We start from the raw sequence: 288358 nt of genomic DNA, 5'->3' as shown, positions 1-288358 counted from the left end.
AAAAGGAAAGATGTATCAGCAGCATAACTATATTTGAATTGAGGGTTAAATCAAAGTTGAGCAAAAATTAATCAATTTTTAGGCAATAATTGACCAAATATGGCACTATAGTTGTAGCTTATAGAGTTACTTTAGTTGCTGTTGGTCCATATTTACTCTTTTTTGTAATAAAAAATAATGAATTTAAAGCTAAGCTGAAATAGAGAAAACTCACAGAATTTTCACCAAAGCTTTCGAAGCAGACAAGAGTAGTGACGTCTAATTGATCAATAAGTGCACAATAATTTCCCAAATATTTGACTCAATAGCATGTTTAAGTATTTGGTTCAATAATTTTAGCTGTGTTTCTTTCAGACACAGCTTTTGTGTACCGAGCAAAATCGAAAGTCGTCAGATCGGGCTCAAACTTGGGATGAGCACGAATTAGGGTCCCCACATTCCAAAAAACGTATGCGCCAAAAAAATTTTTTTCCGGCCGGCCGTCCGTCCGTCCGGCCGTCCGTCCGTCCGGCCGTCCGGCCGGATCATAAACTTAAATTGCAAGAGAACGGTGATAGATAGAGACTTGCGGTAAACGGCAAAGTTTAAATATCGACCTGAAGAAATCCGATTATGATGTCAAATCCACCCCCCCACCCCTCCGTCCGCCATTTTGAATAACCTCAAAATTTTGTTTTCACTATATCTCAGCCGCTATTATAGCTAGAGGGCTGAAATTTTGATATGTTGTAGGGGCCATCAAGAGCTTTCCAACGATACCTCATTTTCGAAAATCGGTCAAGCCGTTTAGTCAATATGGCCGCCACAATTTTTCATCGAAAATCGACCATAACTCGAAAACGGCTTGACCGATTTTGATCAACTCGAGGTCAAATGAAAGATCTCAACAAACCCTACAACTCTCTAGAACATCAGAAGTTTCAAAAGTGACCGCTAGGGGGCCAAAAATCGAAAACAAAATTTTCGATGAGTTTTCGATGAATATCTCGAAAACGACTACATAAATTTTTTTCATTTTTTGATATGTTGTAGCTGACCATATTATCTAGCTTCATGCCGAAAATGAAGAAAATCTATGGATCCGTTCTCGAGATATAGCCTTCCAAAGTTGGCATGTCATATTTCGGGTTCTACAAGTCCGATCTTGATCAACTCAAGCGCAAATGAGAGGTTTCGTGAAACCCTACAAATGTCTAGAACATTGCAACTTCGAGAAATCACCGCAAGAGGCGCTAAAATCGAAAACAAAGTTTTCGAAAATTTCGAACTCGAATTTTTCGAAAATGGCGACATAAATTTTTTTCATTTTTCGATATGTTATAGCTGACTTCAAGACCTTTCAAACAAAAAAAAATTTATGAAAATCTATGGATCCGTTCTCGAGATATGGCTTTCCAAACATTTCTTAGAGTATGACTTTTCAACTTTTCCCGACTTTGCGCGTATTTAAATTAATTCGCGTTTAGGTTTGCTCTCACAAAATTGGTACACTGAAAGAAACACAGCTCCCGTAAGCTTGGTCAGCTTACCAGTACATTTTTTAATATATTTGAATACATTTTTTCCTACAAATTAAAACTGATGACTTAATCCTGAACCAACGTGTGAACAATCTTATTGAGTACATTTTAATTGAGCATTAATTGACTAAGGGAAATATTTACTGTGAGTGAGGAGCTATTACAGAAAGCAAAAAAAATGACCCAAAAATTATCTATGAATTACAGAGATATTTTCTTCTCCATCCATACTAAATCTCATGGTGACTCTGTGATTAACCCCTTGCGAGAATCTCTCTAACAAATTACACAGCACTCAAGCCAAGTTCCCAGTGAATACGAAAACACCAATAACTCAGATCTCAAAGGTATAGAGATGCGCGAGAAGATGAAATAAATAGTCTTAGCTGAGGCGGAAAAAGCATATATAGCATAATTATCATTTTGAAATATAGCATTGAGCACTGTCTTATATTTCGAGCATCACTTCAGCACTGGGGTGCTAAAGAAGTGATAATCACCTGAGAAGTATCTTGGGAGGAGGATTCAGGAGAATTCAAAGGCAAAATGTAAATTTCTCCTGTTGATACATTTCCCCTCGTTTTTTGGGGCGTGATGGCCAAAGGGCTCTCAATGCCTTTATTTGGTGACACGGTAAGTAAGTCAAATAATTATTGCTACTTTGGAACGAGAGGGAGAGAGAGAGAAGCAATTTGTCATGTATTTTCATCGTAGTACAAAATAAATTCTCCAGGGGGTTTTCTTTTCGGGGTAAATCAACCGAAAATGTGGTTCATTTCACGTTTTTGGGCGTACGTGTGCCACAAACCTCATGTTCCACTTCACCTGAGACACGTTCTATATTTATTTTGGAGAAATAAGACGAAGTTGAAAAATAAGGCGAGAGAGTGCGGAAAAGTAGGAAAATTCGCAAAAAAAAGAACAATCTATTTTTGTTGCTTCGAGGGGAAATTATTAGCGACGTTTGTTTATTTTTTTTAACAGGAAGTTAAAGAATTTTTCCTCCATTTCTTGTAGTTCAAATTCTCAGGAATTCAATTATATAAATAACCGAAAGGTAATTTATTGCCGAATGTGCCTAAAATTGTGTTTTACGAGGATAATGAGTTGGTTAGATATGGCTTGTTCTATCGCCCATAAGAATCAGGAGAGGTTCTTCGTAATATTTTGGCTTTGTTGATTTTTTCATGGTCTCTCACGAAAATTTAAACAAGCTGTATTATCTGCAAAGCCAAATTAAACTTTAACCCCTTTGTATAAGTTGTGATTTTTCTGTTAATTGATTGAAGAGACTTATTTGAAGAGAAGTCAGTCAACAACAAAAATTGAAAGTTTAAGTGAAAGCGTAAAACAGTAAGAAGTTGTTAAATTTATTTACGTTTAACTGCAAAGAGTAATTTCTAAGCCTCTTTGTAATTGAACAAAATATTTTTATTTTAGGCTGCCGATCTCGTAAAGCAAGCAAATAACTTTTCTGTTAATTTTATTTTTTTCTCAATTTTTCAAAGGATATTTTTATAATTTCTTTAATGAGAGTAGAGATTTTCTTTACTTTTTTACGCCATTTGCTTTACTCTTACTCAGACACTTACATTCTTCAGTGAGTTCCCCGATAATTAAAAAAATATAAATACCTCAATATTTTTAAACAGATCTTGTATATAATTTTGTAGATTTTCTTTCAATATTGAATACGAGGTGAATTGTCGCTTCGCTCCAATTTACCTCGCCCTTTTAAAAGAGAAAAGATTTGTGATGAATTAAAATAGATTTAATGGAAGATTTATTCGTTGGTAAAAACCGCCTGGTACCAGTAGTCTCATTTTTTTGGCGTCACGGAAACATTTTTTAGCGTCACGGATTCATTTTTTGGCGTCACGGATACATTTTTAGGCATCACGGAAACATTTTAGCGTCACGGATACATTTTTGGCGTCATGGATACATTTTTTTGGCGTCACGGATACATTTTCTGGCGTCACGGATACATTTTTGACGTCACGGATACATTTTTTTGGCGTCACGGATACATTTCAATATTGAATTAATTGCCCTTTTAAAAGAGAAAAGATTTGTGATGAATTAAAATAGATTTAATGGAAGATTTATTCGTTGGTAAAAACCGCCTGGTATCAGTAGTCTCATTTTTTTGGCGTCACGGATTCATTTTTAGGCATCACGGAAACATTTTAGCGTCACGGAAACATTTTTGGCAGCACGGATACATTTTTGACGTCACGGATACATTTTTGGCATCACGGATACATTTATGGCGTCACGGATACATTTTTGACGTCACGGATACATTTTTGGCGTCACGGATACATTTTTGACGTCACGGATACATTTTTGGCGTCACGGATACATTTTTGACGTCACGGATACTTTTTTGACGTCACGGATACATTTTTAGCGTCACGAATGCATTTTTTTGACGTCACGGATACATTTTTAGCGTCACGGATGCATTTTTTTGGCGTCACGGATACATTTTCTGGCATCACGGATACATTTTTGGCGTCACGGATACATTTTTTTGGCGTCACGGATACATTTCTTTGGCGTCACGGATACATTTTCTCGCGTCACGGATGCCTTTCTTAGCGTCATGGATACATTTTCTGGCGTCACGGATACATTTTTAATCGTCACGGATACATTTTTGACGTCACGGATACATTTTTGACGTCACGGATACATTTTTAGCGTCACGGATACATTTTTGGCATCACAGATACATTTTTTGGCGTCACGGATACATTTTCACGGATTCATTTTTGATCGTCATTCATTTTTGATTTTCGCGTCATAAAAATTGATCAAAAATTACCAATTTTGCGTATGATATATCATACAAAAAGTGAGGATGGGTTAAAGAAAATGTAGAAGGGTATTTGAAAAGAGAGAAAGTGAATATCACACAACATTTATGGCGCCGAATTCAAAAAGTAGTCAAAAGGCGGGCTTTGGGGGGAAAATGAATGTCGTTGATAAAAACCGCCTGGTATCAGTAGTCTCTGTACCAAATTTCACCACGATCGGATCAACGGTGTGGAAATGCATAGCTGAACAGGATCGAAATTATAGAGAGACCTTTCTTTATTATATAGATTCAACGCCATAAATAATGAATATTTAAATAATCCGTTAAACGCTTAATCAATTCATTCGATTCCAATAGCTGTGAAAAATTGAAGAAGGATCTTTCGGTGAGACGTGCTGTGCGTAGATGAGCTAGAAGGGGAGATTTTTAGGAGTCATTGGCGCGAAAATGTTTATTTTGTCCCGAAAGAGGCAAGGAAAACAAGCACAAGAGGAATTTTTGCTATTTTTACCCCAAAAAATTCATAGTTGGTGGATTTCTTCGCATGAAATTGCGCCAAAGGAGACGGAAGTGCTCAAGATTCCCAACGTGAAGATGACTTTTTTTTCAGCACACTCGAAATGCTTGACCTCTTGCCATGATCCGATTATTGTCTTGGCACACGGACAAATTGCCAGAGTGACTTTTTTCACTGCCTGTCACAACATCCCGCTAAGACATTTTAATATATATTGCACATCATAATCTTTCTCTAATGATGCGAGCCATTTAATTGAGGGCGTTTTACGTGGACTATTGTTTAGGGAAATTATTATATAAATTCTCTATGTATGTTTTGAAGCATCGCCGAATGAGTGCAAAAGAGCTTGTACTGTTTGATTACGGGACACCCGCGTGTCGATGCAACAATTAAATAATCCAACCACCAGAAACGGTTGGCATTTGAAACAATGACGTGAAAAAATCACACAACTTTTCATATTTCATCTTGCAAGTCAGCTCTTTGCGCGTATAATATTAAAAATGCATTTGATGATTGCTGGTGCATCATCAGGCGATGCACAAAAAAAGAGTTTAAGGAGATAGAAAATAAAAGAAAGAAAAGATGTTCTTTCTCACATGGCGTCAGTCATTCTTGAAGATATTCGCCTCTTCTTGTTGCCACTTGAAGACGTCTCTCCCGGAGGCAGGTATTCAATACCATGGCATCACTTCACCCATCTTCATAGTTCCATCCACTTTAATTGGGTTACACACACACACGGCCCAATACGCTGATGTCTCAACTTCAATCTCACATACGGAATTATAATTCAATTTCTCAGTCCATTATTAATCAAGCTTTAAATATTTATTATTAAAATACTCGGAATCTAACTCTCTTAAGCCTCCCCTCACCTTCACCACTGCCCTGAGGCTATCTCACAAAAATGCGCACAAATGTTCAAATCTCTCGAGAATTGATGATCAATGTAAAACTCTGGAGACGTTTTTTTATCGTGTGACAAGGGATGTATTTGATGCTCAATTTCACTAATGGTGGCTCTCTAGTGGTGGTTAAGGGTTGATTTTTAAGGGTGAACGCCTCAACATGAAAAAAATTGTTTGAGAAAACATTAGATAGAATTTTAAGAAAAAAATCATCAAGTTTTGGAGATTCTTATGTCTTTCTTCAGGCCTTTAAGAACCTGGAAAATTCAATGTGTTTTTTTATACAAAGATTTTTCACGACCTTTGGCATTCGTGACAATTAAACATTTTCCTTAAAAATTTAATTCTTGAGATTCAATAGAATATGCAAAGATATTGATAAAACAGGTAGCAATGAAATAGACTAATGACAATACCTAATATCCTTGAAGAAAAAGTAGCGGGTTGAGGCAATAAAATGAGGGTGAGAAAAAGACTTCAATTTTATGTCTTTACAACAACAAAAATCCAACGAAGGAATTTTTACTTTCAAAACGCGACACAATAAATCTTTTCTTATTCTTCATCCCACTCCATTCTTCAGGATACCTTTTTTTGCGCACCTCCAGGAGAGGATCTCAATTCAATGAGTTTCTATTGCGTAGCACAATATCCTTCTACTTTATTCGTTGCACTTTCCACCATGTCTCGGGGTTTTTTGTGTGTGCTCTCACATTGCGTCTCAAAGCAGGGATCCTTCGGGGCCAAGACAAGGGATACAACAAAATCCTCCGACACACAGATGCACGTCTGGGATGGAGAAATGGCCGGGGTTAGATGGTGGAGAACATGCATGTTGGATAGAATAACACAACAAACACACACGGGCTGAGGAGGTACAGGGGATAAAGATGATGATGATGAAAAAAAAGAAGAGAAACGATGATGCGAACGCCCAAACGGATATTTGTGGAGCGTGAGAAAATATTTCGGTGAGCAGTTCTTCTGGGTTCTGGTGCGGCCCGGATGCCAGGGATTCAGTGGCTGGGTATACTCAAGTGCACTTTGGCAAAATGTGGTGGCGGCGACCCGGAGGCAAAACACCGAGACTTCTGGGTAATTTCTCGGTTGGATGGTTCATTTGCAAGCATATTTTTTTTCCTATATATACTATATAGCACATCAGAGATTCCGGGGAGTGTGAGAGATGATTTGTGTGCCAAGAAGGAATCTCCCACAAGTATTTTTGCTCCCCTGAAATCTGTTCTTCGTTAGTTTGTGACCACTTTATCCTTTTTCACATTTGTCAGGATTTATGTTGGCCATATTATGTGGGTTTTGTTTATGAAATTTCGGAGTTGGGAAAGGAACAAATTATATATAATTTAATAAGATGAAATGAGGCATTTTTTTTAAACAAAAGATTTTTTTAATAAAAAAAAATTATCAGTTAATTTAAAATAGACTTTTATCAATAGGTATAAAATATAAAATGAATGAAATTTTGATAAAAAATTAGAAATATTTTTTTTTGCATCTTCATCTACATTACTTTAAGGTTTAAGGATCTACACACACACAAATCTCTTTTACTTTAAATTAATCAATCTGAATAAACAGATTAATTAATATTTTATAAGATTTAATTAGTATAAAGTAAATGGTTCAATTGGCGACAGATGGTTATTTACACGACTTTTGAAAGAAAGTGATAAATCATGGAAAATTCTTCATGTATATATAATATACCTACTTCATGAAAATTGTCCTGTCCTTCTTCCACTATAGGATAAGCTTTCCTTGCAATTCTATAGTAGATCCATCGGTATCCATTAATTGCGTCAAAGTAGCCAAATGATCTTCCTCCTATCTCTCCTTAATTAATGTCTCTTCTGCTATATATTTAGTAAATTATTGAATTTTGATCCAAATTCCTCCCTTATTCCAATTCAAGACATTTAAATCCATTTGAGAGCATCCATATGCGAATAGATTAAATGGACTAGATAATCATTTTGCTTCTGCATATCTGAAATTGTATGCAAATCGCCCCATTGTTTGGTACACACAAACGTTCAATTGAACACCCCTCGGTCAGGAAGGAGAAAATCATATCTCAATGGAAGTATATAATAGGGGGTGCCTTTCCTCGTGTATATCCCTTCCCAATGCCAAAATGCCTTTCTCAAATTCCAGTTGACATTTTTTTTATTTTCATCCCAAAAAATTTCCCCCTGATGCTTTTTCCTTGCTCACGATGAACAAAAAATTGTATCTTTAACTCACCCCTCGCAATAATCACCCTGCAAAATATATGTATATATGCTAAGGGTTCCTCTCTTAATGCAAATTTTCCAACCACCTCATATTCATGCACTTGATACCCATCTTATCCATGGACGACCGGCATATGTGCTCCCTGGCTACAGTGCACCCCTGCGTTAGAAATTAAACACATCCCACCATCCGATTTCCGTCACCCCTAAATGCGTGGATTTGGAATATTAAATCCTTATTGAGATGCACCCCCTCTGTGCAAATTAATTTGGACATTTTGTCTCCCTCATCGTACCACATCATTCACAAGGGGTTGGTGGTCCCTGTTCCGGAAAGAGGACACTTTTTTGTGCCCAATGCCTAATCCCATTAATTTTCCAACTATTGATTTTCTTCTGGACGCCTCGCATTGAGGGGTTGCACACCAAGGGCTAAAAAAGGGAAGGAAGCGCAGGAGAATAGTGAAAAAAAAGGTCAGGATAAGGGTGGAAGAACGCACCAGATGAGTTTTGCATTATTTAGGGATTGCCCTCACAGAGAGTACTTTTCTATGTCAAATCTGCAATAGGGCGAAGAAAAAAATAGATCCCCAGAGAGACCACCAAGAGATATAAATTCCGCAATGAGCGCAATTGAGGCGCACTTGCATTGAATTTTGAGAGTCTCTTCCATGAAACACGAAAATCATTGAGACCCCGAAGGGTTTTTCACGTTATTTTTTTTTTCAAGATGAAATCACCAGAAAAAAAAGTAATTTCTTTGTCCACAAGAGCCAAATCCCGGAGTGAAACGTCCGGGAAGATGGAATATGTGGATATTGGATGATAGGAAAAAAAAACCAATAATATACTTTTCAGTTTCACTTCTTTTCACCATCAACTTCCATCATCTAAATTCCTCTTTTTTCTTCATGCGAGTTCAAGAGTCTCTCTTTGGAGGATTATTGTCAAGTTTTTTTTCGTCTGGACCCTTAATTCCTCCTCGGCTATATACCTGAGAAAACATCTCTGAAAACATTCTATCACGCGATTTTAAATATCTCTCTCACATTGCCACCAGTTTTTGATGCCATGACGGTATTGTTTGAGACAAATTAAATTCCAAAATGAATGTGGGATATTTTAGCAAAGTGATTTCTTAAGATTTTTCTCGCAAGAAGTTCTTAAAAATTTAAATTGAGCCTCTTTTTGATTTTTTAACGTTAGCACAGGAGTCTATTCACTTTAGTTTGAATTTTTTATTCACTTTAAAGAATAAAACCTGCAAACGCATAGCAAAGTCTCTTAGCCTTCAATTCATACCCTTTCTTTGTGAATCCTTTAACAATTCCTCTTCATCCACTCTACCTACAAACGGGGTGAGAAATCTTGATCCCTTTTGTTGGTGGCGAAGAATGAAAGGAAAAGACGGGTAGATTTATTTCGATATTGAAGCAATGACTCCCAGGGGAAACATTTTTATATCAAAATATTGTATTATCTCTGTTGTGTATAGACGGCAGAAAAGGTATAGAAGGAAAAACAAATTTGGTATATAATGGTAAATTATTGTCTTGCGAAGATGATAAAAATGGCAAACAATAAAATTACCTTGGCGAGGGTATAACTCAATGCGGGAAGAAGGTTCCAGATGTGGACAGAATGAGACACACAGGCAAGAAGAAAAAAAAAAGAGAATCACGCACAATTTCCGGATATGGTGCCCACCTTCATGGTGTGTCCCACCCACACGCGCGGGATCGCAATCTGGAGTGGTCAGAGCAGGTTCAAAGAACCTCATACTCTGTGACTTGGATGCTTTTGGGCGCGTGCAAAACAATACGGCAATTAAATTATGACAATCGCACAGATGGAAGGAGAGGATCCATGTGGGCATGGAGCTCATGCTGATTGCCCAGAGGGTGCGGCCCAGCAACTCATCAAAACACATCCCAGAAACATCAATCACATAGCAACGACACATTACCCCAGCGCACGGTATTCCCCATCAGTGCTTGCTTTCTTGCGCCAACAAAAGATGGGTCTTCTCCGCAAAGTGACCAATAAATTGTAGAACTTTGTATTTACCAACATCTTCCCCATTCCTTTGCACATACTCCTCTTTGCAGTAGCAGCACCAGCTCAGGCTGCAGCTTCCAACTCGCCTTCCCAATTAACGCTGGCCCGCTGAACAATTGCGGCATGTCCCGCGGAATAAGGCGACATAGCATTGAGGAAATATTTTGCAGTTGGTGCAAAATGCAAGAAAAAAGAGAGAGAAAAAAAGATCACGTGGAACATTGCAGTTAATTAGTGGAGCAAGATGAAAAATTGCAGGGCATTTCGGTGTTGTCGTCTCAATGAGGCATCAGCGTAAAGCACAAAAGGCTGACTAATGGAATGTATAAATGGGAGTTAAATAAAATTATTAACCTTCTTGACTTGACTCAAAGGGAATAGAGGTCAACCATTCCAATTGCACTCGGCTTTGGCTCCCACATTTTCGCATGCGACTTTCTTTGGTCATCATCTTCCCTTCCCGGAAGTCATCCCGAGCTATGCACTAATGGGATTTAAGCTCATTGTCACGGCATTCCACATTGTACAAGAAAAAAGCCAAAGATGTTTATTGTATGGACAATATAATAAAGAAATTTTACAGCAAGAATGGAATAAAGGATGTTATGCACAATGCATGGGGAATTTTTTTTAATATGAATCATTTTTTAGATTATTTATAAACATAATAAAAGTCGAATCATTTTCTTAGAAAGTGTTTGGGAAAATTCATTGTTATCCCAGTCAAATGAAAGACTTTCATCAGTAGTGACTAATTTTAAACGATTTTAAAAAAAATCTTAAATGAGTAAATCAAGCTTAAGGACAGGTTTTATTTGACTTGATGACTTGATCAGAGCTTTTGTCTTCAAGAGCTCTATTAATTTCCCGCAAAAGAGGAAACAGACCTTTACCACAAATTCCCAGATAATCATCATTCTCAATGTTCCCAACCATTATTCCACCGAGTTTGTACCTTCGTACGTAGTTTGCTTTTATCCTTAAACTTTCTTCGTTGTCATAGCCTATCCACTGATCTCCTCTTGTTGTATACGGCACCAGCTGCTCATCATCCCAATGTTCTTCCCATTGCTCAGTTAGTTGCTTCTCACAGAGTTCATTGAAACCGATAAATCCGGCATCGTTTGTATGCAAGGCGGGGTCAGAAGGCCCCAAATGAGGTGATCCAATAACATTATCCTCCTCGTTGACCATCTTAAAGCCACGTCCGTAGAGGGGAACTCCTACAATAATCTTTTCAGCAGGAGCTCCACTTTCTAGCCAATACCTCACGCCAGAATGGATATTTAGAAATCTGTCTACATTTTTTTCCCAGGATTTTCCATAAAGTGGAGAATTATGACCTATATTTGGGCTCCAAAATCCATGCAGTTCGTACGTTTTGAGTTTTATAAAGTCCAAATATCTGCATAAAACCAAATGTATCAGTATTTAAATACCTCTAGAAATTATTTAGGAATCGCTAACTTGCTAATTTGTGGGATGTCGTAGGAAATTGCAGCGTTGTGCTGTTCAGAAGCAACCATAGCTGTTAGGAGGAGACCTTTAGACTTAAATGCATCATGAAGATCTTTAACAAGCTTTGTGAAAGCTTCCTTGTCGCTCATTTTGCTTCCTTCACGTCGTCCTGGATACTCCCAGTCAAGATCGAGTCCGTCAAATCTGTATTTTTCCAGAAAATTTATTGAACTCCTAACGAAGGCTTTACGTTTTTCGCCATCATGGGAAACTTCGGAAAAATTATCAGACCCCTCAATCCAACCTCCCACAGAAGCCAAGATTCTCAAATCAGGATTAATCTCTCTGAGTCTTATGAGTTTCCGCAAATTTCCTTGCCCATCGTTTTCTTCCAAATCCAACCATGGATCTCTTATGACCATCTCTCCATTGGCATCAATGCCGAAGAATGTGTACACCAAGTGGGTGCACAGTAAAGGATTAATTTGTTCAATGCCAAAATGTCCATCACCCTTACGGTAGGCTGACCACTTTCCATGAACACAGAAGACTTTTTCTATCGGAATTAATATTTTAAATTAAATTTTAAGAATGATTTTCCACCAGAATGATCTTACTTTGATTTTCTGGAGGCACTTCAACTGCAGCAAGAGCTACCAGAGTCACAGATAGAGCACAAATTGAGAAAAATATCTTCATTTTACACTTAAAAACTTTTAAAATTCTTTTTAAACGAAAGTTTTCTCCGTAAAGTACGTTCAGTGAGAGATGTGGAACAGAACTGACAGTAAATCGAAGAAAAATGATTAGTTAGAATTGAAGTCTGTGAAAGCTCTTATCATGAGGTCATGAATTACATGTAAATAATAAATAAACAGAATTATACACGAATGTATGAGATTGATTTTTTTTTATTAAAAATAATATGACTTTAAAAGCTTCCCAAAATGCACTTTATGACTGAACTGAATTCCCCAAGTCGCTATTTGGTCGTTTGAGAGTCATAAACAATTTCATTGAATAACATAAGAAAATTATGCAAAATAGAAGCTTTTTTGCTAATTTTTTTTATCAAGTTTTCCTTGCAGTTACTTGAAGAAAATCATGCTTTTCAGTACAATGGTACATAGCGTCCTTCGAAGTTATTAAATTGAAACATTAAATTATATCAAAACAACAAGAAGGGAGGAGTAAAATAACATTTTGAGACAACACTGACGTTAAATGATCAAAGAAATAGACGTTGAAGACACTGAAGGAATACGAGGAATACAAACAGCTTGCAATATGAGCGATTAATTCTGCAATACATAGTAAAATTTACATAGATAGTTCAGTGATGATCTTCAAGAAGTCTATTTAGAGGAGAAAATTGAGAAGAGTTGTGCGAAGACAAGGATGGGGAACAGAGTGGCGCAAATCAGCACCGGAAAGACATATTCAGTACGTGGGCCATTTTTATTCGTTATTCCAATTCAATTGGAGTCAATTTAACGATTCCCGTCACTTCTATCCGTTGCTTGCATAAAATATTTAAATGGTAGAAGGGGCATCAATTTAAATGGTCACTTCTTGGAGGAATCTGCTTCGGTTGTGTGTGCCATGGGTTGTGCGGGGAAAGAGAGAGCGAGATAGCCCCCCGAGAGCACGCACTTATGGTAATAATGGCAACAGCTATACAGGAAAGTATATTTGGTATTCATCACTACTCACATTCTGGGTGGACTTGTCTCTCTGTCAATTGTACCTCCAGCTCTTCCCATTCTTCACTTTACTTGCAAGCAAAACCATACCTACATACAACTGCCCAGATATCATCCGACCACAATTGAATATCAAGGAGATGAAGGGGGTCACGTTCACGTAGAAATGAGCGACCCCGCGTAATTGTTATCCGATGGAAATGTACAACTAAAGGCAAACACACAACAATCATGAGAATCAAAGCAATTGTCCGGAAGTTTTAAATTCTAAACACGTTGTCTTGCTGGGAATTTAATTTTTCCTCTCCACCAGCCATGTGTCGTGTTCCTCCATCATCGACGCCACCAAGAACTGCCATCATATACCTACACACAACTGCCCAAGTAATGATGTCTCTGTTAAGAAAAACACCATATACGTTAAATCCACCTTTCAGTGCGCACTGATTCCCTTCCTATTTCATTCCTTTTCTCGACCGTTGTGATCCATCATTGAATAATAAATGTGCATGGTTTAATTGCAAAAAGAGAAAAACTCAAAAGGGGCTTCCATTCACGACAGTTTCTCTTCCTATCCATACATTGTTGTGTGATCTCCTTTTTTTTGGCTAATAATTCAGCAATATCCGAACCATTTTTAACGATTTTCATACATATTATGCAAAAGTCAAAGTAAAGGAGCTCTTAAAAGAATTCAATTAAATTGAATATTTTTTCACGACGTGCCCAACAAAAGTATTCGTAAATGAAAAATCCATCATTCGTAAATTATTGACTAAAACGAGCTAATATAAATTTAGCAGCTTTTGAAAAATCAGGATCAATAAAAGGGTTTAACGTACGAGCTTTTAATCAGAAAAAATAGATGTTTCTGGTATATAACTATTTAATAATTCTGTCCCCAAAGCTCATAAAAGCTGAGAAAATAACATAAAAGAATCCGCATTAACAGGTAGACAATGTTAACAATTCAATTGATTACTACAAAATTATGTTTCTACTCTTCAACAGAATATGTTGCTACATAACTTTTAAACATGATTGTCACCAATTCTCACTGGGTGTTTACAATGAAATGGTTGTGTTGTGATATTTAAGAGGAAATAGTGCAATTCCGATGCTTCAAGTGATAAAACTCGTTTTTCTTCGAGATTTCAATTGAATTTCATAATCGGAAATTTCGTCACATTCCTTCTCTCCTCTCTAAGAGGGTACAGTACACTCCGCACAAAGAGAGCCATGTGTGTTTGGGTTCCACTACCGCATTTGCAATTCCTCCATGGCGAAAAAAGACTTTTTGGTATGTCTTTCACTCATTTTCCTCAGCGCACTGTTTATGTCATTGTGTCAGGAATTATGCCAAAATTGACACAGATTAATTTTCTCCCTGCCTTGTCGCATGATATATAAATAGCAATGAGCTTGGTGTGTCTTTCACTCTTTCATAAAATTACATAATAATACATATTATGCACCGCGCGGTATGACTTTATGATGCCGGAAAGGTGCACCAACTCTCATGGGGGAATTTATTGTCAATTAATACCTCAAAATACTCTCATATTGCCACAATAAAATAAATCTATATAGAGTGACCTAAAATATTAACTATTGCTCGGCTTATTTCATTGAGTATGGTACCTTTATACAGTGAGACAACATTAAACATTTCTTCACAGGAAATTCCCTTCATAACGAGCTTTTTTTATAGCCTTGCAGTGAAGTGAACTCTGCTGTGTGAAAGTTCATTGGCCCAAGATCAGTATTAATTTTTGTCTGTGGATCATAAGAAATCAGAAGAATATTTTAATACTATCGCGATCTTCCGTTTTTTTTATGAATGATCAATTTTACCCCAAATAAATGGGGTCAAATGAATCAGCAAATAAATATTCCCTGGTTGAAGTTGAAATGATAATTAGAATCCTTAGAATTAATTTGCTTATCCCATCCCAAACATATTTTCTAAATTCAATTTCTAGCACCAGAAGGAAAATCTGATCATATTCACCCCATTTCTAATTCAAAAAAAATCCAAGATAATCATACGCGTTGTTTTACTGAAGAATCTTCTAAATTGAAAGTAAAATAGTGGCGGGTAATTTTTTCTGGATCAAATGGGAGAGGGTTAAGGACAGGGGTCACACTTCCGCATTTATGCAGTGACAACAATACAAATTACCCGCTCTTTTCTTCGGCGCGCTCTCTTATAACAATTTTCAGTCCAATTTAGTCAATCTCCCTCGCCTCATGTGCGAGAGAATTTAAACTAAGCAATTAAAATGACTAATTTCACTCTCGATTAGAATTTAGATTGGAGTGGCACATTCTTAGATGAGATGACTAATTACTTCCCTATGTTTGCCATGATGAGGGATATAATGGAGAGATGGGCTTCATGTGTTAGATTTCTCTTTCATCTGCCACCATGATGCGTCTTCATCGGGAGGCGGCAGAGGAGACCCCATTTCGGGTGTATTACTTTTCCTATATCGCATGGCGACTATATGGTCGATGGAGGGTCATAGGTCAAATGCCGCCAATTGAGCCAATCAACGGCAATTCCGCGCACCATTCGTGAGGCAACATCTTATGCGGATTAGAAGGAAGCAAGTGAAACTGCTCTGGAGTGCCTTCCACTTGATTCTCGCGGGCGCAGAATTTTGTCACTCTTTGTTCCAAATTGAATGATTAATTTATTTATTTTCACAGTCTCCACCACACGCCGAAAGCTCTTAATTGTCTCTCACACTCACTTAGAGAGAAAAGTAAGAGTCCCCCAAATCATGAAGAGGAATTTTCTCATCCCAATTTCAGTTAGATGAGACGCGGGAAGGGAAACTCTTTTGCATGGCATTTTGCGTGAATGACTTTTTGCTCGAATCTTTGTCTTAATGAGCTTCTCGGCACGGTGGCAAAACAAGAGAAGCACGTACACGTCATTAGGCAAAAACCCTATAATTGGCCTGTTCCGTCAGGTTGTTTTGGTGCCTTTTTGTTGCCGATCATCAGCTCGCGAGAGCAACGCGGAGATTTAAATCGCCAATTTGACCGAATTCGCAAGACGTCTAACTTGTTGGTATTTCCGTGACTTTTTTTTCTTCTTCTAAAAGCTCTTTTTCTTGCTCCGGGGGGATTAGATATGCAAACAATACTGTATCAATTGTGATTTGCAGCATCAATTCCGGAAAATCACTGTGTTAAATAAATTTTTGTGTAATGTAATCATTGGGATTTTTTTTCTTAAACATTTAGCAGTGGAATAAAAAATGTTTCCAAATCAACAAAATAATTTAAATTACAAAATTCCTAATAAGTGATGATCAGCAAATCGTGAGAAGGGAAAAAAATTATGACGAATTGCTAATTAATTACAAAAAAAATCCCTAATATGTGTTTAATATTATCCCTTTTCTTGCGCCTTTTTTTTATGTAAAAAAATACGTTTAAGAAAATTTTTATAGGAGTAAAAAGAAGTTTTTATTCACGTCCTTTTAGCCAAGAAGGACTTAGAAGGTGCCTACTAAAAATCTGCAAAATCAAATACGGGAAGAAGGAAAACAAACCATTTAAATGACCAACAAATTAAAATTGGATATTTAATAGATTTCAGTGATGAAAAAAAATTTAAATATTTCCGCCATAAATAACACTTTATAAAAAAAAGAATTTAATGCGCCCTGCGCGGAACTGTCGAGTGGGAAAATTCTCTGAAAAATTTATTGGTTTGATTCATTTGATTTAATAAAATGAGGCATTTAAAACTGCGTGGAAGTGTGTCATCGACAGCTTGTTTTCGGGAGATGGGACCAAATCATAAGTAAATGGGTTCAATTGACTAAAAATCTCATCGTTTCGAGAGGATTGTGCAACAGGAGGGAATTATTGGTATGAAGTGGTCTCTATGAAAATTTTTCTATCACCGCCAATGGTGTTATATGGATGTGTAGACACTACATACAGCTATATATGTTTTTTTTATATAATTCTCAATTATATACCCATAGAGTAGCGACACTTATTATGCGGCGCGTCATGGAGTGAGAAAGACGACGCGGTGAGGAGTGAGAGAGAGAGAAAAACTATTTAACCCAAATTCACACAGAGATTGCTATTAAGTAATCGTGCAACAAAAGAACTCACAGTTCAATGTGTAATAAATGCATATTACGCGAGTTCTCGTTTATACGGAAAGTTACGTGAAAGGAGAAAGTTGGCCGTCTGCTGCAGCTTATGCTTCGCGCGCGCGCCGCAAATTTTTCGTCTGTGTGTTTTATGCTCACGACGGTAAACATTCTGCGCGGCAATACCGGTGTGGTGGGAGTCCGTCTGGCTATTTTGCCGCGACTATTGCAGGTCACACGAAAGCCTCGTGTGGCAGTGACATAACGTGCATATCTCACGAGAGGAGAAAGAATTCTTCGTTGCAACAATTTGCAAATGCGCGCGATGCAGATCGTCCAACATCGCACCATGGCACAATCAACTTTTCACACCATTTTCGGTCTCTATCGCATAATTCACACTGCACACCACATAACACCCACCACCCTCATCACCCTGCCCGCTGCGAATACACCTCCAAACGTGCTCTCTTAACATTTTGTGATAAATTGCGCGAAATGAATTAATGCACATGTCCCGCAGAGATAATTCAGGCGCTCTTTTGATAAATGATTTTTCGGAATTTTCAGCATTTCACAATCTTTTTTCGAATTAGGTTTTTTTTAATGGGAAGTGTTTAAAGTAAATTAGCCTAGATATTTATTATTATCTGTGCCTGTAGATCATTTTTAATAGACTTTTTTAGGAAAAACTTGTGGCTTTATCGATTTTTTTAAATGATTTAATGATAGCCTCAAAATGAATGATCTCCTTTTTAGCTGTATTACTTTTAGGTAATGTAAAGTATAGTTTTTCTAAGGATGGAATGAAAAACCTTGTTGACAAATTTAATTCTATAATATATAATTTTTAAATAAAGTTAATCAAGGAGAAGAGTCTATTCATTTTTGTGATTTTTTTCTATTCAAAGAAAATATTCAAAAAAAATTAATCATATTATCAATTTTCTCTAACGAAAAAAATTTTGAATAAATAATTTTTCTTTCAAAAAAATTCATAAAAATAAAAAAAAACTCGATTTTCTTTATGGAAAGTAATTAATTAATAAGCATTATATCGAATTGCATTGCATCGAATTATTGAAAAAAAAGGGGCACAAAAAAGAAAATGTGAGAAAAGTGAGATTGCAATCGTGAGGAGCTTATTGGAGGCACATGCAATCAAAAGAGAGAAATATTTTGCAGACTTTCCACAAATGTCTGTGTGCTCCTGCAATCTCTTATTCAAGAACACTTCTTGCATTTGGCGAAATTGTGTATTTGTGGTGCATTCTTTTTTTCCATGAGGCGAGAAATGCTTTACGTGTGGGGCTCACGTAATGGATTATGCAGTCGTCACCGCAATCGCTGCGTGCTTATCGGGTGTGAGCACGCCACACATTTTTCCGCCTCAAAAATCTGACCCAATTTTTCGGCGCGGGAAAAATTAATGCCGCGAGAGTGATTTTATGGACTGCATCAAATTCACTTTACTTTCTTTCAGCCACTTTACGGAGGAAGTTAAGAGTATGCCAAAGAGAGAAAAAAAAACTCACCGTGAGATTTTGGGCGCGAAATTGTCACGGGCTGTTTGAATGTTGCACAATCCGATTGACCAACAAGTCTCCTCGTTGAGAAATTCCTCACTGGAGCTTTTGCAGACGCGGAAATGTCCTTGTGGCACCTGCTGGTGATGCGATATGGAAGAATGTTTGGGGCACCGAGGAAAAAAAAGGGTGCAAAATGTAGCGCCTGGGAAGGCTTTTATTTTGCTTTGGTGAGTTTTGTGTCAATTTCCGCTTCACCTCGCTCCACCGATTTTCTTTTGCCGATTCAGTTGCCGCCCCTTTAATTTTCTTTCCTGCCATTTCTGTGCCCATCCATCCGCTTTCCGATGACGACAGTGTCCGTCTGGAGGCATCGCAACGCGTTGTGTATGTTACAAGGAGGAAGTTGGAGCCACGGAGCGCGATGCTCGTTTCCTCTCAAGAATTACCGTTCCGCTACCGTGACCATGAAAATCATCAAAAGTAACACAAAATCTCATTATTGTTTGTCATGTTTCGCGCAATGGATGTGTGGCTTTAAGGTGAGAGCAGGTATTCTCTCTCATACCACCTTCCTTCCCATTATGTAAAAATTTTAAAAGAAGTTGGCAAGCAAACGGGAGAACCCTCATTTGCTTTTAGTTGTTTTGGATTCATTTGTATTTTTTTTTAGGAATAATCTTTATGTATTTTAATTTTCTTTTGCTTCACTCAAAGGAGTTCATTCGCTTTATGCATCTTTCTTTATATGCCGAGAGAATCAAGACAAAAAGGGGTTTTAATTGAAATTTAAAGAGATTATTTTTACAATTTCTTTTATTGAGAATTGAATTTTTATTTTTATTTAATTTTTTTTCATAGAAATACCCGAAATACCGGAATTTTCCAAACATACTCAATTGCAATAGCTGCGATCTCGGATGATCGAAAGCAAGAGCTCAGTGTGAGTTGATTTATCTTAATAACTTCGTGGTGAAGGATGAAGTGATGATTCTTTCACGTCTTTTAGATGAAAATGTCCACGCACTGCCTGATTTCTTTTCTCGCGATATGAATCTCCTTTTGAACAGCCACAGCAGCATGTGTCCACAACTATGAGGGAATTATTTAAATAATTTTACATCATGAGGTGAGGAGTGTCCATGCATCCAAACGAATCCATCCGATTTCCGGGAATTCAGCTCTTTCTCTGTCTCTTTTGGGATCACAGCCGAAAAGAAAACGTTCCCCATCGGAGGAGACACAGAGGAATGTCATGCACCGTGGAAGATTCCCAATTCCCGTCTTTATCATTTCACGAGACTTTTCCCACCACACAATTACCGGGTGACTTCATCGGGGGCCATTGCGAGAGAAGAGTCGTCAAGCAGCAACTCCACAGAAGCGAATCAAAATTAACAATCGCACCAATTACTCGGGGGAACCATCACTGAAACAGATTTGTTTCTTCTCCTCGACCACTGACTCCCATACATGATTTTTCCCTCCCCGCATGTACGTCTCACATATAAAGATTTCCGTTTAGCGGTCATCACTTCCGCTTGAGCATCGTTGCGTATCTCATGCACTTTGGGATTCCCTCCGCAGAGCATTGTTGTGTCGCCTCTACTTGCTTGTTTTTAATGGGCTCAAGACGTTCCACGACTCTTCACATCAATATACAACAATGTTTCGAATTTGACCGGCCACCCCCGCATTGGTAATTGTCACTAATTTTTGCCACATCGTCGCACACAATTCCCACGGATGAGGAAGATTTTTTTTTATTATACTTATAGAGACAGCCGAGACCTTATTTTGATTTTAATGGGAAAATCTTTTAAGAGGAAGTTCCAGAAGTAATGGGAAAATATGTATTTAAGAACATTAAGAATGAACTATAATAGAAAATCTTTTTAGTTTTTTTTTGAATTTTTTAACGCATCTTAAAGAAGATGCATTAAAAGCATAAATCAATAAAATTCACACCTTATCAGCCCTGGTTCCACCGTCCGTGGATTCCTCATGAAATAAATACCAGCGAGAGGTCAAAAAGTTATGTAAGGTCAATTAAATGCAGAATAAAGGAGAATTTCAGGATGATCTTTAGGTGTTGCACACATTAATCTTATATTTCTTTGCATAACTCTTACTCAATATGCGGTGTGTGTAAATGCCAACAATTAACATGAATTTAAAGACAAACTCCGGCAGCGAGTCCTCCCTGTTCTTCACCTTGTTGCGCCAAATCAACTGTTGATCGAATATTTTGCTTTACAAAATCCCTTTTCATCCCGCACCTCATGGAAGTCATAATATTAAAATTTTAACCTCTCCGGGCTATCGGCGTGATTCCGTGTTGCCTATAGAGAGACACGGTGCGCGCAAAGAACTCTACCCGTTGGGGAAGACGTGGTAGAATATAGCTGCGAGCAATAAAATCTCAAATTAACATTCAACTATTAAACTTTGTCTCTCCTTCCTTCTGTTTTTGATGAAGAATGTTCCGAAAGATTCACGGCTTTCGTGTTGCGTGCTGGAATGTGGAGATTCTGTTTTCCAGGTAACTAATGTATGTACCGTACATACATACATATAGGCCCCTCTCTTCAGCCAGCATGACCACAGAGATATCGATTGAGTGTCTCCTGGAGTCTCAGGCGCAATTCCAGGAAGTGTCGAATGTCAAATGAGGAGTCAATTAAATTCATTTGTATAATACGCGCTCTTTTTGCCCCCTTCTTCCTTGGGTAGACCCTTAACTTTGTTGTACGATGGCACGAAAATCAATCTGTTGCACTGTCTCCTGCACCATTTGCATCGAGGCAGAGTAATCTCAGCCCTTGAGAGGGTATCAATTGGCCTGGCAAGTGATATTTTTTCCACACTTTGCGCTCTTCTTGGTGGTTTTGAATTTATTTTACATTTTTTTTTTAAATAAAAAAATAAAGAAAAAATGAACATTGTCTGGTGGAATCCACTTGCTGTGCCCTCATTCCACATGCGCCCCAGACAGGCGTACACAATTGTTGCACATTGGAGGGAAGTTGAAGAAATTTGTGTAAATCCTGATCGATGGTATTGATTTTCCATCATGAAAGAAGCCACATCAACGTATCCCTTTTCCTCGTTGGTATCAAATGTTCTTCATATATCGAAGGGAAGAAGCAGAAGAAGAGTTGAAAAAAAAAGAGAATTTCGAATGTTTGTGGCTTTTTGTCCTTTCCCCACAAGCTCATCATCTGGGCATCGTCTCGCATAGGAATTGCAAATTTTCGGAACTGAGACGCACGACATTCTTTTGAGGCCTAAAAGCAACACAATCATCATACATTGGCGTATACCTCCTTCTGCGTCCCAACACATGTGGGCTCCGTGGGGATTTCATGGACTGGGTGGAACCCCAGAAAAATCTTACTCAACAACGGAGAAATCTACCAAAAAGTGATCTCATGCAGAGATCATGGATCTGCTGCATTTGCACCACACATCTGTTTTGAGTTTACTCTCCATTCCATCCAGTTCATGTGTGTGGACAAAAACTATGTTTTGTTTATGTTTTCCTTCCACAGAAGGAGCGGAGTAAAAAAAGCACAGAGATAGTGTCTCAAGATTGGCGACACAGCATCATATTATGAAGAAATGATTAGATCTTCAATCTGCGCAGAGCGTCCAAACAATTTGGTCCATTTACTCGACTCTGCATTCTCATATCGAATAAACTTTTGATTAAAAAAAATCGTCAATTCTGCAAAGATTTCACAAATTGCCAACTTCTTCGTGAGTCACAAATATCTTTGGCGGCTAATGGCAAGATAAGAAAGTTCTTTGTCAGAGAGCTAATAAAGAAATAAATAAATAAATCTTCCTTTGCGATTTAAATTATTGAGAAAGTTTGCAAAAAATTATTTATATTGTTAGATTTTTCTGAGAATTTTCTGAAAAAAATTAAAAATATAACTTTGCGAGATTTTTAATATTTATTTGGGTTCTTAATTTCTTTTTTTTTATCTATATTTTTTTTGCTAAATTTTTTAACTCATTTTCATTATTTTTCATAAAGAAGAAATTTAATTTTCTGGAGCAATTGAAAACCCTTTGTCCTTCATGTATGAAATTCAAGATTTTGTGGTAACCCTCAAAAGATATTTTAATCTCTCTGATTCACAATCTCGCGGATTAAAGGGAAACCTTTTAATATTCTAAAGATGTTCGACTCAACACGTTATTTTTCAAGATATTCGTCTTATTTTCCTTTAAAGATTTTTTTGTACAAGAAGATTTATTCCAAAGAATTCATTTTTAAAAAGACCTTTTTGGGAATTTTTTTTAGAGGAAAAATTCTTTGAGAAGATTTTTTCCATGAAGTGTAACCACGAGACTCAATTTGAGAAGGAGTCTATGTGCCACCATGGAGGGATCGAGTTACCACCACCGCAAAAGAAGAGTCTTCAAGGGGATGCGAAGGCCGTGGTGCTTGAAAAATGAAGATCGTGATCATGAATATATGGTCAATTTAAATTAGACGAAGCTACAAGGAATCCGTCTGAGAGTGTCTCCCGCGCGCCCTTGTCAAGTGACGCGCGAAGGGCAGCAAAAAAGGGTTTCTTAGTGGTGCGTCTGGATTTATTCAACACTCACATCCCACTTTCTGCTGCAATGATCACATCATCAGCACTTTTTCCCCTCAACCCAAAGATCGACATCATTCTCCTGCACGTCTCGCTGTGGTTTCACTGTTCGCCTCTTTTTCCACCCAGCATTCCATCTTTGGTCGTTTTTTTTTTAGTTTCTCCTTCGTGTGATCTCCTTCGCAGCATTTTCAGTCCAATTTCCTGTCTGACTCGTTGTGCCTTTTTTTCCTCGCTCAGTACGATCACTCCTCACAAAATGATCACTTCAATCTTATAATTCTTTAACCCATCTCCCTCACTCAGCTACACGTACATACGTCTCCTTGTGCCTATTTGTTGCCTTCTTGCGCGCACATCCAAGAAAAGAGAATAATTCTTGTTTATTCCTCCACGCGTCGTCAAATGAGAAAATATGTATTTCAAGTCCACACACATTCACCACCCGCTCCCTCCCCGCTAAACGATCATTGCCCCATGATCACCGTGTGTGGTTATGCCAGGAGGATGCCAACGCGTTGCTGAGCCCTCTCGGTGTCTGTCAATGCAGCACATCACATCGATTTCCGCTTCTGACATTCCTTCCCTGTGTGCCCATCCACTCTCTCTCTTCTCTTGTGGCTTGTCAGACACATCAACCACGTCCAGGAGAGCCACACACAGAAGATTATCATCAGTCGCATAAAGGTCGCTTAAAGAGAGCACCATTTATAGACTCCTAAAACGTGTCTTCCTCACATTTATGATCTTCTCCATCTTCTGCCTTTTTGGTCTTTTGACCTGCGATCCTCTCAACCATATCATTGCACTCTGATCTGCGTCGCCTTCCCTTCTTTTTTTTTCAGGACTTCCACTCACAAAAGGCCACAACTTCCCAATACACCCAAAGTCCATTTTTCAAAATCTCCCATTTTAATCCTTCGATCCTTTGAGACACTCTTCTGCCGCTCAGCAGGATCACTGCGGGCTTTCCTTTTTTTTCCAACTTTTCCTTCCACTTCATTGTCAGGACACTTCATTGCCACAAGTATGCTGACTTTGTCTCCTTCCTCCCATTTCGTCGTACATTATGCTCTCTTATGGGTCGCATCCAATGTGCCTTTCTCTGTGCATTTCTGTGAGGCTACTTTTGCTCTTTTGTTGCACATCCCCATGCAACAATTAAACAACTCTAAATTGTATGAAAAACTTCGAGTGGCAAAGAAGTGATAGAAGAGACTATATTGCTCTTAAAAGCATTAGAATAGGGCGAATTTGTATGTAAGGAAATGATTCATAAAGCAACACTGAGATTTTCTAATTGAAAAGAAATTATTTCTTTGAGAAATTTCAAAATTAAGAGAATTGTAGGTCGAAAAGCTGAACGAAAGGAGTTTATTCAATTTGTGATTCTTTTATAATATTGTTGAAAGAATCAAACTGTACTTGGAAAAAAAATTATACAGAATTATAGAAGATTAAAGAAAAGCTTAAACAATTTATTAGTATTGGTTTGAAATCATTTAGAAAATCATAAAAATTGCTCAAAAATTAATAAACCACGCCCCTATTGTATCTGTTCTTGTGTTATTGCATATGACGCAAATGCATCAGTTCTTAGAATTTAGACTTTGAAAGATTTAATGAGAAAACCTTAAAATGAATAAACATCTTTTGGGAGTCAAAACGCGGGATCTGACCTTTAGAAAATACTCTTTTATTATTTCTGCGACGTTTCGGAGCTTTATTTCTCCTTCCTCAGGCATTAATAATTGAGGGTATTTTTGTCAAATTAATTTTCACTTTCTGCATCTACTTTACATCAATTACGGTTCTCATCACCATGGCTTTTTGACTTGGACATTTGTAAATTGACCGAATCTCCAACATTGCTATAAACATCTTTTCTTTATTTTTTTTTGTCTTATATTTTTTTAATTCTTAAATTTCTCAAAGAAATCAACTGAATCACAATATCAGGGACTTTTTTGCAATGGCCATTGAGATTTCCAGTGAAGAGATTATTGCTTAGAGAGACCTAGAGAAAAGATTCGATATACTTAACAACAGAATATGATGATCTATTGTGTCATGCGTCTTTTTTTAAGCATAGATTCTGCTCTCTTTTACTTCTTCTTCATTTCTTTTTTGGCCCTAAATTCCGTTTTGTATAAAATTGAATTTTTTTCGGACAAAAAGGAAGAGTGAATGCATCGTACAAAATTCCACAATTCACTTCTTTCTTAGATCATTTTCATGTTTCCAATTTCCTGTTTAAAAGTCCCTCCGCAGAGATCTCAATAGAAGGTGATCAATTTTTGTCAGACCATCGAATTCCACGCTCTTGTTAGTCTTCTAGTTCTTTTTTTTTTGCTCCGCCACTCTCAAAATATTGGTCAGAGATCCTTTTTCTTTCACATATGAAGGATCTCTCTCTTTTTTGGGAAGACTTCATGCAGCAAAGAGGCATGTCATCAATTATTCAACAACAAAAAAATAAAACCTTATAAAATATAAAGCGAAAGAACGGTAAGTAAAACTTACGGGCTGTGATTCTTTCTTTGTCAGTGAAATGAGAAAAAGACTGAAAATTGAGGATGGGCAAATTTTGAGGAAGGCTTTCTCGCGCACCGAATCACAGCCAACGCGCAGAAATTTTGTGAAAAGCCTTAATCGTGGGCGTTGGCTGTGATTCGGTACGCGAGAAAGCCTTCCTCAAAATTTGCCCATCCTCAATTTTCAGTCTTTTTCTCATTTCACTGACAAAGAAAGAATCACAGCCCGTAAGTTTTACTTACCGTTCTTTCGCTTTATACTGTTTCATCCATGCTATATTTAATTTTTATCTTTGCAGTTTATATATATTTATCTTTGCATTTTTATATGTATATATCTATGCATTTATATATATTTAACATTACTTTTGTATATGTATATATATATAAAACGCCCCGCTTCGCGGGGCGTTAGACTTATGCAAATCAATCAGGATATGACATGTTAACTTTAAAACGCGATATCTCCGGAACGGCTACATAGATTTTCTTCATTTTTGGCATGGTGAAAGATATTATAGTCAACTATAACATATCAAAATATCAAGTAATTCTATAAAGCGGTGCTCGAGATATTCATCGAAAACTCATCGAAAATTTTGTTTTCGATTTTAGCGCCACTTGCGGTCATTTTTTGAACTTGTGATCTTTCGAGAAGTTGTAGGGCTCGTTAATATCTTTCATTTGAGCCCAAGTTGATCAAAATCGGTCAAGCCGTTCTCGAGTTATGGCCAATTTTCGATGAAAAATTGTGGCGGCCATATTGGCTAAACGGCTTGGCCGATTTTCAAAAATGAGGTATCGTTGGAAAGGTCTTGATGAGCCCTATAACATATAAAAATTTCAGATTTTTATCTATAATAGGGGCTGAGATATAGCGAAAACAAAATTTGGGGATTATTCAAAATGGCGGACGCGGGGGTGGGGGGTTGGATTTGACATCATAATCGGATGTCTTCTACCCGATATATGAACTTTGCCGTTGACCGCAAGGCTCTATCTATTACCGTTCTCTTGTAATTTAGCAAAAGGTTCCGGCCGGACGGCCGGCCGGACGGACGGACGGAAAGATTTTTGGCGCCACCGTTTTTTGGAATGTGGGGACCCTAATTCGTGCTTATCCCAAGTTTGAGCCCGATCTGACGACTTTGCATTTTTGAGTGTACACAGAAGCTGTGCTTCTTTGAAGAAAGAATCACAGCTAAAAATGCGATCCATGGGAAGGAAAATCCCAAAAGGTCTCTGTGAGGTGTTAAATTACTGTCACAGATTTATCTCCCATTTGGATATCCTCCTTTGGGTGCTTTTTGGGTTGCGCGCTTCATCAAAGAAATAAAAAAAAAACCAATAAAACTCCACAACGTTATGCAATACAAAAGACCATTTGAAATGCTAATCCGTTTTGCACTCAATTTCGTCATCTTCCCGATCACGATCCGCGGAATAGGCTTGTTCTTTTTTTCCCATCATGATGTGCCCCCATGTTGGCACAAAGTGTACAACAGGAAACAACATATTTTGCATACAAATAAATATTCTACATAAAACATTTGGAAAATGCGAGAAGTCACAAAAGCTCCACAAATTCCCAATTCGCGGGAGCTTTTGTTGCCACCTAATGGCTAAATTATCTCGTTGGTCGAGCTACTAAATCAAATACAAATTAGTCTTCTGCTCAGCATCATTTTTAGATGATTTTTCTTTTCAAATAATATACTTTTGGAATCTTAATCTTTGTGACGCACATGTGGTGCTATGTTGATGTAATCAACAGGTTGTCAGTTGATTTAGTTTAACATGGCACGAAAGGAAGTAGAGGTGAGATAGCAAAAGCTGACAGCAGCACTTTTACTGAGCTGCCAAATAGTTTCATAATTTTATAGTGCAGTTAATGCTGTCTCAATTAAGATTTGAATTAGAAAACTGTTTATGTTAACATGTGGAGCATTTTCCAATGGACATGCGGTTTGATAAAAATAATAATGTAAACATGAAGTTGAGCATTTTTTGAAAAGTAAAAAAAAAATGTGTTTAGTTAATCCTTTTGTGTCCATTTAGTCGCTGATCCAAGCGAGAAATATTTTTACTTCTCGAATGTAAACTAAATTAATTATTTTTCCGAGATAGAATTAACGTTAAAATTACGTAGAAGAATCAATAAACGACGTTTGGCTCGATAAAACGATCGCATCGATGTTTAATGCAGACGCGAAAGGGTTAATTCTTGATAAAGTACCTAATTATTTTTAAAAATCATTTTAAGTGATTTGAAATAATAAGAAATTATTTTATGAAAGAAACGATCAATTTATAAAAAAAATCAGAACATTTATATTATATTTGTCTCATTGGACGGTATTTAAATAAAATTAAAAAGAAAAAAATAAGAAAACAACACTTTAATGGCCATTTAAAAATATCCACAATTTTTTTTCCTGATTTTTATGCGGTAGTTTATTGTAATAGGATCCCTCTTGGACGATTCACTTCTAATAAATTAAGAGATCATTATCATCAAATGTTCATAATAAATTTGAGAAGGAGTGAGAGAGGAATAATATTCTTTGGAGCATTTTGTATTCCCATCATCGAAAGACTTTTCACATATTGGAAAATTACATGCCGGAAAACAGTAATGATGCCCATTTGGAAGGAAAATAAATATCATGCAGAATGTTTATGGATTTTTTTTTTCATGATGCTCCCAACACTTCCCCTTTGGCACCCTTTTCGATCATATAAAAATATGCTTCTTTTTCTCTCTCTCTCAGTTAAATGAGAACTTTCTTATTACCCATATTTTACACAACAATAATAAATCGATCGCATTTGCTTTCGACTCTGTGATGTACAAGTACAACCTTTTGATGGTGATCGCGTGTTGATCTGATGGGAAAATTTGGGAAAGGCAGTGCACGGAATTTGAAATTTTATGTGCAACTCTTTTGTGATTCAATAAACAAAATATATAGTTGCCCATGTTGGGGCCCCAAAATAGGTAACAAAAAAAAAGTTATAAAGACAAAAACAATAATAAAAGATCACATCGTACATGATCTCTCGGTACGCGCAGTGTCTTATGGGAATAGATCAATTAAAAGACTCAAAAATTACATGAAAATCAATTCAATTCAGCGGCATTTTTCTTCAACTCTTATGCGTCTTCTGCGCCAGAGAGGCGAGATAATAACTCTTTCTTGTAAAATCTGCGTAATACTTCATGTTATTGCGAATCCTATAACATTTTCTCTCACCAATAATGCACAAATTGTTTTAGAGAGAGCCTCTATAGTTTGCACCTTTCCCCCCAAATTGATGTTCTGCTGTTGAAGCAAAAAATAAAGGCAAACAAATCTTCAATTATTATGCAACACCTCAATGATGGTTGAAATTAAATTTAAGAGAGAAAAAAAGCAACAAACTAAATGTTAAGTACTTTCAAACATGTGAGCATTCTTTTCAACCGCATTTCATCTGCTCCCGCGTCTTTTACTTCTATCCATCATTATCATCTCACTCCACGTCGCCTCCATAAAGTTGCGCATTGATTATCCCCCTTCCACCCCACGCCAAGGAGGTCTCAACAACCGCCAAAATGTCTTTTGCCGCAGGAATTTCGAGACAAACTTCCTAATTATTCACCTTCACACGTCTCGCGATAATTTAATCAATAAAAAGGAATATTATATTGTAGAATGCCGAACGTGTCCACTTTGAAAAAAAAAAGAGAAGAAGCAAAAAACTCAAAAATACAATAAAATCTAAATATATATATTTTCCCCAAAACGGAAGTTACACCTGTTTTCTGTTTATTCACACGAAATTCTTGAGATTCACAATCAATCGGGTGCGTGGAATATTTATGAAGAAAATCAAACAGAGGCATGTTCCAGTGGAGAAATTGACTAGAATACCAAATATGCAAGAGAGATTCGTCCGTTCCTCCCCACAAGACCCCTCCTGGCGCTACAGATGGCCACTGAATTCGAATTGGGGGAATCCCGCGGAGACGCCAAGAAGTGCCAGCAACTCCTTTTGCATGCAATAGAGACAAATTAGAAGTCAATCATAACGCGTCCAGTTATTAGAGTTGGTATACCACAACGCGGATGGGTCAGTCTATGCGTTGTAATTTAATTTGTGAGTAATATTAGTAGGCAAAGTCGATTTTTTGTAAAATTTAGCAATTTGACAGATTAAAATGCTTATATCTTAAGTTCTATTAGACCTACAGAAATTTCTTGACTAGTTCTGGAAAGGTATTGAAATAAGCTATAATCTGACATATATTTTGATACATTTCAAGGTCACCTCCAGAACACAAAATGGCGGATTTATGTTCTACCAAAACAGTTTTTTGCACTTTTTGTCCTCAAGGAATGGTTCTAGAGGTTTCTGATGTTCTAGAAAGACGTAGATAATTGCAAAACCTTTAATTTGATACTAAGTTGAGTCAAATCGGACAAGCGGTTCAAGAGATATGGCTCTTAGAACTTTTCAAATTCAAGAATTTTTCAAATGGATATATCTTCTAAACGGCGACATAGAATTTCTTCATTTTCGGACTGATGAAAGATATTGAGTCAGGCTACAACATATCAAAATTTAAAGGAAATCTATAACAGATGTTCGGAGATATTGCCCCTTAAAGTTAGGCAATTTTTGTTTTTGATTTTAGCGCCTCTTGCGGATGTTTTTGAAAATTGAAATGTTCTAAACAGTTGTAGGGCTTTTCAATACCTTTCATTTGATACCAAGATGGTCAAAATCGGTCAAGCCGTTCTTGAAATATATTGAAAAAACACTTTTTGCATTAGGCCGCCATATTTGCTAAACCGCTTGACCGATTTTCAAGTATGAATTATTGATGAAAACGTCTCACTGAGCTCTACAACATACTAAAATTTCAGATCTCTAGCTATAAGGGAAGTGGTAAACGGTAGTTCAAAATGGCGGACGGCGGCCATCTTGGATTTTGAAAATGCGAAAAAATGAAAATTTACACCCACATTTCTATAGAAAACTTCAAACCGGAAGTCTCTATCTGTTACCGTTCTCGAGCTATAAGGCGAAATGTGGAGTCCAGGCCGGCAGGCCGGCAGGCCGGCAGGCCGGCCGGCAGGCCGGCCGGATCAAAATTTTTCCACCACCACTTTCGTAATGTGGGATGTCTAAAACGTGCTCATACCAAGTTTGAGCCCGATCTGAGATGGTCGGTTTTTCCGACGATTACAATACTTGGTATGCCACGATTGTGGTATACCAACTAATTATTTACATACATATATATTTTACTGTAAATGCTAATTCTTGAGGGTTGTTAAATGAGAAAAGATCATAAAAGATTGATGAAAGCTCAGAAAGATTTTAAGAATTTAACATTAAATTCATTCAATTAATTCTTTCCAGGTCAATGAACGCCTGAAGACGTTCAAAGTTTTAATTTTAGTTGTAGTTTATTTTTTTCTAAATCTAAGAGAAATCGGGGCACAATGAGTCAATCAATAGTTCCAAGAAGGCTCTAAAAATCACAACTTCCCATCTAAAGGAAGTCATGCAGCCAGTATGGGCGAAGTACCTAATTGAAGGAAACGCAGAAAACAATTTTAACCTACCCAGTCTTGTAGGGAACCAAAAAAGGATGAAGAATCGCCAAAAATATTCACCATTTTCCACTGGGGTCACAACGAAAAAAGACAATAAAGTTTTGTAAAAATTCAAAAAAATTGGCCGCCATTCGCCATTTTGTTCATTTCAATGCATGAAGCATATGTTTCAATGCTTCGTCATGAGCTTGTCGATGACAGTTTGACATTTCATTTAATTATTTTTTTTTTGGGAGAAAATAAAAAAAATTGCGTATTTTTTAATTTAATTATCGTGGTAAATGTGTTTTACGTGTTGTTCAAGAGTGATTTTTATATCTGAATACCTGAAGGATAAATTCCCTCACAGCTTGTGACCGTCTCAGCGAGCACATCTCTCGTTACAAAACAAAGCAATCCAAAAACATTGGTCGTGGATCGTCTTGAAGATGGCTTTTTCACGAATTGAGAGATCCTCTGCGCTGGAATCCTTTGCGTTTCACACCACCACGACGGACAAGACGATGGATTGCTGGTTTTGTGATTCCCTGGATGTTGTCATGCAAAACCTTACAATGTTTCTTGGCACCACCTTTCCCAAGACCTTTTCCACGACCAATGATGTGCTCGTTGAGACGGTCACAAGCTGGGCGGGAATTAATTCATCCTTCAGGTATTCAGATATAAAAATCACTCTCGAACAACACGTAAAACACATTTACCACGATAATTAAACTAAAAAATACGCATTTTTTTATTTTCTCCCAAAAAAAAAAATGAAATGTCAAACTCCCATCGACAAGCTCATGACGAAGCATTGAAACATATGCTTCATGCATTGAAATGAACAAAATGGCGAATGGCGGCCAATTTTTTTGAATTTTTACAAAACTTTATTGCCTTTTTTCGTTGTGACCCAGTGGAAAATGGTGAATATTTTTGGCGATTCCTTATTCTTTTTTGATTCCATTCAAGACTGGGTAGGTTAAAATTGTTTTCTGCGTTTCCTTCAATTAGGTACTTCGCCCATACTGGCTGCATGACTTCCTTTCGCAAAGTCATCTTAAGTAGGTTTGCAGGACCGGAAATATTTAGGATGCTTTTTAAACAGTAGAAGATTAGCCCCACTTTTCCCTTTTAAACCCCAGAATTAATGTTGTTTGGTGTTGTAGGATTAATCCTTCCGATTGCGTCAGCCAAGGGACAGTAGGTCATCCGAAACGCATCCTTTCAATTTTAGGGGCCAGAGCTTTCGACGCTACTGTGCGTCTTCCTCAGTGGCTGGAATTTTTATTAACATTTCTTATAATGTTAATAAATGTTAATGTTAATAAAAATTCCAGCCACTGAGGAAGACGCACAGTAGCATCGAAAGCTCTGGCCCCTAAAATTGAAAGGATGCGTTTGGGATGACCTACCGTCCCTTGGCTGACGCAATCGGAAGGATTAATCCTACAACACCAAACAACATTTAATTCCGTCAGAATCAACTTAAGTACCCGAGAATTAAGTTTGAAAGATTCATTCAAGGCCGAATCGGACCACGTTCCCCTATAACTTTCTGGATTTTTTTTTCATTTTTTTTTCTTCAATTTTCTCAGATTTTCTACAAATTAGATAAGTTGTTAAATGATCCCCACATTTACCTGAATATATTGGGCAGCCTTCCGGAGCGTTTTAACTTTGCTCACGCGCTTCCGTCTATTTGATATCGCTGGCACTACCTTGCGGAGCTTTTCGTAGGCCTCATTCACAGCTCGTACGCGACTCCTCTCTCTCGCATTACGTATCTGCACCATTTGGGGCTCATTTGAAGCTCCCGGTGCTTTTGATCGTCGTTTCCCACCTAAAAGATTTACTTTTCTCTGAAACTTAAATATTTGGAGGCATTTAATGAGCATCTTACCTGAACTTCCGGGACTCCAGCGATCACAGGAGTCACTGTGAGGTGGAAAATTGTGGAAAAAAGGCAAATCTTCGGGGTTTTCCGGTGAGAACTTTGTCATTGGTACGGCGGGGTGTTTATTTGTGAGGCACAAAAGACAAACTGAGGCAGAAAACACGAAAACGATTCACTTGGAAGTTAATTTCCGATAAAAATGCTTCCAGGCACACACCAACAAATTACTAAAAATGTCGCCGGCACGAGCCAGTGACTCCATGTGAGAATCAGTAAGATTCCACCCGTATTTTTATTTATTTATTATTATTTCCCCATTGAAGACTCATTCTTTTTAGCAGATCAATGCGGGTGATAGAGAACCCCCTCAGGAGAGCTAATTCATCAGAGTGAGTTGCTTCCACAGAGTGATGGGACAGGTGGGGAGGTTTTTTAAAGGCTCTCCCTGTTCCCAAAAAGAAGGGATGTTGGTTTTTTTTAAATTGTTTAATTTTAATTGTAATAATTTACACATTTTCATCTAAACACCAATCTGTGTGCCTTCACGAAATGTAATATTTTCTTTTGTTGGTAAAACATTTTTTTTATTATTATTTAAAGAGCGGAAATATTGACACCCCCTACCTGGTGTGTTCGATGCTTCCGGCTACACAGATGGATGTGCAATTTAGCCCACAATAAGCGTCCCGTCGTCGGGGAAGGTGTAGAAGGGTACTTCTAGATTGAGAGGAGCTGGTCCCTTCCGGATGCGTCCTGATGCATCGTAGTGGGATCCGTGGCATGGACAGTAGTAGCCACCAAAGTCACCAGCATTGGCAATTGGGACGCATCCCAAATGTGTGCAAACGCCAATTACAACCAGCCATTCTGATCGCTGAACTCGATCCTGGGAAAAAATGAGAATTTTCTGTTTAATTATCTATAAAGAAAATCAATTTTTGATGCTAAAAGCTTTCATGCTATTCTCTGTATGTACTTGACAATTTTCTCGTGTACCGCATCAACTATGCAAAGAGCACAAAAACTTAATTCCCAAAAAAATAATTTAAAAAAAATCCTTACGGAATCAGCTTGTGGATCACGTAGGGAGCTGGGAGGGACAGATTGCTCAGTGGCAATTTCTTCAGCTGTCCGGTGACGAATGAAGAGGGGCTTTCCGCGCCACTTGAATGTTGCTGACTTTCCTTCGGGGATGTCGGAGAGTTTGATCTCAATCTTAGCCAGAGCCAGCACATCAGCTGATGCACTCATGGAGCTGACAAACTGCGTAACAAGAGCCTTGGCGGCGTATGCACTACCCACGAGACTACCCCCGACGACGAGGTAGGTGAAGGATTTCCTATCTTCAGCACTATCATCCTTCCTGTTGGCCTTCTTCACGGAATCCCGACGGTAGGCAGAGAAGTCCGGCACCTGGAGATCCGTATGTGCAAATCGCACCTGCGTCGTGACTGAAAGAAACCCCAAAAATTTGTTTTTATTGCGTCTCTAGAACAACCTTCCCCGAATCAGGGAAACTTAACCTCATTGTTATGTAACCAACCCCAATGGGGGGCTTCCTTATGCAACTGCAGTGGCATATACTCACCCAATGGTCCGGATTTCACGCTCACCACCTGCTTAGGGAGCTGAGCATTGAGAGTGGCACTCGTAGCGGGCACCACAGCACCCGCAACGGAGACCTCCTTGAGTGGTGGAAGACCTGCAGCCACAGGCTTCAGTCCGGAGGCCACAACTTGCGACGTTGCCCTCAGATATTGCGGCAAATTGGCTGCTCGGGTCGCGATGTTGATCATCTTGCGTTTGCCGCTGCTTCCTACGCCGGAAATACACGGAAAATCACCTTTTTCTCGGTGAAGAAAAAATCACAAATCAATTTTTCTCCTTTTCGCCACTTCTTTGCCAAACCATTCGCCGTTGTCAAATTTCTCCAGGCAGTGCCATCTCGTGAAGGGGGAAATAATAAAATTTGAACTAAACGAACTTTTTTTTGCATTTAGACAAAATTCGTGATTTTCGTGTTTTTTCCCAAATTTGCGGGCATAAAACGAATTTTTTGGGCTCCTGGGGACTTACGGGTGCTCTGGGAGCGTCGGGGAGCTCCTCCGTGCGGAATTTGGGGCCCGCGGAAATTTTGACGGTTGGGTTACAAATTTGAAAGTTTTGACGGTTGGGGATTTTACACGCACTTTTTTTCCCGGAAATGGATTTTCGCGAACTTTTCAAACCAGCGATGCCAATCGACGCGGCGTCGCTTTCTGGTGACAAAAAACCTGTTTTTGGCGGAAAATTCGGCGGGAAACACGAGAAAATTGCGAAAAAGTGAATGTGTGAGGGAGACAGTATCACTGACGAGCGAGTAAGAGAATCACGGTGAAATAGCATGTGTATCCCGTCTCATTTTCTCCTCGACCAACTATCAGCGCTGCCATGCGTCTGGCCCAAATAATAAAATTTGAGCTTTAACGAACTTTTTTTTTGTTTGTTACAAAAATACTATTTTCCTTATTTTTTTCCAAATTTTTGGGTACAAAACACATTTTTGCGGGTCCTGGGGCACTTACGGGTGCTCCGGAGTCCCCGGGGAGCTCCTCCGTGCGGAATTTAGGGCCCGCGGAAATTTTGACGGTTGGGGATTTTACACGACTCTCGTTTCCCAGAAATGGATTTTCGCGAACTTTTGGAATTTTTCATGCCAAAAATTCAAAAACTTTTTCCTGGTCACAAAAAACCACTTCCGGCCGGAAAATTCGGCGGAAAACGCGAGAAAATTGCGAAAAAGTGAATGTGTGAGGGAGACGGATAGCGGTGAAATGCATCCATCTTATTTTCTCTTCAACAAAATGTACCAAAAAGGGCGCCAAATTCAAAAATTCGCAAAAATTACATTAAATTAAATTTTTATGGGGGCTATGTGAAGGGGGGCTCTGGGGGGAAAATGAATGTCGTTGGTGAAAACCGCCTGGTATCAGTAGACTCTGTACCAAATTTCATCGCGATCGGACCAACTATATATATATTTTACTTTCATACTGTATAAAACTCGAATTAAATAAAAACATACTTCAAGATGTTTTAGTAAAATAGTCGAATAAATATTAAAAATTCTTTAAAATGGTTAAATTTGTTTTTTTTAATTTATTAAATTAAATTTAAGCTTATTAAAGTTTAAAAAAAATATTTAAAGAGAAAAGCTATAATTTTTTTTTTATTTTCTTCATTTGTGTTTTAATAAATAAAACTCAACTAAAAAAAAATCTTCAAAACTTCAGTATTAAGAAATACAAAATATTTATGAATTTCAGGTAATTTTTCTCAACTCTTCCCTTCAATTTTAGAGAAATCCTTAAATCTTTTGTAAATAAAAAAAAAAAGTTGTCGTCCGTTGAAGGAAAATGTAACTTTTTTTAAGGTGATATGTAGGTGTAATAAATAATGTGTAATGCGGAACTTTCGCATGAGAAGGGGGCGAGAGAGCAAAAAGTCGTTCAAGAGGAAGCCAAAAAGGAAGGCAGAAATCAATAGGAAATGAGGGTACATAGAGAGAGGACTTTGTGGTCTGTGCAAAGAAGAGACTCGAAACTAGTTTAAACTCTGATCGCGTTTCCCTTCGTTTCATCCCCCAAAAAAGAGACCCACCACGATGGTGGTGAGCAACCCTCATCCGTTCCCCATCTCCTACTCACCCACTGCCCCCCAATTCGTCACCAGAGCCACCCCCTTGGGCTGCTTATGGGGTGTACGTAGAGAGAGAGAGAGGCTTTAATTTCAAACTGAAAACTTTTCCCACCCCGGAGGCAGCGGTACGGTGGGTGGTGGGTTTGTGAAGCGTGGTGTGGGGGTGAAAAGGGTGGCCCGGGGATGAGGGTAGTTGTCAGCAGCCAACGCACATAGCAACTAACGTTGTCTATTCTCCCGCTCGCAAATGCCAGAGTTCCGGACCGACATCCCTGCAAACTAGCATGTGCGTATTGATTGGCTGCGCATAATGACTGCACGCACCACCCCCCGGCTTAGGGATGGGGCACCGTCGTCCTGCTTCTATATCTCTGCATCCTTGCTGCTGTTGCCGCTGCGGGAGGACACAGGGCAGTATTCCCTTCCTTTGAACATTTTCATTTCTATCTCTGTGAGTATATATTTTTATTTATTTATAAAAAAAATATATATATTGTTCGATTTTAAAGAGCTTTCGCTATATGACGAGCTTTCAACTACACCTATTAAATCTAAAATTCCGATCATTAAACGAAGAGAACAATGAGTTCCATGATTTTCTGTTATCTTTAAATGAGATTTCCTTCAATTTTTAAAATTTATTGAGCGATTTCTATTAATTTAAAGCATTCGATTTCAATTTATTTTGACTTTTTTTTTAAAATTAAACATCTCAAAATATATTAAAATTATTTCTACCTCCTCTTTATTAAAACACTTTCTTACAAAACTTTATAAGATGAAAGATTTTTCCTCAATTTAGGCAAAATCTGAGAAAAAAGAAAATTTTTAAGATAGTAACTAAAATTAAGATAACTAAATTGAATTGAAACGTTTTATTCCTTAGATATTAATACAAAATTAGACGTCTTTAGGTCATCCTTTTCAAAATTCTTAAATATTCTTTTAAAAATAAATAATAAAGAAATAAAAATGAAATAGAAAGCAAAATACTTCTAGAGAAAAAAGCTTCTGAATGCCACCCTGGCTCCGTCGAAAGTGAAAAACGTCATGATGTTGAAGGGAAAGCTGATGTTGGTTGGTGTGAGCTTTTCCACCCACCCCGGCCAACCCACTTTATCTCTCACTCTACATAGAATGAGTGCTCTACCTCTATAGAAAGTAGGTACCTTCGACGCACACAAATGTGCCCGAAAGAGGAAAATCTGTGTTAGTATTGGGGGTGGGAGCGAGAGAGAGAGAAAAGCTCACGGGGTGGAAAAGCTGAAGCCGCACCGATGTTGCGTATCTAGGCGTGTTATTTAGGTCACGAATACAAATAGGAAATGGGGTGTTTTGAAGGGGATGAAGAGAGAGAGATGGAAGACGAAAGTGCGGTGGATGTGTTCCGCCCGAGGGGGGAAAGGCAACGGGAAAAGCGGGGGGTGAGTGAGCAAAAGGAAGGGCTGCTTTTGTGATGAATCTCCCCCACCATTGAGCTTTTTGCTTTTGCTCAGGGGTTGCTGTCGCTTTGGGAATCTGGGGGTGGTGGGTGGTGTTGGGTGGAAAATAGTGAAAGTTCTGCACACATTTCACTTTCTCTTTTTGCTGACTCCTCTCCTTTTTCGTCCCTCTTGGCATTCGCAAGCAGTGAAAGTTTGCCAAACCCTCCCTTTTCTCCTTCACCCTCTCAGTATGGCAGTTATATCCACAGTAGAGCTATAGTATACTTTCATCCCCCCTGGAAAAGCGATCCTTGCGGTCTCTGGGCTCCCAGAGCTGCCACATACACATCCACGGAATGGGTGGGTTATTGGGGCATCTCCTTCTACCCTACGCCCTCGCATTTGGTGTCTCTCTCATTTTCCCAGGACGATAACAATGCAATCTACGCAACGCGATTACATCCAAGTTGTAGGTCATGTCCTTCAGGGGGTGGTTTGGGTCGCTCTCTTTCACTCCCACACTGTGCGGGAGTGCGGGCTCCCCAAAGCATTTCCCTTTGCTATGTGTACTTATATGTGCGTGCTTTTGACGAGCTTCATGCTGTGGCGAGGCAGAATAAAAAAGCTCACGCAGGGAAAGAGCAAGAGAGAAGTTTATCTGGGTCTCGTTTGATTTTCTGCTTCCATGGAGGTTCTGTACGCTGCTGGTTGATGGTGGTGGGCCCCAAAAGTCCTACATATATACATACATATGTATGTGGGATTAGCAGAGAGATGAAAATGGGAAGTTTTGGACGATTGCGAGATGATGGGCTGTGCAGAAGTTTAAAGTTTTCGAGAGTACTTGATGTACCGCGAAAACAAGATGACAGATAAATTTTCATTATTCTATGGGGTTTGGGAGGGTTGCAGAAGCTCCTTCAGCAACTTGTGTGTGCGAGATGGGATGCTGTGTATACCCACCCACCCTCAATGCTGGAAAATCATCCTTCGCATGTATTATCTATGAAATGTGGGACTCCTGCGTATGAAGAGTTCCTTGTGGTTTTGTTAAGTTTTCACTTTCTCTAATTTCTCGCTCTCTTGCGTCTCTTCAATATTACCAACCCACCAACCACCCCCATCGGCTTTTGGTTTGTGCGCCATCCAACTGGGAAAACACCATCGGAAACATTTATTTGCAACATGGCAGAGGATTTTCCCAGGGAAGAAGATGAAAGGAGTGAAAAGTTTATCCGATTATATTATATATTCAACTATGGGAAAATTTCAAATTGAGATTCACAACCAGTATCGACATTTCTCGTTCAGCATCAGTACATTCAAAGAAAATATATATACTTTTGTACATTAGTGAATTATACAGTGAATCGAAAGGAATCTAAAAAAAATTAAAAGGGAAAAGATATTTTTTAGATGGAAAAGTCTCAGGAAATGTAATTAAAATGATTATTCTGAAAATATTTTATGTAGTTTAAAAAGATCTTTTAATTTTCTTTAAAAATTAATAAATTGAAAGTTTAGCTCTTCAGAGCTTTTGAATGAATTTGCAATGAAAGTTTAAAAAAAAGAATCTAATTAGGATTTTTCAAGAGACATGAAAAAAATGAGAAAACTTTTAATTACCTAGCAAACTAGATAATTTAATGATTTTTTTAAAAGATTTTCAAAAGAATTTTTTTTTGATTTTTGTGAACATCAGGAAAACTGTTTTATTAATTTTATAAAGAAAATTCAAAGCTAAAAGGGGTTCAAAGAAAATCAATGTACAACATTATGTAAATGTATGTACATATGTAAAAGAAATCTTACAGAGATTGTTATATTTCCGATAGGTATATCTTGACTTCTCAAAAGCTTAGAAAGAGCTTTTCCAGAGCATCTTCACAAAATTATATATTTTTGATATTTTTTTACCTTAAAATTTATCAATTAAAATTATTTCAACGGGTCAATTTCTAGTTAAAAGTATTTAAAATTTATACTAAATAATATATTTTACAACCAATTAAATTAATTGCATTAAACCAAAATCCTTTTTTGGTTTGTGCGTAAGTATAATTTGGATAAATCAAATTACATTATAACGAATTTACGGTGTGCCCTCGTGGTCCTCCATACCCCGCTCCCTACTCTCCTTTTACCAAAGAATGTCCAAATAATTTCACGAAAATTCTTCCATTCTTAAGGAAAACTCAGGTTTCAAGAGTCAACTTCAAAAGCCATTGAAGTGAAGAAGTAGTGAAAGTATTGCTTTGGACAATTTCTCATTTCCGTCGTCGCTTCTTGAGAGGGCTTCTTTTGCTCAACCTCTCCACATACCCCCTCTGGGCAAAGAATGAGGCATCAATGTTGCGAATGTGGCCTTGCTGGCCGGGGTTGAAGGAGAGTACCGGGGGGTGGAAGGACGAGTGGAAAAAAGTACCCCGGAAAAGCTGGAGACATTATTTTTAAATTGGAACTCCTTCTCTCGAGGGGGACAGTTTTCCCAAAGCATTCGACAATGCCCGACTTTCACTAACAAGCTCCTTTTTTTCTCCTCGGTGTTTTTCAGCCCCAAACATATATGTGTAATGCGGCTATGCTGGAGCGAGAACCCCGCACTTTTGCTAGATTCACCAAATTTTTCACATCGCTTCCCTCCGAGGCCCCCAGAAACTTCAAAGGGAACTTTGTGCTAGTTTGGGATTCTCTCCTCTCTCTCTCATGTACTTCGACATCCTTGCCCGACCCCAAAAGTGTGTAGTCCTTCTCATTCTTCACTATACCACCCTCGTCCTTTTCGTCATGATTTGGACGGCACAGAGAGTCGTCTTATATATATTTTGGTGGAAAGAAGAAAGTATAACGGAGAAGAGACGAAAAGCCCAATTCTCGAATTCTCGATGGGATGGGAGATCTGATGACAGTTTCTTTGGATGATGGCACACACAGAGAGAACGGAGGAGATGAAGGCGGGCATGGGGACAAAGAAGGAAGATGATGGCTTTGATGAAGACATTCAAGAAGACGAAATCCAAAAGCGGATGAAATTGACTTCTTCTCCACCCACCTCCTAAACCGCCCAACTTTTCCTTCACTCTGTCAATCGGCAACTCCTTTCTTGCAATTCCTTTAAAGTTTACTTACACGATATATAGAGAAGGAAATAAAAGGGACTTTATACCAAAAATTCCACACACACACATTTCATTTTTCCCAGCATCAGAGGGATCATGTTTCTTTGGAAATTTTTAGAGGGATGAACAGAGAAGAATTTCCTGTGTGATGTTTAAATTATCATTTATTACTTCCTACTAAGAGGAAAAGCTCAATTGTATGTATAAAGTTACTTGGATTTTTTAAGCTGAATTAAAAAAAGTCTACTCAACGATATTCTAAAAGTTAAGGCATTTATTTGCCTATTTTAGTCTTTTAAATTTGTATATTTTACATTAAAAAAGTTCAAAAATGTCCGTGTTAAGTTAAATTTATATATGTTCTATCTACCACACAAGCTTTTCGTGTAGTAAAATTATCATAATGCAAATCGTACATGATAAAATTTTATTTTTGCTTTAGTTTTTTTATTCCTTTTTCTGAACCACCTTCTTTTGCAACACAGAGGCGGTTTCTAAAGCAAGAAAAAAAATACGTTAAAGCAAAACAAGTGGCAAAAGCGATAAAAGCATTTGAAAAAAAAATCACATTATAAAAATAAAAAGGTAATTTATTGTGAGTGGCAATCAGGTGGCAGGTATAGAAGCTTGGCAAAAGAGGTGACTGACATGGCGTATGCATTGGATCTTTTGCGCAGCTTTTACGATCTTCTCTGTATACGCAAAAGTTCACCTTTACGACTCACAATTTTCATCTAAATCGCTTTTTTCGTCAAAATTAAAATCAAACGATTAAAATCATTCAAATGGGAATGCGCTGATCGACCTTGAATGGATAATTTTCACACACAGCAACATCAAAAAGTTGATTTAGTTGAAGAAAAAAAAAACAGAAACCCGGCGTCTCCATCACCCGGCGCCTCCACTTGGCATGAGCTTTCTGTGAAATTAAGTTCTCTATGTAGGTTTTTTTGTGCAAGAAATAAATGAGAAAAATGTAATAATCACGCACGTGTATCGCAACCAAGTTCAGTGTCTTGATCAATCTGCGCATAACACATACATAAGAAACATTGCAGAGATCCACGAAAAATCTGCCATGAAATAATAATTGCCCTCTTCTAAGCATTCTAAAAATCGTGCACCGCGCTTAGCGATTCTTCTTGCTATTTTGTTAACTATTTGGTTATTTAGTCTGAAATATATTTCTTTTAGCCATTCAATTTGCATTTTAAAGAGCTGGGAAATGTTCCTAAACTGCTAGTTTAGGTGAAAGTTGATTTAAAAAATTAATTAAATAAAATAAATAATCTAAAAATCTAAATCTTTCCAAATATATCCTAGTTTTAAAAATTAGGTAATTAATTTGCGTTTATCTTTGACTGAATTTGATAAAAAAAAGATTCGGAAATTGATAATTATTTTGAATATAAAAATTATTTTTATGACTTTAATAGCTTCTTTATACATAAGATTTTGATTTATATCAAAAGCTCTATATAAAAGAAAAACAAATTAATTCATGACGTAATCCTGTAAAAAATCTTTAATCTCACGTCATAAAGTTAAAAAGAATTTAACGTTGTTAAAAGTATTTTGATTAAATAAAATTAATTCCAAACTCTTTTAATAAAAAAAACGAAGAATCTCAGAAGAATGGCATTTCATACTCTTCCACTGAATTTTATTGCAGAAAAAAAAGCGAAATAGAAGATTTTAGCGAAGAAAGAAGGTGAAGCAAATCTCGAAGCGTTCCGTGTGATTATTTTTCTCTTTTTGGTGGACATATTTTTTTCTTTCGTGGACAAGCTCCTAAGTGGGCAAAAGAGAGCAAAAAGAAAACAAACAAATTAAATAAATAAATTGCTTGTTGCGCAATTTTCAACCACACACCGAAAGAATCCGGGGTTTTTTGTTTATGTCAAAAGGTCATTAATCTTCTGCACTTCTATATGCAAAAATCTTCATAGTTAAATGGCCAAAAAAAGGTACATAATACACAAAATTTTCCTAACGTGTGTGTGTGTTTGCAGAAGATATGAGAGACAAATACCAATCAATCCCAAAGTGGTGGTATATGGATGGAAGAATGGAGAAAATATATAATTGTGCGGAGATATCATGGAGCAACATTGTTATTAATGTGTGAATAATGGAGTTTAAGTACCCGCAAACGTTTATCATCAATCTAAATTGACACACGGCTCAAACATATATATTAGGTTTGTATTTGTGGGCTGTTGGAGAGATGAATTCGATAGTAAATTCATTTATCGGCTGAATTAATATTGGGCTCCAGATGAGGAATTTGACGTCCACCAAAAAGAAGAAAAAAAAAGACGAAGAAAAATCCGCACGGAAAATTCTGCTGATTTTTGCAGAATAAAAATGCTTTTGGATTTTCTTCCTTCTTCTATACCACATAGAATCTCTTGAAGGAGTATAGCAATCAGTAACTCAAAGTGGAAGGTATATAGAATAGAAAGATTGACAGTATCTGCTCATAGAAAGACTGTCAAATGCAAGAAGAATTAAATTTTTTTCGGTTTAAGAATTTTATTAAAAAAAAATATCGAATTGAGAAAAGTTTAAGAAAGTAGGGTTTCTTTTTCTTCAATTTGATACTTCAAAGTAAAACATGAAATATAGCAAAAGTCTTTGAAATTAAAAGCTTTTTCGAAAGCTCTTTAGTTTCCTGTATTTTACTAACACAAACAGATTTATTTAGATTCTAAAGTTAAAATAAAATTAATTAACACGCTTAGGTTCAAATATTAATCAAAATCGATCAAAACACTTCATTTCAATCAAATTGGTTTTATTAAAATTTTACATATAACGAGAGCTTTTGTAAAACAAAATAATTTAATTTTTATCATTTCATTTTTTTTTCTTTAAAAGAAATAAAATTGAAAATGAAAACCAAAAGAACGAATTTCTTGATCACAAACTGTACAATAAAGCTCAGTGTTGGAGGCAATTGAGACGGATCTTGTCACTTTCCACCGATGAGGACCACTTCTTCTCCATGTTGCCACCCACAGAAGAGTTTCCTTCGTGTTTCACTCCCCGACCCCTTTACCGCAAGCACTGGCAATTCTCAAGAAGAATTGTGAGGATGTGTGAAGGCATAAGCCCCTTTCACTTTAGCCCCCATCTGGTGGGTCCTCCAAAGAGTGACGCTTTTATATTTATGGCTGTGTGTTTTTGGCGCCACTCACATCGTCTTTCGTCTTCGACAGCAAAAGCTATATAGCAGCACCCCCTCCGGCCTCGAAATGTTCTTCCACCCCTCCCACACAAACCCCTCGTCAATTTGTCTTCCTCATCTCTCGTCAAACATGGTTGGTGCCTTCTCTCTCACACTCTCCACCCCCGCTCCCAGCCGCCACCGCAACCCCCGTTCGCCCAACCCTCAGGAGAAAAGCTCAGCAGGGGCGCTTGAGTGAGAATAACGAAATAAACACATCCCAGCCGTAAGATTCATAAAGTCAGAGTCATAAAAGAGCCTCATCGCTGTCGAGGGGGGCAAAGGGGTCTCCCCAGTGTGTGTGTGCCTGGGTGGGTGACGACAACTTTTATTTGTTTCATGACCTACGGCCACATTTCTACGATGGAGATTTGTCTTCTTATCAAATAACCAAATGTGCCAAAAAATCGCACGAATTTTCCCGGCACCATCTAACCCCACCCCACCCACCAAGAGCAATAAATTCACACCTAAAGCTCCCAAAAAGTGTTGGCGGTGAATGAGATGAAAAAAAAGCTCCGTGCGAGGTCACGACGACCCTTTTTTTTACTTAATACATTGCGGTGATTTAAGTTAATTTAAATAAAACCTGCGGGAAGAGTCAATAGAGCCAGTTTCTTCAAGTGGCTCCAAACTTCTAACCGCGCATCGCCATTTCTGTGTGTGGCTCTCTTCGCGCTATGACATGTAGTCATCTAATAGGAAAACATGGTGCTAGTTTGAATGGCACAAAAAAATAAACGTTAATGTGCAAGTTGATGACCCAGTTCAAGGATTTTCGCGCTATTCAACACTTCTTGCGCAAAAGAATCATTTTGCAGTATCCGCTGGAATGAAGTTCATTAGACCAATTTTTTGTTTAGTATTTTTTGCTTTTAGTTTTAAGTGAAATGATTTCAAGTCCAATGATAGAAAAAATTAAAAAAAAAAACTTTTAAGTTATTTTTTGTGTGAAAAATTTTCTTTTCCTATTTTTTTTTAAAATTTTTTTTAAAACTGAAAAAACGGCCTATTTTACAGAAATCATTTAATAAATTTTTGATTAAAATGGTTGTGGAAATTTTCATGTGGCTATTTTATAGTATCAGCGACGTTTTGATTTAAATAAAAGCCTGTAAAAGTAAGTAAAAGTATAAGATAATTTTTCTCTTTTTTTTTTTAAAACTTTTTATTTAAAATATGAAAAGGTAATTGGAATATTTTATTATAAAAAAAAGAATAATAAGGAAGAACTATCAAACAAAAAAGAAAAAAATGTGGTAAAGAATTAACTTTTACAGATGTTTTGTAAATGCGACATTTGGTTGGAAATAATTTTTTTATTATATCGTTATGTAATGATTTTTTTTCTATTTTTTTCCTGTTAGTTAAGTCTTTCTTTTCTTCTCTTTTTGTAATAAAAAAGTATAAAAAAATTATATTACTTATAAAAATGTTACATTTTTTTCGTATATAAAATAATTTAAATTTTGTAAATTGCCTATTCAAAAGTAAAATAAAATAAAGTTGTAGATTTAAAGTTAAAAATAATCTGTTATAAACTGTTATAGAGAACTTTATGAAATAAGCAATTTTGAGATTTTAAAGAAGCTCATTCAAGGTTCTCTTTAAGAATTGAGAATTTTCATGAAATTTTCAGAGTAATGTTAAAATAAAGCGAATTGTTCTTATTTATAATAAAAACTATCTTGATTCAAATAAATTATATGCATACATATACATACATACATATATCTACATAAGTAGGTATAATTGCTGGAAGACCGTGAAGAAAATAAGAAAATTGGCCAATTGATCTCTCAAATGGAGAAGAAGTATGAGAATTTTTTTTTGCTGTTGTGGTTCGTGTATGTAAATCTGTGGGAGATTACAAATGACACCAATTAATTTCTCCTCGGCGATACAAAATGCAAAATTGAAGTGGATGGCGTCGTTTTTTTTCCTCAACTTGCGACCTCTTCTTCACACACACACCATTTCTCATCACTATTGAATTTTTATTTTATTTTTTTCCCTCCATGCCAAAAAGTTTTGGTGCTCTTTTTTTTCCTCCTTGATTCTTCTCTTGTGGGCTCGCTTCCCTCCATGCCTAGCACTTCTACCATTTTTATTATTATTACACATCACTCGGATGAAGTTTTGGCAGTTTTTTGTGTGCAGAATGGTTTTGTTGTTCTCGTGAATTTTGAATCATACAATCTCACAGAGCAACCCGCGGGGGGAAGGGTGAGGGAGGTGGGTTGCCATGGGAGGAAGAGGAGGTGGAGGGCAAAAGGAGGAGAAGAAAAAAAAAGACGGACCACAAAAGAGTTTGTTGCTGCTGCGGAGGATGAATAATCGTGGAGTGGAAGAAGAAACAAATAAGACGAGTTGTTTGGGAGTGTTGTGGAATTTTTTCCGCATTCAAATTCAGATTCCACAAAGTGCAATTACACCGCATCCACTTTTATTTCTTATATTCTTCTTATGCTTCTTCTCCACTCACTCGCAATCTCCAAAGAAACGAGGGGAGAGATACATATGTTTGTATGATAGATATTTTGTAGGCGAAAAGAAAAAGCCAAAAGTGCCTTTTTCATCGCATTTTGGGGGCTGTGAGTGTATGAAAAAGAAGGTTTAATGAATTTGCTTCATGAGAAATTCGCTCTCAAGGTTGCCTCTCCTATGATCTTTTTTTTTTTTGCTTTTGCTAGTAAGACTTTTTCATTCTTCTAGCGCTCAACTTGTTGTCATCGTAGCATTTTTCTATTGTTTAGGTATTTAACCTTCCGTGTGCACTTTTTTGCACAAGAAAATCCAACCCATAAACTTTACATTTCCGGGAGTTGAGATTTACATGGAATTCACATTAATACGCATTGCTTTTCTTCTATGCGCGCGTATTATTTGAATTGTCTGGGGGTTCTCAATACAGGGTGTGGCATTTGAAGTGTCAAATTCATTTAATTCCAATTAAATGAGATGCGTGAGTATTATTTATTTTTGTAGCTGAAATTTCAACATTTTAATTTAAATAAAATGAATTTTCATATCATTGCCAATTAGAGATGATAAATTCATTGTTATAAATTATATTATGAGATGAGTTTAAAAAAAAAAGATTGGTTGAGCATTGAGATAATATATGTTCTTGGATGGACCTTCCCTAATGCCATCTGCGACACATTCATTTGGCAAATTGTAACCATTCCAATTGACTATTCCATGGCATTTTTGAACGATTGCCCAATCGTCAAGACCATCGTGTTTGTTAGCCCAAACAGCCCAGAAGGTCCGAAGGTCGAATGCGATCTTAAAGTATATAATGTTTTATTTTTATTTCTATAAATATTCACCTCCTCTGTGCGAGAGATGTCTCTGAGTGAACGCAGCCAATTGAATAAATTAGCAACGCGATCATGCCAAAAATTCTCTCTGCGCATTGAAAGCTCTCCGCATGGAAAAAAGCTTCCACGTGTCCACATTTATTTGCCTCCGTGCCCATTTAATTCTCCTCTCTGTCATGATTATCGCAATCTCACGTCAATAGAAGTCAATTAATCGTATCACAAAAGCTGCCATGTTAAACGGCAAACGTAGACGTCTCCATACGCAGAGCAAACATTGAGTCAATAACGCATCATGAAGTGCGTTTATTTGACCCAAAATGTATGTTGCAAGAGCTCAACCTTCCTCTTGGTTGATCACGCACTTCAGGGTCGACTCTCATGTTGCCTTTATCACGCTATTCTCATGACACTGATGTGATAGATTTGGAATATTGGGACAAAATGTGTCGTGCTGATGCTCAAAATTACAATATTGCTGCTTTTTTGTAATTTTGAGTTAAAAAATTCAGTGGGATTTCGTAGAACAAATTTATTAATTTTCAGAGACTTATAGGATTTATTTTTAAGACAATTAAATTTTTACTGAATTTTTATTTACAGATTTTTATTGTTGTTTTGTTTATCAAAATTCTTGTGAAAATGACGTCTTTTAAATTTGAAAAATAATGTAAGAAAACTCACTTAGAATTGTAACACAAACGTGAACTTAAAATAGTAAGTTGAAGTAAAAAGTTCTTACCTAAATATAAGAGTTTAGTAGAATTCTCCAAATTTCTATTTTGCAGATAAAATATTATGGGAAAAATATATAAAAAAAACTCTTCTGCATTCATATACTTTGTTTATACGCGTTTTCTTATATTTTCTTAATTTCTCTGCTTCATTTCTCAATTTTACTATTTTACTTTTACCTATTTTACTTCTTTATCTTCTTTAAAATTCTTAACTAAATTATCTTGCCTTTCTATTGTATTAAATATTATTAAAAATGTAACGATCATAAATATTATGTTTACTCAAGTTACAGCTAAAAACAATTTCTCTTTCAATTGAAAGTGAGTTCCCCTAATATACATATTTCAATAAGAAAGTTCAAAGCTCAAAAATATCAAACACAAGAAAATTCTTGAATAATAAGAATGAAGTAGTATAAAATTTAAAGTCGCATAAAAGAAAACTGCAAATTGTTGACAAAATGAAATCATTTCGTGTGATTTACTCAACCAACATTCCCATATTGATGTGAAATAATAACTCGTGTTTTTTTTTTTGCTTCTTCCTTAAAGAAAAAAACTTCTCTGACAATTAGCAGAATTTGCAGAGCTAGACGAATGGCTTTAAAAATAAATAATAAAATGTTGCACGGTGCGATTTTTCGTGCGTACACGCACAAAAGCACTTGAGTCGCCTACGAATGTGTAAATTTATGGTTAGAGCTGTAGCTCACCATGTCTTCGCAGCGACCTTATCGTTGTCGTTGGGAAAATATGCTTCTCATAAAAGTGCTATATAACATATTTCGAGAAGAAACTCTTGTGTGGTATTTTATCAGGCCAGGCACTACATATGATTTTTTTTGCGCTCTTAATGTGTGTTCCTGCGGAGAGTCTTGATGTATGTAGGAGCACCCGTGAGAGAGAGAGGGAGAGAAAAAGTGGAGTTTCTATTCGCGGTTCGAAGCCCAGGAAACGCACAAAATGATAATACTTTCGACCTTCAATTGATCAAAAGCATTTTGGCCACAACTACATCAGCAAAAGTAGTTTCGTTGTGCTTTTTTCCATGCCACATCGCACCGTCCAAATTTCATTTCTATGCTGTTGCTGTGCAGCAATTTACTGGCAATTTGCATAGAATCATCGGGGAGTGCTACTTTTGGAGGCCGGGGGGCCGTTTTTTTTCTTTTCGTCAAAACTCTTGAGATGCGAAAAGGTGTTTTTATGTATAGGAACTCTCGTGGGACAAATAAATTCTCATCCGTGTTGAGCCAAAAATATCACGCGGTTATCAACGTAATATCGGGACACACGGAGCGTCTAGACGCGTCGGGTGGATTAGTGAATGTTTTAGGCGACACATAAATTCACAATTTTGACCCAGTTCCCCAAAAATTATTCTCAGAATCAAGATGAAGAAAAAAACGTTCCCCCCTCATCGGAAAAATTGCCAACAATGTCTTCATTAATTGTCTCAAATACAACATTGTATGTGGAGCTTTTGAAATATCTATGAGGACGTCTTTTTTCTTCATCATCTCTTCTTCTCATCGCATCTATGATGGCAAGAAGTAGTGGAGAGGAAAAAGAATCATTCGGATGATGCTCGAAATTATACGAGAACCATTCGAGGTGAATAGTCAACCTTGATATTCAAGAAAGCTCATTGCAGAGCTTTTATAGACACAGAAGAATTGACCATTCCTGAAAGCTCTTTCTCTCGCTTTAACTCTTTCCCCCATCTCTTCAAGGGAATGCGGAATGTCCTTCGAAGCTAAAAGAGATCCCAACTAGATACATTAGTTTGCTATATAGACAAAAGATTAGATTGTAATTCTTGTGGCTGCTCTTTATTTCATGTGGGTGCCACGTGTAGAGAAATAAAATTATTGAAGTGCGATAAAAAAAACACACAGAACCCCAACACTCGCACAATTGATAACCACATCTTTTTGCCTTGATGCGTGAGTGCGTGGCGCATTTTTTCGCTCGCACATAAATATATCAACTCTATTTCAAATCGCGCGTCTTTCCATCTCTTTCCCACTTTGCGCTTTTTCTTTCGTAGAGCAAAAATGTAATTTTAGAAAAATCCCCCATAAAGATTTCTCTATACGTGAAACAACTCAATTGCATTGAATTTATGTGGAGGATTTACTTTTAAAATTAATGCCTGAATGTTGCGTAATTTTTATATGTAACGTTTTAGGGGAGTATGGGGCAATGTGGGACTTTTTGTGCTTTTTAGGGAATTGTATATTTTAGAATAAGTATTATTCTATTAGGTACATTTTCTTTAGTTTTGAAATAGCTAAAAATATTTGAAAACATATTTAAAAGCCCACTCATAGAAGAAAATTTTGACTACAGATTAAAAATTTCCCTTAGATAGTAAATATTTCTTAAGAAAATGAAATAAAAGCTCGCATTTGAGTCACCCTCCTCTAAATTGAATTAATTCATTCATTAAACTATATATATAATGCTTAAAGTGCAGCAAGGAGAAGTTGAAACTTTTAAAAAGCTCTCTGTTCATGCAGCATGTGCATCATGTGTGCAAATGGAGGCGCCTGGTGGTGCGTATGATGTTGGCGTTTGGAATTTATTTATTTTTTTCGCAAATTGTCTCACCAATCATGCATTCACGCGTCTCTTTAAAAATTCATCTATTCGCTTCAATAGACACTAAATGTCCGCCATGGCAAAAGAGCGAAGATTGAAATTAATTCAATGGGCAAAATATGTTAAAATCAAAATTTATGCTGCTCTGGGGCGAGACTTTTTGGATGATCGCGATGTTTGGAGATGCGTTACGCAACTTTTTGGGGTCTCGCAGCTGCCCCATCACAGATACATTCAACAGGTTTTTTTTTCTTAAACTTTTAGCCATGAGTACATCTCCTCGGGGATTGCGTACCCGGGATCAATCTTAGATCATCTTTTTTCATCGTGCGGTGGCTATTAATTTTCATGGAGTTGATGTAGAAAAAAAACGAGGAACAGAGGGCACAAAAAAGAGCAGCATTGTGCTCTCTGAGCCATTGCGAACTTGTCCTTGATAGTTCCCGAGTGCCGGCAAGAATTTTACACGCATTTTTGAATTTTTTTCCCTCACGTAGATAGGTATATTTTCTATCTCAGGGGCGCGGTGGATTCTTTGTCCACCTTTTAGGCAATTTTTCGATTTTCATCCGCACCATATTTTTTTTTTGAGAATCGCCCTCCCAAGAGTTTTTTTTTAAATATGTATATTCATCAACATAATCAAACTTCTAGCACGATTTGGTACGAGAAAGGAAAACGATCAATTCCCAAAAATGGATGAACGTGTGTGTGGATGTAGTTGAGTATGGGAGAAGAAAAAAAGCAAATGTGTTGTACCAAATGTCGACTGTAAATATGCACAACACGCATTTTACGCATATTTTTCCCATTAATTATTTTGGCAGAAGTTAGAGAAGGAAAAAAGAACACTATTTGGCCCTCCTCGGGCTATTTGATTGTGTGCGATGCGTGTGTGTAATTATAATTTTATGCGCGATATATGCTAAAAATACGTATAAAAGAATAAATTCTCGCCCAAGTGAATTCGCAGTGTAAGGAGTCACCAATGGTTAGCAACACGCATCTTTCCCATTTAATCGCGTTGGTTTCTTTTTTTTCTGGGTGGTGTTCGAGGGGCGGCGCAGCACTATTCTAACAGTGGGTGGCTCATGCGAATGGGTGATTGACGAAGAGCCATACAAGATGCGCAATCACCCCAAAAAAAAGGCAAAAGAAATGCCCAAATTGCAATTATAAAAGTTCCCACAGCTTTTCCCTCACGCAACTTCTCCCCTTCTAATCATAAAACACCCAAAACTTAAATCTAAATCACCAGCAGATTAAATCCGTGATAATATTTTGCAATTCAAATGCTGAACTTTGTACAGATTTTTGTTCATATAGAGTCATTTATACGCTGAATATCTCGAACTTTGATATTTTTCAAACAATTTATAACACACTTCGGTGACATGAAAGAAATTTTTAGGATTCCCAAAAGCTCCTTTACACGGTGAGGCAATTGAAGTGCAGCAATTGTATGGCTTTGATTTTTATTTGTATTTTTTAATGAAATAGAAGTTAAAATAATTTCACTCTGAGTTTTATTGAAAGCTTTGAACTTTCTGTAGGTATTAATGTGCATAGAGCTTTTTAAATATAAAGGGTTCCGGGGCTGAAAAATTAGAGTAACAGCTTTGGAAAAGTTCGAAAAATTATATTTCTCAAATAATATGTAGAATAAAGAGCTCTGAGAAAAGTTTAATGCAAAAAAATAAAGTATAATTAATAGAGCTTTTCCAAGACCCTTGACTGACTGCACTATAGCCTCGATTTTTCATTTATACTTATAACAATTTAAATAAAACTATTTAAAAAAAAATTGAGCATAATTGCGTTTTTTTTTCATATTTTAATTGAACTTTAATAAATACAACATAATTTTGCCAACATTTCTTGAAACATTAATTACATAATTATTCGTTGCAATATAAAAGATCGAGTAATAGGAAATGCCAAAAGCTTCTTGAGCTTATTAAGCTTTAAAAGCATAGATCTGTGTGATAGTGCATAAAGCCCAAAAATAATGGGAAGATGGTGTGATCTCATCGGTTCTAAACGCACCAAACGGACGGCATTTGGCATTCGCAACCAATTGGGCACATAAACTGTGCGCATACATACAACGTATGGTTTCCACAGCATATAATTCACTCCTCTTGGTGCGATCTGTGCTGCTGTTTAGAGAGTCAGAGTGCTGCTCAAATACATACATTTTGATATTTAAGTAACGAAACGAAACTAAATAGCCTTGAAGTTAAAGTTATGCGCTAACAAATGTTGATGTTTGTTCGCCACTTAAATTTATTATCATTTCGATTTGTGCTCTGCTCTCGCACGATGCCCGTGCAATCGCTTTGTCCCACTTCCGCATTACACGCACAATTTCGTGATTCTTGGGGTACACTCCTGTGTGAGTGTGGAGCTTGAAAAAGATTATGGGCAAAAAGCGCACCACACTGGTGGATCTTCGAGGTCTCACTCTTCATGTGAGGAAGAACATTTGAAGAAAGATAGGAAGGCACAAAAAAAGAGGTGCTCATCAGTGATCCGTGCTTTTTGGCTTCCGCCTCCCCCTCCACTCCACGCAGGGTGGTTTGAATTCTTTTTTTTTTTGCACATGAAAAACGCACAAATTTCAAATCCCCAAACTTTTGTACTTGAGTATGTGTCAAAAACAACATCATTCCTATATGAACTTGAATTTTATTCCATTGATAATAATTCACTTGATTTTCCTACAGCAACGTATTCATCGGGTGCGAGAAAAAGTGAAGAAGTGTAAAAAAAACACTCACACATCCATTCACGAGAGCATCCGATGTGCGTGGCGTCAGCAAAAATGACTTTTTAGCCGTGTGGCGCACGGGAATGAATATTGTGGAAGCTAAAGCCAACACTCTGCAGTGAGAAAATTCATTTAAAACATCCATTATTGCGCATTTAGAAAAGTATAAATGAGGAAATGAGCAAAACAAAGTATTTCACAACGATACAAAAAATCCCTGCAGATTAATTGGCACACCGTGTTGATGAAAGCTCTCCCAGCAGTCAGTGCATATATAGTTGCATACATGATGCATATGCACCATGCAGTGGAGCCGCCTGGTTGCATAGCGCCCCTCACACAAAAATTCTCTTCTTGTGCGCCTGTAAAATTGTGTAACTCATGAAAATTTATATAAAACGGAAATGTCATATGACTTCTAAAGTCAAGGTCACAAAATTAAGCAATTTTGTATTACTTTTTGTTATGTTTCGCTATGCGTATAGATTTCATGTGAGCGTACCACGTTCTGTCTCACTCATACACGTGGCGATAGGTGATGGTTATGTGGTCAGAGAATCAACAAAAAAAAATAGCCAACACTCAGGTGGATGTATGGTGTTAAGTGTTCAAAGTACATCACGCCGAATTACATTAGATTTGCACAAAAATTCCATGCGCACAGCATTGTTTTACACGCAAAAATCAATGGCAAACTCTAATGTCCAGGAAGCTATTAAATTTAATTCGCATTCAGTTGAAACTTTGTGAGCGCAGAGTCCAATGAATTCATGAACGATGGTCATAATGTTGCATATTAAATTGTTTTTAAATTGAATCATCTAATTCAGATAATTAAGATATACATAGATAAATGTTTTTTTCTTAAAGAACTTTTAATGAAATGTATGGAAAAGTTTCTTAAAATTAAAATAATTTTATTGAGAGGAATTTAGGGTCATATTCAGGCAAGGAAAATTAGAAAAAAAAGACTTTAAACGAAAGAGATATTTCCTAGAAAATACCAATTATTCTACAGCTTTTGATGCTTTCTGTATTAGGAAAAACATTTAATTTTGTGTCAAAAATTGAAGAAAAACGTTTTCAAATTTCCAAAAGCGTCTTTTTACCTGAGGCTCGAATTACAAAAATTAAATTAAAAAATCATATTTAGTGAATTAAGTTTCAGATATTGAGTTAATATAATTTTTTGAATCTTCTTATGAAGAAAGCTTATTTTTAACAGAAAAAAATTTTACGTAGAGGTTAAAGAATAGAAAATTTATGTTTTTTATGAATTCTTTTCAGCTTACACGTCTTTTTGCGTTTTATTTTTAATTTTTTGATTGAATTCCCCAACTATCATTAAATCTAGCTTAAATGAATTTTATTTATTAAACGAATTGCAAAAAAAAACTCGCATTTAAGGAAAAAGCTAATGGAATATTTAAAACTTAGAATTAAATATGGAATAGTAAAATGAGCATATTGATTTGCAGGCCGGTGAATAAATTACAAAAAAAGCTCATTTTAATGGTTCTCTGCGGTGTGTTGATTTTCACCTTGAAATGGGTTATTTATTTGGCTGTAATGCTGCCCATTTCCATGTGAACACACACACACGGCTCTCCTGGCGATGCTGGATGTCGATAAACGCACAAAATTCTGGCCTGTTTTCATCATCACACCTCGTTATATTGTGCGGCTTCTCTTGTACAGCTCTCGCCCCAAGAAATTGGAGCCACATAAGCCTGTTGGTGGCATTTTCGATACAAATACATGCTGCGGTCTTTTTTTCTAATTTTCGTGGTGGTTTTGGCACGGGGGGCAACGACGAAGAGGTGGAGGAAAACGAATTTGGTGAGTGCAAAAAAGCACAATGCGAATTGAGAGAGAAGTAAAAAAAAAAGCAGAAAAAACGCACAGCTGAATGCGGATATGCTGCGAAGGTCATAATAATCATCCATTCGCTTGCTATATATATGAAGGAGGTCGTGTGAGTGAGCATAAGCTCGTTCATCCGGCGCCTCCACTGCAATTTGGAGCTTTATTGCGTCGTTTGCTGCATATTTATGGGGGATGATTGTGACCGGCGTCACAGATCTGCGGAGAAAAAAAATATGCCCCTTCCACTGAGGATTATTGTGGTCAAATAAAAGTACTTTTACACGTCCGCAATGACCTGCGAGCGTTGCGTGCACAAGGGGGTGAAGTTCATTCAACGATGTGTCTTTGTGATATTTTTGAGTTTCAAAATTAAATAAAAGAAATAGATAAAATGGACGAGGGAGTGATCGCACGCACTAACACACACTCTCTTCCGGGTCGATGCTTTTCTTGGCAAAGAATCTCTTGTTTTTTTTTTATTCTTTGGCACTCTCAGCTTAGATCAGCGCATAGAATCCACACCATCTCTGTCTTATGTTCTCGATGGGTTGTTCAGGAGGCAAAAGTCTTCTGGAAATTCACCAAACGCGCTTGTATGGTATGAAGAAGAAATAAAAAAAAACTTATACTAGGCAGATGGGGGATCCATCCAGAAAGCTCTCAAACACTCAAATACGAACTCTCATACAACGTTAGAAAAAAGAACATTTCGCACTCTGATAATATACATATATAATTTTTGTGAAGTAATCGCAAACCACGCAAGATGTAAGGCCAGTAACCTCATAGCCTTGACGTGTGCAAACCTCCCGATTGTGAATTTGTTCATATAACTTTGTCTTTTTTTTGTTCCTACCAACTCTATTAGATTCTCAGTGTGTGTGTCAAATTTTCTATGCGGATGGCCAAAAAGTGCCTCCCATCGAAAAATCATTCGACTCGAAGAAATTCGTGTGAGTGGCTTTTGCCTTATGCTTCCTCCCTGGTCTAACAATCATTTTGCTTGTTTATTATTCTATCAACCCAACCCAACAACCAACTAGTTTCTTACAATTTTTTTTTCTTTCTTTACTCCTTACTTGAGGTGTTCTATCTCATTTTTTTGTGTCACTCTATTCATGCCACTTTGCACACACACGATGAGTTGTATTGAGTGCAAAAATTGTAGGTATTATTCCTAGCTATTATTTCTTCTACTTCATGGAGTATTGCTATGAAAGGCAACAAAGGCTAGTAAAGTGCGTTCCAGGTGATTTAAAAAATTCCAAGAAATTGCATATTTTCCTGAGAGAAGTTGTAAATTTAATAATTAAATTATATTTGCCATTTCCCATTTTTCCAGCCTTTTGCTAATTTATTTAACATATTTTTTTATACCCAAATGACTGATTCACAAAAGAGATTTCTGGGGAGGTATTGAAATTTTGTTTTTGTGAAAACTGAAGAAATTTCAAAGCTAACTTTTGAGTAAGCCATAAGTCTAAAGAAAGCGTAAAAGCTTACAAAGAATGAGAGTTTCATTTTGATATATTTTTTAAATAAATTTTTCATTAATTTTATTCACCTGAAATTTGAGGTAAAAAATCATTGAGCTTTCAATTCAAAAAAAAAAAAGTTCTAAATGTATTAGATTGATATTTTATGTATGTAACATTAAATTTGATACCTTAAATAATTTGAAATTTCCCACAACGGGGTAGTTTGATATGAAACATAAATTTTAACAATTTGCAATTACTTTTAAAAATTTTCCATGTAATAAAGGTTAAAAAGGCCATGGAGAAATTATTAAAAACCATTCACAATAATTCTGTCCAAGAAGGAAATTATGGGAGGGAAATGTTGGTGGGAAAATTGGGCTGAAAGAGTCATGTGAGGGTGGTGAATTTATGTGTAAAAAGTGCGTGAATTCGCAGAATATCGGACAAATATTGTCAAGGTAAGAGGCAGTGTATTCATAATTTGCCACGATTATGGCTTTTGGCACGCACTCTGGGCGCGATTTTGAGTTTTTTTTTCGTATGTTGTTACTGGTGGGTCCACCCGAAAAAGCATTGAAGGAAATTTATTAGGAAAGGAGCAGCATAAGCGCAAAAATGCGTGTGAGTGGGTGGTTATTTTATTTCAACTTCTCCACCATCTTATTTGTTTTTTAAGCATAATTTTCATTTAATCTGGGTCACAATGTGCCAAAACATAACACCACTTAATCACGACCCAGGGATAAAAAATCACAAAAGAAGTGACCAAAAAGTCAAAATTTTCAGAGGGAAAAGGTAATCATAAAATTACAGAAAAAAATAGAATAATGTTGGGGCAAAATGCACACAAACTTCCTTATCTGCTACACCGAAGTCATTCAAAGCTATTTAATACAATTTCTTTATCTTATCTACCTTTTTTTCGGGAGAACCAACATACGCACTCTGTTAACGCAATCATTATACAATATCGATGGAGTCCCAGGAATACGATTATATTTGCCTTGGAGTATTCAATAAATCAGCGAAAAAATATTTATTATGGTTCACATGGCTGAGAAAAAGTGAATCTCTGATCTTTTGTTCATTTTGGAGGCTTGTAGGAAAATATTTCTGTACACAGAATTGTTCGAAAAAATAGCAACAACTAAAGGAAGGGTTAAAAATCAATGAGGCTTTCAATTTGAATTGAGCTTTTCTCTATTATTCTTTAAAAGATTTTCTTTGCAATTAAATGCTCAATTTTGGGCCTTATTCAGCGACCAAGAAACCCTTGAAATTCGTTTGAAATCTTGAAATTTCAGTACAAAATTCAAAGATTTCAAGAGTTTCTTGGTCGCTGAATAAGGGCCTTTATTTGATTAAAATAAAGAATTTCAGAAAATTATAAACTACTCCGAGGGAGAGCTTTTTAGCAGAATCTTTCTACCTATTTCACAGCATACAATTGCAAAAGTTTTAGAATGAGAGGAGAAGAGGAAGGAAAAGCTATAAATAACTGATGAATACCCGAGTTGCAATGAAAACAAGCTTCAGAGAGTGAAAAAGTTTTGTGTATTTTTTCCTTCCTTCGCATTGCCGTTCTATAATATAGCAGATGATTATTTAATACACGTTATTACAAAATACTGGCTTCAGCTTCGGCAATATATGCGATGAGGTTCTATAAATATGAACAGCATACCAGTAACACTTTTTTCCTCACCCGCACTTCTCTTTCTCTTTTTTTCTTCACCAGGAAAATTGACCATTGCTCTCCCACCACCCTCTTGGCTTTTTTTTTCGCCTTTACCTCCATCGCCAATCTTCTGTCACGTTCAAAAGTCTTTTAGACTTAGAGAGAAAATATCTTAGAGCTCCGTATCGCATTAATAAAATGTCAAAATATCAACTTTTATTGACGCAAGGAATGACACACTGACCAGAATTTCTTGAATTTTGACCACCTCTGTTGAAATTAAAATTGGAAAATGTATTTTCTTCATTTCATTTTTTTCTTCCTAATAAAAAACTTTATTTATTGGTGCAATTTACAAAATGAGTGGGAAGAGCTTTTTTAGTGTCGTAAAATTTCTCTAGCTAGAGTTTCTATTATGTGTTTTGTGCAGCAAATGCACGATGCATGTGTTGCAAGTTCCTGAAAGCTATGTATGTTATTTTAGGGAGCTTTTAAATGCAAATTGCAGGTAATTAGTTATTGATTTAGTTGTTTATTATTTATGTACATTAAACTTTTAATTTTTTTTCTCTCTAATTGCTGCCAATTAAAAAAAAATCGTTCTACAATTTTCAATTTTCTTGATAATAATTTCCCCATATCATACTGAAGCTTTTTAACTACATTGTAGCATAATTTTCTATCCGGAAGATTAAATAATATTTACAAAGTAACTTCTAATTTAATTAAATTTTCTTTTTGTAAAAAAATTTAAGAAAAAAATTTATTACAAAACCCAAAGGAATGAAAAGCAAGAAAAAAGAAAGTGAAAAAATGAGTTTTTTCGCTAGAAAGATAGGAATTTCTAAGCAAAAAGTTTATTGCGTTGTTTGCACATACGCATTTTCGGTGGAATATCCGATAAGATACTCATCCATCGCATTTTTGAGGCGCGATCGACACGAAACACATAATAATTCATATATTCATTGCCACAGTGAGTGAGATAGATCGTGCTATGTGTAATCTTTGCTATCTAAGACATAGTATTACAAAGAAGGGCGAAAGTGCCAAAATCGTTTCGGCCCTTCCTCATTTGAGGGGAAGGTAGATGGCGCATGAGGTCTTTTTAAGGAAATTTGGGGGTAAGCGAAATGCAAGGAGGACCTTCCTCCCATTCATAAGATCATTTGCTCTCGAGCGCTCATGGTGATCACTTGAAGGGTCGCATGAGCTGAGCGTTTTTTCTATATGGACTTTTTTCTATATGGACTTTTTTCTGTATGAACTTTTTTTTGTACCTACGATGAGTGGGTTGCAGAAGAGGTGCACAAAAAAGGGCTGAAGGAAGAAAAATGTACACGGAGTTGAGTTCAGATCTTGCAACATTTTTGGTTGTACATGAGTGGGAATGAACAGAAATACATTTTCTTTCCCTTTTGCACAATGAGATCTTCCAAAGTCTTGAAGAACACAAATTTTGTCTTTTCGAGCAAAATTCTGCCTCCAACACGCTGACTCGTTCAACACGAGCTGATATTGTTACTAATGAATTTAAAATATGCAATAGAAAACTTTTACTATTTATATAAAAAAAATTTTAAAGGTTTTTTTCAATCACCTTTTGGGTCAACTTTAAATCAAAAATTTTCTCATAAAGGTTAGTAAATTAATAATTTTGAAAACTCCATGGAAACATGTTTTGAAAAAAAAATTTTTTTTAATTATTCAAAAAATGAAATTGAATTGATTAAAATAAGATAATTAATCAATATTTGGCTACACCAGATTAATAGAAATTTTTTCTATTAAAAAATAATAAAATAAAAGAAAATCTATTTTCTATTCTATGAACAAAACTTTTTATAATTTTCAGCGATGTTTCGGCATATTTTTTGCTGCTCGGAATTTAGGATTCATAATTGAGATATTCGAAGTAGAACATCGACTGCATCATTATGTTGAAAAGATTGTCAGATCATTTTTAAGAATTAAAAAAAAATTTGAGAAAGAATTAGGTATTCTTAAATATTTTTATTTTAACGCCTTTTCAATATTTCTTCACTAGCTGGGTAGTGCAGAATACGAAACGTATGAGTGTTTTTAATTAACTTAAAGGGATTTCTTTGTATAATTATTTTAACCTAGACATGTCACTTGTGGCGAATTCAGTCAGTAATGTTAACAGTATGGAGTCGCTTCGTTCCAATTTACCTCGCCTTACTTCGCGTAAATTTTTGATAAAAATTAATTGTGGCGGAACATATTAATGAATAGAGATTCAAAAGAATTCCTAAAATATTGGTAAAAATTAGCTAAAAATTGGGCTACCTGAAAGGGGGCTTTGGGGGGAAAATGGATACGGCCACTCGAAACCGCCTGATATAAGGAACCTCTGTGCCAAATTTCATCGCGATCGGACAAACGGTGTAGATTTGTATAGCTGTACAGACAGGACGATTACCAACAAACAGACCTTTCTTTATTATATAGATAGGTATTTTCTAGCCTTCCATTCGAAAAATGTCATGGGCAATAAATTTGTATAATTCTCTGTTTTAGTGGTTAGAACATCACGGATTTGTAACGGATTAACAGACGAGAGATTAGATTAGAGACTGCAATTCGTATCTTAGGTGAAAAATCATTTCCAAGGCCGGAAAATACCATCAACTTAATTTACCCCACCGCGTGACTATATTTATCCGTCGACTTTCACGAAAAGCAAAAGTGGAAAGATAGGAAAAGCTCAAAAACTCATATACCCTCAAATGGCCTAAAAAATTGTAGGACAGAAAATATCGTAAAATTTCGAGAAAAATATCTTGCTTTCGGTAATCCTTCAGAGAAACTTTTATGCAAATTGACTTAATAAACCCCAGCCCAAGTCGTCAAATCATATGCCCCATTGTATCCTAATTATTTATTATATAGGGGAGAGCGGGGTTAAAAAAATCACTTAAGGGTTTAGAAAAAGCTCAAAATATCATATTTCCCAGAAAGATAAAGCGAAATGTATTGCTCAATTCTTTAGGAAATTTACTGCCCTACAATTCTTTCTCAGATTATTTTGTTCTATCTAGCTAGGAAATATGATATTTTAAGCTTTTTCCAAACCCTTAAGTGACTTTATTAGCCCCGCCCTCCCCTAAAGTTTTCTGTCCCATGATCAATACGATTTCACACTTATAAATCTTAAAGATGATATAAAAATTGTGCCGAAACATCGCTGAAAAGTATAAAACTTGTGTTCATTTTCTTCTTTAAACTGACCAATTGAATTTTTATATTATTCTGGTCTAGCCAAATAGTGATTATGTTTTTTTAATCAATTCAATTTTTTTTAATTGATTTTTTCTTTTTTTTTCTACAAAGTTTTCAAAATTATTAATTTACTAACCTTTATGAGAAAATTTTTGATTTAAAGTTGACCCAAAAGGTGATTGAAAAAAACCTTTAAAATTTTTTTTATATAAATAGTAAAAGTTTTCTATTGCATATTTTAAATTCATTAGTAACAATATCAGCTCGTGTTGAACGAGTCAGCGTGTTGGAGGCAGAATTTTGCTCGAAAAGACAAAATTTGTGTTCTTCAAGACTTTGGAAGATCTCATTGTGCAAAAGGGAAAGAAAATGTATTTCTGTTCATTCCCACTCATGTACAACCAAAAATGTTGCAAGATCTGAACTCAACTCCGTGTACATTTTTCTTCCTTCAGCCCTTTTTTGTGCACCTCTTCTGCAACCCACTCATCGTAGGTACAAAAAAAAGTTCATACAGAAAAAAGTCCATATAGAAAAAAGTCCATATAGAAAAAACGCTCAGCTCATGCGACCCTTCAAGTGATCACCATGAGCGCTCGAGAGCAAATGATCTTATGAATGGGAGGAAGGTCCTCCTTGCATTTCGCTTACCCCCGAATTTGCACCAGTCCGCGCGCCATCTACGTTCCCCTCAAAAGAGGAAGGTACGGAACTCTTGGATTTTTTCATCCCTTCAGAGATTGTATTACTATATAAAATTATTATACAATGGTGTAATGTATACATACGGCTAAGGAGGCATCAGCACCAGCAAAAAAAACGCGAAGAAGGGGGCATTTTGTCAAAGAGATAAAGAACATGAGAGAGAGAGCTTAGATGCCGAAAATACACACTGCTAAATTATAAGAAAGTATAAGTGAAAAAAAAATGCGACTTGACGAGAAAATTTTCTGTGTAAATTGGGGAGGACGTTCACCTCCTGAAATCAACACACGCATAAAAATAAGAAAAAAAAAACGCAAATACGATTAAAACGCTGCTTTTCTCCCCCGAATAAAGCTAAAAAGCCGCGTTTTGCCCCAAAAAAAGAACATTCAATGGAAGCTAGAAAATCAAAATTCCTCCACAAATGGGAAGAACTCTGGTGCGATTTGCTCTTCAAGTGTCCGCAGATACGCACGCATATCTCACTGCCCGCTTTGCGTCCTTTGTCACATCACCCATAGAGCATCCAATGAAGCCACATCGCATTGCTGAGAGGACATTTGGGAACGCACACGCGTGTCCGGATGCCAAGAATGAGCGTCAAGCCACCTCCGCAACAAATACGCACCTCAAGATGTTCATGACTATATACAAAGAGCCATATCATTCGCCTGGGGGGAGGTGGAGGGCTGTGTGCGTGAGTGCAGAAATAGAAGATTTTTTTTCTGCAAATCGACCCGAGAGATACAAAGCAGTAATATTAGATTTAGCAGCAACCATTATTCTAGGTAATATTTCAGCAAATTAAGGCACTACTGAATGAATTGATTTAATTACATAGAAGGGAATTACGAATGTACATGCATACATAGAAGGCAAAAGCATAAAATTAAGCTCAAATAAAAGTCAAAATTAAAGCTTACCCCATGATATTTCTATTGAAATACGAATCGTTTGAATTTTGAAATAGAGCTTTTGCATTTCTAATGAGCTTTTACTTTATAAAAGACTGTCAATCGAGTACATAGTTGAGATAATTTTTCATTCTACTTTTAAGATTTCCCTAAAGCTTATACGAAGCTTTTGAAAACTGTGAAGAAGAAACTAAATTTTTCCTTAAATCCTCTTTAAAGAAAACGAAATACTTTTAAAACCCATTTAAGCATTTAACAAATCAATAACCAATTAATAACCACATCATCCTATGCTGCTGCCGCGTGTGCTTTAAGTTACCTTGACAGGTATCAAATACAGATGTTTAATCTTTCTTCTATGCAAACTGAAACCAATAAAACGTCTTAATAAGAAATAATTAGTATTCAAGCACACAAAAAATGTTCTAATCTTTTGACTCGCTTTTTAAAATTGGCCTCATTAATATGCAATTTGGCAGTTGGGTGTGAAAGCTCTCATAGCGTCTATTGGTAGATGAAAAAGCAAAAAAAAAAAACGAATAAACTTGAAAGGGCCACATGAAGGTCTAGTGCAGCTTGAGAAAAAGCCCAAAGCTCATGGAATTTTCCATGTAAATGCTCATGAAGCTTTTTTTGAATGACCTCAGCGTCGTCGCAGCTGCGGTAAAAGAATGTTAACTTGCGTTTGTCACTTTCAAATGCCCCACGAACGCACACTTACGCATCTCGCAGCTTCACCTCCTTCTTCCCTCCCATGTGCGTCTCATCGGGCCAAGACGGTGAAGAAGCAAAAAAAAACGTCTATACGCAGAATGCGAAAAAAACTGGTGATCTTTCGGGTTGTCTAAGTCTCTCTCTAAAACATTACATAGATCCCAAAGTCAAGTCACATACAAAAAAGTTGTTTGTCTACTTCAGTTCTTGTCGCCTTTTTATGCATATAAATGATATAGATAGTGGTTTAAATTAAATTTAAACATATTCGCACAATCGAAACGCACAAACGCACATTTTTTTTTTTTTCGAAACGTGGTTCTGCCTCCTATTTCTAAATTCTGACATATCTCAGGGAGGTGCAGAACCAGGAGATGAGTTTATAAATAAAAGATCTCTGGCAGAAAATTTGCTACATAGCTAAAATTGCGAATGACCGCAACTTCTTTTTGGAGGTTAAATTACACAACTTTATGCATTTTTTCTTTTTTTTTTGTATTAAGTCGCCAAATAGATATTCAGGAAGGGGTACATTTTGGACAAGAGGCTTCGGAATCATTTTGACTTGTAGATTTTGCTCTTTCCAGGTAACTCTTAAAAATCACTCAATTCTGCATGTTTCGTTTCATTTATTTTTCTTGATATTCAGAAAAAGTGAAAAAAAGTGCGTGAATAGGGATTAGGTGGATATAAATTTTTCTGAAAGTTATTTCGGTCGTTTTGTGCGTTCTTGTGGTTTACCTCGTAAAATAAATTTTATTGAGAGGCTGTTAACGCTTTTAGGACATTAATGGGTGATTGAAAATTAAATATATGTACCTATATAGTTGAGTCTCAAGGGCCTCCTCCAATGTAATTAAAGGAGTTTATTCATTTTGCTGAAAGATCTATGTAAACATTTTTTAAGCGAATCTGAAAATATTAAATAAAATCAAATAGATCTATTATTTTACTCAAAAATCATATGGAAAACATTTGAAAATAATTAAATAAAAGCATAAGTTTTATGAATTATTTCATTAATTACAATTTTAACGATTCTTTCAGTGAATAAAAAATTCCAGCTGTCATTTTTATTAGAGCTTAGCATGGTGCTTGGTGTTAGAGAACAAGTGGAACAAGTGCACAAAGGAACTATATATGTAGATATACATATATAGTGCTATATGTTGGCAAAGAAAAAAAATTACCACCTACCGCAAAAGAGGTGGCACAATTCACGACAGAAATCACTATAATTATTCGCATTCGCGATAAGGAGCCCCCTAAGCTAACCGCAATAGAGTTTTGTGACCTCCTCGAAACCGGATATTTTATTACAAGCCTCCTGGTAAGACTTGAAATTAAATAAGCGAAAATTAATTTCTGCCTCCATCGTGGTGAATGTGTTGGGAATTCATTTTATCGATTTTGTGCGTGAAAATGTTGAATATTTTGACGATTGGACGTGAACTTTTGCTTAACACATTCTGTACAATATGCCACACAGAATTCCCGCATACATGGGTACACCATGCGAGGGGGTGGGTTTATGCTGTTGGATTTTTTGTTGTTGAAAAAGCACAGAGGAGAAAGCACAAGAAAGCTTGATTAAAAGTTGCGTGCACGCAATCATCGGAAGTTGGTATAAAATATTACACATTTCCATGCACAACCCATATTTTCCCTTCTTCTCACCACACCATTCCACCCCTTACCCCTAAAAATGTTTCACATTCAACCCTCGTCTTATCAGTGAAAACTACAGAGTGGTTGAGCTTTTCTCCCAACTCACACCCCCATAAAGTATTCTCCGGCGATGGGTTGTGCTATGTACGTTCTCTAAACGCACACACACACACACACCTCTTTTCCTTTGTGGGAAAATCACTCCGCCATTAAATCATCTCCCGCATTGTCTTCGGCAGAGGGAAAGACAGGCGGAAAATACAATCACTCAGCATGAATTCTCATGCACTATCGAGCATATGCATCACTCACACCTAATTTCATTCAACAAACGAGGGGTCGCAGTGCATTCACCCCTTTGCACGGAACGCACGGAACGCACCCCAATTTAAAAGTGAATTTTCGGCAATGACTCTGCATTTCCACCATTTATATTACATTTCACCAAATAAAACCTCTGCCACAGAATTCTTAACATTTTGATATTTTTCCCTGGAAAAGTGTTAATGGTTGAATATGTAATTAAAAGGTATATAATGGATGAAATTCGAAAATAATTATATACTCTCCATTTCACGTGTTTTACCTCAATATTATACATTTACCTTTTGGTTTCTTTTATTTTGCTTTTTTGATTTAATTTTGTGTTCTTCAAAGGAAGCTACTAACTAGAAAAATATATAGTTTTGAAATTTTAATACAAATTTAAAAGCAGTCTAAAAATAAAGTAAAAAAATATATATATTAGAAAAATTGAAAAAATAGGTAACAATAGAATTCGATGGAAAGATTTTATTGTCTAATAAGAAAATAATTGAATATATTTCTCAAATTTAAATCGTTTTAATATTTACACTTTAACGCAATTAGGGATTTTTAGGTAGGTACGGATTTATTTCTAAAAGTCTGCAAAAAATATTGTTTATCGTTTTAGGTGATGAAGCAAACATGGTGATAAAGTGCAAAACCAATTTTACTAGCGAAATAATTCAATTTCAATTAGACTCACCAGGAAAAGTAACTCCATGCTAAATTCATGTGATCCCAAGGGGCAAATAATTAAAGATTTGATTGTACTTAATATTTTTTTTTGTATCTCCTGTTTATTCGCACAAACTGTTTTACAAAGGTAAAAAATGTACTAAACACTAACACTTCTAGCTCTTCTTTTCCTTTTTATATTTTAATTTTCAGTTCATTGCTGGAAGTATTTTTTTACATAATACTTTTATTACAACTTTCTTAAGAGTTTTAATACTAAATCTTGGTTAAAATATTGATTTTCAAAATATGAAAAATTACGATTGTTAGAAAATTTTCAGCCTTACTAACAATTATTTTCCTCTTGGAGTATCCGGTTAATTAAGCCTGAAGTTTATCCAGTTTTTCCGCTGGAATCTCTGCATGGATGGGCTAATGGATCAAGTCTAAATGGATTCATTTTCAGACCAATATAGGAGGAGGGTTGCAGCATCAAATCGATTTCATGCGATGCAGTGAGGGGTTGGTTTTTTGCATTTAATTACTGTGGGAGCGAGAGCGAAGGGTAAGCGGTACAGCTGGACTAGAGCGGCACTTGGCCGGGAGAACTTGAAGTGTACAGACAAGTGTAGAGAAGCAGAGTGAAATATATAAAGATAGAAGAGAAGTTAAGAAAACGTAAGTAGTTTTAATTACCACAAATGGCGACGAGGATGGGATTACCCTCGTTGGAAAAGGAAAAGTGTATGGAAAATGAGTTTTTTTTTCATTAAGAGAAAATTTGAAATTTTGCATTGAGTAAAATTCCAATATGGCTGCTGATCATACGGGTTTTTTTTTCTTGCTTTTATATGTCCCTTTATCGCTGTTTTTGAGATCTATTATTAATAAAAAAAGTGAAGCTCATAATTATCATATAAAAATTGAATAACGGAACTATCAGCATAGGAGAGTGTCTTTAGATTAATGTTGTAATATGTTGTATCTCAGAGAGAATTTAATTTGAGATAAAAGTTTTTTTCGCTCTCTTTTCATCCGAGAGAATTTTGTTGAAACTGGTTTTGATGAAACAAAGAAGATTTGATAAAGCGATAAAGCGAATTACATTGCAATTTAAATGGTGATAAACCATGGGAAGTATCTGATTTGTTTTATATGAGAATTAATTTGGAATATGTTGATGAAAATGATTTGATTTTGCTCTACAATAGAAAAGCTATTGTAGGATGGTCTTTGAGACCTGGAATAAAAATGATTAGAGAATTGCGCTACAATAGAAAAGCTATTGTAGGAGGGTCGGTTAGACCTGGATTTGATTTTATGCGCTACAATATCGATGGTATTGTAGGATGGTTTTTTTTTTTCTCTTTTTCTTTTGTTGAAGAGATAAAAAGAACCTGGATAAGACTGATGATATGAAATTGAAGATTTTATGTGGCATAATATTTTGCATGTGAATTGATTGATAGCGTCATGATGAGAGAGAGAGTTGTGGTTGAATTGAGAGAAATGTCTCGGATTTCTTATAGATACGGAGAGAAACGATACCTGATTGTGAGAATGGAGAGGTTTTACAACCTGCCACCATTCAAATGTGCTACCCTATCGGCGAGTGAGGGTAGACGGAAATGGCTACAATGGAAGAGAGGATTTTTGCACATTGCGAATATTTCTAAAGAAACAAATAAAACAAATCTGAAGTCTCTGCTTTTGTCTCAAGGAGGGTTGGAATTGCAAGATGTTTTTTACAGCATCCCGGGGGCGGATGTAGAAGAAGATGTGGGTGAAGATGAGGATGAAGTAGTTGATCCATACAAGGTTGCACTTGAGAAGTTGGACGCATATTTTGCTCCCAAGCGCCATGAATCTTATGAAAGATTTGATTTTTGGGCATTGAAGCCTGAGGTTGATGAGCCATTTGAAAAATTCGTCCTGCGTGTCCAGCAACATGCCTCGAAATGCCAATTTGGGAGAACGGAGCAAGAAGCGAGAGACACAGCAATTATGGACAAGGTGATTCAATTGGCTTCTATAGAGCTGCGAGAAAAATTGCTGGAGAAGAAAAATCCGACAGTGGGTAACATGATCAATCAAGTGAATATTTTTCAAATGATCAAGGCTCAGGCAAAGGAGATGGGTCAACCAGCCACAAAGATTGAGTTGAATACTGAGGTGAATCAGATACAAGCCAAACCTGATAATCCAAAACCCATGACTAATGTGGAATGCTTCCGATGTGGTAGAAAAGGACATTATGCTCGGGATCCCAAATGTCCGGCGAAGGATAAAACCTGCCTCAAGTGTAAGATGCGTGGTCATTTTGCCGTAAAATGCCAACAACAGCAGCGTGGGGTGAAACGATCCAATGATTCACAGGTGACTACCACCCCTCCCGAAAAGAAAAGCAAGGTAAATGCTGTTGCGACGGACAGTGAGGCAAAACCACTGGAGAGTTTTATCTACAATATCGGAGATGGTGATGAGCGTATTTGGTGTCGAGTTGGAGGAGTTCTCGTTGAGATGTTGATTGACTCAGGGTCTTCACAAAATATTATTGATGAAGCAACGTGGACGTATATGAAGAACAATGATGCGGTTATTCAGGAGGTTGAAGGGGAAGCTCGATCTATTTTGAGAGCATATGCGCAGAATGATCCACTGCAGATTTTGAAGGTTTTTAAGGCTGAGATAGCTATTGCTGAAGGGAATGATAAGTTGTTGAAAACCGCAACGTTCTATGTGATCAAAGGGGGTTCACTTTGTTTGCTTGGGAGATACACAGCCAAGTTGTTGGGGGTGTTGATTTTGGGATTACCCAGCACTCAGGATCATTTCATCGGACAAATGGAAGAGAAGAGAATCACCCCTTTTCCTAAGATGAAAGGGATTAAACTTGTGATTCCAATTGATGATTCAGTTCAACCAGTCACTCAACATGCTCGTCGCCCTCCAATCGCGCTTTTGAAGAAAGTTGAGGAAAAATTGGAGGAATTGGAAAGATCTGATATCATAGAACCGGTGAATGAACACAGCGCTTGGGTTTCACCAATTGTGGTGATCTCAAAGGACAATGGAGATATCCGCATCTGTGTGGACATGCGACAAGCAAACAAAGCGATTAAGCGTGAAAATCACTTGATGCCCGTGTTGGAAGACTTCTTGCCACGATTGGAGTCAGCGAAAATTTTTTCACGCCTGGACATCAAAAACGCCTTTCATCAAATTGAATTGGACGAAAGCTCTCGCCATATAACGACTTTTATAACCCACAAAGGAATGTTTCGGTATAAGCGACTGATGTTCGGAATTTCCTGTGCCCCTGAAATTTTCCAGAAGGTAATGGAGCAAATTTTGTGCGGGTGCCACAATGCTATGAATTATATCGATGATATAATTGTTTTCGGGGTTTCTCTGGAGGATCATGACAAGGCGTTGAATAAAGTATTGGCTACTTTGAAAGAGAATGATGTACTCTTGAATCAATCGAAATGCATATTTCGTGTTTATCAAATTCAGTTTTTGGGACACGTGCTTTCTGAGAAAGGCATCAGACCGATGGAATCTAAAGTGGAAGCAGTACAAAAGTTTAGGTCACCTGAAACAAAGGAAGAAGTTCGCAGTTTTCTCGGATTGATAACGTATGTTAGTAGATTTCTTCCTGATTGTGCAACGGCCACATTTCCTCTCAGACAATTGATGTGCAGCAGTGACCCCTTTATTTGGAAGGAAATCCATCAGGAAGCATTTGATAAGCTGAAGAACATGATTGGTAATGCACAGATATTGAGTTTCTTTAATGATAATCGCCGCACTCGTTTGGTAGCTGATGCATCTCCAGTGGGGTTGGGAGCAGTACTGTTGCAATTCGAGGATGACACTGTTGATAAACCACTAATCATTGCTTATGCGAGTAAATGTCTCTCCAAAACTGAACGCAAGTACTGCCAAACGGAGAAGGAGGCTCTAGCTCTCGTTTGGTCAGTGGAAAAATTCTACACATACCTCATTGGAAGAAAATTTGAGCTTGTCACTGATCATAAGCCACTGGAATTGATTTTCAAGCCCACCTCTAAGACATGTGCAAGGATTGAGAGATGGTTGCTCAGGCTTCAGTCGTTCCATTTCAAGGTGATCTACAAAAAGGGTTCTACCAATATTGCAGATCCACTCTCACGACTTTCAGTAATGAATGGAAGTACGGAATTCGAGGCTGAAACAGTTTGTATGGTTTTACCTATACTAGAGTCTGCAGCAGTTGATGTCGCTGAGATGGTTGAAGCATCCAAAAATGATCCCGAAATTCAAGCTGTTAAGAAAGCTTTGGAGACCGAAAAGTGGACGAGTGATATGGTGAAGCCATATCAAGCTTTCAGACAAGAGTTTGGAATGATAGGGGAGATATTGGTGAGGGGAACTAAATTTGTAGTTCCTAAATGTTTGAGGACAAGGATGATGGAGCTGGCACATGAAGGGCACCCTGGAGAAACATCAATGAAGAAACGCCTCCGAGAAAGAGTGTGGTGGCCCTCCATGGATGCAGAAATCATCAAGATTGTCAAGAAGTGTGAAGGATGTCGTTTGATTGAAGTGCCAAGCCACCCAGAACCAATGCAGAGGAAGAGGTTGCCAGAAGGACCGTGGATAGATTTGGCAATAGATTTTCTGGGGCCTCTACCGTCGGGGGAACATATTCTCGTTGTAGTAGATTACTACAGCAGGTACAAGGAAATCGAGATTATGCCCCGAATCACCGCCAAAGATACAGTAGCTCGGCTTGACAAAATATTCACCAGGCTCGGCTATCCCCGCACAATCACGTTGGATAACGCTAAACAGTTTGTAAGCGCTGAATTTCACGAATATTGCAAGATCAAGGGAATTGTCCTCAATCACACCATTCCCTATTGGCCTCAGCAAAATGGTGAGGTGGAGAGGCAGAATAGGTCCTTGTTGAAAAGGATAAGGATCAGCCATAGTCTCGACCGAAACTGGAAGAGGGATTTACATGACTATCTGGTTATGTACTACACAACTCCGCACAGTACTACGGGGAAGACCCCAACCGAGCTTCTTTACGGTAAAACTATAAGGAGCAAAATTCCCTCTTTGGGAGATATTGCAACAGCTCCTCCTGTTTCAGACTACAGGGATCGTGATCAATTGTTGAAAGAGAAGGGGAAAGCGTGTGAGGATGAGAAGAGACGAGCAATGGTGTCAGACATAGTAGTTGGGGACAAGGTATTAATGAAGAATTTGCTCCCTGGAAATAAGCTACAAACCCCGTTTGGTCCAACAGAATACATTGTTAAACGGAAGACAGGAGCATCAGTGGTGATTGAGGATTCGGACGGAGTACAATATGAGAGAAATGTATCTCATCTCAAGAAAGTGCAGAAAGATGCAGATGATGCAGATGTTACTCCGGGGAAAGTTCATAATCCTCAACCGGGACCATCTCGACCTCGTAAGAGGAAAACTGAGTTCCAGGGTGGAGTAGTCACCAGGGCAAGGAAGCGTCGTGAAGAAAAGGAGAGGTGTGGGAGCGAGAGCGAAGGGTAAGCGGTACAGCTGGACTAGAGCGGCACTTGGCCGGGAGAACTTGAAGTGTACAGACAAGTGTAGAGAAGCAGAGTGAAATATATAAAGATAGAAGAGAAGTTAAGAAAACGTAAGTAGTTTTAATTACCACAATTACAAAATGTTGTGACATCCACATGGCGATGATTTGTTTGGATGATTCTGCAATGCTTAGGTATATGTATGTACAGTGGGACCCCAGTACAACGACCACTCGGATGTACTCTTCACACTCATTATTTTCAATGCGCGAGAGTAGCTCAACCAAGTGGTCGTTGTACTGGGGTCCCACTGTATATATTTTTTACCCCAAGAGCATACAGAGCGGTTCATACTAAATCTCTATGAACCCCATAGGGAGCAAACCAGGAGAAAAGAATCAATTGAAAATATTTGATTGCCACTGTATTTGATTTATCCATGATGATGTTAAAAAAAAGTCACATGAAAAGAGAAAAGTGGTGTTTAGCAAGTGAAATGTCGATTTGGCATTTCGCATTGAATAAAGATTTATGCTGTCTGGAGGTCGTCCCGAAGAGGAGAAAAAATTCGATTTCCTCCGGGTGGTGATTGACAAGACACTGGCAACGAGATTTTTGGGGTTCTTTTTTTTTACCTACCTCTCCTCTGAATGTGACCCATAGAATTTTTGGGCATTTTCATTTTGCTGCGAGATTAACATGTCCGAACGTTTGACTTTGAGAGAGTTCCCTCCAATGGAGTGCATTCTCATATGGAAATTTATCAGAGAACTGAATCTCTTTCACCTCACGATTTCCTGGATAATGTTCCCAAATTCACATTTTTTTTTCGCCTCACCTGGTAATTACCATGAGCGTAACTGTGCGAGAATTTTTCATCGCGAGGTATCTCCCACCCTCGCGACTCCTCAATTGTTCTTAAGAGAAACGAAATATAGGTGTACGTATATGGAGAAAATTTGATCACTTGCCCAAATGTAAAAACGTGCGAGGAGCAATTTGTCTGCATTGTGAAGTGAAATAAAAAAAAGAAGATGCGGACTAAGAGATTTTTCGTGGTGTATTCGCGGGTGAACGCAGAGAAAACAATAATTACACTCCTATGGGCCCCGCGTGAGGAATAATGGAAAAGAATATGTAAATGGATGCTAGGTACATCTATTAATTCACAGTTCAACGACACAAAAGCCCATCATCATCATCCAAATAATACATCGCACAGAGCTGCGGTCTCCTCCTCCCATCGTCTTATTTCGGTGCGTCTCTCATGCATTCAACAAAACCCATGGAGAATCTTCTTTCCGGTGTGCTTCAGTTTGCATTCAGCAATTTGTAGGCTTCTTTTCCACAGGGGGTGTCTATCTGGAGAATAATTTATTATTTCTTTTAGTTATTCCGAATATTTGTTCTAGTTCTGAAGTCAATCTTGATTGATTATTTATTGAAATCAAAAATTTATCAACGTTTGCAAGATAGAAAGCTCAGAATCTTGAATTATGGATTTCAGAATACGGAATATTGCTAATTTATCTCTTCTTTTTTCATCAAATGATCATTTAGAAGACGCTAGATTTGGTAATAATCTTCGTACTTTTCTTAATTTTTAAACGTTTTTCATAAACATTTAGCTTTTTGCATATATTTTTTAATTTTTTAATTTATCTTTAAATTCTCCAAAATTGTTTTCAAATAATCTCAATATAACACGAATATATTGTTAAGCTCTTATATTCGAAGAATAGAATATTTTTCATTCAGGTAAGTACCCCTTGTTCTTTTCCCATCTCTCATCCATTAAATCGACGATATTTTCTTACGGTTTCAATACGGATTTTACCTGCCATTAAATACGTACAAGATGCACAGAATTTTTACCATGAACTTACTCGTGCGTGATCTTCTTAAGAAATTATATAAAAAGAATATTTAAGAATATTTCTTAAGCTCTCAATTTTTTTCTATTGATTTCTTTTTTGTGTCTTTTTCATGTAAAAAAAAACTTCAAAATAAACCTATTTCAATTGCACCTGCAGTTATTCATTAATTAACGGAATTAACCAACTCGATCATACCTCAAGAAAAGAATTTAAAGAAGATTCGAAAAGAAATCGTGACGATGAGCAGCTCCATTGAGTCGAAAGGTGATTCAAAATAATTCACGGAAGTTTTGTAAATTGTTTCTATGTAAATTTTTGCACTACCTGCAGAGACATGAAGAAGAAAAACTTGTGCAAAAGACTAAATCAATTCGGTTCCGTACTACTTGTCGTTGTTTGAAGTGTAAATAATTTATCTAAAATACCATCAAAAACGGATTATTTCTCACGCCGAATTTCTTTCATATTTTGCATTTGAAACTTTAAATAATTCCATCACACAAAACCCGGATGCAGGGTGTGTCAATGGGAGCTCTCTGACTTTCCCTTTTGTGCCCTTTTGCTTTCAATAACATAACGCTACACACAAACCACCCCCGCGCGCTCTGGAGCCGTTTGAATGGGGTGTAACGATGCTCTATGTGAAAATGATATGTCGCCACCGAGTCTCTCTTGCGAAGATTGAAAAGCTCTCACATTAGACTTTCTCCCAGTACCACCTACCCCCATTCATGGTATAGCATATAGGGGTGATTTGGAATGACGATGTGAATGCCGTGAGTGTGTTTGTGTTTAATTTTCGTATTTTAGTGAAATTTCATGCGTACCTAGAGACGCACAAACCCCCGGCTGCGAGCAACGCCGCATGGAGGGCAAAATCAATGAAAACTCATTATTCATTTTCCAGGAAATAGTATCACAGCGACTGAATTTTCACAGAGAGAGAGAGCACACACCCCCTTTCCTTTTTCACCCATCAACGAGAAAACATTTGATATTTCACAGAACGCTGATGGCACACCGAAGAACATTCAAATCCCTTATCGTGCGCCCCCGCACCCCATACACATTTCTCTGCCAATTTCAGACCCAAGCTTCCGCAACTTTGTTCCCTTTTCCTTCACATTTTTGCTCACCTCAACCTTTTGCAGAGAGTGAGGAATTTTCAAGCTTTTAATTAATCCTGTGAAACCCAATAATTTTCCCCATATTGATTACATACAGTTAGTTGGTAGTTTAGCTATATACAACGCGTTCAAGGTTTCCGCAATCAGGCAGCGGTTCTTTAATCTTTTCCAATTAAATCATATTTCAATGGAAATACAAGGGAAAAATCTCTAATGATATGTTTGAAATTAATAATTTTCACAGAAGGATATTAAAGACAAAAGAGCCTTTGAAAGGGAGTCAATGCTATCAAGGGAAGGAATTTTAAAAGAAGATTTATCATTTTGGTCTAATTCTCAGCAAGAAATTCGAAGGATTTCTATGGTGAAATAATAATCAGAAATTAAACATAAAATTATTAACGAATTGCAGAAAAAATCTTAATTATATTTTGAATATTTTACGTCTTTTTGGTATATTTTTTTTTCAAATATTTGACGTGTATTTAATAAATATTCAGCAAATAATTTTTGAACAACTAAGCAAGCAGTATTAGAAAATTTTCGAACAACAGAAAAAAAGAATTTAAAAGCACAAGTGAACGCATTTGGCCCATCTTCCCCTACAATACAAAGTACTATGTTCGTACATAATTTATGAATCCCTGCAGTTTTCCATTTAATAGATTGCAGATGCGACATGCGAGCCATTTTCTCTTTTATTTCCAATTCAAAAATCGATGCGTGAAGTGAAAGTGGATTCTGGTTCACCCTCTCCGCACAAGAACATGCGGAGGGCCTCTCATTAGAATGTGCTTATATGTCGTATATCAGGTGCGAGTGAAAGGCGCCCACGGAGTCCCTTTCGGTTTCAATGGGGTGTGTTGCATGAATATTGGCAATTAAAGCATCGCAGCGCGTGTGACTTGAAATGCGTGAAGTGGGTCTTTCATTGGAAGGGTTGAAGAGGGGTTGAATCCACCACCACCTCCGCCCACTGCCACAGAAATTCGCCCTTTGTTTCCTGGGAGCCACAGAGAACGTCACTCTTGAGCGTACATATATATATATGTATGTATTTTTGCTCTTTCGCCCCCTTTCATTTCGACATGCTCCCCCTGCCCATCGTGTGCAAAATTAATGCTTTTCAATAAATAAGTAAATACACCAAACTGACACTGGCACTTGAGTATGGGCCAAAAATGGGGGTGGCAGCAGGAGGTCATCGAGCGGATGGGTGGAAAGTTTCGATGAGGGGTGGCATGAGGAGTGCGTAAGCACAGAGGCAAACGCACGGAATGTGGGACAAAAGTGGCAGAGAAAGCGAGAAGGGTGAAAAGCTTTCAAAGGGAAATTTATTATTCACCTCTCTCGGAGCTGCCAGAGGTATATGTATGTATGTATGGTCGGGTGGGTATGCGGGGGGATGATTTTGCCCGCATTTTACCGTCCATGGCCACCAGCAGAAAATTCCACATCAGCCACTTCCTCCCTTATACCCCGAGAGCTTGCGTTTTCCGCATTCTTGGCGCCTTTCTGGCCCACCCGCACACGAACTTTCGCTTTCTCCCAACACCACCCCCAACCTCTTATTTTGTCACAAAAATTCAACCCCCAACCCGGTGCTGTAGAGGAAAAAAAACGAGGAAGCCCTAGGGCTCTATGGCATTTTTCTGCACTCTATCATCTCCTCTTCGCGCCTGCAGAAGCACCCGATTTGGCTCTCTCCTTCGCGCTTTGGACGTGCGCAGAGCTTTCGCCGGAGCTTCACTTTCATTTTGCCCTTTTTTGCCGCTTTTCCGTGCACGGAAATCAACCCATTCTCCAACCCCCCGTGTGCGTCCCAGCCACCTTCACAATCTCCCCCCCCCCCATACTTTCTTTCTATCCCTCCTTGTGGATGAGCTTTTTCACACAAGCAAATGCGCGAGAGCTTCACACGGTTAAATGCAAAAGCTCGCGGTATGTGTGGGAAAAAAGCCGATCGTATGGCCTTGTTGGTGAAAATGAGGCAGAATAGTATGGCGTACGTGGGTTTGTCTCTGTCATACCACCATCTGAGAATGTGTATGACATCATAATTACAATAATAGCAAAAAGGAGGGAAAAAAGTGAAGAGGGGCTTTCACAAAAGCATCCAAAGCAGCAGCAAAACGCAATTTCGTCGGCAGAGCCATGTTGGGTACACTGGTAGCAATCGCATGGCAGAGTGATCTCTCTACGCACACCAACGTATGCGGAAACTTGAACTTCAAGGTTTTTCGACCATCTCCCATCCAAAAACGATAAGCTTCGATGACGCTGCGACACGTGCAACTAATGCCAATTTTTAGGCCTCTTTCAATTGTTACCTATGTACATATATAGCAAACTATATACATTCCACTTTCAGAACTATGTATGGTGTGTGATGGAGAGAGAAAAATGCTCTTGACGGATTATCAGGTAGGTGATAACGAAATAATACTACAAAGGAGGTAAAAAAAATTCACATTGTGTGCAAGTTTGAGGGGAATTTCCCAGCAACATCGCGCATAGTTCTTAACATCCCAGGAATGGTTGCGAGGCGAATTTTGCAGTGTTTTATCAAAACAGGCCCGAACGCGCGATGTTGGAGGCACGCAGCAGCGGCAAAAAAGAGGCAACGAATTGAAAAATAGAGTGGGCAACATATATACATAATATTTTAGGAGGAAAAATTGCAATTGTATGCGTATGGCAGGCGCAAAAAAACAAGTTCTAATCAAATAAAATCTAACACAGCGGAGTGGAACGATCCAAGCCGAATTTTTTGGGCATCCACCACACGTATGGATTTTCATGGACGAGAGAGGCGCAAAGAAAAAAGTGTTTGACTATGTTTTATGGCTATATGCAATTCATGCTGCTATTGCCGAAATTCCAACCAAGCACTCCCTCCTTCTCGCTCACGCACGAATTTTGGCAATTCAGCGCCGTGAGTGGGAGTGGGATGGCAAAGGGGAATAGGGAGTTCTGGAAACCATCGGAATAATAACCATAGTAACCCTGTGCCGAAAGGCATTAGAAGTTTGTGCATCTTTCTCTAGCGCACACACCTCTTTTGGTTTTCGGGGCCCGCACATTCACGCGCGCTTCAATCTTCAATCCAACACTATCGTGCTGTTTCACTCTAACCACATAGCACTATGCGAACGCACCAATACTACGGCAGTGAAAAGCTGCCAAAAAGGCCTCGCAGAGTCCAAGGCATCGAATTTCGGCAACTTGCACTTCACTCTCGAGCACTTTAGCATTCGCATTGCACACACACACAAGCAAACCCCAAATCGATTGTCTCTCTCCCTCTTGCGAATTGTACCAAAATTTTATTTAAGGCGGTACATGAAATTTTCACCTTTTCTTTTAGTAATTTTGATCACTATTTAATAGACCAGAAATCAATATTCTAAAGGGAATGATTGAGATCAGTATATTTGATGGTTATTTACTCGTTAGGACAAAAAATGTTAAATTTTTTTTCCAAGGACCATATGAATAGCACCATTATTATATTTTCCCAGATCTCATAACGATTTCATTCATAAATTGATATTTTGATAGAATTTTTATAAGTTAAAGGATCTGTGAAATGGTCCCAGAAATAGACATCTTATTAAATTTATATTAAGAAGGATCCGGAGGATCGAATGTTTTAACCTGAAACTTTGATAATTTCTCTAAAAAAGAAAACCCTTTTTTCCATTATTTCTATGAATTTAAAGTAATTAAGAATCGGCTAAGATATTCTTGAAAATGCAAAGAATGACGTCATCATTGGGGTTTTTTGTTCTTTTAATGCAAATCTTGGTTCTTATTGGTTTTCGGTCGCTTTCAGGGTGAAGCCTCAGTGCAAAGTTAATTTGAATAGAGTAAATAATACATTTTTCTTTCATTTTAGTTCAAAATTGATCTTTTTCATCGCCTTTTTGGAATATTTTGGAGGTGTTCGCAGTAACTTTGCAGTAGATTTTGCAGTATGTGTACCACTCGTACTAAATCGCCTGCACGCATACGCCGTCGCATGGTGGGCCCGCACACATTCACCCAGCCGAACTCACAACTACCATCGCGCAGCAACTTCATCCAGCGAGAGAGAATGATGAAAAAAATTTGTTTTCGGCAATCGAAATTTGGCCGTCTCATTTGTTCCCATGGACGCATTTCGGTCCCGCACGCAATTTTCAGCACTGCACACTCGTGCCATCCTGCTCTGGTGTTAGCACTTTTTCGTCAATGATTAACCGGGCCACCGAAACGCAACTCTCCAAATTCATGTTTGTCTATTCGGCCCTAGCTTTTGGAGGTGCTCGGAGCGTGCACTCAAAAACAGTGCATTGCTAACTAAAATAAAAATTACTTTTCAACATAACATTTTTCTCAAATCTTAAAACAAACAAATTAAAAAAATAAATAAAAATACAAAACGGAAATTTAAAAATAAAAACACAAAATTAATGCAAAAAAGAACTTTTGGAATTGCAAGATAGTTGTAAAAAAGAAATAAGAAAATCCGCGGAAAATCTGCGACGCGACAGTTTTCTTGTGAAGTGCAAGTGCGAAGAAACTTTGAATGCAAAAAAGGAACATTTTCTTCTTTAGTTTTCTTCATCTTATTAAATTAAATTGAAAGTGTTGCAGTTTTTTTGTTTTCTTGGAGTTGCCGGAGGGGCATCAACAACACACACCTGATCTTTATGGAGAAATCCTCAGGAGATTTAAGAAATCGCTCTCGTGGATGGAACTTCAAGTGTGACCAATTTTGCGACTCAGTCGCGCGGGATTTTTGAACAGAAAAAAAAGGATCTTCTTCATTGGAGATTCAAGAACAATTCCGTGAGAATTATTTTTACTTCTGCTGGAATTTCGTGTGCGAATTTTTTTTTCTTTATCAAAAAGCTTCAAGAAAAAAAAATTATCTCTCGCGAGTTGGTGACAAAATCGCATTGTTGCGGAGAAACAAACATAGTGAATGATTTGTTTGATGAAGAATTGCGAATAAAGTGCTCAGAAAGAAGAGGGGGTGTCAACATCTAAAAAGGAAGAGAGAAGAAAACTGCTAAATTGAGGAAAAGTCAGAGGAGAAGAAGGGAGGAAGAAAAAACTCGAGAAAAGTGGTAGTTCATGACCGTTTTGTGAGAAAACTTTGAGGAAAAATTGATTTTTTACGGTCATTGTTTTAAAGCCTCAAACGAAGGTGTCCAAATAAAAAGTGTTGTGTGGTGGTGCTTCGATGGGCTGAAAAGCAAAGTGAATCGAGGAAAATTTTATCGATTCCCACGACAGAAAATAACAGGGGGTAGGCACCTCATCTCACAGAAATTACAACAACAAAACTAACCCCCGTGGCACCCCGAAGGAGGTTCTCGTGACAGTTGCAGCGGGTATTTTTTTGGCAGGAAGGGTAGTAGCCAGGCAACCCCTTAATGTTCAATAGGGGATGTATTGATTCCACTGCAATCGACGATAAAAAATTTTGGACAAAACTCAACAAAAAATAAATAATAAAAAATCAAGCCCACGCTCTTTTGCACGGAACGATGGAACTTTTGGAAGTGAAGCAAAATTATTTGTAAACAAATTTGTGGCACTTTTTTGATGACATTTTGAAGAACGTTCAACGAAGGAAAATTTCATTGTGAAAAACGAACATTTTTGGAACATATAGAGAAAAAATCAAGTGTGTGAAAATTGTCGAAAAGCTCATTTTTTTCTTGTAAAAGTCGAAGCAGAAATTCAGGTAAGTTCTTTTCGGTATATATAGTATTGCTATATACATATGTGTGCAGATTCATTTATGGGAAAATGTGCAAAATATATAATTTATATATATAATGTGTTGGAGAGTGCAGCAGCAAGTCGAGGGCGTGTGAGCTTTCGAAAGCTCCTTCCGAAGTGGCCACCTCGAGACTCTCACACAATCTAACGTACAAATCTTTCGCACGACGGAGATTGCGACACATTCGCCTTTTATTTTTATTAACAATTAAATTACAGTGTAGGAAAAATGTCGATTTTTTCGGTGTGGTTGCGCCTCACTCGGGGTACAGAGGAAATTTTGGCCACTCTATATAGTCTGCCTATGTGTGGTCGAGTGGCCTTCCTCTATCATGTGACACAGACACATACATCGCGAAAATGCTAAGCGAAAATGCTTTTTTTTTTAATATTGCTTTTGGAGCGCTGACGAATAAAATTGAGCAGCAGCTACCCAACCAATAGAATTGTGAGAGTGAGACAAGAAAAAACATCGTATATTTTTTTTCAAAAGCATATAGTATTTGAATTAGAGATGGTGTGTGAATATCATTATAGAGCGCGCGTTTTCCGTGCTGGCATTTTTATATATATACAATTTGCCTTTTTTTCACTTCTTCTTTCTGGGGGGACCTCAACACAACACACATTCATGCCAAAAAGCCAAATTGCAGTATTGCGTATTTCATTTCGTGGCCACTAGAATATAAAATTTTTCGTGCTATTTATCGAAGCTGAACTAATATTTTTTTTCTACCTCCGCGAAGTTTGCCTTTCTTCCACCTCTCGGCACGTCTCATGCCAACTACACGTTTTTTTTTCGGCTAATATTCTTAGAAAGATGTAGTTGAGATGGCAATAGAAATGAGGAGATAGAGGGCCCGTGTTAACCCTTTCAGCCTCATTCTATTTTATCCGGGCGGTGTGTAAAATTTTCTCTTACCAATTTACTCAACACATCTTCATACATCGGGTCATTTTAGTGGAAATGTTGGAAACAGCGCATTTTACAAATTCTATTAAAAAAAGAAAACATTTTTTTTTGTATTTGCGATATAATTGACTTAACCCTTTCATGCCGGATTTATTGCAGTACTAAAATTTAAAAAGTGCATCAAAATCTTAGGAGTTTTTCTAAGAATATTTAGAATTAATTAAATTATCAAAAAATTTGATATATTTTTAATTTTTAAACAAAACCAAAAATAGTGATATTTTTATTTAAATCAGAACAGAAATATTTTTAAACTAGAAATATTTTAACGAACAATAGCTTAAAAAAATTAAAAATGAAATTATAAAAGCTGAAAGTGCTTCTGAGATATTCCAGAGGCTGATCCTGTAAATTGTAAGTACTGTAAGTATAAGTAGAGGTAAACAGTTAATTAAACAAACAGCCCAAACTAAAACTTTTTTATTTAAACACTGTACTTAACGAAAGGGGTTAGTAATTTGAAAAACTTGAATCATAAAACGATGAAAATTAAAAAAAAAAACATTTAAAAAAATTATATATAATTCTAGAAACAATTTCAATCAATACTTGAATTGTGAATAAAAAATTAAAGATTTTGGTATTGTACCTTAAAGGGTTAAATCAAATAACATAGTAAAAAATTATCGTGCTACAATTTAAGACAATTTTCATAAAGAGTATTTTTATAAAGTACCTATTCATAAAGAAAAAATATTTGAAAATTGTCTAAATCTGTTCTTTAGCATTCAATTTCTTCATATTTTATTCGAAAAAAATTAAGAATTAAGTATAAAGAGAAATTCTTTTAAGATAAAAATACAGAAATTAGAAAAACTTATCAGGAAAACTAAAAAAAACTTAATTTTCCTCATACTAAAGAGTTGTATTTACACCATTTACACAATTTTCCCCTAAAATTTGAGAGCAGAATGAGTTGAGCATACTCATTTCTATTGGCTCACACGATGACGGCTGTGAATGTTGCTGCAGAATTTCAATTTGGCACTTGGGTTTTTTTTTCGAGGCCCGAATGACGCAAAAAAATGTAACTTTTTGCAACACACTGCGCTGTAGATTGTCGCATTTGTGGAAAATGTGTTTTTCTGTATACCTTATCAAATGGCGCTCTAATGTAATTCTCTTGCCTGATAAGAGAATTGAAAAATATTCGCGGACCCAGTTGACATATATACACAATTTACTATCGGTTTAGGGCGCCATGAAAGGTTCAAGCGGGTACCTACTCTTTTTTTTTTTTTTGCTTGCTACACATTGCGGGGGATGTGCATGAGCTTTTTTCTGCAATGGAGACGCCTGGTGGATGGCACTCTGGGGGGTTTTTCATTATTTTCTCTTGCGCCATTCGGGATGGAAAACGAAAAAAAAATATTTACATGGTAATCCATGAAAATCGCATGAAAATGAAGAGAAAAAAACCTGTTATCTGTGCAACGAAGCAGAATTGAGGATGGAAAACAACATCCATATGGGCATCATTATCAGTATTTGGAAAAATAAAAAGGGGAAAGAGTCAAAGTGCATTGCAGTGTTTTCAATGTATAAATTCACGCGAGGGGTGAATATGTGTGCGCGGATTCTTTTCAGTGGGTAGCCCATCGCATATTTTTCAAAGAGAGATATTATTTGAAAAGAATTGCGACGCATTTGAATCTCCCCTCGTATGTCTACAACGAAAATTCTAGTTGGAATTCACTTTATATTATATTCTTCAGCCATTGTGTTAATTTCTTTTGGGCTGCCTTTTTTGTTGGTGGTTTTGCCTTAACCCATGCACCTCTGCTGGTGTTGGTTGAGTGAAAAAGAATTTTCTAACAGGCATCAAATGGTTCTCTTATAAAATATTTCAAACTTCTCTACTGCACGTCCCATCGGAACCCCTTAAATGCATTTTTGTAGCTCATTTCGAATGAGTTTTCAAATTGGTGTGAGACAAAGTCCGGAATGTATACAAATTGAGCTTTTCGGGAAAAATATAATCATGATAAAAACCATTCATTTCAAGGTGAATTTTTTGGGCAATTACCGGGCATATAGCATACCTATATGTGTGAGTGTGCATCGATGGTGGAAAAAAAGGGGGAATTTCTTATCTAGTCATATTAGTGGCTCCATCGAAATCACCTTCATTGCCGTATGATTCGTTTAATGTGCTTCCACTGAGTGCATCACGAAATTGTTGATCGCATAGAGACAATTTGATGGTACTTTTTTCATTCTAGACCTTCTACACAGTTTTTTTTGTACTTCAATTCTCTTCCACCATCTCTTTGCTCTCACCACAGCTCAGTAATTACGCAACAAAATGTATTTTCGGGAAGTCATAACAATAATCATGTTATTAGCCACAATTATAGCAACGAGTAAGACAGTGTCTATGTAGAAGAATATGTATTATGATGCTCCATGAGAGAGAAAAGATGTTCCCCAAAGCGGAGGTTTTTTAGAATAAAAAAAGTCTCTTATAGGGTGAAAAAACGCATAATACGTTTGCAAGGGTAAATCATAAGGGAAAAACTGCGTACAACTTCCTGGTTTCTTTATTCGAATTTTATTATTTCTAAATCATCTTAAAAACAATTTTATATCTTACTTTACTACATATTAAAGGGTAGAAAATAAAAATTTCAATGCGTAATTTTTTTTCTTGTTAGAAAAAAAGGTGCAAGAAATTCAAGAAAAAAATTGTAAAAAAAGAACAAGGGCAAGAAAATTAATGATTAGTATTTTTCTTTAAAACTAGATAAAATTTAAATTAAATTCTTTAGAATCAACAATAAGATTCTAATAGAGAAAAATCTTCAATTTAGCTTTTTAAGAATTATATAATAGAGCTTTAACACACTTATTTCTTATATAATTCAGCTTAACGAATTTTCTTACTTTCACACTCCATTAAATATTAAAGTTTTCCAAAGAATTATCAGGTTTCTTCTAAGAATTTCATATATTTACTGCCATAAAGGAGACAATCAGGAAAAAAAGAATTCTTTTGATTAATATGAGAATTTTCATTTATCCTGTACATAAAACTCTTTAAGAAACATTTCAGGAAGATAGACAAAAATCTCTTTTGAATCGAAATTTGTAAGCATTCTGACTACTTTAAGCAAAATTTAATAGACTTTTGATTACCCCCTTGATCTTCTGTACATAACATTGTAAGCTTAGAGGTTTATTTTCTCGCAACAATACAAGAGCAAGATGTTCACACAAACAAACTCTGTTGCAGGTGAGTGCGCACCAAAATTCGTAGATTCCACGTTTTTTTTCTTCACCTTAATACGCAGCTCACATAACAAACTAAACCTTTTCTGATCATTTTTTGCTTCATCGTACAAAGAAAGGGCTTTTTTACATGTGCTTTCACTGAAAGATTTAAATGTATTTCATGCATATTGGTTTACTGCATATTATGCTTCAGAGATTCTGTATTAACGTCTTAGAAGAAATTTAAGAATTAATCTGCCATGTACATTTCGTGATTCATCGAAACGACAAATGGAATCCGTTTCACGCAAATGTGAAGAAAAAAAAGCTCCCGTTTTTTTTCTTGGATAAAATCCACACTCGTAACATATTCTCAATGTCAAAGCCGAAAATAATTAACAACACACGCGTGAAAATATAGCCATATTTACATTGTATGCACAATGGGGCGTTATGGTGTTTGTGAAGATGTGACGAATAAAAAAAAAGACGTTTAAATAAACGATTTTTATAAATAAAGCTATTCATCGTGGATTCTCATTGGCGGAAGCGCATCATGACCGATGCAAATTTTTTTGGCGGGCTACCACAAAAAATGCCTTTCAGCTTTGTCCCATTTGCAGAGAATTTTATGTAAATTTTGTTGTGATATCTTGTTTTTGCAATTTGGCATGACTTCCACATCGTCAAAACCTGGGAGACGCTTTTTTTGCTAAGAGGGAGCTTTTAGAGATGAATTTTAGGCAAAAATGGACAAGGTGTACAACAATTGAGCAATTGAAGAATGGCTTACGTAATCCATAATTGCCCCGCTGGACATCCAGTACTAATGCATTTTTTCTCACAATAAAGTACCGGGTGAGACAATTGAAGAATAATATCGTTTTATTTAATAAAATTTTAAGGGGTATTCAAAAGTAAATTTTTTGGTTCAGAATTTTTATTCAGAATCATTAAGTTATAGGAGCTACATAGAAATCACTTAAGCAAACTTCTGCTAAAAAAAACATATTAAAAATTATCCAGGAAAATACTTTAGAAATATATCAAAAAATTCAAAAGATTTTTCTTATAATTTCATCAGTCCATTTAACGCACCCTGTGTAATCCACTCGAGCTAATTCAATGGGAAATGATGAATAAATTCTTTGATGCAATATTTCGCCTTTGATGGTCCCCAAAGCATAAGCTTTCGCCTACACAAAGCTCCATGGGAAGTCACACAGAGAACTCCACCAACCCTCCATTTGGGGAAAAATTTTCTCATTAGAATAATTGTTCTTTTGCGAGCAAGGAAGGGTAGGGGGTGGCAAAAGGCAGTGGCATGAAAAGAGAAAATTGCATGTTTTCCATTTGTCGTTTTGTGGAAGAAAGAACTCCATACACACACACAGTCTTGGGAAGTGGAAGAAAAGAAACTTTCCCTTTTCACGATGGTCCTTCGAACTCCACCCCCTCGGGGCATTTTTCGTGCGGCATCGATCGATAAATAACATTCCACTGACTGTATTTTATGGGTTTTCTTTCTCTCGAGCCAAGAGCTCCTTCCGTCTTTGTTTTCCTCCCCCGTGTTGTCTCAACCCTCGTGGCGCCTTCAGTGGGTGGCTGCAATGGGAAAATTCTCAGGAAATCATCTCACACCATTGCGCACCCTGTGAGATTTTTTGGAGCACGGTTGGTGCAATTATTCGGCTGTGACACAAGCGGGGTGGGAAAAATCGAAAGCAACCCACCCCTACGGAGAAAAAGATTCTCTTCTTTTTTTTTTGCTCCACACGACCAACAGGGAGCTTTTGCAAAAAAAGTATATAAAGGTGAAAAATACTTCCTAGAACACCCGAGGGCCAAGTAATTACACCCCCAACCGGCTCCCTGGGGCTATCGATCCGCGTGGATTGTCCTAAAATACCCTCAAACCTCCCCTGAACAGCCCTCCTTGCAGAGATGGGTGGTTCATATTCACCTTCAAGGTGTCTCCGTATGCAGAGGGTACGGGGGAAAATGATTGAGGAGGAATAATGTGAAAATTGGCCGCTTCAAGGCCGATTGAACTTCATCGTCATCATTCACAAACACATCTGGCAAATGAATACACATATATACCTCAAGAGACACACCACCAGGAAGGTTAAGAGAGAAGAAGTGAAAAAAAAACGAAACACCTCAAACACACCTCAGTGCCTTCAGTATGAGTGCAATGAGAGACTCATCAAATTGCTCTACGCACGTTGGCTTCTTTTATTTCCATCTTTAATACAACACAATGTGCGTTAATGATGGTGAATGGGCTGTACATCGTGAAGCATTTTACGTGATCACTATCTCAAATTTCCTCAAAGAACTTTTGTCTAACTCAGAGGGGGCAATCATCGGTAGTGTTTGATATACTTCCTCTCTGTACTTGGTGTAAAAGCATATATAATAATTAATTATATAGCACTCATGTGGAAGACTTGTAGCGTCAAATTTGTTGCCATTGTACGATTACTCGAGCCTAAATGAATCATGGCTTTTGAGATTCAGCAACACGTGTTTTGTGCCGATACCATCCTGTCGCTAATATGACCATAAAGACATTAATTTAGGAGATAAAGCTATATCTTAACTCGGAAAGCTTAATTCACTAAAAATATTTTATTTAGCAAAATGAAGAGTCAAAATTGAAGAAAAATGTTATGTAAAAAAATAATTTTTTAAGGAAATTAAAAAAAAAAACAAATCCTAAGATTTTCTAAAGAATTATTTGATTTGTCTAAAATGGTTATAAAGTCATTTCTTTTATCACATTTAAGTTAGAAAGAAATTATGTATTCAAAAGAAAATCCACAATACAGGAAAAAGTACTTTGATTAACATTTAAGCAAAAAAAATGGGAAAAATGAAAGGGCAATATGGACAAGTTTTCCAAAAGGCATCGTAAAAATCCCCAGAAGACCCCACCCTTTTTGGGGGACGCACCTTGGTGGTGGCAATTTAATCGAAAATAGAGTTATTTGTGCAATATTCCGTGTGGAATTCAAAAATCGTGCTATGGCCGAATAAAAACAAACAGCATATTGGACACCCCCTCATAAGCAATAGAGTGAAAATATTTTGTCTCTCATCCCCCCATATTCTCCACTCCCTCGGGGGCATCCCCAGAAGTCTCTCTCCTCTTTTTGCCTTTCCTCACGGCAGGGTGGAGAATTTATTTTAATTTGAGAGAAGTAAAATGGCTGGCGAGGAATCAATAAATGTACAAATTTATATACCTACAATCGTATAGTTGAGTGAGAGAGCCTGAATTTCTGTGTTGGAGTTGCACGAACAAATTTTTGGGGAATGGATTTTCCGCCCCGTAGGAAATTTTCCTCCTGTGCAAATTCCCATTCCCTGCAACGTCCTTTTGCGCTCTGTATGTCCCCTATTTTATTGAGTTTTCGGGGTAGGTGAATGACTGTGTGTGTGTACAGGGAAGATGTATGCGTTTACCTTTTCCCAAACGAATACTCCATCTCTGTCACACTCACCCCAAAATGAAATGGGATTGAGTTTGAGTGTAAATCCACCCGGTCACCCCTTTTGCCAACATCCTATACACTATACAGTACTATGTACAGTACGACTCATACAGAGTGTCCTTTTTTATCCATAAGAGAGAACTAGAGAAGAGGCCTTTAGACGCACACATCCTGAAGGATGCTCTCCAAAAGGACTTGCTTTATATACCCTTAGAGCTCATATCTATGTTGTATCACGAATTGTGCGTGTTTGTGCAGCACGCAAAGCAATATATTGCTTCCACCATCCACAGTATAGCCTCGTTTCTCGACATTTTCTCATGCCCCTGGTGCGATGTGGCCCCCGCTACTCCACTTGGAAGTTTCCTTTCGGCTTTTCCATCGATCCTACCCTCTCTGTCGCACATAAGAGGGCTTTTCGTGCAAGAATCGCACACACAAACGCACTTGCTGCTCCATAGAACAGTTGCCCAGTTTTTTGCTGTTCCGGAAAATGGGTGGGAGAGCAGCAAGGTGAGTTATTGATTAGTTTTTTCTTTCTCTCACCACCCCCCCAAAAAAAGGGCTATAAAACCCCCAAAATTCAAAGGGTAGATGTGAAAATTAAAAGATTTATCCTTTCACATTTTTGTCATGGCTTTTGATTGTTCTTTAATTTTATTTTTCTTTTCCGTTGTTATAGAAGGAAAAATCGTTGTAGAATTATTAAATTTCAATAAAAATTTATTTATGTAAATTATTAAATCATAAAATTAATTAAAAAGCAATAAATGGCGAAAATTGAAACAGAATTGAGTGACTTTTGGCAAACTATTCTCTGTTTTTCGTTCACCTTTATTTTATTTTCATCCCTTAATATATAAAAAAGAAAACTTTTTTTAATTAATTAGAATTTTAAAATAAACGTATAACAAGGATATTTATTGCAATTTTTCTATACATTTGAATGATTTTAATGATCAATAATAATCCAATAAGTCTCATTTTCTTGCGAATGAAAATAAATCAATTCTCGAAGGGATTTAATTTTCTGGACGTACAAATCTCAAAGAAAATTTGCCCCATTTTGAATGTTATGTACATTATATAATTGCCGGAGAAGCTGAACCTCCATTATATTCTGCAAGTTGCCAAGGGAGATTTGGAAATGCGCGGGAGGGAAATTATTTACGATGAATTTTCATAGCAGCGGAAAAGTGCTATATAGCATCAAAATATTGGTTTGGCGGATGATAAAAAAAATGATTTTCCTGTGTCTGGAATGGGTCTGGAAAGCATAGAATGGGTGATGCAATTATTTATGAAAAATATGGCCTCCGGCGTATTTTCTACCCACGCCGGGTGTACACCGTTTTGGCTATAAAATTTTCCTCGCTGCACTTTCACTTTCACTCGGCTTTCCTCTCGCTTTCACTCGGTGGCAACATCCCCCTTTTTGTGCGAAAATGCGCTCTTGAACTCAGCAGTGACACTGCCAACGTAATGCTGTGCTCTCTTTCACCCATTTTGGGGGTGACTTTTCTCTGTCACTCTGTTAGCCACTATCGCGCCAGGGCGCAAGAAGGGTGGCTTGCATTTGGTGTAGTTTCAGCAAAAACCAAGGGGGGAGACTTGAATGTTTCACCAATACAGTGTGAATGACGCACAAATACAGCGGAAACAGTTGGGATTTCCAGCTCCACTCATTGGTGGATTCCATTCTATGGATGAGGGAGCTTTGGCACATGGTGGGAGCTTTCATGCGCTATGCACATCTCTGTTGCTCCACCACTTGCAAATGGGTTTCTAGGTGAAGCGAGGGATTTTCAAGCCATGGAAGTGATTCAGCGCAGCTGGTTGCTTCCCTCCATTGCTCAAAATCAAGCAAAATTCATACCCTCCTGCCCCCACTCAATCTTCTTAGTCCTTCTACACAGCCAAATAAAATCCAGAAGTGAGCTTTACCTCCTCGAATTATTATTAAGCTTCTTTCCCTCTCCTGAAAAATTCCTTCATCTGTTTTGGATTTTTTCCAGCTCTTCCTTGTCTTCACTTTTCCTTCGGAGAATTTTTTTTGGTATGGAATTAAGAAAATTATTTGAATTTTTTTTTTGCAAAAGTTACCTTTTGGGGTATTTTATGGTAGCGTCGACCAATTAATACGCTCAAAGTATCCAACGCACAGCAAAAGCTCCCCAGTAACCCCACTACTGAGCACTCTGAATCGATCGAGGGGATGGCAATTCACCCAACTAGCACAAGCTAGATTTATGTATATACATTTCAGATGGCTGCGTAACCACCCCATCCCTCTCAACCCTGGGAAATGCTTTCTCTCTCTCTGGGAAAGTACATAAGCGCAGCCGGTAAGCTTTCACTTTCCCATGTTAACTCTCACTTTCGAGGAAAAAAATGGGTTTGAGGGAAAATGGGGGCGGTTTGGTGCTTTCTCACTCGCACCACCATGATGCGGGTTAGATGAAAATTTTCCATTTTCCAACGAGAACGCATTATATGTGTTTTCTATATGCGCACAGGGTGTGTTGGGGCTTTGTTTCCAAAAGATTTTTGGGGGGGTACATGAGCTGGAGGTCTTCTCTCATTTGCTCCCCCTTTTTGATTTTCTAAGGGTTCCATCTTCTCGGTCTATAACAGCATTGGCCCCCAGTGAGTCTGTGTGGTGTATATTGTCAAGAGCACAATTTTCGGTGCTTTCCCAGGGTGGTACATATTTACCATTGTAGGAGTGGGTCATCCCAAACACACTTTGCCAGGAAGATGAAGATAATGACGATGGTGGGATGCCGTGTTCTGCTTTTGTCATTCCTCCCCCAAAATGCGCCCTAAGGGTTCGAGCATTGAATGTTCCCTTGGAGGAAAGTGGGTGCAGTTGAATGCCATATTTTGTCCCTTTGGCCTTTTTTTCTTTCTCCATATCCAATATATAGACAAGAAAAAAAATTTAATAACATCCCTTTACCGAAATATCTCCTTGGCAGTAGCCTTGAGAGTTTCAGCCTTAGCATCCTGCCTATTCTTTGGACTCCCATTTGGGGAATTTGCTCAACTATAGAGGGGTTTTTGATGTGTAATATGAAAACAATATGCCGATATATTGATATTGGGTTAGAAGAAAAAAAAAAGAGAAAATGCCTCCGTATTTCCCTTGGCGACACACCGCATTATCCCTCTCGTTCAGACATCATATCAAATGACCTTTTCCGTGACCTACGATACATTATGATAATCTCAACAGGGCTTTGTATCGAGTGATGAAATTCATCTAAAATGTACATAATTGTCTGAAGGTATACTTCTCACCATTTTATGGTCTTCTCTCCAATAGCCAGGGGCTAATCATTTATAATACAACCATACCATTCATAACAATGAAGCATTTTCATTAAATTAAAATATTTAAACTAGTATTAAATAATTTTGAAGACTTATAAAAACTTTTATTAAGTTTAAAAGTTTTTCAGAAATATATAGAGTATAGACACAACTTCGCTTTCTTTTGAAAAATAAAAAAAATGTAGAAAAATCAAAAACTAAATGAAAATTTTAAATGAAATTAACAAGTAAAAAAATACCCTTAAACAGATACAAATCCTAATTTCTTTATCATACATGCTATCAATTAGCCCATAAATCTTTAACTCTAATTATTCTCAATGATAATCCCCTTCCCGAAAATTCTCTAAAGTCCGTGCTTTTGACGCTTTCCCATGAAAAGTACGCCCCTTTGCGCCGAATGGAAATGCTTTCGTTAGGGCTGTGATGAGTACATTCGTATACGGGGGTGAATGGGACGTAAGGGGTGAATGAGGGGCCATAAAAGAGCGCACCAAAAACTAATTAAACTTCAAACTGAAAATCTGATTAATCGCGATTTCGACGCTCTAGCGGAAAACGCGAATACGAAATCAAGTTCCAAAATGAAGGAGTGAACATACAGCCGAGTTGGGAGCCCCCGGTGTCCATTAATTTGGGATACTCTCACCCCTTTGCAATGAGTGGAACGCCATTTGCATAGGGCGTTGTGTGTGCGCGAATGACGTGGGTTTGGGGTGGCGCATTGCATGGCTGTGAATCATTCCGCGGCGTTTTTACAGCCCTCCATAGTCCGTGGGGAGTGTTGCGAGTGGGAAGGGGGGTGCGCTTATATGGTGGTTGATGGCCAAATGGAAAACGAAAGTTCGGGACGGAATCCATTAGGTGGAACATGTACAAGTAAAAATAAAAAAAAGGAAGAGAAAGGAGATGTTTGTGATTTTCGTATGGATACGATGCCAAATGTGGGGAAGAAAGGGTATAGAATTGGCAGAAAAAAATTGGGAGCGACTCACAGAGACAGTGAGAATATTTTCGATGGGTGGTTTGGGTGCCCTTGAATTCTTTTGGAGCTTTACTCGTACACACCCCATAACTATCCACACAAAAAGAGTTGCCGCATTGCACAGAAAATTCACATTAGAAATTCTCTCTTGAAAAACTTCCTCATGCGACAAGCAGAATGAAATACTTTTATTTACCCGACGTTCCCGGAATTTCGTCTGCTAATTCCAAACTTTCGTGGGAGGTCAAATGAATTCATCACGTCAATTGTAGTGCAGAAAAGTTTTCTCCTAAAAAAATGTTTATCGCGAAATAAATCGACAAGCGCGGGTCGGGGTAGATAAAATCTGCCCGTTGAATGTCTAAATCAAGGGTGGAGTTTTGCTATATATGCGCTGTAGGCCCCAAGGAGCTCAATCCAAGTTAGAATTTTCCGTGAGTTAATTAGGTTTTGGCATAAACATAAAACAATTTGTATATAAATGATTCATGCCTAAAGGATTTTGTTAAATCTTTGGCCGGAAAGACGTTATTGGGAAGGAAAGTTGAATAAAGGAAATATTACCTATAGTTTCTTGACAATAAGAAAATTTTTAATGGTTAGGAAAATGTCTTAATTTGGATAGAAAAATTCTATAATGAAAAAAAGAATTGGAAAACAGCAAAAATTTTCCTCCAGGCTTTAAAAGCAAATTTTCCGACCAAAAAATTAATCTCAAAATAATTTACATAGGGGAACGTGGCCCAAATCGGACCGCCGCCCAATTGCGACCGCCCCTTTTTCTCGTAAATGACGAAATATTATAAAATTAGTTTCACTACATTATGAAGATATTATAGTAAGATAATGTTAGCGCCTAAAATAAATTAATTTGGTACACAAGAGGACTAATAAAAAATCAAAATTCATTTTCAGCACTTGGCCGACATTTTCTGATTTTAGAAACTAAGTTGATATGAGTTTTTTTCCCACTATTATGTCTCATATTATGCCGCGTTTCTGTAGCTTAGAGGGTCTAGTTTATTACTTGATTTACAATTTTTTGAAAGATTTTAGGTATTTTAAGTAATTAAGTGAAAATGTAATACATGCAGAATGGTCTAATTGCGACCCCCAAAATGTTTCAATTCGGACCGTCTATTTCCACCATTCACCACGGTAAAGCAGTCGCGCATGCGTGTAGTGGTGTGGATGTGTCTCTCTCACACAGACCGCGCTGTGTTTTGATTTCGAGAAAATCAACATTTTTTCACGTTTCTTGAAAGTTTTTTCGCAGTGAAAATGTTCCTACAGCCAAAGGGGAGTGTAGTTAGTGTAATTTACGCATTCCTCAGAAGAATTTTCGTGGATTTTCTGGGAATTACGTCAGTGAGTGCGCAATTGTCGGTGTGTGTGAAAGTGTGTGTAGTCACCTCAAGGGCGAAATGTCAAAACAAATGTGGGGAAGAATGAAAATAAATTCTTGATTTTCCGGCTTTTCCGGGTAATTCATGGCAGTTTCCCTATTTATAGTAGTGATAAATGTGATCTACTAGTGAAAAACCCACAAATTACGGCAAAAAAAGGGGGTCGCATTTAGAACACTCGGGGGGTCGCAATTAGAACACCGTGGTGAAAAAGTGCAATTTTAGCAATTTTTTTTAATTCGATTATTACTCAGAACAGGTAAGAGATAGAATGTTTGCATCTATAGAACAAAGTTAGCGTATTAAATGACCTTTCCAATGGTACCAAACTTGGAAAGATTTAATTCATTTTAATATGACTTTTTTCAATCCTTCTGAAACAGAATTTAGGGGGTCCGAATTGGGCCACGTTCCCTATACATTATTGTTGGGCCATAGAGTCATAATACTTTTTTTTGTATAGTTGTATGCATTGAGTTGTGCTGCGGTGAAACTTGTGCAAATCCGATGCGCTCTCCAACTGAAGCATCGGGTTAATTGTTAGAAAACTTTTTGGGCATTTACACTGAACACTGAACTTTCTCCATTTGCACTGAATTTTGATGCAATCGACGAAGTGGAATTGAGAGAAGGGAGCGAGAAGTGTCCAGTGAGGCAATTTATGTAGTTTTGAATCTTCCACCAACATTTCTTCTGCGAGACATCCAGTCATTTGCGCATCTTTGATGTTTTATACGTGTCAACAGTGCGTAGTATAATTGACCCACTCTCACAAAATGCGGCCGGTTGTGTCCCCTTCTTGATGTAAAAAGAGATTTTCACTGTCAAACTTCTTCAGCAACATTATGTGTAGCTCTACGGGGACATGAAACAATGGAACAATTAGAAGAACAAGTGCGCCATTTAGGAGCTAGAGATGTGAATTGTTATGCTTATTTGCATACAAAATTCCCTATCAAACTCCTCAGGAGGCGCATATTATAATAGTTTCATTAATCTTTGGAGAGTCTCGAAGAAGTGAGTGTTTTGTACAATTCTCTTTCTTTTCCCATCTTCACATACTCACAAGACAAAGCTCCAGAAAGAAGGGGAAATTTCCCATTTCCGATTTTTCAAGCAACCGCTTTGCGAGTTCTTTGTTTACAACACACTGGTGCATTTTGGAATAAAACGTATAAGAGGGAGGTTTTCATAATTTTAGGGGATGCAACAGAAAGGGAGGGAAGTAGGTACCTATATAATGAGAAACAGTCAAGTGCATATTTGGGGGGTGGCATATGTAATCATAAAAATATGCTGTGTATAGAATTTTAGTGAGTTTTGAAGGCACTCGTATTGATTGAATTTCAATTAAATTCATTTTATGTTTGCCATCTGCAATAACAAGTACCTATAGCATCTAAAATTGATGAGTTTCACCTCTCCATTTCCTTGTGCATATCGCAATGACACCGCACCTGCTCTAAATAGAGACATAACTTCTTTATTAATTGTAGATTTAAACCGAATAAATTAATTTGAGTATTCTGGTTGGATCTCGTATTAGGGTCCTGTATTGTGTTGAAAGCTCTAGGTAAAAAGCTCCTGGAATATTTTTTCTCCTTTTTTAAAAAAAAATCATTCGTGTATTTTTATACATTTTCACATCATTGACGTCATGCAAATAGGCGTGGTTTGCACTGGCATCTTTCTTTGAACATAGAATTATACACGATGTGCCCGTTGCAGTACCACGGTGCGATGTACAAGAGGGGATTGTGCAACGTCACTGCGCAATGACGATGAATGACGAGGCTCTCGTACACAGCATAGTATGCAAATGAAGATTATGCGTTCTGTATGCAGAGAGTTTGAGTCGCAAAAGGGATTGTGAGATTCCAATTGAATAATTATAATTTCTCCCGTGTATAGATTTTTGGGCTGTTTCACGTTGCGAGACAGAGATGCGAGACGAAGGGGAGAGAAAATTTCATTTTGGATGCGTGTATGAATTTAGTAATGTTGGATTGGTGAGAAATCAATAATTCCAATCCCGCAACTCCAATGAATTGGGTGCAAGTAGCTGTACCGGAAATTTTCAAGCATTTTTACCTCCGCGTCTTTTCCTTCTGCGCGTATGAAATCCATTCGTTTTGGTGCGCTTCACAATTTATTGAACTCTCTCGCGGAGTATCTTTTTTTGTTGAAGGTATGCGCCCCTCAGCACCGCGAGCACTTCTTGCATGGCAAATTGCTCAAGTGCAGATACAAAAGACTCAACTAAGAAATATCTTTTGGCCGTGGTTCGTTTTTTTTTGCCTTCTCTTCTGCAGCATTTTCTACTTCTTCGGCGTAAGTCTTTGTTTCCCGCTCGCATGTTGCGTTTTTCCTCAAATAGACGTACAACTCTTTAATCACCTTTCTCCGGTGCGTCCTCAAGTAACATTTGTGGCCTTTGCTATAAGTTCACCACTCTGAGAGCTATGATTTCACACTGGCGTGCAAAAGTGTTGCAAATGTAGATTTTTTGCTGAATATTCATAAAGAATTATTAGAATTTTTTGAATAATTTGAGAAGATCTTATGAAGATTTTTCATAAAAAAATAATTAATGCTATCATCTATATAATAAAGAAAGGTCTGTTTGTTGGTAATCTTCCGTCGTGTTCGGCTATACAAATCTACACCGTTTGACCGATCGCGATGAAATTTGGTACAGAGGCTCCTTATAACAGGCGGTTTCGAGTGGCCGTATCCATTTCCCCCCCAAAGCCCCCCTTCGGGTAGCCCCCATATAACAGTCATGCAGTTTTTGCGAATTTTTGAATTTGGCGCCGGAAATGTTGTATGAAAATGATTTCTTCGCTTTGCAAATTTTTCTTTTGGGTTTGATGAGAGCTCTCCATCTATATAATAAAGAAAGGTCTGTTTGTTGGTAATCTTCCGTCGTGTTCGGCTATACAAATCTACACCGTTTGACCGATCGCGATGAAATTTGGTACAGAGGCTCCTTATATCAGGCGGTTTCGAGTGGCCGTATTCATTTCCCCCCCGAAGCCCCCCTTCAGGTAGCCCCCATATAACTCTCATGCTTTTTTTGCGAATTTTTGAATTTGGCGCCGGAAATGTTGTATGAAAATGATTTCTTCGCTTTGCAAATTTTTCTTTTGGGTTTGATGAGAGCTCTCCATCTATATAATAAAGAAAGGTCTGTTTGTTGGTAATCTTCCGTCGTGTTCGGCTATACAAATCTACACCGTTTGACCGATCGCGATGAAATTTGGTACAGAGGCTCCTTATATCAGGCGGTTTCGAGTGGCCGTATTCATTTTCCCCCCAAAGCCCCCCTTCGGGTAGCCCCCATATAACAGTCATGCATTTTTTGCGAATTTTTGAATTTCGCGCCTGAAATGTTGTATGAAAATGATTTCTTCGCTTTGCAAATTTTTCTTTTGGGTTTGATGAGAGCTCTCCATCTATATAATAAAGAAAGGTCTGTTTGTTGGTAATCTTCCGTCGTGTTCGGCTATACAAATCTACACCGTTTGACCGATCGCGATGAAATTTGGTACAGAGGCTCCTTATAACAGGCGGTTTCGAGTGGCCGTATCCATTTCCCCCCCAAAGCCCCCCTTCGGGTAGCCCCCATATAACAGTCATGCAGTTTTTGCGAATTTTTGAATTTGGCGCCGGAAATGTTGTATGAAAATGATTTCTTCGCTTTGCAAATTTTTCTTTTGGGTTTGATGAGAGCTCTCCATCTATATAATAAAGAAAGGTCTGTTTGTTGGTAATCTTCCGTCGTGTTCGGCTATACAAATCTACACCGTTTGACCGATCGCGATGAAATTTGGTACAGAGGCTCCTTATATCAGGCGGTTTCGAGTGGCCGTATTCATTTCCCCCCCGAAGCCCCCCTTCAGGTAGCCCCCATATAACTCTCATGCTTTTTTTGCGAATTTTTGAATTTGGCGCCGGAAATGTTGTATGAAAATGATTTCTTCGCTTTGCAAATTTTTCTTTTGGGTTTGATGAGAGCTCTCCATCTATATAATAAAGAAAGGTCTGTTTGTTGGTAATCTTCCGTCGTGTTCGGCTATACAAATCTACACCGTTTGACCGATCGCGATGAAATTTGGTACAGAGGCTCCTTATATCAGGCGGTTTCGAGTGGCCGTATTCATTTTCCCCCCAAAGCCCCCCTTCGGGTAGCCCCCATATAACAGTCATGCATTTTTTGCGAATTTTTGAATTTCGCGCCTGAAATGTTGTATGAAAATGATTTCTTCGCTTTGCAAATTTTTCTTTTGGGTTTGATGAGAGCTCTCCATCTATATAATAAAGAAAGGTCTGTTTGTTGGTAATCTTCCGTCGTGTTCGGCTATACAAATCTACACCGTTTGACCGATCGCGATGAAATTTGGTACAGAGGCTCCTTATATCAGGCGGTTTCGAGTGGCCGTATTCATTTCCCCCCCGAAGCCCCCCTTCAGGTAGCCCCCATATAACTCTCATGCTTTTTTTGCGAATTTTTGAATTTGGCGCCGGAAATGTTGTATGAAAATGATTTCTTCGCTTTGCAAATTTTTCTTTTGGGTTTGATGAGAGCTCTCCATCTATATAATAAAGAAAGGTCTGTTTGTTGGTAATCTTCCGTCGTGTTCGGCTATACAAATCTACACCGTTTGACCGATCGCGATGAAATTTGGTACAGAGGCTCCTTATAACAGGCGGTTTCGAGTGGCCGTATCCATTTCCCCCCCGAAGCCCCCCTTCAGGTAGCCCCCATATAACTCTCATGCTTTTTTTGCGAATTTTTGAATTTGGCGCCGGAAATGTTGTATGAAAATGATTTCTTCGCTTTGCAAATTTTTCTTTTGGGTTTGATGAGAGCTCTCCATCTATATAATAAAGAAAGGTCTGTTTGTTGGTAATCTTCCGTCGTGTTCGGCTATACAAATCTACACCGTTTGACCGATCGCGATGAAATTTGGTACAGAGGCTCCTTATATCAGGCGGTTTCGAGTGGCCGTATTCATTTTCCCCCCAAAGCCCCCCTTCGGGTAGCCCCCATATAACAGTCATGCATTTTTTGCGAATTTTTGAATTTCGCGCCTGAAATGTTGTATGAAAATGATTTCTTCTCTTTGCAATTTTTTTGGGTTGATGAGTGGCTCCAATCAACGTATAAATCATCACAATTTTTTTTCTCTAAAATTTGCGCGAAGCGCAAAACCCCCCGCGAAGCGGGGCGAGGAAAATTGGAGCGAAGCGACAATTTACCTCGTTTAAAATAATCAGAACATTAAAGATTTTCATAAAAATTAAAATTGGAAAATTATTTTTTAAATCTTACTACAAAATTAAAGACAAATCAATATAAATTTTAAAGAATGTTTTAGAAAATAAATATAGAAAATTAAAAAAATAAAAAAAACCATAAATATTGAGACACTTTTGCACATTTCTGTAATTTAAGCGCACTGTCCATTGTGCTACGAACACATGAACGTGCAGCAGATGAGCTGAATGGTGTATATATGTTATTTTCATGGTAATTCTATTTTATTTCATTATTCCTCCAAAAATTGTAATTACGCCATTATGGCCAGCAGTTGCTTTCGGTCGCGGGGAGGAAGGTGGTGGTGGCCAGAAGTATGCTATATAGGTACATATGCTCTATGTGGAGGAAGAATGAAAGAAAGAAAAAAAATGAGCTCCAAACATTAGATCTATCACGCTTGCATGCGCATTGCTGGACCGTTACACGGCAAGTAATCCACGAAATGAGATTTTGGGGGCCCCTTTGGCAATTGCAGCATAGAATATGAGCTATAGGTACAACGGTGGGGGCCTATCGACTCCAACCCTGCCCACCTCTTCATCGTCAAGAGTGCATAATTATTGGTTCATGCGCAATGCGTGGTGCGTGATTGTGAAAATAATAAAATGCGCCTTGGTACTTCCTCTCTTGCCGCTCTTCCTCCTCTGGGCCAGAAATTGCCGAAAAACGTCGCATTGAAATTTCCAGTCATGCACGCAGAATATTTTGCCTCTATTAACCCTCCCGCACCATGCTAGAGGTCCCCTTTTTTGGATGCCTAGTGAGATGCCTTTGAAGTCTCTGAGTCGGCGGCAGACCTCTAAGAAAGAAAAAAAAAGCTCTCACAACTGTATGGTGCAATATGGTACTCCATTTGGGTAATGAGTAACACTTTGGGGGCACTCCAATGAGTACCAGATAAGAATGGAAAGAGTTTTGCAACTTCCACACCCGAATAAATGCATAAAATGCGATTCAGTTGCCGAGAGAAGGCAATTAAAAGTGCCAAATTAAAATCGATCGAGCGGAGAATAGTGCCGCCCCATAGAAAAGCTCAAAGTTATGCAATTTGTTTGTCTGGAGAGTCTACCATTTAATGCAACTTTTGTCCGTTAATTTGCATTACTCACGTATAGTCTGCATTTTCAAATTTGGACGGGTGGAATGGGGGAGGGAGGTTGACTTTTGACTTCGACATCCTCTGTCGAGGAAGTTTTGTGGTGACTGCTATGTACGAATAAACTGCAGAGACGTGAAATGCATGTGAAATAGAGCAATAAATCACGTTTATTTCATTTCTGACCGAGCTTTTAGTGATCTGCTGGAAAGTTTTCACCTTGTGTGCAGAGTTTTTTTTTTAATTCAACTGTATGCGCAAAAAAATTAAGCACCTAAAATAAAATGCAGTTGTGCATAACATGGCGGGGAAAGGTTTGCAAAATTACTAATTAATCCAAGAGTGGGGCTAAATGAGGCACATAGATTAATTTCGAATTTACAAGATAAGTTTGTTGTTAAAACATTTTACGATCACTAGATAGTTTGAGGAGTTCATTAATAATATTAATGTATTTTTAAAGAGGAATAAATAGAGTATAGGTAAGAATTTAAAAAAAAAAGCTTTAGAAAGCTCAAGACTAGAGCTTGATAAAAAACTGAAGTATATTCTGATATTTAATAATCTTCAACGATACCTAATGACTCAATTTTGAATCAAATCTAGAGGAGATCTAAAAATAACTCCTACCCTTTAATTTGAGCATAAAAAAATTTACAAGAAAATTATGATATGCGAAACCTCTGCTACAAAGCTATATGTATCATCTGAATGGCTATACAAAAGAAACATCATTTACATTGTTTCTCAAAGTGTGTGGAGTTTCCAAGGAATTTGTGGCAGTGTTCTTGCCTAAAAGCAAGTGTCCTTGGAGATGATTTGGCTGAAACCACTATAAATGAACAAAAAAAAACTCGCGCTGTGGATTAGAAATGCATATTCAGTCGGCATTTCCGTTTTGGAGCGCGAATGAGCATAAAAAAACGGAGGCACAGCGAAAAGACCTCTGGTCACATCTTTGCCTATAGATAATTGATGTGATTTGCATAAATTCGCACGTCTGAGCAGCCAAAAAAGCTCAAGTGGCGAACAAACGAGGGTGTCGCAATGCTCCAAAACGTTTATGTGTCCATTTTAGCTGCACAAATGACCTTAATTCGGCCTCTTTTTTTTTCTATGTTCCTCATGTGTATATGTCGTATGTGTGCTCTCCCAAAATGCGACTCTATGAGGCGTCGTATCAAAACTGATATTTAGCATGGTGCGCGTAAAAGTCTCGGCTATGGTGCGTTTCAATGCGCTCGGCGCTTTAATGGGTTTTGTTTTTCATAATGACCATTAAATAGTTTTGACCTAAGAGACCGCGTTCGGACCTACTTTTTCTGCTGAATAATAAATTGGGCGGCAATTCTCTCTCTCTCTGTCGAGCGCAATGTGTGCAACTTTTCGTGTTGCTATTGCTTTCGTCATTTTTTTTCTCCTCTTTTTCGCCTATCTCCCTCAATGACTTCTTATTCCACTGATGCGTTTCGCTAAGAAGTAAAAAAAAAATTAAAGAGTAAGAAAAGACTGTGCTGTGAATTTTTTCGTGGGTCTCTCTATGCCACTGAGTATGTGTGAAGTGTGCAAGAGTGGATATTATGGGTTTTTGAGAGTCGCGTTTCAATCCAATAAATAATACAAAATAAATAAACTGTTAGTGTTGGTTTCACGATGACGCGAAGCTTTCGACGGCTCTCGCGGGGCCACGTGTTGTGTGCATTTGGAGTTAATTTCCCAAAATGCGGCCCAATCTGCAAAACTCTTGTATATGTGCGTGTCGAAATCACCACAAAATTTCAAAGATGATGATCCCCGCGGTGGGCCCCAAAGCATGATGCACACAGAGAGAGAAAACATGCAAACAAGGTGTGTTGACGATATACCAAATTCATCTTAAAATGTTTAAAATTTACCTTCAAAAACTGTTTTATCGGTTTTATCAAAAAAGTTTAAAATTAAATTTTTAAAACAAAAAGTAAGTTTCAGAGAGTAGAAGCTTTTTAGAAACTTTATGGTTTAGCCAGAAAATTAGTTTAAGATCAACATTTTGGCCAATAAAATTATTTCTTAAACAATTTGAGCTCTTAAACGATAAATAAACAAAGAAAATGTGTATCTCCGAATAAGTTTGAGCAGAAAACAATAAGATGAAATGATCGATGCCCACGGAAATTCGATCAATCTCGTCGTACATAGGAATCAGTGTCGGCTTGGCGGAGATTAGGCGCATATAGTGAGATGAGATGGGAAAAAGTGAAATTACAACCGGTGTCTTGCACAACAGAATATACGTGTGAAATGCTTGGAATGGCTTCGAGGTAGAATTGATGGGGAACTCATGCAATTGAAATGCGTTAAACAACTCCGAAAAATCTCTCTTTTACCAAAATGAGTTTGTTCTCTGCATGGATTTCATTATGTATACCTCCGTGGCCCGCTGAATACCCGTGCGCGGTTAGAATTCTGTTGGATGACCGCGTTGAGGTGAAAAAAAGTGCATTCCCAGAATGAATCGTGATTGTGTGTTCTCCGTATTTGATGAATTTGATTGAAGGTGAAAAAGTCGTGCGGGTATGCTCCAGAGATTTTTGGAGCCAGATGTTAGGAATCAGATATTTATGAAATTTTTATGCTATATCGAGCACCATTGTTGTGTACATTGAGTGTGTTGACCTCTTGTACGCTCAACGAGAATATTTGTATAAGAATATTAATTTAGAATATTTTTGAAAGAATCCTAAATTATGATTAAGTTATGAAACTTTCAAAGAATTCGCGAATATTATATATATATTCGTTATAATATCTTATTATAACCAGGATTTTGTCTGCCGACAAAATCCAGAATATCTTATTATAACCAGGATTTTGTCTGCCGACAAAATCCAGAATATCTTATTATTACCAGGATTTTGTCTGCCGACAAAATCCAGAATATCTTATTATAACCAGGATTTTGTCTGCCGACAAAATCTGAATATCCTATTATAACCAGGATTTTGTCTGCCGACAAAATCCTGAATATCTATATAATAAAGAAAGGATTTCGTGTCTGTACAGCTATACAAATCTATACCGTTTGACCGATCGTGATGAAATTTGGTACAGAGACTCCTTATATCAGGCGCTTTCGAATGGCCGTATTCATTTTCCCCCTAAAGCCCCCCTTCAGGTAGCCCCCATATAAAAGTCATGCATTTTTTGCAAATTTTTGAATTTGGCGCCCGAAATGTTGTATGAAAATGATTTCTTCTCTTTGCAAATTTTTTCTTTTGGGATCGATAAGTGGCCCAAATCTGCCTTTAAACCATCATAATTTATTTTCTCTCTGAAATTTGCGCGAAGCGCAACAAATCCCCGCGAAGCGGGGCGAGGTAAATTGGAGCGAAGCGACAATTTACCTCGTCTTATTATAACCAGGATTTTGTCTGCCGACAAAATCCAGAATATCTTATTATAACCAGGATTTTGTCTGCCGACAAAATCCAGAATATCTTATTATAACCAGGATTTTGTCTGCCGAGAAAATCCAGAATATCTTATTATTACCAGGATTTTGTCTGCCGACAAAATCCAGAATATCTTATTATAACCAGGATTTTGTCTGCCGACAAAATCCAGAATATCTTATTATAACCAGAGTTTTGTCTGCCGACAAAATCCAGAATATCTTATTATAACGGATTTTGTCTGCCGACAAAATCCTGAATATCTTATTATAACCAGGATTTTGTCTGCCGACAAAATCCTAAATATCTTATTATAACCAGGATTTTGTCTGCCGACAAAATCCTGAATATCTTATTATAACCAGGATTTTGTCTGCCGACAAAATCCTGAATATCTTATAATAACCAGGATTTTGTCTGCCGACAAAATCCTGAATATCTTATAATAACCAGGATTTTGTCTGCCGACAAAATCCAGAATATCTTATTATAACCAGGATTTTGTCTGCCGACAAAATCCTGAATATCTTATTATAACTAGGATTTTGTCTGCCGACAAAATCCAGAATATCTTATTATAACCAGGATTTTGTCTGCCGACAAAATCCAGAATATCTTATTATAACGAAGATTTTGTCTGCCGACAAAATCCAGAACATCTTATTATAACCAGGATTTTGTCTGCCGACAAAATCCAGAATATCTTATTATTACCAGGATTTTGTCTGCCGACAAAATCCAGAATATCTTATTATAACCAGGATTTTGTCTGCCGACAAAATCCAGAATATCTTATTATAACCAGGATTTTGTCTGCCGACAAAATCCTGAATATCTTATTATAACCAGGATTTTGTCTGCCGACAAAATCCTGAATATCTTATTATAACTAGGATTTTGTCTGCCGACAAAATCCAGAATATCTTATTATAACCAGGATTTTGTCTGCCGACAAAATCCAGAATATCTTATTATAACCAGGATTTTGTCTGCCGACAAAATCCAGAATATCTTATTATAACTAGGATTTTGTCTGCCGACAAAATCCAGAATATCTTATTATAACCAGGATTTTGTCTGCCGACAAAATCCAGAATATCTTATTATAACCAGGATTTTGTCTGCCGACAAAATCCAGAACATCTTATTATAACCAGGATTTTGTCTGCCGACAAAATCCAGAATATCTTATTATTACCAGGATTTTGTCTGCCGACAAAATCCAGAATATCTTATTATAACCAGGATTTTGTCTGCCGACAAAATCCAGAATATCTTATTATTACCAGGATTTTGTCTGCCGACAAAATCCTGAATATCTTATTATAACCAGGATTTTGTCTGCCGACAAAATCCTGAATATCTTATTATAACTAGGATTTTGTCTGCCGACAAAATCCAGAATATCTTATTATAACCAGGATTTTGTCTGCCGACAAAATCCAGAATATCTTATTATAACCAGGATTTTGTCTGCCGACAAAATCCAGAATATCTTATTATAACTAGGATTTTGTCTGCCGACAAAATCCAGAATATCTTATTATAACCAGGATTTTGTCTGCCGACAAAATCCAGAATATCTTATTATAACCAGGATTTTGTCTGCCGACAAAATCCAGAATATCTTATTATTACCAGGATTTTGTCTGCCGACAAAATCCAGAATATCTTATTATTACCAGGATTTTGTCTGCCGACAAAATCCAGAATATCTTATTGTAACCAGGATTTTGTCTGCCGACAAAATCCAGAATATCTTATTATAACCAGGATTTTGTCTGCCGACAAAATCCTGAATATCTTATTAGAACTAGGATTTTGTCTGCCGACAAAATCCAGAATATCTTATTATAACCAGGATTTTGTCTGCCGACAAAATCCTGAATATCTTATTATAACCAGGATTTTGTCTGCCGACAAAATCCAGAATATCTTATTATAACTAGGATTTTGTCTGCCGACAAAATCCAGAATATCTTATTATAACCAGGATTTTGTCTGCCGACAAAATCCAGAATATCTTATTATAACCAGGATTTTGTCTGCCGACAAAATCCAGAACATCTTATTATAACCAGGATTTTGTCTGCCGACAAAATCCAGAATATCTTATTATTACCAGGATTTTGTCTGCCGACAAAATCCAGAATATCTTATTATAACCAGGATTTTGTCTGCCGACAAAATCCAGAATATCTTATTATTACCAGGATTTTGTCTGCCGACAAAATCCTGAATATCTTATTATAACCAGGATTTTGTCTGCCGACAAAATCCTGAATATCTTATTATAACTAGGATTTTGTCTGCCGACAAAATCCAGAATATCTTATTATAACCAGGATTTTGTCTGCCGACAAAATCCAGAATATCTTATTATAACCAGGATTTTGTCTGCCGACAAAATCCAGAATATCTTATTATAACTAGGATTTTGTCTGCCGACAAAATCCAGAATATCTTATTATAACCAGGATTTTGTCTGCCGACAAAATCCAGAATATCTTATTATAACCAGGATTTTGTCTGCCGACAAAATCCAGAATATCTTATTATAACCAGGATTTTGTCTGCCGACAAAATCCAGAATATCTTATTATTACCAGGATTTTGTCTGCCGACTAAATCCAGAATATCTTATTATAACCAGGATTTTGTCTGCCGACAAAATCCAGAATATCTTATTATAACCAGGATTTTGTCTGCCGACAAAATTCAGAATATCTTATTATAACCAGGATTCAATACTTTTGAGGCAGTATTAAGAATTTTCAATTAATTTAAATGTTTGCACTTCCATGGAATCTGATACACTATAGTTCTAAGTAAAGAAAGAAAAAGAGATGACCAAACTAATTCTTCCCCATTTTTTTCTTCTTCCTGTAGGCCATCGCCATGGACCCACATCAGCAGTTTTGCCTCAAATGGAACAGCTACTCGTCCAATTTGGCGCTTACCTTCTCGAATTACTTCAAATCCGAGAGTTTGGCCGATGTGACGCTCTTCTGTGGAGGTGAGTGGCTTTTGAGATTAAGGATATAATGTCCAGGAACTGTGGGGACAGTTGCCGCCGCAACTTTTTCACCGCGGAAATGACATTTCCTGTGATGTTTGTTCTTCGTGAATTGATTGTGGTTTTTGCGAAAGCTTCCTGGGGGTGGGGGCGTTTTTGAAAATGAAAAGCGATTAAGAGAAACAATCCCTGCCGTGAAATAAATCGCAGACACAGCAGTGTGAGGGTGAATGGGGTACTCGAGGAGTATTATGAACGACGAATTGAATACCTGTCATGCGAGATGAAAATTGAATTTCCTCTCAACTTACACCCATTGTACCACGAGAGGATGTCCAGGCGGATTGGGGAGCTTTTAAGTCCCCTTTTTTTCAATTGAATATTTGCACAGATATTAAATTTAAACGTGTATTTTTTTCCATTAATTTGAAGTACTTTTGGGGAACTCTTTGGAATGAAAGTAATCTTGCGGCAAAAAAAGTAGCAATTAAGTGATTAAAATTCTTCACGAATTTTCTTCTTGTTAAGCTCATATAAAAACTTATAGCAGAATTGACTACACATTTTACGAGATTCTATTCTTATAATTTTCAAGGAAATTTTCTTAACTATGATCATTAGAATACTCGCATTAAAATGTTAAGAAAAAAACTTTAGCAGGTGTTCCTCTTCGTTTTATCTCAAGTTATACTTTTTTAACGGATAAAGACAGCTTTTTTCCCAGATAAATCTTTAATTTATATTAAAAAAAAACTATACAGCTGGATTTTCCCTTATATAACTCATAATACTTCGTATTATCTATTGGATTTTCCTTCCGGGGGAACTTTAGGATTTTATTCTTATTTTGACGCCCTTGACAGAATTTCGGAAGCTTCCTTGCCACCAGAGACTTTGAGATTTCCTCGTCTGACGATACGGACTCGGACTATCTCCTCACCTCTCGGCTAAGCTGTCGTCTGGCCGGATTACGTATTATGCGCGATACTTTTCCAAATCAATGTAAGGATGTGTCGCCATCCGGACACGTGAGTGTGGATGATTCCGGTTGCCCGATACGGGGAAAATGCTTCGTCGATATTTGAAATTTCAATTTTGCGTCTAAACAGAATCCGGAGGGGTTGCTGATTTTTTTTATTTCTATGAAATGGGAATGCTCTACCACCTCAAACCGTCATGATCTATACCGCCGTCAGTCAGTCGCGTACGATTTTGTTCCCATTCTTTGGTACGCGACTCAAATCCACCCTCAATCATCATCCACCCCCAGGGTGGGTTTGTATTCCGATGGGATTGTGTCTCTGTATATGTAGAGCACCCAGTTTTCCCTCATCACCACAAATTTTTCCACACCGCACAGACACATGGTGTGCTCTCGGTGGAAAAGTCTTCTATGCGGTGTCAGAGAGATTTTTCCTCAAAAGAGTATAAGGAGGTGTGAGTGAGAGCGAAAAAATATTATTTCTCTATGTATATTTTCGGCAAGTCGACGGAAAAGTCTTCTTTATGTATTAAAATATACGCATACAGACACCCCCATGGAGAAGTGTAAGAAAAGTAAGCAGTAGCAGAGAGAAAAAGGGCCGAGACTTGGGTGTGTGTGTGGGTGTTTTCTTGAGCCAGGTCCGGGATAATGCGGGATGCGAGAGCTTTTTTCGGTGGTTTGGGTGGGGTGGGGTTTTTATTTCGACTGAATATGGTGATGCCTGTTTATTATATTCGGATGTTATGTGGTTTGGGGGTAGACCAAAAAGGGAAAATGGTACAAACAGCGGATGATTTATGGGTGGCTGTAGTAACCCCCCACTGGAGTTGTGTCTCTTCTTCTTTTTTAAAGCTCATCTCCCATGAGTACCTTTTCCTTAAAGCTCCTCTGCAGTTGCGATTTCGAAATTACGCGTACCCACCCTTAAAGTTAAGGAGAGAAAAAGGAAGGATTTCACGAGGGAGATGAACGCGAATTTTTGGCTCAAATACGCATTTTACCTGAGAGTTTTCTCCCCTTTTCGCCAAGCAAAAGGGTGGATTTTCTCGGTGTGCTTTTTTTCCACCAATGCCGAGTGATTGGATTTGAAGGTGGAAAAGCTTCCTCTCTTTCCCGTCGTATCAACCCTCTTCAAATAACTGTGCAGTGAATGCGAAATTGAAAGGATTAAAGTGGTTGAGGATGACTCCGGTGCGAGGGTGGGTGGACGAGAAAACCACCCCCCATTACAATCATTCCATCATTCGCGAGGGTGTGAGCACTGACAGAATTTCCGCGAGGAATGGGGGGAACAAATAGCACTGGATGGGCTCTCCATCAAAGGCTATATACATTAGCAAAATACCCAAAACATTCCAGCAGCAGCGATGGGGGATGGAGGGAGAGCTTTTTGTATATTTGTTTTATCGCAGAGACACATTCTCTGTGTGTGGAATTTTTTCACTGCCCATTTTCATTTCCCCGAGAATACCGGGAGGAAATACGTCCAAATTGGCTGAGCCGTTGATGCTTTCAATGCGCATTTAATTCTTCAGAAAGACACCCCCTCACATACCCCCATTCAATCATACTCTTCACGCAAGGGATGAGGACTATTTTTTGTGCAGTATTGAGGATATATGAAGGGTCGCTATCTTGTTCGGTAGTTGTTTGTTATTTTTGTCGCATCGGGTTGTTTTTGTAACATTTGCAAATGCATCAAAGTGGAAAAGAGGGGATCAATTTGATACATTTCATGAAAGATGAGAACCCCATATAGAATATTAAATAGTATTGTATGTATAAAGCTAGGAAAATAATATTTTGCACATACATACATATTTATGCTATATATAAATTTTGATTATAACTATATAGATAGATAGATATATAGATTTATATAGATTTATATAGAAATCGATAGACATCAGTTTTAATTGAAAAAAAACTCACATAATATATAATTAATGACATTTTATCGGCATCTATTGAACGAATTTTATTCGAATCAGAAGCGAAATGAAGAAAGATTTATTAACGAATATTAGTAGCTTCTAAGGTCGTTTAAAGTCAGTTCCTAGATTTTTTTTTAAATACATGGAAATGCAAATTCCTTTATAAAGATTTGAATTTTTATTTTTATACATGGATTATAAAAAAAGAAGATTCAAAACTATTTTTATTATAATGTCTGAAGGCAACAAAAAATCTTCAAAGCTTTTTTTTAAACTTCAAATTCTCTGCTGCGAAATTGCGATTCTTTCGACGCAAACTGGCATGTTATGCAATTGAGATAAACAATTCACGAGCAGTGTGTCAAAGATAGGTCTTTTTTTTTCTACTTCTTCTTCATGAAGAATGTGTATTTTTCTTCCTCATCTCCGCCCCCTCATCGCGCATGCAGTGCTGTACTGGCACAACTTCTTCTATTTCTCTGCCTTCACCGCGAATGTCATGCAAAAGGAAGGCATAGAGCGCGCATTTTTTTTTGTATTTCTCTTTCTTTAAAAGAATATGGGGACGAATGCTTCCAAGATCTCGCATCCGATACTGTGTACATGCGAGCAGCATCTATGGGGGCGCAAATGTGTTGGCTGTGTGCGTGTTATGTGAATTTTTTTGGGTGTTTCTTACAAGAAGAGGCCGAAAAAAAATAAATAAAGCGACGCGCGTTTGATGCAATTTCTCATGTGTGTGACCTAATTCCGTGGCGGTGGAAAAAAAACTGTGTCACACTCACATCGATAAGTTGGTGCGCCTCAGCGGAAAAAATGCGCGCTATTATTAAAAATGATTATTCAGAGGAGATTAGAGAGCCACCCAAAAACGCGCCCGGGGGGGCTGGGCGGTTCACGGGGGGAGCGACACAGCACCAAATGGGCCCCCCAGAAAGTGCATTTGTATGCGAGAACGACTAACGAATAGGAATTGTAAAAATAAAACGCAATGGCAATGAATGATTTGCCATTACACTGGGGCTTTTTTTCCACATCTTCATCTTCTGAAGCTACGGTGCTAGGAAAAAAGACGCATATTTATTTGCTATGTGTGCTGCCGCAGATGAGGAGCCTCCGTGTTGCGGATATTTCTCTTGCCTAACATGAAGATTTTTTTTATCAATGTGGTTTGAAGAACTTCTTCCCAGAATAAAATGTGGAATTTGCTCATACTTTTTTGTCCCACCGCTGTAAGAAAGATGAAATATATTGCATTTTAATCTTATATTTCTCACAGAGCACAAAATGCTGTAATTCCCTCAAGGAGTCATATCTCGGTAGTTGATTATGTAAGCACAAAATGTGAATGCATTAGAGTATCTCATATAAACATAATTCATAAAACAATAAATAAGACTCTATTTATTTTGCGATTAAAGTATCTTGGAGCGTGTAAATTAAAATAAGAGAGAAAGAGAAATTTGTCGTTTATCTCACCACAGCAACACTCATACACCCTTTTTTTCACCAACAACCATACATTGTGTTCTAAGAAATGAGAAATAAATACTAATATAAATAAAAACACGATAAATAATTTGCCCGTACAAGATATATTTGCACAAGTGAGCACTTTTTTTTTGCTCGCGAGGAAATTAGAGCTGAGCGATCATAAGCTGCGAAAAAGCTCACACGCGCAAAAAAAGCTCAGCTGCACCGCCATAAATTGGGGAACTGGTACAGACTCGTGGAGCATGAGGCATTGAAGAGTTTAAGGTTTCACTTCACTTTCAGTTTTGCCATGAAAAATTAATAATTGGTAATAAATTTCCATTGCGATCATTATTCAATTTTGCGTACTTCTTCTGCAACATTATTGGCAATTGCTCAATTTTACTATAGACCTGCTATATATAAATGATATGTAGAGATACATATGTATGTATATAAAGTTAATTTACCTTACTTAACGTTACTCGAACTTGGCTAAAATGTATTAAAACCAAATGTTTAGAAGTAGGAAGAAAATAAGAAGCGCGCAAGTGGAGACGCCTGGTATTACCTGGCGGCTCCACTGTACAAAGGAAAAAATTAAATTTTAAGTTTAGATTTTTAATTCATCGAGAATTTCCCAAGAAATTAAAATATTCATTAAAAAAGCTTTTCTCTTTGAGACTTTTCTTCAAAATTATGTGTGATTTATAATATTAACAAGTTTCTAAGAAGCTAATTTTGCACACTCCACATTAATTTCAATTGAGTTAATTTAAATGAATATCAACGAAGCGCCCACTCGCGCCACAATCACGTGTCCTCGCATTATTTCACCATTGGAATTCGACATTTAACTCTATTGGACTTATCGTTATGGGTGCGATAGTGCATAGATTGGTTCACTTATCGGCACTCTTTTTCCCCCCTTGATAACGTATTGTATTTTTTTTCATTACAGGAACAATCTTTAAGGCACACAGACTAATTCTGGCCGCATGTTCGAAGCACTTTGCCGATCTTTTCCAAACAGCCCCAATCAATGGGTCATGCTGCGTGATCTTGGAGGCCACATCGGCGGAAAATATGTCAGCATTGTTGGAATTTATGTACAAAGGGGAAGTTCATGTGTCGCAGGAATCACTAAATAGCTTCCTCAAGGCGGCAGAGAGTCTGCAGGTGAAGGGCCTGTCGACGGAGCATGGAAGATTGGCAGCAGCTCCATCAAGTGGGGTGCACGATGTACCACTGGAGTCACCAACGGGTAGTTCTAGTCGACGACAGGGTAGAGGAAGTCTCAGCGGGTCTGGGAATCTGGGACACACAGGGATAAAACAGGAATGCGATTCACTTATGCATCCCAGTAGTGCAGGTCAGTAATACATAAAAATTCATTCTTTTGCTCAATCTCTGTATGAGCTGGTGTCCAGTTGACGGAGGAAAGTCGTAGAGTTGATGGGAAATTTTGGTCTTACAGGTTTAGCGGGATTCCATTCCTACATCTCGCCAATGTACCGTCCCCTGCCATACGACCCACCAAGGAAGAGACCCCTGCGGAGTCCCTACATCGAACAGGAGGCCCGAGGAAGTGTCCTCAGAGATGGCTCTAAAGGTAGTGCCGGCAATGCAAGTCCCATAAGCAAGGGGTACAGGTGAGAAAATATTTTTTTTGCAATTATTTAAATCTCTGTATGTTAATTTAAAAATTCTCCTTCGTGCTTTTCAATAGACCTGGGAGCAGTGCTTCATCATCGGCACCCACCGAAGCTGATGCTTTGCAAACAGAAAGAACATCACCGCAGCAATCAAGGTGAGTTTTTCATCTAAGCATCAAAAATTCATTTATATGCGCAAGTTCCTGGTCTTTGATTGAGAGTTCTTGAGATCTTTTTGTACGCGAGAAGTTTTTTTTGCTAGAAATTTTGCAAGAAACCTGTGCGAGAAACACGATGCTATTATGATGACGTTTGAATGCTAAAAAAATGTTATTCTCACAGAGTCACGAATTTTCAGTCTTGCAAATTATAATTTGATGGGGGGAAGACCCAGAATATATAAATAGAAAAAAATGTTATGCATGGAAAATTTGCTCAATCATAGGTTTGTTTCAAGAAAAAAAAATCAATTTATTTCTCTTCCGGGAAGGAGATGAAAATTTCTGAAGTGTTTTCAATAATAAGATTTATCAAAGGGATATGAAATAATGACCCAACTAGCACACACTGACTAAAATGATAAATTTTCGTTGAATATCTTCCCTCTATTATTCATAATGTATTTAATTTTACAAAAGAAAAGCCCTAGCTTTAGTCATAAAAATCAAGAAAAGGGAGTAAAGGCTACAAAGCTATATTCCATAACTTACCCAACTAGCATAGAATAGTCGTGGCAAGTAACTTTTTTTCGTATTAAGGATCTTTTCTATTTGTTGGAAAGTTTCCAAAGAAGAGAAATAAATTCAAAATCTTACAGAAAAAAGCCAAAACGTCACAATTCATAGCTTTGTAGTTGAATTGGGTGTTAGAAGAGGGAGGAGGGTATAAAAGCTTAGAAAAAGACGAGACGGTTTGAAAGGAAGAAAATTGGGGAGAGAATATTAATGGTGTAAAAATCTTCACATGTGCGTGCACAGCAGATATGAGAATCACAGCCCACCAAGCACAACAGCAGGAAACGGAAACACCCCAACGGCGATTGCTGACCGAAGCGAGAGGAGTGAGCGGAATGGAGGAAATGCGACGGACCCCATCGATGATGATAAGGATGAACGAGATTCGAACGATGTGAGTTGTGAATTTTAATTTTGTACACCCATACAGACAGTCTCCGGGATTTACAGCCACCCCTAAACCCCTTCTTATGAATGGGTGGTGGCTGGGGGTGCGTTTCATGGAGCCTGGTGACAGTTTGAGTGGTTTGTATTGTCTGTCCGTGTTCAATAAATGGGGAATGTTTTTGCTCATGCAGGCCGGTGCTGAGGATTTGAGGGTAAAAAATGAAATTGACTACTCACCCCCGCCGCCGACGCTCAGCACAAATGCCCCGCCGACGCCCACAACGCCCGTCACCTTCGTAAGCGCAAAGGGTACCACAGAAACCATCGATGGTGGCCTCCCCGGTGGACTTGCCTCGCAGATCGCTACCGCAGACATGCTCAACGTTTGGACGGCCTCAAAGCTGGCCAACAAGGGTGGAAGTGTCAATACGGCTGATGGTAATACCCACCTCTTTGTATATCTACACCGCACCAAAAAAAACCCTTTTCTTTGTCACTCAACCGACTTAATCCTAACCCCAAGGATTTGCGATATAAATTGCAAAATAAACGAGAGTGGATTTTCGTTTTTCCGTAAGAGGTTCTAATTGCTAAACAAATCATATATTAATGTATTAATAAAGTAAATAATTTAATGCAGGGGCTGATTTATCTAACAAAAGGGTGGCTATTGATTTGAAATTTACATTTTTTTGAATAATTTTATTCCTCAAAAGGAAAATCTCTGATTTGATGCAATAATGTTCTGTTTTGAGAAATTTTCTTTTCCTATCAAAATGTGACAACTTTTCCGAAATTCTGTTCTTTTTTTTGAAAAAAATATATGAAATTTGAAACAAAGTTTCAACAAAAATTCACAAATATTTAACAAATAACTTTTTAGTGAAAAGTCCTTTACATAAATTTTTCATTTAAAAAAATGTTTTTTCAGGTAAAAAACTAAAATGTCCATTCTGTGAACGACTCTACGGCTATGAAACAAACCTGCGAGCCCACATTCGACAACGCCATCAAGGTATCCGTGTCCCATGTCCCTACTGCACGCGAACCTTCACGCGGAATAATACGGTGCGAAGACATATCGCCCGAGAGCACAAGCATGAACAGTACAACATAAACAGCATAAAGTACGACCAGCACCAGATGAGTCAGTTGCAGAGTCACACACAGTAGACCCAACTGAGGTCATCTCAAGCCCAAAAGAGACAAAACTGAGGCTCCCATCAGAACTATATCTTCATGCTGAAGGTAGGGCAAGTCGCGGTAAAGTTAAACACAAAAAATGAAAATAATGAAAATGGGCTGTTTTGAGAAATTTTTGCTACACAAACTCTTTTGCTGTGATCTGCAATGAGATTCTATTGCGATTTCTTCCAGAATTTATTTATTTACTTCCTCCCCCCAAGAACACAAGTTATAAACACAAACCAAATGCAAGTTACCCCCACAAGCATAATCCCAAAAAGAAATAAATAGAAGAATTATAGTTACCGCCCTCTAAATTGAGGGATATTGATACAACCCCTTCCCAGTTATTAAGAAAAAAACACAAAGAAAGACATAAACTTATACGAGATCACACTTCCAAATGATCACCGCAAGTGTCGTTAAATAAAAAAAAAAGAGACAAAGTGAAAGAATATTTTTATTGAATCATAAACTCAATTTGTGTACATAGTGTACAATTTTATAAAGAAAAAAATGAGGATTAAAAACGTGGAGATCATAGATACTGTAATTTTGCAATAATTAATTGACATATAGAGAACAGCGTTAATAAATTATTCTAATATTAAATTAATATATTGATATAAATGGATAGTAATATATTGCTACTTATTGAACTCAGAGTACCTGCTACAAACCAAGTTTTATTGTCTTCAATTTTTTTCTCTCTTTTCAATTTTTAAACAAAATTCTATGCTTCGTTTTTCTTTTCAATTGATTTGAATTTTAAAAAATCTGTACTTTTTTTCACTCAAATCATAAAAAGTAATTAGTCTTCTGATCAGTGAATTAGTCCTTTGTTCTGGATCATTTTCCAAATTCATTTCTCCTGAGCAAAAAAGCAAGTTTTCCTGATCAAAAGTTAAGATTTATTAATGAATTTTCCTAATAAGGGACATTTTTTTTATATACCTACCTATCTGAAAGCCCTCGACCGTTACAATATATTTTTCTGTTAATTTAATTTTATTTTTTTTTAAAGAAAATAAAGGAGAATAAAAACAATTTAAATGTACAAAACATAATCAATCAAGTGCTTTTATCTGAGCCATATTTCAATGGGAAATTAATTTTTGTGTTTTTATTAAAAATGGAATATTTTTAGCAAAATGGAAGATCACAACAATAGATCAAATAGGATTATAATTAAAAAGAAAAAAACATAGAAATAAAGAAACTTAAATGAGATGCCACAATTTTACACATAAAAAAATCAAAAAAAAAAAAAAAGAAAATAGAGCTGCCCATTGAATTTCCTTTCCGATTGCGGCAAAATAAACAAAACTGGATGACTTTTCATAACTGCCAAAACTCAGTGAGACGATTTTTTCAATGCAATAATACGTAAAAGATAATTTTTTAAATTTTAAATAGACAATGATTAAAAATAAATGGATAATTGAAACAAACCGGTGCCTCCCAGAAACAATTTGTAATAATTAAAATGCAAATTGAAACTTAAAGTCGTGAAATTCAATTTACCTGAATATCCTACGGAATCTCATTGCATTTTGCGATCACATCATGAGGGGTGGTGGTGAGTTTTTCTCACAATAAAAGCAAATGAAAGGAAGAAAAGGAAGAGAGTGGTATGAATTTTTTGATAATAAAATTATCACTGAAAGAAAAAAAAGTAATGAAAGCTGTTGGGGCAATTTAAGTCCATTAATACAGATAATATATAATGACTTAGTACTGTAATGTCGATGAATGTAAGTATATTGGACGATATAGTATCGTCCCATGGAGATGATTCCTTCCACTCAAGATTGAGGAAAGGAATCAGAGAGAGAGAGAAGAAATAATTTTTTTTACAAAGAAAAAATTATGAAAATCAACCACGCAATTCTTGCTAGTAAAGAAAGTTACCGAGTTTTATATTTTTCCTTTGAAAAAATATAAAAAAAAAGAAATCGAAGAATTTTTCCTTCGACAAGATGAATTTTAATAAATTTAATGAAGAAAAAAATTAACCAGAAATATAGTGTTATGCAAAGTGAAAGAAAACATTAATTGCAATAGTTACAAACAAATTTAATTAAAAAAGGAACGGATACATGAACAGGGTGATAATTTATTGAAATAAAACGTGAAATAATGTTAATTTATTGAATGAAAAAAAATGAAGATACCATTTACTATTAATTATTATGATTATTATTTTTTTTTATAAAGGTGACGCAACAAAGAGTTTTTTGTTCTCACAACGCCCAATGCATAATACGATGAATTTTCACAGCTCACACGATAACTATGAGACAAATAAATAAACGTGAAAATGTCGATGAAAAAAGTAAAAAAAAAAAATACAATAAAAATATCCCAGTAAATTTCTGTGATCTTAGACGTTCCCAACTGTGCTTGCGAATGTTTAACATTCAGCAGCATGGAACGTCAACATAACTTCTATTTAATTGCTACAATTTATTTTATTTTATATTTTTTGTGTCAATTAAGAAAGATAATTAACTATTACTTATGAAAGAAAAATATTTAAATTAAATGATAGTACGGAGAAAATTGTTTTGTGCACCTCTGATGCAAATTTCTCATATTTTCTTTTCACTTCTTTTTTCTCCTTTTATTTTTTTTTGTACAAAGTACAAAATGCATCAGAGAACACGAATTTTTTTTTTAATAAATTATAGTTTAACTTTCCGATTTTTAAGTTTCTTTAATTAAAAAAAAAACAATACAGATTACAATTGACTCAAATACCTCAAATATAAGACGCTGTAATATTATAAATAGTTTTTCTTTTCTCAACGGAGAAAATTTTTCATTTACCAACTACCTCATTTTTTTAAGTGTTTTCTACAAAGACATGTTTTTTTTTGTAATGTTTAATGCAAACAAACTACCCTCAACGCAATAGAGACTCATAAAAATAAACATAATCAAAGGTTTTTTAGATGAATCATACACATTCCTTTCTTTGTTAAATTTTTATCTACATATAATATAAAACCCTCCCTCCACCCTCTGAAATAACCTTCCTCATTAACAAAGTTGAAATAGAATTTATCAAGTGAACTGTTTTGCAATATTTTTAACTCAACATAATAGACAGGAAAAGCTCATGCTTTTTAACACACATACTGTTACGTAAAAGCCTTACGCCGTGAAGAATGAAGCAAAAAAAATAAAGAAAAAACGTGTAGATCATCTAATCCACCAAAAGACAGCAAAATGTCCTTAATTTAATTTTATTAATTGCACGAATGGATTATTGAATTTAAAAAAAATAAAAAAGGTACTGTGAGTGTATGACAAAGTCATTGATTTTGAAAAGAAAATTATAATTTTTCGGCTTAAAAAAATGGAAAACTTTCATGCAAAAAATGCAAAATAAGAAATCAGTGGAAATTTCTTTTGGGATATAAAAAATTGCAAAAACTCGGTAAGAAAAATAATGAAGATAAAATAAATGTCATGTGAGAAGCAAAGAGGATGGATATTAAAAAAAAGAAATGGTGACAAGTTAAAATTATATAATCATAAATGGCGGGAAAAGAATAAAAATATGTAAATAACAGAAAGTATAAGAGAAAAAAATTAATGGATTTTAGGCTAAAAAATGGGCGTAAAAATAATAGCTAGGAATTTGTAAAAAAAAAAAACTAAATATGATGGAAAAAATCTAGCACTATGTCCGGAAATGTTTGGAATATAAAAATATGATGAAAAAATGTTTAGGCTAAAAATTTTTAGGTAAAAAAGAGCATAGTTTATTCCATAGTGAGCACATTTCTATGTTATTTCATTATTTTTTGGTTAAAAAAAAATTAAACGATATGCTTCTCGTTTTTATTTCGGAAATTGTGTCGCCATTTTGCTTTTTAAATTCGAAAGGAGAAAGAGGTATGATAGAGAAATTATTGATAAAAAAAATATATTGAAAATGGAAATTGGAAAATGAAGAAATATTCCACGTAAAATTAAAATAGTTCTTTATTCAGGAAATTGATTTTTTTCTGTTAAAAATTGCAAAATCAATTATAGCAAAAGAAAAGCAATTTTCTGAATAAGGTCCTTAAATATAAAATAAGCTAACGAATTTGTTTATTGTGCTTTTAAAATTTATTTCCCAAATTATGATTCATGTTTTATTTTTTTCTATATTCTTTTTTTATTTCCTTTAACCATTTCCTTTATATGAAAAAAAAAGTCTAATAAGGACTAAATTGAAAAAAAATCGTTATTTCCTTGTTACTTTTCACGTTATGTTAAATTTTTGCAATTTATCTAAATTTATTCTTATAAAAATTAAATACATTTCGGATTCTTTGGTACGAATGAATGGAAAAAATATGTGAGTGTTTGGTTGCAAAAAAATAATCCCTAAATATAAATATTTGGCATATTCTTTTCTCAAAATTCTTTAAGAAAAATCATCAAGGCAAAAAAATTGGAAATCCATAATATTTCAATTTATTTTTTGATTTATTTTCAATATACTTCCATGAAATCCATAACAGTAGCATTGTTCTCATCCACCACTCCCCCTGCAATCCATTACACATCCACCTCCCAATACCCTCCCAGTAATATGTAATTGTATATTTTATAAGATGAAAAAATATAACTATAAACTCAACTAGTCACACGTGCAACACACTCAGGTACAACACAAAAGATAATTCTGTTTTATTTCTCTTATTTAAGGCAAAATTATAATGATGAAAAAATATATCAAAAATGCAACATAAAAAAAATCTGAAATTAACACAGAAATAATTTGGTAAGGAAAAAATAATATATATTTTAGAAAATAGTAGAGAAAAAACTAACATTAATCTGTCATTTTTACTATATCTTTATCACACTTTCCTCCTAAATATCTAATTAAAAAAAACTAATATGCAAAAGAGGTTTTAGAATCACAATGATAAGAAAAATCTTTTCCATGTAAATAGCATAAATGGTCTTATGTTTAATCAAAATATCCGTTAAACACTGACCCACAACTCTGTGCCAAACTCACACAATAGTAAATGAAACACTGTTTCTTTTTCTTTAATAAATACCTACATTTTAATCATCCCTCCCTCTCCCATAAAATATACCCTTTATGACCTACTTTAGGTTTTCTTTATAGCTCCTATCACAGTGATAGGAAATTGATTTTCACAAGCAAAAGAAATAGTTCTTAGAAAGGCACTTGCAGTGGCAATAGAATCTCCATAGAAAATGTGCTATTTTATGTAGCAACATTCAGTATATAGGTTCAATAGCATGAAAAATAAGCATAAAAGAAAATTAATGAAAAATGCTTCCAGAAGAATTTCCAAGCAGAGTAAAAATCCCCAAAGTTAGCGTTGCTGTTAATCATTTTTAAATATAAATGAAATAGAATTATTAAAAGAAAAATAATGTTGTTGTGTATAAATATGAATATTCTATTAATTGTTCTGCATATTTTTGCAATCGTCTCTTTTCTTTTTCATTTTCCTTTTCACCATCAAGTCGTAATAATATTAAAATAGAAATGAAGAAAAAAAAACAAGAATGTTATTTTATTAATGAAGCAATCAATAGGCATTGTATGTAAATAGAGAAAATATTTTCTTTTTTCTGTTATGAAGCAAACACAAATGCAAAAGGCTGCACTTAATTTATTTCCACTGTAAGTTGCCTCCGTCAATAGCAAAGTCAAATAGTCAGATTAGCAATAGTTCTTTATAAATCTCTATATGGTTTCATTCAGTGAGGATTTTTTGAGGATTTAAACGATGATTAATCTGATAGATTTTAGGTTTAGTTAGCAATGTAAGCCTCCTTCTGTCAGAAGTAAAAAAAATCATTGAAGCTCAATAATTTAATGGAAAGTTTTATTGGGGAAAATTTAACTGAATCTTTTAGTTAAATTTAAATCCCAAAGAACTGTGAGAAGGTATCGAAGGTCCTTAAGAATTCTCAACATTTCAAAACCTTTTAATAATATTCTGCATCCATAAAATCCTCACTGAAAAATATCCCTTTCCACAGAAAAGCTCACCACCCTTAAACCAACTGTAAACATTCTTAATAGAAAATCAAAACTGAACCGATCAGTCTCCCTGTCAGTATTTTTGTTGTTTTTTTTCATTTTCAATTTAGTCACATTTCCCAGCATGAAAATATGTAAAAAATGCACAACAAATTGATTAAAACAAACCCCAATAGTCTGTTTCATAGTGCCGGATATCTGTTGATATCCAAAAGAAATAAAAAAAACAAATAAACTTCCGTAACCTCATGAAATTGAAACAAAAACTTACAGATCCTTGATGAAAATAATGCAATTGAGGAAAAGAAATATTTTTTTAAGCTTTTCTTAAATCTTTATTCAGTGAAAAATTTAATTTTTAACCGCCCTATTAAAATTGAAAATATTGTTCAATTTAAGTTGATAAATCAATAATATAAAAATCAAAGAAATCTCTTAAAGTTTATCAAGGAAAAGTCCAGATTTTTAAAAGGATTTTTTATAATAAATACTTCTTAAATACCAGATTGCGTTATTTTTAGCATGGATCTGTAAATAGTGAAAAATACGCAATAGGAACTGATTTCAAGTATATATACCACCCTCGCCATTTTTTATAAAAATACTTATTGAAGTAAAAAAGAACAATTAGAGGATTTAGAAGATTTTTCTATTAAAAAAAAATAGTAAGGAATATTTTTCTTTAAATAAATAAATTGATAAAAATATTACAGACTCTTCAACTAAAAAAAAACTATATTACTATATTACAAAATATATTGCATATTGCCGTATACTGAATCTATATACTTTTATTATCTACTGTAATATTTGTAATATTGTATAAAAATATTTACAATATCTCTTAAAGTAAAAGAAGGTAAAAGAAAAGTAATTGAGAAAAATCATAAGTAAAAAAAAAAATAAATTGAATATATTGTGGAAGAGAATACCATTGTGAGCCATTAAACTAACAAGAAATAATAGCCATGTGAGAGAAATAGATTAAAGAAAAATAAAACACAAGAGATATTTTTTACAAAGTATATTTTTTCAGTACCCATTTACAGTACTGTGACAGTTTTATTTGTAATTTTCACATTATTGTTTTTCTTTTTTATAAATAACACAACAATCACATACCAACAGTTGATGCTTTTTATTTTAAAAAAAATAGAGAGAAATAAACATTTTTTACAGGAACAGAATGAAAAACAATAGCAAAATAGAGCAGATATTTTATTTTATTTTTCAATAGTGTTACAAAAATGTCTATATAACCAATGTTACAGCAAAAAAAAACTTATTCTCTTTTGCACTGTAAATAGATCTGAATTTTTTTACGAGAAAATAATAAAAGAAATAGTTGCAATATAATGCCTAAATGGAATTTTGTAAAAAGAAAAATAAAGAAAAATCAAGTTCAATGTGAATATTTCTTCCATAACAAGAAAAGAATGTTGCTAAAAGATAAAATTAGATTTTTTTTGAAAATAAAAAAATATGTATAAAATACACCAGACGCAATAGGTTAATAGTACAATAGAGGAGTTTTTCAGATTAAAAAAAAATCTTTGTAAATGTTAGAATAAAAAAAAAGAAAAAAAATAATTCGGCTCCAAAAGGAGTTACGTGAAAAGTGTTGGACACTTCTAAATTGTGTTTTTGAGCCAAATTTTTGATTAAATCATATCTTAATAGCAAGAAAAAAAAGTGAAAAAATATTTCTTTTAGGTTTTTAGAATTTAATTTTGTCGTAATGACACAAAAAAATTATTTTTTGATTTTATGTTTGTAGAATTTGGCGGAGAATTTGTGGTGAATTTAATTAGTTACACCAACTAATTGCAAATAAATGTATAGGTTAAGCTATACGCTAAAAAAACGAATTAAAACCAATTACACAAAGATTAGGATTAGGAATAATTTGATGGAAAATTTTTAAAAGAAAAACATCATGCAAATTCTTTGTCATAAAAAAAAACAAATCACAAATCTAACGATTTATCTTACAATAGAATAATGCATCCTTTCTATCTCAGGGACTGCAATTAATAACAAAAAACAAACAATGCAATAGTATTACTACAAGGTCGAGAAACTTTTGACTTTTTGTACCCGAACTACCTCAATAACGTAAAAAAAATACACCAACATTTTATACAGTAAAAAACTCGGAGGAGTATAAAACTCAAAAAAGTATACCCTTATTTTTAAATAAAAAAAAATGAATGATTTTACTATGAAGAAAATTAAAGTGTGGAAAATGAATAGAAATTGTAATTTTCTATAAAGAAATATTCAAAAAAAAATTGAGAAAAAAATCAACATGTGAAAATGAAATAAAAAAAAATTTAGTTAGATGAAGTTGAGAGAATAACGTTTTAATTTTGAGGATTTATTTTTATGATTTATTTTATGTTGTTCTTAGGAATTGTATCTTATTGTGAAAAGAAACTATGTTTATAATTTTCTCTATGAATAATCTTTTAAAAAATTTAAAAGGAGAAGAAATAATAAGAAATAACAAATTGAAATTATTCTTTTTTTTACTCGTTTTGGATCCTAAGAGAAAATTTGAGAATACATAACATGGAGCTTTTTTGGGCTATTATATATAAAGATACCTACCTACATTTATTATTTAATGGTTTGCTATCTACATATCAACTTTATTTTTGAACATTAATTCTTTTAGAAGAGTTTTCATTAAGCAAAGGTTTTCAATTTTCATTAGGTAAAACTTTTTAAATAAAAAATCATAACAAAGAAATAAAAAAAATGTGGATATAATAAATAACTTAAAAATGGGTTAAAAAAAGTATTCTCAAAATTTCTCTTAAGCAGGGATTGTTTTTTTTTTCTTTCAGTTTCTTTGGATTTTTTTGAAGTTTTTTTTGTGTTTTAGTTCTTTTCCAAACAATGGTAGGTACCTCTTTAATTTTTTTTCTCAGTTTAGAAGTGTCCTAACATTTTAATCTAAAAACGGAATTGGTTTTCTACTAACACTTAAATAAAAAATATTTTCTGTATACAGTGTACGAATGAGGTGTGAATGATATTTTTAGGATCTTTTTTTTTTAAACATTTCAGTATCTAAACTGAAATTTTTAACCGTCCATCCTACGTCTAATTTCTCTTAAAAATAAACATTTTCAAAATTTCACCAAAAAACATCCTTTGGATTCATTTTCTCTTTAGTTTACAAAAAAAAATTAACAAAAAAATAAGAAAAATTAGATTGAAATGATACGATAGCTAATAAATACTTTAGATATTAGATGACAAAAATGAGCTGTTTAAGGACTTAAGTAAACAAAAAATAATAATGAAAATAAAAATTAGGATGATTCTTGTATAATTATTGACATTGTATGAACACAAAAAAAGAAATTGACTTAAAGTTAATGGATTTTTTTTTCTAAATTGAAAAAGATTAATGAATATAGACGAATAATGGTATAATCATGAAAGGCAGAGCACTAAAAAAACTGACAAATTTCATTGACTAAAAAGGAAAGGGAGGAAAGAGTAAAAAAAAATATGAGCAACGTCTTAAGGGACGATATGCAAAAACAATGTGAAAAAGTCTAGTATACCTTAAATGTTAATAAAAGTGAAATTTGAACGAAAGAAAACAATATGTTTTGAAATATACAGTGAAATGAAAATTATGACAATTTTGGAAGTAAAAAGTAAAAACAAAATAAATTTAACAAAAAAATGATAAAATGTGAAAATATATAAAAATTAGAAAATTTTAATTGAAAAAATAACAATTAGAGGTCTCTTTTCTATTGTTTATAGTGACTAAAAAGATAAAAGAAAAAAAAACAACTGAAGATTAACTTTAAAAAAAAACATAATTGACAATGTAGAAAGAATCACTGTAAAATTTAATTAAAAAAAATGTAATCTTAAAAAAAGAAGAAAGGACATTTTAGCGGAGAAAGAGATAGGAGTTATTTAAAAAAAAATGATGGAATAAACGTATACTGATCACGAAAATATAATAAAAATATTTATCAATAAAAAAATCATACAAGTAATGGATTATATGTAAAGATTAGATGTTTGTCATAGAAATTACACAAGATTCTCATTACTGAGGACACCTCATACACTTCCCTTCACATCGTTCCGCAATCGATTTATTAACAAAAAAAAAAACAAAAAGCATTTTTCAGTAAATAAGCAAGAAAAAAATTCCCGTGACTTTTCTTTATACACCACACACTGGGAAAGCAAATTCCCAAAATGAGGAAAATCTTTAAATATATCTAAAAGTGAATTAAGTACAAAAGAAAGAAAAAAATCTTATATTTACCCTTTAAAAAAGACGGTGGAAGAAAAATTTAAAGAAAACTAAACTTAATAAAAAAAATAAAAGGAATAAACACATATAATCGGAAGTACAAAATTTCAGGGCTTACAAAAATCAAATTAAAAAAAAACATGAAAAAAACTCAAGATAGAACAAAAAAATATATTAAAGAAGATAAAAAAAATTGAATAAGAAGTTAAGTAAAAGTTAATGATAGAGATAAAACAAAAAAAAATATACGTAATTATTTGGAATTTTGCATGTTTAGAGAAGGAAAAATTTACACGTAAAAAATCATTGATAGGTGATTTTTCAATTTGAAAATCATCCTACAAAAAAAATCTCCGTGAGTTTAATCTTCTTTATAGAGACTCTTTGGAATGTATATTTCGTACGTAAAGGATGCTAAATTTTGGGAATTTTAACTGAAAATGAATGATGTTTAATGAAAATTTCTACTTTTAAAAGCTTCTCAATTTTTGAGCTTTTTTAATTTTATTTCTTTTTTAAAAAAAATATTGAAAATTTTCCGCAAGCAAATCTTGATTTTCCTCAGCGTTTCTTGAAAAGCTGATTCAATTTTCTGCACCGATAAATAACTAGAAACTTTTTCTATACATTGTGCATAACATCCTGCGTCAATCATCCAGGAAATATTTCTACATATATTCATAAATATTAAAATATCATTCAATTTTAGTGGAAAATTTTTCAAAGTTCAGCCGCGAGAAGATAAGAAAAAAAAGTCGGGAATTTCTCTAAAAAAAAATTCACATTCATGACATTTTGAAGCAACGACTTAAAATTAAAAATAAGAAATGTAGGGAAAACACGTGGAAATGGAAGAGGTATATGAAGGGAATGTAAGAAAAAAGAACCTGAATGGATGTGTAATTTTTTTGATTATCTAAATATTTTCACTGTATAAAATAATTTTTTAGTATAAATTCTTGTTGAAAAAAAAGAAATAAAAGTTTCTCTGCTCCATTATGTTCTATCCTTTCTTCTATTAAAAACAAATAATTCTGGCTTGAATTTAGTTCTTAAATCCCTGAAATATGATTGAATATGGCAAATTTTACATTATATAGAATGTGCATAGAGCATACCAATGATCAGTGTAAGCATATTAGAATTATTATGTCTGTGATTTCAATTTTACTATTATACATAATAATATTTAAAGAAGCATATATTTATATGAAATGAAAATCGAAAGCAAAGGAATTTATTTAACAAAAAAATTGTCATTTTCACATTTTCTTTTGTAGCAAGATTTTTGTGAGATTTTAGGGCGAAAGATATGCCGGAACTTCACAGAAAGAAAAGCTTTTAGTGAAAAGTTCAAAAGGAACTTTTGGGAAAATGACAACAGGATTTATTAATTCACATCTTAAGGATTCATTCGGAATAAATTTGCCATTATTTTTATTAAATTATCCACAAAAAATAAAAGAAAAGGAAACTTGCAAAAAATGATCCTTCATTAATTAATTCAATTTTAATGGAATGATGAAAGAAAGCATAATTAGAGTAAAATTGTGCGAGAATTTTCAGAGGGAATGTGAAAAAATAATAATATTGTGGAATGAAGATTATACTGTGAAAGCCAGAAATTATACACCAAAATTTCAATAAAAAAAGTAAACAACTGATAGGATAACTAGTTAAAGGAGATAAAGGAAGCATGATTATGTATAATCCGATAACTTTATTTAATGAGAAGTGAGTAATTAAGAAAAAAAAGAATAAAACACAAGATTGATGGAATTCACAAGAGTATAAATAAAATGAATTTGTTGCTATAAAAATGTTCTTTTAATCCTCTATTTAAACTATACTTAAATCTTTGATTACCTAATTCTTTGCTTCGTTGATATTTTTCTGAAAAGTCGAAAAACGTTTAAATCGCCGTTGAAACATAGTTTTTGTAATACCACCGGATTATCGATAAAACAGAATACAGCGAAGGCTCAACATATTTCATGGAAATATTTAATGCTACGAAACATGCAAAGTATTTTACCCCTCGACGGATCTCCCTGAAATTTTTATTAAACACCTTCCCAGGACCTGAAAATTTATTTATTTATTTTATATCTCCCCTATTTCCTTAAGGAGTTTTAAAAGGCAATAAAAAGCCCCTATTTAGAGAATACGGAATGTCCTTTAATAAAATGTGTATGCATTTCAAGGTAAAGCAGCAAAATGATTTTTTATTCTCTCTTTTCTCGATTTTCTCTTTTAAAAAAAAAAATAGCGCATTGGGTGAAAGAAAACCCTTAATCCCAAAATCCTGATTAATATATCTCCTGTATTATGTAGTGGTGGTAGTGTGTTGTATTTTATTTTTCATGAATGAGTCAGTAAAGAGGAGAAAGGAAATTATGAATTGCATTCATTAGTAACGTGAATGAAAGTCGAGACGAAACTAATTAAGTTTCTGATTCAGACTCATCATAATTAAAATCCCTCCATATCCTTTTCACTTCTCATCACTCTTTCATAATTAGCTTGGAAACATTGATGCGCCTATTGCGGACATGTGTTTTCCGACTCATTCAATATTTCGTGCATGGAATGTATTTATTTTGTTTACCTTTGAATTAAATTCAACTCACACTCAATGGATAATATTTACATGTCTATTGGGGTGGGTGGTAAAAGCTCACAATACTCTCTAATTTCCTGTTACAACAAAGCTACGACTATCATGAAGCTTCTCAGAGTTCTCCAATATTTGGCACAAATGCACTTGAGCTCGGTGAAATTTGAGCGAGAGACATGTTCCATTTGCACTTGACCCAATGCCAAAGATATGAGCTTTTCCTGAGAATAGTACAAAACTATTATATTTTTATTTCAATGATAGTTTAATAGAAAATCTTGTTTTCTTCCTGAGGATTTTCTAATGGATTTATAGGGATATTATGCAGCAATAATATTTACTTCATTTCCTTCAGAAAAGCTTAGGTATAGATTTCCGGGAAAAACTCCTACAAAAGAACGTATGCTGACACATTGTGGGAAAAACAAATATTTTGATATCAGATAGAGAAAAAGGAAATAGGGAGACAGAGAGTGAGAGAATCAAAGCAAGAGAGGCAAGGTATAAGAGAAAATTCTTTGAAAGCTCACAAGTGTAGTTTATAGCATAATTTTATTTATTCGAATATTATTGAAGAAGAAAAGAAAATTAGAATAATATTTCTGCTGATTTGTGATATTCAGATTTTCTAAGAAACTTGTTGAAATGTTAAATTTTTCTTCTATTTATTGAGTTATTATTTTTTTTTTAAAGCTCGGAATATGTGTTAATTTAATCATCAATAAAAGAAATAATTGCAAAATAATATCAAAACAAATAAATTCTCTATTTTGAAGCTTTTGAATTCTATCTCAATCTTCAGTCTGCAAATCAATTTTAACTCCATGAGAAAGCTCAAAGGAATCTCAAATCTGGTGAATATTGAATTTGTGAAGAGACGTGTGGTGCGATATTCAAGACATTCCTCTCGGGGGAGCAAAGATGCACGACTGGATGCCCTCCCCCGCACTGCGCATCCATCGTCCCGGTGCAAATTCAAAATTATAATTCACTCCTGGCACACGGCGCCAAGGCAGAGCGACGGCGCCTCAGTTGAACCCGTGCCACGGCCGAGATCGGATTTCTCCAAAAAGCTCCCCATACGGTGCTCGTCTGAACGGCTGCGCCACCGACAGCGCACGTGACTACGAAAGCTCCCCAAACGCAAAGGTCGCGTTTCCATCCCAAAAACATCAACTCTCACTCCCACGGGGTGCCTTCTCTGCGTCCACGGGGGGTTGGACGCCTCTAAACTCTTTTGCATCAATTTATCTCGCACTGTGTTGTTTGTGCGGGGGTGGGTGGTGGGTGGTTTCTTCTGGGGGACGGATGGGGGATGGGAAGCATTTTCCCAAAAAGTGATTCTGTGCTTGTGACAAGTGAAATTCACGGTGTAAGAGGGGCCAGGAAGAGTAGGTACCTTCCTGTCACTCCAGCAGAACAAATACCTGTGTGTATATAGAGAATTTCCCCGCGAGCAGCGGTGGAATTCATATCAGTTTGCAGTGCATGCGAAAACTGAATAAAATACCAACAAATCCCACCCACGCATTCCTCTGTGTGTCATCACATCCCTCAGCCACGAAAGGAACCGCAATTGCGAGAGCATTTTGTACCAATGCCAATCATTTTTCTCATGTGGAATTATAACTTTATATGAATGGTGAGTGAATTGCACAATGTTGCCTTTTTCTCCCTTTCCCATTTTTCACGTGTTCCATTTCACCTAACGGACAAATAGCACTATATATGGGGAAAGTTTACGATAAGCATTTATAGTTTATGGTGAGCTATGAATTCGGTGTTAACCACCACCACACATTAAATGAATTGCGGTTACAACGTGAGGCTTTACTTATAAAAAAAAAAAAGTTAAGTGTCGCTAAATATTCATTAAACTGAATTTGATAATTTTACTATATTTATGGATATAATATTTTCTGCATTAGTTTTTATTTCAATTTTTTTTATTTAAACTTATTGATTTTATCATACAATTTACTTCAATTTGTAATAAGAGCATAAAACACAATAAAACATAAAGAAAACAGAGACGTAAAATATTACAAAGAAAAGAATTTTCTAACAAAACATTTAAAGCTTAAACTTCCGTCCCATCCCCTATATTCATGAAGTTCTTTACTACACGAACCAATAAAAAAACGTATTAACTATGAATGTGCATTAAAAATGCATAAACATAAAAATAAATTATTTACAATAGCAAAGTTCATGTGCTCCCACCGCAAAAGCTCTTCAAACAATAAATCTACTAAAAATGCGTGTATGTACATAAAAGTGGAGAATTCTAAATTGCTATTTGAGATATTTTACAAGCCATATAATACTGTACAAACCACAAATGGTGAAAATGATTCATGTTACATTAAATTTCTCCATTGTCCGTGAATTGTTTTGGAAATTACAAAAGCCACGCAGTATCCACACCGAATTCCACGTGAAAGAGGAGGGAGTAACAAAAAAGCATTCATGGAATGTTGTGGAAAATCCTCTTTGCCCAATCACTCTTACCTGCCAAATCGTGAAAATCTTGCTCCCCTTCCCGCGCGAAGACGCCATAAAATTTCAATGAAGAACGTGCCAAGGGGCGCACGCATTGAACATTTTCTGAAGAATGGAGAGAGAAAAAATGAACAACAAATTCGGGAATGACAAAAGGTGTTAATTTTATGGTTAGAACGCGGTTTTACTAGCACGAAAAGCTCTTTTTCTTCACGATGGTGCCCTATTAAATTCAGCAGGTGCTTTGAGTATTCAACTGACGTCACTCTCCGCTATGAAAGTTCAATATTGGAGCTTTATATATGTATGTATATTTTGTACAAAGTACATAGTACATAGTCTAATAGGTAAATGCACTTAATTGAACATACCACCAAAAAAAAAGTTTTCTCAGTGTGATTTTAATTAACAAATACAAATCGATTAAGGTAAGGAAAATTCCTTCATTTCCCCTCCATTTCCACTAATTAATTTATTTTCATGAGAAATTTTGTATATTTTGTTGGTATACATAAAGTTTTCATAACTCATGAGATGCTTGTTGCTCATTTATAATGCAAAATGCGATTCAAATTGAGTGACAAATTCAATATTTCCCTTTTAATTGCAATTTCTAGGGCTTTTCTCTCCTAACGAAGGAAAATGAATTATTTCACTTTTCGAACAAAAAGCCCCTCCAGCGGAGTTTTCTCGAGAAATTACAGTTTCAGAAAATACGACAAAGGGTGTGTGTAGTACACTGATTGTTATTAATTTACAACACTAATTGGATTTTTCAACCTATCGCAGCTATTGGAATTGAATCAGATATTTAAAGGGAGAAAAATTGTATCAATAAATCAAAGTCCATGTAAAAAGAGAATAAGAAAGGACATTTCTTTTGCAATTAATTAAAGAATTTAGAATTCTTTTAGCGATTTTTTTCCACCATTTGACACAATTTTCCTTTCACTTGGATGTCTACAACAAATGGATAAAAATGTTGGGAGTTATAAAATAAGAATTTGAGATTATTTTAGGAAGCAATTAAGATTATATCTCAAGGATATCCTGCCAATTTCTTAATCATTTTGTTATAACCCTAAAATATCCTAATTATCACGATAACGAGCTACGGACACCACAACAAATTGATTGTCTCTCCGTGAATGAGTTTTAGAGCGCATAAGAGCGCGGTTGGTGTTTTCATCACATCGTTTTAACTTTATTTTTGGGGTTTTCTCTGTGTGCTGCCCATTCGTTGTGGCTTAAAATCGATTAAAAGTGGTCCTCCACCATACACAGAGAGCGAAGGGTTTATTATAGGGATCCTGCCTTGATGTTCACTCACCTAAAAAGGAACTCCATCTCCTGGCTCGAAGGGATGAGCTTTGCGAGCTTCAACGTCATCTGCTTTCACGAATATTATTTTTTTTTGGTATGAAGAATAGTTTTAATTAATTAGATGGGAAAGTTTTCGAAACAATGCCACAACTTTCGTGAGAAAATTCTATAAATTCACAAACTGCGCAATGCAAATGATGAAAATTATTTTGACAGAGTCCCGCGGGAAAAGCATGAGATAATGACATTCATATAAGAGTTTTGTATTGTACAAGTTCTTTGCAAATAAAAATAAAATTTGTCCTTTGAGAGAGAGTTTAAAATTCAAAGAGATCTTTTAATTAAAAACTATTTTCTTTATTTTTTTGTCTTGGAAAGAGAACTATTTTTCAACCCCAACCCCATTATATATCCCTTGAGCAATAGAATAGATTTTTCTGGAGATTTTGTGAGTGCTGAAGGGGAATGGAAGAGATCAAAAAGAATATCACGGAGGAAGCAATTGATTTATATTCAAAAGAAATTGAGTGACATCTCACATGTCTCCAAAGTAAGTTTTCTGCACGAGAAGGGTGTTCAATATCTGATACTATGCGGGAAAGAAGAAAATGATGATTTTAGCCTAAAGTTGTTGATAGATGTAAAGGGAAGCTTTTCGGTTGATTCTCCACACAGCCACAAGTTATGTGACTTCCGCTCACTGTTGCGGGTAAACAGAATCTTTTCCACTGCTGTGTGGTTTTCACGGAGCTTAAAGAATGGGAGGGAATATTGGAAAGCTCACCTGAGTTACATATAAGTGCTTAAATTTACGTGAAATGAAATTTGGAATTTTCTTTTCCCAGATTTCAGGTAATTTTTTCCAATAAACTGAAGAATAAATAAAAATTCAGATTATTCTATAAAAAAAGCAAAAAAAAAACTTTTTATGAGTTTTTCTTATAGACATCAAGCTTTTTATTAAAAACTTAAAATGATTTTTTTCTTCAATTAATAAAACATTTCTAACAAAATTATTAACATTCCCTCAATTCTTTTAAACATCCGCAGTGTAGGTAGGAGGAAAAAAGAAAAGAAGGTCTCCGGAAAATACACAATATAGCAATTCAGAGCAGAATGTCTTGAACAGTGAATGAGAGAAAGAGCCTTGGAGAAAGCGCAAAGAATCGAAGTCAATTCAGAAAATCAAATTTTACCAACTGAAGCGCTCGAGGGTGAGTCATCGAAACCACGAAAATATCACATTTTCACGTTTATCGCCCACTTTACAGCACCAAAATCTATCAAGAACCTCACAAAAAGGGCCTCCTGATTTTTGTTTTGTTGATTCTTCTCTATCTCCATTTTGGAGCGAGGACAAGGATAAAAAAAACTCCTTATATTGAACGTAATCCATAGATGAGAGACCCTGATGAAACTTCCTCTTGGGGAATCTCTTCGCTAAATGAAGGCATTAATTTTTCTCCTAAAGCCAGATGATGAATATTTATTGCAATTTTTTGCGGGGGGCTTTCCGCAATTTAGCCTCAATTGTGTGTCAATTCATGGGCTGGATTTTTTGTGTCTCGTGTCCTCTTTCCAAAGGAAAACTCATCCACTTTTCCACCCTCCAAATTATTATTCTGGAATATGGGCTAAATTGCAAAGAAAAACGGAATGGTTGAGTTTTATATTTGAATAATAAACAGTTTTGCAAGAATTCTCTTGAACCTCCATTACTCGTGATCAGCAACTGATTATGTTTTATTTTATTGACGATTGTACCAGTTTAAATTGCAGGGGACGATTGTCTGAATGCGGTCTCCCAAGTAAAGTAAATTTTGTCAAAGAAAATGCTTCGAAAATGAAAGAAAATTTCAATTTGTCTTTTATTGAAACGGAAATATTCCTCAATGTTTACAATGAATAGTTCATACATAATCTGGCATATTTAAAAGGATACAAGAAGAGAGTTATAAAGTTGAGGAAAAAATGCCCAATTTGTACCACCATCCCCTACAATGCCTAGACTCTTATGGCCAGAGGGTTGACTATTTGAAACGACGTTAGGGTATTTTATTCCATTCCCTTTTCGGCATGTATTGAAGTGAATATTGAATTCGATTTTGTCGACGGATTTTCAGTGCGAAGCATGTGAAGGAAAAATATTTTGGGTTGTCAGTTGACACGCAATTTGCATTTGATAATAGCTCCGGATATGAGAATGAAAGAAAAAATCTATAAATGCAGAAAATGCTGAGAAAAAAGAACCTTAAAAAAGCTCTTCAAAATTCTTGCATTGTTGGAGAAAATAATGACGATTAACTACGATCCTTTAGACGTCCTTATTCAGAGCCATGAGCGAGCTAATAAGCATAAGAAGTTGTCGCATTTTATCGATTTTGTTCCTTTCGAAATTATTCGGGGGGACAGATTTAATGTGCTTGTGGAAGATGAGAAAAGGGAAAGTCGTTGAAAAGTTTAACTTGAAACTTGAGATGCTCTTCCTGAAAATCGATTCTCTCAAGAAGAAAAAAAATATGCTAGAGAATACAAGCGAAAAAGAAATATGTTAATCAACATAGATTAAACTGATTTTCATATTCAAAAAATCATTCTTCACCCCACAAAATGGATAATGAACTTTGTCAGATCAAACATTCCTTCAAGTTCTCCTTCAATATGCGTCAAGATGATTCATGCCCCTCAATATGGGGAATCAATAAAAAATTCAGTAAGATGATATTCTCAATGGAAATTTCATTAGATCTACTTTTCTGCAAAATTTCAAGTGCTCCCGCTTCCTGCCTATCTTTTGATATAAGAAACTGCCAAAGACGTGTCAGATATTAATGACTGATAAATTCATGAGAGATAAACCCATTTTTCTCGAGAATCTGGAGGCTTTTACCCACCCACACTAGCACTTGTTGAAGATGAAAATTTACGAAGAGACAGAGAGTCTCGAGTATGCTAATGCAAATGACACGTGCACTTGAGACGTTTGCCATTCTGACACAAATAAATGAGGAACTATTGAGAAAATATTCTTATTTTTTCTGAGAAATTCATTTTTTAAATTATTTTGCATTTGAAATTTAATTTTATGAACAATGTGAAAATAAATTAGCGAATATTGAAAGGAGTTTATTCATTTAGTGGCATTCATAGCATTATTAGAAAATTCTTTTAAAATGAATTATAAGCATGAAAATATTTAAAACTATCATAGAATTTTCTGGGATAAATTAATTTTTAAGTTCATAACTCTCAAAATACATAAAATCCTTTATTTTTTAATATTATGAATGATAGAAGAACGAAAAAAAGTCACGAATCCACCTGTAAAGTGGAAATGTTCGCCAACATAACAAAACAAATACACCCCTAAATAAATATACGAACATCACGTATATTAAACTATTCCAAAACACGAATGAAAGAAAAGGAAAAAAATCTCTTGATGTTGCTTCTGTTGGAAAGGAGGTTTTTATCAGACAAATCCACCGGAAGGCACGAGAAAATTGAAACACTTTATTTGCAATATGTTTTATGTACAAAGTAAGAGGTCGCACATGTATATCAGTAGCTTGTCAAACAAATTCAGAAGCTGCGGAAAGATTTGTACAAGAATAAGTGTGTGGTGGTTCGTGAGGAAGGAATCCAGCCAGAGTGCGATGAGTCTCTCTTGCGGCGGAAAAGTAGTTTAACGATGAAGGTAGGCCGATGAGTAGATGGGGGCGTGCGAGTAAAGAGCAGGTGCGTGATGAGCCACAACAGGTGCTGCTACATGATGTGCTAAAAGGCTCGGTGCATGATGGACTACTGCAGCAGGTTGGGAGTAGTAGGCAGGAGCGGTGTGAGCTACAATTGCAGGTGCATGATGGGCATAGGCAACGGGTGCATGAGCCACAGCTAGGGGAGCATGAGCCACAGCAACGGGTGCGTGGGCTACAGCAACAGGAGCATGGGCAACGGCAACGGGTGCGTGAGCAACGGCAACAGCAGGTGCCACAGCTTTCACAACATGCTCCCCAGCGGTTTTAGTTACAACTGCATTGAAACCATTCACAGGATCAGCTGAAAATCAATGGAAAAGCATGAAAAAGGAACATTGAGACTCCACAAAAAGTTTTAATTGCAACACAAGCATATTTCATTGGATTTATGCTCTAAAATGCAATATTTCGCTTCAATATGGTGTAGTGTACGAGTATGTTTTCTCAAATTATGTATACCCAAACCCTCTATCATGATTTTTTTGCCTATGCCATTCATCCCTTCTAGTGCAAATGTCAACACTTGTTAAAAGCGAAAATGCATTAAAACAAACACGAGCAAAGGCTTAAAATTGAGAGCACTTTTAGTTCCAATTGCTTCCTCCACAGCCCATATAGTCAATAGTGGTCGCCACAGTAAAACCCATTTCTATGCAACTATGGGCACTCTTTGGGGGACATTTATCCACTTTGTGAAGTGTTGTTCGAAGGCATTTAGAGGTTTTTTTTCTCTAAGGGTTTTTAGTGCACAAAATTCGATTAACAACTTATTTGTATTTACGAGCTTTGTCAGTAAATACCTGGCGTCTCCATCTACGCTGACACAAAGGTACCTAAGCTTTCAGGTGGAGACGCCTGGTGTTGCCAAATTCATTTAAAAATTAAAAATAAATTCTAAAATTTAAAATTTAAAATTTTAATTTAATTAAAAAATATTGCATGGGTACAAGCAAAGTACAAGCATGTTTATGTTCAAAAAGTCGAGCAATTCATTGACATAATCAATGCTTTAATACGTAATTAAAATGAATATTTAGTAAAATCTACATCAAAATAATTAATGACTAAAAATTAAATGGATATTATAGTGATAAATACGTAAAAGACAGGAAATTATCAAACATTAATTTCATGCTGCCGTCAATCTCGCAATTATTGTAATTACTCCTGTGGTATAGACATTGCATGACTCTATATACTAAATAGGCGCGCACGTGCATGTAAATTTAATGAAACAAAGCGAATAAATTCTTCTTCAAGAAGAAATAAAAAAATATATGTACTTATATAGCATGGGGGGTGAACTTTGAGAGGGCTGCGAGGGCGATAAGATATGGAAACTTTATAACTTTTCCCGAGCACTTGAGACAATTTCGCCGGTGAAATTTTCATCTTCACCCCAGCTTCAATGAGCTTTTCTTACCCCATTAGCACCCTCCCGCCCTTTTGTGACACTCACCCGTATAATCCACAGTTCTGCGAGTACCGTCTGGCTCAATAAGTGAATATTGTCCCTGGACTACGTCTCCGTCGCGTGTCTCATGTTGATTTTTGTTGTCACCCGTAATGGCATCTTTCACATCATAAGAGAAGGAATATTGCGGATGAGCATCGTATTCCTCCGTTGTGCAGGTGAGAAAAAAATTCATAAAGTACCTCCACTCTATAAGATGATTCATTCACAATGGGATGAGTCTTTAGTAGTGGAAACACTTCTTATAAGCATCTTAGAAGTATAATCGTTCACAGTAAGGCTTCAACTGAAGAACTTTGTCTTAAAAAGCTTTCCAGAAGTATTTTCATTAAGAAATTCTATAACAAAAATTATGAACACAATATTCTGTTTTTATGAGCATAATCATTAACATAATGATGATAAAATGCATTGTAAAAAAATTGGATAAAGACCAAAGTAAAAAGAGTTTAATGGATTCATCTAAAATCTTGAGGTTTCTTTGAGATTTTGATAAAATTTTAATGGAGTATAAAACATTGAAAAATAATTTAAGATTATGCTAAATGTGGTTTAAAACTTCTTATAAACAAGAAAAAAACCTAAATTTTCTATTTAAAAGTCAAAGAAAATAAATGGAAATAATCTCTGAAATATTTCCACTGAAAAGAATTCTGCAAAATTTTTTTTTCTCTTTCAACCTACTCTACTTTACCCTACTATTAAATTAATTAATGGATTCTTTTTCACTTTCCCACAAGATTTTTTTTTAATTAGCAAAAACTTCCTAAAAAAACTAACTCAATGGTTGGTCAAAGTTCACCAAAGTTTACGTAACTTCTCAAGAAGCTTTTTGTAGTGCGCAAAGTTTCCTCTAAAAGATTTTTTTTACAAACTTACCTTCAAGACGGCAGCAGGAGCTGCAACACCAATCGCCACTGCATTCACCGTGGCTGCAATGGCCAGGAGGAAGAGACAACAAGCCTAAAATTTTTGGCCAAAAACCACAACGAGCATAAAAGTGGTGGAAGATGGAAAAGCGAAGGGAAAAATTAATTTTAATTTTATGCAAAGGATTTCTTGTAAATGTTTTGCAAGTGAATAATGCTTGGAAATATTTTGCAATTTAGAGGCATTCATCATCCACGTTAGGGGCTTTTTCATTTGGCTCATTTTGGGGGCAATTGTAAGGTAGGCGCATATAAACTTATGTACATAATATAGACACCCAAAAATAGACCAATTTCGTAAAACCTCCATCCTTAGAATGAATGGTAGAAAAAAAAGTATGAGAAGGAAATTGGTAAATGGATTACATTTTCAAGTCGACGTTCATGGAAAATGTTGGGCTGTTTTAGGAGTCAAGCTGAGTACTTTACCACCGCAATTTCCACGCTCAATTTTAATAGAAACAAGTCTTGGGTGGAAAATATGTTGAAAATTGGATCGTTGGTGGATTTCAATTTGTGCCAATTGTTTAGCCTCCCGTATTCACTGTTTTCTGGCACAAACGCAATTCTCGCCTCACTGGCGTGGGACCATTAAAAAACGTTTACGCGAATTAAGTGGATTTTAATTGCATTAATGAAAGTCTATCAGATTTTTCGACAGGGGATGAACATCAAAATGCTTCTTCCTCGCGCACTGATATTTCCATTTTTATATGGAAACATCAGATTCCCATGGCGGAGGTAAATAAACAACCTCTTTTTTCCTCCCATTCTCCATTCATTCAAAATGAGAAAAACACGCACTGGCACATCTTCTGATTATTTTGATTTTCCACCCACACCCTACCCCGCGCAATGCGAATGTTTTTGGCACAATTGCGCTGCTTCTCTCTCTTAAAATTCTCTCATTTTCTTCCAATTTGCTTTCAACTAATTCACATTTTCACACGCGGACCTCTACATTAATTCCTTATGATCTTTTTTTCCAAACTCATTTTCCAATATGAGATTTTCCATGTGGCGCACTTTTATTTTCTTTTATTTGGCCGTAAGCGTGAAGCGCATGATGGGAAAATTTGAAGAAGAAAAAATAAAAGGTACCTTGAGCATATTTTCTCTTTGTATACGATGGGATAAAAGTTGGGGCACAGAATGTGGATGGTGAGACGCAGTTCAGCGGACGCGCACTGCACTGATCGAGAGTTGCACTGATTTTGATGGAATTGACACAGATTGAGGCACCTTTTATAGCCAACCACGCCAAGATTCGACATCTCCAGCTTGCTCTTGGAGACCACACCTTTGCCACCGCACGACCGTTGATCTTGCAAGCTGGACAGATTAAAGGTTCGGGGTGAGATAGTCGCTGCATATTGCGCAACATTGTCTCGCCGACTCTTTAGGGTCAAAATAATGCACCAAAGAAATTATTTGTAAAATCAATTTTGATTTGTTGGTTCTCTTTCGTTATAGTTTCTCTCAAACTTACGCTGTCGCACTATTTTTAAAACTCATTAATTTATCTGTTGAAATGTAAAAGGAACTTTGGAAAAGTCACACTAAAAGGGTATTGAGCTTCGGTCTAATTCTTCTTACATTCAATTTTAAAATTCTAAAAATTTTAAAAACTCTTCTCAAACACTTAATTCAATGGTTTCAATGAAAATCCTTATCCGAGGACTTTTTAATGAAATTTTCCGGGATGATTTCATGCGAACCAGAGACAAAAATTCTTTAATTAGCCTCAAATCAAAATGAATTTTCATAAAAAGAATTCTGTAAATTTTCACATGTTTGACGTTCAAAAATACCGACATTTTACGACTTTTTTAATTTTATCCGCTGCATTGATTAATGTTTGATGTTAATTAAAATTCATATTTTGTGGCAAAAGAACAATATTTAGGTCAACAACAACACACAAAAAATGTCAAACCCATTGAATTTGCAGAATTTCGCTTCAATTGCAATCCATTCAATCTATCGCAATATCAAAATTACATATTTTATGCATAAATTTAAATAAAATGTAGATCAATGTGTGAAATCATGTAATATGTTATGGCTCATAATTGAAATGGTGGAGATGGAGAAAAAAGAACTTAATGACAGTATAATTGAGCGTCAATTTGTGATGATCTCTTGGTAAATAAAAAAATATATATACCACACAACGATTGAATTAATCTCGGGTAGCGCACGAAGATGTTGGGTGGAAAATGAGTTGAGGAAAGTTACTAAATGGGAAAATTTGTCCCTCATGCATTCGATGGGGTGGGGATGACGAAAGTGTTTGATCATTACAACATTTCGCCGCGGGGAAACTCTTAAAGCTTCGTAATGAAAAGTTAGTTCTACGGGCGTTTGCTAAATAATTTTCATCACACATGGGGTGCTTTTGGATATTACTGGAGCTTTGCAGCAAGCTTTACACTGAGAATTTCATTTTCTTATATACTAGTGAAAATTGTTTGTATATAACATTTTATATTATGTACAATATTAGTTCACAAAAGAAAGGATGCATTTTATATGTGCAGCATCATTCACAAGAGATATATTTTAAGGTGAATAAAGTTCAGCATCTCTACATTGATTTCTTTTCAACTGATGCAATCTTGAAAAATATTTGCTATATGTATTTCCTGGAAAGTAGCACTCATCCTCCATTTAAATGAATCTGCCAATGTGGGAGCTTTTTCTTACAAATTGACAACACAGAGAGCTTTTTCCCACATGCAAGAAACCAAGAGTGGGGGCTGCAGTTGGAGGAAAGAGAAAAAATTTAAAATTCACCAACTCGTATTGCACGTTATAGAGACTAATTTATTGCATGAGGAATTTTAATTGCAAACCCAACTATGGCTTTTTCTCCACTTAAGGTTTCAATGAAGTTAACGTGTGCAGTATGTTTGTATGGTTTTTTTTTCCTTGAGACAAATTGTTTGTCATGCGAGGGAAGATCTCGTTGAGGCTGCAGCTTTGACTGACTGAGGCTGGCAATTGAAAATGCAGAAAAACTTCGTGCCAACGAGAAAAAGAAAAACACTCCAAGTCGATGTACTTGACTGACTTTGAGTGTTACGTGAGTAAAACTGTGCATGAAGAATATCGGGTCAGGGGGGCGCAGAAGATGCAGTTGAAGCAACAACAAAAAATGTACTAAAAGGTACATTACACATATATAAAACTTCCTTTGGGCAATGTGAAAAGCTCGTCGGTTTGTGCTGCAGATGGAAGCGCATGAATGGAGCATCTCAATCGAAATGGATGCAAGACTCGGGCAAATTGCGAGTAAATATTTAACGCAATCGACGTAAATGTACATAAAATGAATTGCTCCAATTCCATCAAGCAAGCAGCAACATAATTTATAATTTGTTGACTTGCCTACGACCACAGTGGTGGATGTTTTCTCCAACATCTCTCGTAAAGTCGCAATACAAACGAAAAGACACAATGAAATGGCAAATGGCGAGACAAGTTTGCTTTCCGTTGGGATAATTTATTGAAATTTATGCAAAAGTAAACATAATTTAGGAATGGATTTAGTGCCATTTTTTTCTATATTAGATCTGTCGCTGTTTACATAATAATTTGTGCATATGGTGTGTGAATATTATTTAATAGCTCTTGCCGTGTCATATGCACTTCAGTCAATGAGAGTAATTGCTATAATTGGCACCTTAATCAGGCACGTTTTTTTTCTCTTTTATAGTTGTTATTCTTGCACTCATCAATGACTTTGCATTTATTAACTATACACAGACATAATATAAGTATTTTAAATATATGCTGATTAATTTTATTCAAATTATTCCTTGTAAAATTATTACTTCACGGATTTTCAAAAAAAAAGTTTTTTCACATTAACTTTTTTCTTTATTTTTTTTTATTTTTTTTTAAATTTTTTTATTCAATGAAACTCTGACTTATAGTAAAACCATCAAGTTCTAATCGTCTTATATTTGTTAAAATTTAACTAAAAATTAAGCTCAATATTTTATCAAATAGCGATCATTTTTTCTTTACAATCGATACCTACCAATAATATTAAATTAATTCACACAAGTATAGTTTACTCAGACCTAATCTTCACCTTCTTATGCTGAGTACCCCACTCTGAGACCATACATCAAAATCAGGTGATATTTCGCAGTTGGAAATTGGAGAACATGATTGAAAACATGTAATTCATATCCTGCGTCAATATTTTTTGCCCTAGATTGTACCAATTTACTCCAATATGTGTGGACTTGATAAAATTGGCGAATAAATGTCGCTTGAAAAATTTATTTGATTCGTTTAAAAAAAAAGCATTTTACAGCCAAATTCAAAAAGTTGAAAGACATGAAAATTCTCTGATTAATTGATATTAATTCGTATTTCTATGTTCCTATATGTACAAACATTTTTATGAGAGTATACGATAAATATTATGCAATCTGGACCACTTTAGAAAATAATATAAAAATAATATTCTGTGAAAAGAGGGTTTGTGCATTAGCGTAGGAATTGACTATTATCGCTGGCTTATTTGACAATATCTGTGACTAATTGCAAAAACACGTTTCACGTCTAAATTATGCATATTAAACACAAATTTTAGTGCACAATTTCCACCAATTGAGTGCAAATAATATTCCTAAATCAACTTTGTTGTATACATATTTTGTGAATTGATTAATTCATTATTTTGCAAAGTTCAGCCATTATTCAACGAGAAACTTCTCACACTGAATAATATTCCAGAATGTTGATGCTTTCTCGCGCTGAATTTTGGCTACATCACACTATTTTGCAGCATTAACACTTTCAGCACCTCTTCGTGCGATGGCATCAAGTGTGGCTCATATAAGTCCGTGATTATGCAAGCAATACATAAACGGATTGTATGCGAGTTTATACCTGCAAATTGAGGGCATTTATAATTGAATTATATAGTAGGTACTGGAACTATTCGTCACCAAAGGTGTGTGATTTTCAATTAAAAGTGAAAATTAGTTTTTTTAGAATTAGTCAGAAAATAAAAAAGTTGAATTTTCATTGAATTTTTGTGAGAGAAACTCAAAGTTATTTTAGTCATTTCTTGTTAGAAAAGTCACAAAACATTGCTCAAAAGCCATCAAAATGTGGTCAAACTACCAGAGTTCTCTTAACCTAAAGGGTGATGAGGTTGAGAATTGAATGTAAAAGTAAATGTGCAATGACAGTCAAGAGGTTTTCGTAGCTCATTGACTCCATGTTTTAGACGACATTCACATACAATATTTGAGATGTATTTCCAAGAACTATTGAGAGTACGTTGTACCTCGTAAATGTGAATGAAATTGAATCTAAACGAAGTGATTTATCTAAGTCCTCGATGGATATCACATTTCATTGGTCAAAAGAATTTTCGATATTCGCCTCGATGAAAGGTACTTTGTCTCTCATTTCATTTTCTTCGCCGCACACAAACTTCTGACTCTCTATTGACAACCCTGATCGACACATTAATCATCTTTGGTGATTATGAATGGCTACTTATGCGAGATATATGTATTTTTCTCCACTCAGATTACTATCTCACTCTGGTACATAATAAAGCTCTCAATTACATAAATGATTCAGCAACACTTGAGGCGACGTATGCGTGCACACACTTGAGTGTCAAACTTTAGAATCATTCTTCAACGAGGGAATTGAGTACACTGCCCGGATTTAATTTGAATAGTTCTATTGAAAAATGTTTTAACAAGAATTTAGTCATTGAAGAGAGAGAGAAAAAAATTACAATTCCTGCGACACAGAAAACTTTTATTCTCGCCTCGAGAAAAGTCATTTGGAAGGCATTTTGTTGCATTTTGTATGAATGTTCTTGAAAATTCCATTTAGCGAGAGAAAAGTTTTCTATATTAACTGGGGAGCCTACTAAAGTGTAGGCTATTTTATAGAGAATTGCATAAGAGGAAATCTTATTTTTAAGTAAGATCATTTTGTTGAAAATAAAAGGAAATATGAGGGGAAAGAGATTGCATTTCTTTATGGTCACTTTCGTGAAATCTTCTTATTTTAATCTCATTTGTCCGTCTGTTGAAGTTCTATATAGAAACTGAAGAAACATAAAATATTTCAAAAGCAAAGTCATAAAGCAAGAAAATCAAGGAAGTAAAAATAAGGGACTTGAAACATTTAGAGAGGTCAAGATATTGCAAATAAATCCGCATACACATAAAAATCACTTAAAATCAAGCTCAAGTCCAAATTGACGTGAAAATTCGAAGTGAAACATGACATGAATTTACTCCAATATAAGCTAGATTAAATATGACATTTTCATCATTCTACATATCATTCCATCCACTTCCAACCAAAAAATGCTCGCGAAAAAAGATCCTTTTTGTCATATTGAGATGTTACGACAATTTTTCTTCTTCCCCTAAAAATATTCTCATTCTCGGTACTTTATAAACATTAATTTTACTTGATTACTCGTATATTTTCCATATGGCGTGAGATAAGAACACATCACGGTTATGTCTTGAAAAGTAAAACGTTAAAATACAATGAAGAGCTTTGGGTATTTCTCAAGCATAGACAATACCTAGAATAAAATATACTTTAGCGAGTAAAAGATTGATTTGAATTGTAATGTGGAAGCTCCATTTTGTCTCCTCAGGCAGGAAAATTTACCAGAAAAACAATTTAATTCCAGCTGATTAATTTATGCCTTATAATTAAAATTTTCTTAATTGGAACATTCCAAGTAGACATTCACATCTAATTAAATTTTAGTCAACTGTGACCCAAAGAAGCATCACCAAAAGAAAATTCTAATCTCCATTTAATGTAAAGTATATAGAGTAAACGTGTATTTGAAAAGTTGAGCTTTCCAAAGCTCACTGAGAGACTAATTTAATAGTTTTATAAGACACCCCTATATGATGTCTATATGATATTAAAAATTAATTTTCAACAGAAATTTCCTAGTTGTGACATATTGGATTAGATAATAATTAATCTGGAAAATACATATAGGGGCATTTAGCAAACTCATAAGTTTTCATTGCAAATTAAGATGTCATATTTGACGTCAATCGCTCACCAGGTGATTTACCTTTAATCACCATGCGCTGCCAAGTCTCTCATTTTTCTTTCTCTTGGCAATGTCACTCCAACGTCTTGCAATTACTGTAATTGTTCCACGGTGGTGATCAATGGTATTTTGTGCATGCAGATTGATTTTTGGGTGGCTCTTTCGCACGAGTTTCGTATGACACATTCAGCATCAAGTGCCGCAAAGTAAGTCTGTAATTTATCACAATCCCACCTCCTTGATAATATACTACTTTTTATATCATGTACAGTACATACATATATGTATGAATGTATATATGCTAACCAACGTCAGGTCTTTGAAAACTGGAGCACTAAATTACAAGGCGAGACGGCACTTGATTTTTTTTACCCACTGGGCATAGCTTTTGCCTCAACCTTGGCAACGTGAGAAGAAGGGGTTAAGCCCCACTGACACAAACAGGTCCCTCGCGGTGGTTGTGAGGTCATAAAATTAAGATGAGACGCTGATTTATACTGAGAGAAATAAATTTAATGAAAATTTAGGATGAATCTCTTACCGCACACGCACCCACTTTCTCACCTCAAGGCAGGGCCGGATGTTTTCTGCGGGGCTAAGTGGGACTGGGAATTGCTCTCATTAGTGACAATGAACGGTAAGCCATGGATGGGGTTTGGAGGAGCCACCAAACAACCCCCAAACGAGTGGGAGATGTTGGGAAAAATTAAAATACGGATAATTATGTGAAGGTGCGGAAGAAAGTCTTGCGGCTAATTAAAAACTTTTTGTGTTAAGCTGGTGGGTAAACTTAAACTTGCAGAGAATCTTTGAGAAGAGCTTTGTATTTCCCATTAACTCACCTTTAAGGTGCACTCTCTGCTTTATTTTCCTTTGCATACTAATGGCAGGTGGATGCAGATGGGAGGTTTTTCCGTAATCGCGTGATAACAGACTGTTTTAATTTTCATTTTAAATCTAATTTCGAATCAAAGTGGAGGCGTCGGGTAGAATAAATCAAATCTGTTTTGATTTATTCTCAAACGTTAAAAAGGATGTACTTCAGACAGATAAAACCAGACGTATTAATCTTGATTTAATTTGATTTTCAATACAGTTATTTTACAAATGTTTTAAATAACCAGGCGTCTCCACCTATCTTAAAGTTACTTTAATATTAAAGTGGAGACGCCAGGTTAAAAAAAATCCATTTATATTTCAATTAAATCCTCAATTTGAAGCTCATAAGTTCTTTAACGAATTTAACAAAAAGCTTAAACTCTTTCCGATTTTCTGTCCAAAGCCATAATTATGTTTGGTGTACTTCAAGTGCTACTTGCAAATGCTCTACAAATGGTCAATAAATTTAATTATTATCATAAAATACAAGTTATGGTATTGCTTTCATTATCTCTTGAAATTCAAATTGAATTTTACATCAAACTGAGGGAGAAAGATCAATAATTTTCATGATGAAAACTGTGTTAAAGCTTGGTGACAAAATATCAAAATTGCATGACCTTTGATGTGATGCAATTTACATAACAAGCCGCAGCACAAAAAAATCGTTGATAGGATATTCTGATAATTTGCTTTTTCCCCCGAAAGTTTAATTAAAAAATAAATAAACTGATGAATTATACGTGAATATATTTGAAATTGAACTATTTATGATTGATTAATAAATGAACTTAAAGTTAATTTGGATGGTTTAATTGAGATTTAAATGTGTCATCCATCAATAGTTGGTATTCCACATTAAGAGAAATGATTTGTTGGGCAAATATCGTAACTTATTGAGCCAATTTGTAAGAAAACCTGAAGCATGAAGAAAGTGATTATCATTGTGATAATTTAGGCTAACAATAAAATATTTTCAATATATTTTTCAAGGCATTTAAGAATTTTTATCCTTCTAAAATAATTAAAATTTTATTTAAACCTGAAACGAAAATTTAACAATATCACCAATAAATCAAATTTGAACGTAAATCACTGACCATATGAGGTATCGAGTACAATCTGAATGGCTTATCGTCAGTCTTTCGATTGCAATTGATTGCATTTTCGGTGAATTAATTATGTACCTCCAAAATTAAATTGCGGTTTTATTAAAAAGCACGCATAAATATGATTTGGGCCTAATTTTGTGACATTTGCATTATTTAACAGTTTAATTCAATTGGCTGTTATTTATTCGTACGACACGGGAAACAAATTATTACAATTATCTGTGATTTATGTATGCAATTAGTTGGTAATTCACAGGTATATAAAAGACTAAATAATTGACATTAATAAACTTTATACCGAGTCCGATCTTTCGGTCCACAATGCAGTGACCTCAGGGACCAATCAGTGATGAATTGTCTGCAGATATTTATTACCTCTCTGTGAGAATTATTTATTTATATAACGATATTTTGAATTCTTTTTTAAATTATTTCATTTTCACGAAGAGGGGGAAAATTTAATTTATATTCTTACTTTTTACGAATTTCTGATCAATTTAGGGGCTCTCTTTTTGCCTTAGGACTACTTCACCTACATTTATATGTATACATTCAGTCTATAAAGTTATCTCTATATAATGAAGTACTTCATCATCGATAAAAAACTTTCTTTTCCATATTTTCAGGTGTTGCCCAAAATTCAGAGATGTCACACCACAATGCGATGATGATGAATCTGGAAATTGAGCAAGTATAGAGGGAAAACAGAGTGAAAAAAATCAACCCTCTTTACTTGGGGGCGGGCAGTTGTATGTCGACGAGGAAGCTCGAAAAAAGCTCCGTAAAATTATTTCGAGAGACGTGGGAAAAGGTTTTATTTCACCCTTGTGCTATATACAATTTACACATATTACCTAATTTATTCTGGTTCTTGCCCTCACAACTTTGTCATATTTGCAAAAATTAATACAATAACCCCCTTTTCTGTTCTATGGCTTTGCTACCTCTTTTTTGAGCGATTGCCCCCCAGTTAATTTATTTTTATGCGAGAAATCATCTAATTTACGTAGCAATAACTAAATAGTAAAGGTATTTTTAATAAGATTTCTTTTTTATTAATCCTACAAAATATTTTGTTAATGCGCTTAAATAGCTGGAAAGGAAGTTTTTCAGTAGTTAAAATTTCTTGCTGAAATCCCCGTTGGGATAGCAAATATTGCGGTTTGGTACGTTTTAATAAGAACAAATAGAGAGTGGTGGAGGCGCCGCAACTTGCATAACACGATAGAAATTTAATTTTGGCTCCAAATGGGCACTGCGGTGTGCCTTCCGGCAGGACCGGATCTGACACAGCAATGTGAGCAATGCATGAACTGCCTGCCGAAACCCTTTGGAAAGAAAGGTAAGTGACCTAGCTCGCGCTAAAACCTCATTCAACTTCTCCTGCGTGTGCTTAAATTACAGTTTTGTTTATATTCCGAAAATTATATACATATATTGCTAAATTGAGCGCTATTAATATGTTAATTAACACGTTGATTTTAATTAACGAGCTGAACATTTTATACATTCTTTGCAATTTGCGCTCGGTTCAGTTCGAAGTAAAAAAAATATATTGTATTGAACATGATTTTCCCTCCGATATCAGCTTACAAAGAAAACATTTTCTCCTCTCATTTCCAGGTGGCAGCAAGCAACGTTTCAGGGGAGCTTTTCTCTCAACAGGAAACAGTTCGTACGTGCTTTTCTCAACCGTAAGTTCCATGCTTGCAAATATTAGCTTTTAGGGGAATCTAGGGTGGAATTTATCAATATTTTCTTCATATGAATTAAATATAAATTTTCTCACAAAATGACTGAAATGATAATTGAATAAAATTCACATTTTAAAAGGAATCATGCAAAGAATTTATTTTATGAATAATATAAAGAATTTTTTTGGCGTCGAGACTAAAAATCATTCAATCGGCAAATTAAATTTTTGTTAGACATTTAAAGTGAGACACAGTGGAATTCAAAATGAAAATGGAAAACTAAATAATGAATGTGGAAAAAGTATCATATATCAATTTTAAAGAAAGATTCAATTTATACATTTTCCATTAAATCAACACCGCCCAAAACTACTAAAAATATCATATTTCCCTTCCAAAGTTTTCCATTACGGCGCCAATTTATGCTTTCGCTGGCTCATGGAGCATCATTCATTAACACTTTCCTGTCACAGGGATGTCAATTAATTCGGACTTTTGTCTCGTTCCAGGTTAAATCATCACCCAGCACTAGTGAGCACCACATTATTACTGTGGCCGAGTCGGAGGCACATTGCAAAGGTAAAGCTCAATCCTGGGGTTGGGGCGCGAGTGATGAAGGGATTGATTTTATCGATTTTGGGGGAGTTTTCATAGCCACCACTATCTCTGTGAGGGATGACTGTGCCATCAATTAGCTAGCACTGTGTATACCCCCCGCACAACTGACAGTGGGGGATGTCCACCTCCCGCTGATGTGAAAATCTCTCCCTCAATCACCCACCCGTGCAAAAATATATTTCAGCCATTCAATGAAGTCATTTTCTCCGCCCTAACTTTGCATTGTGCGAGAAACTTTCGTGATTTTGCAAATCTTCTTTTAAAACACATTTTTATTGCTCTTTAGTTTTTACGCTCTAGCTCGAAAATTACATCTAAAAGGGTGCTTTAGTATATAAAATTCTTTTCTGAATGAATAATTCAAGAACTTCATGAACATCGACTATGCAATAATTTTATAATGACAAAGTCTTTTCTTGTGCTGATTTCGACGAGAAATGCCACCAGAATTGAATTTTTGGTTCTAATTAATTAAGAGTTCTTGTTTTATTTTTATTCTTTTAACTATAAAAAGTCTCTTGATGGAATGACGCTATAGCAATATTGATGGTGGTCAGCAATATTGTGGTCGTTATAGGGAGCATCACTGTATTCATAAAAATTTGATAGATTAAAAAAAATCAAAAAAACATTAAATTGTAATTATATATCAAACACATACACCATAAGTATTGCACAAAGGTAAAATTAATATAAGCGACCTTAAACCCTAAAACACCATACATATTCCATTTTCTCATTAATTCACATGACATAAACTTCATAAATTGCAACGCATTGGTTAAGTATGTCAACGTTGTATCGATCCACTCTGAAAATCCAAAACGCACGGTCGTTGCGTAATATTTGTAAAAGATTAATTGCATTTCGCGGTCTCATCGTGAGCGTGCAAAACCCCAAAAATTTCACACCTTCCATGCCATTCAATCTTTCATGTCAATTTGTTAATTATGTCCATTAAAATGGTCTTTATGCTGATAAAAATGCACACAAGGTTACAATTTCATGCTGTTCAGTTTCTTTATGCCAACTTGAAAAAAAATTGATTTCTTAACAAATTATTTCTTTTAACCCGTTCTGACTGATTTTTTTCACTTTTAAAATTATCCAGATCGCCTTGCTACTTATCTAAATTCAAAAGGAAGGTCCTCGAATATTTCACAGAAGAGCATTAAAAATTAAGAAGATTTTTTATTGAATCTTTGGGAATTTTCCAAAGCATCTTGCATTTATGAGCAACCTTTCGGTGTTGAAAGGGGTTAATGCTTTATCAACTAAAATTTAATTTAATAGACATTCATTCACTTACGTTCTCCGTCTCAGCCGTGCGCGGTAGAACATAAAGGGGTGTCACGTTGGAGTGTTTATTGTATCTTCTGGCGGTCGATTCGCGACGAAGAGCACAAGGATGTTATGGTGTCACTTGACACGTAGCCCAGGAAAGGTTCATTAGTGGATCACGATGTCATGGAGGTTACCGAAGAACACTCAACAGCACTTGAGTTATTCCCACACAGCAAGTGTTTGCACCCAAAAGCTTCGCGAATACACCAAATTACATATAAACTTAACACTGACATTCTTCTCATCCTTACTTCAACTTCCACGAAAGCACAAACGCTTTGTGGGGTACAATGGGGGGTAACTTCTACTAGATGTAACCTTGATGGTGTTCTCTCGCATGGAGAATAATAGTTTACGATGACACCATTAAAAGTGAGCAGATTACTGTTAAAGCCTTGATTGACACTGGATAATATTCTGCAACCATCCGCACCATATATTCATGGGAAAAATGCAATCTCTCGCATTAAGGGATGAAAAGAAAATTGTTCATAAACTACGCAACAAAAAGCTCTTCACTTAATTCATTGTAAATATTGAATTTACTTAACCTGAAGGCAATTAGTCACATTGTCAGAGGAAAAGCAAAAATTAAAATTCAAGTGTGAAGCTTTCCTCAAAAACTTTTCGCCCATTTGATACATATATGTATAATAAACATAAAATATATAGCAAAAATGCCCGAGCAAAGCTTTTTAGACGATGTGCATTTTTCTTCCAAAATCCTGTGGCTTTTCGTTCATCCCTTTTTCTCTGAGAGATCTTGACAAGACAAAGTATAAAATGCAAGGCCATGTGCTTCCCTATAAACTTCCCCATAAAGCTCCTTATGATGTAATACAATGCATAATGCAATATGTATTCTTACCCACATTCTACAATGTCTTAAAATCAGGAAATGCAAATTAAACTATTGATATCAGCATTGATTTACAGGCGTGACTGTGTATTGTAGGAGTGAAGTTAGACTTTCCTATTGTATATTAATTTGAATGATATTATGTACATAAAGACATGCAGAATAGAATTAGGAGTGACTAGGGTTGTGCAAGTCATTTTTGGAAAAAAAACTTCAAATTTTTTTCTAGTTTTTTTTATTGGAATTTTCTTAATTCTATATTCTTTTAACATAAAATAAAAAAAAGAAAGAAAATTTCATTGATTGATTAGTGGAATTAACGAACGTGTCACTAACGTCTTCACTAAAAAAAACTTCTACCCTCAACTCTAGAATATTTCTTTCAAATTGACTAAAGAAGCCCCTGTCATCCCTAACGTAAGCCCATATTTGATTATTTGGCACTTATTTGGTCTCCATTGTATATACCGCCCATTGAAACATTTGATGAATTTCAGTCGGATTATTCTGGCTAGATTAATAATCTGAAACCAAATGACGAATGGATCGTTTTTTTTTTTTTCAATAGACTAATAAACTATACTTGAAACATAAAGCCCAAAATCCTCAAATATTCCCAACAAATTGAATTCCAGAGATTATTTGCGCTTTAACGTGGTTTATTATTTATTATTTAAAAAATAAATAAATGTAAATTCAAATCGCCTGAAAGCATATTAGTGTACAAAATACATGAAATTGTGAATTATAAAGTGAAGCTCACAAAAGTTTAGAGTAAATGCAACAATATTAAATCACAATGTTAGTTCATAAATTCCTAGTTGAGTTTTAAACTAAATTTCTTTGTAAATTGGGAGCTTTAATTCCAAAAACTTTGACCAAAATCTCAACTATGTTTCTGCCAAAATGATTAATTCTTAAACATAAAATGATATTAGGCAAAAGAAATTCAACGAACTGCAGTGATAAATTAATTCCATTTAAAGTTTGCTTTTAGAGTTTCCGTTTCATTATGTTGAAGTGAAAAGAAATTCAACCAACATGGAGAGCCAAAACCACATTGAAACTACTCTTTGTAGTCTTTAGTATGTAAATTTAAATGAATGCAGCATGGAACTGAAAACAATCTGAAAAGTACCCTGTGTACTAACTAAAGCTCTCCGCGGTAGGTTGGTACACATAAAATGCAAGCGGAAATTATGATTTCTCTTTGTGAAAATATGATTCCATTTTAACCCATGTATTACCGGGAATTTTTAATATCTTTTTTTAATTTTTTCAATAAAAAAATTTCTCATTGAAAAAGTCGATATTTGTGAAGTTTTGGGTGCAATTCAAATATTTTCTTTTTTTTTTTTACCAAAATCTTTGAACTTTTGTGGAAATATTAAGCTTTTATGTGTTACTTATGCACTAAAAATGAACATTTAAATTTCCCTAAAGCGCACAAGCGGGTTAATAGAACAGCAGTCATATAGTATGTCCGGAGAATTAAATTTGATGCTACATGAGGATTTGGTTCCACCTCATGTTACTACATTAATTCAAATGTGACACGTATTACTATGTGTATAGGCAGGTGCAAATTCATTGTCAAGCAGAGAAAAAAGTTCAAATTAAAATAACAAATTTACTGAAAAATTCGCATTGATCGCATATATAACCACATATTAAATTTCAAAAGCTCATGAAAGGTATGAACTTTTGTACTTTTGAATAATTTCGTATTCTGTATGATTGCTTCTTTCATGTAAATAAAATGCAAACCCCGGAGGAAGTAGAAGAAAATCGAGAGATGCATGAGCCGGAAGTTGTGGGATACATTATCTTGCAGAAAAATATATGCACCACGCTAGACGAACAACGGGGGTTATACGGGTTATACATAATTCTCTTTGAGAATTGGAACAAACGAGAGAGAATTCGTTTGTCACTTTTTTCCACACTCCCGGAAGGACTGTGGTAAAAATCGATGTTTTTACACAAGCACTGCTTGTCTACATGAATTTTTTAACATCATCACCATGTAATTCAACTATAATACATTTACTTCTCCACCCAGAGCCTTTTCACAAGTCACGATGGAAATTTAAAAAAATATATACAATGATTACATTGTTGACTTTTATAGTTCTGACTTTGATGCTTCTGCATATATATATATATACAAATTTATTTACAAGTTTAAATATTTACATTATGTTACAATTTCTTTCTTAACTAAGTATTTCCAAAAAAGATTGTTTACACTTCGTTTTCATATTTACAGTTTTTATAATTTACATATGTATACTATTGCTCTCAATTTTACAGTTTTTAGCTTTAAAGGTTTCAAAAATTCCCACCCCACCCCTTGATATTTACAATTTCATTTTAATTTCTAAGGGTAGAATTATATGTTTTCAGTCTGTATGAGTATGTACAATTGGGAATAATTTCATTTATAATCTTATTGTTAATTTTCGGCAGTTTTTCTTTGGCATTTTTAATCAATTCATTGTGGAATTCTTGGACTGTAGTTAAATTACAATTTTCTAACAATAACTTATTGCTAATGTATCGTTTAGTTTCAGTATTAAATTTTTCATTTGTAGCCATTCTTAGGCATTTGTTCTGAATAGTTTCTATTTTTCTCCAATTAGCTTTTGACATAGTACCCCATGTGATACCGCCATATAACAATATTGGTCTTACAAATATTTTGTATATATTTATTTTATTTTTTTGGCTCATTTTATTATCAAATTTAATTAGAGGGAATATCTTATTCATTGCCATTTTAGATTTTTTTATAGTGTTTTGAAAATGTGTGTTAAATTTTAGCTTGTTGTCAAATGTTATTCCCAAATATTTTATACTATTGCTAGGTTTTATTTCAGTGTCATTAATTTTAATTTTTCGTTTTGTTTCATATTTTGTCTTTGTTGTAAAGTTAACTAGAACTGTTTTATCTGTGTTGATTTTGATCTTCCATTTGTTGTAATATTTCGTGACCTTATTTATATATTTTTGCAATCTTTTATAATTTAAGTTAATATCCTCATCATAAGTAAATATGGCGGTATCATCAGCATATATTGATAATTTACAATTATTATCTTTTGGCATATCAGATATATAGAGATTATAAAATACTGGTGACAAAATTGCTCCTTGTGGGCATCCAGCTTTTATGACTTTTTCTTCTGACCTGTATTCCCCGTCTTGAACAATGATTTTTCTGTTTATTAAATAGCTATGAATTAGCTTTACAATGTTGGGATCAAATTTGAATTTAATTAATTTATACAATAGGCCCAAGTGCCACATTTTATCAAATGCTTTCTCGATATCTAGAAAAAGCCCTGTAGTGATGCTTCTGCATAAAATCCTGAAGGATGCGGAAATAATGAGGGAAAAAATGCAAAAACTCATTGTGTTTATTACCGTGAAATTTTGAAGACCACGATAGTCTGAAAACTTCTCAGGATATGCTTAAAAAAAGGAAGTTACATACATAAAATAACGACCTCAGGAATTGTGGGAAAAACTTTTTGTAAAATGAACGGTTGAATGCAAGAAGAAAGAAGTTTTCTTAGCTTTTATATAATGAAAATTTCAAGAAGAGGAAATTATCTTTTAGATGGATACCGAAATAATTTAAAAAAAATTAAAACTATTCAGCTTAATAAAAATTGAAAGCTTTTTGTAAGTTTCTTTGATTTTTTAGGCACTTTTCATCTAATTTTGTGTTTTTTCTTCAATTTAGAATTCTATTTAAGATATATTTTAAAACACTTACCTATTAACTTAGCTACCTATTAACAAAATATATTTATTTTCTTTACAAAGTTTTAATGGTAGTTTTTGTAAAGATATTTCGCAGATTAAAACAATTGCAGAACAATTCTCTTCTCTAAAATTTAATGATTTAGAAAAGAAAATGAACAAACAAATATTATATTCACCCCGTATTCTTGCAAAATTCCATATAAATACACACAGTTAAAGGGAGGATATTTAATTGGCTTCTGTAGCTATTATGAGGAGAAATTTCTCAGCACAATCATTGCAGAGACACCAACTTCTGCAATTACAAAGTAGAATAATTATTTGGTATTTTGAATGCAACATCTATGATCAAGATTGTAAGATAGGGTACAAAGTATTCATAATGTAAACAAAAGTGGAGAGAATAAAAACAATTCCAAGCAATTTAACTTATACATTTTGCATGAATCAAATACCTGGAAAAGCTTGTATAAATTTAATAAGTCTGCAGAGAAGCTTTTAATAAAGTCTTCAAAAAAATTATTCAATTATTTAAAAAAAAAAAAAGATCTGCGGATGAATGAGAAAATATATTGAGAAAAATTAAAAATCAGAGAATTTTCTGCCCTATTTTTTTTCTTTATTGTGTGTTTTTCTTTATTGTGTGCCGTGTTTTTTATCTCGTTTTGCGCAGACGAATGGATTTTCCCCCCGTGCCCCATTTTCCAAAAAAAGCTCTTTCATTATTTCTGAATAAGGCACTTTTCACCCTCTCCAGACATTTTTGAGCATGGCTTTGGCAGAAAAATTCACATTAATGATGATGCCTTTGTTATTAAATTGAACAACAAAGTTTTGGGCGTTATTTTTCTTCCAAGTTAATGAACAAATATTCATTTTTTTCGGCATATTCATCGCATTAGTAGCCACTTTCTTTCATGGAGTCCCCGATATACCCCCCCCCCCCCCCCATCCCATAACGAGCTAAGGAATCTTTTTTTTTTTTCACCCCAAGAAAGGGCGAGAAAAGGTGCACAAAAATTCTTACGGTAAGATTACTCTTTTGGCAAAAATAGAAGAATTAAGTCGGATGATTTTTTCTTCTTTAGACATTCTACGGCGGAGCGATGTGTGAGTGTTTCCTTCCGTGAGGAAATCTTTTGGGTAACGAGGAAAGATTAAGTCCTGTGAAAATACCGCTGGAAGAATAACTATACACATACACGTAGCTATGTGCCTATTAATCCCAACTTTGATGACTATAATTCCAAATATGGTCATTAATTTGTTCCCAATTCGATCAATAATGCCACCCCTTCGGTAGCCCTTCTTTGCTACTTTATTCCACCCCTCTCCAACATATGTAGCATAAATCCCTCATACGCCGTCTTTGTCAAAGTAACGGCGGCATTTAGTAGAGCCACAGTGTCACTAAATAAATGGAAGACCAACCAAGTAGAAAATTAAAAAATTCACTTCAATCTCCTGCAGTTGCGATGCTGTAAAAAGAGGTGAATAGATTAAAATGGGGTGATGAAGAGGATAATAGAAAAAATCTGCTCAAGATCTTGTAAAATAAGGAAAAATCTCAAACTCGCAGTCAGAGCAAAAGTAGCAAAAGTTTTTAATCTTCTTTTATTGCTTCATTTTTTTGGCTTCATATGAGTAATCATTTCATTCATCTCATTTAATTTGGTTCACCCTAATTAGCCAAAAAACTTCGTATATCTTATAAACATTTTATCCTGCATTTTATCGATTAAATCGATCTATAAGCCAGAATCTCCACATAGAATCAATGAATTCTGAAAATTCTTACAGACTAATGGATGTTTTATGGGCATTTTTAGATGGATAAAAAATCCCCATCATCGCATGCACTCTCCTGTAGCGGACGCATTTTATGGAATAGGTTTTATCACCTTCAAGTTTAGCAATATCTGGCAAATACAGCAGAAAGCTCTGCGAGTAATATGATGGTAAAAGGAATAAAAAAAAGAGAAGCAAAGAAAGATAATGCTTCTGGTTGCATCCAGAGAGAAAATAACTCCCATTTGCCTAATGAGTTTCACCACAATGATGGTGGAAATTCCTGACAAGTCTCCATCCATTCGGGGTATCAAACTTTTTATTGGTTTCTCACGCAGAGTGTTGTATGCGGAGTCTATTCTTCAATACCACAAATGTATTTTATGCGCGCGCGGTAGAGGAGTTGTATTTAAGTAGTCAAAAGGGGTTCAGGAATTTCTCTAATGAATACCATAATCGCTTCCGGAGGAATGCTACACAACACCCACCCGCAACGAAAAGATGTGTTTGTCATACACAAAATATTCCATATATTCATGATTAAGGGATGACGAAAATCCCTCCCTTAAAAAATATTTAAATGACCCCCCAAAAAAAGAAAGATAAAATGCTTCACGAAGATGGAAATTCTTGAATTTTCCATTCATTTTTTAATAGTCTCGCACGCATATTGTGTCGTTGATTTATTTCATCGCTATTCCACCCCCGCCACCGCACATTTATTCATGCTAACAACAAATCATTTTGTTTGAAGAAAAATTGAAGAAAATCCAACATAGAAGCTTGCGTCGTGGGGGCGATGGGAGTTGAACATGTGAGTCATATCAGATCAATTTACGGCTTAATAGGAAAATTTTGGGCCTCAATCAGTGGTTGGAGGAAACAACAAATTCGATGGATTTCCCTCTAATCTCTCACCCCCACACAGAAGGGTGTTCAAGCACGACTTTTTTCCAGTTTTAGGTGTTTATTTTTCCACCCCAAAGAAAGATTTAACATGAAAAATTCTTTTTGAGTGGTTTTCTTTTGTATTATTTTAGGATTTTTCACAAGAGATTTTTTTCTTTGAATTTACATTACAGCTTAAGTTTCTAAAAATACAAAAGAGATTTTTAGGATAGTTCGTCGATCAAGTATAAATAATATCTCTACGAGACTAGTACATTGCTCTCACAAATGATTGGTATAGGCTATTTTATTATAACCAAGGGGTGTTTATATGAATTTAAAATTATGCAAATATTCGCAATTTAAAGCGAATATTTCGACATATTCGTGTGAGAATTCAAGAAAATATGAATATTTATTTAATACTACTTCAAGTTAATTAAATTCTTTGATTGTTCTTACTTTTAAATTAGGATTTTCCTGAAATTTTCTATTTTCATTTCAGTCTTCTGGTATTTATTTTCACGATCACTTTTTTCGAATTTCTTTTCCCTTCATGTTTTTCTTTCTCTTGTAAAATCTCTTACACAAAGCCATTGTGTATAGTTGGTGTACACAAAGCACGCAACATAAGATAAATGCTTTGAGGGAAATTCCGTCACATTGAGGAGTGTTCCGTGAATTGACTTTCCCTCAAAATGCGCTACATTGTTTGCAATATTGGCGGTTTTGATGTTTTGCGATTAAATTGGCGAAAGCCAAGGAGGATTGGGGACATTTTGGTGTGGGTGGCATGGTGTCTGTTTTGTGGGGAGGATTGAGTGTCTGTTTTGAGGGAAGGTGGTGGGTGCATGTTTTAAGGGAGGGTGTTGGGTGTCTGTTTTGTGGGGGGGGGGTCTGGTGGGCGTTTATGTCGATATATAGAGTCATTCGCCCTATTAAATGCGTCACACCTTCAAAATGCGCTTCATTAATCATGTCCTCGTCCTGTGGGGACTTTTATTGGTTCCATTGGCCCATGCTGTGTGTGGGGCTAAATTGTTTTTTTTTTGGGTTAGAGAATGGAGTTGAGATTGATACCATTGTATTTGTGGGGGTATACATTCATTCATCGAATGTCCTTTGATGAGGTTTTCGGTGTGGAAATGTTGTACCATTTCCTTTTGGTCATTTGCAGACTCATCTTTTCTACGCCACCCCCTATCCGGTGCGACAAGGGGGATGGTGGTGGCAAATCCAGAGCAATGTCATCACTCGAGGCACTTTCATGGTGTTCTCCGGGAGTATTTATACACACTCCGTGATGGTATGACTGTGTACTGTTTGTATGAACGTTCTTCCTCCCTCATCAACCATGCACAAATTGAGAGCTTTCACTGGAGCAGTATGCCATCGCGTCATCACTTGTGCGCCCTACCCTCGTGGAGCCGACGCTTGACTGCCGACTGAAACGAACAAGTCGGGTGTTGGATTCCATCAGCAGTTCACCCCTAACTGCCATTCCGAGTGGTACACACTTCACACAAAATTCTCCTCGTGAGGCGCTTAATCTCAACAGAAAACCTCCTCCACATACAAGTGGCTTCGCGTGTGGTGTGCCGAAAGCTCGTGGAGCTTTTCCTCCCTTTTGGCTCGAGAGTCCACCCCAGAGGAGTGCTCGTGTAGTGCTCCTCTTACATTTTGGGACACCTAATCCTAATTAGTTGCCATGTCCCCCGAATGAGCTTTCATTGCCAAAGTAATCTCGTCGAATGAAATTGTTCATTAGTCAAATACAAAATTTTTGTGCTCCAGGGAGGATTTGCCGAAAGTCCCGCCAAGGGTGAACCTCACAACGTGAGTGTGTGGCTCCAAAGGCTACCCATTTGAGGCACTCAAGTAAGCAACTAACCCACGTTGATTGCTTCACTCAGTCTCAAACAGTGTGCCGAAGAGTGAAGAAGCTTTTTTTCCCGGTTCTTGTGCTACCTATACCATTTTTCACGACATATATAGCAAATAATTCATAAATCGTGTCCTTCCCACATTACATGCTCCTATATCTAAAAATATTGTGGTGAATACCTATTCTTGGCATAACAAGAGAAGTCAACCCTTTTTTTCTTCATTTATAAATTTTTCTCTTTTTTCCCCCCAAAATAAATATATAAATATTTTTGTGCTCCTCTTTGATGTCCCAAGAATGCTTTTCGATTTATTAAAAAAAGACAAATTCTTCCTTACAGTGTTTTTGTGGTTTTTCATATTAAATTTGTGATCTTGTGCGGTAAAATGCTCTCTTCGAAGCTGTCTTTCAACGTCACGGTGTGAGCTTTTCTACTTTCAATTTCAGGGTAAGTCTCGAATTGAATCTTATTCGTGTCGTCTTCAACCCTCGTGGCTTCTGCTGGTATTTTGGCCTTGTCGATAATAGAAAATTTGTCGTCATGACTACTTTATCATAAACATAGCACAATTTTGTATATAATATTCAGCGTATAAATAAATGATATTTAGGGTGAGAATAAATCCATGCTTTGACACATTTTTTGGGTGACGATGGGGGAGGGTGGGAAGTAAAAGTCAACCGTAAAAGAAGGCAAAAATTCTGGACATAGAAAAATTAAAATAAATTAAAGGTAAAATGATGCTTTTTTTGTAACATTCAAAAACATGGCAGGTATGGCAATGCTTCACGACGTAATTCAATCTTGTTTATAAGAGCTACGACAAGAAATTTTATGCTACATGAACTCATGAATAATTTTAAATAAATAATATTTTCTTCCAAGCTCCTGTAGATGGTTTTATATTGCTCAAAGCAACTTGACGTGCTGTACCTTTAAATTGGTATAAAGGTATATCGTAAAAAACCCATTTAATTGCTTGGAAGCAAATAATATTGATTTTATGCCAACGAAAGGTACCTTATTTTTTTACTCAATTCAAACCACTAATTAACTATGAAAAATATATTTTTTTATTATTATTAAAAATAACTTGCAATCCTTCATGACTATAGTGGGTGGGCTTTTTGTGGTTTCCGAATGAAACTTTCGGAGCTTATTTTGTAAATGAATAATTAGTTTTTTTTGTGATGGTCAGTTTTGTTTTACAATTAAATGAGCTATAAATTTACATTTTCTTCTTTAAATTTTTCTAGATACTTAAGATTTTAATTGGATAAATATTTTTCAATCCCTAATAATTCTTCCTCTTCGTTTATTCCTTTCATCGTTTCAATAGGATAATTATTTTTCCTTCAAAATTCTATCTCTCTCAAGTGTTTATGCTTAATCTCCCTCAATTCATAGGCAAATGGGGGCAAGTTAATTTAATGTCAAAGAACGAATGAGCTGAAGCTTAGTCGAGAGAGAGAGAGAGGCCAGGGATAACTCCACAGGCCATATCCTTTGGCCTCTCCGAATGGCTTTCGTGGAGATCTCACACAAAAATGAGGCGAATTGTGTCTTAGTAATTAGTTTAAGTAAAACGATGGGATGGCATCGTTGTTTTCATCAATAACCATTGGGGCTCCATAAATTGGATTAGGGACCACTTAACGGATTGATTGGGAATAAAATATCCCTACACCCCTGGTTAAATCCTCCGAGAGTCGGCTCACCACCACCGGAGGATCCACATTGATTGATTGCCTGAAAAAAATTCTCACCAGGAAATCTGATAAATTTTCAATAGAACCTTCTGCTTGGGAATTTCGGCACTTCAAACTTGATATTTGTAGACATCCTTTTCGTCCGTTTTTTTCTGCCCACAATACAAAAACCATCCCCTAACAATGGATTCATCCACCATTTTTGACTGAGAATTGAATTGCCGTATCAAATTATTTGTTTGCGGTGGTGCTTCACCGAGCTTTCTGGTACCATCCCCTTTGTGGACTTTTCTTCATTGAATATTTAAATGACTCCACCAAAATGGGAAAAATTGTAACCAAGATAAAAATGTAAATACTTTCTGGTGAACTTCCTCTGCGACAAATGGAAATAATGTCAATGCAAAATGGATATGGAAGTGTCCACAGAATATTTTTCCCAAAATGATAATCATCAATTGCGAGGGAGGGGAGGAAATTGATTTTCACACTATATACATTTGCTCCCGCATTGAAAAGCCACACACAGAGCTCTGGGATTTATATATTCACATCATATATATATTTCCTGCGGAGTGGAAAATAGAAAATTCCTACCAAGGGAAGAAGTTTCATTTTATTCTTTTTTTTTCTCTCAAAAATAATTGCCATGGGGAACGATAGTCTTTTCACAGCACTGAAGAGTAATTTGCTGTGAGGTGCAAAATGGATATTCGGAAAATTGAGAGAATGCAATAAAAATAAACTATACGGGGATGGCTTATAAATTTACCCACCACACTCTGCTTTCTTCTTCATCCAATTGCCCACAGAGAGTATATACACAACATTTTGCTGAAAGAACATTCGCAACTTTTACCACATCATTGACACGCACACACTCGTATATGGCGATTTGGGGAAGCTTCTTTCGCTCCATAAATCATCAATATAATGCTTGATGCTCCATAGAGCTTTTTACACTCAACTACCCACTAGTGGCTACAGCTTCCACCCACCAACCCCAAGACAAAGGGCACCCTAACCGCTATCTCGGAATCTTTCACAGGATTATGGGAGGGGTGACCGGGAAAGATTGAAAACATATTGGAAAACTTCTTTTGTACCACTGAACAAAGCCAACATGCTATGCGTCTAACTAGCCGTAATTCTAGTCCTCCCGCATTGCCGTATTGTTTGAATCAATCAAAAGAATTGAAAGTTTAAATGACGAGCTTGATGGGAAAAGTCTCATTTTTTAAGCTTACAAAGGAATTGAGAGGAAAACAACAGCGTAAAGTTTCCCAATTATTTTGATCTTCTTCTCCTTCCCTCCTTACGAAAATAGGACGTTTCGGTGATTAGTGACTCCTTCCTCAGGTCCACGTTATATATTTTGGGCTAAAATATTCATTAAAATGTATGGCCTGAAAAGTCTGTTAGGAAGCTTTAAAATTTATATAAATTTAAATCAAAATATGTTAAACAAATTAAAAACAAAACATAACATTTCTCAACAAACTCTACAATATCTATCCCAACAATATTTCAAAAGCAAACAAAAGCTTTTTGTGTACCAAAAGCTCAAAGTTTTCCTCATTCACTATCTGGCCATGATTTTTTTTTACTAAAAATTAAACAATGTTAACGCTTCCTTAGCAAGAGAACCCAAAATGTTGTTCAAAATTTTCTTGAAACTTTCAAACTTTAGGGGAAAGTGAAAATTCTTCGGGGGAGCATGCAAAGCTGTTTGTTATACTATCATTATCATATAAAATATATTTGCACTTTCATGCTTCGCCCCCGAAGCTTTTCGGGAGGATCTTAGAAACACCCCCGCGCCAATCACTTAGCTGCTGTATAAAAGCTTATATGGCGGTAGGGGTGTGGGCATGAAGCATTATTTTCGGCAGGGAAGAAGCTCGTGTAAGTTTTCTCTAGACTTTTCCAAAGTTATGCGTAATTTGCTCAATTGATTCAATTTATTATTTTATTATGTATGCCGTATGATCTCGTGAAGTGGAGCTTTAGGGGTGTGTAAATGGATACTGGATGACGTGTTAAATATACAGCGAGCTGTGTGTGTGTAGTACAATCTGTGTAGACTAGGAAGGAGCTTTTAGGATGGGCTTCCGTCTCGACTCTTTGGGCTGGAAGTGAGTTCATTCATGCGAGTAGCTGCAGAGCACGATAAGCCTACTCATAGCCATCCCTCCCTAGAGAGAGGGTGAGACAAACTGCTTGTTGGGAGAATGGGCACCGATGAGGATGAGAAAAATGAAGATTATGCTGGAGCATCAAAGCACCCTGTTACGCAATATTCATTGGATTGCCTATGCTTTTCAACGGTATCCGGTGTATGTGTGTGTGGAGAAAATGGAATGAACTTAAATCGAGAAATTATTCATGCGAGAATCCGAGAATTGGTATGCAATCGAACTTCCTGGGAAGGAGGTCAGAGGCACACGCTCCCATAAACTCTCGTCCACAACTTCCCATACGTTCCCCGCATAAACCGCACAATTGTTCTGCGGTCACCAAATCAGAGTGATTTGTTCTGTTCCGTGTCGCCTTTTACTGTGTCCCTACACCTCCTCTTGGAGGCTCTCAATTAAAACAAAAAGGCCAAGCCCAAAAACGTGCCACGAGCCATCAACCTTGGATTATTTTGTCCTCAAACGCACCACGTCGCACGCAATAAAATACAGGATGAGGTAGTTGAACTTCACAAGGAACTACATTAAGACGAATTATTTTAACCCTTTCTGGCTGTTTATTGGACTGTTATTTTATTCCTTAATGTTGATAAATTACGGTCCTTAAAGCGTTAAAAATAAAGAGAACTTATGTAAATCTGTATTGGAATAAAAATTCTTTAGTGTCATCCAATACTTTTTTTATACAATGAAGAATTAACAAAAAAACGTGACTTTCAAATATGCATAAAAGGGTTAAAGATAAAAGGTAAAAAATCAATATAAATTGAGTGGAATAGTTGGTAAATATTACATAGGGAATATCTCTAACAAGAAATTTCATCTAAAAATATTCTTTTAAAAATTTTGCCTCCCAAATAGCAAAGTATACAAAAATTCTTTTAAGAAAATTGGTTCTCTTCCTCCCACTGGAAAGTTCTGTTTATATTTTTAAACTATTAAGTTTTTCATAAACTCAAAAGTTTTGAATTAGTTTTGTTGGCAACATTTCAACACTTCAATTACAACTTCTTGTATGTCTCTTTTTTCCCCTTCCTCCCCCCTTAGAATGGATGAGAAATTCTTGTGTAAGAGTGGCCATCAAGTTTCAATTTAAAAAAAATCAATGCTTGAAAGTTCTCATCCCAATCTTGTGGCTGTAAAGTGTGGAGAATATTATTGATGGCTGGACGTGATTGAAGGCGAAATTGACTTCTTTCATCCGAATTCCACTATTACACATATAAAATCCCACACAAAGTCTCAAAGGTGCCATCAAGTGTGGAATTTTATCACCCTGGAGCTTTGAAGAATTTTTTTTTGCTTCAAATGTGAATTTTCAGAGAATAAGACGACTCCAGTATAACGTGTCTCTTGGTACTCGAATGTGGAATTCACGTATTTGCACACTTTGGAGGAAAACTTTCGTCGACTCCCCATTCAAATATTAACAGTATCGTCCTCCATTGATGGGTTGTACATACATACAATCGTGTAGAGGATTCACATGGCACGGCAGGAGGTTGGGATTTGTCTGTGAAAAGGGATAAGGAATAGAGGTTGTTGTACAACCAGTGTTGTTATTTGTCTCAGGCACAATTTTCTTCGACGACGTCGGTATTGGCCTTGGATAGGAGCTCACACATCTTCCACCCAGGTTGCTATATATATTAGTATGTTTGTATATAACATGAATATACATATACACAGAACGCTACGCACATTCTACCCCCATAAATATTGAACAGGACCATGGGCTATTGACAATTTGAGAACAGAACAAATACATCTTATTAGTTCCCATCCAACTCCTTCTTTTTCTTGCTCTTCGCTCAGGACATCCGCGCTCGTGTAGGTGGAGCACAAATCCCTCATTGTCGATGGAATTGTCTCTCACAGAAGTTCTCTTTGGAATTTAAGTATTATATGTATAGGAGACCTTCTTACTTTGTGGCAATGATGACAAAATAAACTGATAAGAATGTTATGTTTAAATGAGCTTTCGAAGAATAAAGAAAGCTCCTTCTCTGTTGGAAATTCCCTCTTTCACGAAAAGCTTCTCATTGACCTAAATTGCAAATAGTGAAAGAGTGTTGGAAAAAGTTTAATTTTATTACTATCTCCTGGGGCTTTAAGTTAACCACAAAAAGCTATAATCATATTTCAGCTGCAATTTAAGACGCGCGACATCTCTCGTGTTTAAAACTCTCTAATAAATTCATTTGAAAGCTCTCTTTTGTGATTAAATAATTACCGAGATGAAAACAAGAAATGTTATTAAAGTTTCATGCATTAATTTGTCAACCAAAAGTTTATTTGGGAAAACTTTCACTGAAGTTGGAGGAAAAATTTGTACACATTGCTTTTAGGTCGTCTCACAATTTATATTGAATGAAGCTTTGGAAATTCAATATACACAAAAATTTCAAAAAACACAAATTAAGTTAGGATGTCCTGTATTTCATTGTGATTTAAGGAGCAATTATTTTCATGTAGGAAAATTTCAATCCTTGTACAATTTTTGGTACATTCTTGTAAAAACATTGTATTCATTATATAAGAAGTATTTGAGCTTTTTTGGAACAAAATATCGAGGAAGAAGTACTGAAAAAATCGCGAATTTCTATCTTCAAGCTTTGTTTTTCTATAACAAAATTAATCAGAATTCAACATTTCTAAATGAATGTTTCTAAATTCAATGTTTCTAAATGTAATTCTTTATTTTTTTTTTTCATTTCTTGTAATTATTTAAATTTATTTGATATATTTGAAAGGAAAATTCATCAAATAAGGAAAATCAAATAAAAATATTCAATTTCAATTGAAAGAAAATGTAAACCGTCAATAAACTCAGCGTTATGTCAATGAAAATTTCAGAATTAACTCTTTTTCCGATTTCCTCGATTTTTAGCTGTGTTTCTTTCAGACACAGCTTTTGTGTACCGAGCAAAATCGAAAGTCGTCAGATCGGGCTCAAACTTGGTATGAGCACGAATTAGGGTCCCCACATTCCAAAAAACGTATGCGCCAAAAAAAAATTTTTCCGGCCGGCCGTCCGTAGTATAACACTAAATTGCGAGAGAACGGTGATAGATAGAGACTTGCGGTAAACGGCAAAGTTAAAATATCGACTGGAAGACATCCGATTATGAGGTCAAATCCACCCCCCCACCCCTGCGTCCGCCATTTTGAATAACCTCAAAATTTTGTTTTCGCTATATTTCAGCCCCTATAATAGCTAAAAATCTGAAATTTTTATATGTTGTAGGGGCCATCAAGAGCTTTCCAACGATACCTCATTTTCGAAAATCGGTCAAGCCGTTTAGTCAATATGGCCGCCACAATTTTTCATCGAAAATCGACCATAACTCAAAAACGGCTTGACCGATTTTGATCAACCCGGGGTCAAATGAAAGCTCTCAAGAAACCCTACAACTCTCTAGAACATCCGAAGTTTTAAAAGTGACCGCTAGGGGGCCAAAAATGAAAAACAAAATTTTCGATGAGTTTTCGATGAATATCTCGAAAACGGCGACATAAATTTTTTTCATTTTTTGATATGTTATAGCTGACTATATTATCTAGCTCCATGCCAAAAATGAAGAAAATCTATGGATTCGTTCTCGAGATATAGCCTTCCAAAGTTGGCATGTCATATCTCGGGTTCTACAAGTCCGATCTTGATCACCTCAAGCGCAAATGAAAGGTTTCGTGAAACCTGTGACCGCAAGAGGCGCTAAAATGAAAAACAAAGTTTTCGAAAATTTCGAACTCGAATTTTTCGAAAATGGCGACATAATTTTTTTTCATTTTTCGATATGTTATAGCTGACTTCAAGACCTTTCAAACAAAAAAAAATTTATGAAAATCTATGGATCCGTTCTCGAGATATGGCCTTCCAAACATTTCTTAGGGTATGACTTTTCAACCTTTCCCGACTTTGCGCGTATTTAAATTAATTCGCGTTCTAGTTTGCTCTCACAAGATTGGTACACTGAAAGAAACACAGCTCTCGTAAGCTTGGTCAGCTTACCAGTACATTTGTTGTTGACTATGTATGTACATAGCACGATATGTACATTAGTACGACATGTACACATAATACAAATGTACAAATTGTACTTTCCATCGAGCAGTAGGTAATGGGTTGGCTAAAAATAGAATAAAAGAGAACTCAATAATTAATGACATGGCGTTTTTCACCTCTCCACTGAAATGCTTAAATGCGTAATTATCTATTCAGGAAAAGTGTTTGATAATTCTATTTTAGTCCCTTTTTCCAATATGAAAGCGAGAAAAATTGAATGACATTTTCTCGCTGAATGTATAAAAAAAAATGAGCAAATACATCACACAGAGAGTGAAGTTGAACAATAAAAGTCCCTGAATGAGATGTACATTTTGGGTGAATGTTCATAAATTAAAAATTGAAGGAAAATGAAAGGAGTATACATATTGACAGTCAATTCTGTATTTGAAGAAAATATATTTCAGTACAACTTCAACAATTACTAAAAGTCCTTCAACTTTATTCTTAGTGAGTTTATTTACGTTATAGGTTGTTGTTCTTCGTGCAACTATCTTTCTTTAGTCTTCTGTTTGTACGGAATAGTTTTGATAAATGAGGAGTAATTCTGCAAATTATTTATGCAAAGAAGATAAATTTATTTATCTTCCCAGTCAATTATTTTAAGCATAACCCCTCAAAGAATATTCAAATGAATAAAATATAATGGCTAAAAGTTGATGATGGTGATTAAATAATAAGCTCTTTCCTTATCATACTAATTCATGTGTGGGGAGTGGAAAAATAGTTTTTCATCTCTTTGGGCCGTAATGTGGGAAGCATTAAATTAAAGTACCTGCATAATTCATATAATATGTAGCCCAAGAGCTGCTGACATAGGCATTACCATGTCATAAATCAAATTCATAAATGCTGGACATTTTAATTAAATCCTATTATATGTCCCTTATGGCTTTTTTTTCACCGACCGTAGAATGTCTGCATATTGACATATTTCAAGTCATATAGAGCTATTGACGTCCCATGAATGGATGCGATATCATCTAATGGGGTGAACAGATTAAAGCACCCCCAAAGTATTAGCATGAATGAGGGTTTGGAAGGAATGCCGGTCGGTAAATAGGGGCCAAATACTGTGACTATTACTTCAATTATGTACAATTTCCCAGTTGACCGTCGACTCTTTTATTGAGACACCCCAATTTTTGGGGCCAAACTACTTTTCACACACTAAAGCTCCTCAATGCCGTTTATTTGGTTTTTTTATTCTATCCTATTATAGGTATTAAACTCAGGCGCGTTCAAGATAGGGAGTTAATCATGCCATATTCTTGTATATTTTCGCCATATTTTGGTAGGGGAGGGCGGGGCTAATAAAGTCACTTAAGGGTTTAGAAAAAGCCTAAAATAGCATATTTCCTAGCTAGATAGAAGAAAATGATCTGAGAAAGAGTTATAGGGCACTAAATCTCCTAAAGAAATGGGCTATACATTTCGCTTTATCTATTTGGGAAATATGATATTTTGAGCTTTTTTTAAACCCTTAAGTGACTTTTTTAACCCCGCTCTCCCCTAATAATTTTCAAAAATATAATAATTCAGTGTGGTCAGCAAAAACAAAAGAAAACTCAATGAAGACCAATAAACAAGACATGAGAAGAAGGTTGTAGAAGAGAAGGAAAAAAAATCAGTGTGGATAACTCTCAAAGTCAATTAACTCATTTTGTTTTCGGGGGTGTCTGCTGACTGAGCATCGGAACCCAATTCAATTGACTCTCAAACTTATCTTCGTGAGGAGTGCTTAAAAAGTTTCACTTAAAGTTCCTGCTCCTGCAGACATCGTGCCATCCCCATATGCCTCCACAATATCCAGTGATGTAGAACATATTATACACACAGAGAGCCTCCACTCCCTAAAGCTGTTTAGAAGACTTCCGTTCTCTGAAAATATAACCACCCCGCTTGGCGCACTCAAACTTGTCGGATCTGCCTCATTCCACGTGCACCTCTCTCGATTATCCTCTTGGCAACACTGCCCAGTATTCCTAGAGCTCCTTCGCCTCCGGTGTACCCATCAACGTGTTAGAGGTGTGTGAAGGGATGAGTGCCCTCCCCCGAGAGTTCGGTTACTGGATTTTCCACATGGCTGATTCCAATTGCCTATAGCGGCACAAAGCCACAACTACCACCTATATAACATAAATATATACAGTGTTGCCGAAGAGAAGTCTCTTTTGTACCAAAAGCACTCCATACATAGACCCCAGCATCAAGAAGGTGGATAAAAAAAAACATTGCAAAAAGCATTTCTCGGAAAATCATCCACTTTTCCATTCACGGGAAAAGGCTTTTCTATTCAGCTCTCTCTATAATGTCTATTAGTGCACTGCACCAATAGCTGCATCATCCTCCCCTTTTTTCATTCGATTATGTTGACTGAAAATCGAATTGTAATTAAATTCCAATGTCAATACGAGCGAATATCGACACCCGCTTCAAATGATTTTACACGTGAAGGAACATTTTCCATTTTTTCCCGCACTATACCTACAAAAATGAAAAGCACCAGCTAAAATACATAACAAAATTTCTTTCAGCTTCAGGAGATATTTTTCTGACACTGAAAACTTCATGGATCGCTCACTTTATTTAATATCTTTTGCAATTTCTCACAGAAATTGAATTTTAAATCAATAAAAACCTTCTTTATCTGGCACGATAGGGGTAAAGGAAGGGAAATATTTGATGCAGAGGAATTTTCAATGGCAAATAGAGATTCTAAGCGAGCTTTTCCCCGTTTGGAATGTTTCGAAATTGTATATGGAAATAATTTGTTCTTTTGCATACATTTTTTTGCTATAGAATTTTCTACAAATTTTCCGGTAAAATTAAAGAGTTGAACATTTTATATTTTCTTAAATTGAAAAGTTATTTTGAGAGAGGCGATGTGAGAAAAAGTTCAAAAAGGGCATAAAGTCCTCAACAAAGTGTAGGCATAGAGACCCCAGAAAACAAATTATGTGTTTAATAAAATTTTAATATAAAAATGCCTCTTCGTGGAGCAAACATCGCCTAAAAATTATATTTCTCAGCACAAGATATGGAGAATCTAGAAGAATTTTCCCGTTCAAATGAAATTAAATTTTCAACAAGCAAATATTATTACCATCCTCACCACACACACATTTTTTTTTCTTCATCCACTCCCCACGAGACAGTTGCGAGGGAGGTCGTGTTCTCACTTTTGCCAGAGTATATTTGGAATATTAACAGGTTAGAAGGCAAAAGTGGAGGAGGCAAAGAAAAAATATAAGTACAATGATGGTCCAGCAGAGTAAAGGGAATGTACTGGTAAGTTTCACTTACGGGCTGTGATTCTTCCTTCAGATGACAGTCCAAGTGTGGTGAAAATTGAGGTGGATAAATTTTTAGGAATGGCTTTCTCACGCAACGAATCACAGCCAACGCGCATGAGTAAGCCTTTCCCCAGAATTTACACGCGTTGGCTGTGATTCGATGCGTGAGAAAGCCATTCCTAAAAATTTATCCACCTCAATTTTCACCACACTTGGACTGTCATCTGAAGGAAGAATCACAGCCCGTAAGTGAAACTTACCAGTACATTCCCTTTACTCTGCTGGACCATCATTGTACTTATATATGTATATTTATAGGTTTATATATTTTTATATTTTTATATTTTTTATGTATAAAAAAGGCGCCCCGCTCCGCGGGGCGCCAATTAATTTGTTTAAAATATATGTGAACAGATGAAAGTAATTGTTGATGTAACAAAATGGCAGAAGGCGGCCATTTTGAATTTTGAAATTAGTAAAATCTGATAGGTCATGCCCACTATACCTGATGAAACTTCAATCGAAAAGTCTTTATCAAGTACCGTTAAGCCAATATAAGGCAATATTACAACAATCGGTACATATGGAAACCTGTTTTGGTCTATATCTCTGAAACCACGACATAAATTTTTTTTATTTTTTTTTTGGTTAAAAGGTGTGCCTATCACCTATAACATACTAAAATTTAATCGAAATCTATCGTCCAGTTTTTGAGATATTAATCGAAAACTGGTCGAAAACTCATCGAAAATTTTGTTTTTGATTGTAGGCCCTCTAGCGGTAACTTTTGAAAGTTTCTATGTATAGATAATTGTAGACCTTTTTGAGATCTTTCATTCAAAACCGGTTTGGTTAAAATCGGTCAACCGGTTTAGGAGTTATGCCCGACTTTCGATAAAAGTCTATATTTGCTAAACCGCTTGTCCGATTTTTGGAAATGGGTTATTGTTGAAAAGGTCTTAAAGGCCCCTACAACATATTAAAATTTCAGACCTCTACCTATAATAGGTGCTGAGATATAGCAAAAACAAAATTGAAAAAAATTAAAAATGGCGGATGCAGGGGAGGGGGGGTGAATTTGATATCATAGTTGGACGACTTCCAGTCGATAATTGAACTTTGCCGTTGACCGCAAGTCTCTATCTATTACCGTTCTCTTGTAATTGAGCTTCAAACTACGGCCGGACGGACGGCCGGACGGCCGGACGGACGGACGGACGGCCGGACGGCCGGAAAAGTTTTTCGGCGCATACGTTTTTTGAAATGTGGGGACCTTAATTCGTGCTCATACCAAGTTTGAGCCCGATCCGACGACCTTGAGTTTTAGAGTGGACACAGAAGCTGTGCTATTCTTTTCTTCGAAAGAATCACAGCTAAAATGGGGAGCACAGAAAGAAATACAAACGCAATAAAAAGCAATTTTTCTGTGGCCTCTGGAATCTTTTGTGGCTGCGAGAGGGGGTCGTTTTTGGGGAAATTAAATGAAATATTCATACGTCAATATACAACTAGACGGAGGTTTTTCTCTTTTCTTTCCAGAAGGGGAAAAAAGAAGAACTTTCTGTGCATTCCACTTAACACGCGTGATTAAGTAGAGCAAATAAAATTGCCTTTCATCGCATTCTCACCAAATTCCCTCCACTTTATCCAGTCCGGATGACTTCACATTTGTAGGCATATGTGGGTGGGATTTACATGAAAATTGCACCATTTGGGAACTTTTTTTTTTCATCAAAATTCCCATTGACCCCATTTTTTTGGGGGGAGAGGGCGGACTGGAAGAAAGTTGATATACAATATTAGAATGAAGAAATTCTCCCAACATGCCCTCTTACTTATCTGTCGTGTATATGTGAAAGTCAATCATAACGCGTCCAGTTATTAGAGTTGGTATACCACAACGCGGATGGGTCAGTCTATGCGTTGTAATTTAATTTGTAAGTAGGATTAGTAGGCAAAGTTGATTTTTTTTATGAAATTCATCAATATGAAAGATAAAAATGCTCATATCTGAAGTTCTATAAGACCTATAGAAAATTCTTGACTAGTTTTGGAAAGGTATTAAAATAGGCTATAAATTGACATAAATTTCAATAATTTTCAAAGTCACATCTAGAACAAAAATGGCGGTTTTTTGTTTCACCAAAACAGTTTTTTGCACTTTTTGTCCTCAAGAAATGGTTCTAGAGGTTTCTGATGTTCTAGAAAGTTGTAGAGAATTGCAAAACCTTTAATTTAATACCAAGATGAGCAAAATCGGGCAAGCGGTTCAGGAGATATGGCTCTTACAACTTTTCAAATTCAAGAATTTTTCAAATGGCTATATCTTCTAAACGGCGACATAGATTTTCTTCATTTTCGGACTGGTGAAAGATATTGACTTAGGCTACAACATATCAAAATTTAAAAGAAATCGATGATGGGGATTCGGAGATATTGCCCTTTAAAGTTAGGCAATTTTTGTTTTTGATTTTAGCGCCTCTTGCGGATATTTTTGGAACTAGGAATGTTTTAGACAGTTGTAGAGCTTCTTGAAACCTTTCATTTGATACCAAGACGGTCAAAATCGGTCAAGCCGTTCTCGAGTTATATCGAAAAAACACTTTTTGCTTTAGACCGCCATATTTGCTTAACCGCTTGACCGATTTTCAAGTATGAGTTATCGATGAAAACATCTCACTGAGCACTACAACATACTAAAGTTTCAGACCTCTAGCTATAAGGAAACTGGTTGACAGTATTTCAAAATGGCGGATGGCGGCCATCTTGGATTTTGAAAATGCAAAAAAATTAAATTTTACACCCACATTTCTATAGAAAACTTCAAACCTGAAGGCTCTATCTCTCACCGTTCTCGAGATATAAGGCAAAGTTTAGAGTCCCGGACGGCAGGACGGCAGGACGGCAGGCCGGCCGGATCAAAAATTTTCCACCACCATTTTCATAATGTGGGATGTCTAAAACGTGCTCATACCAAGTTTGAGCCCGATCTGAAGTGGTCGGTTTTTCCGACGATTACAATACTTGGTATGCCACGATTGTGGTATACCAACTAATTCCACAGAAGCACGCGATAAGTGAGCAATTTTCATGCGAAGCCATCGAGCGTGTGCAATACTAAATGGAATGCATGAGAGGAAGCATGACTTTTCCATTCATTTCCTATTTTTTATCACTCCCACACTCAAACATCTTTCAATTCCCCCGGCCATTGATGGACTGCATGTCACAGGAAGGTATAGAGAGAAGGAAAAAGAAAAAAGTCATCCACTTGAGAGAGGAAACACTGGCAATTTTTGCAATGAATAAGGGAGCAGGGTTGCAGTATTTTGTTGACATACCGCCACATGGTAAACCCATCCACTTCAATCTACTTCAACTACCACCATCACCCCCCATTGAATACACACGGATTTTAGTGTTCGGGGGGTGGAGGGAGTTAATTGGATTTGTCTTCTCTTTCGTGTCCTTTTTTTATTTCCATGTAATGTTCTTCAAACAAGAGTTGCAGCACTTAAATTTTTTATGAGCCGTCTAGAGAAGAGACGTTTTAATTATGAACGAAGAAAAATGAGAAAATATTGTGAGAAGAACAATACCTACTCCATATTTTTTTTTATTCGTTGAAATTTTCTTTTGTGGCGTGTAGTTTTATAGACCACTTGTGGACCTAAGGAGATCTTAGAAGGTTTAGAGCATACCGTTGAATGGAGGAAATTTTCTAAAAGCTTTTTGGGGAGACTTTCATTTCTTTGTAAAGCTTTAACAATTTTTAAAAATCCTTCCGTCATCACTATGGTTTTAAGTATTAGAAATTGATTAAGCGATACCCACGAAAAAGAAATAGTAGAGAGGAAAACCAGGAAAATCGTCGAAAAAAAAACATTGAATGATTCCACTGAATATGAAAAATACCAAACGAATTCCAGGAAACCAGAGAAAAAAATCACAATATGGAGCAGAATAATGAGAATAAAAAAACTTGAGCAATAAAAATAGCTTTTCCTATTAAATAAACATAAGTTTGGTCATATTGCATATTTTAGCGAGTTGAATTCCTACAAATTATTTATTTTAATTCCGTGAGGAATAATGAAGTATTTGAGCTATTCATTGTTTATATAATTTGCACCAAACATATGAGATAAATTATAAATTTTCTCCCTGCACATAGCACTCTGACTTTCCCTAATTTTCTCCCTTTGCAATCTTATTTTCATCAAATGCAAAATTTCATACAGCAAAGTCAGCAAAGATAATTTTATCTACCTCTCTCTCTCTCTCTCTCTCTGTTTCAGTAAGAAACTTTTATTCATTTTGATAATAAAGTTAGTTATGTGGGAGTTGTGCAGAATCTCAATTAGGGGGATTTTTGAATTTTTTAAAAGCACACGAAACCACATCAGTATATCAAGATGTGAACTATACTATATCAGCTCACATGTGCTCACCCTCAAAAGTAGCCAAATATTCGCCACCATCATTGAATTATCTATACGTCTTTGGCAAATAAATTTATGGATTCCCTTTGAGAGAAGGGTGGCTGAGGTGGGAGGCTTTACCAGAGTTATAGAATCGAAAATCCCCTTCATGTTAAATTTAATATATTATTCGAATTTGTGGGGGTGTGGTGTGGGAAATCCATATTACTTCGGGGTGGGTGGCAGGAACTTTCTTCTTTCGCCTGTCATATTTCGCAATGTGCCGATAGAAATGGGAGAGAAATATACGAAAATATGTTAAATACATATGTTTTATGTGATGTTCGACGGAAGAAAAATTGAGCCGAAATTGTGTTTCAGATGCTGAAGCAGTACATTCATAATATCCCCTGACGAGGAAGCTCTAAATTCGAGAAAAGGCAACAAAAAACAAAGGGCTACCAAATGGCAAAAATAAATTCAAATTAGTACCTCTTATGCGAAAGAAATTACTTTACAAAGTTATATAAAAATTTCCATCCAAAAAAAAACAATTTAGAATAGCTTTAATTAATTTTTAAATTTTTCCCGAGATTTTCTTTAAAAATTCTTTCATTTTTTGGTAAATTATACTCCCTCGATGGATCTGACACGCGTTGGGTGGAAAATATCGCATGGGAGGGATTGTTTAGGAGGAAATTCGCACATCCACCATCGCGTCAATTGCTGCCGTGGATGACAGCCAAAAGATTTTGATGGAATCGATTTGGTATAAATAGGCATTTGCAGGGAGGAATCTCATCCACGCAAGCAATTTGATACTCTTCATCTTTTTTCTCTTCCTCTACGACACTTCTTGTGAAGAAAAAGTCCACTCAATGTGTCACACATCATTGAAGTAGATTGCCATAAGCTCATCTACCCCCGCAACCAATGCCATCAATCCTGATTCTCATAGCATGATAATTTCGTAAATTGAGCAGCAATTCATGCACTTTGCACAGAACTATTCCGAAGGGTTGTGGGATTTATGCTTCCTCGATGTTTCAATTTAGTGGAATGTTCATTATGTGTTGTGTAGAATAATGTTCTAATTTAATAGAACCCCAAATTGGTCGATAAACTTTAATTAAGTACTTAAATTAATTAATGCCAATTAATTAAATTTTGCATAACGAGATTTGATTTTCATCACTACTGGGGTTTATTTGATTCAATTTATTTTCTAGTTAGTTTATTTTTAATCTAATAAACTACCAAAATGAATTAATTTGATAAGGGAAATATTTCTAAATTCTCTTAAATTAAAAGTTTTTTTTTATTAATTAATTCGTATTTTTGGTTAAAATTTATGGTTTTGCTTCTTATACTGTGTTTAACGTCCTTAAAAGATAAAAGAGAATTAAATAAAAAAGTTCAGTTAAATCTAAAATGAAACAGAAACTATCTCACAAACCAATTTTCTTTATTTTCCCAAGAAACTCAATTTTCTTTAACTATTTTCCTGTATCTTTGTGTTATGTACTCCATCCTAATTTCCCCCATATAAAACTCTAAATTTACACAAAGTCTTTGAAGTACTAAATCAACTCAAATGCGATGCACAAAGCAACCTACCAAAGAAAAATTAAATATAAAATTTTCCGCTTTTAAATTGAAAACATTCGAGATGAGACGCGGAGAAAATAAAATTTATGTAAGCCAGAAGCATTAAATAGTAGTCTAAAGTCTGTTTCTACTTATCCTGAGAAAATGTTTTGCTCCGCCTACATTTTATACCTTGTTTACATTGACTGCAAGAATGTTTTTTCCTCAAGTCTCATTACTCTCTTTCATGACTTTCTTGGGACTTTCCCCGGCAAACTTCTTCCTTGTTGAGAAGCTAGAAAAAAAGAGTCTCGAAAAATGCGATGAAAAAAAAAGATCATTTGCTCTTATTTACGTGCAAATAGACGCTTAAGAGTTGAATGTGTGAAAGCTCACAGGGAAAAGCACCTAAGAATTTTCTTTCCTTGGAAGCTTGAATTCCTTTCCGAAGCACTAGAACAATGCGAAAGGGATGTGTTGTGCGATGTATGAGAAATTCCCAACCCCAAACCCACTGGTGTGGTGCTCATAAAAATTGATGAATGTACGAAAGGTAAGGCTTAATCGTACCTTATTATGGTAACCACCCCCTCCGCATTAATTTTCATCATCAAATAGACAATATCATGCTAAAGGAAAAGGTACACACACACACACATTCTAGGCAAACATTCCATCTTCTGTAAAGACATTGAGGGTATGAGGGAAAGGGGATTCCTTGGAGTACTTCTCACTCAATGTTAAACAATTTGGAACGGTCCAGCATGTGTGAGGTGGATAAATTTAACCGAGACGTGAACACAAAGCCCTCTCTCTTCCATTCTTTTCTTCTTCTTTTCTCTTGTGAACCCCATAAACCCATCATATGGGACGGAAAAGTTGTAAGTTTCACTTCAATGTAACTAACTTTCTGTGTTTCCTCGGCTGCATTATGGCATTCTATCGTAAGTTAGCAGCACTGCACTGTAAAATTGCACAGTTGAGGATCAATTTTTATTTCATCCGTAGCCCAGAAGTTATATATTTTTTTTGCCGTGAGCACTTTATTGCACACAGAGAAAATTGTATTGCAAACATCGACAAGACGAGGATTATTAAACTTTAACGCAAGACATACAATGTTCTTCCCGGCACTTTCAACAGGCGTCTGTAAAAACCACCAAAGTGCTCATCCACTTTGATTATACCAACGATTTTATGAAGTAGATCTTGCTCTATTTCACCCATGAAGAAGTGGGTGACGTTGTTAGGGTGTCAAACCACCTCCACCCCATGCCATGATATAGAGGGCAAAGAATATCTCTGGCTCTTTGTGAGCATATTCAACTTGAATTTTTACGATGTGAAATAAAATCCCAGCAATATGGCCATTTCCTCACTCTAATCATCATTTGTCACGATAATTTTTCACGAAGAGAAGAGAAAATGGAAGAATAGTACACAGGATCATCCAATCCACACGCCAATTTCATTCAATTTAGCTTGAAACACAGAAAATTTCAATTAGAATAGCTCCAGATAGCCCCAAGAGAGGGAATTAAACGCTAAAATATGCTCTTCAAAGCTCTGCGCATATATTTTGAGCAGCTGAAGCTTAACATATTTTCTCAAGTTCACCATACTTTGTACCGCAACTCTAGTTTTGCGGAAAGAGAATTTCTAAGAAAATTTTCCAATTAATTTATTCACAACGTGTAAAATATTGTATAACTTCAAAGTAAAATAATTCAACTTTATTGAAAATTTATAGAATAGAAAATTTAGAAACTTTCCAAGTTCAAATTTCGGTCAGGAAAGTTTGTTGGATTCATACATGTAATATATAATACAAATCGACGCTCCCGAAGATTATGAACCATACTCAAGACCATACTCCTGTGTTAAAAGATAGGAATATGGTTCATAATCTTCGGGCACGTCGAAATTATCCTTATTTAATTAATTGTTTTAACACAAAAACTGATTGCAAAAGTTCGAGTCTTAGTTCTAGCGTGCATCCATTTATTAAAAGATGATTATTATTACTTAAAAAATATTAACCCTTTCACGACCGTAAATTTTCAAAAAAAAATAATACATGTTTACTTTTTTGTACCATCCTTCCCTATCGAAATGTAGAGTAAAATTGATCAATATTTGCCCCAATTAACCATAAAGATTGACTCAATTTTAAGCAAAATATTTTATAAAATATTGGTCAATGTTGTTTGCTTGGGTCTTTGTGAGACGTGGCATGCACAATAAGGAGCAGAAGGACAAGATGAAAAGATACAAAAAAAAAGTAAATCTTTGAAAATTGAAAAGAACGAGAGAGAGTAGAAGAAAGATGAGTTGAGAGTTTCGTGTGGAGAGTGAATTGAATATTCTGCCGTGAAAATGTACAACGAGCTTTGTTGACACTTTCCATTATCCCCGGCATCATCATCATTCGTGGAATTTTATCTCACACCCACACTTTCACAGCTCTGCAAACTCTCTTGTGAGGAGAATTGACGATGCCCCAACCTCTGGGTCGGGCAACACTGGGCCATGTCTCCTGTAAAAGCTCAAAGTGGAACTGATTGGGCGTAAGAAGTGACGTGGTGTTGTATATTTGGCAATTATCTGCCTCCTTTGCTCCATCACATCTTGACACCAGCACTGCGGGGGCGGAGATGAATGGGTACGTGGAAGCTCTTTATCAACAATTTAGAGGTGCAATTTGGGGAAAATTATAAATTCGCCGGGAAAATGGAAAACATAATAAATTTTAACCCCATTGCTGTCTCGCGTGGAATTCCACCATCGTTAAATTTCATGAGAAATTCCTCTTCAGCATTCCGTCGGTTTGATGGGAGTTGGAAAAAAAGAGCACGATTAGCAAATGATGAGTGTTTCGTCAGGAAAATTAATGAAACTTCCAGGGGACACTCGTAAATCAAACAGCTTTTTTTTAACCCTTCCTCAATTTCTTAAAGAACTACGTATATGGAGCAGTAAAAATATTTATTTTTCTTTTGCAAAAATTTTCGGAGAATTGATCCTGTTCACCCCCATAGCATAATCCTGCTTTTATCCCTTCTAAACATTTTTGCGGTGGATGTCTTTTTGGAAATTACCCAACCCACCCGGTCTAAATCTCAAATGATTCCCACGAAAGAGGGTTGAAAAAGCAATTTCTTCACCTGGATGGTTTCTGGGACAATAAATTACAGCGCGTGGTTTGTGTTGAAATTTATGGGAAATGTATATGTAATTCGGCTGCTTTAAACTCCGTGTCAAATCATTCAAGCTGAAATTGTGCCTACACTCCCCTACATGAGGGTTGTCTCCACTCAATCTCACTGTTGCGAAGCTCCCACTTACCAAGTTCCTCGTATGATGAGGGGCCAAAACGAATTGAACATTCACCAGACTTTCGCCCCTCGCGTGACATTGACGAGGGAGTTTGAACAATTGTCGAAACAATCCCCAACTGCGAAGGGGAACGGACATGGGATTGCTGAAGAACCCACCCCCAAAGATACGCAACAAATTTTTACTTCTGAAATATTTCAAGATTTTCCCCTCCGTCGCTTTGAAGCTTTAGTGGCAAATTTAAATTTATTAACTTGACAATTTCCCGTCGGTTGTGCGAAAATTAAGCTCTTGTTCAAAAGTTTTATGAGATATTTGTCATCTTCCCTTCAGCATTCTCTTCACACAATGGTACACGCTTAAATCCTTTTAATTCACTCTTCAGAGTCATTTGGTGCCTTTTTATAGCGAAGCACGGCATATAAAAGGTGCCATGTGTCCCATTTGTCTCTCTCATTTCCCTTTTACCTTTTTCACGTAACCGGCACAACACACACGAGATTTTTCCTTTTCGCCATGTGAAACTCCCAGCGGGGCCTATATGAGATAAAGTGTTGTATAGGCTCAAGGTGTATAGAATGCTTTGTTTATGTGGTAAACGCGATATATAGAGCTTTTGGGAGCTTTCAAAGCTTTAAATATTTTTCCTTTCATATTTCTCTAGATTTTTTTGAAATTATTTATCTGGTTTTAAAAAATTTTGTTGCACAAATAATAACAAGTAACCAAAGCAATGATTTTATGTAAGCGCTGTGCGATGTATGCCTCCAAGGAAGCTTGTGCGAAAACTCTACGAAGACTGGACAGCATAAAGATGACGTAAATAATTGATAAGGGTATCAATCTGTGAGCATTTGAACGTGTCATTGGACACACACATTCACCGTGAATACGAAAGCAAGACTTATGGTAATGAATTTTAGTATCTTTCATTACTTGGTCAGCGTGATGATGGTCGTTTCCCAGGTACATAGAAGCTCAGCACATAAAATCAATTGATTTTTTTCTCCCTCTCGCTCAACCATCCCTTGACGTAATTTTTATCACAGTGTCCTTCATGGGTGTTGATTTTATTTATAAAGCACACCTCAAACCATTTTCGTTTTTCCAAATGTTTAGTAGATTGGAAATCCCCCGAAATGCGTGGAAGATATTCAGTCATGCTGAAAGTTGCGATAAATATTCCAGAGATGATCACGTTTAAATTGAATTTGAAAGTTTTTTGTTATTTTGTGGATGAAAATGTAAAATATGTATTATAGAATGTCATATCAACTCTTTACTTTAGCAACACTTTCATACATATTGGCACGCTTTTCTGGTATGCTGTGGATGAAAAGAAGCGGAAAATGTGCGTGACGATGTGAAAATATTGGAGAAAAAATTTGTAATTTTTCCGTGATAGGAAAGGGTTTGATTACTTTTATATATTCTCTCATTCAGGGAATTATATATTCTCTCATTTAGGGAATCTTTCTATTAAGATCGCGTAAAAAACAATTTCAGTGCTCAACATAATAATGAGTATAATCCCCGAAAATTTTCCTTCCATACAAAACATTCTCTAATCTTGAATTGTTGAGGAGATTCAGGAGATTGCATCAGAGAAATCACATAAATGAGATGAATTAGTGAAGACATCAGTGAATTAATTTTCACGGGATTAAATCACAAAAGCAAATCGTGTTATTGTTAAATTGAATAAGAGTCGGAGATGTAAATGAACTTGATAATAAACTAAAATTAATTAAAATTCCATCAAGAATCAAAATTGCGACAGGAAAGATCCCCAATGCAGTTTTCCACCCCCAAGAGGTAGCAAGAACTTGTGTGCATCATGAGGGAAACCATAATGACTCTGGAGATGCAATAAATGGGAAGTTTTGCTATCATGAATGTGGCATGAGAAGAATGACAGATGGGTTGATCTATGCTGAGTGCGAGAAGTTAACTTTCCGCATGTGTAATTGTGTATACGTATGTGGCGAATGTGGGGGTGGAATTAAATTTGTGTGTCGTCACTATGTATAAAGCGATTATCGGCACAATCACCTTCTGTGGTGTGGGGGAGCCCCAGAAGAGGGTTTCTTGCCATCTTCTGGTTGCCTAAGTGAATTGTTCAACTCTGGCATAATTATGTAATCGTATTTACAACCCTCTCGGGGGTCGTCCTCATTCACATCCCATACTTCAAGAAGACTGCCGGGGTTTTTCACTGTGTGTACGGGAAGCCAAGTTCAGTTCAATGGCAAATTACATCTTATGTTGGTTTAAGCATATACATACATTTCCCCCATTATACACATATATACAAAGTTGTATTGAGTTTGTATGTTGCGACAAAGTTTCCCAATTTCATCACTCTTACAGACATGGAGACCAAGACATATCATTTTCTCTCATCCATGTACATATTCTACAAAATCCACAAACTACCAACCAACATTAACTCAATCCACCACCAGCCCCCTTATCATGCGGGACAAGGCAAACTGCAGTGTGGTTGGTAGGAAATAACCTTTCTTTGTCGAGAGATAAATTCTCAAGTGAATTGAATTTATACAACGTCATACTTCATCACATCCTTTTATGAATTGGAAACTCATAAATATGCATGACAGCGTGAGATTGAGCATCAGGTTGCCTCCACGCTGAATATAATTTGTAATTTATTGATGTGCTCACCTCCCATCCTCCCATTCACCTCTATGGACCCCTCAGTAGGAGTTTCCCATGAAAAGCTCCAGGAAAGCTTGAGAAAATTTGTCATGTTATCATTTGATTGTTTCCAAATACCCTCGTCACGCTTTTACACATAAATGACACAAGAAAATGATTTACAGGACTCCTTAAGGATACAAATACTTCATAAATTATTTCTTGCCTTAACTCACTTTAATGTTTCAGATAGGAGTGAATTTCATTTGAGAACGTTTCATCCCCATGAAAGCTCTTCATTTCTCAATAAAGTAGATTTTTTCACGTAGAGGTACTTCTAAGGTTCAAAACTCCTTTTTGAGCTAGTTGAAAAATGGTTTTCTCAGTTTCAGTGCAAAAGATAGTCCACTTATCATTTAATACGAGATACTTTTCTCCGTGAGACATGTCGCTCACAGAGAAAGGAAGAAGGCAAAGAGATATTTGCAATGTCCTGCGTAAGGGCCAGAGATAAGCTCCAAAGACTGAATTCAATTGTGCTTTCAGAAACATTTTCTTAATCTATGATTTCAAAATGATTTAGAAAAGTCCACTTTCTATCGATATTTTTATGATTTCTTATTTAGAAAATTCTTCTAATATTCTTTTTTTTTTAACAAATCAAACTGGTTTTTTAGATAATTAAATGCTTTTCTTTATTTTTCATACATACTTAATCCAGGACAATAAACAAAATTATAGATTTCAATAAAATATTAAAAAGTATTTATTCCGATAAAAGATAAATTCCCAAAGCTTCATTCCATAAGTGCGAGCTATAGAGCGAGACATCTTCCGCGACAAAAAGCTCCCAAGAACGGTGAAATAAGGAGAAGAGCGCGCCAGACTTTGCATTGAGAATTCTCCCATTTCTCTCCAACAATCTTTTTAGCCTTTTCTCCGCTTGACACTTTTCACACAAAAAGAAAATGATTGATTTATAGTTTTCCTCAGACAAAGTTTTTTTCTATTGAATTTGTTGTCTCATCACAACTTGCAGGAATATTTGGAGGTGATGGTGAAACTTCTGTGCTTTTTTCTGAGAATTTATCTTAAATGGTTTGATGGCATAAAAAAGCTCCCAAATAGGGGATGAAAGAAGAAAAAAAGATTAAGTTTAAGGAGCAATTTGAACGGTAAATTAACCTATCGTGATACTATCCCTCGCACGGTGGCACTGGTGTAGGAAAGTGGACTTGAAATTTTATTGTACATAATATTGGGTGGGTGGGTGGAATTTATTCGTCATTCATTTCCGTATCCACTTTTTCCCTGTTTTTTTTCTCCTTCAACATGCGTATCATACATGGTTATACTATGTATATACATTACCAACAATATTTATGCTTATTCTCACTCAATGCTTTGTCATTTTCACAGAATACGCAGCCAAAAAAATATTCCGAGCTTTTTAATGGATCATTTCGTGTAGAAAAAACATTTTCCATACAATTTATAGGCTTTTGTCGCTTTTGTGCCGCATAAGCTGCAGGTAGTGCAAATATTTTCATTCATCAAAGTACATAGCTGTGTTTATGCGAAAGCGAATAGTTAATTTTACGCTTAAACAAGAGGATGGCAAAAAGAATCTCCCTTCACTCTGCGCGCGTTAAATTGTTTGTTTTGCAAATTGTTTAAAGATCAGATTTTCTCCCTTTTTAGCATACAAAATTTCTCTTATGCAAAAATATTTTAAGAGAAGAAGCTACGTGGGTGCACCTATACAATGAATATATTTTATTCATTGGTATGGATTTCCCGGCGGAATACAATTTCACTACTATTTTCAATTTTTCCTCTTGACTTGTTTCGTGGCTTTGGTGGCTTTACTTTCTAACTTGTACGAGAAGAATAAATTGAATTTCTTGTGGGTCTGCTTGAATTTTCAAAAGATGAGCATCTCCTCAGATTCCCATGTTCTCGTTATTTGTATTTTTCTATCAGTATTTTGCTTTATCAAGAATTTCAAATTTCATTCTGAACTTTTCATGTGGGAGAAAAAGCTCCATGAAAAGTCAAGAAAAATAGAGAATCTTTGTGAAAGTTTTCCTCTATTCTGTCTCTTTTACTTTCAGTTATGTTCATTAGATTTTTAAAAAACAAGAAAGATTCATAAAAGCTTATTCTTTTGAAAATTTTTGTATACAATTTAGAAGAGTTTATCGAAAAGAAAATGAGAGCATAAAAATTTCAAAAAGAATCTATGTAATATTCATTCTAGCAAACCGCATAATTCTTATGCTATTCACCCTACATTCGTAAATCATTAAACACTATAAATTTAACCTGATTTAATCACGTTAATCACAATCAATATATTAGCATTGAAATTTAATTAAAATCTTTGGTCACGTTCTGAATATCTTTAAGATTAAACGTTCGCATTGGAATTATTCATTTCACATTGTTGAGCGATGTGCTCTAAGATATTTCTCCGAGGTATTCTTATATGCTTACATATAAATTCAATGTTTGGTACAATTTCATACTTCCCCATTCCCATCGATTAAATGATAAAGCAACATTGATCCCATTGAACCTCTCTGGGTGGTGTTTAATTGAAGAATGTTTGTGTTTATGCGATCGTGAATGGAATATGTCCGAAATACATGAAATTAATGAGAACCTCCCGATGCGATTAACCAGACCTCAATGTTGATATGTTAGCGGAAATAGCTAAAAATATAATTTCTCAATAAGTATGAAAAAAAATCCACCACAAATGACCGTTGAGTGGTTTTTCTCAGTTGTGCCGGGAAAATGCGGCGTTAAATGCTCGAGGGAGAGATGCTGTGTTGGAAAATTCAATGGGAAAATTCTCGATGAGATTTGTATGGAAGTGATATGAATGAATTTCTGTTGAGCTATTGTTAAACCAATGTCATAAATTTCTCTCCAATGATGTAAGAAATTGTGAGTAACAATTTGAAAATTCTTCTCGGTGAGGGAAAGCAAGGGAAATTGATTTTTTTTACATGTCCCTTGCATTGTAAACTAGTTGAAAAACATATCAAAGTTGTCAATGCAAACTATTTGCATTAGATTATGTATTTTGCTATTGCAGAAGGAGCTAGGAAGGGGGAAGTAAATGTGCTGGATGTTTGAAAAATCTCGTTTAAGTGCATTTTCCATTAAGATAACAAAAATGTTATAAAGAAAATGCAAAAAATATGAAATTCTCAACAAAAATATTCAATTTAGAATTTTCTCCTCTTTTCGTAATTAAATGAAACCAGATTAATAAATTTGTTCAAAGAGGGTTAGTCAGACCACTAGGAGTTGGTCCCCAAAGAGGTAACCAAATTTAATTTTTAAATTATCATAGGGCATTGTCAAAGACTCAAGAAAAGCGTGGTCACTTCCCGGAAAAGCGCTGGGAAATATACGAATTTTCACATTTTATGTCAAATCGGGTGCAATCTTTTTTGATTTTTTTCTTAATTTCTAGTTATTCTAGAAAATTCTTTTCTGTGTCATATGAAAGCTATTTAAAGGCCTAACAATATATATTTAAACCATTTTCCTACTGTGGAAAACTCGCGAGATTTTCCGGCATTGAACTATTCTTTCGCTTCCCATTTCTCCAATATTGAACGTGACCAATTTTAAAATATCTCATTTTGTAGCATTTATCTTTCATTTGGTATAGCACTTGCAGGGAAAATCCGCTGGGAAAACTCGCTACAGAATGATTTTCCAAAATTAAGCACGTTTTCGCGTTGGAAGAAAAGAGATAAACGATTTCTCCTCTTTGATGTTTCCAGAATGTTCTAAGAATTCCCCTAGAAAAAAATTGGCCATCTCTTTTCCTCCAACGCGAAAACGTGCTTAATTTTGGAAAATCATTCTGTAGCGAGTTTTCCCAGCGGATTTTCCCTGCAAGTGCTATACCAAATGAAAGATAAATGCTACAAAATGAGATATTTTAAAATTGGTCACGTTCAATATTGGAGAAATGGGAAGCGAAAGAATAGTTCAATGCCGGAAAATCTCGCGAGTTTTCCACCGTAGGAAAATGGTTTAAATATATATTGTTAGGCCTTTAAATAGCTTTCATATGACACAGAAAAGAATTTTCTAGAATAACTAGAAATTAAGAAAAAAATCAAAAAAGATTGCACCCGATTTGACATAAAATGTGAAAATTCGTATATTTCCCAGCGCTTTTCCGGGAAATGACCACGATTTTCTTGAGTCTTTAGCAATGCCCTACGATAATTTAAAAATTAAATTTGGTTACCTCTTTGGGGACCAACTCCTAGTGGTCTGACTAACCCTCTTTTTATAAACTCACAAACTATTTGTTGGGATTCAAAAACTTTCTTTCCAATTTAAAAACACCCTGTTCACTGTATTATTTCTTTGAAAAATTCTCACCTTCAATTGTGAAAACTTTCACAATCAACTGTATAAACTTTTCCACTAGAACTTTTCCTGTTATATCTAAATTTTTTCAATTCTTTTGATTTACCTATCTCTATCTTTAAAATTTTATCTCAATGACAAATTCAGGATAATTTTTTTTTGAAATCTCATAAATATTTTAATTAAAAATTAATATACTTTTATGAATAATTTGAGATTTTAAAGGCGAAAAAATCACACAAATCTCTGAAAACGATATTCTACTCCTTTTACCCTCGGCGATGTTTTGAAAAAAATGTCCTTCAATTTCCTTGAAAATTTTGCAATTTTCCAGTCATGAAATACTCAAAAATCTGAGTTACTTGATTACAAAACTTGTTCCCAAAGTTGTAGATTTTTTTTTTAATAAATTTCTTCTTCCTTCCAGAAGTTCCAGAAAATTCTTTAAAAAATCTTTCAAACTCAAATCAATTTAAAGATAACGATTGGATTTTACTAATCTCATTTAAACCCATTCACAAATACATCTATCGGCAACTCTTGTCCAACATTCATGTTGACAAATTTTCGCATGAATTCGTTATCTCACTGCAACGATGCACATAATATATATTCAAATGTATCATGTGAAATGTAATCTCCAACTATATACATACATAATACTATGTATAGGATTTATTTTAAGAGAACATCTGCGCAAAGATTGCAAGATATAATAAACAAGCATAACAAACTTTATGCATTCAAATAAATCATATTCAAATGAAAATCCAAGTGTTTGTCTAATTTATCGCATAATCATATCTCATAACGTGGCATAATTTGGCATACTGTTCTCGCAAATATTTATGGAAGATAAATTCATAAGGAACTCTTGAACTAATGCATTTTTCCTTTTCTTTCTAGGTGAGTTCAACTGTGAATTAATTTTTAAAGTACAACTTCTGGTAGAAAGGTAAATTTTTATTGCACTAAATATCCTAATTTTTAATTCATTGCTTCATTTATTTAATTGCCCAAAGAAGTCTCACGAGATCTATGTTGCTAATTTTTCGTAAATAATACAGAGTTTAAGCCTCTAATGAATGTAGGCAGAATGTCAATGCAAACTATACTCTGTGGTATATAATACAAACCGCAGAATAGCTTTAATTCATTCAGCTCATAAAAAATCAGCACTGCAGTACACTGAATGGAAAGTTTTCATCCAACTTTTACTACATATAGGAACAACATATAGGTAGTTTATGTTCTGCCTGCAAATTCCAAAAAAAATTAAACTAAAACTTTTCAGTGGGTTGTATTGATTGTAGAGAAAGTTCAAAGTGCGCTAATTGTCAAAATTTTAAAGGACTTAATTTTGTACCCGGCGCCTCCACACTGTGTAATGGGGGCGCCTGGTGATTTATATACTATTAACTTTTCGTACATGAAAGAATTACTTGCAATTTTTGGGCTATTATTGTGTCCTCTGCGGATGAAGTGTTTCAATTACAAAAGCAGCCCCCCGTGGCGGTGCCTTCGTGTGCGACGGCGTGAGTGATAAAGCTCTCGCATGACTTTCGTCCAAGAGAGCTTAAAGTTTGAGTACTTTGGTGCGGAGAAAGAGAATAAATGTTGGTGGTTTGGAAAATGCGAGAGAGAGAGTATTTGAAAAAGCCTTTCCCATTTGGCAAATAAAGTCTCCTCAGTGTGATTTTAGCCGAGCAGTGAGAACATGTGGCGTGGTGGGACACACTAAAATCGCGTCTATTGGTTTTCTTTTAAGTTCTCACACTGATATTCTTGCTAAAGAAAGTATAAAGTTAATTCGTTTTAGTTTTGTGCTGTTCCCATATTTGAAACAATAACAAAAATCGTGAAGTTTGTGTAATTTATAGCAACATACACCCCCTTTTTCATATTTTCACTCATCCCCTTCACATTTACAATATCCACCCACACGACGGGAGAAGGATATTGTCCAACAAGCCCCCTATTAAATAGGGAGACATAAGTAGAAAGAGGAATGTGAGCTCTTCAGATTTGTCACAATACGAGGGAAGTTTTTGTGCACGAAGACGAATGGTGGCTGTGACAGATTATTGGGAAATGTTAATGAAAGTACAAGACCGTGTGGTACTCTCTGAAACGCTTGAGCAGTTCATTAATCATATTACTTATTGTTGTATTTATTGGGGTAGTTCCAACACAATGAAACATCCCCCTTAACCACAACAAAACGCCAATTGAACTTAATGGCTTTGCTCCATCAATTCAACATAATACGATTTCATGTTTATACCGCTTGAGGTATTTTCAAGTAATACCTACACCACCGTTTAAGTATATGTGGCAGCATGTGGAAATAAATCGTGATGAATTAAAGCTATATATGCCCTCTACACCTTTCACGTATCACTTTTTAGTTACAATTTAGGCAATTCAGACAACATTTTTCAAGTTGGTAAAATTTTCATGGAATTCGAAATAAATTCAGGGAAAAGTTCTTTAAAATTGAGGGAAAAATGATTTTTCTTATAATGGAATCAGTTAAATTTAATCAATTATATTTTTAAGCCTTGACTGTTGGTTTATTGATTTATCATGCTAAATATAAAAGTTCTTTCATTGCATTTTTATCGCTCTAACTTATTGCAAAGAAAATTATCATTTAAAATTATTCAATGTAAATTTTTTTGATACTAAAATAAAATAAATAGAAATGGAAACACTAAAGCTTTCTAGCCTTTCTAACTAAATAAATATACAAACACAATCAGTCGATTACTTATCAAACTGATAATTTTTGAGAGAGAAACTCACATTAAAACGTAAAAGAATGACGTAAACAATGAGATGGAGTAAATGTAAACTGTCAATTTCGGTTGGAAAATTCAATTTTTAACGGACCAACTTGCTTCCAATATTGATAAAGTATATAAACAGTTTATAAAATCAATTAAGCTACGCTACAGAAACCATTTTGTGATTATTACTGATACCTACATACATAATAATAAAAAGTATTGCGCAGGATGACGAATTTTATTGCATGTAGCGATAAAAGGTAGAAAAGAAGGAATCAAAATTACAAAATGTTCCACTTAAAAATGAATCGCAATAATTCTTTATGAAATAATATCATAATGTGATTGTTGGAAAAATAAAAATCCGTGTGTCTGTTTTCCACCTCATTCTATGTGCGTGCTTATGGCTTTTGCATTTTACTCTCCTTCTCTGGGAAGCATTAAAAGTCCAAAAACCAATAAATTTCCCGGGAGAAATCCTTTCTTTTACGAGTGAGAAAAATGCTATTTTTATTCGTTGCAGCTATATGAAATGCTCTCATACACAGTGGGGGATTGATTGCACCCATAATAAACCCATATAATGTTTGTATCTCAAGCAGCTAAAGTTCAAGTTTTATGTGCAAAATCATTATCGGTTTTGGGTAGGAGAGGGAGGGGAGGTAGAGTGCTGCTACCATGGAGATGTTTAAGATCATCTGCAGGGTTCTTCACCTTCGAGAATTTCTCACCGCGTAGCACGTACAGTAGAAGTCCACATCAACGAACAATCGGATGTACTACTCTTGCGCATTATTTTTAATACGCGAGAGTAGTACATCCGATTGTTCGTTGATGTGGACTTCTACTGTATTATAAAACGAAAGATAAACTCCCCACAAACATAATTTATTCGACCACGTCGTGAAAAAGCGTATTAGATTTTTAAGTAGAGTGAGGGAGAAAGAGAAAATATATATTTCTTGTGAGTATATCCATCTGCAAAGGTATGAAATAATATCTTCATCGGATTCCCCTTCAAATGTGTCTCGTAGTCAATAAATCTTGTTCAATATCGATTTGTTTTAATATACAATTTTGTGGCAAAAACAGGGAGGTGAGCTTTTCCTCAGGTGGGTGTGTAGGGAAGGTGTATTTTAGCTGTGTTTCTTTCAGACACAGCTTTTGTGTACCGAGCAAAATCGAAAGTCGTCAGATCGGACTCAAACTTGGGGGGAGCACGAATTAGGGTCCCCACATTCCAAATGCAAAGATAAATATTAAATATAGCATGGATGGAACAGAATAAAGCGAAAGAACGGTAAGTAAAACTTACGGGCTGTGATTCTTTCTTTGTCAGTGAAATGTGAAGATGGCTGAAAATTGAGGATGGACAAATTTTGAGGAGAGACTTACTCGCGAGCCGAATCACAGCCAACGCGCAGAAATTTTGAAGAAAGCCTTAATCGTGGCGGGCGTTGGCTGTGATTCGGCTCACGAGTAAGTCTCTCCTCAAAATTTGTCCATCCTCAATTTTCAGCCATCTTCACATTTCACTGACAAAGAAAGAATCACAGCCCGTAAGTTTTACTTACCGTTCTTTCGCTTTATTCTGTTCCATCCATGCTATATTTAATATTTATCTTTGCATTTTTATATGTATATATAATGTATATATCTATGCATTTATATATATTTTACTTTACTTTTATATATGTATATATAAAACGCCCCGCTTCGCGGGGCGTTGGTTTTATACAACTCAAGATATGACATGTTAACTTTGAAACGCGATATCTCCGGAACGGCTACATAGATTTTCTTCATTTTTGGCACGATAAAAGATATTATAGCCAGCTATAACATATCAAAATTTGAAGCAATTCTATAAAGCGGTGCTCGAGATATTCATCGAAAACTCATCGAAAATTTTGTTTTCGATTTTAGCGCCACTTGCGGTCATTTTTTGAACTTGCAATGTTCCGAGCAGTTGTAGGGCTCATTAATATCTTTCATTTGAGCCCGAGTTGATCAAAATCGGTCAAGCCGTTCTCGAGTTATGGCCGATTTTCGATGAAAAATTGTGGCGGCCATATTGGCTAAACGGCTTGGCCGATTTTCGAAAATGAGGTATCGTTGGAAAGGTCTTGATGGCCCCTACAACATATCAAAATTTCAGACCTCTAGCTAAAATAGGGGCTGAGATATAGCGAAAACAAAATTTGGGGGTTATTCAAAATGGCGGACGGGGGGGTGGGGGGTTGGATTTGACTTCATAATCGGATGTCTTCCACCCGATATATGAACTTTGCCGTTGACCGCAAGTTTCTATCTATTACCATTCTCTCACAATTTAGCGTTATATTCCGGCCGGCCGGCCGGCCGGCCGGACACATTTTTGGCGCATACGTTTTTTGGAATGTGGGGACCCTAATTCGTGCTCATCCCAAGTTTGAGCCCGATCTGACGACTTTGCATTTTAGAGTGTACACAGAAGCTGTGCTTCTTTCAAGAAAGAATCACAGCTAAAAACGTATGCGCCAAAAATAAGTTTTTTCCGGCCGGCCGTCCGTCCGGCCGTCCGTCCGGAGTTCAGAGCTAAATTGCGAGAGAACGGTGATAGATAGAGACTTGCGGTAAACGGCAAAGTTTAAATATCGACTGGAAGACATCCGATTATGAGGTCAAATCCACCCCCCCACCCCTCCGTCCGCCATTTTGAATAACCTCAAAATTTTGTTTCCGCTGTATCTCAGCCGCTATTATAGCTAGAGGGCTGAAATTTTTATATGTTGTAGGGGCCATCAAGAGCTTTCCAACGATACCTCATTTTCGAAAATCGGTCAAGCCGTTTAGTCAATATGGCCGCCACAATTTTTCATCGAAAATCGACCATAACTCGAAAACGGCTTGACCGATTTTGATCAACCCGGGCTCAAATGAAAGTTCTCAACAAACCCTACAACTCTCTAGAACATACGAAGTTTCAAAAGTGACCGCTAGGGGGCCAAAAATCAAAAACAAAATTTTCGATTACTTTTCGATGAATATCTCGAATACGCCATTATCGATTTGCTTCATTTTTTGATATGTTATAGCTGACCATATTATCTAGCTCCATGCCAAAAATGAAGAAAATCTATGGATCCGTTCTCGAGATATAGCCTTCCAAAGTTGGCATGTCATATCTCGGGTTCTACAAGTCCGATTTTAATCAACTCAAGTGCAAATGAAAGGTTTCGTGAAGCCCTACAAATGTCTAGAACATTGCTAGTTCGAGAAATGACCGCGAGAGGCGCTAAAGTCAAAATCAATATTTTCGAAAATTTCGAACTCGAATATTTCGAAAATGCCATTATCGATTTACTTCATATTTTAATATATTATAGTTGAGGTTAAGACCTTTCCAACGATAGCTCAAACTCGAAAATCTATGGAGCCGTTCCCGAGATATGGCATTTTAAAGATTTCTTGGGGGATGACTTTTCAACTTTTCCCGATTTTGCATGTATTTAAACAAATTCGCGTTCTAGTTTGCTCTCACAAAATTGGTACACTGAAAGAAACACAGCTCCCGTAAGCTTGGTCAGCTTACCAGTACATTTTTTATTTAAGAAGATATTTTCGACTCATCGAATCTCATCCCTTTGTGCCAATTTTCGATCCAACTTTGGCAAAAGAAGATTTCTGCACACCGTACGTCAGGGAAGAATGGTACATAATTTGCGCCCACGGAGGAATTTCTATCTGAAGAAAACAACCCCTAACCCCTGAAAGTACTATATAGCACGAGGGAGAAGGTTGGATTTTGGGGGGAAAAGAAAATATACAAGAAGAAGCTTTGATCTGGGTACCTTTGTGTACTTCTTTCTTCTATTCCATTTGCTACAATCCTCATTTTATTTTGCACTCTTTTCCTTCTCGCCCTACCTGTTTTTTTTTTTTTGGTAAACAGGCACCTTTTGTTGATTTATTTGCTTTATTGCGCTGCCTCAAATTTCGCTACTACCACAGGTGGAGATCTGGGTGGAGGTGTGTAGACAAGAGGAAAAGCACAAAATCACGTTGAAACCACACGCTGCTGATCACAGAGAAAAATTTGTTCTTGATTTTACAAAGGAAAGTTAACTTTTTTTTTCATTCAAAAGAAACTTTTCTAAAATTATCGAAAGTTGAATGAGTTTCTTTTTCCAAGCGTTTTTTTTTTATTCTCCTAAATCATTAACAGACATGTTGATAAAAATCTATTGAAGAGAGGAGAGTAAGAACTCACAGAGAGAACTTGACAAATTATTCTTGATAATTTACATTTTCACGTGGAAAATGTTTTGACATAACGTACATAGGTTGGCAAAGATGCCACAAACATTCATCACCCACCCAAACCACCCACTTGTGGCAAAATTCTGGAAAGCTCATAATTCACACGCCACACAAATCATCAAGCCTTTCACATTGACAGCGGATAAACACAAAACCGCCAATCTATGGCATTCAATTTCGATGCAATACCTCAATCAAGTCAGTAAATGGATGCAAAGGGTGGATCGGGTGGTTCCAAGGAGGGGTCACCACTTCGGAAGCCACCATTGGCACAAAAACACCCACCAGGTGCTTCAAATGCAGCATCAGCAACGGCTAAATTCTTCAAAAAATGCAAAAGTGCCACCTTCCAAATAGACGGAGCCACATACACAATAGGTAAATTAATTCACCTAAACGTTAATTGCAATTTAGGATATATCTCCCCCATATTCCACACAAATAGGGGAGTGAATGTGAAAATATAAAGCTTTAGGGCAATAAATTTGAATTTGAGGAGATAAAAGGAATTTTTTCTTTCAGCTAAATAAAATTGAGAATTAATTTTATTTATGATTTTAGCTATAAACGTTACATAAAATCAACTTCCAGCTTCCAAGAAAGTATATCCAGTAGCTATTTTCCATTTTATTTAAACGAATATTCATTTAAAATATTATACGGAGCCTATTTTGCCAGCTCCGGTGAAGAAAATAATTTTAAGAGATAATATGTACGTAGAGGAAAACTAAAAAATATACATATATATAAATTTTAGAATGGAAATTCGGTTTGGCAAGGTTGCATACAACTTGACACGTGCATTATTTCATTAGTGTAGCTATGGTATAAATAATTACAGCGATAGTGCTATCATTTGTCGTTGTCGTTGAGAAGTACATACAATGGATTTTCTCCATACATAACCACAATATATTGGTGGCCCGATAGGAGAAACAGATTGTCTGCATTACATACATATGTAGGTATGTATGTATGTATGTAGTACGTTACATACAAAAGAATTTATCGTAAATTGTGTAGAACAGCTCCCGAAAGATATATAAATTGTGAATCCTTGCACTTTGCTAAATTGTTTGAAATTTATTTTCAAAGATTTTTTTTTATTAAATTTATTTTCATTGAATTTACTATTTGAAAAAAAAACTATTTGAAATGCTCTATTTTCGGTGCAAATATAGAATGTTGAAATCCATTTTCATACTTTCACCGGAAAATTGCAAATCGAGATGTGAAAAAAATCTCTGAAGCTCTATTCTTAATCGAGATTGATGTCGTGTATATTTGATAGGAATCATACCATGAGCTGAAGGATATTCGCCTTCAGGCACAGATAAATCCTACATACAGACGGAGGCAATAACACAAAAAGCTCTTTTTCCACACATATACCAAAAAGAGAATTTATAACTTCTCGTGAAATGGATCGCGAAAAAAAAATTAAACGAGCTTTCTCTGGTTCACATCACATGCAATTGCCTTTCAACAAAATGTTCTTTTTTCTAACGCTTTTTCTTTTAGAGGAGACAATTCGTTTTACTGATAGCTTGAAAAAAATCATCTCTTTTTCTCTGAAAGTTATTTTACACATCTTTTTTGGCAAATTTTCTTGTTTTTTTTTCATACACTGAAAAAAATTGATGTTTGAAAAATAATTAGTTCAGAAAACTATATTAAATTCATTTTATTTTAGAATTGATAACTTGGAAGAAAATATTTTTTTATTAACGAATACAACGAATAGAAGCTCCAAACAACCTTTCGCACATTATGATTTTAAAATACAAATTAAATTAATTATCCGCTGTCAGAAAAAATATATTTTGTTTTAAATTAGAATTGACTTTTCAATTTAATCTCTCTGCTACAAAAAATATCTCTAAAAAATTAAATTTATTACTTTGACGCTATGACCAGAGACGCATTTCATGTCCAATTTATTAAATCAAATCAATTTTTCAACGTGCATTTTTTGATGATTTTTTATTGCTTTGAAATTGATGAATTATAAACCTCCATAAATAATAGGAAGCTTCACAATTTGCCATTGAATCTCAAAAAAGCAAAACTTCACCAAACTAGCCCCAGATGACAGTTAATTTAATTAGGAGGCATTTTTCTTTCATCCCTGCGTGAGACACATTTTCTACGTAATTCCTTTTACACGTAAATCTCACTAATTAAAATGTAATTGAATTCTCCTTTCATTCCAACTGGACAATCACGCTGCTGCTGCTTGTCTCACAAAGTCTCAATAAACCCCCCGTCGGGGGAATGGGGAATAGAAATTGAAAGGGTTGCGCGGGAAAAGTACATTTCCTACTCGTGTCGACGTAAAAAAAGTCTCTTATCATTGGATTTGAACCATGAAATTGGCTCGTAAAAGAATCGATTGCGGGCGCACATGGGAAATTGCAGGAATTTTCGATCTGGCATTGTGAATTACTCCACAACAAAGTTGAAGCAGTGTTGGAAAATAAAAACGAGCAAGAGATTGGAGATTGTGGACAAGTCATTGGATACTTTATCAGTGTGGGGATAAAAAAGGGGTGATTGTGCTTATCTTTTTTGGGGGTGGAAGGGGTACGAGGTATAAACACGTGGCGGAGAAAGTCCCTTCGCCATGGGAAAATCTAATGGTGTTTCAATATTTAATTGCGTTGCACACGCACGAGGAAGATTGTTGATTTCCTTTGAGTTAAAAGCACAGAAGGGGATGCGTGAGGAAGTAGCCCACAAATGGTGGGAAATTTGATGACTTCCACTTTCAACAAGAGGGTGGTGTATATTTACACAAATACCCATTTATGGACTCACCATGAGTGACAAACATTTTTGAAACATTCAGTAATATAATACCCCATCTCGTAGGACCCACGTCTAGTCGATAGCTATCTTATATAGGACCCCTAAAACAAACCAAAAAGACACAGAAACCGCAATCATTCGCCATGATTTTTTTCTCCTCTCTCGCAGATAGATTTGCGGCCTTTCGTGCACAACGAGAAAAAAGCTCAATGGCAGTAAAATTCGCATTTTTCACTTTCCACCCCTCCTCCCTTTCCCCCTCCCTTAGCCCGCACACACACATTTTAGCAAATTTCATGGAAACATAATACTCATTGTAGTCCCCAAACGATGGTCCATTTAGTACCACCACAGATTTTCCATTTTTAGGGCTGAGGGAGGATGGTTAGCTTGTGGGGAAAAAAGGAACGCAAAAAGCTGAAAATTTGCGTGAAGATGTGCTGACGAGGAGATGTGAGAGCACTCTCGATGAAGTCGTGCAGAAAGAAATGACAGAGAATGACTTTAAATTACTTGGGTGCTAACATGGTGCTATTTTTGGGTAGAAGATAATGCAAAAATCAATTATTTTACACGGTATACGGATAAGGTATATTCAACGTTTTTTTTTCTCATTATTTCGATGCGGTCTAATAATTTTTTGAATCATGGGGACTTTCTGACCTATTTTTGTTAACAAAAAAAATAAAGGAGTTTTCTCACTTTTAGCGTCTTTTGAATATTGCAAAAATATTTTCCTGACCAAAACTGCTCTACCTCTCCATTAAGTAATAATAAACTAAACCAACTTCTCTTAAACTTAAAGATTTTAATTTGACCCAACAACTTCTTTCTCGACAAAAGCTATGTCTCACAAGTTATTTTCATCTAAAAATTCACCCCCAACTGCCACAGGAAGAGAATGTTTTATGAAATGTGAAAAATTCATTCTCATTATTCGCTAAAAAAAAGTCACATGGTGGAAAATGAAAAATAAGCATGACCCATAAATAGTTTTTAGAAGTATGCTTATCGCGTCTCCCTGTTTGTCCTTCGAGTGCACCCTGCATACAGAATGGAAAGTAATTTATCTGCATATCTGGAGCACCACAGTGGAGTCTTGCAAACAAGGAGTGTGATACTTGTGCCAAGTATCTCCATTTCGACACTCAGCGCCCTCATCGCAGGGAAATCGAAGTTTTTTTTTCTGGCACGCGGTGTGGGTGGTTTTTGGCATGACTAGCACAATAAGATGAGACACGTCCTTGATCTTGTTGTGTGTGAATGTAAAATACCAAAAAGGAGACCTCATTTAGATGGGCATGTAGCAACAAGGTTTTACTGGCAGAAGCTCACTTTTGGAGGTTAAATCATCGTGATTGATGTAACCACTTCTGGACTTCCTGTTGACTCGCTCTGCAGCACAAGGAAAGTCACCCTCATCAAAATTTGCGAACAGCACCACTGTGTGACAATCTGTTGACCAACGTCAAACATAGAGGTTGTGACCTGGAAAAGTTTCCATGTGCGTCCAACCATTGCAAAAGGAATTCCCATGTGGGCAACTTTCGTGCTGTACAACGCCAACATCCCCCAAGACAATTGTGGGGGGTTGCTCTTAATTAAATCGAAACCATGTGAAATATATTCCACGAAATCTCTTCTCCAACACTCAAGTCATTTCCCCCAATCCCACTATCTCGTCTTACTTCGTTTTGTATATAAGATTTAATGAAAATCCATTGAAGCTTTTTCCCGTATGTGGGTGGGTGGGTGAGAAAATCAAGCGAGTCTTCTTTTAAAGTATCTCCACCACGTTCAAATACTGTGCGAAACCTCTACCAGCAAAAGGGATGTCAATTTTAACTTGTAGAGAGTCGAGGAAAAAGCCTTCAAGGCGTGTAAGCAATAAAATGTCAAGGAGAGGGAAGCTTTCACCCAAGAAAATTCTCATTTGACTCTCCTCTTTTTTTTCCAATCTTCCATAGAAAAAAAACAACAACCACAAAAGGATGTTGATTGTGAGCAACTTTTTCAAGTTAATTGAGTTGGAAAATTGTAAGAGAATTTATGCTAATTTCTACATATTCTTTTTTATATAATTTCCCAACATAGGAGAGAAGAACTTTAATCAATTTTTGCACTTCTGCCAATGATAAAAAAAATATTTTTATTCATTTTCTATGCAGTATGCAAATGAGTTTATTATGATATCTTGATGATCTGAAGAATGATTATTCAAAGAACTAATGAAATAATTGTTTAAAAAATCTCTTTGTTCTTCTAAAAATACAATTGTAATTCTACTAAAAATACACAGCAAAAAGTTCTGAGGAGTATATTCAATGAATTTTCAATTAGAAAATTTCCATCACAACTTGTTCTGCAATTCATCAATCAAATCCTCTCCCGATGGTCCTTCCACTTTGATCCCTGTGCAATGCCATTTATTTAACAGAAAGTGTAGATTAGAGATGGAATGTAAATTGCCTGCAGAATTGCTTTTACCTTCTAATTTGAAAATTGTGTTTTTACTCCCAGTACCGGAACTCTGTGCATTGCATACAGAGCCGAGGCTGCATTAATTCCATCTACGTGAAAATAAATTAAACAACTGTTTGAACTTTGCTCGCTCACAAGCTTCAATGTTGCCCCAAAAGGATAAAGCAAATGATAATATAATTGGTATACACTGCTAATTTATGATCTATAATCCCTAAACGCAATGAACGATTCGTTGATAGTTTTAAGAAAAAAAAAGCTCCCAAATATCCCGAGAAAAATCCCTTTGTCGTCATGCTGTCAAGTTGAGTAAACAATCACTATACATTTTCTATGTCATTCATATTGTCGCAAGCGACGAATTTACGCCATCACGTTTCACCCCCCAACGTGTCAACACTAACATTTTCCGACAGTGCTTTCACTTTTACCCAAAATCACTCTTAAATCCTGCAACACCCACAAAATGCCGGAAAAGAATTGCTTGAAATCCCGTAAAAAAAAAATTCGGGAGCTTTTCTCGGCACGTTTCAAAGCTTTGATCATTTATTACATGGACAAAACGTGTGGCTCCATTCAATTTGAAAAGGAATACTTTCTTATAATTAAATCCAAAAGCAAATCTATATAATAAATCCTAATTAAAGTATTTTAATGTTTACTTACAAACTCTTATGTAGAATCTCTCAATCAAAAAAAAAATTAGAAAAGATTCATGGAAAAAAATCAAATCCATGCAAAGATGCGCACAAAATTGAATTTGAGAGCAATTTGCAGAAATTGATGCAACTTCCGGTGCAAAATTGAGAATCTTCAGCTCAACAGTTACTTCTTGATTCATTAATTTAATGAAAGAGCCAGGGAAGATTAATGATTGGAAATTTGATTTATTTTCTTTTAAAAGAAAGATTCACATAAAAGCATTTAATATACTGATGCTATTTATTTTGTTCGGAACATTCAAATTGAGTTAAAAGTAATTTTTTATTAGTTTAAATTGAAATCCAAAAGTTAATCAAGAGTATGAAAAGGAGAAAGGTCAGAAAAATTATTTAAATTTTGGAATTTGTCTTGAATGCGTTCCAAAATCTTTATTTATTTTCCAAGTTGATTTGCCAATTTTTGAGAAAACGAGTACAAGGCTAAGGAGGATTATATTCCTTGTTTTACATCATAACGGGATGAATTGGGCAATAAATACATTTATTGTTGGACCATCGATAATGATTAAAGCCAAAAATAAAGGAAGTTTTACAACAAAAAAACGCCTTAAAATATTTGGATGTTAGTTTAACCTTCATGCATCTTTTCCTTGAGGTTTTTTTTCCTAAAATTTCAATAGAATTTTCTAAAAAATTTAGCACAAATCGCATATTTCATATTAAAAACAAATTTAGAGGTCAAACATGAAAGCTCCTATGAATTTTTACCTACTTTCTGAAAAAGAATTAATTTCCAACAAATTGAACCTTCGTCGAAATAATAAATTCCTTAAAGAGAAATTGAATGAAAAGAAAATAATTCAAAAACTTTAAGAAATTGAGCAATTTTCAGGCAGAATTTTAAATATAAATTTCCCTTTCAAATATTCCTGAGACTTTTCTTTACCAACAAAACCATCCTTCTCATATATTTGATCCTTTAATGTCTTTTGTAAATTATACAATTCACTTTGTTATTCTCGCATGGCAATTCCTCTTGGATATTATTTCATAAAATATTCCGCACGGACATAAATTTATGAGCTATATACCTGAGGCAAAAGGAAAGTCAACGAGATGAAAGTCTTTGGGTGGGAAAAAAGTGGGTAAGAAGGAATTTTTATCTTCTTGTCTCAATACAATGCAATCACCTCAATATCCGGATCTAAATGTGGATGGATATTAGAGAAAATTTCAACACAATCATATCAGCAATTTCCTGGCTTTCCATTCTTCAACGATGAATGGTCTTTGAGATAAAGCGAAAGCTCATAAAAAACACATCAAAATTCCAATTCCTTCGTAATGCTTCCTGCTAGCACGTGCCTGGTGTGAAATTCATGCCATTCCCAGAGAGCACCCAGAGTGTAGGGACTGCCATATCCTGCCAAAAAGGTGTGTGCGGTGTACACCAAGGAAGAATTGGCAATGGTAAATAATACATACAATCGGGAAACTTTCAAGCAAGGAGAGGACAATTCTAAACTTTCCCCTAGAACTTCCACCTATGGAGAGGGAATACAAATCCTTCTTCCCTAGTGAAAAACTTTCAGTTGATCATGTGAGAAGGAAAGTGCTGTTGCACTAATTTATTTGCTATCCATGCCCTCCTTCTCCTTGTTTCGAAGGTCACAAATTTATTTCTTCCTAAGTAGATCCATTTCTATTTAGGACTTGATTGAATTGTCGTCGATTCTTACGCTTTCTTCTGTGTGTGAACCCTTCCGGTGGGGGTGTGCCCTTTTCATATGCCGCTAGAAGAAAAAAAAGAAAGCAAAAACCCCCTCGGCAGGGGTGAGAAAAAGGACAAATGACCTCATTGAATACGAAAAGGAAATACAAGATCGATTTTTCACAGTCACTGAAGTATGATTTTCTTTTCATTCGTATTCATATGAAAAGCACTGGAGAATTGAAGGGTTTCCCCCGCACCCTATCGCACCGCAACCCCGTGCAAGCTCCGTCTGTGGATAAGAGGGATGTTTTCTCAGATGAGACAAGTTATATGTTTCTCGGGGATACCAGCTGCACAACGACGAGCCACACAATCAATCCTCAAGAAGCGAGATTCTTTTTTTATAGCTACCTTTCTGCAGACAAAAATTCAGCCTCGAACTTTATTTGACAATAGATGATCAATATTGACTTTCGAGTGATTTTGCTTGAGATTTTTTCTTGTTTTACATGTGCCTCTGTTGCGAGGAAGGATTTATTTTATTTTCTCGAATCTCTCGTGAAGAGGGAAAAAGCTTTTTTTTCTGTGAGTCTTTTGTTGAGTACTCCGAGTAGTACCATTTCTTGGAATAATAAAATACTATATGTATTGGGAGGAATTTATATTGAAAATAATTGGAAGACATTGTGGAGTTGTAATTTGCTTTGAAATTAGGAATTTGTACTTGTGCCGGTATTTATTTGGATAATTTGCATAATTTCTCATTAAAATTTAGCTCAAATTTTCAGCATGATAAAAATGTAACACACTTCAGTGAAAATTGGTGAGAATTTCCCCTAAAATATCGTAGAAAGTTATTGAGGAGATGTGACTTCTCAGCGCGCGGGAAACTTCTTGACTTTGCTTCTTTGCGCGAATGGAATTATCTCGCTGGGAAATTGATGATTATAGAGTTGAGGATTCGTGGGAAAATTGAGAAAGTTCGACAACGATAACTCCACCCAACCATCTGATGAAGTCCCACAAACTGGAGAACATTAAGGGAATTTGCAGCATCCCGCTCCCTCATACTCCACCCACAATTAAAAGTGTTATCCACAGCAAAACACGAAGAAATGTTTCTTCCTTCGGGCAAATTTGACGATGCTCCGAGATTGGGATATCTATTCATTAAAACTCTTTTATACGCGATGAAAAATACAAGATAAATAAACAAAAAAAATATCTGAAGGGTTAACTTAAGAGCTTTCGCGGATTTTGAGCTTGAAAGTATACCCAAATGATTTTGTGTCTAATAAATTATTCTTTTGAGAAAGCCTGTTGGCGAATTCTTTGTGTAATAATGAGACGTTGCGTTGATTGAAATAAATTATTCAGCGATTGTTTTGCTAAATTCATTTAATTTGTGATTGTTATTCTTGTTGTCGAATCCTCGGTCGAATCAATAAAGAATGTCTTAAGAAGTATACAAAAAAAGTCACAAAGAAAATATTTTCTCAGCAATTTTATCTCAAAAATTAAGATTAATTATTTCTTAGAATTAATTCAAATTCAATTATATCTTGTAAAAGAAAAAACCCACGCTCTGTCACAAAAATTCTTAAGATTTTCTTGTATATCCCGGCATTCTTTATCCTTAATCCGTAATTTTTTTTACATAAAAAATTAGATAATAATATCAGATTTTTTATTAGAATATTATCAAAAAAATCTCAAAGCTCTTAATTTGAAGACATTTTTTTTTAATTGCATCAAAGAACGTTACAAAAATTTTTAAAAATATTGGGAATATTTTTCATCTTGAACTGTAACATCTTATATAGCAAATTAATCCTTCTCTCATTGCTCCCGTATGTGGATCTGAAGTAATTGAAGTATGTCTGGGTCATGTGGGTGCAGAAGGGTGAAAAATACATCTTCATATATATAGTTTGTGCGTGAAAAGTTTCTCGAGGAGGTAGAGAGAAAACTCGAATTACAGTTAATGACATCATTTGCCGGGTGGGATGTGTTAATTTAATTTGTCACCCACGTTTAATGGCCCAGGTTGGAAAGGAAACGAATAAGGATGTGACAAGCATAACTGAGACACATTTCTGTGAGAGAACTCTTGGGAAATTGGACGAGACTCTCTGGGTGTAACTCGCACACACTTCAGTGCCAAACAATTAAAAGTGGTAATTGATGGTGAAATTTAACTTTGAATAATCCCTTCGAAAGTCGCAATTTTCTCCATTTTCTCAAGTCATTCATTTAGTTGAGCATGCACAGCCCTCCCTTTCTCAATCAACAGTAAACCATACAATTTGGTGGAGGCTTTCCCGAGGGCTGTTTGCAGGGGCTCGCCTTGACATGGTGTCAATGAAAGTAATTTTGAGGGAAACTCAAAACTCCGACGACAACGACAACCAATCGGGATGAATTTAATTATAAAATTGACGAAGAAGAAAATGGGGTGAATTTGTTTTTCTGCCACAAATCTCCCTTTTCACGTTACATTTCTTCAAATTAAATTTATACTTGATCCTCTCACTCCCTTGGTGAGCTTTAAGTGACCTTTCCGGAAAATTTATAGCACCGAAATTTGTTACACGAAGCGCGACCCTACCAGTATTTCGTGAAGATGCTCGAGTTCTCGCACAACATATCCCTTTGCCCATAAGCACGTCTTAAGTAATTGTGGAAAAAAGAAATTGGTGGTGTCTGCTAGAGTGGCTTTTAGTAAATTATGAGACGTGTGATCTATTTATGAAGCTTTATCCTTTTTCTGGGACAATTTTAAAGAATAAATCACATTAATTACATTTAGCTCACTTTGAATTTTTTCCACGTGCGTTTTGGCATAAATCCCTGGAAAATTAAACAATTTTATAAATTATCATCATACGAATTAAAAATAAACTATTCCTGAATATGAATTCTAACTGTTGGTATTTTCCATCCCTTATGCAATTTATTATTTCCACCCAAAAGGAATAAGGGTTGCGGTATGAAAACTTCCTCTGATGAGAAAATGTAAATCATTAATAACACATTATTAGAGAATTCACTGAGAGAATGAGAAAATACGAACTATTTATAAAAAGAAAGTGGAACATGCATAATTTGACTCGCGTTCTGTTAAGTAAATGATGTTGATAAATTCTGTGAGATAATTTTGAATTTATCTTGAAGTTTTGCGCTTCTTTTTCTGGGGTGTGGGAGGAAGAGGGCGGAAGGGCATTCAATGCGATGGACTCGGGCATGGAATAGGGGGGAGGGTATTTTATGCGGGAGATATTCAATCATTTGTATGTGGCAAACAATGTGAGGATGATGCTTAAAAGCTTCTGTTGAAAGATCATTTTGTTGGAAATTCCACATCATCCATCAACGCTATACGAATCAAAATGAGAGAATCATTCTGCGATGGGAAAATAAAGAGGAGGCTTTTGTTTGTTTTTTTTTCACCTCATGAGGACAGCTCACCGGATGAAACAATAAGGATATGGCCGTGCGTGCATAAAGGATATATGAGGGCAAATCCAACAGTCATACATCTTGCAGAATTGATGCCTTTTTTCACGCTGAAAGTGCTTTTATTCGATTTTTTTTGTGCCACGTTTTATGCTCTTTTACATCATGTCTAAATGGCTAAAACATCAAACAAACTGCTCGTAGCACAAAAGCGCCTCTTCTTCATTGCGCCCCATCCTCGGTGCAGAATAATAAATGATATTTGTTCACTCATAATGCTGTGAGAGAATAATTCTCCGCATCTGTACAACATTCCATCATTTGTCTCTTCTCGCCGGCAGATTCTGCCACAAATATTTTCCATTCACCCCTTCAATGGGTGGGGGAGGTGAGCCGAAGAAGGGAACTCCATTGAGGATGATCCACAGAAGTCGTCAGATTTCCTCCTTTATTCAATTAACACACCCGCGATTAGTACTTTCATTGCTCATTTCCTTGTGATTTATGGTGGTAAAATAGACACAATAATGTTTAAGGAAAAGCCACGAAAACACCATAAAACCCAGGGTGTTTATTATTTAGAGACGAAGGATGAAACCCAAAGTATTATATATCTAATATACAACATTTCAAAGCTCTCACATAGCTATATTGATCATGGAATTCTTAAGAAAACTCTTGCCTCTTTTGCCTTTTAACAGTTTGTACCACCAAGTCATCGACTAAAGGCAACATTATCAAAGTTTTAACTTTCATAACTTTAATCATCCCCTTCTGCCTCCAGGGTTATTAAACTTGACTTATTGATTAACCGAAAATGGCATGAAAATGCACTTTATAAGTCAGAGAAGATTGACATTGGAGTTTGAGATTAAAATCAAACAGGTGCTCGGAAAATTAATTTTCCTTGTCAAACAATTAATTTTAGTCTAACTACATATACATGTACACATTCCTGTTTTATGTATCAAAAGCTCCATTAACAAAGGCATATATTATCACTCAAACTATGCCTTGCAAAGCAATTTGACATGAGAACTGAATTTCATACTAAAGCTCCCAATAAAGCTCCCTGAAAGCTTTCATTTAATTGTCAATCATTTAATTTTATCATTTAATTTTACCCCAAAATTCTTCACAAAATATAGACAAAAAAATTAATCGACTGAATGTAAACAAAGACTCAACTTTCACAGTGCAAAAACAACAATCCTGTGTGTTTGAATATTATTTTGCATCCGTGGAATGCAAACAAATTTTGCATACCCACACGGTTGATTTATCCATAGATGTTTACAAAACCACTAATTGTGGTTATGCAATGAATTTGAATTGAATATTTGTGGAATCCAAAATGTTGTCCTACAAAATTTAATCGATTATACTTGCAAAAAGTCATAAAATATCTATTCTGAAGTTTTATTGAGCAATTTATACCCAGAAAGTCGTTATTTTTGAAATTTTGTATAATACTACAGAAGTGTCTTGGCTAATTTAGAGGAAAATAATTCTATTGTGACCCATTGATTCAACTTCAACAAATTTTCTATAATGATTTAGTAAAATGAAAATCATATTTGTTCTTAATGTATTCTTGAAAATAATTATAATTCCATTATTAAATTTTTTAATAAATTATTTTTAAAAAATTGCAAAATTTCCCCTTAAAAATAAATCTGTAAAAATCAGTCAATCTAATTATTTTACAATTAAAAATTCTACTATAAAAGAAAGAACATAAAAAGATTTCTTATTTTTTCCTATTTTTTTTTCTTTAAAAAAATAAAATAGGTCATACGTAAACCATTCTCCCCTAATTTTTAGCTGAGACACAAAAGTTTTTAAAATTGTCAAGGAAAAATCGCATGCAACCACAATACAACTAACTCTCTTTCCTTTTTCTCATCTCTTTTCAGGTAAGAATGGTCCCAAAGTGTGTGTGTTTAAATTTGCATTTCAATTGAAAGTTGGCAAAATGTGAATATCACGGGGAGTCACTCTATCTCTTCGTGATGGATAAATTCGCATTACACTTGTAAAATTATTCTACTTCAATAGGAACCTCTTAAAGTGGTAAGTATCGTTCATTCTCATGTACAAAAAAACCCCTTTCCATACAACACCACTCTACATAAATGCAATGTAAACGTGAATTTCCTTTAGAAGGAAGCGAAAGGAATAATTCTGTCTTCTTAGAAGAAAAAAATGTCTTTAACTTGGAGTTTGGTCTTGAATTTTAGACTAAATTTTGTTATTTCTTTTTGTATAGAACATACCTTTGTAACGACAGTTAAGAAGAAACACAGATTAGGAAAATACAGCGTTGGAACTTCCTGGATTCGGTTGGGCATCAAGCATACCTTTGAATTGTACAGGGCAGAGATTAGCAATAAGTAAGACAATAGATATCCCAGTGGAGCCGGGCAGGAGAAGTCATTTACCTTTGGAGATACAGGTGAGAAATACATTAGTAGCCTCTCTGGTGAGAAGGAACAATTTTGCTTTCTCGTAGCTCCTGTAGCTGCCGGATGTCTAGGGGTTCCGAAGGGGTCGGATGAGATGGAGAAGAAAAATGCACGGATTCTTACCAACACCAATTTAATGTAATTTAAATTAAAGTTTTGAAATATAAATTGTGGCGCGAGACGCCTTTGATTCACTTTATAAATTTACTATAAAATCTAAGCCCGATGGGACTAACGCGGCTTGATAAAATTTAATTTCCCAAAAAAGAGTTTGGGACTCGTGGTTGCCATGAAGTATACTGACGGAAGGAAGTAACAAAGATAGAAAAATGATGGCGGTTAAAAATTGCAAATGCGTTTCAAAACAAAGAGTCCGTTGCAACATAGAAAATTCAAACTATGCTAAAAAGTTACAACGGATGTTGTACATGCTCCCCGGGGTGCTCTGGGGGGTCATCAGACTTCTCAGAGCACAAACTGTTGAACTCTCTCGTGGGCAGACGCGCTATCCTCGTGATAGGACGAGTGTACATTCCTCCTTGGCTTCGCTGAAGTAATGTATCGAGATAGAAGAGTCTGAATTTCTTACCGAACTCCTGGAAATCTTGCCGACACACTTGCCACAGGCGATTCTTCTGGATATGTCGTAAGTCAGGATCAGGAAGAGCTCGTCCAGGCATCTTTCGAGTGAAATGCCCAGGGATGAAGCATGACGGTTCGCTTGCATTATGGAACATAATTCCGATTGCATGATGGTGGATCATCGCTTCTATTTGGCACAACATAGCACAAATCTCCTCGAAAGGCAATGAAATGTGCTGGGCGATTCGAGGGAGATGAGAATTCACCCAGGTCTCCCAAAGACCACCATGATGGGCGGCAATTGGAGGGTTAAGATGCCAAATAACTCCATGCTGGCTGGCTTCAGTGGAAATGTCTTGTTGGAAATCTCCTTGCTGCAGAAGTACAGCAAATTCTCTTGCGGCACCAACAAAACTCTTCCCATAGTCTGAGTAAACATGCAGTGGAGTTGTTCGTTTTGCAGTAAAAAAGCGGAAGTGCGCAAACAGAGCCTCGGTAGACAGATTTGTGGCGAGTTCCAAATGTACCGTGTTTGGTAGGCAGAGTTGTTTATGAGATGCTCCCCGGGGTGGGGATGGTTGGTACATTGCAAGACCCACGCCGGTTTCTTGTACGGGATGAGGTGTTCTCGTGAATGTTCCCTTGAGATAGACTTTGTAGGAGAGTAAGTCCGCCACAAGTTGCTGAAGAGACTGCGGATTTGCACAGAAATAACTATGGCATTGGAGATAAACCTTCATTGCAGCTGTGTGCTCTCCAATGGGTCCGAATAGTTGCCGCAACTTGACTAGCAGCAATGCGTGGGCGGAGTGGTGTACTCTGAGATTCCTCTCCGCGATAAACAAGTCCGTAAGGAGCGATATGGGCAGCAAAATGGGATGTTTAGCTGCATAGTATTCACTGGAATGCGGCGGGAACTTTCCTGAACGTATAAAGCTAATTTTGCCTGCAAACAGACAAACAGATGTGATCCATTTCCACTTCCTATCTTCTTGGGTGTCACAGCACTTCGTAAGCTGTTCTTTGAGATGATGAAGTTGCTGTGGTTGATACATGAAGACGAGTAGTCGCAAATCTCCTTCTATTTTCTCCATTATGAAATTGAAATTTGTCATGTTCCGTGGAAAAACAAAACACGGAAGTTTGGCAACCATGCATTGGAAAGTCGGTAATGCAGAGTAGCGCTCCAGTACTCGGGCAAGAAAGGTTGTCGTTTGAGTATCAGCCCTGACCGTGGTAGCCAAAACTTCTATTTCGTGGAATCCAGATTGCTTGGTGGGCGCAGGAGGCCAGTGAGATGGCCTTTGAAGGAGTCCCGGAGGTCCATTCCACCAACGGAAGCAATCGTTGAAATGAGATTGAAGAGTTCCACGTGATACCAAATAAGTGAGGTTATGGTAAGTAGATAAGTCTCTCCATTGGGCTGTAGTGGGCACAGCCGGAAAGTTCTTCACACGAGATGAGATAAAGATCCTGTACTTTCCAGGGGGACTGTGCATCCAAGGGAGTAGACTGGTAGTGTCGCACCAAAAGTGCGTGGAATTTGGAGGGTAGAATGGCTGAACTGTATCCGTCGATTCAGATGCTAGGAGAGCACCACGAAGTTCTAATAGTGGGATGGTGAGACCCTTTGTGCTTGGTTTGACGATTGAAGAACTCCCGACGGGATGAGAGAGTTGGTAACCCAACTGGATGCCTCGTGGAAATTCTCGCCATTTCGTCACAAACTCCCCGGGTAGGGAGGCAACCCAATTCTTGCAAGAATGATGGAATAATTTCATGAGAACTTCTGCCGGTGTGACGGTACTGAGCAGGTCCATCAGATTGAATGAGTGGGCGACAGACAAGGAGAGCTGACGCTTGATTGAGCAGTTTTCTGTGAAAGATACAAGAGATACGAATGCATAGACATCTGACGTCTTGAGTTCCTTGAGGATCAATGCGCTGGGGGAGGCATCGTCAAAGAATACGTCAGTGATTGTGGGCTCTTCTTCTAGGCACGCATTGTAACTCTCTTCCCACAAGCAGAGTGAGAATCTTCCACTGCTGAGAAGGTGCATAAATGAAGCTCGGATGTGGAGAGCTCCTTCCAGAACTTCGAAGCGTTTGAAGTTCAATGAGTCCAGGAGGGACCAGTGAGGATTTGCGGATGTTGAATCCGTGAGACCTCTGTGATAAGACACGAGAGAAGCATGAGTAAGCCGTGAGATCTCAGGAGCAGATTCTATCCAATGGTAAGATTTGAGTTTTGGAATTTCACTGGGTAGCGAAATATTGAAGCAATTGTAGTATGTTTCAGCCGTCGTTCGCTCGTCAGGATCCATGGAGAGATATGGATCCACTTCCCTTGTGACAATATAGCCGAACACAGTCTTCATCAGCCATGGGAGTCCGTGACACAAGAAGATGGCATCATTGAGCGGGCTAGCACAATAAGGTTTACCACCGAGAATGAGATCAACGGTTTGCTGAAGTTTCCATGTTGGAGCAGCTATTGGAGCGTCGAGTGGAATAGTAATGAGCGATCGATCAACTGTACAATTTGTAAGTTTTCCGGAGGCGCTCGGCAGGTTGAACGCCTTGGATGTGAATGTGGAGTTTGGCAGTCGCGAAGACATTGTGGTATTCAAGCAGAAATTGGAACGACTGCGCTTCCCATTCACTCCGCAGATGGATAGCATTGTTGAATTTTGTGGCAGATTGAGGCAGTAAAGAAGGCTGGTAGACATGATGTTCGTTTGAGTGCCTCTATCTCGTGCCACATGGCCAGAAATAGTGTCGCCAGTTGCTGATAGAATGTTGACAATAGCCGTGACAAGGAGGATTTTGAGTGTAGCTTCAAATATTGGGTTTTCCGTTTGTGGTATCATCGCTAGCACATTGGATGTCGAAGGACCAGACGCACTCCTTGCGCCAAATTGGATGGAAAGCTTCACAGGATCCAAAGCAGAGGAGCTGCAGTCGGTGTGAGCTTCAGAATTGGCAAAGAAATGATCATGAAGCAACAAGTGGTGTTTTCCTTGACACGGTTGCCAGTCTTGGGACGTGCAACTGTACATCGAGTAGGTGGAGAAACAGTTTAGGCAAAGACTCAGCTGTTTCTTTGATTGGAAGTGCTCATCCGAATTTATGTTGAGACGAGTTTGGCATCGGATGAGCGGGCGGCATTTTTCATGGCAATACCGACGAGTGATGTTATCAGTGGACATAACGTTACAAGCATGGGACTGGATGAGAGGTCGTGATATATGCGATAGTGGGTAGACAGTTGGAAGGGCAACCTTGTCCGGGATGTGATTTATGAGAATGATGGTACTACACACGATTGCCAGTAGTAGGATAATCATTTGGCAATGCTTCTGGCTGGGTTGCGGCAGAAATGACGTCATAAAAAGCATCAAGGTAGGTAGATCTGACATCATTAACCCAAAAACAAATCATAAATCCTTTGTATAAGATTGTCACAACGTTCACAAAGATATCACGATATGTTTCCTCTCTTTGTTTGTCCACTAAGGTGCTATGATCAGCGATAATTTGGTTCGGAACTTCCAAATACCTCAACTTCATTGACTGGAAATTGTTGCACTGGAATTCTAGCGTGATCAATTGTCCCACAAGCTCTTGATCGTCTGCCATGAGCTCCTCCACGTAACGCTCAACACGGGAAACTGCTGTGAGGATTCTCTCTAGTACACGGAAGCTCATCGACTTTGAAGATGCAATCAACGATAAGGCTTGTAGAATGGTAATCACTTGTGGCACACAGAAGTAATCTCAGAAGGTAGAGTGAACTGCGGTAGCTGGTTGGAGGCTCGAATGGCCAATTTTATGTATAGAACATACCTTTGTAACGACAGTTAAGAAGAAACACAGATTAGGAAAATACAGCGTTGGAACTTCCTGGATTCGGTTGGGCATCAAGCATACCTTTGAATTGTACAGGGCAGAGATTAGCAATAAGTAAGACAATAGATATCCCAGTGGAGCCGGGCAGGAGAAGTCATTTACCTTTGGAGATACAGGTGAGAAATACATTAGTAGCCTCTCTGGTGAGAAGGAACAATTTTGCTTTCTCGTAGCTCCTGTAGCTGCCGGATGTCTAGGGGTTCCGAAGGGGTCGGATGAGATGGAGAAGAAAAATGCACGGATTCTTACCAACACCAATTTAATGTAATTTAAATTAAAGTTTTGAAATATAAATTGTGGCGCGAGACGCCTTTGATTCACTTTATAAATTTACTATAAAATCTAAGCCCGATGGGACTAACGCGGCTTGATAAAATTTAATTTCCCAAAAAAGAGTTTGGGACTCGTGGTTGCCATGAAGTATACTGACGGAAGGAAGTAACAAAGATAGAAAAATGATGGCGGTTAAAAATTGCAAATGCGTTTCAAAACAAAGAGTCCGTTGCAACATAGAAAATTCAAACTATGCTAAAAAGTTACAACGGATGTTGTACACTTTTGTTTTATTTATTTTGGATTAAAAGACTTTAAAGAAGAAAATTTGCATATGTGGAGGAAAAAAATCTATAAAATATTTTCTCTTTGAGAACTTGCACGTGACATATGACATTCTTTTTATCTGCTCACTCAGAGACTTCAGAAAGCCGCAAGCTTGAAAGGCTAAAAATGCATTTGCCATTTAAATGGCTTTTTATTCAAATTACTATATGGAAATTCAATTTGAATTTTACGAGGAGAGAAAAGTGCTCGAGAAACAATAAAGATTTTTTTTTCTTAGCAAAAAAAAAGCTCTGTGGCGTTGACAATGGGTAAGATGGAGACGCCTGGTGTCTAAGATGGTTCAGTTTTCAATCTCCGTAACATTCAATTCAAATTTTGACCCAATATCTCTCCCACATTTCTCATGTTTATGCGCCCCGAAGCAATTAAGCGAGGTGTGACTGCATGTGAGCAATTTTAATCACTTTTCAATATATACGTGAGCACACATATTATTCACAGAGAGAGAGGAGATAAGATCCATGTTGTAACGTGCCATTATACATGGATTAATTGTATATTTGCGATTAGGGGCAAAAATTCACATCTCTCTTCCGGCAATCTATGAAACACGCTCTTTGGGGGTACCTACCTCTGTAGTCTGAATGTGTGGCAAACTCCATGCACTTGCTCCGTGTCTCATCCATTTAACATGCCTTAAAAACTAAAACAAGTGTCAAGCGCACTTTATCCACTGAGATAGAGAGAAATGGATGAGGATTAAAAACAAGAAGGTGGAACACTTCGCTGGCTGCTCAATTTTGTGGAAAATCTATTTATAAATTCACATTTCTATACGGAGGAAGCTTTTCTGGCTTTCCCAAGAGAATTTTTACTTACACGCTATGCCAATTGAACTGGATGATTTGTAGATTTTCTTTTTCTTTCCTTCATCTCTATATTGGCTTTATTAATAGAGAATGGTCAAAAATAGATTTTTAGAAATAAATTCATATATTTTAAAATGTTCTTCATGGTTTATTAACCCCGTTTTTCCCAGGTTGCATCCACTATATCTGGATTTAAGAAAAAAGTTTTATTTATTTCATAACTTACTAGTTTTAGAAAAAATACATTTTAATGTTTAATAATTAATATATATTTTTTTTAATTTTTTTCTACACGTTTGTCAGTTCATTCTGTAAAAAAAATACGAGAAAATCACATGATCGTTCTATTTAATGCATATTTACTTCGTCTAGCAGAGTCATAAATTGCAAGTAAGAGCATAGATTTCGATGCAGTCCTCTTATGTTGCATTGGCTGTATAGTGAATAAATGACCGGCTGGGCAATAAATGTGGATTGTGTGTGGAGAGGTGAAAAGGTAAAATGGAAGATCATGGAGTATTTGGAGTAAAGGAGGAACATGGAATAAATCATGAGGAAACAAGTCGTATGAGGCAAGTCATTCGATCATTGAGGAGACTGTTGCAGCAAAACAACCTGCAGAAGTGTATGAGGTGTACGCAGAAGAGAGTTCTTCGCATCTTGAAGCTTGAGATGCCAACAGGTTTTTGCCATTCGAATGCATTTTTGTGCACGATGGTTACAAAAAAAAAACAGTCGAGAAGTTAACTTATGAATCAGATACGCGACTTTAGCTCGCAGATTGAGCTGGCAAATGCACGATAAAAAAACGCACCTCCATCGGAGGTAAAGTGCAGTGAGAAATTAACTTTCGACATTGGATAATATTTTCACAATTCAGAGTTTCTTCTACAATACATAAGACCCGCCACCACATATTTGTTACATCTCGTACATAATTCCGTGCTTTTGATTGACAAGCTCCACGTCGAAATGCAATATATGTTTGGAAGAAAAAAATCTGTGACGGGCAAAAAAAGCGCATAAATACTTGGAAATCTTTTTGCTGTAATTTGAAACCTCCTATCCGGCGGTAACAGGTATACTACTTACCTGAAAAAAGATTTTATTCATAAAAATGCGACACTCAGTAGCCGCCGTTTTGCCACTCGCGGTGCTTTAATTGAAAATTATTATAACAATTTAAATTGAGCCTCTTACAGGTTTCTTAATTGAAATAATATTAAAATAATATTTATATTTATATACCCGCGTGGACTGGGACAAGGTTGTTTTTCAAAGAAAACGTTCCGCAATCATGTACCAGCTCCTCGAGCTTTTTTTTTCTTTTGCCTTTTTTGCTTCTTTGTTTCTTTTTTTTTTAATTTTCTTCTACTACTATATAAGACCACTGCTTTTTCCCATCTCCCCTCACTTCTCCAACATACTCCCCACTGCTCTTCCTCTTTCTCACGCTACCATACTCGCAGTTTCATAGTTTTTTTTATAGAAAAAAATGTGCGTATATGCGTTTAAATTAACAGAGTTGCAAAAGAAATAGATTAAATATTTTACAGATTTTTGAATTTTTTTTAGTTTGACAAGCAGTGTGAAAAATATGTTTGATTGTAAATAAATTAATTCATTTGTGAAGGAGAATTTTTTGAAAATACGATAAATGCAGCTTTCAGGAATTTTTAATAATAACTATAATATTAATTTTTGCCAAAAAGCTTTCCGCACAGCTATGCTAAAAAAATGCTTGCATTATGTTTTTTATTTTCTTTTTAAAATTATTCCCATATTTTATTACAACAACTTTTAATAATAATAATAATTTTTATTATCCTCGCTACAAACGAGTGTATGGAGGAACAACAACTTTTATTTAAAAGAGTAAAAAAAAAAAAATTAAATAAGCTTTAATCTAAAATCTACAAACTAATAAACTTTTCAACTCAACCCACGAATGGATGGAAAAATGTTTGCCCTCTGAATCAAATGAATAAGGTGAGGGTATATCAGATGAGGAGAATATATACGACGAATACCTTCCTTCAATCAAGTGACTTTGACACCCATCTCTTAGAGACAAGATGAGGCGATCTGGGTGATCTGCTGGCATCTTCTGGCCCACTGTGGGGTCACATAAGTTTTTGGTGGATATTTTACGGGGAAAATTGCATCACGATCCGGTGACACTGCATTCCATGTTGCCAATTAGCAGGGGGGCGCCCTCTCAATGGGGGCCACCGCGAGGCTCTATAAGAGGCGGTCTGGTCTCCCGCATTTCTCCCATGGCACTCACCTCCCCGCCATACCAGGCACGTATTTGGGGGAGTGCCAGTGCCAATGCGCAGCGTAGATTTGGGTATACTGGCTGATTTGTGCTGTGGCGCCGACGCCACTGGTCGGGGACGCTCACAATCTCTTGGGCAAATGGGTTTGAGATCGCAGAGAGACACCGGCTGCCAGTTTGGCGGATGCCACTGAGCGCTTTCACATTCAGTACATTCAGAGAGGGCGTTCGGTACGTGCGTGTTTGGTATATTAACCCTCTCGAGCGCGAGATTTTTTCGCAAATTTAATTGCCAAAGAATTTGCATGAGGACTTGATCATATGACCCTGCTTTTCGAATAAATCACATGGTGTACTCCCCCTCTCGTAGCCTGGAGAGCATATGGATTTTTGAGGTGGATACTGTGGTACACTTACGGTTGACAATAAAATCGGTGTCACGAAGAGTTTCCAAAAATAAATCTTCGCACTATGTGGCTCCCTTTTCCCTTTTCCCCATGCCAAAGAATCTGTGTGAATGGTTGATTTTTTTTTTGCATTAATTCTCTGTGGGATTCTCTGGCAGATCACATTCTCACAAGAGGTGCTGTGTGGAGATCAACTTCAGGCTAATTAGTTTGTATAGTTGACAATGTGAGAGTGATGCTGTGAATTTTTTTGAGGCTTGTGAATGGTGCAGGAAAAATGCTCAAACAAAACGAAATTCTCGATGCTCTTTGAGTACTTTTTATCCACGCGGAGGGAGTAAAGTACGCACTGGTGGAATCATTATATTGACCTGAATTTTCCTCAATGTGTGACATCATGATGGTGCCATGGAAATCGAAGCCGGGTGCCACAGAGCGCGCACAAAATTAATCACATAATGGTGGTCAATTTGTTTAGTGTTATTTGTGTCCTTTGTGTAACGTGTCCCTTCTTCTCCGTTTTTTTCTTCTTCTTTTTTTCCTCTCACCTGGCGCCTCCATTGTCGCTGTGGCACACGGCCCTCCTCCATCTACGCACTGCCCCAAGAATCGTCATGGTGGGAAAAACAATATTGCCCCATTGAGACCAAGAAAGGAGACCAAGTAAACAATTTCCATTGTGACGCGTTTTGTGTGCGACTTTAAAGGTGAAAAAGCGAATGCTAAACCACCCCTTTGTGTTGTACTAATTAATGCTCCACACCCTTATTGAAGGTGGTCTCTTTATCATATTTCTCCCAGCGGACAAATCGCTTTTCTTCTTGACGTTTTATTTTTACCCATCTTCGCACCACCCCCGCGTCTTCTTGCACACACTTCGCAACCCCATCTTCAACCACATAGATATATAATCTATGTATCAGAGAAAAAACAATCCAATACGCTCTCCGGGGCAACATATCGAAAGAAGAATGGGAATTTCATCTCTTTGGGATGTTGCGTGTGCAAATAACTTTTGTGCAGCCATAAATATGCCCTCCGCAGGGCGGATATTATTTTCAACATCACAACTAATTGCCACACTACCCCCTCGCTGTGTGAGAATTTCATTTTACCCACCACCCGCCTCGGAGAACCATCATCGAGGAAATTCCACCCACACTTTTACTCTAACACAAAACTATAACCACTTGTGGATTCACTCGGATTTCGACAGGAGAAAATTTGTGATGTGCTTCGATAGCAGAATTGCTTCCCCCCTTTTCCTGCTCTCTCTCTCTCTCGCATTTTCTCCCACCATCCCCATTTCCTGTACACTACCCCAGTCCACCCCTGGTAAATTGGGCAGCAAACAGGGGAGACTATTTGAGAAATTGTGTATCTTGTCGCACAAAGAGTGACCAGATTACTCTTGTGGCCAACAAGAAAGCTTCAATTTCCTTCCCAAAATAGACCGTAATTCAAAGCTCTTTGATTGAAGTATGTATGAACGGAAAGCTCTTTATATGTTATGATTTCAAAGCTTTCAAACAATTATATTTTCTTCACTACACAACAGATAATTCTTTCCTTTTAGCTTATTTTCTTAAAATTAATTTATGATTTTTATTAAATTTTCCTTAAGCGAATCACGATCCTCTTTACTTGATGAGTTTCCAAATAATTCTGTATTCCGTTCCAATTGAATAAATTCTGATTAGCCTATATAAGTTTAATTTTATATTTGGTGAACTACAAATTTATGTATTAATTATAGGTAATTAAATGAAGTAGTCAATTGATGGTAGTTCTGTATATTATTTACCACTAATTAAAGCTTCTACTAATTTATTTTAAAATTTAATTGGATAAGTTGGGTAACAAGTATGTAATTGGAGTTTAATTCTATTTTTGGGGCCAAAATTAATTATTTCGATGAATTTAAATTAATTTCAATATTTTCACTGGTTATTATGTTTATGCATTGTAAAGCAACTATTGTTATGTAATTCATGCATATTCCAATATTATCATTTTAATAAAGAGTTTTTAATTAATCCACAAATGGATACATCTTTCCAAAAATGGTGTAAAAGGAGTTTATTCACTTTTGCGCTTATTAAAATAAATGGATCGACTTATTTTAGGAAAAATGAGCATTTAACAAAAATGGACATAATTTTTATGGTTAGCAAAATGTTTCCTTTTACCTCATTTCTGTCTTTTTCCAAGGGCATAACACTAACATTCGAATATGGGACTACCACTAGGGCCATGAACCCTAAACTACGTCATTTATGATGCTTCATAAAAGTTGATCATAAAAAAAAACATATAGACGTTTTAAAAAAAAAGAATTAAAATTAAACGAAGCTATAGGTTGTACGTGATGTCCTTAAAAGAGAGCGCAAACCTTCTGGGCACTTTTGCAAAAAGGAGGAACCCATCCCTTACGTTTATGTATGGCAAAAAGCTCATGGCAGACCTTCATCATCGACCACACTGCTGACGTTCGATGATGATGACGCCTCAGCTGAAGTGACAAAAAACCCTGCTCTGTGATATCTTATCGAGAAATAAACAGAGTGTTTTTCATATAAAAACACAGATGAGGGTAAAAAGAAGTCGTCATGGAAGCTCCTTCAGCTGGCTTCTCCGCATCCTTTCGTTTATTTTCGACCAAACGTGGGTATATGAGTACAAAAAAACTCTAAATCCCCTTTGCCCTATATATTGCCTTCAACTCCATAAAACCTTTTCTTCTTTCTTTTTTATATCTCAATACCACAATCCCTCAAATCATCAAATCATCCACCAAAGTGATGTCTTTATGTGAAAGTTGGTGGAATAACCGCATTTTGGGATACAATCTCATGTTGAATCTTGGCATATTCTGCACTCTAATGCACCTCATTGCTACTAGTTTGTGGCATGTGCAGAAGCTCAGTAAATTGATGGAATATATCGCCTGTGAGAGTCATGCTTAGTGATGTATCGAATATCACCTGCCCCAATCACACGCCGTATGCTATATCTCCCCCACAAACACATCAAATCACGACAAATAGCATCCAAATGATTATCATACATACACTCTATCCCGCCACCTCCCCCGGATGATGACGAAAGCTCCGTCGAAGTCAGCAATTTTCGCTGAAAGCTCATGAATTTATAATTTTACCTCCTCTCCAAATGTCGAGTGTTTTTCAATGTGTATATGTCTGTGCCACATGAGCATTTCTGAAGAGCTTAATTTATAGAGAGTCACTCGAGAAAAGTCACTCCACATTTTCCGCCATCCTGCATAGGTCCTCAACCCTTTTAGATTTTCACACAAAAAGGGCCTGGAGTTAGAAAAGAGAGGTGTAAAATAGAAAATTTGCAGAATAAACTTCAGCACTATCTCTATGTGGGGAATTTATGAAAGAAAATCTGCTGCGGAAAAGTTCAAAAGTTAAGTGTGTCCCCATTTTTGTGAAATTCAGCTCCATGTCTGGGATGCAATTTCCACATGAGAGCTTCTATTTTTCATTGAGGATGCTAAGCGGTTAATTTAATTTTAAATGTAAATAATTTTCCTGGAAGGAAATTCTTTGTTTGTGCGAGCTTCTTTAGCTACATTTCAGAGCTTTTAGTAAAATGAGATGACATGAGTGTGCTGCGAATGCTAAATAATAGTCTGTTTTAAATCATTTTGCACTGAAAAGCTCAACCCACATAAAATAATAATTAAAATTTTTTAGATGATAAAGAGTTCTCCTCAAAAACGTCATCATTTGAAGCTTTTTAGCAAAATTGCTTTAAATAGAATATATAAATATTTCTTTACTCATTGTATAAATTTGAAAAAAAAAACAAATTTTCAATTTATTTAAGTTTTTCTAAAGAAATCAAGTAAATCTTTAGATGAAAGGGAAAATTTCCAAATACGCTTCCTCGAGTTACCTCAAAAAGGTACACAAGCTTTTTATTCAGAAAGCAACATAAAGTAATATTCTTTTAGAATGCTTTTGTGGGTGGTTGTGTCACAGGAATTCCTGGAAAATATAAATTGGAAATTTAAGTTCCACTGAAAACGCACAAGATATTTCATGAAGCATTTCTCAGAAATTTAATCAAATCTCTCTGATTTTTTATCCTCTCCCTCAAAATCCATAAACTTTGATGGATTATGATTTCTTTGTCAAAGAAAAATATTTGCAAAAAAAAAAGTATTTTAAAAAGAATTGTTAAAGTAGCTAATTTAAAATTCAGTAATCCTTTTGTGAGCATATTAATATACAGAATGTTGTAAATTATTTTCAAGTTAATTAAAAAGTTTATGCCTTGTACATAATTTTCAAAATACTAAAAATATAAACATTTCAGTGAATTATTTTACAATTTTAGCAGGAAGTTGTTAAACTATTAATTCATGCAGAAATTCAGCAATATGTTCCCTACTACGCACCAATTCGCTATAACAGTTTACTCCGTATGCCCCTTTTGTGTATTTTCATTTGCAAATTTAGGTTCTAATTCACGTTTATTTGCAGAATAAACCTAAATTACATCTGTGATAAACTAAAATGTACTAAATGATGCGATACCCCATTAATTTACATGCATAGAGAACAGCATTTTGTATGACTTTTGAGATGTTACAATGAATTTGCACTGTGACCTCTGGCGTTATTATAATACTCTGCAATTGAGCAAAGTGCAAAATTGGATGAGGAGTCTGTGGAGCGTGTAAGAGAGAAATTCTACACGCTGCAACCATTCTTGAAATAACAAATGCGATAAGGGTCGACGGGAGAGGTTCTATCGAGGTACATCAATTGAATTTTCTTCTCACTACATTAATGCACCTTGTAACATGAATAGATCAAAATGTTACAGATTCAATTGAAATAGCTGCTCACCAGGTGCAAGAATTCTCCTTGAATTTGTTCACGGAATTTATTGCAAAATTGGTTGAATAATTTTCTTTCTTAACAATTATATTGCATTTAATTGAGAATAAAAATGCTCAAAACATCATACTAAGCCCCTCGCCCTCACCTTTGGCAACGGCATAATATGTGAAATGTATATAAATTCTCTCATAGCGCAAAAGTTCTTCCCATCAATGACTCGTCTCCTTTCACAAATCACCTCTCATCGTAGCAAAATGCTCATTTAATCTAATTACGTCGCACTAATTAATTGTGCAACATGCTCGTGTTGGTGTGCCAAGCTCGGCAAATTCTCCCTCCAAAGTTATTTAATTTCTCACCATATTTACAAAGAAGAATCCCTCCGTCTTCCACATAAAATTATATTCCTCACGCGTCTTTGCTTGCATTGGTATTTTGTGCAGACACATCCTTTTGTAGTACAAGAGAAGTAAATTTCAATCAATTTCTATTTTAGTACCCGACCACCGAAGCTGGTGACATTCACAATAAATCTCCTTCATGTCGACTCCATTCTTATGTATTTGGTCTTCCAGAGAGATATCCCATGTCTCGATGCTTGATAGACATTTGCGGAGACTTGTAGGTGCTTCTATGTATGTAGGTAGAGAGACCATGAGAGAGGTCTCACAGAGCTAAATGTCGCATCCAGACTTAACCACAGTTTAGACATAATTTCGAGTAGAGTTACCAGCCTTTATGCATTGTTGAAGGATTTAACACAGAGAGAAATCCTTCCTGTACAAAGGTCAGGACAAATGTTTTCAAAAAAAAAAATCTTCAAAACTTCGAAGTAAACCTAAATCGGAGTAGAGCAACTATGACTCTTATAAACGTCTCACGATTTTTTCACATTCTTTAAGAAATTGTAAAATAATTAAAATTTGTTTTAATTCCAGAAAATCTAAAAAAAAGAAATCAAACAATCGTCTCAAATAAATTTTAATTGTTTACTTATTTTGATTTTAGAGCTTTGGAAAAAACTTCTTTTACCTCAAATTAATTCAATTTACAAATTTTACTCACAAAATAACGTCTTAATTTCATATAATTTAAAAATTTAATCCACCCTTAAATTGTACATATTTTTCTACCTTTATCATACTTTTCCAATTTTCCACCAAATAAGAGTCCCTCACATAAAAGTTGAAGAAATAAAATTCCTAAAATGGGTATTATGTGTTCCTTATCTAAATATGAATCCACAAATGGAAAGGAAAAGGAAATAATTCTGATCGATTTCCAGCGGGGTTTTTTTTTCATTTCTGTGAAAACATAGTTTAATGGTGGGAGATTGGTGGATTAGCCAAAATGAGATTAGTTGTGTTTTCCAACCGAACTTGGGTTGAATTTGCTGCATCGCGAAATTGTCTGCAATTTAATTAACTCACTCGGTGTACGTTTTATGCTCATCCCAACATGAAATTCTTGCTTATTCAGGAAATTCCATTCATCATGTCACACAATTGCCTCAAGCTTGAAAGTCAATTTGGTTCGGGTGTATGGCTAAAAGTGGGTGCGCTCCACATTACGACGTCACTATATTCCCTCCATGTAAATTAATTGACGAACCATCAATCCGGCGGCGATCACAAGAGTATCCCTCCCCAAAATTTCCAACAATGGCTGAGGGATATTGTGAAATTTTACTCGTGAATACCACAAGATTGAAGTCTACCGAATTGCTGGGAGCTTTTGCCTTGCATAAAAGCTCCCAAATACCATATTATGATAGTCCATATACACACAAATTGCATTCCTCCTCTACATAAAACATACTTTTTTTTAAATTGCAAATGCGTTGACTTTTTTCTGCTTGTTTTTTAGTAGTTCGTCATTTTTTTTTATGAATGTAATTGCAGCTCCCCCATTGTGTCCATTAGTGGTTGCAACTTATTGCCGCCCTTTTTGTGTGCACTCTCATCAAATTGTGAAATTATAGAACATTTTTTTGTTGAAATAATTTGACAGAAATGGAAATAAAGTATCCAGTATCACGAGATAGTACACTGTGAGGGTGGGGGTTGAAAAGGAAAAAGCGCACTATCGTGTATTTATTGTTTGAACATTGTATAATAGCATGGGCGGGAAGCGCATTGCGGATATATAGCATTGTAAGCTACCGCGTGCTATATACCATTAGCGTGTTTACACCCCAAGAAAATGTTGCGATGTAGCATTGTCTAGATGGATTTTCTATATAGAAGAAATTCAATACAATATAATAGAAATATTTTCAATTATTTCTTTTCTCAATTTCCCGCAATATTGATAATTTACAAAATAAACATAATTTTGAATGCCTGCCAATTGGAAGCTTTTGCAGCAATGACAAATATGTCAAATAATATAAATGAAAGAAACTATTTTAAAATTAAAAAAAATAACTTTTTGTTAATGAGGATTCATAAATGCACAATCACTCAACACTAATTCCATTACAAAAAGCTTTTAGTCTGTAAATGAAAAATAGATATTCATTTAACATGATCAAAAAAAAATTTGCATGTTTTGAAAATTAATAATACAGACAAAGCTTCATTGACATTCATTATAAAATAGTTTTTTTTTGCAGATAAAAAATTCTCAATTCCTGACAATGCTTCGCTTAGGATATTTTCCCGCGACTTTTCAACAAAATCCCAACAAATTAAATTAAATTGAAAAGCAATTTCCTAAAATAGGGGAGTTTAAATATTTATTTTTAATTTCTAAGACGATGGTAGAAAGACGATAAGAGCGTTCTGAGACGGAAGGTCTCGTGGCTCGCGGCACCTTGTGGAAGGTGAATGATTAGTGAGCCTCGGGGTAAAAAGGTGACGTGAGAGATGGGGCCTCCATATAGAATACCGCGAAAAGTAGTTTGACCCACATGGAAAAGTCAAATTGGGTTTCGTGTGTAAGTCAAATAAACTATCCGCATTTTCGCATTACTGAAAGCCACCGCACGTCTTTGCAAAAACACACCGCATTGAAGAAACTTTCCATACAAACCGTCATAATGAACCCCGTGCGAGTCGCGAGGAGTTTTGGTTTTTGTATGCAAGAAAATGCTCGTGGAAAACTTTGTGGGAACCAACGTGAGTTTCACGTGCATCTCATCCATTTGACTACAAACTCCCACCACACCTGCGGGAAGTTGTGCTCAAGCACGGAAAATTTTGATATGTTTGCAATGAATCTTCTGCGCGAATGTTAGTTTAATGATTTAAAGATTATGTTGGGATGTGCTGAGAGGTGGAAAAATGCTCTATTAATTTTGAATAATCTCCCACAATTGCAAAGAAGATGACAATGTGGTAGATGTGGGGAAAAAGGTGAGAAAAGCAACTCCTTCTTGTCACTCAAACAACATCGTGTCTCTGGCTCTTGCCCAATCTCAAGGCAATTTAGTGCAATTTTGCCAATTACACCAAGTCCGTGCCTAATGAAGTTTCTGGTTTTATTATCACAGCATATCCGAGAGCTCTCTGCTGTGTATGTGACACAAAAGCAGCAATTTTATGAGCTACCTATCGCACACCTCACCTCCTCAGCTTTGAATCAAGACAGGGAATTTATGGGCATTTTAATGAATAACTCTGCACCACACACATGCCAAGCATATAAGCCTAATCTCCGTTGACACTCTCAATTGTAACACGATGAAGGTAGCTCTATCTGACACCGCACCAGCCAAATGAATAAGCCATCGATTTAAGCTACCAACCTCCGCAAACATGCCATAATAACTAATATACGCTTTTCCAACATAAATGCTCTATCAGGATTTTGAGATGATAATCTTGAAGCAATTTCTCGTAGGATTATAGACAAATTAATGGATTCCATTGAATGATCACATGGAAAAAACTTTATGCTCGCTCTTCTAGCATTTCTATTCAGTAAAATTCTATCTTGGAAATTAAGAGATATTTAATTCATCTTCCATCTTAACTCAAGATCGATATTCTCTTAATACGTGAAATGTATTAAATAAAATATTTGAAATGGAAAAAAAAGAAATATTAAGACATTTCAATTAAAAAAGAAAATTCCATTTAATGCGCTCTGAAAAAAAAATAATCGTGAGATAATTTAATTTTATAGCTGTGAGCTTAATGCTTTTGCAATGAATTAAGAATGAGAAAAAATTTCAATTGAAAGTGCTCTGACCGTTTGAGATTAAGTTGTATATGCAATTTACTATTAAGTCACAAATATTCTGTGAATGTGCAATGTATATAATCACCAAGGCTATATGTACAACACCATTCCCATATCTCGAGTTTTCCACAAAGTCATGAAATATTTCCGCCCCCGGAAAAAGAGAGGATTAAGCAAATGCTCGTGGATGCAAATACCACGATTAGACGACGCAGACTATTGCAAAAGAGAGTGCAGAAGTAAATGCAAAAGAGATGTGCAGGAAAGCATAGAAAGTTCTTTTTTATATATTGTTCGTATGATTTATACAAAATTCTATCTCGTTGAAGCAAGTTCAATTCAAGAGAGCTTTCGAGGGCTTCTGAGTGTGGCAATAAAATATGTGGTGCTTTTTGAATGAATGTGAATTAATAAATCTTGATCAACTTGTACTACTTGAAAGGATATTTAACTGCTGAATTTTGCATAATTAAACGAAAATGGAGAACGAGCAGTGAATCAATTTCAGTTTAAGATGAATGCAACATTGTCGGGGAGAAAACTTTCCGCGATGTTTTCCCATTTTCTTCATGGCAAGAAGAACAATTATTTTACATCTGCGTCGCAATTTTACAATGAAAAATAATGGAAACTACTGTTCCGCTTCATTATAAAATCATTTATTTGAGAGCTTTTCTGTCGCGCAAAAGGTCACACGGGTGAAAAAGTTTTTCCATTTGAAAATACTTAATTTTCCACCCGCAAGTGTGGATGTAATTTTGCGACAAAAACACACGACACTTTCACGGGGAGGAAAACTTTTTGAAAGAAACTGCGTTTGAAAATGACAAAGCTGTCTCCACAAGTTAGAAAATTATGTGGCTTCGTGAGGTAAATAAGTTGAAGGAGATATACTCCAGAAAGTTTGTCTGCATTGGAAATGGTAGGAAAAATTCACAAAAGATCCCTTTTTCAAGGGAAAAACTAAAGGAGCACAAGAATGCATAAAGGTTGTCAAGGAAGAATTTTTCATAGAGAGAAATTCATCAAGAATTTCATCTAGCCCTTTGGCTTTTCATGAAATTTAAATTTTTCAAATTATGTGTATAGAGGAAATGCAGAGAAGTCAAACTTTTTCTAAACTCTCACGTCTATATAGCACTTCCCTTCGCATACATTTTGGTCATATATTTATTTAGGTCAGCACCCCACCGTGTTTTAGAAGGTACAATCATTGTAGAAGGATTTTATATAGTAATACAATCTCTGAAGGGATGAAAAAATCCAAGAGTTCCGTACCTTCCTCTTTTGAGGGGAACGTAGATGGCGCGCGGACTGGTGCAAATTCGGGGGTAAGCGAAATGCAAGGAGGACCTTCCTCCCATTCACAAGATCATTTGCTTTCGAGCGCTCATGGTGATCACTTGAAGGGTCGCTTGAGCTGAGCGTTTTTTCTATATGGACTTTTTTCTATATGGACTTTTTTTTTGTACCTACGTTGAGTGGGTTGCAGTAGAGGTGCACAAAAAAGGGCTGAAGGAAGAAAAATGTACACGGAGTTGAGTTCAGATCTTGCAACATTTTTGGTTGTACATGAGTGGGAATGAACAGAAATACATTTTCTTTCTCTTTTGCACAATGAGATCTTCCAAAGTCTCGAAGAGCACAAATTTTGTCTTTTCGAGCAAAATTCTGCCTCCAACACGCTAGTTCATTCGACATGAGCTGATATTGTTACTAATGAATTTAAAATACTTGATATGAACTTTTATTTACTTTTTTTTTTTTTTAATTTTTTAGAAGTTTATTTAATCTCTTTTTGAGTCAACTTTGAATCAAAAATTTTCTTCTAAAGGTTAGTAAAATAAAAGAAAAAAAAATAATTGAAAAAAATTGAGTTGATTAAAATATAGACCAGAATAATATAAATTCTATTTGTCAGTTTAACGAATAAAGTGAACACAACTTTTATACTTTTCAGCGATGTTTCGGCATATTTTTTGTCGCATCTTTAGGATTTATAAGTGTGAAATTGTATGGATTATCGGACAGAAAACTTTATATAATAAATAATTAAGTCAAGATATTTTCCTCGATAGGTCAATCTAATGTGATATTTTCGTCCTAGAATTTTTTAAAGGCCATTTGAGGGAATATGAGGTTTAAATAAAGTTGATGATATTTTCCGACATTGGAAATGGTTTTTCACCTAAGATATTATTTGCAGTTTCTAATCTCACTTCTCATCTGTTAATCCGTTACAAAGTATTTTACTTTTCAAATCACTAAAACAGAGAAGCATACAAAATCAACCATGATATTTTTGGAATGGAAGGCTAGAAAATACCTATCTATATAATAAAGAAAGGTCTGTTTGTTGGTAATCTTCCGTCGTGTTCGGCTATACAAATCTACACCGTTTGACCGATCGTGATGAAATTTGATACAGATGCCTCTTATATCAGAAGATTTTAAACAGCCGTATTTATTTCCCTTTAAACCACATTCGAGTAGCCTAATTTTTACCAATATTTTAGAATTTATCTAAAATTTTCGCGAAGCGCAACTAATCCCCGCGAAGCGAGACGTAAATTGGAGTGAAGTGACTCCATACTGTTTACATTAGCGACTAAATTCGCCCCAAGTGACATGTTCAGATTAAAATAATTATACTGACTGAGAAATCCCTTTAAGTTAGTAAAAACCACTCATCCGTTTCGTATTCTGCACTACCCAGCTAATGAAGAAATATAAAGATTTAAAAAGCGCTAAAAGAAAAATTTTTTGAATATTTTTTTCTTAACATGCGAAAAGTATTTTTGGAAGCCTCAAAAGAATTCTTTTTTATTCTTAAAATATTAATCTGACTATCTTTTCAACATAATGATGTACTCGATGTACTACTTCAAACACAATTATAAATCCTAAATTCCAAGTAACACTATGCTGAAACATCGCTAAAAATTATAAAAAGTTTTGTTCACATTTTTTCTTTAAACGCCTTAACCCTCCGTACTGTGACCAAAACACTTATGTGAATTACAATGGGGTAGGTGACCGACCCCATAGAATTTTTTGCAAAAAAGCAAAATCTTTCAGTCAAATGAGCTTTAATAGACTCCTTGGTACTCCCTAATAAGTCTTTTATCCATTTTGAACACAAAAATAAATTTTTCAATGTATTTTTTGATGATTTTTTTCAATAATTTTTTTATGTTAGAATCTTCTAGAAAGAGACTAATAGTGACAAAGTGAAGAGAAAATGGAATTTTGACTGTTACAACAATTTTTGAATTCCCTCTTTATATATTTTTTCCTTATAACTTTTATTCTGGTGGTCGGATTGACCTGAAATTTTTACACAATCTTCTCAGATAACCAAAAAACTTATTTCTCAAAGCTTGGTTCTATGTATATCTCTAAGAACTAAGGTGTAATAATTCAAAATATAGCTCTAGGGTTGGTCACCTGCCCCTCATAGTATACGGAGGGTTAAATCCGCAAATAGAATTTTTCTATTATTCTGGTCTAGCCAAATATTGATTAATTATTATATTTTAAGCAATTCGATTTCGTTTTTTGAATTTATTTATTTTTAATTAAGTACCTATATATTTTTTTAATTTACCAAATATTTCCACGGAGTTTTCAAAATTAATATTTTACTAACCTTTAGAAGAAAATTTTTGATTCAAAGTTGACTCAAAAAGAGATTAAATAAACTTCTAAAAAATTAAAAAAAAAAAGTAAATAAAAGTTCATATCAAGTATTTTAAATTCATTAGTAACAATATCAGCTCATGTCGAATGAACTAGCGTGTTGGAGGCAGAATTTTGCTCGAAAAGACAAAATTTGTGCTCTTCGAGACTTTGGAAGATCTCATTGTGCAAAAGAGAAAGAAAATGTATTTCTGTTCATTCCCACTCATGTACAACCAAAAATGTTGCAAGATCTGAACTCAACTCCGTGTACATTTTTCTTCCTTCAGCCCTTTTTTGTGCACCTCTACTGTAACCCACTCAACGTAGGTACAAAAAAAAAGTCCATATAGAAAAAAGTCCATATAGAAAAAAGTCCATATAGAAAAAACGCTCAGCTCAAGCGACCCTTCAAGTGATCACCATGAGCGCTCGAAAGCAAATGATCTTGTGAATGGGAGGAAGGTCCTCCTTGCATTTCACTTACCCCCAAATTTCCTTAAAAAGACCTCGTGCGCCATCTACCTTCCCCTCAAATGAGGAAGGGCCGAAACGATTTTGGCACTTTCGCCCTTCTTTGTAATACTAGGTCTTATATAGCAAAGGTACAATGTATGTAGTATAAAGCTGACTAACATGCTGGAGGGTCATCCCTGAGAACTCACCCACTTTTCCTCAGTAAAGATTGACTTTCGGGCAAAGTTGTGATGGGGAAATAACAACAAATATGGATGCGGGAGCAATGTATATAAATTAATTTGTGGGATTTCCAACTCTATATATGAAGTTGATTGTCCAGAGGTCAAGCATAAATTCACCAACATCCCCCCGTATACAACTTTATTCTCTCTCTCATGCTTGAAATAATATCCAAACTTAATCCTCCCGCAGGCGATCGATAAATTTATGGCTTTCTGCCAAGAGGATCACCCAGGAAAAGTACTTACATTGCACTTCCTTTTTGCAAGGCAAAAAAAAAGCTCGACCAATGGAGACGCCTGGTGCTTCAATCAATCTCAATCATAAAATGTAATTGTCATCCAATAAAAATTTTACGAGTGCTTCTGCATGGTACGAGATGTTATCTCAAAATTGAACCGGCAGTCATTAATCACATAAACGAATTTCCTCAAGAATATCTTTTGTGGTTCAGCTGGAAATTTCACACGAATATCATTCCCAAATACTTTGGTGCAAGTTTTCTAGCATTAGTTGAAAAGATGTTTTGATGTTTATGCAATACACAAAGAACTGCAGTTGAGAGCATTAAAGAAAAGGAAGAGAAATTGCGCTCAATTGCTGAAATTTAATTTTAAATTCAGTTTATTCACTTTACTGTTCTTGTCACAGCATTATGCTTCAAATATGTGAGAAAAAATGAGCATAAATTGGTATTAAATAATCTTTTTTTTACACTTCCAATCAGAGTAAAAGGAACGAATTCTAAATAATTTCAATACTAAACCCAGTGCTAAAAAACCCCATTTGGAAATTTAAATATTTAATTTCGGAGGTTCAAAGAATTTACAAAAATGTCATTTAGATTTTATGTACACAGAATACCTGTATGAATGGGATGAATGTGTAATTTTTGGACGATTATATAACTTCAATGGCGTGTCTGGAATTCCTCATTGCATGGGGTTTACTCACCTGAATTTGTTTGGTGAAAGAAAAATCCTCAATCCCACCCTTTTGGAGCCACTGCATTGCGAATCTCTGTTAATTTTCCGGAACACCAGACCGGGATTGCGAATCATGTGAATATCGTGGTCGATGCAGGTGATTTAGGTGGAACACTGTGTTGAGGCAAATGGTGTTGGAGTGTTGGACGGCGGTAGAACTATTTCAACAGTGGAAGTGGCCAGAAATGTCAACAGGACACAAATAGCATTCTCAGAGCGTAAACGGGAAGTACGCTAACACTGGCAATAAAGACGTGAAATTTACAATTCAAATTTCTCGCCGTGTTCTGGCGAGTAAGCACATCCCCCTTCGGGAAAACAAGGGAAGCTTTCCCGATAAGAGGGATTTTTCTATCAGTCACTCATTGTTTATAGTGTATCGAGGAGGGGTAGAACAGTGTTTGCTATCGCATGTTTAGGAGACCTTTATCTGACTCTGTGTACCCCCTCACATAATTTTTTATCGTGATTGTGAATCCAGTGATGTGAGAATAGATCCATCTGCGACAGAAATATCTGTCTGGGGGCCAACTTTTGCACATTCACAGTGAGAAAAATTAATTTGATTTCTCACAAACCAGCCACAAGGACCCTTCCCGCGAGGCGGGAATCACGGTGAGAGCCATCAATTTGCGAAGAGAATATTTGACTTGTGCGATGTGAATGGACGTGGTTTTTTTGTATGAATAGTTAATAAAATCAAAAGAGACTTCATTGTATGTCAATCACACTCTGTGATTTTCTCTAAGTGATTGTTGGATTTTTTTCTGCATTCATCGAGAGCCAATAATTCCCCACAAGAAGTGACAAAAAGTACGCGCGCGTGATTGACTTTTGAAAGCTCTCGTGAAGCAAACTCGTGAAACAAAAAAAAAGCACTCAAAAGGATTTTCTGTGGAAGCTGATAGAGTGTTTGCTACATAGAAATTGTACATAGCACGTATATAGCAAACTAAAAGCCCACCCTTTGGAACCCTTCCACCGCAATGCTTATGAACTTCTTGGAAATGTGCAGGGTGAAATTCAACACCACCAACTCGTCTCCATGGTGTTGAGGATTACAAAATCAGTGAGTTGTTTCCATGTAAACTAATCAACGGATTTACCTCTTGCATTATCAATTAGACCACCGATTTTCATAATATTCGTTTTTTTTTCGGGGTGGCACATTGTACGCGGAAAATGTGCCACAGAGACTCCACGGGAAATTGTACGGAAAACCCCATGAGTGTGCATATCAGTGGATTTTCGTGCATAATCAGTCCATAAAACAATATTGTGCTACTGAAGATGTGTGATCCCGAAAGTGCCAATGACAGTGTGGATGAAAGTGCGACACGTGAGGATGATCGTGACCAGGGGCGCACAAGTAAGGATTTGGTGCACAAATGCAATTCAGATCCAGGTGGTGAAAGGACAAGTGGGTCAAGTTCGCAATTTGGAAGTGTCCTCAGTCGATCGCTGAGGCATCACACGGGCACAGTCACGAGAAAATGCGTCCTCACACTTGATGGTTATTCATATGTGATAGGTAAGATGAAGCTTCTAATCATTTCTTCGCGTTAAATAATTCAATTTCTTGTGGCGATTGCGCAATATCTCTAACAATGAGAAATATTTATATATAAACAATTTTCCTTCATTTTCTTATTTCTTGAAAATTTCGAAGTACTTTCAGTTATTTTTAAAATCAAATTTTAAAAAAAATTTCGCAAAGTTGAGTTTTTCCTTCCAATAATACTTCGCGTATCGCTGTAGCAACGAGCCGCGTGGAAAGTTGAAAAGGCGATTTGCACTTTAATTATGAAATCTGAGTGAAAATTGATTTGCTAATGGGAATTGAGTAATCCCCATGATGAATATTCATGCTTAACAGGCAGGTCTTAAGTGGCTAAAATTTTCGGAATGATTAATGAGTTGAGCTTGTTGATTTTCATCGCTTAATCGTCTTGACAAATCATTGCCAAACTTTGCAGACTGTTGGAGATTTTTTTCTCAGTCAGATAAACTTGCTAAAAGACTTGCTGAAAAAAAACAATATATAATAATTTTTTTTGTAGATCTCCATGGCCTTATGGGTCAATGTAGATTTCGCGCAATCCATGCCAAATTAACTTTCTCTTGTGTAGAGTTAAATGCGCAGCTTTAATTGAATTTCAAAAATCCATTTCTTGAGCCTCCTTCTCGTATTTTATCTGCCATTGTGAGATAGATATGGGGAGGCTCTATCGTGTCGCGCGAAAGCTAGAATGCTAACAAACCCTCGATTCTTCACGCCCTCGCAGAAATGTACACACAATTTTATTGTCGTCCTCAAAAGAAATTGAAAAGAAAAATGTGTGAGTGTGTACATTTTCTCGATATATGGTGCGAAAATTCCAATTCAGGCAACATTCAATTTTCATTTTTTAGGGTGACTCGTGAATATTTCAATGAAAGCAAATTATGAATTTATGGAGAGACTAAAAATATTTTTCCTTCTTCTCGCGACGTTTTAGTCAAGAATTTTTATTGAATTTTCAATGTAAGTCTGACACACTTGACAATCTCCCACATCATTTCGTACTTCTTTGTATCTCATCCATTCCACATCACACTCACACATTCCATCATTGAATTAAAACCAATCTGTTTTATGTCTCATTTGCAAACAAATTATATTGTAAAAATGTGCTGAAAAATCCATTTGGCAACATGAAAATATTTTTCAAAATAAAAATTATCTCTTTGTGATGTTCCTAAATTAATGATTGCAGGGGGTGACAGCACTCAACTGCTATGAGTGTCGAAAAATTGTTGACACAAATTGTTCAACATAAATGTTTGTTCATTTTTATTACTAAATTGAAATGAATATTTAATGCAATTTTGCAACATTTCAATTTCTATTAAAACTTTTATTTGCAATTATTTTTTTTAGCCTTTGAGGAGATTTTATTAAAATTTTCATTTAAAGCAGATAATGAGAATTTTTATGGAGGATTTTTTTTCAATTTTTTTTAACTCCATGTACAATACATTCTCTTAAACAAAACAGAATAATTTTCCTGACTATAAAGAGACTTCTTTTCTCGTAAAACGATGGGATTTAAAATGAATCAGCAACTCCTTCAACGTGTTAAAGTTCTTTTAAAATTCGCTCCGCCACAAATTCTAAATTTATCCTGATTTTTTCTCTGACGATGATGTTCCTCCACATTCTTTCACCTCCTACTACTCAAGAAAAAAAAGAAAAATCGCGAGAGCAACTTTCACTTTGCTTGTAATTTCATTGAAGATGTGGTACTCGCTTTTTCTTTTCTTCCTTTTCGCAAATGCCATCTTTTTCCATACCATTGCTGTACTACGGTAGAGGTACCTTCTCAAGGAACTCCCGGGGATGATATTCTCACGCGTTGCAAAAAAAAGAGAAAATGACAAAAAACCACCCCCTCTGGTTCAGTGTTATTTGCAGGGAAACATGCTTATTATGTAAATTGAGAGCGATGAGTTTAGTAATGAATTTGGAAAGAGTTTACAACGCACTCCGCGGGAGGAGGGACAGAAAAGGTGGAAAAACAACACATTTCCTTTAATGCGTTAGCAAATATAATTTATTTCTGAAAAATGTGTTTGAAATGTTTTCTACCTGAAAGGTTATTTTATTTTCTTTTATTATAGTTTCAAGATTAAAAATATTAAGTTTTTAAGTTTTTAAACTGTTATTAATTAAAGTTTAATTTAAAATTAAATATTCATAAAATGAAATGCAAATGAAGAAGAAAATTAATTTGCATAATTTTGTATTTTCTCCGTTATGAAATAGTTTCTACGTTTTGAATAATTTAAAATATATAGTTTAGTACAAAATATTTTGTTTTAATTATATATCTTAATTCTAATTAAATATTCTCTCAAAGATTTACATTACGTACATTCTCCAGAGAAGCTTTTCTTTATGGAAATGCTTTAAGAAAATAATTTTTAATTGCCTAAAATAAGAGTATTTTGGAAAAAAAAAGAAATTTTCCAGCTCATTGAATGTTTATCCGGAAAAGCTGGCGAGGAAATTAGGGTCTAGCGTGGTAATTGCGAAGGTTACAAATAACTGCAGATTTTCTAGGGATTTCCACAAATGAATGTATTGAAATTTTCCTCCATATATAGGGGGAGGGGGGGTGGAAGAATAAGGGATCTATCTATTCTGGGGAGTAAATAGAGTGATTTTTCCTTGCTGAGGGAGCACAATTTAATTGCTTTGACCTTTTGATTGCTTGGGCAAATAACAAAGGAATTAAGATTGTATCTAAACAGGAGGATTATATACAATTGAAATTAATTGATTTGGAGCCCATATATTGGAAAACATTCCCTCCCGCACACACCCATGCGTTTAAACTGAAGGCCCACATCGGTGGCTGATAAATCGTCTGTAAACACGGCGTAAACAATTTTCAAATCTCGCTTGATTGCAGAATTTTTCCACACTAATACCACGTCCGTTAAAAAAAAATCGCTGTTTGTTTAATAAAATTTATCGATGAAAAAAGAGGTTTTCCGTGTTTTTCCATCAATGCTCAATTTTTATATTTTATTTTACAATTAAAAAATATTGAATAAATATGCAAATTTACAGGATTCAATGCAGAATTTGTCACCAAATAAATCAATTAGGTCTATTCGTGCAAATTCCTAGAATAGTTTAGCATATGGATGGGCTTTATAACTCGTGCTTTTGATTTATTGTACCAGCAAAACATTTATGGTTTAATATTAAATGAAAACTAATTAATTCTTATTGTTCTGTTTCCACGGAAACTATGCGGAGAATTTGTTTGAATTGTTTGCCTTATGAGCATATATAAAAGCATAATAATTATGTAGTCTTTGTATATTCTTAACATATAGCAATGCTAATCCAAAATTTAGAATTTCTCATTTTCTTTTTAAATTATCTTCTTTATAAAAACATATTTTCTTTCTCTATTTTAATGTTGTAAAATTGAAATTTCCCTTTGGGGGAAATTAATTCAAACCCTATTTAATTTTAATAGAATAATAGAATTTCTCTATAATTTCCACGCAATTACTGTGCAAATCTTTTTAATCCGTTTTGAATGCATTGAAATTTTGAATAAAAATTGATTATTTCAGCAATTCTATAAAGCTATGTATATAATTTTCCCTTTGCGCATCATAAAATATGTAGGATATATATGGTGAGCTTTTAATGTGTGCGAGGCATCGAAATGGAAAGTAATTAATAACATTTCAGTAATCTGAAGAGCAAATAATACTTATATTTATTATTTGTGGTCAGATGGGTGGAAAATATCAATTGTCAGACAAAACAAATAAATATATACAAAATCCAGAAGCTCATGGTCGATGGGAATCAATATAATCAAGAAAGTCCAATATATGGGAGATTTTTTTTTCGGTGACGAGATAAGCTTAATTGAGTTGGAAAGACTAATCGTGGAAATACTTGAAAGAAGGAAACACTTCATTCCCCAGAGCAAATATTGAGATGCCTGGTAAATAAAAACTCATTGGCTATCGCAAGTAAATGTTATTTTGAAGCGTTCTCTAAATAAATTAAGTGATGGTTAGGTACTTCATAAATCATGTTGAAAATTTATTGAATAAATAGAAATCTAACGATGACAGCGAAGATTAACGTGGCAGATACGAATAATCTTCCACAACCAGCAGATTGAAGAATTATAACGTTGTGGGGACCAACTGTGAGTGCTGTAGGATCTATTAGGACCTCTGGATCTGGACGGAGGGATGTGGTTGAGGATGAAATGATAACTTCAGTCTCTTCTACGTCCCCAAAGCTCTGCGTTAGGTCCACCGTGTACTGATTGTTGGAGAAATTAATGACAAAAATGTAGCTCTTTCCGTCGACGTTGAGCTTTGTACGCCTATAGGCGAAGATGTTATCATCTGCCAAGACTTTCGACAAGTAGGCACCGTAGATAAGGGTTTCGGTTTTGCGTAGTTCCGCCAGTTGCTTGTAAAATTTATAAGTACTCCTTTCGGCTGCCTTCTGATTCTCAAGATTGAGTGTACCGTAGTTTGAATGTACCGGCAACCATGGTGTACCGGATGAGAAGCCTGCATTAACAGTACGATCCCACTGCATTGGCGTTCTGGCGGGATCACGAGATAACTCCTGATACCGACTTGGATCTTGCGGATTGCACGCCTGTGGATCCTTTGTCTGCTCCCATGTGATTTCCTTATTATCCACCATACCAATCTCTTCGCCGTAGTAGGTGACTGCAATACCTGGAAGACCCATCTCCAGAGCTAGCAGACCTTCAACCATAGCAGCTCCATAGCGCGTGCCAACGCGATTCTTGTCATGATTTCCCAGTACCCAGTTTGATACCTTTCCTTCGGGAATTATGTGCAGCCTATCATCGATAACACGCTTAAAGTCTGATGGTTGAGAGTCATCATGCAGATCAGTGATCATAATGAAGTTGAACGGCATGTGGGAGCCTTGACGTGTTCCATTCTGATAGTAGAGCATTGTCTGTTCTGGATTAACCCAAGCTTCAGTCATCATGATTCGCGTATCACCACCATGAGTAGCCTGCCATTGATCTAGCAATTCTCTCCATTGATAAATCATGTCGTATGTTTCATTGAGATCTTTGGTGTAGATGTGATCGAGATAGCCGTAGTCATTGGGATCTGTTACACCCCACCAATTTATTGGTTCATCAATGAGTTCTTCAACTTCAAATAGATGATTAATGGCATCAACGCGGAATCCATCGGCACCCATTTCCAACCAAAATCTCAAGACATCCTTCATTGCTTCCACTACAACTGGATTGCGGAAGTTCAAATCAGGTTGTTGGTAGTCAAATTGATGCAGGTAGAACTGCTGTCTCTTCTCACTGTATGTCCATGCTGGGCCGTAGAAGACACTGACCTATGTGAGAAATTAAAAAGTGATTTATTAACACTAAACTCCAAAACCTTCTCTAATTTTTAAAAGCTCTCTTGAACTTTAGAATCCTTTTAGAATCCTTCTCCTGTAAACTTACCCAATTTGTCGGAGGAATTGGCACACCAGCATTGTCGTAGCCTTTTGGATCCCTCCAGACGTACCAATCGTCGTAGCCATTTTCACGATTTTCAGACCATTCAAACCACTTGCACAAGTTGCTCGAATGATTGGGAACAAAATCCAAGATGATCTTAATACCAAGAGATTTTGCCCTTGTAAATAAATTCTGAAGATCAGCCATTGTGCCAAAAACAGGATCAACTTCAGTGAAATTGGCAATATCGTAGCCAAAATCCTTCATGGGTGATGTGAAGATTGGACTAAGCCATGTTCCGGTAATGCCCAAATCTGCTAAATGCTCAAGTTTACTGGTAATCCCCTGAAGATCTCCCACACCATCCCCATTGCTATCCATATAGGACCTCGGGTAGATTTGGTAGAAAATTGCCTTTTCATACCAATCTCTTGTCTGTTGGGATTGTTTATTCCCAGAATTAATCTGCTTTGCTGCCATAGCAGACACAAGGCATAAAATGCCAATTAACTGAAGAATTTTGTCACCCATCTTCACATTCCGCACTTTTTCGCACAATGAGATCAAATTAACTGAAGCTCCCACGCTTTGGGAGCTTCTTTATATAGATCGCGATGATGTTGTGCAATTTTCAATTCTACGAAGATACCGATGATACTGAAGAACATCACGTACGAACCACGTTCGTCTTTCATGATTTACAACAGATATTTGACTCATCTTCTCCACCCTAATCGCACGAATCTGATTTAAACTGGACTATCTTCTCAGAGTCTCTTAAAATTCTCTTCAATCTATTCCATATCAAACCCATTGGTGGCGAATAATCTCAACTGATTGAGAAACTCCGTGGGTCTGGAAAATTTCCAATATCAGATACGAACGCACCTTTTATCAGCGAAGCAATTGAGTATATTATAGAATTTTGGAAAGAGCGTACAATCAATCAGACACGTGATGTAGTAGAAATTTACGATGTCCTTCAGATTAGACAATTCTCGATAATTTATTTTTATTTCTTACATTACATCATCACTTTAATTGCCACCCTTAGTAAAGGAGTGTTTTCAGTACAACAAGAACAAGAGCAAATGAGGAAATGAAGATTGCTGAAGCGGATGAGTTAACTCGTAGAATGACACCGTCGTACTGCTGCAGTGTGAGGGTTCTCAAGTTAACGACATCACTGAAAATTAGAAAAAGTTAATTATTAGCAAAAGAAAATTATTTTAATGAATTCATGAGATTAATTTTCTTTTAAAAAAAACTTACTCTCTCTTATGAATGGACTTGGTTGTAGCCAATTCGACTAGGCCTTCTGAATGTGAATTCTCAAGGAGGACGGGAGTAAGGTCAACTGTTGCCTCTGTACTGGCGAAATTGAGTGCCACCACGAGACTCTCATGTCCCTCCATATTCCGACTGTAGGCAAAGACTCCATTGCTTAGAGCTTCTGACTTAAAATCTCCATACTCAAGGGCATGATCAATGCGGAGCTTTACTAAATCCAGGAACAATTTATATGTACTCGTTTCAGCCACCTTCTGCTGTGCCAGGTTATTTTGCACATAGTCTGGATGCACAGGTAGCCACGGGGAGGGATTTGTGGAGAAGCCCGCATTTTGGGTATCATCCCACTGCATGGGGGTTCGTACAGGGTCCCTCGTATACAATTGGTAGACTGTTTCATTGGAACCACACGCCTGAGGATCCTGTGTATCCTCCCAGGAGATTCCACGGAAATCCTCCATTCCAATCTCCTCACCGTAGTATGTCACCGCAACTCCAGGGAGGGTTTGCACGAGAATATTCATATTGTCCACCAAATCCACACCAAAACGCGATGCAACGCGTGGGCGGTCGTGATTGCCAAGCTATGTGGAAAATTTGAGAGATATTGGGATTGAATTTAAATTTAATTAAAATGATTTTGTTTGAATTTCAATCATGAGCATACCACCCAATTTGGTGGAACTCCATCTGGGAGGTGTTCAAGCCACTCATCAATGGTTGCCTTCACATCTGCCGCATTGAGCTCATCGGGGAGAGTCTTGAGCTCCATAATTAAGTTAAAATTAAATGAGAAATGTGCACCCTTCTGCGTACCATCTTCTGACATTTGCCACTTCATCGTATTCGTGATGTTGGTGTATGCCTCAGTCAGGAGGACCCTAATATTGAAAGCAATTAAACAAATCAATGATAATATGTCCACGACTTATGTGAGTTGGTGTACCACAACGCGGAGCTTCCTATGCGTTGTGATTTGATTTATCTTTTGTATGAGAGGATGTAGAATTAATATTTTTTGGAACAATCACAAAATTGTTGGGAAATTCGACATTTTCTAAAATAATTGTTATGCACTTTTGAGCCCCAAAGAATGGACTTATTCCCAAAGTACTTGATAGTTTTAGAGCTAAAGAAGACTTTTAGTTGAATCTATTTTAAACAAAATCAATTAAGTAATACCGAAGAAAGAGCATTGAATTTGAAAAGTTTTATGTTAAGCTTTAACTTACTAAAAGAAGAAAAAAACGATTAATCAGTCAGTAATAATTTTTTGACTAATTTTGTAGTTAATTTGCTAAAATTTTTTAATAAAAATTCATCAACCAAATTTATATCCAACAAATATTCTTTTTTTTTTTCAAATCTTTCGTTAATCAGACTTGTAAGAAATAGGCCCATATGTGGTATACCAACTAATATATAGCAAAATGAGTACTTGAGAAAGTTCAACGAGCTTACTTGGTATCCGTGCCGTGCTCTTCAGCATAGCTATCGAGATATTTGCGCCAATCATACACCTGCTGATAGGACTTTGGAAGATCTTTGCTGTAAATTGTGTCAAAGTGGCTATAGTCCATTGGATCATAAATCTCACGATTAGGTGGATTATCGGCGAAACTGGGGTCCTCAAAGAGGTGATTGATGGCATCCACACGGAAGCCGTCGACACCAATATCCAGCCAAAATTTCAATACATTCGTCATCTCTTCCACCACTTTCTCATTCTCAAAATTCAAATCTGGCTGCTCTTTGGCAAACTGATGGAGGTAGTACTGTTGCCGTTTTTCACTCCACGTCCACGCAGGTCCATGGAAGACGGAAAGCCAATTATTTGGTGGGTGTCTCTCTTCCCCCACATACCGTGCATCCCTCCATACGTAGTAGTCTCGGTATTCAGGATCATTGTCCTCGGACTTTACAAACCATTCATGCAGATCACTCGTGTGATTGGGCACAAAGTCCAAGATGAGACGAATATTGAGCCTTCGTGCTTCATGCAGAAGCTGCAGGAAGTCTTCCATGGTACCATAATCGGAATTAATTTCTGTAAAATTTGAAATATCATAGCCAAAATCTCTCATAGGAGAGCTGAAAATTGGACTGAGCCATGTTGCAAAGATCCCAGACTCCTGAAGATGCTCCAATTTCGCTGTGATGCCATTTAAATCTCCAATTCCATCCCCATCGCTATCCATAAAGGATCTCGGGTAGATTTGGTAGAGATTTGCTCGTTCATACCAATCCAATTCTGGATGATCATGCCGTAAATCGGCTTTCTCTGAAGACTGCTGTTCACCCAGCAAATGCCCTTCCACCGTCAACACAGTGACCAATAAGAGTCCAAGAAGCTTCATCTTCTTCACGTCTACGTCTCAGCAAAATCACATTTACACCTTCTCACCCACAAAACTTGACTGATTAATAAACCAAATGTAGCCGCACCATTTATAATTTCGCGTAAAAGGGTACAAATCGATGATAATCTCAAATAGCTCGGCTGACACACACAGATGATAAGAGACCATTGGCTGGTGGGTAACCTGGAGTGGTGTTGCTCTATGTAATTGCTGGGGCAATAAATGCCCTGATTAATCGAATATTATCATATAAAAAATCCCCGACATTCCAAATCTCCACATGCCAAGTAGCACGCTCGTACAAGCACAACAAATTCTTCCTTCCTTCCCTTCTTTTCTCGTTACAAAGAAACATAATATTGTGCAACGCGAGCATTGAGCATCATAAAAAAATTACAACCAACATATCGATTTTATTACTCTCTCTCTCTCTCTCCCTCTCTCAGGTGAGTCGGCATTATTAATTTCACATATCCAATTACAGGGTATAATCACCTTGTTTTGGGGGGGGGGGGTATCAATCAATGCGATATAATCCCTCTGATATACTCCACCCAATACCTACCTTAATTTCTATATAGATCGATGTGTCACCATTGCACAATGGGATCCAATATTTTACTGAAAAAAAATTCATTCTGAAATTTTTGACTATAGTACTACTTGATAATTTTTTATTGTTCTCCTCCACGCAAAGCGCGCCTGATAAAAATACATACATATATAGGTATTTGTACAGGGTCTTTGAAGATTATCGCCAAATCAATAATTTCGAAAGCACGAACAAAAGCAGACTTATCGCCGGTGATAGGAGTTTCCCACCTGAAGCTTTTAGCACCAATGCGTCATACGGTCTCATTGAGATGTTTCTAATGTTAACATTATTTCTGAAATAAAAAAAAATGAAAGAGAAATGTGGGAAATGTCATTGTTTTCTAATACAATTGATGAGGTGAAAGCTAATAAAATGTGAGATGAATCATTGTGTTGGGAATTTCATAATCTAGGAGAATTTTGAGGTAGCTAAACAGGAGTTGATTTTATTGGAAAAATATCTACTGGACGAAATCTTTTCTGAGCTTGAAAGTCAATTAAATTGTTGTAAAATTGATTAGCAAAACGAAAATTATTTAATGGAGGCGCCAGGTTGAAACATACCAACCAGGCGTCTCCATCTTAATATTTTTTTGATAAAAATTGTGCAAACTCAACTTACCCAGGCAAATAATTGGAATCGAGCGTTGACACGACAACTTCCACCGTGTCTGGAAGTGCTGCAAAGACAGACAAGTCAACATCTTCAATTTGATTATGGTAATTGAAGACCATGCAGTAGGTAGGATGTCCGGGGAGGGATCTAATGTAACCGAATACCCTCTCGCCGAGAATTTTGACGAGGAAGTCTCCATGAATGAATGTGTCCTCCTTCCGGAGTGCCGAAAGCTGCCTGTAGTGCTTGAGATGGGTACGTTGTTCACCCAAATCCTGCTGCCACACATTTCTCGTCACGTAGCCCGGATGGACGGGGAGCCAGGTTTTGGTGCCATTAGTGAACCCGGCGAAAACGGTGTCATCCCACTGCATTGGTGTCCTATTGGGGTCACGCCCATCCCAAAAGTCAAAATCACGGAAGTCAATCATCCCAATCTCTTCGCCGTAGTACGTGATACTCGTGCCGGGGAGTGTGAGCACCAGGGTGTTCATAAGACCAACCCTCTCGGGCCCCAAACGACTCCCTACGCGCGAATGATCGTGACTTCCCGCCACCCAATTTGATGTCCCCGCAGGGGGCATGTTATCGAGCCATTCGTCAATTTTCTCCTTAATCCTCCGCACTGTTGTGTCCCAGTGCACGTCGTTGATTAGCCCGAAATTGAATGGCATATGGGCACGCTGAACCCCCTCAGCCGACTCATAGTACATCATTGTAAAGGAAATATTTGCATAAGCTTCGGTCATTAGAATTTTTGCATCTGTACCATGCTCTTGGGCAAAATTATCCACAACTCTGCGGAATTCCTCGACCACGCTGTACGTTTCGAGGAGGTCCTTTGTGTGAATGTGATCGAGGTATGGGTATGTCCCGGGGTCACCCCACCCAGAGACAGGTTCATCCTCTAAACTGGGATTCTCAAACATGTGATTGATGGCATCCAAACGGAAGCCAGCTGCACCACGTTCGAGCCAGAAAATCAACACATTCTTCATTTCCTCCAACACCCTCGGATTGCGATAGTTCAAATCCGGCTGTTGGGGGTAGAATTGATGCAAATAGTACTGCCCCCGTTCCTCATTCCACGTCCATGCTGGCCCATCGAAGACTGAAATCCAATTATTGGGTGGAATGCGTTCACCCTGGGCATCCTGCCTGCCATCGTGCCACACATAGAAGTCCGTGTAGGGCTCCTCACGTCTCACAGATCTCTCAAACCACTCGTGTTTGTCACTTGAGTGATTTGGCACAAAATCCAACATAATTTTAATCCCCAAATCATTTGCCACACTTATCATTTCCTCATAATCGGCCATTGTGCCAAATTCATCGTGAATAGCTCGAAAGTCCGAAACATCGTACCCATTGTCCACCATTGGTGACTGAAAGCACGGACTGAGCCAGATGGCATTGATTCCCAAATTTCTCAGGTATTCCAATTTCGACGTTATCCCCGGCAAATCGCCCACACCATCCCCATTGGTGTCTTTGAATGATCGAGGGTACACCTGGTGATGTGGAAAATCATTTAATTTGAATGCTGTGTGTAGCAAAAAAATGACTTTATTGATGCTTCTTGTGAGGGTTGAAAAGCCACGGAAAGGATTTGTGGTGACCCCCAGGTAACCCCACATGAGGCTATGACTAATTGGCTACGAATTTACGTTTGAAAAAAAAACTCTCCAATTCCTCTTGTAAGAGTTAAATTTATTTCCCTCACTTTTTGCGAATATTTCAAAGCAGCTGGCATACAGTGCTGATAGAAAGCACCACATACGTATATTTTTTAAGTACATGTTGTACCCTAATATAAATCTTTAATATTGTTCAGAATCTTGCTAATTTTTAGAACTTATTCTAAAGTTAATATTGACTTTTTTCTTTAAACAGTTCTTTAGTTCTTAGAAGAAATTTCTTTTCGCATTAATTACAATCAAAGGGTGAGAAATATTATAAAATTTAATACTCATTTTATTCTATATTGATTTATATCTTAATTGTATTTTAAACAAACTTCTGCAGTCATTAAATTTAATCTGAAGCATATCGGAGAAAATTGTGAAATGTTTCACCTGAATTTTATGGCAAGAACTTAATGATTCGCCGCGCCCCTCCCTTTCCTTTCAGACACAGCATAATAAATGGCAAATTAACGGACAGAGTGTTGATGCCCTAAATGAGGACTTATGCTGCGCAACTTATGCGCTAAATATAGTTCAAATCTTTTAGTACAAGTAACACACCGCTATAAGTCCTCTTGCACTCATTTCCTCTTGTGCACAATCATATAATTCTCATGTGCTCGTTGTTAAAGCAAAATCAAACGATAAGATCTCAAGAGTTTTTTTTTACAGGAGGTATTACGCGATTGTTGGGGAATAAGAAATTTCATAAAAGCGCGACAAACACTTGGAGTCATTTGAAATAAATCACATGTTTGATTTCCATTGAAATGCCATCCAACTACACTGTAGCTTCGCATCAGATTTTTGATCACATTTTTACCTGATAAAAAGTCGCGTGCTCGTACCACTGTTTGTCGTATTCTCTGCGCACATCAACTTGCAAAGCTGACGTGAGAATGTTGCAAATTGAGATGATTAAGACAAGCAATTTTAGCATTTTAATTGCAAAATTTTATTCACTTGTCCATCCGTTTTGCCACCAAATTGTCAACTGAGATGAACTTGGCACAGAGCATCGTTGTGCACGTCCCATGAACTGAGTGGAGGTGTCATTGAGAGATAAGGATTATGCTGTGAAATGGCAGTAAAAATTACAAGTGGCCATAAAAGTGACGGATCAATATAAATTTCCTATCTCATCCACGTCCAAAGTACCTCCGCTTATGTACAAGAGATCTCCATTGGAGTAAATGGCATCAGGAGGAGCATTTTGGTAAATAGTGCAAATTGAAATAATGATATAGAATTGTGATTGTAATCAGGGCAGCAGCAGTGCCGAGGAATTCCTCGAGGCACTGCGGAATACCCCAAGTCCCCGCATGATGAGGATTCTCCACCACCGTGGAGATTTTCACTGCAACAATACCCACCCAGGGTTCAAGATTTACATAATGCGATGAAAATATGTCTCTGTTGAGGCGCGGCAACAACGGAAAGCCAGGGAGCGAATGGAAAAAAAAAAGAAAAAGAATTGAGAAAGGCAAAGGCATAGAAATGAGAAATTGCAATTAAAATTCATCATTTTAATTCAGTTATTAACACAAACACCACTTCAGTGTAAATTCATTCTCATCATCGCAATCCCAAAGTTTAATTGAATTTTAAGCTGAGAAGAAGAAACCCAACGAGAACACACGAAACAGAGAGAATTGATGCGACTTCTCGTACACTGCTCGATGTTGCCACAAATGCGTCATATTTGGACAGTGTTAATTTATTCACAGCCATTAATTGATCACTGCATTAGAAGAAAGTTAATAAGAGTTAAATGGTGAACATGCAGAGCATATTAAAAGCTATTGAGATATAAATTATTGCATTTTATGCTTTATGAAAAATAAATTGATTTTCTTTTATAAAAAAACCATTACGAGATAAAAAAAACTTCTCAGGGCAACTAGGAGCTTGAATCTCCGCACAAAATTGCACAAATCCCAATGAAAAACTTTTCTGGCGATTAGGGGGAGGTTGCCTAATATGAGACACCTCTTAATTTAAACTTAAGAACGTTTTTTTTTTTTAATTAAAAAACATTCAATTTTACCAGAAAATGAAAAATTAATCAAATTAGTTTTTTTCTAATAAATTTCAGTACTGATTTTGGAGTATTTTCCAAACAATTTTTATAATTGAGAAAATTTTAATGACCTCAATTAATTTAATTTCAATTTCTAATTCAGAAACTTTTTAAAAGAAGTTAAGTTTTTTTTTAATTAGAAGAAAACATGGAAAAGTGTCCCATAATAAACAATCTTCCCCTAAATACCATGCCTTGGTCAAAGTAATGATGGTTTTTTGCAGACATTCAAAGCACGCAGAGGAAAGAATTTAAATTCAAATGGCACATGCACTTCTGACCGTTACGTGGGTAGGGGTATATCGTGACAAACTTACCCAGATCGATAGTGGGAGTGCGAGGCGGCAGCCACGATGCGCAATTTGGGTGGCAGCCGGTGGAAAATCCTCGCAAGATTTACCGTCTCTTCCTGATTCGATAAATTTATGACGACAACAAATAACTGATGGTCATTCAGCTCTCGCGTGTATGCAAGAACATTGTCGTTCATTGCCATAGGAGTGAAGTCGCCGTTAATCATCGTGGGGTGGCGTCGTAGCTCCGTAAGCTTTTTGTACAATTTGTAGTGGCTTCTCTCGCTTGCCTTTTGCTTTGCCAAATTGACGGAACGATAGTCCCGATGGACGGGTAGCCATGTACTGGGTGCTGAAGAAAATCCCGCATTCGCATCATCGCTCCACTGAAAGGGTGTCCTTTCCGGGTCACGTGTAAACTTCATGTAGAGGGTTGAGTTGGTATTGCAGGCAGCTGGATCACGGGACTCCTCCCAAGAAATCTCCACATTGTCCTCCATGCCAATTTCTTCGCCATTGTATGTGATACTAATGCCCGGGAGGGTGAGGAGCAACACATTAAGGGCATCCACACGCTCACGCCCAAATCTGCTGGCAACTCTCGACTGATCATGATTCCCCAGCTTCCATTCAAATGAGAGATTCAAAGAAAAGAAAATTAGAACTTCCATGGCCATATGCCAAATTCCTTCAGAACGCCCTTCTGCAAAAAAGGACGACACTTTACCACCCAATTTGGTGCTGCATCGAGGGGTTTGTAAATCATCCACTTTGATATGGCATAGAGAAAATCCCTGGCGGTCGAGTTAGCGTTCAGGTCGGTGATCAGTAAAAAATTGAATGGAATGTGAGCTCCGAGTTTAGTTCCATCGCTCGAGCCGTACCACTTCATTGTGAATGATATATTGGCATAAGCTTCAGTTAACATTATTTTGTCATCCCCGCCGTTCTTCGCTTTGAACTCATCCATGAGCTCGCGCCAATGGTACACCATCTCATAGCTCTCAAGCTGGAGGCACAAAAAAGGGTACTACATAAAAATGTATACATATGTACATTCATGCGCGAAATCATACAAAGGAAATTTTACTTTTCAGTCTCATTGGTGCACTGACCTTTAAGCATGTATTGCATGGATTGGCAATTTATTTTATCTCATTCAAGAATTTTGCAAAATTTTTTGGCTGATTTGTTAGTTTAGAAAGTATTTTATATACAGTATATAAAATCTAATAAACCAACCAAAACATTTTATTTGTATTATGAATAAGAAGTTCTTATGCTACTCAAAAGCCCCCACAAAAGCTCACCAAATCCTTCGTGTAGTAGTGATGTGTGAAAGCGTAGGATTTAGGATCGGATTCTGTGCCTGTCTGTGGTTCATCTCTGTAATCGTCCACCTCAAAAAGATGATTTACAGCATCAATGCGGAAACCATCGACGCCTTTCTCCAACCAAAACAGGAGAATGCGGTCCATTTCCTCCACAACTTGTGGATTGCGGAAATTCAAATCGGGCTGTTCCCTTGTAAATTGATGCAGATAGAATTGGCGACGAAACTCATTCCAAGTCCACGCTGACCCATAGAACACAGATGCCCAATTATTTGGTGGCTGTGGTTCACCATTGGCATCCACATACCCATCATGCCATACGTAGTAATCCTCAAAGCCCGCAACTCGATTCACCGAATTTATAAACCACTCGTGGTTGTCGCTCGTGTGATTTGGTACAAAATCTAAAATGACTTTTATATGGAGGCGTTTTGCTTCTCTCAGCAACTCCTCAAAGTCCTCCATGGTGCCGTAGTCGGGATGGATGGCGGTGAAATCGGAGATGTCGTAGCCAAAATCAACCATTGGTGACTGAAAGATGGGACTGAGCCATGTAGCATTAATTCCACTTTCACTGAGATACGGCAATTTTGCTGTGATACCACGGAGGTCACCAACACCATCACCATTTGTGTCCATGAAGGAGCGCGGGTAGATTTGGTACAGGACCCATCCATTCAGATTAGACGCACCATCACCACAAGTGATGCTACTCACTCCACATAGAAGCAATAGAATTGAATTGAGTCTCAGCACACAATTCCCACGAAGAAATCCCATCTTGAGACTCTCTACACACAACATACCCCACACTGAGGCTCACTATCGTACGAAAGTTTGCTTTTATTCCAGAGCCACGCTGGCAAATAAATGATTAATTTAATTAACTTAATGATGAATAATTAATTTTAAGCGTCACCGAGTGACACGACAATGCTAATTACACTTTAATCACTACGCGATGGTCCCCCTTGAATCTAGCTAGAAGTTAGTGAGATTCACTTGAGATTACACCAAATAACTTCTTTCACGAACGACTATGCATGACATTTCATCACAATATTGAGGCTATTTCTGGTTTAGTCTCTACACGACAGTTTGTTTATACTTTACTTGATTCTCCTCTCTCTCTCTCTGTAGAGCTAACTTTTACTGGCTATGCGGGAGATAAGAAAGTGATTCTGTTGGTTTTATAAATAAACAATCAAGGAGAGGATCACAATTATTTGAATTTTTCATTTTCACGCTATTCTGCACTTTTTTTTTTTGTTAATAACTTATTCAAATAATTTTTAAAGAAAATTTTCTTCCGATGAATAAATTAGGGCTTATGGGACTGTAGATTTGTTTAGATTTAATGAATTAAGGACACTATATGTAAGAAAAATAAAATATAGAGTTAATAAAGCTTCTTTTTGGAGCTTTCAGTCACTACCAGGCGTCTCCATCTTCATCTACTACACATAATTTTATTCAATGTTAAATGTAAGCGCTTTGCAACACGTTTAACCCGGCGCCTCCACTGCTATTTAATAGGTAATTCAAAGTAATTTATTTCTTCTCTCGCAATCAAGTAAAATTCAAAGTTTGAAATTTATAACCAAGCCGAAATTGTAAGAACTGTTGTAAGAAAAAATGGTCCATCAACTTTCTTTGTAGCACAATTGCAAGATCTTATCAAGTTTTCCACACAAAAACCTTCCATGGACATTTATGGGTGGTGAGATAAATACCTACACTTGACAAAATTGAAGAATTTTAAGACTTTCTGAGGTACTTTTCTTCCGAAATTCCTCCTTTTTTGCACCACCTCCCCTTGAGGCAAGTTTCTCAAACAATATGGACATTTGGGGATTTGCGGCAAATAGTCTCAATGGTGAGCAAATAGAGCGAGGGTCAGAGGTAAAATTTATGTTTTTATGCGAAATGAAGCTCAGGCTTTCTTCTATACTTTAGCGATACAGTGCGAGAAAGAACCCTTCGAGTTTGGGAATTATGTGCGAGTGCTGAAGAAATATTCACTTTTTTTGGGCAAAGGGAGAAGGAGGAATAAAGGATTCAATGTTCATAGAAGTGAAAGAAGAGGAAGAAGAAAAAAACCCTTAAAAAGTCCCTTGATCCCCGAGGTAGATTTCCATGGAGTCACTTTGGATGCTGTAGACTCTGTTGCGGGGATCTTGTGCGCTCGAATGAATTTCGAAGAGAATTAAATTATATTTTCCACCAATACAATATTATTTTTGGAATATAGAATAATTTTGATGACGTTTGAAGAATTTAAGAATAAATTAAAATTTATTTGGTAATTTTTTAATTTATTTTTCTTTTCATAAATAAATTAATTGAATAATTTTCTTGTTTAAATTTCAATTTCCCAAAAAAAAAGGTTCATAAATTAATAAAGCCTTATGAAATTGAATCAAAATTCTAATTCCTTTACATCAATTATGCCATTTTATACAAATTGGGCTTAAATAAATAAATTCAATTAAAACAATAAATTAAAATCAGTATAAAGAATTTTCTCGGAATTTTCTCAAAAGGCCAAGAATTAAAACATCCACCCACTGAGTACCTGTATTATTATATTTATATCAATATAAGTAACTTTGACTCTTCCTCCCTCAATTTACTCCGAGACTTCCTTCACGCCAGAATGATGGGAAATTTAATAAAATGCCAAAGGGCGAAGAATGTCGTCACAACAACAAAGAATTTCCCGTATTTCCCAAAGTACTTAAAATTTAATCACCAACCATGTCATGTAAGGTATAATATTCTCACAAGAAGACGCTGGGATTCACAGCGTGTCGCGTCTCTCAAAAATTCTGGCATATTTTAATATTTCAATATTCACCAAATGATTCTTCAATTTGGGCACGACTTTGTCTCCCTCACAATTAGGTATCCTGGGAATTATACCCCATGAGCGAACCTCCCTTTGGAATACAACAAGACATCTTGCTCCCCGTAGACTTATTCTTTCCTTTCTCACCCAAAAGTACCTTCAAAAATATTTTCTGTGTATATATTGACAATTTATCGAAGAATGAAGTCAAATGGAAAAGATAAAACGAGAAATTTCCCTTCAAAATTCAAACAAAAGAGCTTCCATCTTTCGTGGTCACAGAAAATTGAGAATTTATTCATGGAAAGTCAATGGACAAATTCGTCATTCCTGCGATAAATTCTCTTATGAGAAAATTTGCTAAAGAGTTTTTGCTAAATTGAAGACAATAAATAAATCTCTGGAATTTTGCAAAGTACAATGAATTGCTGGTAATCACAACCAACAGAGACTTTACGAGAAACTCCGTATTATGTGATAAATTAATTCCATAAGTATTAGCAAACGCATACACATAGGTACCTAAATTCTTTAATTAAAATTAATGAATATACCCGGGGTATATATTAAATATTTAAGTCTTTTCATTTCGCAAAAGACGACCTACTTTATTTAAAATTATCAAGTATTATTGTATACGAAGTTATGAATTTATAATTTATATATGTATGTGAATCATTTTCTTGTCTTTTAAAGTTTTTATTTGCATTTAAATTTTTATCAAAAACAAGAAAAAAAAACTCAAAAAATAAATTTAAACGATAAAATTTAAATTTTTTCAACAAAGCTGCAGTAAAAATTCTTTATAGCTTCTTTCATCCTCTTAAATCTTATACCTTAAACTGTTGAAATGAGCATATTGCACACAATAGTGGTGTCCAAACACCCCTAAAAGACGTGACAATGTGCTGACAGAAATGAAGCTTTCACTTTACCCCTCCATCAGAGATTATTTACTTGCTCCCCTGTGCACAAAATAACCCACCCTCATAACTCTGTATGACATTTCAAAGAGCAAAAAACAGAGAAGAGCTTTTTTCATTTTCCAATTTTGTGCACTGTAAGCATGAAAAGCTTCTCTCGAAGCTCCATTCGGTGAAAATTTAGATTGACATGTTGAAAAGCGGCTGACTTTCCATCGAGCTATTTTGTTATTAAATTACATACATACATATTCTTCCCTCCCAGCTCATTGTTTGTACTCTTTCACCCCGCACCATCCATTATTTCAGATTTTTCACCATTACAAGTTGACATGCTGTATCTTCTCACACATCCACCCATGACACCGGCGTTGAGGTGAAAAATGAGAAAAAATTCTCAAGGAAAAATTGATGGAAACCATTTTCCAATCTCTTCCTTAAGCTATAGATAAGAAATGCTATGGGAAAAAAGCTTCATGCTGTGAATCAATTGCCGGAGAAGATTATTTTGCTAAATAAATCCAATGTGGTTAAAAATGGATTGAAGACCCCCCATATTGAGGGTGGATTGTGTGGTGGGGATGGGTGTAAATGATTGGGGATTGTTGGGAAATTGGCTGAGAAAAAGCCAATTTCTTCCCATCATCGAAAATCACCACCAAACTTTCATTTTTAATGCAAGAGACCTGACGACGACAATGCTGTGAAAGGAAGAAAAATGTGAAGATTACTGGCTATATCCTTCTTGAGGGGATTTCATAGAAACTTTGTTCTTGTCTTCGTCCAATGAATTACATTCTTCGCTCTAATAGAGGGAAATCTTGTCAATTTACAGGGGATGTTATTTTTTAATTTCCACGGAGGTAAAAAAAAATTAAAAACTTCAGATTTATTAATAATTTGTGGTCCTGATGAAGAGGAAAACAATCTTTATTTAAAAGATCAGCGTGCTTAAAATACAAAGCCGACGTGTCAACAAAATTTCGATCAATATTCTTTGAATGAAATGCCTGAGTGACAGTTATTGAATTAAAGAATATTTTGATTGATATTTTCATTGCTTCTGTGTGACATAAAATCAATTGGTAGCATATGAAACATCTCTATATGTGAATTTAATTGAACAAGGCATACATGCACGTTCCAAAGGACACCGTGGCTTTCATAAACTGCAACATAGAATGAGCGTTATAATTTGATTCCATCAGTATTTCATAGCAATTGAATTTACCTGAACAAAGCTATAAATAGACACATCGAGTATTCCACCAGCTGATAGGCGATTGCCCTTTGACATGCCCATCATGAGGAGTAGGACACTTGTTTGATCCTGATGCCTCATACAGTACCACGTGGTGTTGTAGAGAGAATCAGCCATCTCATCGGATCGGTTCATGATCGCTTGGCCACAGTAGCAAATCAGAACAAGTTGACAAATCATACTGAAGAGATTCCCCATTGTTGCATAAGGACTATTGGCAAATCTAACCAAGTACATCATGCTGCAGATATAAATGAAGGAGGTGAACATCTGAAGAAAGAGAATCTGCGTATAAACCGTATTAACACGATCAAATTGCTTTATAATCTCCGTATGAGCTTCGTAGACTTCTCTGAGGACAATTCGAGCATTCTTCCTGGCAAAGTCCTCGTTGTTTAGCTGCTGAATGGTATCCCTGATGCAGGAGAACTCGGTACAGAAATATATGACCACGAGGAAAAAGACACAATCACCCAAGAAGATACTCTGAGCTGTTAATAGGAAAGACGGTGTAAGGATGCATACATTGATAATGGTGCTACGCATTGTATCATCATCTGCATAGGGAACCACATAGTAGAGAGGAGTCTGAAAGTTACTCCAAAGGAGACTTGTTGTGAGAAAAACCACAACACAGAAATTCGTTGCAACGGTGTAACTTCTGAAAACAAAAATTGGATTTTTTTTAAATGAAACCAAAAGAATGCAAAAGGTTAAAGCTTAATATCCTACCTTACGAGCCAGAGAGCAAAATTCGAATACAAAAAGAATTTTTTCTGTCTAATTTCTCCGAGTAAGGATTTCTTTTCAACTGTTAGACTGTCCATGTAAGCAAAGAGCTGCTTAAAATCATCTTCGTATATCCCGAAGAAAACCATATGCTTAAGCAGAGCCTGCCCCTGGGCAAATATCATCGCAAAAGCATAAACATATCTCATAAGATCTTCAGAATGTTTTTCCTGAGCAACATAAATTGCAGAGAAGACGCAGCAAATGATCTGAACAATGGGATTAATGTACTTCTTTACATTCTTAAAGGACTTCAATAAAGGAATAAAGTCCAACAACACTAAACCAGCCAGAAAAATCACAAAATTATTAATTTTTTCATGAGCACCCTGTACACTATCCCTTAGCAGGAGCTTAAGCATTTTTCTTTACAAAATTACTCTTTCCTTTAAAAAACAATGAAAATTCAAATATGACTGAAGAAAAATTCTCAGAAGAAAGCTTTAAATACCTTTCTGATGATTGGCAGAGAGGTGACAATGTTGACACATTAACTATGAATTTTTTAGATCAATTTGATTGAAGTCTGTCAGGGTTTGAGGTGAAAAGTGCAACTCAAGTGTTTTGTAATAAAATATTAATTATAGGTTTGTTGATATTGCTTTTCGATTAAAATATTCTCAATGACTTCTGCAAGGGGGGATAATGTTCGCTTAATTTTCAAAAAAGGATAAAAACAATTTAAAAAGAAGGAAAAATTAGCAAGATTTCTATTGGATTAATTTCTGTTTTATGAGTGATTCTTAGATGATTTTATATAGTAGAGAATACAAAGCTGTTCATTGAGGCACAACTGTATATTTTTCTTTTATAAATAACCTTTGCCATTTTCCTTACAAAGCAACATTCTTTATTTCACTCCCAAAATTCTTGGATGTTGTATGAAAGATTTGCAGAATTATTCCAAGAATATCATGAGATAAATCTCTTATACTATTTATCTGCGTGAAAGCTCATGAATTTGACGAAATCTACTGCATAACATGAGTGAGGAAAGAAAAATTTGTATATACAGCATGATTCCAAATGAATTATCCTTCTCCACTATCGTATGCTTTCCTTTGCAAACTGAAAAAGTCCTTAATTTTCGTCGCATATTAGACTTATTGTGAGGGAGTACTCCTGTACGTGCTTAGAATATAATGTTAGTCTCATAAAATAGAACTGTGTCGACGACTTTATACATTGGTTAACAAATCATTGCTACTCTCGTTTTTCTTTTTTCTTTTTAACAAATATGTACATATTGTAAGTGAAATTGATTTGATTCCTAAGTTAAGCTTATTTCTTTGGCAATAATTTTATTTGATTCATCTTTTTTTCTGCATGGTTCCACCCACATGCCTCGTGCCGGCAATATTTTCATGCGAAATAGGAAAATTCTTTGAGATAAAGAGATGGTAAATTTTAGAATACCCTCCAAACTATATATGTTGGAGAGCTTTTGGTGCACACGAAGTACAAGGACGCACGTGCTTAGAATACCAAGAGTCATCTATAAGGTGTGTATTCTACTATGGAAATTCATCGCCTCATGAATATCATCATTTTCTCGGAAATTCATTTCATCATTCCCATTTTGTATTAAGTGAGAAAAATATTGCCTAATTTTGAGGGATATTTGATGTATTCCACAGCATAGGCCCCTGATAGATTATGACGAAGAATCCATCGTCAATAAAATTTCATTGTGCAAAATGAAGGGAAATAGGAAGGATCTGTTTTAAATTCAGACCATCTTATTTCAGGGATGAATTTATTGTTATTTCATTAAACTAAAACACGTATTTGAAAGTTTGTATTATTAGCTTTAAAAGGCTCCCAATGTACCAAGCATGTACTTTTCCATCTCTTATTCCAATGGTAACATAAACTTTTGGCAACCTTTCAAGATAAACTTATTTCAACACAAGAGATTGTTGGAAAGTTCTCTCTTTTTTCGGGGGATGGAAGTTATGAATGCAGAAGATTCCGTGTGATTCGAAGAAAAATATATAAACTCCTCTTTTCTCTTTTTTTTTCCTTCCTCAACAAATTGCATCATTTTTCTCAATGAAAAGGGTACAGTGTAGTAAATTCTATGGAAGAGAAATTCACATTCACTCTGTGTTATATATTTCCTTTTTATGCTTCCTTTTGACAGGACACAAAAAAAAATACATAGCATGAGGATAAATTACATAATATTTTCAGCGATTGTACATGATGAAATTTTCAGGGCATTTGTCCAACTTTTCTACCCCCATCCCCATGCGAGTACTTAAAACATACATACATAAGGGTATGTTTTATAGGTCGGTCTTTTTATGCTGTCCATCGCCCCATGTGCATGAGGGGGTAGACAAAAGAATTTGCACATTGAAAGTTTCCATGCACAAACACTTGAGTGCCACTTTTGCAATTTCTGCAGAGAACAGCTAAAAGAAATGGATTTTATTAAGTGATTGCACGGAGGGTGAAAATTACAATGAAACTTTTTGGCAGCTTGCAGACGAAATAAATCTCGCTATTGAGGGCACAATGAGTTGTGTGTCCCACACATTGTGTGGTGACAAGAAAAAGACATTGAGACACTTTTAACATTCACCCCTCCCACCCCTTGCAAACAATTTACTTTTAGTGAGGGTGGGAAAACTAATAGAAAATGAGAAAAGTCTCAAAAAGTCATGGTCATTCATTTTACAAGATGTTGTAAAATTTTTCTCTCAAATTCAATAAAAAATGTGTGAGTTTTCCAAATATACATTTTCCACCAGTGAAATCATAAAATTCAAATGGACTTGTGATGTTATGTATGGTGTGTGTCCCAGTTAGTATTTAATAGAGTGCCAAAGAGCTCCCTCCCACCCCACTTAGCCACCCGAAAAAGTTGATAAATAAAAAAGCTTTTAGCTATGACGAAGAGATAGGCCATATTAATAATAATTTTCTCATTTTCGTACATCCCTCCCAGAATATATGGGGCGATGATTCGTCGATAATATGTCCACATGGGGGCCACCATATTTGCCCTTTTGAAGGGAAATTCTCTTGTTTTCCACCCCCGTATCTCGGGGTGTATCATTTCATGATCCATAAAATGATTTCAAGGGCTTCATTCCAGCACCACTTTTGCGTTTATCTGCCAGAAGGAAATTCTTTAGACAGTATCGTTCTTGTTTCACCAAACGGCATTATATTTAACCCCGATGTCTCATCACCCTAAAGCCCCTACGCACCCCCCACCACCATCTTCATCGTAGCCATTATATCGTCTGTGAAGACGCAAAAAAGAGGAAGTAGTTGTAGATATGAAGAAATGAAATACTTGAAACATTCACTTTGAGAATGTGAAAAGAAGGAACTAAATGAGGTACAGTCAGGTATTGGTTAACGTCGCATGGGATATACTCTTTCCCCCCATTAATAATAATGAGTGGAAAGAGTATATCCCATGCGACGTTAATCAATACCTGACTGTACTTGAATTGTTGATTGTATGCTGTCTTCATTAAACTTGGATCAAATTATACTCTCTCTTTATATAAAACTATCAAATTACAAAATTCTCTTTTATTTTCTTAAATTGATTTATTCTTTTTAAAATAAAGAAAGATTGCTTTAATCAATTCCTATATAGCTTATTTAATGTGAAGGAAATATTCTATTTTGTTTTATCAATCCAACCTGAAAAGTTTCATGTGAATGTTTGAATTTTAAAGACAGAACTTAAATTTTTTTTTGTCAAAGTAACTCAAAAAAATCTTTAAGATTTAATTTCTCTAAAATCCTTCAATGCAGCGAAAGCTCACTTATTGGCTAATAAATTTGTCGACTCTTATCCGCACCTAAACAAACACAAGCAAACCCAAATTCAACTTAACTTATTTCGCCTTTGATGTGAAACTTGCACAAACGCCCCCAAAGTGAAAGTTTTCAAAGTAACTTCTCTTTGAATGTAGTTTAAATTAGATGGTAATGTGGTGTTGACTTGAAATTCACTTTGAGGGTAAATTTTATACACACCAGAAATGAAAAAAAAACCCCAAACCTTCAATTGCAATTTTCTGCAAGTGAGAAGCTTTGGGAGAGGAGTGCAAAAAAGGTTAAAGCTAAGAATAATGATGAAAAGTCCCTTGAGAAAACTTAAGTTGGGGTGAAGAGAAAAAAAATGAGAGTAGAAAGGCCCTTAAGCGAAGCATTTATTCGCTCGTGAAAAGTTGGTTGCTCTTGGTAATGCCGGAGAATCGTTATTACCTCATTTATGGTCATAAAGACATGCAACTTTGTGCTTTAGTGAGAGATTTTTATTACTACCCCCATCATTTCCATGTGCAATGTTCCAGCATCGTATGACACACATAATGAACCTCATGAGGCATAGGATTCACCTACATGCTCCGTCTTTTTGCTCTTCTATATGCGCAACATTATCCCTTGGCGCAATGGCGATAATGTTGAAGCTTAGATTCTCAGTGGACAGCTTTTTGGGAGGGTTAATTTTGCAAGAAGAAAATTGCAAAATTCAGCTTTAATGCAATAAAGTTAATAATTTAGGATAGTAATAGTTCTGAGAACTAGAGAACGACCACATGAGCCACAAGGGATGCACCCAAAGGCATATGTATAGCGATGAGTTGTGCAAGATTGAGCGTAATTTGGCTGGGTGAATGCCGGATAATGGAGACAGAAATCTGAGACAATGGCGTTCATTCGAAATGAGTGGATGAAAATATGCCAAGATCCATTTTCATCTGTCCAGATTGTCTCATCTGTGGAATAGCATTTGCAAATGAATGAACTTGCTATGCAAATTTCATCATTTGTACGTGTAGCACTACTCCTGCATCAATTTAATTTAATTAAACTTGTCCCCTTTACTTATCCAACATTCATCCATATAGAGACGACTCTTTGAGTGACAAAACTACAAAATTAATTCAACAATCATCGAGTGAATTTATAACATAGAGAAGATGAGCTTAAATTGCCTCATTAATCCTCTATTCAAATTTAACTTCTTCGAAGGGTGTGTTATGTATGTATTTATCCAAGAGGTGTTAGCAATTACACTGACTAGCAGTATGCCTTACAAAATACATATAGAATCCACTCCAAGCAGATACACCATCCGCAGGAGTTGCCCACAGATCATGGAGTTTAATCCAATATAAGATGGGTAATTCAATAAGCAGATCACCTTTAAGCTCAAACTTCCCGGAAGCTTGTTTACAAAATCAAGACAAATTACATCCCGTCTTCTTTTCCTCGCTCATCTCCTAATTTATGTGACCTAAAGCGCTTACACATAGCATTTTTGTGTATTGAAAAAAAGAAATCCGTCACTGATTTTTATGTATCTTTTCTCGCTTTTCCTCTATACTCCCCCCCCCCCCCCCCATTCGCATGATATTTTGGTAAATAGCCAGGGGAGAAAAAAAGCTTCTGGCATAAGTCAGAGCATCAAATCTCCCTTTGTATTCACAGAAATCCCCCACTGGGCGATGAATCTTCAATCAGAGACGGAGCTAAGCTCATCCTTCCCACGATTGTATAGCTAAAGCTATACTATATAATCAGAACAGTTCTTACAGCATATTAAACCTTCGGGCTGGGCTGCAATCTGCAATAGAGACTCTATACATCTATTTATACCTACATAATTCTCCTATAAAACTATGTACAATATACATAAACCTAATAGTTCCCTCGAGCAATTATTTATTCAAATAAACATGCTCATGCTTTAGACTTGCATTCATATTTTATGTTGCAGCCTAAATTGTATTTTAATAGCTATTTATTACGAGTTAATTATAAAACGTGTATAGAAATTTCCTTCAGGGTATTATTTAAAAAAAAATATTTATTACATTTTTTTTTAATTATCTTTTTGAGTAATAAAAAAATCATAGAATATTTCTCAAGAATTATATCAAGTTAAAGAATCTTTTCGTAATTTTAATGGGAAATGAAACGGAATTTCGTACAAAAAGTTCCTCTTTAATTTATTCTTCAATCAACATTGCTTCTATTTAGATTTGTCTTCAAGATTAAAGATGAGCTTTGATGGTATTTCCTGCCCATTGTTCATTTAAATTCGAATGTTTAGATTGAAGAAAATAAAAGAATGTTTTTTGTGTGAATTTATTCCCCTCAAACAACCTCATGAAATTTAATTTATTATTTATTACAGTAGAATCATGTTTTTGCATTTGCCTAGTAAATGAAGCTTTATAAATATTTTTTGGCTATTTCTTTTGCAGAAAAAAAACTTTCCCTAAGTTTCGTGCCTCTATAAAACTTTCACTGAAATAAGTTCACAATTAATTCTTGATTAAGCTCCATTTGACATATAGAAGGAGAAAGATAAAGTCGTGGATTTTGAAGATTTATGCCTTGTTCCTTATGTGATTCAAACACAAAAGCTTCACAAAGCGATTTGTAACTAAACTTTCTCATGAGCCTTTAGTTTTATTTAAGCTTTTATTCATCGGGAACATGATGGGATAGTAGGATGAATGTTTAATTTTCAAGAAAAGCTTGAAAATGTTTGAATTAAAATCTTAATAAAAAACATAAACTTACGTATTTTTAAGCTCTTTATATCAAAAATTTAATTCAACTTCAGCTCGAGATAGTGACTCTCAAGACACAAAAGCTTAGAAAACAAGTTAATTCAAAAATTTAACGAATAAAAAAAATTTACGAAAGTTTCCCCTTTTTTTCTTTCTTTTTGCAGTTGCCAGTTCACCTGAAGGTAGAGCTGCTTGCAAAGAAGATTCGGTAGTCATTAGAGAAAAGTTATCCAGTCTTGGTGAAGCAAGAACATCCGCACAATCTGGGGTGACAAGAGATACTCATATGCAAGGTTCCAGTCCCGAAAATGGACAATTAGCGAGTAAGTGAATTTTGCTGTTTATTCCGTCCAATTTTTGTGGAAAATGAAACTCATAGCTTTCCCTCCATCATTCCCGACACGTTAATCCATCGCTAAAACTGCAGGAACAATATTTCGTACGTGCTTGATTAAGGGACAGGCAGGAGGAATAAATGCCCAATGTTAGTTCCTAAATGCGGAAATTTAATTAATTAATCATCCGTAGGCTTAAGTTCCAGCATAATTTAATGCCGAACATGTATAGATTTTCTCTCTGCTGGATGACAGAGAAGGCTTAATATTATATTGCTTCACAATATGGATGTTAGGCACTGTGAGTTCTGCATGATATTGATTTTAAAATACCAGCAGATGGAATATGTTGCGTTATGTGTTTCAGATAACCTGAGGAATCTCTCTCATTCTCTCTCTCGGATGAAAATTGACATTGCTGGGGGTTTTTGAAGAAAATTGGAAAATTGTGGTTTCGAAATTCAACTTGGTTGAACACCAAATTTCCCTTTAGTATTTGATTATCTCAAATCATTGAACCCTCGAGGAGTTCTATGTACCCAAATTCACGGGATATTGTCTCGAAGATATACTCACACACAACCGTGTGGGGAGGTTTCGAATATAATATTATACTTTTGTGGGTCCTGAAAGAGCTCACGGAGTCTCGTCTTAAAGATATAGGCAAAAAAAGGAGAAGAAAGAAACACGGATCAATAGCGATTATCTTTCAAATCTATATACTCCGTGGTTGAACTGAGCTCATGAAGATTTGAGGATTCTCAGCGCGATATGGAAGAAATGGAGCATAATGTCACTAAGCAGCATGAATCGATTAAGACTTGTTCCTTGCCACACTGTTAGAAATAGAATAATACTATTTTCTCTATCTTGAGGATTTTCTTCAATACTTTCAAACTAAATAATAGAAAAGAATAATTTAAATAAGACAATAAAAAATTTATATATGAAACTTAAAAGGAAAATATCAATTTTCTTTTTATTATACTAAAATTGCCCTCAGAAATATTTCTTTTTAAGTTTTTCTTTTTCTAGAACCGCCACGTTTTTCATCGCCATTACACTGTTAGTTTAGAAAACTCATCCTTTTCTTTTTTTTCTACCAGTGCACTATCTGGTAAGGCAGCCCTACCACGTGAATACCCTGATTGCTTGTGAGACACAAAGGAATAAACCTATTTTGAGAATTCCCCCGGCACATCCCACCTTTAATTTATTCAAGGAATGCCTCGCCCCTTCTATCACGAAATCACAAACCTCGTTGAATTTAATCGGGTCTGAAGTTACCCCTCTTGTATAGAAGTTAACCATATATGCGAAAAAGCGTCACAGAAAAATGTTCGCCATTCTAAACGGGGACACAACGAAGGGAAAAGAATCCCAGTTATTTTGTATGTGTGTACTGTATACATATTTATTTGCAAAATGCCGCGGAGAGCTTTTTTGGCATATGGCATGGAAATGAAAAGTTAAGCACATGGAGAGGACACGATAAGAGGCGCACCCTTTTGTATAATGTCACACACATTCATATAATGCGCAACATATATACTTCCATCCTGGTAATTTAAAATATTAAAAATTCATAAAGTAAATAGCATAAACACAAGATTAAGTTACGTTCCGCACATAGAACCCTTTATCCAGCGACAGCTAACGTTGAAAGGATCTCTCCTTTTCTCAGAAACACTCTCAATGTACATTTGAGATGATTTTAGCCATACATATCCGTCTTGGTTTACAAAGTAAGCTCAACTTGTCCTGCAGGATAATGCACAAGAGCTTTCAGGAGTTTTGTTATTTTTCTCCGTCAGACACAACTAAAAAAAAACCCACAAAAGCTCATCTCAAGTGGCGATATGGTTTTCCCTTACTTCTATATGTATTTAAAACTATCTACTATACATCACAGCAGATTCTATTGAAGCTTCCCTGAAAGCTCCTGCCACTTTATTTATACATCACAAGACTCTTTCAACATGGAATGCCTAAATTGCTGTATAAACATATTTATTAAAACACACCCTGAGGATGTAAATCCTAAATTAGCAACATCAAAGTTGTTCAAATTTTTCACAGTGATTTTCATTCAATGGGAATCCCCCTTTTGCTTCCAGTTTTGTATTTTCTTGGTTATTATATGGAGCATCATCTTCATTATACATAAGGACAGCAAATCGATTTGAAAGACATCAACTACATAATCTGAGATTTTCATACACATGAGAGAAAATTGCATAATTTCATTTAATAGAGAAACATCTTATGAGAAAATCATTTTTAGTGAGAAATAAACGTTTGTATCGTTTGAATATCAAATATCTTTTGAACTCGAAATCAGAAGCGTAGAAGAAGTTAAAATATCCTTGTGAGTGTCCTTTATGATGAGGTTCAAAAAATGATATACAAAACAACTATATTATGATTATATTATATAAATCTCTATGCAGCACTTGAAGTCTTGATCAAAATTTAGCATTTTTACTGCAAAACCCACCCTCAGAAATAACACAAATTTCCATTTTTATCTAATGCATGAATAAAATTTTATTGAAAGAGAAAACTTATCATGTAAACTACATAGCGAAGAAAATGAAAATAAATCTCACTTGTAAAGTGCATCGGTTGAAAATGAAGAGGAAAATTGAATTTTGAAGAAAATATAAATGGAATTTTCTTTTTTCTTGCAGAAGATGCTGCCCTGACAATTGTTCGGAGATCGAGTAGCAAAAAGGGGAATATCGGTGGCAATCAGACGATAAATTTACGAGAAAACCCTCAAGAAAGTTTCGAGGGAAGCGAAGGTGGTGGACGGGGTGGTGGTGAGAGTGACGATAATACCAACGAGTGCGACGTCGTGGAGAGAATGCAATCGGTAACGTTAACATCATCCGGCGACGAATTGGACAATGTTGACCTGGCCACAGACAATCTACCCGCCGTCGATACTCCGGATGCATGCGACAAGGCTGCCATGAGGTGAGCAAATCCCTATGCATCAATTTATGCGCACGTAATCTCACTCAATTAATCAGCAATTCGTACTTGTCCATTCGATTGACACCTCGAACTCGTACTGCGGATGGGAATAAATCTAAAAGTAACCTCCTTTTTTTTGTTCATTACTAACAGATTACGATCTCTCCTGAGGCAGCTGCAACGAGGTGAAATATCCGCGGAGATTTTGCAAAAGAATCTCCATTATGCTGCACGAGTTCTCGAAGCTGTTTTCATCGATGAAACCAAGTAAGTGTCGCTCCAATTAATACCATCCATCTCTTGCTCGTTGGTTCTTTTTTCTTCTCCTCCAATATAGCAACATGGCATATAACATGGGAATCTTACATATATTATGTACAGAAAGCTCAATATTTAATCAACAAGAAACATCTAAGCGCGCGAGCAATTTATTCACGATTATTTGCTGATGCTGGGGCAAGGGAAACATGTATAATTGGAAATTTTATCATGTCATAACATGGGGCTTAAAAATGATTTTTTTGGATGGCGCGCTCCATCCCCATGAGAAGTGGGATTTAATGGGAGATATTCAATTTTTTGTATATACATAATTAAAAAAATTTTTTGTCTTATCTGCTGCCTGAGGGATTTATTTTCACAATGTGGGATCAAAAGGAGGTGCGGCAATACAATGGGCTCAATAATGTGCGAGTTTGGGGGGAAGAGATCAGGACATGGGTGGGGGGTCTAAAACTCCGCACAGATCAGCAACATTCTATTAACCCAGGAAGGCGCACGAGAGGATACTTTTACACGCGTAGGCTTGGAAAGCTTGAAAAAGATGAAGCGATGCGATAAATTCTGCCGCATATGTTTTCTGTCATCATCAGAAAATAATCAAAAATTGCGGAGAAATATATTTAAGGGAGTGGGAGCTTTTGGGTACGATACATTGTATTTTTTTTCTATCTAAAAGAGAAATCTCTTATGTCTAATGGAAAAAACCACAGAGGGGTGCATAACTTGGTGAATTTTAGGAAATTGAATTTTCAAAAGTTCAAAGCTTGAAAGCTTTGAACCTTTTGAGCATATAAAGCGTAAAATGTTCGAAAATCATTGAGATTATTAGGCTTTAAAACTGAAATTCAAAGGGGGAATTAAGTAACCGATTACAAGATAAATTCCGATAAAAGGAATAAATATTACAAAAGCTTTTGAATTTACTTTTTCTCTCATTTGAATGCGTTTTTTTATAAGAGACATTTAAAATTTCTTCGCACATATCCCTTAAAAAATAAAAATTGTTAACCCCTAAATTTTTCCAAAAATACGACTTTATGAAGTCAATAAACAAAAAATTCCCAAATGGAACTACATCAATCATTTGCAATGCTAAAAAAAGCAAATCAAAGCTAATATTTCATAAAAGCATAAGTAGTTGTCAACGAAAATTGAATGAGTTATGCGCCCCTTGAGAGTGCTTAAAAGGAAAAATTGTCCCATGTTTGCCAGTGAAAGCATTCCCCATGCAATCTTCGAATGGGATTGAGCTGTTTTTTTTTCATTCTCACACCCAAAAATCATCATTTCCAACCATTTAACATGAGAAACATGCCATCGTGACCACATTACAGGAAAATAAAGTAACATAGTATTTTTTTTGTAATCATGTGACACATATCCTCGTAAAAACTCATATCTAGTGCTTTCCTCACACGCACATGTGGGGAAGACGCTTTTCTATCTCTATATAACCATCAAAATGAACAGTGAAGGTGACAATTTTCTCACTAAATCGCATGGAAGAATGCTGGCACAATTGATTTCGAATCAGAGAGCGTAAAAATGTTTGCCCCAAACTGTATTCGTGTGAGGATCCACTTTTGAGCTCCTCCATGGGAGCTTCATATGGTTGTTAGTGTAGAGCAAAAATATTTTATTTATTTGATATCCTGTCAATGTGAATTTACTTTGAGATGGGTTGCGTTCCCATTGACTGAGCTCCCTCGCATGGGTTCGTTATTGTGGAATTCACTTGAAAATTCAACATTCTTTTCCCTCACCCCACGTGCAATTGGGCGTGACAATAGAAAGAAATTGAAAAAAATATATTTTTTTTCTAAAATAAATCCCACGCATTTTGGAGAAATTCTTAAAACATCATGCGAATTCTTTTTCCTCCACATTCAATCAATTATTTTTTATCCATACACTCCTTTTGCAAGGACATTTTGTATATAATGTGTGTGCCTCTGTGCCGCATTAATGCGGTGTCCGGTATAACGTCGTAGAAGGAGACACCAAATGGGTCGAATATCGATTTGAAATTCGTTTCTTTTCCAATGATGAGACACACCATCCCACCCCATATTGATTCCCGCGCAGCTACTGGTGCTATTTCATAAATGCACGAAAAGAATAAGAAAAAGAATTCAATAAAAAAAAAGAAAAGTATCTTTCACCATAAATTGCTTTCTTTTCTGACACACTTTGCCCACATATAGTCAAGCACATTCTGGGCAATTTTGATGACACATCGCGCCACTTTCTTCTACATTCTCTGTCTCTCAAAAAGTATATCCCTAAAATGCCAAATACATCCTCGAACGGAAGTAAATAATCCAATTTCTTACTGTACCACCTCACATTTCATCACAATCAAATGTCCTGTGAGAGGAGAGCTTTTAACAGAGGCACAAATCAATTATTCAATTTATTATCCGGATTTTACAGCTCTTCCTGAACAATTTATATATCGTTTTGTGAGAGGATATTGAGAGGTCAATGATGGTGTGTCTTATCCTCAGCAAGGTGGAAAATTGTAAGAATTACACAGTGATGAGAAAAATAATTACATCAAGATTCTCTTTCTTGACTATTCTTGCAAATTTTCAATTTTATTTATCTTTTGTTCTTCATATCCAAATTAGAAAATTATACAACAAATTCTCATTAAAATCGATTCATATGTTTTGTTTTTCGTTCAATATTTAAATTAAACTTCTTAAAGAAAATGCGAAAAAAGAAATTGGTCCTTTGGAAAAATTATAAAACTATATTTTTCTCATCACTGTATTTTTAAAACTAAACCGTTTGAATAGTGACGGGAAAGACACAGATTTAATTAATTTTCTGAGAGAATAATAAATGAAAAAAATGCCATTCAAAAGGAAAAGTTCATTTTAATCATTTTAATCAATAAACGGTAAATATGTAATAGAAATCATTAAAAATATAAAATAATCATAATAATCTTCTTACCTGCAATTCCAATAACATAAAGCAACGGCAGCAAGATCGCAACAAGAACTCCTTACAGTTTACTACCCCCTGAAAATGTAATAAAATTTAACTTTAATTAATATATTGAACTTTCGACAAAGTAATTTATTTTTAACTTGGATATCTCTATAAGATTTCTCTTTGGGATTTAAGCCTTTGAAGTGTATACCTGCTTTCTGTCAAATAAGAGATGAAGAAGGAGCAATGAGATACCTTCATCTGCCAGAAATGATAACATTTCGCCAAAAGGGTTTGATTTTTCTCAAAGTGGTTTGAACCTGAAGGGTGGCACAGGGTGGTATACACCCAAAGCCCCTTTTTAAACCACAATCAGCCGACATTTGTAAAATCGATGATGGGGGGAAAGTCGTCAAAAGAAAAAGCAGCGTGTTCATTGGAAGTTTTAGCAAAAAGTTAGTTTAAAAGTAATGAAGGGGGGAATGGTGTGGGTTGTTACAATCGATAAATTACGCCAAAAGTTTCGCGAATGGTTTGTGGGGAAGAAAAATTGAGTGGGAGGGTAGAGAAAGTTGCTATATATACACATATTTGCTGAAGAGAGAGTTATGTTATTAATTAATTAAATATAAATTAATCAAAGAAAAACTGAAAAAAAAGCTTTAAGCAGATGAGTATCTTCTAATTGAAATTCGTCATTATTAGTATTGACCGAAGTCGAGAGAGGAATGAGCCAGGAGCACCCAGAGATGGTGCAAAAACCGCCCCACAAATACATGGGCGCGGGACAACGGTCCAACGACGTCGTCTTCGTACTCCAGTCTGGGCCAGGTCTCTGTCATGAATACCAATCACAGAGTGATGTGTCTGAGATTGTCTTGTTCAATAGATTTTATATCTCTAATTTTGTTATGTTTTATTTTTCTTTTAATACATACCTACATAATAATCTCTTTTTAATTATCATGTATTTCTCATTCATTGCGCTCCTCTTTTTCTCTATCATTTTCCTTTCAACACTTTTTCCTCTGTGTAAGGCTTTTTTGTTTTTTTTTTCTTTTAACCTTTGCATTGAGATCTTAATAAAGAGAAATTAAAACTCATACCTGTCGACTGTAGAGCTTTCTGTGATATCTTGTCAACAACTTTTCATCATAGAAGCTTTAGAATTTATTACACGAAAGAAAAATAGAAGTAACAAAAATTCTCTCTTCAAATAAGCTTTAATCATCCCTCGCAGAATTCATTTTTTTTATAGAATAAGAAAACAGAACTTTTCTTTCTACATCTCTCAATATAAATACCTCACTCGGAAAAAAAATCATATACAAGCAAACACCGAAACACTTTTGATTGCAGAATTAATTCCTCTTACCACTTTGTGAAAAGTTCACCAACACACCCCTTTCGTCTCAGCAAAATAAATAGCCTAAACAGAAATATAAAAGCGCGTAAATACAAAATTGGCTTCTTTCCTCGCCTAACGTTTTCAATGTTTGTTGATTTTCAAAAAAAAAATGTAAATATTTGCCAATGTTTTTTTTCCTCTCTTTTTTTTCAATCTAAATCCTTCCCACTATAGCCGTGAAAATGCAAATAATGCATTTAACGTGTTTATTTCCTCTTGTTATACAGTCGTGCTCTCGTGGTAGGACCGTCGTCAAAATGACTTCTCCGCGGTAAAACGGCTTCAGAATGAAGTATTTTGCCTTCGCAGTGGGACAATTAGTACTATTGGAAAGGTAGGATACTAATTGTCCCACTGCGAAGGCAAAATTCCTCATTCTGAAGCCGTTTTACCGCGGAGAAGTCATTTTGACGACGGTCCTACCACGAGAGCACGACTGTATACCGAAAAAAACAAATCTCCATTAGCACCCAATAAACTCTTGCGCGTGGGTGTGTGAAAAACCCATGCGGTGTTGTTAAATTACACGGAATTTTATATTAATTACCTCTTGATTTTAGAGAGAATAAATAGCACCACGGGGGGGGGAGTACAAAGTGAAATGAAAGTTTAATAACTCTGGCATAAGAGTTTTAGAACTTTTTCATAGCTTTTAACGTGAAAATTGCTCATGATTTTCCCGTCGGAAAGTCAAAAGTTTAGGTATAAAATAATGAAAATTAAGCTCTAAACCATAAGAGGCTTAAATTTTAATACTCTGCATTAAATTTATTTTAATTTGTTAAATTTAATGTTAAATAGTTAAATTTAATATCAAAAATCATGCCAATTTATATAATTCACTCATTAATTGAGCACCGTATTGAGGCTTAAGCGTAATCCATTTGTAAACAAACTTCTTCAAATCATTATAATTTAACAACACCGCCTCTGGTTGATTGTTTGTAAATATTGTTTGACAACGTTGTTGATGATCTGAAAAGCAAACACTTTGGGGGCAACACTTGAAAATTTTCTGTTGCTTGTCAATTAATTGTTTCCCTGCATCCACAACAATCTATAATTGCCAATCTGTCGACCCCAGATCAATCTACCAGTATTACATAAATAGCATCCTATATATGTAAATGTTAAAATATAGGTAATTGATTTATGAATTTTGCATGATTTCAGAGCTCCAAATTTCCATCAAATTTATCCATAATTTCAATGTACGCAATGAATGCATTATGATCTACCTAATATTTGATTGATAATAATCAACACTATTATTTGAGTGCTTGAGGGAAAAGTCCAGCATAAAGTTTATTATGTAGGTGTTTGATCATCAGTGTTATGGGCAATAAATGAACTATATTCATTGCATAGAGTCATAGAGAAGTCATCAATAAATTATTTCCAAATAAACATGCATCCGCATTGAGAGTCATATTGAATTCTAACTTCCTCCTAAACTATATACATAAAATGCATAATTCATTGTGAAATATGCTGCAAACATGATTCATAGCAGCCGCGCAACATGGTTTTTCAATCATGAATCTATTATTTAAATTGGCAGTTGTGGGTTGAATTGAATTTGCGTGTCGCGGGGGTGTGGGGAAAGTGAAAAGAAAGTTCCCTCCTCCAACATGAAATAAACATCATAAATATAATGTTTTGTGCTCCATTTCATTATGTTTTGTATTCAGCTACCTCTATACCTGTGTTTCGATAAGAAATATGTGTAAATCAACTACAATATATGTACATAATAATTGCTAATTGTAAATATTCAAAGTCATCATCGTAAGGTTTATGTCTTGTAAGAGAAATATTGTCTCTAAAAATTATTGAATAAACATTATTGCTCTTCTCTTATATGTATATTTTTTTATTAAGGGAACTTATCTACAAGTTCATGCAAATAGTATGATTTTAATGCGTTTGTTATGCTCTCAATCACATATGGTAGTAAGTAAATTATATGTAAATTAACGTATATTACAATGTAAAATAAAATTGAGTTTGATTTGAAAAAAGACTATAAAAAAGAATTTTCAAAGAAACATTTGCGCAGTATTTGACTTTAACGCCACCACAAGTGTACAGTAAACCATATATCATTATCAATCATTCGTAGATATCTTATTTGTCGCGGAAATGTAATTCTGGGAGTCAAGAGTACGCGAAGAGGCAAGTGCAAGACATCAATCTTACCGAGACGACATTCGTATCTTTTGCAACTGTGCGACAAATCAAGATGATGATTGTAATGTGAGATAGAGAGAAGGAATTTGCAATTAGTTTGTCACTTGTGGATCTTTTTTGCCAAAGTAAGAAATTCATCTGTGAATAAGTCAAAATTAGGGGTGCACATAATGTAATTTTTTGTCTATACATACAACACTGTGAATGAAATTAATGTGAAATTTATCTGTTTGTTCTAATAACTGTCTTTTTTGCATTTTTAAAATCCTCTCTTATAGATTAATTCAACGAAACCGACGCTCTGTGACGACCTTAGGTCTAGACAATAGGTGTGTGCCTTTTTACCTGATTGGTTTTATTTCACATTATTGTGTTCTCCGTGTATACCTTCATAACTATAATATTGTGGTTTATAGAGCAGATATGGTTGTTAATTCACGCGCTGTGTGTATTCAGTTTTTTAACGTATTTATATACAATATTGAGCTACTCTGGAAAGCTCCAGTTAAAGTAGTTTTGTGATTGTAAAAGCATTGAAGCTTTTAGCGCTGTGTAAGCTTTTATTTCTTGGCATTTTGCCACAGCATTGATTTTCTAATAAAAGAAATATTTTTTTGCCTATAAAGGTATGAGAAAATAATTGCCAAAGCATTGCAAAAAAAATTCAATTTTCAACCCCCAAAAATATCTCTTAGGTACAAATTATTTGTTTAAGCAACTTTGTATAAATTTTTACCTAATTTGCCACGATAAAAACTCCGCAAAAGTCGATGATGGGAAAAGTTTAGTTATGTGGAGAAGAAAGAAAAGCTCTTTCACGAAAAGCTTTCAAAGTCAACAAAATATTTTGCAGGCGATGGATGGAAAATTTCTCCAAGGAATAGACGCTTCCGCTTGTGAAAGCACAAGATCTTCTTATATAGATACCATCAAGCACGTCTCTCTAAATATTTACATTAGATTAAAGTATTTCCATCACTAAGCTCCCCATATAGAAAATGAAGAAAAATCTATGATATTTCTTGTTTTGGGAGAAATCATTTACTATTTATTGAGACATTTTAGTAGCAAAATGTGTTTCATTTTCCCAATTTCCACGCGACAACTTCTGCCACCCCCGTAGAGTTTGTTGGTGGTTTTGGAGTGATAACAAAAGCAAAGGCTGCCACAGACAGTCACAATAGGGTGCCATTGATTCTCCATATTCCACCTTGAGGGCATTGTCAGTATTACTGTGTCACAAATACATTATTTAACCACCCCCCAACTCACATCATCTTTCGCCTATATATAAAGTTCTACACACGAGTCTTACAAACCCGATTACAAAATATTCCTACATGAGGAAATGTACATATCAATATCTATTCTCGGATATAAACCCCATCGATGAATCCCTAATGCTTAAATGTTTACCATGGGAAAATGCGATTGGAAGGAAAACTTTTAATTTCCTCCAGGGCTGATGATATACCCAAAGCGAAAAGAGGGAAAAAAATAATATTATTGCCACTACATAACTATCTTTTTTTTTCACCTTGTGGGAAAATGATGAGGTGTCTAGTGGAAATCTAATTTCATGTCCCGCAGTTCCGCCTCGAATCACGTCATTCGTTTGATTTCATTTGAAACGGAAAGTAAAGTAGATTTTCTCCTAACGCAGTTTATTTGGAATCCAATAAGGACTCGCTCATGGGTTATGTAGCTGTTTTTTGCTATATATTCTAGTAGGTAGTCAATTTGAGCTTTCATCTAATAAGGTGCGAATGCTGGAAAATTGAGGGAAAATCTTGATTGCTTTTTTGTTCAAGCAAACTTAGATCTTATAAATCTAAGCTCATTTCCCGACACTTCAGTTAATTTTTTACCCGAATTGAATACAAAAAAAATAATAATTTTTGATAACATAAAGGTTTTTGAGGAATTATCTTATAATTAGAATTAATAAGATTGAAAGATAAATTAAAGGATAAAGTCTCTCATTTCAAGTTAAGAAACTTTTCCTTCTCATTTACCTAATTACTTTCAATGAAAGTAGGTAGGTAACTAAGGAAGCAACTTATATAATCTAAAGGACTTCCAGCTGAGTTACCTCTATAGCAAGCGCTGGGAGCTGAGGTGTGGGCATCCTATTGTTCTGGCACGCAAAAGAAACCGCCTCCCCAGAAGGAGACATCTGTCGAAAATTGTACGCGGGGTGGCAAAAAGGGCAACAATAATGGGGGAGGGTGGGTGGTAAAAATATCTCAACAATTACCGATATGTTTAGAACCACCCCCGCACACATAGCGCTCTAAGGCACGAGAAACTAGAGCGCGCCATAATAGAAGTATATTTACATTAATGGAAATTACTAAATAAATAATTACTTAATTGTCACCAGGGTTGGATTTACAATTTTAATACATTATATCCCACCCTAATATTGTCTCTCTTTTGTATGTTATTTACCTTTAGCGTTCGACACTGAAGACGCGATACGTCTTACAGAATAGCTATTCTTAGTTACATTCTCGCGTGAACTCGTGCGGGGTTGTTCAATGGAATTAAAAATACATTACACCACCGTATGAGGCGGGGGTGGCACGTGATGGAGTTGCGGTGTAGAAAAAAGGTATTCTTCACCACCAAATATCAGTTTCATTCCAACACGCGGAAGCATCAGCAACACCCTCGAAAAGACTGAAAGCTCCTCGAAAGCTCTGCGCCAAGTTACAAAGTGTTTTTGTAACATTCTTTTCTTCTTTTTGTATTCGCATAAAAAAAGTTACAAAATTTCAGAAAAATTAGTGAAAATTGTGTCAAAAATGAAAGTACGGGACAAGAATTGGAATCACGAAAGATCTCTTCGGCAAGAGATTGCTGTGGATTTAGTGTTGTATCTCATAAGGTACATCAAACATTTTGCTTTTTGTGTATAGATAGAATGTTTTAAATGAAAATCCTTTCCTTGCAACGGTCAAGATGAAGAAAATTGTAAAACTATTTTCCCCCTAATCATCCTTGTTAATTAAGTTCACATTTCAACTCAATTTACCCGGAGGATGTTTTAACGATATAAAAGACATCTAATATACAAAATCCAATTTGCTAAGCACATTAAAACCCTCCCGAGTCCTACATGCAAGGCAGAAAGGAGGGAAATAAAAAGTATCAGTGGGATGTCGCGGTTGTGGTAAAAATGGGGACATGGAAAGAAAATTACGAATGTCACTCAAAAGCTCTTGCAATACATTTTATTTACTTTTTTTGTACCTACTTCAATATCCCATCATTTCCTTCGTCCTTGTTGAGAGAAATCACCAATAAACAATTGACACGAACACCTAATGTCCAATATAGCAGGGTATAACGTCATTTTTTCTCATTAACTTAATAGCGCAGATATAGAACAGAAAAAAAACTTCTCGATGATATTTTCTAATGAGAAAAGCAATTTTATTGGAATAATCATTGTATGTATGTATAGCATAATACCTATCCTGTCGAAGCATGAGAATGTACTTTAATTAAAAACCCAAATGTCGCTTCAACACACAATAATCGTAAGCTATCCTCGAGAATGGGATATATACCAATAAGAGCACAAGATGGTGCTCCTGTGGTGAAATCTTAATATTAACACGACTTTCGGTCGAGTAGAATTTACACTGAATATCCTTTATAGTGCAAAACTTCACCAAGAAAATGAAGAGAATGCCATTATGCACATTTTAATCTCAACGACAATATTGTCCCTTCTACAGAATGTCTTAAATTATATACTCATCATTTTTAAGAAAATCCGAGAGAAAATTTAATAAAATAACAATGGAAAATATTTCAAACTTACAAGAGTGCTTTTAGCCTGTAATTTTCATCTCAGTTTGTGTAGATTTGACCTTTAAAATTGCTTTCAAATGAAATGTGAGATTTATTGTCCACATAGAGAGCTCTTGTTTTGTCCTAATGTTAATTGATAATACGAGACCTTTATCTCCTTCACCCATGTCAAGTTCCATTTGTCAAATTACCTGCATTTAACGTGTGTAAAGGTGCCTTTGAGTGAGTAAATCTGATACCCACCGGCACATCATTTAAACTTGCAACTAATAAAGCTTAAATGTTGCTCCAGCAAACAAAATTAAATTGCCATTATATCCTGTTAATGAACATCATGAAAATGTTATTAAAGTATATCATTTCCGAAATATTCAGCCGTGTTCACTGAATTATGGTTAGTTTACTTGATAAAATTATCAGTTTATGATTATATTTATGATTCAAATAGGATATAGGTGCCTATACCTAATTCATTGCCTAATAATATTCATTTATGACCAAATTAAGTATGTAATTAAATAGAAAAAAAATCTGCTGAGCTTTGCTAACTTTCAGTACTAAGCTATTAGTTTGCTTAATTAAAGCTTAACGAGCGTCTAGTCAAATTATTGTATAAAATTTTTATGTTGGTAAATAAATTGCAGTATTTACCAAGAAAGCTCTTCTCTTAAAAGCTCAAATCTTGGAAACTTTATTATTATCTATTTCTCAATGGAGCTTTTGGGAAAATTTGTCTGTTGAAGTGACAAAATAAATAATTCTTCACGTTTAATCTAGAAGTTAGACGTGGATACAATTTGTTGATAAGAAAATTCTCCTTTTGATCAATAGAAAAATTTTCTTATCATAAGACTGTAAAATTTTATCACTGCATGTTCTGCTTGTATTGTAATTTACTTGTATTCAATATGCTTGAAAAAATTTATATATCCCGCCCAGAGAGAGCTTTACAAAAAGAAGCACAATTTTGCGTTGAAAATTTTGCCAATTAATCCCACAAAACGTCTCACACATCACACGAAAAATCTTTTTCATTCACCCACATAAAATCACAAAATTTTCTCTATATACAAACACTAATGAGGCCAATTAAAAATTGAAATGAATACCATAAGTCCTATACATTGAGAGTAGAAAATCTTGCTTTTGTTTCGCAATTCCCATTTGAAAAGAGAAAATAATCAAAAATAATTGAGGGTGAGCTTTTTATTCACAAAAATTGCGTGTGTATAGGATATAATATAAATTAAAAGAGAAAGAGAGAGATCAAAGAAAATACCTCTGTGATAGAAGAAAATGATGGTAATCAGGGTGAGTATTGACTAGTAAGCAAATTGTACAAGAAACCCCTCAAAGAAGCAGCCAAAAAAAGGAGATGACTGAGAAGGAAACATCTTTTTAGATGCATGTTTACCAGCGAAATTAATTTTTGCTCCCTCAACAAATTTTCCTCTTATATTTAATTTAACTCACTCTCAGTCATTTTATGTTTTCACGCAGTAACATTCAGGTTTTCTTAAATACATATACTTATTTTTTCTTTAAAGAAAAATAACATGTATTTTATTTTTATTATTTGTGTTTTTTATATACCTATTTCCCTTAAAATAAAAGTTTTTTCGTTGCTTTTCTTTTAATTTCTTCCCCCATTTTGTTTCTGCAACATTCAACTAACATTTATTTTCTCTCTTACAATTTCTTCCCAATCACAAATAGGCGCCTAGCTGATGAAGATGACGAACTATCGGAAGTCCAACCGGATGCTGTGCCTCAAGAAGTTAGAGCTTGGTAAGAAATAAAGTCAAAAGAAAGTTCAATTTGAATTTAAATAAAATTTTCCTTTTTATCTTTTAAGGCTTCAGAGTACATTTACTCGACAACTGGCAACGACACGCCGGAAGGCGGATGAAAAGCCAAAATTTCGTTCTGTAGCTCATGCTATTCGTGCTGGAATTTTCGTGGATCGAATCTACCGACGAGTCTCAAATTCAGCTCTCATGCAATTTCCACCGGAAGTTGTTAAAGTGCTCAAGGTAATAGCACCGAAAAATGGCTATCAATTCAATTATGCAGGCAGAATCTTTCATCTTCTATAACTTTTTATTCCTCCCGGAGGGGAAATTCAATCATCAATATTAAGTTCATTTTGTGAATTCTCATTGAAGCCAATTTAGTAGCTAAATGGAGTATGAAACCTTTTCTCTTTTGGTTGAAAAATTAAATTTCTGCAACGAATTTTCTTTCATTTTAACTATTCCTTAAAAATATTTGTGAATTTTTCAGACTCTCGATGATTGGTCATTCGATGTATTTGCATTGGCGGAGGCTGGCAACTCCCAACCAGTGAAATACTTAGGCTATGACTTACTAAATCGCTACGGAATGATTCACAAGTTCAAGGTGCCACCAGCCCTGCTCGAGGTCTTCCTCAATCGCATCGAGGAGGGTTACTGTCGCTTCCGCAATCCATACCACAATAATCTCCATGCAGCCGATGTGGCACAGACTGTTCACCATGTCCTATGCCAGACGGGTCTTATGCACTGGCTCACGGATTTGGAGATCTTCGCCACACTCCTGGCTGCCCTCATTCATGACTACGAGCACACGGGAACCACAAATAACTTCCACGTGAAGTCCGGCTCGGACACGGCACTCCTGTACAATGATCGAGCCGTACTTGAGAATCATCATCTCAGTGCTGCCTTCCGTGTCCTCAAGGAAGATGAGTGCAATGTCCTTCAGAATCTCACGCGTGATGAATTTAGGGAGCTGCGCTCTCTCGTCATTGACATGGTGCTAGCGACTGATATGTCCTTCCACTTCCAACAAATAAAGAATATGCGGAATCTACTTACTCTCGGTGATCCTCAGGTAAAGTTTCTTATTTTTTTTTCTCCTCATTGCTTCTCGTTTTCCATTATTTTCGTTGTCTGTTTCAAGAAAAAAAATTGTTTCTATGAGAACTTTAAAAAAAATCCATTAACCCCACAAGGCGTCTTCATCGATACAAAAGTTTTCTCAAATTATACATATTTAGTGAAAGCTCGATTAAATGAATATCCTTTTAGAAAATTTTAATATGATAATCTAATCTCATAAATATGATTTTTTTTTCAAATAAAAGTTCTCAATAAATGAATAAGAAAAGCTTAATGCTTCATATAAAATAATTTTTTGCACCCTTCAGGTGGACAAATCGAAAGCTCTGGCTATGGTGCTGCACTGTTGTGATATTTCCCATCCGGCAAAGAAGTGGAACATCCACCATCGCTGGACGATGCTCCTCCTTGAGGAGTTCTTCCGCCAGGGTGACCTCGAGCGCGAACTTGGCCTGGACTTCAGTCCCCTCTGTGACCGCAAGACAACCCTTGTGGCAGAGTCTCAAATTGGTTTTATTGAATTCATCGTTGAGCCCAGTATGGCTGTATGTGCGGACATGCTGGAGATTGTTCTTGCACCCATTGCCCCACCGCTTCAGTGCAAAAGCACCCCATCGACGGCATCGCAGGATGAATCGAGTGAATCAGGGCGGAGTCTCTCAATGGCAGAGCCAACAATTCACGAAGATGCTGAACCACCAAAAAGTTACTCAGACGACAAACGTTCGAGGTTCATCATCAAGAAGCCATGGATAGCTTGCTTGGCGGAGAATAAGAAGATTTGGAAGGAGCAAGCAATAAGAGGTAGGTGCAAAAAAAAAATATTTTTTCCCACTTTTCTGATGAATTAAATTTTGAATATTTAATAATCCACCCCCTTCCCATTTGCGTGGTCCCGACAAAATTCATTTACACACTCACGCAAAAAAAAGATGCCGAAGCCAGAGCAGCCTCAGAGGCGGAACAGGGTGAGGATGAAGGTGATCCTCCGGCAACCACCAAGGATTAATAATAAAGAAAGGGACTCTCTCTCACCAAAATGTCTAATGACACTGCAATACAGCACCATGAAGGATAACAAATTTTTAGGCATGTATTTTTTAGTGCATTAAAAAACATTTTACTGTTTAGGAAGAGCACCGTAAAATTCCTATTAACAATGTAAATTATTAACTATATATATAGATATATAGAGAATTATGTAGGTAGATAAAATGAATAAAGCAAAAAGCACACACAATTCACTCTGGCAGTGATTTTTCATTTTCCTCTCCATTTTTTTTTCTTTGATATAAATTTAATAAAATAACGTGAAGAGAAACACACTGTGTATAAAGACAGTAAATATTAAGTTAAGAAAATGGAATGAAGGCGTAACCAGGTAGAATAAATAACGATAAAACATGAATTTACATAGAGGTACATAAAGCGAAAAATTAATATCAAAATTTTGCTGTCTTTTTGAAGAATAAAAAAATCCAAAAAATTCCGCGTAATACTGACACATGAAAAGTTTTCAAGAGTTTCTTCCACCACGTTTGAAGATTTTTGTCCTATTAAATAAAATTTAAGTTCAATTTAAAGTTTTAAATGCGCAACTAATTGACACACTAACTTTTCAAACCTCAAACTGAATTAAATTTGAAATTGAAAGCTTTTAATTTATTTTATCAGCATCTCTTATTTATTTAGAAACCTCAGAAAATCATTACTTTCTTAACGTTTTTGCATAAAATTTCTTGTGAATACCCCTACTATTTTCAAATTCTGTGCAATTAAGATGAGTTCACCTCCTTAATTACTTGAACGCCTATAAAATGTACCTAAACCATTTGGAAGGAAAATTAACAAATAAACTGTCTAATTATGCAAAATTCACTCCACTAAATTCCTTTTCATTTGGATTTCTCCAATGTTTAAAAAAATAAAGATTGAAACTTTAAATACGATGAATTGAAATAATAAAAATTTTAATGAAATTAAAAACACAAAAATTATATTTTTTCGCCATTCATCTTAAACATGATCAATATGATTCGTGTAAGATATCCATATGAATATGAGGCAGTCTTAAAAATAAATGAGCCTATTTTAAAGAATTACATAAAATAGTATAAATAGAAGGTAAATTTTCATAAATTTTACCTTTAAATAAAAATAAAAATAATCTGTTGCTGATGCCCATCACAAGCACTCGTCCGAATTGTAAATTGTATAAAAAATGAGGATACAAATTAAATTAAATAAAAACAATGTAAAAGTAAATAATTATAAGGATGTAATTGAGAAACAGCAAGTCTTATAGCACAGTAGGGATTGATAAGAAAATGTATATAAATAGCAATTTTCAAGATAAATTATATATATAAACGTTTTACGGAGGGTTCGATTTTGCCGGAAAAAAAGATGAAACACGAGGAATATATTCTTAGAAGAAAAAATGAGGCTAGTTATGTATAAATTATTTGTAAAATGATAAGAAAAAATATTCCTTAAATTGTGGTCGAATTCATTCGTTTTAATTGGAACCAAAATGGGAGAAGGACATGAATTCGTTTAGAATTTGAAATTACGCATCACACAAACTTATATCTAAATCCGCCCTCTTGTATTGAAGGAATAAGGAAAACATCCTTTATCTCCTTTTTGTAAATTACCATGAATTTAATCAACCGTTTCTGTATTAATCGAAAAAATGGGGAAAAAGTGAAAGTTTAGGGGAAATAATCATCAAATGAAGAAGTTTCCTCCTTTACTTTCTTATACAAATTTATCCTTATTCATTTGACCTTGTTTGTAATATGTATTTTCCCACATGAATTGCTAACCATGCGCATAAATACATAATATATTAAGTCCATCTGTCCATGCTATTTATACCATTAAATCATGATTTTATTGAATTGAAAGGAAAATAGAGTTGTTTTTTTTTTTTGAAATATTAGAGCATTTTTATTTGAATTTGATCCATTAATTCTTTGTTGAAAATTCAATCTCAAAGCTTTCTCTTTAGGACATTTCAATGCCCTGAAAAACCTATTTAATCAAATCATGAATCAATGCACTTTTTAATTGATTATTAAATCAAGCTTGATTTTGACTTTAATTTAATCCCAAATCAACAATTTTGTAAATTCCGGAACATTCCCAAATTCCATGTTAATTCTCCAATGAGTTAACTACATATAGGAGAAGATGAGGATAAAGTTGGTCAAAAATTTGTATGAGAAAAAATTCTCTAAAAGAAATGGTTTTATAAGGAATAAAATAGCAAAAAAAAATTTTTTTGAGCTTATCCGCATCTTTTCAATTTTTAAATTGCTAAAATTTCTGAAATTTTGTTGCTCGATTTCGAAGCTCGAATCAAAGAACTTTTCCCGAGCTTTTCCAGAACTTTACATAACAATCAACCTACACCCAAGTCTCCCCTACTTCTATATTAATAGCCCAACATATTTTTGCATTTGTCCATGGCATGTGCAGATGTGAATGGACAGCATTTCAGTGTGGTTTCAATTTAATCACCAAGAGAGCAGAGATTTGATATGACACGTGGAAAATCAATAAACTTTGGGTGAAAACACTTCCCCCCACCCCTCTGCCATCCCCTAAACTGTTTTAAATTTCAATTTACGCCACTCAATGGTGGTTTTTCAGTCTCAAAAAGCTATATTGCGTCGTGATAAAGCTCTAGCTCTAATGTAAAATGTATGAGATAAAATTGGGAATCAGGGTATGGCCATTTTTGGGAACTTTTCCCACCCCATCCCTTGAAATTCTTCATCCCTTATGTCTCAACGAATTAGATAAAATACTTTCCGAAGAACTTTACCACATTGTGACATATGATTTTGGTTCTATGTGGATGCGTGGGAAGAAAAGCTCTCAAGTAAAAAGTTTATTTTTGATGAACTAAATACGGAAGGAAAGTGGATTTTGGGGAGCTTTTTCGTAACAAATAATTACCCGTTTGTTCCTCTTTTCCCTCCGCCATTCAGGCTCATTGTCTAACTTAAAAGCTAATGCCATTGTTTTGCAAGAAAAAAAACTTTTAAACTCCAGTTCTTCCAATTATGCCATTATAAGTGGATTTATTTCCCATCAAAGGGGAACAATAAATAAAGCTAACAAATTGAGCTTTTCCAAAGAAAAAGAAATAAAGTATTATACATACATAATATTAAATGCAAAATTTATCAACAGAAATCAAATTTCCCTGCTGGAGAAAATAATACACATTTTTAGGGCTAAAAGAGAGGAACATTTCATGATCAAAGGGAATTACATATTTACGTGCTTTCTCTGGTCAGCGTATGAGCTTTTTCCACCCACACCCCATGTAAATACAATCTCCCTATATACATCTCATCCCCCTTGACATCCTCCCCTATATATGAATATTATGATTTTATCAACATACAAGGAGACAACAAACGAAAATCTTGGACGGTATGATGGAACAAAAATCAATTGAGGAAAATTAATTTTTCAACCTTTTTCCCTACAATAGAATCAGCAGGAAAATAATTATGTTTTTTCCGTTGAAAATTGAGAGACTTTTAATAAAATTTCCACAAATTAGTAACGTATATTGCAAAATAGATTTGAGGTTTTAATAAAAAAAGAGAATTCAATTGAATTTTTTTAATTAAAATGAGAAAAAAATATTTCCTGAAATTTTTCAACTTGTTTTCATTAATTTTTCCAATAATTTTTCAGGGCCATTAAATATGTTCTATATTTAAAAATATATACCTACTTGTTATTGCTCATTAAATATTAATGAAACTCGTATAATACCTCACTAAAACCATTTAAATATTCAGATTTTCCTTTGAAAAAAAAAAAACAAGAAAACGGCTCTTACCAATTAATGAAAATAAAGCAAAAATCAACCAACAAAACTTCAAAATTAATAATTTTCTTCTTTTTCCCCATCCCCCAGAATCCCCGTCGCTCCCTTTATATCATGCAAATTGCAAATTATAAAACTACTGGGAACAAATTTATCTTCAAAAAGAATCACAGAAGAATTAAAAGAAAAAGTTCTTCTGGTGAAAAAAAGCTCATTTTCACGAAGAAAAAAAAAGTGCTGCATGGCATTGATGGAAAATCATTGTGAACGTGTAGATAAAGAAAATTTAGAAAGGGAAGAAAATATAGAGTTAATATGATAAAAAAAAAGTATTTTAAATAAATAGGGGAAAAATTATGTAATTAAATATTCATGTGAAGAGACTTCTATAAAAAAAAACATTTTCTTTCAATTTTAAAAGAGAGCATATTTGCATATATTGCATAATTGTTATACAAATATAAAAAACATTGACATCTAAAACATGTTGAAAAATCTTCATTTTCTTTTAAATGTCTGATTGAGGGACCAGTCGTTTAAGTTTCTCCATTGCTCGCCTTTTCTTGCGGCAAAGGACACGGGGGCGTTTTCAAGGAAAAAAAACTAAACTTTGACCCCCCTTTTAAAAAATTACCTTCATGAGCTTTTTCAACGCAAGACATTCGAGCAATGGGGACGTAGCTTATCAGTAAGGTACCATTATCAGCTGAAATTGGGATCATAGCTTTATTAAGGTAGAGAAATATTACAAAAAAAAAGAATCTATTTAAAGATTATTATTATATAGAATGGATGGAATCAATGAGAAGGGATGTCTTATATAAAAATAAATTGTATCACTCACAAAAAGCACACAACTAGTACAGATTTAATAAAATTAATTAAAAAAAATAAACCCATTGAAAGCAGAAAATGGAATTTTCAAAAAAAAACCGCCTTCCTATCTCACTGCATAAGAAACTAATTAAAGGATATTCAGCAAAATGTTTTTGCTATTAATTGAAATTCATCTACTATTACAGTTAAAGAAATAAATGAAAAAAATCTCTAAAATAACCGAATTTTACTAGAAAGATTTCCACACGAAAAATGTAAAAAAAAATAGAGAAACTTTAAAAAATACTTGTTTTCGTTGTACCTCTAATGAAAAGAAAAACAGAAAATAGGAATTAAAAAAAAAGTTACTAAATAAGTTTTATTGCCTGATGAACATTTTCGAGAGCGATAGCATATCTATGATAAAATGATAAAAAAATGAAAAGTTATTATGAGAGTACTTTTTAAACTTCCTGTAAATATAGGCATTACATTATACATTTTTCTCTAGGTAAAAGAATACATATTTAAAGATGAGGAACTTCATGAGTAAAAAAAAGTAAATAAAGTATTAGAAATTTGTGTACAAATTATTTGAGATCTTTTATTCTACGTTAGTTCCCGTGAAAAGATTTACGTTGAAAACTTGAGAAAGATTTAAGCTTGAGACATTTTCTTCTCAGCAGATTTATTTTGCTGCGAAAGGTGTGAATTTATGGAAATATTGCGGTAAGTATTTAAAACTTCTTCATCCAGAAGCAACCAAAAGTAATACGATGATTAATGGAAAATTGTGTCTGCATGTTCAAAATTATGAATATCGTAAGTTATCTCCTTTATCTTTTATAAAACTAGAATATACATAATTAATTAAATATTTTATTCTTCTAAAGCTCTAATGAGAATTTTCAAAAATCAAGTTTTTCGTAAAAAACCTCACAAACCTTTCACACTAAACTTCAAGGGAAAAATTGAAAATTCCTATTTTTTGTATTTGAAACTTCCCTTTGGGACATATCAATCAGGCTCATCGACGAACCTGCGGGTAGGGGATGACCCAAAAATCCATTCAGATTTGCTCTAAAATCAACAGAAGAGCCAGAAAATGCGAAAAACTGATTTTAGCCAAAAATTTGTCTAAACTTCAAGGGAAAAATTGAAAATTCTTATTTTTTGTAATTGAAACTTCCCTTTGGGACATATCGATCAGGCTCATCGACGAACCTGCGGGTACGGGATGACCCAAAAAACCATTCAGATTTGCTCTAAAATCAACAGGAGAGCCAGAAAATGCGAAAAACTGATTTTAGCCAAAAATTTGTCTAAACTTCAAGGGAAAAATTGAAAATTCTTATTTTTTGCATTTGGAACTTCCCTTTGGCACATATCGATCAGGCTCATCGACGAACCTGCGGGTACGGGATGACCCAAAAATCCATTCAGATTTGCTCTAAAATCAACAGGAGAGCCAGAAAATGCGAAAAACTGATTTTAGCCAAAAATTTGTCTAAACTTCAAGGGAAAAATTGAAAATTCTTATTTTTTGCAATTGAAACTTCCCTTTGGCACATATCGATCAGGCTCATCGACGAACTTGCGGGTACGGGATGACCCAAAAAACCATTCAGATTTGCTCTAAAATCAACAGGAGAGCCAGAAAATGCGAAAAACTGATTTTAGCCAAAAATTTGTCTAAACTTCAAGGGAAAAATTAAAAATTCTTATTTTTTGTAATTGAAACTTCCCTTTGGGACATATCGATCAGGCTCATCGACGAACCTGCGGGTACGGGATGACCCAAAAAACCATTCAGATTTGCTCTAAAATCAACAGGAGAGCCAGAAAATGCGAAAAACTGATTTTAGCCAAAAATTTGTCTAAACTTCAAGGGAAAAATTAAAAATTCTTATTTTTTGCAATTGAAACTTCCCTTTGGCACATATCGATCAGGCTCATCGACGAACTTGCGGGTACGGGATGACCCAAAAAACCATTCAGATTTGCTCTAAAATCAACAGGAGAGCCAGAAAATGCGAAAAACTGATTTTAGCCAAAAATTTGTCTAAACTTCAAGGGAAAAATTGAAAATTCTTATTTTTGGTAATTGAAACTTCCCTTTGGCACATATCGATCAGGCTCATCGACGAACCTGCGGGTACGGGATGACCCAAAAATCCATTCAGATTTGCTCTAAAATCAACAGGAGAGCCAGAAAATGCGAAAAACTGATTTTAGCCAAAAATTTGTCTAAACTTCAAGGGAAAAATTGAAAATTCTTATTTTTTGTAATTGAAACTTCCCTTTGGGACATATCGATTAGGCTCATCGACGAACCTGCGGGTAGGGGATGACCCAAAAATCCATTCAGATTTGCTCTAAAATCAACAGGAGAGCCAGAAAATGCGAAAAACTGATTTTAGCCAAAAATTTGTCTAAACTTCAAGGGAAAAATTGAAAATTCTTATTTTTTGCAATTGAAACTTCCCTTTGGCACATATCGATCAGGCTCATCGACGAACCTGCGGGTACGGGATGACCCAAAAATCCATTCAGATTTGCTCTAAAATCAACAGGAGAGCCAGAAAATGCGAAAAACTGATTTTAGCCAAAAATTTGTCTAAACTTCAAGGGAAAAATTGAAAATTCTTATTTTTTGTAATTGAAACTTCCCTTTGGGACATATCGATTAGGCTCATCGACGAACCTGCGGGTAGGGGATGACCCAAAAATCCATTCAGATTTGCTCTAAAATCAACAGAAGAGCCAGAAAATGCGAAAAACTGATTTTAGCCAAAAATTTGTCTAAACTTCAAGGGAAAAATTGAAAATTCTTATTTTTTGTAATTGAAACTTCCCTTTGGGACATATCGATCAGGCTCATCGACGAACCTGCGGGTAGGGGATGACCCAAAAATCCATTCAGATTTGCTCTAAAATCAACAGAAGAGCCAGAAAATGCGAAAAACTGATTTTAGCCAAAAATTTGTCTAAACTTCAAGGGAAAAATTGAAAATTCTTATTTTTTGCAATTGAAACTTCCCTTTGGCACATATCGATCAGGCTCATCGACGAACCTGCGGGTACGGGATGACCCAAAAATCCATTCAGATTTGCTCTAAAATCAACAGGAGAGCCAGAAAATGCGAAAAACTGATTTTAGCCAAAAATTTGTCTAAACTTCAAGGGAAAAATTGAAAATTCTTATTTTTTGCAATTGAAACTTCCCTTTGGCACATATCGATCAGGCTCATCGACGAACCTGCGGGTACGGGATGACCCAAAAAACCATTCAGATTTGCTCTAAAATCAACAGGAGAGCCAGA

General features: G+C 35.8%; 11 protein-coding genes and 2 long non-coding RNA genes across 27 annotated transcripts; 6 read left to right on the top strand and 7 right to left on the bottom strand.

The window, feature by feature from the left end:
- Window positions 1–10634: 10634 nt before the first annotated feature.
- Window positions 10635–12311, bottom strand: LOC129789060 (acidic mammalian chitinase-like). Its single transcript, XM_055825687.1, has 3 exons — window positions 12164–12311; window positions 11556–12102; window positions 10635–11493 (listed from the first exon to the last, which is right to left on the bottom strand). Exons 1-3 carry the CDS (start codon window positions 12243–12245, stop codon window positions 10887–10889), a joined length of 1236 nt encoding a protein of 411 aa, XP_055681662.1. The 5' UTR covers window positions 12246–12311; the 3' UTR covers window positions 10635–10886.
- Window positions 12312–33995: 21684 nt separating this feature from the next.
- LOC129789110 (cytochrome b-c1 complex subunit Rieske, mitochondrial) lies at window positions 33996–35456 on the bottom strand. Its single transcript, XM_055825756.1, has 3 exons — window positions 35117–35456; window positions 34591–34979; window positions 33996–34414 (listed from the first exon to the last, which is right to left on the bottom strand). The coding sequence occupies exons 1-3, from the start codon at window positions 35322–35324 to the stop codon at window positions 34196–34198; spliced, it is 816 nt and encodes a 271-aa protein (XP_055681731.1). The 5' UTR covers window positions 35325–35456; the 3' UTR covers window positions 33996–34195.
- Window positions 35457–69225: 33769 nt separating this feature from the next.
- On the top strand, window positions 69226–71879 carry LOC129789185 (uncharacterized protein K02A2.6-like). The gene is made up of 4 exons (XM_055825834.1): window positions 69226–69277; window positions 69389–71434; window positions 71489–71642; window positions 71849–71879. The coding sequence occupies exons 1-4, from the start codon at window positions 69226–69228 to the stop codon at window positions 71877–71879; spliced, it is 2283 nt and encodes a 760-aa protein (XP_055681809.1).
- A 109-nt stretch (window positions 71880–71988) lies between these two features.
- On the top strand, window positions 71989–73018 carry LOC129789093 (uncharacterized protein K02A2.6-like). Its single transcript, XM_055825732.1, has 2 exons — window positions 71989–72903; window positions 72962–73018. The coding sequence occupies exons 1-2, from the start codon at window positions 72013–72015 to the stop codon at window positions 72998–73000; spliced, it is 930 nt and encodes a 309-aa protein (XP_055681707.1). The 5' UTR covers window positions 71989–72012; the 3' UTR covers window positions 73001–73018.
- A 7491-nt stretch (window positions 73019–80509) lies between these two features.
- Window positions 80510–125175, top strand: LOC129789041 (zinc finger protein chinmo). Of its 5 annotated transcripts, none has more exons than XR_008750421.1 (9): window positions 80525–81964; window positions 108149–108275; window positions 113629–114039; window positions 114145–114319; window positions 114397–114477; window positions 115300–115450; window positions 115635–115881; window positions 116375–116691; window positions 118846–125175. XR_008750421.1 is itself a non-coding variant. In XM_055825656.1 (8 exons), the coding sequence occupies exons 2-8, from the start codon at window positions 108158–108160 to the stop codon at window positions 116614–116616; spliced, it is 1425 nt and encodes a 474-aa protein (XP_055681631.1). In that variant the 5' UTR covers window positions 80510–81964; window positions 108149–108157; the 3' UTR covers window positions 116617–125175. The 5 variants fall into 5 exon arrangements, 2 of the variants coding, with proteins under 2 accessions (XP_055681631.1, XP_055681633.1); XR_008750420.1 differs by having other exon boundaries at window positions 118231–125175; XR_008750419.1 differs by having other exon boundaries at window positions 117776–125175.
- A 5444-nt stretch (window positions 125176–130619) lies between these two features.
- On the top strand, window positions 130620–285628 carry LOC129788971 (dual specificity calcium/calmodulin-dependent 3',5'-cyclic nucleotide phosphodiesterase 1-like). 10 transcript variants are annotated; one of them, XM_055825515.1, is made up of 15 exons: window positions 130626–131212; window positions 149252–149436; window positions 149719–149967; window positions 150249–150319; window positions 150829–150898; window positions 262691–262849; window positions 265552–265840; window positions 265994–266107; window positions 269768–269893; window positions 272939–272989; window positions 278199–278270; window positions 278338–278515; window positions 278766–279356; window positions 279673–280168; window positions 280297–285628. In XM_055825515.1, the coding sequence occupies exons 3-15, from the start codon at window positions 149874–149876 to the stop codon at window positions 280371–280373; spliced, it is 2388 nt and encodes a 795-aa protein (XP_055681490.1). In that variant the 5' UTR covers window positions 130626–131212; window positions 149252–149436; window positions 149719–149873; the 3' UTR covers window positions 280374–285628. The 10 variants fall into 10 exon arrangements, with proteins under 10 accessions (XP_055681492.1, XP_055681490.1, XP_055681497.1 ...); XM_055825517.1 differs by lacking the exon at window positions 272939–272989 and having other exon boundaries at window positions 130620–131212; XM_055825522.1 differs by lacking the exons at window positions 130626–131212; window positions 149252–149436; window positions 149719–149967; window positions 150249–150319; window positions 150829–150898 and adding exons at window positions 161098–161465; window positions 161813–161920.
- LOC129789131 (larval cuticle protein A3A-like) lies at window positions 136895–140759 on the bottom strand. The gene is made up of 4 exons (XM_055825780.1): window positions 140658–140759; window positions 139507–139590; window positions 138613–138778; window positions 136895–137454 (listed from the first exon to the last, which is right to left on the bottom strand). The coding sequence occupies exons 1-4, from the start codon at window positions 140664–140666 to the stop codon at window positions 137081–137083; spliced, it is 633 nt and encodes a 210-aa protein (XP_055681755.1). The 5' UTR covers window positions 140667–140759; the 3' UTR covers window positions 136895–137080.
- On the top strand, window positions 209634–210175 carry LOC129789175 (uncharacterized). Its single transcript, XR_008750432.1, has 2 exons — window positions 209634–209812; window positions 209870–210175. It is a non-coding gene; the product is annotated as an uncharacterized LOC129789175 (long non-coding RNA).
- Window positions 211644–214792, top strand: LOC129789168 (uncharacterized). Its single transcript, XR_008750425.1, has 2 exons — window positions 211644–211801; window positions 211891–214792. It is a non-coding gene; the product is annotated as an uncharacterized LOC129789168 (long non-coding RNA).
- On the bottom strand, window positions 238390–240470 carry LOC129789004 (maltase 2-like). The gene is made up of 2 exons (XM_055825597.1): window positions 239900–240470; window positions 238390–239784 (listed from the first exon to the last, which is right to left on the bottom strand). The coding sequence occupies exons 1-2, from the start codon at window positions 240425–240427 to the stop codon at window positions 238471–238473; spliced, it is 1842 nt and encodes a 613-aa protein (XP_055681572.1). The 5' UTR covers window positions 240428–240470; the 3' UTR covers window positions 238390–238470.
- LOC129789003 (maltase 2-like) lies at window positions 240878–243604 on the bottom strand. Its single transcript, XM_055825596.1, has 4 exons — window positions 242648–243604; window positions 241854–242067; window positions 241169–241770; window positions 240878–241082 (listed from the first exon to the last, which is right to left on the bottom strand). The coding sequence occupies exons 1-4, from the start codon at window positions 243541–243543 to the stop codon at window positions 240947–240949; spliced, it is 1848 nt and encodes a 615-aa protein (XP_055681571.1). The 5' UTR covers window positions 243544–243604; the 3' UTR covers window positions 240878–240946.
- Window positions 244212–247381, bottom strand: LOC129789011 (alpha-glucosidase-like). The gene is made up of 3 exons (XM_055825611.1): window positions 247265–247381; window positions 244763–246267; window positions 244212–244433 (listed from the first exon to the last, which is right to left on the bottom strand). The coding sequence occupies exons 1-3, from the start codon at window positions 247379–247381 to the stop codon at window positions 244298–244300; spliced, it is 1758 nt and encodes a 585-aa protein (XP_055681586.1). The 3' UTR covers window positions 244212–244297.
- On the bottom strand, window positions 247373–251231 carry LOC129788999 (maltase 2-like). Of its 2 annotated transcripts, none has more exons than XM_055825584.1 (4): window positions 250125–251231; window positions 249542–249823; window positions 248839–249437; window positions 247373–247854 (listed from the first exon to the last, which is right to left on the bottom strand). In XM_055825584.1, exons 1-4 carry the CDS (start codon window positions 250950–250952, stop codon window positions 247641–247643), a joined length of 1923 nt encoding a protein of 640 aa, XP_055681559.1. In that variant the 5' UTR covers window positions 250953–251231; the 3' UTR covers window positions 247373–247640. The 2 variants fall into 2 exon arrangements, with proteins under 2 accessions (XP_055681559.1, XP_055681560.1); XM_055825585.1 differs by lacking the exon at window positions 247373–247854 and adding an exon at window positions 247947–248182.
- Window positions 285629–288358: the final 2730 nt, after the last annotated feature.

Source organism: Lutzomyia longipalpis, chromosome 2 (assembly GCF_024334085.1).
Source record: "Lutzomyia longipalpis isolate SR_M1_2022 chromosome 2, ASM2433408v1".
In the NCBI taxonomy this organism is placed as follows: Eukaryota; Metazoa; Arthropoda; class Insecta; order Diptera; family Psychodidae; genus Lutzomyia; species Lutzomyia longipalpis.
The sequence above is the reverse complement of the archived record's forward strand: the minus strand, read 5'-3'. Positions and strand labels throughout refer to the sequence as shown.

Coding starts and splice junctions, on each gene's coding strand:
- LOC129789041 (XM_055825656.1), top strand. CDS start 108,158: ATGGACCCACATCAGCAGTTTTGCCTCAAATGGAACAGCTACTCGTCC. Junction 114,320..114,396: donor CCCATAAGCAAGGGGTACAG/GTGAGAAAATAT, acceptor GCTTTTCAATAG/ACCTGGGAGCAGTGCTTCAT. Junction 115,451..115,634: donor ATGAACGAGATTCGAACGAT/GTGAGTTGTGAA, acceptor TTGCTCATGCAG/GCCGGTGCTGAGGATTTGAG.
- LOC129789185 (XM_055825834.1), top strand. CDS start 69,226: ATGGAGAGGTTTTACAACCTGCCACCATTCAAATGTGCTACCCTATCG. Junction 69,278..69,388: donor ATGTGCTACCCTATCGGCGA/GTGAGGGTAGAC, acceptor TGTCTCAAGGAG/GGTTGGAATTGCAAGATGTT. Junction 71,643..71,848: donor GAGGCTCTAGCTCTCGTTTG/GTCAGTGGAAAA, acceptor CACGACTTTCAG/TAATGAATGGAAGTACGGAA.
- LOC129789110 (XM_055825756.1), bottom strand. CDS start 35,324: ATGATCAACATCGCGACCCGAGCAGCCAATTTGCCGCAATATCTGAGG. Junction 34,980..35,116: donor CGTGAAATCCGGACCATTGG/GTGAGTATATGC, acceptor GGTTTCTTTCAG/TCACGACGCAGGTGCGATTT. Junction 34,415..34,590: donor GTGATCCACAAGCTGATTCC/GTAAGGATTTTT, acceptor ATTTTTTCCCAG/GATCGAGTTCAGCGATCAGA.
- LOC129789004 (XM_055825597.1), bottom strand. CDS start 240,427: ATGGGTGACAAAATTCTTCAGTTAATTGGCATTTTATGCCTTGTGTCT. Junction 239,785..239,899: donor CAATTCCTCCGACAAATTGG/GTAAGTTTACAG, acceptor TTTCTCACATAG/GTCAGTGTCTTCTACGGCCC.
- LOC129789131 (XM_055825780.1), bottom strand. Junction 138,779..139,506: donor CTCCTGCTGCCGTCTTGAAG/GTAAGTTTGTAA, acceptor CTCACCTGCACA/ACGGAGGAATACGATGCTCA. Junction 137,455..138,612: donor CAGAACTGTGGATTATACGG/GTGAGTGTCACA, acceptor ATTGATTTTCAG/CTGATCCTGTGAATGGTTTC.
- LOC129789003 (XM_055825596.1), bottom strand. CDS start 243,543: ATGAAGCTTCTTGGACTCTTATTGGTCACTGTGTTGACGGTGGAAGGG. Junction 242,068..242,647: donor GAGCACGGCACGGATACCAA/GTAAGCTCGTTG, acceptor TTTCAATATTAG/GGTCCTCCTGACTGAGGCAT. Junction 241,771..241,853: donor GAGTTCCACCAAATTGGGTG/GTATGCTCATGA, acceptor TTTTCCACATAG/CTTGGCAATCACGACCGCCC.
- LOC129789093 (XM_055825732.1), top strand. CDS start 72,013: ATGGTGAAGCCATATCAAGCTTTCAGACAAGAGTTTGGAATGATAGGG. Junction 72,904..72,961: donor ACATAGTAGTTGGGGACAAG/GTATTAATGAAG, acceptor TTGGTCCAACAG/AATACATTGTTAAACGGAAG.
- LOC129789060 (XM_055825687.1), bottom strand. CDS start 12,245: ATGAAGATATTTTTCTCAATTTGTGCTCTATCTGTGACTCTGGTAGCT. Junction 12,103..12,163: donor AGTGCCTCCAGAAAATCAAA/GTAAGATCATTC, acceptor TAATTCCGATAG/AAAAAGTCTTCTGTGTTCAT. Junction 11,494..11,555: donor GACATCCCACAAATTAGCAA/GTTAGCGATTCC, acceptor GGTTTTATGCAG/ATATTTGGACTTTATAAAAC.
- LOC129789011 (XM_055825611.1), bottom strand. CDS start 247,381: ATGCTAAAATTGCTTGTCTTAATCATCTCAATTTGCAACATTCTCACG. Junction 246,268..247,264: donor AGCACGCGACTTTTTATCAG/GTAAAAATGTGA, acceptor CCACATCACCAG/GTGTACCCTCGATCATTCAA. Junction 244,434..244,762: donor GATTCCAATTATTTGCCTGG/GTAAGTTGAGTT, acceptor TTTTTATTTCAG/AAATAATGTTAACATTAGAA.
- LOC129788971 (XM_055825514.1), top strand. CDS start 234,144: ATGTGTGATCCCGAAAGTGCCAATGACAGTGTGGATGAAAGTGCGACA. Junction 272,990..278,198: donor ACCTTAGGTCTAGACAATAG/GTGTGTGCCTTT, acceptor AATCACAAATAG/GCGCCTAGCTGATGAAGATG. Junction 278,516..278,765: donor AAGTTGTTAAAGTGCTCAAG/GTAATAGCACCG, acceptor TGAATTTTTCAG/ACTCTCGATGATTGGTCATT.
- LOC129788999 (XM_055825584.1), bottom strand. CDS start 250,952: ATGTTGTGTGTAGAGAGTCTCAAGATGGGATTTCTTCGTGGGAATTGT. Junction 249,824..250,124: donor ACTACTACACGAAGGATTTG/GTGAGCTTTTGT, acceptor TTGTGCCTCCAG/CTTGAGAGCTATGAGATGGT. Junction 249,438..249,541: donor ATGCAGCACCAAATTGGGTG/GTAAAGTGTCGT, acceptor TTTGAATGGAAG/CTGGGGAATCATGATCAGTC.